Raw genomic sequence first — 285,247 nt, forward strand, 5'->3', positions numbered from 1 at the left:
GGCTCTAGGAAATTGTGATGGATTCTGTCATTTTATAGACTAAAATATTTACAGATACAGAAAATAATTTTTAGAATTATCTGTAGTTGCAGCCCTTGATCTGATATCATTCCACTGGCTCTTTCTCCCATTTGTCCAATGAAGCGAAATACAGCCAAAAACCTGATTGCATACAAATACACAGTAGGGTGCAATTTAAAAAAAGGGACACAAATAAAGTAAATAAACATCTACAGGGCTTCAAAAAAACCTTAAAAAAGTTTCAAATACAACCCTTGTTCTCTGAGGCACTGAAGAGCTCTGAGAAAATAAACTCAATTGGAACAGGAGTAACAGTTTCAACTACATTTTTAATTTGCAGCAAGTACTGTTGCATGTCGTTTTTCTTCTGTACAGTCACAATAATGTGATGAGACAAAATTACTGTGACAAACATGCAGTATGTATGAATGGATATAAAAAACGTAAACAGATACATATGGTTTACATACTGAGAAGGATGTACCAATCACAGGCGACAATGGACAAATTTAAAAAGGTAAGAATGTTGAACTCCATGTTAAAAATACTTTCATCTGTTTCTTGTGGAATAAAATACAAAATTAATCTAATTTTAACATTAACAGCAACATTAGAATTTGAACCTGCATTAAGTGCATTGTGTGATTACAATAAAATAGAATTTTGTAACAAATCAAACATGAACTCAACTGTTCAATTCAAACAAGGAAAATGATAGGCTTACAATTCTTTACAGACAGGTATCAATCTGTGGTTGGTAAATTTTCTTTCACATAAAGATTCATGTATTTGTTATTTAAAAAACAAAACTAAACATTCAATGATGGCATCACACTTGTAATAATTGCTTGTTTTGAATGCTTGGGTGACCAACCACTGTTGACACTTTGACTTGAACATGTAAAATACAATATATTAGTACTTATAACACTTTTATGGTTTATTTTCACAGGCCTATATTTTCTCCCACTCTCAGCTTGTATGATAAAAAATGTTTCCACAGTATACACTATGGCACAGATACATTCATATTTACAGATACAATATGTTTTTTTTGGCATCAGACAAAATGGGCCTCTCTGTGTTCAAGCTCCTGCATCCGCCGAGGTCGCAGTCTTTGGTAGACGGGTTTACTCTCACTGGGGCTGAGGTCTTCAGGGCTGCTTGGGGGTGGGGACTGGGGGGAGAAAGGGTAGCTGAGGTTGAGCCCCCCGGGGTCAATGGCGCTGTCAGTGGAGTCCTGTGTCTGGAGCCGTGTCTGTGGGGGGCTTGTAAGGGCAGGGGACGGTGTGACTACCTCAGCAGGGTTGGTGGGGGCTAGAGATGAGGTGGTGGGGGCGAGCGATGAGGTGGTGGTGGTGGTGGTGACTGTGGTAACAGTAGTAGTCCAGTTTGGAAGCGTTCTGGCTCTGCTGTTAACGGAAGCAGGGGGCTTGTAGAAAGTTCCGGGAGGAGGCTGCAGAGTTCTCGGTGCCCTGAGCGTCAGCGGAAGTTTTGGTGAGCTGCTAGACTCACCGACTGAATTATTGGTGTCATTTTCCCTTTTAGAAGTCCAGACAGGCTTGACTGACCCTGTGTAGGGGTTGTTGGAGAATACAGTGCTCATACTACTTGTGGTAGGGACCACAGAGGCAGTGGTTACTGCTGGGCTGACAGCGACAGGCATAGTTGCCTTTACAGGTTGTACCCCAGAGCTGGCAGAAGGCAGGTTGGCCACAATCATAGCAGTCCTGGGTGTAACATCATAGTGCTTGTACTTCCTGTCCCACGTTCTCCTCTGCATCGTCTGTGTGTCAATGAAAGGAGTGATGTAGTAGGTGCTAACCCTGGATGAGCCACTTTGTCGAGCCTTTTCTGTCTCTGGAATCTCCTGTATAGTTTCAGAGACAGGGTCCCGTTCGGCTGAGCTTCTATCAACGTTAGCAGCAGTGTTACGGTTGTTCCTCTCGCTGATCTGGGCGGGGGCGGGCAGGCGTTCCAGCGGCATGCTGATCGGCCGAGACACATGTCTGGTGCGCTGGGTGCGTAGCTGGACCTTTGGTGCCACAGCGGCGGTGGTGGTGGAGGAAGGGATGGTGGTGCTGGGACGGCCAAACACCAATGTTGACCTCTGGACTTCTCCTCCACTAGATGTCTGGATCCCGTTGAGTCTGTCCAGGGCTGATTCCTCTGTTCTGTCTGTTCCTGGCTGGACCTCCTCAACCTCATTCAGAATGTGTGAGGACGGGATTACTGATGAGTATCTTTTGTACACTTTGGCACTCTGGAGGGACATGAAAACAATTAGATTAGATAAGAATAAATAGTCAATGATGATTTCTTTAAGAATGTAATTGTACATTATATTATAACAACATAACTCAACCTATTTTTGTATTTCTTAAAAGAGTAGTCTACATATTTCGCATGTGCACCCCTATGACACTGTCAGACAGTCATGATTAACAAGAAAGAAAGAACCGGAGATATCATCTTTTTTAGTCCACACATTCTTCCTGGCAGCTACAGTACATTACCCACATTGCTACTCGACCTCCAACAGTTGGTTGGTTGGAGATTTGGGTGTGGCATGCTAGCAGCAGCTAGTGTAGCCTTGAGCTGCTAGCCTCAAACAGACATGAGTGACATCCTTCGAGGCAATTTATGAGACTTCATGCAGTTCCCTCTGGAGCTACAAAAGCCTTTATACAACTTACATATGCAGTAATCCAGTAATAAAAAGAAAACAGACTTCTGTGTCTAAAATTGGTGGAGCTCCCCTTTAAAAACAGAGGATTAAATGGTGAATTAAGACAAGAATTGATTATGTCCTCTTCAGATCCTTTTATAATTGTATTGCTAATCCACGGCAACACAAAAAGGGCAGGCGAGAACAGTGAGGACATCCTTTAGTTACAACTTAAGAGTGCTCTTCCAAGATGGTTACCCTTACTGCGAGCCCAGTACGGCTCAGTCACACCCTTCAATCCCTCCTCACCTCTTTGATGTCCATCAGGGAGGTGGAGTGTCTGCTGAGCCGCTGCACCTTTTCTTGGGGGGTGAGTCTGGGGGACGCCTGCTCAGTTGTGGTGATGTCTGAGCCAGGCATAAGCGATGCATCAAAGACAGTTTGGAAGTGTCGCACCAGCAGCTCCACCATCAGGGCCTGGTAGGGGTAGTCCACCAGGGAGGACAGGGACACCTCAGCGTCCGTCTGTCGAGGCTTGACCAGTGTCGGTCCAAAGATAATTCCCAGGTTACTCGCAGTCATCTTGTTCTCCTCTGCCTGCTCAGTCACTCTGTGGTATAAAAGATTAATGATGAGTTTAATTTATAAAAGGCATTTTTCAGGTATTGTTCTGATCTGGATTGTAAGGAACAGTACATTGATACAGAATGACATTCTGGAAATCAATACTGACCCCTTTAAAACGTTTTAAAATTGGCCAGTCAGTGTTTCCCCTGGCAAGGTTTCACTGAAACTTCAGTGGCAAAAGTCTAAAAAATGAAACCTGCCTCATGAAGCTGCTAACAATCCAAAGCACATGTAATGATCTAAAAGTCTTTTCCTGTGAATTCAATTAATTATGCCACATACTGCTAGGCTAAAACAAAAATCATGAAATTTAAATATAAAAAAGGACACAAGCACAGAATATTCATTACAAAAATTGGTTCTGGTGTCAGATTTGAAACAAACTGAACCAGGCTATAAATACAGCATGAGTTCTATGTACTTTGTGCTACTTCCTCTGTGCAACAGGGAAGTCTCTGTTTCCCTTTGTGTCTTATGAGGAAGTCTGTGTATCAGTGTATTTGTGCAGAGAGCGACAGACCGACGTCTTTACAATGGGTGTTTGTTTACAGCCCTTACCTGTTAAGGTGTGCTAGAAGGAAGCGCAGAGTCCTATAGTTGGCTGTAGGAAGCTGGTGGAGAAAGTCTCTGATCTTGTAAATGACTCTGTTGAGCTGGATGCTCGGCCCACCTCTCTCTTCTGTCTGGGTGCGCTGAGATTTATCAACCTCCTCCACAATCACTCTCTGGCACTCTTTGGCCAAGCCGATAAAGTCATTGTAGTATCGATACAGAATCAATGGCTCTGGTAACTGGAGATAGAAGAAATAGAAAATGTTTAAACTACCAGTGCATGTATAATGAATTTAATGTTTATTTAAGTATGAATATATAGGTCCCACATGTAAGCATTAAGCATAATCTTTGACCAACTGCTTTGCTAAAATCGACTTTAATCAAGAATTTACCCTGTGCAATACTTTATAGAACACTGTCTAAAAATGTATACTTTAACTTACATTACCTACTCATTTTAAATTGTGATTTCTTTTATCTTTATCGTAAGAATGCAAGACCCACCTGTCTCAAGTAGAGTTTGAGGACATTGCTGATGTCGTGAGGTGAGAGGTCAGACAGCTCGACCAAGTCCTTTCCGTTTTCAAACGCCTGACAGAGCTTCTCAACACGTGATTTGGCACCATTCACACGATAAATTCCCTGTGCGGAACAAACAGTTACACGGATTGGTACATTTTTACTGTAACACATAATCCTGACATAACCCAAACAATGGTATTTCATATAACGTAATGAAATATGTCCAATGTGTATGGCTCGAAAAAGCAATCAAAGAGATAAAGTGATAAAAAGACAAACAAATCCACTGTATGCAAATGTACCTTGATGTTGAGGGCTCGACTCTCAATCTCAGACGTGCACTTCTTGATGATAAAAGGGATACCATCTGGGCTGTTCTTTGCTGCTTGGGCAAAGTCGATACCAAACAGGTGCAGTCTGCCTTGCAGCTTTTTATGGCCACACTGAATAGCAAGCGTCTCTAGACACTTTTTATGGCAGGCCAGGGAGCACTGGCAAAGAAACGAAGACAGAGACAGTTAAATAAAGAAATAAGTGGCTGATAGATTATTACTAATATTCAACAACTGCCAATAAAACAACTGATTTTGTATAATTTTTGTCTCTTCTTGTTTCAGGGCGAGTCAGTAGCCAAATGGCAAAAAATACAGTACAAACTATGTCTTTTACATTCACAGCTACTCACTGTGGCTGAAAAAGTTTGCCCTGCTTATCTTAACTGTACATAAACACACACCACTGTTATCATTTCTAAAGCTAATGAAAGAGTATGTACCGTACCTCCTCACACTCAGCTCCGTGGAAAACCACCAGACTATCACACTCTCTGCACTTAGACGGAGCTCGTAGTTTTCTCAGCTTATGGGTTTGAGCAGCTTTGGACATCTGAGCATTTCGGAAGGGACCAGGAGAACTGGCTGTCTCTGTCACCATCTCTGCCAGGCCTGAAAATCAGTGCAGCCGATGAGGGAACTTACTAACACAGGTGAGTTCATGTTGAGTAAACAGCAAAAACTGAACCTCTATGCGGCCAATTAGAAAAGTCTTTGGCACGTCACTACATTAACGGTAACTTGGAGTAGTTTTCCTTTCCTGGCTGTTAACACATTTCAGAGACCAATTGAGAAAATGTGTGAAAAAGTATGTAAGTGTGAAAAAACTCACAACAGAAAGATTAAATTAAGATATGATAATTGGGATAAAATAAACAATATGGTCATGTGATGAAATAAAAGAATCTCTCAAGGCATATAAATTTAGTTAAATAGTCAAATTCTGCAAAAAACAATACCAAAAAAATATTCAATGCATACATTTAGATCTTGATCATGCAATTTAGCACACAATTACTGTCAATTCACAAGATCTTTTTAAAAATAGAACAGAAATAGAATAGAAGAGCTGCTTTGCTGCTTCAATTCACAATGAGAAAATAAACATATACACTGACCGAGACAGTTCAGCATAGATAAAGGAAGTGTAACCTGAGGCCATACGGCTAAACTAACATGAATCCCATCTGTTCAGCTCCATCGAGTGTAAAAATATTTGATGTAAGCGAAATCCACCAAAGAGTCAGGCCCACACAAAAGCACTATTTATGAATTGTGCAGTAGTCTCTCACTATTTCTCCCTCCCTCCCTCCCTTAACTTCCCCATCACATAAATGGACACACTGACTGGCTGTGTTATTGCAGACACAAGCCCAAAATTGGTATACACACGTTGGCATGCATCTGCCTGTGGAGAGCGGGCACATAAAACACAGTCATAAAGACAAAACATACACACACACACACGCCTTACCATTGTCTGAGGGCGATGGTGGCTCTCTCTCATCCAGGTCATCAGCAGAAGACATGGTCCCAGTTGAGGGAGTTCTGGGCAGCCGTCGTTTGAAGTCACCTGCACATATATATAAAGGTCATGAATTTGTACATAACAATGTTCAGTTGCTAATTATAAATATACAGCTTTACCCTAGACTGGCACTGGGACAATACCCCAGCGCAATACTGAGAACAGATAAGCTATGGCGCTCAAGTGTGTACATTTAGTCTTGAATATTAAGTAGCTTGGCACACAGTGGCAAGTAGTTTCAAATGCAGAGGGAAGTGCACTAAGAGATGAGTAGTGTGTGGGTCTGGAGTACAATGAGGAAGTTAAACTTAAAAGATTATAATAGAAAAAAAATTCATCATGAGTGCTTTAATCCTCTTTTAGCTTTGATGTGATTTGTTGTGAAGCTATTTTCTCGTTTGTGTTTTTATCTTCTCTCTATCTTAATCATCTCACTTATATTGTTTTTATCTTTTTTAGGATTTTTTTCCAATGATTTCTCATCTCTTCTACACAAATGTTTCTTGTTTACTCCTTGTTTACTTGTGTATACTATCCTAATTTCCATGTGCAAATACTCTCAAGACCTTTTTATGAATTTTATAAAAAGGCTTAATATAAAATCCTTTTACCTGGACTGGCGGTGGGGGAGTCCATAGACCTCGACTCGCTGCTGCCTCCCGCACTCTCTGAGTCACTGCACATCCCGCCCTGGCTCCCTTGACTATTGGAGGCCCAGGGTCTCAGCGTGCCCTGACTTTTCAGTCCTTCAAGAAAACATACAGACCAACAGTCACACACACACGCAAAGAATAACAACCAAGTGATCACACAGATATTCCAGACTTATGACGAATAAGCAAGACACAACTCAAGCTGTTTTGACTTCAGTCCTGAAACCATTTCCATGACTCAGAACACAGCACAAGTCCCTGAAAGGCTCATGTACAGATACAAGCAGGTTTGCAGGCTGATCCGACCCACAGATAGCATCAGCAATCTAACCTCCAGCAACAATTATTTTGGCTTTATACCCATAATTGACAATTATCCATGTCTGTAAAAGCGCTCTATGACTGACAGACATTTAATACATGCTGCCTAAATGTTATTATCACTCATTTTGTAATTGAGTTAACATTAATGATTAAATGAACACCTTGTATGTCTGTGCTGCTGTTTGACCTCCTCTCGCTGATCTTTGCAGGCCGGTGTAAGGGACTGTCCACTTCGTCTCCGCTCAGCACCTCACAGGAGGTGATGGATGCCTGCGACAGGTTGCCGTGGGAGGAATGAGTGCTGCCCACTGACCTTTTGTTGAACACAAACCTGGGGAAATGAAGCGAGCATTAAAGGTTACAAAGTGATGAATTAACCAGTAAGAAAGATTTCATTTATCCCAAAGCTCAGTATATCACACAGTGTTGTTCTGTGGAGATTTGACAGAATTGTTGAACACCAGTGACTCAACCATTATTTCACCAGGCAATTTTGGCTTTCATTTTCTGGCACGTAATCTGTTTTGCCAACACCCACCACAGAGACTCCAAGCATTTTTAACTACTTGGAGCAGAGTATTATGAATAAGCAAGCATGACACATTTCAATTTGTATCTGATAGCTGCTTTATTTAGAATATTTTAGTGCATTATACTACCTCTTCACTACACACACCTGTGGGATTTCTGCTGTATTTAGCTAGCCAATTCACTTCATTGGAAAAAAGCATGCCTTGTATTAGAGCATATGTTTCTGTCTATTACAGGCTAACCTAAGCTGTACTGGAGACCACTCAAGGTTTCTGTAAACCTATAGTTGTTAACAGATGTTGATAAAAGTCATGTAAAATACTCCGTTTGATTTGTTACTTTAAAGTATTTTCAGAAATGCAAGTGCTAGCGTGAAACTTAAAGAGAGGATTAGGAACAGAAAGTGAAATTAGCTCAACCAGCAGACCACTACGACATGTAATGTCATGTTAAACATTTCTGTGGCTTCACAATAATGGAAGTACAAACACTAAGCACTAAATCTATTTTCTCAGTCACAAAAACAATTTTCAATCAATGTCAACACCAGAGCTACAACAACATCATCAAACTTACCATTAACATAAGACTAAAAAAGTTTGCTTATTGTCTTAGTGGTAGTGTGTGTGTGTGTGTGTGTGTGTGTGTGTGTGTGTGTGTGTGTGTGTGTGTGTGTGTGTGTGTGTGTGTGTGTGTGTGTGTAGGAAGCTGATTCTGCTTTGACAATCTAAGTAAAGTCTTAGGGACAGCTCTAAACTAGAGCCAAACTCTCACGCTCACAATCTCCCCTGCTGCATTCTGCCTGCGCCACAGATATTTCCTGAGGAAGGGCAACAAATTCAACATGCATTCTGTCTCTCCTTGATTCTCTCGCTTCCTCTCACTCTGACTCACTCTCTGTTATGTTTGCTGAAAGAAAACTAGACTATGAACGACTTTTAAATGGGCGGAAACGATTTAAACATATTTTGAAACACTCTCCTCTGAAACTGAAGTTTGAATGACCTAAAACTCAATTCACTCAATTTAACTTATTTAACATTGTCTGTCTCATATTATGGCCATATTAAACTTCAGTAAACCACAAGGTAGTGTAGGAAGAGTGTAGGAAGCAGATTTCACAAGCTAACCTTTGAAAATAATAGAGCCAACCTTCTCATTCAAAGCCAAACAGATTCAGAGCCATCAGCATCATTGCTGAATATAAATAAAGAGGCCATTTCCAGATTCTCAGTGTGCATCCACAGTCTTTGGTACCTGGTATTGTCAGAGGAGATGGAGTCTGAGTGCAAACGTTCTTTAGGCAGATTTTTGGGCAGGTTCCGGACGAACTCAGCATAGCATTCACCCGGTTCGTACAACTTGGCACTCTCACTCAGGGCCTGGTAGTGGGCAGGGAGCGACACGGTCTGCGCCTGCTGCATCTGAAACCAGTTCACTGTCACCTGAAGAATTAAATTAATAAGTTAAATGAGTCAGTAAGTGAATGACTCACTGAATGAATGAACAAATGATAAATAGATAAAGACACATACAGGCCGCTTAACATTCTTGCATGTACTGTAGTTTCTATTCTTCCTATGCAATATAAACAAATGAGGATTTAAATCACAAAATATCCTACTTTGATGAAATAAGAAAGATTGAGAACCTGATCAAGCATTTGGCGCAAACTTTCTGCACTTGACAGATATTGTTTTCAATTCAAACTGAATTTAAGCAATAGTGAATGTCAAATTGCTTGTTATGGCATCATATGGCGTTTTGCTGTGATTTTGACAGCCTATAAATGCCTTCAAATTGGTTTAACCTAGCAATTGTTTGAATTTGACTTTCTTTACAATCTTAAAAATGTTTGCAAATATGCTGAATATTTTAGCTCAAAAGTTGCCAAACACATGAAGCACAGCACACGTAAGGCTACTGCCTCCCATCAGGAGTCTTTCGATCATATAAATGTTATTTTGATTCACATTCTTTATGGAGGAGTTTGAGTTAGTGTCCTTGTTTTAAAAGACCTTTCAATTAAACTGAAAGAGATTGTAACATTTAGTCATGTTTTATATTATGTACTGTGTACTCACAGCTTTGAGTGTGAGGTCACACTGGAAGACCATCTCTCGGATCTGTGTGAGGATGGTACTCTTGGCGTTGGCCATATCCATCTTCCTGACGCCTGCGTCAGCCATACAGTTCTGGTACTGGTCACTGGCCTCTTCTGCCTGACCACAACAATAAATACAGAGAAAATTGTGAGGACGTGGAAGGAACATTAAATAGCAAAGTACAATGAGTGTGTAGAAATTCAACTGTAATAGTGCCTTTCTAGTCTTCCGACCACTCAAAGCGCTTTTACACTATATGCCACATTCACCCACTCACACATTCATACAGTGATTGCAAACACTCATCACAAACAGAAACTAATCCATTCATCCACATTCACACACCGATGCATCGGGAGCAATTTGGGGTTCAGTATATTGCTCAAGGACACTTCGACATGCAGCAGGAGGAGCCAGGGATTGAACCGCCAACCTTCTGATTAGTGCTCTACCTAAGAGATACTAACAGGGTTTGAGAGTATCTACTGCTAAACCTCACCTATCATGACATGTCATGTTTAGGAATTACTATAAGATACTATTTATAAGGGTTAGTTCCCCCCCAAATCATCTTCTCCCTTGCCTACCTTCTGCAGAGCCTCCTCCTCCAGCCTCCTCTTCTTCTCCAGCTGTTTACCAGCATTAGACTGCTCCTCCAGGGAGCGGTTGGTAGATGAGTGGGCCTTTTGGTACTCATCTTTCCTCTGGGCTTTCAGCGCTTGCGCCTTACGCAATGTTGTATCTGCCTCTTGCTGCCAAAGCCACAGAGATTAACCAAAAACAACTATGTGATTAAATATATAGTATAGGTCTGCAACAGTTATCACAAATATAATCAGAAGCGCCTTTGCGGTTGATTAGCCTTGCATGTGAAGTGACGGAGTAAAATGTGTAAACAGCCAAGTCACTGAGAAATAGTGAAATGATTAATGCTATAAACATTGCCTAGAGAGCAGAAAAAAACGTACTCTTATATATCAATGATGACTCAAATTTTAAATCTATTTTGTGCTTTTGCAGAATTGTATGCCACGACTTTAACTATACTGACATTTACATATCTGACATCTCCTGGCTGGTTGACAACATTGTTACATTTACTGTGAAATGGTGTTTTGTCTATAATGCAAAAAGGGAAACGGGTAGCATTGCTATCAAGCCAATAGTGTGTATCTAAACAGGGATTCATTACATACCATTTTCTTTTGCTCCCTCTGCCACTGCTCCTTGATGTCTTTCCTCAACTTGTCCAGTTCATTCTTACGGGCCAGAAGAGGCTGAGAAAATCAACAATTACAATGAGATTCACAATTTCTGAATAAGTTTATTTTACCGCTTTGCACTAAAGATAAGACATAAGGATGGTAACTAGGGGATTACAGGAAGGCTTTCTAATTTTAACTGCCAGAAGTCTTGGCTGTGTGTGACATTTTTACCAGAAATGACAAGTCCCAAAAGGGCCTGAGAATAGTCTGATAACAAGAAAGACACTTAAATGTTCAAAATCATCCTGGTAAAAAAAAATGCTTTAAGAGTGCTAAACTTTGCACAGTCATGCCTGTCTTATTTCACAATAAGCCTTTTTAAATCTTTTATATTGTGCACTCTTTATGTGCCTCACTGTCAAGGCAAAAAAGGCCACCTCTGCTCCATGAGACATTGCTATTGAAAGGCTGAAAATAATCAAACTACAGAAGTTTTGAGGTACAAGTTGAATGAGGTAACAAAGTGCTTCTTCACAGATGTTCATGCCACTCTTACCTGTATGAATTTATTCGACTGAAGAGCCATTGCCGTTTGAATAAGCAGCTGTTTGTATTCAATGTCGTTCTTGAATGTGGAAACGTAGATATCACTGAATGGCATGTAGTCCTTGGAGAAATGAAATAAAGAAATTAAAATCTGAATAATAATTTCATAAAGATATGTATTTGAATAAAGAAATGAGGTAACAATGCTATACTAATTACAATATTCATATTAAAAGGTTCCTCTGTTACCTGTTGACTTGCCAGTGCCTTTGCAGACTCAGCCATTTTGGAATAATTTTTAGCATACTCGATATCTGAAAGAAAAATTGTTGTACAAAAGGATGAGGAACTGTTTATGTCTGTACTCACTGTCCACTAACAATGAACTATTTTTGGATAAAAGCGTGTGTAGTGTTTTCATCTAATTGTATAATGCTGGCCCCAGACACACAAAGACTTCACACTCATGACTCTTAGCTGATATGGGAAGTTATGGTGGTTATAGATTACACTTTACAGTACATTACATATATCGTGCACTAAACAAACTGAAGAGGACTAAGTAGATGTATATATGGAACAAACAGTAAGGCAAAGAGGTAAATGCTTTCTTCTCAGACTGCAAAATAAATACAGATTCTCAATAAATACATATCAGCAGGACCCATAAAGATCCTAATTCAGCTGTAGGCCTTTACAGGCATGTTAAGCTAAATAATTTGCTTTTTCCTATAGTCAGCAGAAGTATACAATAAGCATACATAGACTCTATCATAGTGTATATGCATATATAGTAGAAGCATAGCATAAATAATTTGAAATTCCAGATGTCTTACAATGGTTGATTAACTTTCTGTAGTTATTCTGATATTCCTGAGCATATCCGATATATGATGTGTAAGAAAAAAAAATATCTCTGCGCTTTGATGAAGTCTTTGTATATGAAGGAGTGAAGCCCTTATCCTTGACTGACTGAGCTCAGATGCCTTCCTGAAGACCAAATTGCCATGACTAAATGGCGGTAAAGTGCCCACAAGCTGTTCTGCCTCTCCTCAATTAACAATCACAAGGCTTATAATGACTCAGGGGTCTATTTAAAAAAAGGTTGCTTTAGATTTTGTTTGGTTTCAACTGCACTGCAACATAAGATGGAACCCAGTGCAATGTCAAGAGTATCAGTGTCTCACCCATAGCCAGTCGTTTCTCCATCCAGGCCAGAAGGTCTTTGATATACTTGGACCAGGCCTTGGCGTAGAGTAAAGCGGACTCCACCCCACTGTCATTCTTTAGCAGGGTCAAGTCGACTTCTTCTTCCCGTGACAATGGCACCTCTGGGCCTGGAGAGTCAGCAGAGGAGACACACATATCAAAACAAAGTGAATCAAAACACACGGTATCAACAATATTGCCAAGTGTGGGATTGATGCGTCTCAGATCTACTATCCCAACAGACACGTGTGGGAGGTAAATGAAAAAACACATTAAGGTTAAAGTTGACAGCGTAGGAGGATATGAAAGTGCCGGGCATCTGTTAAAATAGTCCAACAGTATTATTTTCTTTTTACTGGTTACACTATGATGCACCTCTCCCAGCCGCCCGCCTTCTGATTTAACACAAACCCCATGTGTTTCCCATCCCACACGGAACTACTCCTAAACAGGCAAGGAATGTCAGATATGTGGACGGAGAGGGGAAAACGAGCAGCTAGTATGAAAAAAGCAGCAGAAATAACAGGGGTGGAAGCAGAGGTTTAAGGCGGGTCTACCTCAGGCATTCAACAGTCCAAAGCCTAAATCACTCAACTGACTCACAAGCTGACACTCCGGGGTGCCCTGGGCTACAAAGCAACCATTAAATGCTTTCCAAAGCAGCCATTAATAGCTATTACATTTCAGTATTCATTTATTTTTCACCCACATTGCTCAGAGGTGAATGACGGAATGTGAATAACACTTACCCGCAAGGTCATTTTTCTCTGAAACATATCCCTCAGGATCCACAGAGAGATTGTCAAAAGACTGTGAAGAAGACATGTGAGATTATAAAGAAGAAAAAGCAGTCATACAATCAAAGTTAGACATCAGAAGCAGCTGGGTTTTCAACACCCCAATTAAGTACAGAAAGCAAGTCTTTGAGGCTTTTTTAAATGGAGGCGTGGTAAAATTGCTACCCTTTTGAAAACTGTCATGTTTGAAAACAAAGCTTTGAAAAAAGAAAAAAGAAAAAAGAAACTAGAAAAGAGAAAGATTGTGTCTTACCCTGCTTCTCCTGGTCTGGGGGATCCCCAACCCTGAGCCACTGTCCTCATCTCCCATAAGGAAGTCAGAAACTCTGGGTAGATTTATGTCAAAAGCAGTTTGTTATGGTCAAATTTCATTCAAATTGATCAAATCTATTAAGTGATAAAGAGCTCTGAGAAATGCAACTGTGAAGTATATTATTCATTAAACAATGTTTAAAAAAAAGCTGTAGATCTACAATTCAAAACACAGATAAACATAACACAGAAACATTTATTAAAAAGTTAAAGGTTGTCAGTCACTCTTTTCTTGGCTGTTACACAAAAAGTAATCAAATCTAGTGGTGTTGAAAAGTTATACAAACATTGTACTCACACATTGCCGAATGTGAATGCCAAAGTGTCAATGGATGTGTGTATCTCGCCAAATATAGCTTTTGTGTTTTCTGGGTTCACTTCCTTGAAGTTAACGCCTGTGAAGAGTGATAAAATACAAGAACTTAAGCCAAAATAAAATTGTATTACAAACCAGCTTGTGCATACTCAATCCTTCAACAAATGCATTTGTATCACAAAGAGGCGTGTATATGGCTGGGCGAGGAGGTGCTAACCACTGATATGATAAACACATGGATGATTGATCACATAAATGAAGTGGAGCAAAAAGCTAAATAACGTTTGAAAACCCACAGCTATGTATTAACAGCATATTATACGCATGCAGTTTGCCCTAGGGCATTGTTTTTTTTGTCTTCTTTCTGCAATCATAAGTAATAGAGACCATAGATAGATTGACTTTTGTAGGGAGTGGTTTATCGACTCTACAAGGTTGTTTCAAGTAAGTGTTGACATTCTCCTTGATGACAGACAAAAAGTCAACTCCCCTGAGTGGTTACACAGGATCAAAAAAACGTGAAGAGTATGCAAACAGTTTAAAAACCACAACCGTTAGAGCAGAAGCAGGCTGAAGCAATGACATGTACGGCCCATGTTTTCCTACCAATCAGAAATGTTTTCTTCGGAAGAGCTTCAAAGAGCTTCAAGGATCTTCAAGGAATATTCAGAAACAATCCCAAATGTTCCCTCTTTTCTTCCAATGTGTTATAATCCCATAGGCCATTTCCCATGTTGATCATGTACAGAGAAGGCAATCAATCGTACATACTACTGACTTTGAGATCTACTGACAGCAAGACGTCCACTGATCTTAGAACCGTACGGCCATTCAAGCTTGACAAACCTTCGAGAACGCGTGCAAAGATGTTTCCTTGTCAGGAAACAGTTTACTCAGCAAGATATTTGCAGAGAGCAATCACTAGAACCAAAGACACAGGCAGTGAAATCCGACTAAGCTGAGTACTTCCTGTCTGCCCGCAACAGGAAACACTCACACAGCTTGAGTTCTGTGACATGTAACACTATAGACAACCATGACAACACTTACCTTTTCTCTATGCCACCTGGCATCGCTGTCTAGTAACTGCGACCAAAAAAACCTTAACAATCAGTTGCTGGGTAAAAAAATCTCTCTCAGTTCCAGTTTCCAGACTGCTTTCTAGCTTTTGTGCTTCCATTTTCTCTTCGTGAAAGCAAATTCGATCCATGTCAGTGGCGGTTGGATAATTGTTAATTCCCAACCTACGATGAAGCACAGACGGGTCATGGCATTATGGGATGGTGAGATAACCCCACGCTCCAGGGAGACTCTTGAGGACACCAAAAAAAGAGGAGACGCAGTGGTGCAAGCCTCCCTGCCGTGCACCTCCCTGGCCCTGAATGCTAGAGTACAACTCTGCGCTGACTTCTTCCTCAGGACATCCTGTGGGTCTCATAACAATGATTCCAGAGCTCTGCCCCCCTTGTCACGATTGAAATATGGAAACTGCATCATTCAAGTACAGGGGCCATTGTTTTCTCACGGTTGAGCCATAACTGAGACAATTAGCCCCTGAAAAATGTCCTGAGTGAGTTAAAGCATGTCTGATACTTTTGGCATAACTTGATTTCTCTGATGTGACAGGTCATTCCGAAAGTTAACTTAAGTACAATAGCTCTATTAGTAGAGCAAACTAAAAAACAGTTGCATTTAAACGGAGAAAAGAGTGTCCATTATCACTGAACAACATTAATTAAAGAAATCTACAATAAGTTAATCTGCATATGGACAGAAAAATGTCTTTGACATACACACACAAGATGGATAGCAGTAAACAAATACACTCTGGCAGCTGCCAGCATCTTCCCTAGACAAAGGGAGACAGAGCAGGGAAAGAATTTCAATAAGTTGTGGAAGTTGACACTTTTATTGCTGTGCCCTGCAGTTTTTCAGTAGGAGGGGAAAATGTGACCAGAAAAAGAAAACCCTGTCTGGGTCTGTTGTGAGCAAGCAAGAGTCTGTGAAAAGATCATATCTTCGATGACACACAAACAGAAAAGAAGTATGGACAATACAACAATAGTTGACTCGCATGAAACCCTTTGCATTATACAGCTGAGTGGAGCTGAACATATATTTTAACATTTTTAGGTTTATTGAAATCTGCCTACAGTGTCAGATAAAAACAATAGTAGGAGAATAGTTTGGGTAGATAGCCTCTACATGTAAGTGGCGTTTAAAACTGGTTAGACAACCGTGTGTTTGGAAAGGGAGGGAGGAAGGTTTTTTTCCACAGTAAATCCTGGCGGCTGTCCAAATGCCTCAGGTGTCGTGACCAAGCATCAAAGAACACCATGAGTGAAGACATGACACACTCTGAAGACACCGAGGCGCACAAGGCCTGTTATCATCCAACCCTTTGAGTCCTCCATCTCTGACGCCTCACTGATTCATTCCTCTTTCAGCCTCTCCTTTACAGTCCTCCTCTGGCTGGCTGACTATGTTAGTATTGTGTTACCTACTGGCCATTAGGGACAGTCCAACCAGGGTGTGTGATGATGTAAGGCACCCCCTTGTGGACAGGCAAATTTCCAAGATTCTACTTTTCAACCAGATATTCATATTATTGTATTTACTGCAGGATGATAAATGACAAGGCTTTCCTTATAAAATATGAACAATGGCACTCACTATACACTGCCATACTGTAAACTAGCAACATCATTCTGTCGCTGTTTACGCATACTTTTGTGCAATTGTTGCATACGCTATAATAGAGATATATATATATATATATATATATATATATATATATATTACACTCTTTCTTTCCTTCTTCTTTTACCAAAATACTTTTAAAATAATTTAGGAGTTTTGTGAAACCCATTTAGTTTACCATACGTGTTTCACTGGGTTTCATAAAAACTGTGGTCTTCAATCATGCTATATAAATGTAAGTGCTGTCAAACGATTAAAATATTTAATCGCGATTAATCGCATTAATGTCATAGTTAACTCGCAATTAATCGCACATTTTTATCTATTCTAAATGTCCCTTGATTTCTTTTGGTCCCATTATTTTTTCTCATCTTAATGCTCTTATCAACATGGAAAAGTGGATCGGCTTGCTTTGTGCAAATGTTGTTTTTATTGAAAACAACATTGGCATATACTGTAGTGTTAAATTTCACACTAACATTCTCACTTGGAGCAAATAATCTCTCACACAATGTAACACTGTCCATCAATAAAAAGGTGAAACTTTGTCACACAAATCTTCATTCACCAGAGGCTCATCAACCCAGCCTCTTATTTCAGAAACAATGAACAGTAACGGTTACCAATAAAAGGCAAGCCTACTACTTCTTTGCTTTGAGCCAGTTACTCAAATTCAATCAATTCAATCAATTTTCAGACAACAAGGAATCTATCCATTTCGTGCGGCGTGCCTGTTGTTTTATTTCCGGTCTAGCTAGATCCGGTGTGGTGTTGTAGTTTTTCTAACGTTACTAGTTGTTGCAACAGCATGTGAAAAAAACTACAAAGTGTGCTCGGCGTTTATCTCACGATTAAAAAAATTACGCCGTTAAAATGGGTTTGCGTTAACGCCGTTAATAACGCATTAAACTGACAGCACTAATAAATGTGTATAAATAAATAAATGACAAACAGTTATTAGTCAGTCAGTTGTTAGTCATGGTGTTATTTTTCCATCCCGTCACTGAAGTTACAGTCTGTCCTATCATTAAAGTCTCAACTATGCCAATAATTCCTTTGGCTGATCTAATACTAGATATCTGTTGTTTCCTTTTTGCATTCTAAACCTTCACAAAGCACAACTTGACTACAGATGCAGACTAGCATTCTTAAGGAGGAGGTCAGAACACAGATAATGAGATAGGGCAGGTGAGCTGTCAGACACAACCACACAATTCCTGACATGGAGAAAAGAATGAAGAAACGTGGATGCGCCTGACTGACAAGCAGTCTGCCAAGTGGCCTCTGTGGTGGCTGAAATATGGAATGCAAATTACAGCCACGTAGTCTCTGCTGTACTGATTCTTGTGTGCAAGTCAAGAGAAGAAATATCCTTGCAGCGGATCACATTTCCAGCAGATTGAACTCATGAGTTGAGATTCCTTTTGTTTGTATTCATTAAGGAGACAGAAAATGGACCTGCTGCTAAAGGAATAATAACTTCTCATACTGTGACCTTTTAAAAACAAATCTCCAAGCCAACTCTAACCAAGCAGAGAGATATAAAATATTCCTGCAGGGTATTTCCCACACTAGTGAAAGAAAGAATGACGTAGACCTGACCTAAACCTGAACCAAAATGCAACAATGAGATTTCATTCCAAGGTATTTGAGCATCATCTAGGCACCTGTGTGTCTTTACTTGTATGTCTGTGTGCGGCCATGCATGCTAGTGAGTAATTACTCACCTTTGACCTTGGCAATGACTGTTCCAGCCGCTCCCAGGATGTCCACTGAATTGAGGGTCTGGTGTTTGCCAATAACAGCCTTGAGGACGCGGAGTAACTCCGCCAAACGTTCCTGCACCACCACCTGAAGATCTTCCAGACTGTCTGAAAAAAAGGAACACAGGTCACAAGTGCGTCAGCCAGGTTAAGTCATGCAAGTATTGAGAACCGGACAAGACTAACAAAAGCCTCATTAAATGCAAACCCCCACCACCATGCAGTTTGCAATCACGCATTTTCATCTATTAGGTCACCACATTTTGAGTTACAGGTGAACCAGTGACAAATGAATTCTTGGCATTCCTTTTGCCTTTGCCATACACATAACTTGGCAAATACAAAATTTTAAACTATGACACTTTGCTGTTATCTTTTGTCTAATCCAGAAACTTCCCCTCAGGGCAAATAATACAGTACATGTTCTGTCATGTTTTTATCTATGTACATACAACAGTTGAAAAGTGGAAGATGGTTGTGGCTGAGTGACAGTGACTAACTCAGTTGTTGCAGCATGAAGGTAGTGTGATGAAACTTCTTTTCTGCTTCCTCTGGGCAGAGTGACACCACGCACACCGGAAGAGGCTTGTATGTAAACAGGTTACACTGTCTCAGTCACAGTTCTAACATTCCCAGACAGGTGAATATGTTAAATACAGAAATGGTGACATGCTATTTGTACTTTTGTGGTCACAAGTGAGGCACTTACACATAGTTTAGAGAAACGTTCCAGTCAACATAAAACCCAGAGAGCCACTGTGTCCGTTGACATCTTTGAGTCCTGGTCGAGTTAAGACAGACAGCTAAATGTCTTTTTTTTTTATTTTATTTGACTTACTGCTTAAGCACTGAATAAAAACATTTATGGTGCAGAGTCTACATATGATACAATTTGTAAAATGAATGGACAATAAAAGGGCACTCATACTCACTAAGGATAAAGAAATTAAATATCAGAGGTGACTGAAGTGGCACACATGGTAGCCATTATGCAAGCAAACCCTTTCTGCAGCAATCAGCAGACAGTGTGAACGGGAAAAAAAAGGGGAGGAAGATCTTGCATTTTTCACTCCTACCAGTGAGGTTTCATAAGATGATACTTAAGGAGGAATGTACAAAATGCCGATTACAGATTACATCTGTCTTCTTATTTTACCACCCATATCATCAGATATTCTGCTATGAAAGGTATCCTTTTCCTGTAGAGCCAGGCAAAGGGAAGCAGTGAAGGATAATACATCATTTATCTGTATTTATGCATTTTACCAAAGGTTTTTCTGACCTTGAATAAACCTTCTTCACAACTGCACAGGTCCTCTGTATTAATTGTTCTACAGCTTCCCTATAACACTTGTCAAAGCAGTGTGTGTTTTACTGACAATTAAGCTTTTAAAAAAAATAATAAACTCGACACACAATGAATCTTGTTCAAAGAACGGGAGAGGAAGATCTGTCTCCCGCTCTGATGCAGGCTAATCAGCGGCGGCTCTGTAAGTTGGCACCCGACAATAGGTGAGTTCATGTCTAACTCACTGTTTTGGAAGAAGCAAGCACACCGACTGGAAACAGAAAAGTCATCTGTTTTTCATCAAGGCCACCCCAACAGACAGTAGGGTGAGATGAGAGACTGAATTTATTGGAACGTAAAAAGGAATTACAGAGGGTGAGAAAATGAGAGCATGTGTGTGTTACCCACTTGACTCTTATTCACACACACACACACACACACACACACACACACTCAATTGGCTGGTGTAAAACATGGTAGAAGAGACATAATCCGCAAATGAGACATAAGCCCTGGCCATCTGTGACACTCTTTCACAAGAACAGGAGAGGCAGACATTAATATAGACACTAGACAAGTAAGGATTTTTACAATGAATCACTCGGGGACATAATAAAAGAGGAAGACTTTAAGACACTCTCCAAATGCGCAAAAATTAAAAAGGACACAAGTGCAACATCAGGGTCCATCTTGTGTCAGAAGCTTCCAATCCCTCCGTCTCTAGCTTCCACCCCCCCAGGATTAAACGAAAAGGTTTCCTGTAGGGGAGGGGTACTAAACTGTTCACCTGCCCCAAGGCGAGAGGTGCCTGACCCTGCAACACACACTTTAAAAAAGGTCCCCCTCCCTACTGACACTGACAATAGGCCTTCATTAAACACCCTCCCCTTTCTTTTAACCATCTTTCTCAGCTGTGGTCATGGGGGTATTTCTGGTTATCTCAGTGGCGTTTGAAGATTTTCTTATCAAAGACGTGTGTGGTTTGGCCATTAGCATATGAGAGCGGGTCGTAATGACGTGCACACCTGAGGATTTTCACTTAGCATGACAGTGGAGCATGAGTGAAGGTGCTCTATGGAATCACAGCAGTAATGTTGGTTAGGATCACCAAATTCACTTTCCTCTGAAAAGAAAACAATTTAATTAGACTAATCTGTTCTTCAGGGAAGTGAAATGGCTACAAATTGCAAGGAAATAACAATGGCTGTCATGTTGTGGGAACAAAGACAGAGGGATGTCCTGAGCCAATCTGCTGGTTTGAAACTGAAGCCAATCAGGGCATTTTTGAATGGACTGGTATTGGCTGTATCCTTTGTTTACCGTCACCCACTGCCAGCTGTCAGAGATGATCCAATGTGCAGAGTTAAAACACTGTAATGGAGTGGCACAAACAAATAAATACCAGCCAACAATTAATAAAAAAGCCACACAACACACACACACACACACACACACACACACACACACACACACACACACACACACACACACACACACACACACAGTGAGCTTCAGCAAACAAGACCATGTCCATACTAATGAGAGCAGAGCTGCTTTGGGAGCTGAAAAACACTTCCTATCATACATTGACTATAGCGACATTTTGCAGCATCTCAAAAGTACTGGGGAAAAGAGGCCGTCCAAATCCTAAATATATTAGTTCCTGCAACAACTTACACTTGCTGCAGGCTGCATTTTTTATGTAGAGCTGTCAAACTTATTGAAAATGCTTTTCTAGTCCTAGCTCTAATGTAGGCCTACTTTGCCTTGTCTCATTTGTTGCTGTTATATGAATGACAATATGAGTGGATCATGACAAAAATCAGTAGGTAGTGAATTTGAATCAAGGAAAAAAATGTACATGCCAAAAAGCAAGTATCCCATCACAAAAAGATAGCAAAACACGTATTTTATGGGGGTTAAAATGTAGATGAACTTTTTGTCAGTGTGCACATGGCTTAACCTTCACATTGTGCATGTGTATTTGAGCACAGTCTGTGTGCAATTAGGCTCCTTAGATCATCGTTAATTCTTCACCTTAAAAACCAGATAAAAAATTCAAACAAAAGAATTCTATTTAACAATCAGAAATGGGAATAAAGTTATCAAAACAAGGTCAAATTTTGTGTGACAGCTCATACTGATCACCAACTTTGTTGCCCTTTGAATTGTGTGAGAGGATCTGTGCTCACTGCAGCGTGCGACAGCTAAGAGAAAGCTGGTAAAAATCATTGGTGAGTGGTTTTGTCACAACAATGGCATCAAAAAGCGCACTGGAAATTTGCAGCCGATTGTGGGGGCCATGCCATTGTTTTGGTAGAGATAACAGCGCTGAGGCACAGAGCTTGGCCATATTGTTTAAAGGAGGACCCCCTGCAAACGCCAACGGAGCTCAAGGCTGCCGTGTCTTTCTTTACAGTGGTGGGATGAGCTGGTGTCCCAGCCACGCTTCACGCTCGGTCTGCTTCGTTTATTTTCTACAAGCTCAAGACCTCCCTCCCTTTTTAGGGAAATAAATTCACAATGAAAAATAGTTATAGTAGTAGGAAACTGCTACCTAACAATATACAAAAAAATCATTAGTTAAGTTTTCCAAATCGCAACAGTCTGCATTTTTCTCTTAACCCTAGAATTACACTGAAAACTGGCCAACAGGCTAAAGCCTAAAGATATCCAGTTAACTATATGTAAGATTATGTAAGACAAGGAAAAGACTGTTGAATGGCATAATGGTAAAAACATTTAAACATCTAATTAATTATCAAATGAGTGAATTCCATCACATGTACCTGACACCTATGTTAGTCATGTTTCTAGTCTTTTTGATATACAGCTCCTGACAGCCGAGTGTTACAAAATACAATTATGGTAAGTGGGTTTAGCTCAAACTGTACAGAACATTTTGGTATTAAAAAGTCACCCATCCAGCACTTTTTTTTCTAGATTTAGATTTTTCATTAAAGGTACGGACTTAACTGCAATAAAACAACACCACTAGACTCACTACTGTGATCCTTCAACATCTCTAGTATATAATAATAATAATAATCATTTATCCTTCTGCTGCTCAGTATATAAACAGATTTTTAAAAAAGCGTATCTGCATGTCCCCATAAATTGAAAATTTAAGCTTAACTCCAAAAGTAAAGCATACAATTAAAGGGGACTAGTAACTTATGTTCTTTAAATAGTACCAATTATTTTGCACATGTTCACCAAAGTCATACACCTCCCAAAATCTATCAATATTCAGCTCCAGTAGAATTGAAAGTTGAATGTAAAATGTTGGCAGATTGTGGGTTGCAACAAATTTCACTAGTGACCCCTTTATACAGGAAAAGAAAGGATATAAGCTACAACAGAAACTTCTCAAACCACTCATCCAGAATAATCTTCTTCTCGGCTGTTAATCTGTATCCCTCATTCCTCTGCCAAAATATTGCTAAATACTCAACACATATTGTGTTTGCAGTATCACTTTTACATAGGTTTAAGTGGTGACTCAACTTTAGCACAATACAGCAGCTCAAACATTTGCCTTTTAAATTAATGCCTCCCCTTATATTGTTGTGTGTGTGGGTCCCATTGTGCCTAACAAAGCTCTTTGTGTGTCTGGTGCAGAGAATGACCAATCTAATCCAAATCTTCAGGTGGCCTGACAGAGGTTACAGCCTCCACTTCCCCCACTGATAACAACAGCAATCAACTGGCCTGTCTGGACACGCGATCTGCTCGACATGAAACAAGCCTCGGCAGCACTGGTGACACAGTGCTGCTTGGGAAACAGCCGCAGGGCTTTACTGAAAGGCCAGGGAGGCCGTGTTTCTCCATCAGCATCCCTCCTCCTCCTCCTGTTTTCTGAAAGGAGGGAGGGAGGGTGACGGATTTACACCCGCAGCAGCAGATGATTTTCAGGTTTTCTTTTAGATGTCTATCCTTATCCCTCATTCCACGATGGTGACAAATTGTTCTCCGTGATGACTCAATCACCCCAAATGTTCCGCTCCAAATGGAAACAGAAACTTTTTGTCCTTCCCACAGAGAAACTTGGACTAATAAATTACACTCAGAATATGCACAAATCTCTTGAATCACAAACCCAGAACACATTAAATACTTCCTGTATCAAACTCCCGCTCGCATTGCTGAGCTGCCTGCAATCTGATCTGCGACAGGTGGGATTGTTTGGTTAGGATCTCATCTCCAAACACTAATTTACTCCCCTGTCCAAACAAACGCAGCATTGCTGGGTGCCTCTCTGTCTTTCCCATGCCTTGTTTGGAGACAGAGCGGGCCCCAGACATCACACAGACAGTAAACAGCAGGCACTCCATAAACAGCTACCTGCTCTATTAGTGAACTACACTCTGTGAGGTCTAGGCTTCACAGTCAGGCTAATTCTTTGACACTTCAGTACATGTTTGGGGGATTATACAGCAGGTGCACAACGAGAGTGCATTCTTAAATCAACACACAACGTATCAGGTACACATGCGGGTGAGACAAGCCAAAAAAGGAAAACAGGAAAAAAAAGATTGTACACATCAATCTCTCTTAAAGATTCCAGTCCATACAATTACATTTGACACCATTAATTAAACTAATCTGCTTTGTTTTTCTCGTTTTAGTTTTACAAAGTAGGATAGATGCAATTGAGGCTGCAACAAATGATTACCTTCATTACGATTAATTTCACAATTAATCATATTGTCTATAAAATGCAATGGTGACATTCAAACTGTTTGTTTTGTTCATTGAACGGCCTAAAACCCCAATTAATAAAATTTACTCCCAAGATGAAGAAAAACTTCCAAGTTGTCACAAATATAGGAGCAGTTGACATTTCAGTTCTAACTGTAATGTAATACTACCAGGAACCTAGTTACATTCCACTAGTATCCAGTTACCTAGGGATGACTTCACCTTGAGAAATTGAAAAAACATAACAGCACCTCAAACCTAAGCCCCGATCCACAGCTGTAAATTTCAGCAGCTCGGCCGTGACCTCCCCCCGCTAGCAGGAGCTCCACTGGCCAATCCACCCCTCGCCATGACCAATCTCCTACACAAACATCCAGAGCCCATAACCATAAATCCCACCCAAGGAAACACACCCCAACCACAAGCTTGCACAAAACATCCTTCAGCATCACAGGGGAAAGTTACTGCCCAACAAATCTCTCCTTTCTTTCTCCTAAGAGCAGCAGGCCATTAAACCATTATGTGCTAGAATTCTGCTTTTCTCTCGATTGAAGGCACCACCCGCAAGTGGCCACTTCCGTTGGCACAGGGGCACTTGTGTGGTAGCTACTGCTAGATATGTTTTGGTGGTGAGTGGTGGTGACTTTTATGGCCAGTAAACTTTTGAAAACTGTCCATTTACTCTAATAAGCTTAAAAGGCCATAGATTTGATCATTTTCAATTAACCCTAAAAAAACATTTCCACTTTTCTTATAATTCCAATACAAACATTTTTGAGCAGGAAGAAAAACAAGTCCATGGGTAAACAACCAAACACTGTCTGAACATTTGATCAAATACTGCTCTAAAAAGGAGTCTGCCTTCTGACAACAGCACAGTCACAGACTGGTACTGTGGAACACAGAACAATGCCGTTTAACCGCAGTACAGCCAGATCTCATCAGTGACACCAACAGTTGAAAAAAGCCACAGTTTTTATAGTAAAATGAGGACTTGAGTCAGCTAGACATTTAAAGACATTTAATGGCTCTTCTCACACAGCACTACACTGTGTGATGAAGTGTCTCTGTAGCATAGTGGGAGGTCCCATGGTCCAGAGTTTATCTGTGGTAAATACAGTAAGCTTTCAGCCTTATGCTCCTCAACTATGCCGTGAGATGTTTGTTCTACACTGAAGTGGAACTGTAAAACAGCTAGTGTGAAACACTTTTGTTCCACCTAAGGCTAACAAGGCTAAAATAAAGAACCCAAATTCTCTTGAACAAAGGAACCTTCAAGGAAATAGAATTTCAGACAGTGTCCTGATAGCAATCTGTCGTAACAAAAAGACATTTAAAAGTAAAAACCTCATCCTGTTCAGCCCTGTTGGCCTGTACACTATCCACAACTTCCACCACACATTTCTCAACACACATTCCTAAACTTTTTTGGCTTGATAATGAGGGCAAACCACATTTTGTTTTGTTTCAGCACATTTGTAAAATAAATAAATTAAAAAGGGAGACATTTCTTTGTGAAATTTAGAGCTGTTAGGTTCCTGTGTGTTCACCAAAAAGCAAAACAAGGATGTAAAATGATGAAGAAACATGTCCTTAGTATACGAGCTTGTGCAACAGTAGCATTTTGTAAAATGACTCTTCATGGATCAAAGTAAAAGATCAAATTATTCCAAGTATCAGTTTGGCCACACACATGCTGTGACTCCCCCAGGGACCAGTCAGTCAATGTATATTAATATAATGGCATGTTTAATCGGTTACAAAGACTGCAACTGCTCCCCTGAGATATTTCCCTTGGATTCCATAAAAATAGGGATCCATTTTCCACTTTTCCCCAACCTGACATGTTTAAATGAAAGGCAACCTTGACTATGCAGCCTCTTTTGAGTTGTATTCATGACCACAAATCTAAGATAAATTATTTTTAGGAGAGTTTTCATAGTCAATCTGCCTCACACCTACCATTAGTCTATTGAAGGCACTATAGCTACAAGTGAACATTTGTTCTAAAGGAATGCAGAGTATGCAGGAGAGTGGGGGGATGGGAGGGGGACAGCAGCCCGGCTGTGTGTAGAGGACTCCTTTTTCATTCTGATTAAAACCATTAACCAAGCTGTCTGCTGCAAAACAATACACACCTAAATGAAAATTTCAGAATAAAGCAAACATCCTGACATTTTTATTGCATTTCTCTTTTATTATATTGGCCCTGAGATGCTGTACAACTACTAGTCTCGTACCATTACTATCAAATGCTTGTAATGTTGACATCAGGGGAATGTAAGCCCTGTGTGTGACACGTGTGTGGCTTGAGTTAAGAGCAAAAGACATGTTCCAACATAAGAAAAAGCTCGATTTCACTGTTAACGATTACATACTGAACCCACAAGAATTTACAGAGTGGTTTGATGCATCATTATATGATTTTAGATTTTTTGACAGTAGATATTTGTGGGAACTGGAAGTTTTTAAAGGTCCATTTTGTGACTACAAGCTGTGAGCTCACAGCCAAAGTCCAGCTGTTTTTTCTAAGGTCTCCCCCTTCCTCTTGATTCAATCCAAAAAGGCAATTTATGCTAAAGAAGAAAATATCTGCTACTTCAAGAAAATAATGATGATTTATGCTACACTACCTGTTGACAAAATGACATATTAGCAAATGTATTATTTACATTATTTTGGGTGACTTTAACTGAAATGTTACGGTTAAACAATCAAATCACATTTTGAGTTTGATGCAGAGTGGTGAAAGGTTAAGGTTGGGGACAGGGACCGTCATCTACACAGTCAACACTCACACAGCCACACATTCTTTTCTTGGGTTACATTCTTCGACATTATGACTAGTGTTGCAACACTTTTTGCAAACAGTGTGACTGAGGTCCTAGCTATGAGAGAAAGCGTAAATCTACACCACAATCTAACCCTGGGGAATCTTTAAGTGTGAAGTTGTGGGTGTGAATGTGGTGGGTCTAGTTAACTCAAGCTTATGGTCACTGATGGAGTCCCCCTGTGGGTTCCCGACAACCAAACAGGCCGGAGGCATGTGCCTCCAGCTAAAAGCTGGTGGGTGCCCTGACTTAAAAAATAAGCATTTTCCTAGCTAAACCATCTAGGGTTTCTCTGTATAAGGAGCTAAGAGACACACACTGAGGCAAACTTGCCCCTCTGCAACGGGAATACAAACCTGCCAGGTCACAACAGGAAGCATGACTTTCAGCAAAAAAGTATTGTGTCGGTTTCACACAGTACTCCAGTGACAGACCTTTCCAAATCTGAAAAGAATAACATAAGAGCTGGCATGTGCCTCGCTAACCTCCTCCCCACTTCCCTCACAACCTTGTTCCTACCGCTTTTCCTCAACTATATGGAGGCTTGTTGTTGTCAGGTTGTTAATCTTTTCAAGCAAAAAGCTAACACATGCTGCTAATCACACCACTATAACAGTGTGAGCAGAGAAGTAATAACGTGTAACCCTGCCTTAACTTAATTGCCAAACATTTTTGACAATTTCTAAGTAAACACAACACAATAAAGAGGAAGCATCGTGTGTGTTCAATTGGAGTTGAATTTTTATTCTACACATAAAAATCCCTTTAAGTGAGTGAAGTGAATTGTATGCACCATTATTATGCACATACTAAGATATGTTAGGATTATAAATGAACCATTACGTAGAATTGCCATGAGGCATTGTGGACTAACACGTGTTTTACTTGAAACTGTGGATGACAGAAACATTAAGGTTATTGAAATACTTTTTATAAGGCTAAAAGGCCATAATGTTTTTTTGATCTCCCATGTCTCTGGGCACGGAGGTCATAAAAAACTCCTTGCTACAAGAAAAACATTCAAAAAGGTGATGATCAGCTTCTTTAAGAGACAACTGCCAGGACTGCCCAGATGTACAGTATATGGGGCTACTGGAAACTGCTTGAGATGTTAAGAACGTGTGCTGAAAAGCTCAAAACAGTCAGTATCTTAATCAAATTCGATTTTTTTGGTTTTCCTGCTTTACAGCGTTAAAGGAAAGCGGTTGATGTTTGATTTTTGGTTTGCTGTTATTGGCAGTCTCAGATCACAGAACACAGATTTAAAGTCAGGACGGCTGATGAGAAAATACAATTGAATTAAACTGTGACCATTTTTTACCACTCTGTTACTAATTAGTAATGAAAATGACTCAATGTTTAAATGTTTACTTTTGACTGGACAGCAAACCGACATTACAGGAGCAGCATCTTCCATTACTTTTTCTACCATCAGAACTCTTGCGTCAGTATGTCGTTTGAAGAATAACAAAAATAAACCACTAATCCAAATGACAAATGCCTGAATCACATTATAGAGTCATATGGTATGATTTCATACCCACCTGCTGAATAGGAGCCGTTGTTAACTGGGAGGAAAATATCCCAAATGTTTTTGTGATGGCTCAGAACAACACTCAGCACAACGCAAGCCAAAGCTCACTCAAAGAGGCCTCACTCCTCCAGCCAAAGGAATGGCTAAACAACTCACTCCTACTGCCAGACCTGCAGTTGGACCCCAGCATGAGTGTGTGTGTGTGTGTGTGTGTGTGTGTGTGTGTGTGTAGGTATGTGTCTTTTAGCAGAACGGTAGGAGTAGTAGTATTTATAACAGTGGCCGTCTCATGTAATTGATTCCACAGAGGAAAATTCAGTGAAACAGTGTAATACAGTTTTAGAGGCCTGCTCACAATGACAAGATATAATATTTTGCTATTATACAATAATAAACATATAATAATTAGTTAATTAATTGCTAATAAAAAGTAAATAATTTTTTTTAGGTTTTTTAACTTAATAAAACAAGCATTTTGGAGTAAATGACGAATTTATGGAGTAAATGACAAATAATTTTATAACAACAGATTAATTGACAAAGACGAATAATATATAACGTACAGTAAGTAACTATCAGCGTGTATGCTCCTGTGAAGATTTGTTATGAGCATTTGTGTGGGTTGAGTGTTTGTGTGTGTGTCTACGAACAAGAGCAAACCAAGTGAGAAAAACAGAAAGAAGGTAAGTAACCTGCGTCTCCTCTGGTGTCTGCTGTGTGTGTGTGTGTGTGTGTGTGTGTGTGTGTGTGTGTGTGTGCGTGTGCGTGTGTGTGTGTGTGTGTGACACTAACAACGCTGCAAGCGCTCCAGCATATTAGCAGTGAGGCTGTTATTACACTATAATCTGACACTCCACAGGTGGTTCTGGCTGTCTGTAATGATGGCCAACTTTGGGCTTTAGTTATCTATCTGTAACATCAAAACAACACACAGAGCCTTCCAGGACATTCAATCCAAAACACTTCACGGTGCCACGAGTGCAACTATATTGCCTGGGTGTTGGCACAGAAGATGTGATATATTACCTGCGAGTCAAAGAAAAATATTCACTGTTACCACTGTTTAAAAAGCTGTAGGTGTGATAGCAACTGGGATTCCTGTGGACAGCTGTCTAAACAAAGACAACATTACATCTCGTCAATACATTCCCACTGTATCTACAACCAAATTTGCTGGCAGAGAACTTTAGCTATCTACAGCATCATTAGTAAACATCAGGTTTTAATGTCAGCACCTCAGTCCAAAGAGCAAGGGTTCCTTTCTAAATAAATGGTCAGCAATTACACAATGAGAAATCCATTATAGAGGAGATAGAGATACGCTCTCCATAGACAGTAGTCGCTTTAGACCAGAATGCAATGCACCTAATAGACTTTCTCCACTTGAGTAAGTCCTTTACTTAAAATCCAACATCTCTTATGCTTTTATCATGCTATGCATGTTGCCCTTTCAACCATTCCCTGAATGCAGCACATTCCCCACCACTATCTGGAGTTTGTTGAATGTGGAATTATCTAGGATGCCAAAGAAATCCCAGCTGAATTACAAGTAGCAAGTGGAAAGTGACGCACAAAGAAAATGTAATTAAAACACTAGAATATGACCCAGAGACTGCACTGAGCACAACACTGATTATGGCTAACAAGAATCCGGAGGTGGATTTTCTTTCTTCATCTACATCCTTTAACGATGTTCTACTCCACAGCTCCTGCACAAACACCTCCACATTCCAGCTCCCCCTGAACTCACCTCTACACTGGAAAGCCTCCTTGAGGCTGAGCAACACGTCAGCGAACCACCGTACGTCATTCACCAGCTGCATCACATACTCCGGGTCCACTCCTGGTGCCCCCATCAGGTGAGACGTTAGCCCCATGCTGCTCAGAGGATTGGGGTTCTTGGAGCTTCGGCCCATATCCCAGGTCTTGGTGGATCCGGCCGACAGAGATCCCGTGTGGGGCTTGGGGAGGTGTCGTGGCAGACCCTGGGTGTGCTGAGTCCCACCGCCACCACTGCTGCTGCTCTTCCGTAGCATCCCAGCAGCCACTCCAGCTGCCACCCTTTACAGGGAGTACAGCAAGCCAGCTAGCCCCTGAACACACCAAGCTGCCCCGGTCCCTGGTTGGCTGAAAGACAGAGGATGATGAGGTGAAGGTGATGTGTGTGAGTGTGGTCTCCTCTCCAAACTCACTCATATACTGTGCAACTGAATTGTTAAAGACCTGTAACACACTCATAGTAACCACTAAAGCCAGAGGATGAAGTATAAGCTTAAAAATAAACAGCACATCCATTTGACCTGTAAGTTAACTAGATTATCACTTCACCATTCTTACAGTTTCCTTGTGTGTTATTTTTTAAATTAAAACTATGTGTCTGTGACACTAAGTTTAGAGTTTACAGCTAACATATATTTTAAGGTCCCTTTTCTCTCCCATAAAAGTCATTTAATGTCTTAAAATGTTCTCTTTTGTGTCACAAACAGATGTACATTACTTACAGTGGTTGTAAAGCTGAGCCACGTTTGGCTGTTAACGTCAGCTAGCTTGTTAGTAAAATAACTTTATGTGTCAATACATAAAAGCACACATTTTCAACAACAAAAAAAAAGGAAGAAAATAATGAAAACAGGCACGTTTAGAAGAAAATAACTTAGTACATGCATGGGGGGGTATTTACAAAACTTCAACAACATCGAAAACAACGCGACACTCAGCATTTCTTTTTCCGGACAGTTTACACTGAAGAGTAAGATGCTGCTGCTCCGGTAAAAAAAAAAAAAAAAACAGTCGACTCGGGTCATAAACTGCTTTGCTGGCACAGCCCAAAAAAAATTATTTAAAAAATAAAAACCGCAATTTAAACTCACCTGCTCGGCAGTTTACTGACATAATGGCCACCGTATCCAAACAAAACTTTGCTTAATGGAGCCTCTGAAAACGCATGAGTATTTCCGTTAGAAAAACCAAACTCTCACAGCGGCCTGAAAGTTGTCCGCTTTGAGTCACTGTACATCGAAAACTAGCCTACAATCAGCAGCTCTCGAGTCAATCGAAATTTACGAGTCGGGTTGTCACGTGACGGCACACACGCGTTGTGATTGGCCAGATCCCCTCCACGGCAATGGGCTGTGAGGCTTTCAAGTGCTGGCGGACGTTTTGGTTAACTCATTGAACTGGGATTAGTTTTACATGCGCTTGCTGAGATAGTGTAATACATTTTTATTGGATGTCTATTAAATTTGAGAGGACTCTTTGAAAAAAGGATATTTGTAAATGTAACGTTCTGCCTCGGCTGAAAAAACATTTAACAAGCCTGTTGTTATCCCATTATCATGACATGTCAACTGAAACTGGATTGTTCGATGACCTCTGAATGTGCTGAAAACCCTTTAAAAAATATATATATATATATATTATAGTAAATATAATAATCGGACTTTGGCAAGAGTATTAGACATGACACAATAGTCCTGGTTTACGGGTAAATAAATCAGAATGCCACATTTGTAACATTTGTGTGACACAAGTGCCACACCTTACATTTGTGTTGTAATGTACAGCATTGCCAAAATTCCTAAATTATGACGTTTTTCCTCTTGGATTATTTTATTGTACTGCAGTGGCAAAATTATTTGACACGGATGAGAAGCACTGAAAGGTTATTATTATTCGTGTTAGTAGTAGCAGTATCATTTTGACATATTAATTATATCATTTATGTATGTTTTTTCAGACCATGGATGTATTGAGTGCATTTATTCTGTTTCTGTTCTGCAGTAAAGAAATTGTGATATTTTTTTAAACACAAGCAAGCATAAGTCTTGCAAACAAATTTTAGACCATATATCATCAGACCCAAATGACAATTAAATAATATCACTACTAGTTAGAATATAAAAGATCAGATCGTCAGGACAGATTAAGCAGATGTTTAAAGGAGTAAATGAAAATGAGGTTTAGGTGTTAGGGACAAAAAATACTGCTAGAGTACATTTTTATTAGATTTGTTAGGTTTTTCCATATCCAGGCTGGGCAAATGAATGATTAGCCTCATTACTCTGGTTCATTTACAGTTTTGATCAATGGGTATTGTCCCAGACAAATCAAATAATAAATCAAACCGAACTACTGGCACCACTGCTGCCATCTAGTGTACATATGTAACCCTAGAAACCACACACACACACACACACACACACACACACACACACACAGTGCATTACAGACCCTGACAGAGTACAGTTTATCTTATCAAAACAGATTTGAATTACAAAAAAACCTAAAGCACTCTAATATTGGCATTGTCCTTCTAATGGGATTATTTATGTTCTTAACTGGATGATACCAACTATTAACTGGAGCCAGTGTTTTAGTTTTTATGTTGAGGTGGTGTTTCTGTAAAAGTAGTGAAACAGATATGAACCAAAAAAAAGCAAAGAAATTCATTTACATGGTTAATCAGTGTTTGTCTTTATTTTAATATACAAAAAGATGGATGTATTCTCATCTAGTTTATATTTCTAAGCATTTCAACTCACAGATAAAATTACCATTCGTACTGTTTTAGTGAAACCAACCAACACACACCTCACTCACTGACACACACACACTCACTCACACACACACACACACACACACGCATCCACACACACAGTCTTCACATAAACAGGGAAGGTCACACGATTCAGTCAAAAATCCAGTCACACTACAAGAAATGAACAATATGTTGACTGTAAATTTAAAAAAAAAAAAAAAAAAGGATTTGCTTTCACAGGATTCACACATGAAAAGGAAGAAACCCTTTACATTTGTCAAGTAAATATATACACGATAATTGATATTTTTTTCTTGTTTTTTCTTTTTGAAGATGAGACTGACTCCATGTTAGTGTTACTAACGAGGTACTGCATGAGGTAACTGGTTTTTCTGTTCAGAAGAGCTGGGTGTAAGACAGCATTGGGAGGTAACAATCAATCACGGCAGATTTTCATTTGTGATCGTTGTTTTTCTGGCACAATACGTGAAAGCACCTGGGTCACGTTCAGCTCACACACACAAATTCAACCTACAGCATTTTTTTTGGAGGCTCTAAAGTGTGTCCTCATCAGAACATGATCCAGGTGTGATGGGATGTACTTTATTGATCCGCAGAAGACGACTGCTAAGTCACAGCAAAGTTTAATTACATAAACTATGATATCCAAGTGACTATTGCTGTATAATAAATATTGCTGGACCCTTGGACCACGCACATGCCACTCTTTACATGAATCGTAATGGGGCTGCATTATTAAAAATCAATCAATCATGTGGTTATAGACACATAGATGATCTCCAAACACTAAAAACATTGTTCTGTATTGATGGTTTTTTTCCCCCACACGTTCTTTACCAAAACTGCACAGGAGCAAGCGTTACAGACCACTGTTAAAATCACCATCGTTCCACAGCACTAATCAAAGCACAACAGATGAGCCTGTGTGTCCAACGTGGCTAAACTATCACTGAACAAGTCTGAACATCACATCAGCGGGTTAATATTGAGGTAATACTGTTCCAACTGGCATTTTCCAACAGGTGGCAAATCACAGAAGCCGCCAGCACCAAACCATCAGGGATATTTTTTTGTTGTTTTTTTTTTTTGACCGTTTTCGATGATATACACACTAAACTTTCTAATGTAAGTGCTACCTACACAGCTTCTGATCCAGAGGAACTGATACCATTATTATAGAAATCAGTAACACAACCACCATTCTTGAAAGAAATTGAAGGAAAAAAATGTATATATATATATATATATATATATATAAATCTGTATATATACACATATTTTTTTTGTTTTTAAATCACAGGGCTAGTTGTTAAAATGACTTTTAAATATGTAGAGGTGGAACTGAGAGATCCCTTTCGGTTTCTGTGAAATGAGTAATGCCCTGATTTTGTATTTTAAAAAATCAGATCAGTGTTCGGCCACTGTGTGTACAGGTCTATTTACAAGAATCTGCCTCTCTTCTTTTAGGTTTGTACAGCATTAACACTGTGACAACTGGTCAGGCTCTAGAAAGAAAAAAAAAAAAAAAAAAAAAAATCGAATCTCCACAGACAAAGAGGCCCAACCGGCAATAAAATATCTCAACTACTAAAACACAATAAAATACATAACACAACTTGATATAATACATGTAGAAAAAGCCTGAGGTACTTGTCAGAATATCTGAGGTCAGTCTGGAGGAGTAAGCAGCTGAGAGCTTACCCGGTCAAAAAACACAAAACAGAAAATTAGCCTCACATAATATCATTAGCGTTATATTAACAAAGAATACATGTACATCTACAAATCCTTGAGTATCCTGGAATAGTCACAGCAGCATAACGGACATTCAATGTATGGTATTCATGTTATGGTACAACTATGGCATTGCATTTGAGACAAAGGCAACCATTTGAGCTCTCCTTGCATGATGTACAGTGACTGAGGTATCTGGGGACTGGTGTCCAACTGAGTCTATTGAACAAACACCCATGAAAATTAAAAACAGACATGTTGCTTACTCAAGTATGGCCCTCGCAAGGATAAACCTCAACTATCTGTCCATGGTTCTTACTTTAAAAACATGCTCTCTTGTCCATCTCAAATCATTTAGTCTTTAAATTCTCTCTCTCTCTCTCACACACACACACTCACACACACACACTCAGACAGGTAAAATCAAGAATGTGTAACATTGCAACTCCAGGCAGCATCCGTCAATGCCCCTGGCACTGGCAAAGGAGTAACTCTAAATTTCTACAATTAAAAAACAAAACGAATCCAGGAATATGTCCATGATAGCTAGCTGGATAGCTTGGCTCTCAACGTAGAGAAAATGTTCCAAAGAAGCCTACTGGATACCTGAGAGGTAGTTCCCCGGTGACAAGACGCTTGTCCCAAATCTTCAAAAAGTCCAAAATGTCCAATACAACTGCTCAGCTCCCCATTTCGGCTCCTCCCTTGCGATTAAAACAGGTGTACTCCGATTTGTTTTGATCTTTTTTTTTTCCATTCAGAGGCATTCACAGGTTTAAAATAAGGGAGCACACTCGAGTTTAAAAATCGAGAAGCTTCGACCCCTGAGGAAGATGAATATATTTTGTCTAACAGTCTCAAAACGGTTCCTCCGAGGTGTGCAGCACGTCGTCCGAGGTTTGGAGCAAAGGTTCATTTCATTTGGCCGCAGACGATCATGACCAAGACAGGAAAACGACAAAGAAACAACTTATGAGGTAATAAAAATAGACTAACACAAAAGAAATACATGAGGTAATGACAACATTTAAGATTTGACACATGGGTGTTATCAGATGTGCCCATCACATAACTTATTACTACAGCAGATGGATGTGTTAGTAGGATTTGACTTTAAACACCAAAAACATTAAAAACAGGAAAAAAAAAAAATACCAGTATTGGGATAAAATAGCAGCTGCATTCACGTTGCTAGTTGTTTTTTTTATGCTTTTAAATATTCACGGAGATCCGCTGAGTTTGGATTTGAAAAATAAAAAGTCAGGAGCTCGGGTGAAGGATGGGTTCACCAGTTCAGGTGCTGGACTCTTTGGGAGGTAGGTCCTCGTTGGTAAGAGACGTCACAATGGAGACGGGGCTGTCTGAGGTAGTGCTGCTGATCGTCCTGGCGATCTGGCCGATGCGCTCCTCGACGCAGCCGGCGGACAATCGCGCCTCTGCGTCGTGGTCCCAGCATTCTTCGATGGTCTCGCACATCTGGCTCAGACCCTGTAGCCACAAACGGGAAGTTAGTAAGTTTGTAGGGCAGTTCTTTTTGTAGACTTCTGAACCCAAACATTAAATAAAAATCTATTTCATGGGACAGAAATCCCACACTTTTTCTTGGGCCTAAAAAGGTGAAGCAACAACTGCCCTTATGTTTCAGAAACAACAAAACATAACTGACTCAGAAAACTATGACCTCGGGTGATCAAGCTGCATTCACTGGAAAAACGGATGCATGACATCCTGGTATTGCTGTTGAAAAAGTGCGAGCTGTTCTTCCACTATTACTCACAGGATGTTTGAGCCAGCAGTCCTTGATGACTGGACGCATCTTCTTGTGCACGACCACATCCTGCAGATCCTCCAGGGAGGGATGTTGGCCTATTTCCTCCTCAAACGGCAGCATGAACTCCCCAACTGTACCTTAAGAGAGTCGGTAAGGGCACAGGACAGAAAGCATTACACAGAGATCAAGTCAAGTAAATACTGCAGTGTTTGGATTTTGAAAATCCGAAACTTGCGCTCTATTTCAAAAGACTGACTTCCCACACTACGCTTTAAACCTGTATCAGATGGCTTTCCCCAGACTAAACGAAAACTAGCCCTTTGTTTATGAGGTCAGCCTGAAACAAAGTGACCTTTCACCTGTTGGCGAAGCAGCATTCCTACACTGTTTCACTCACCGTCGGTTACTGTGCAGCGGGACACCAGCTCCCACAGCACCAAGCCCATAGCATACATGTCTATCCTCAGGAAGGAGTCTCGCTGGAAGTTGATGGCTCCCTCCAGAACCTCTGGAGCCATGTAACGCCTCGTACCCACCTGGCAGGACAATGGAGTCAAGTATATATATGAGTATGAATGATGTTTCTGCTATCAAGCCAATATGTGCATTTTAAAAATAGTGTTATGACACTTTCTTCCCATTGGCTACCTAACCGTAACCTAACAACGAGCCAGTTAGAGCAATCCAGAGAAGACTTTTGCATCGAATCCGGATCACATCCTGATTCACTACTGGGTGAAAGTTACTCTGTAGCCAGAATAAACACTTCTGAATTCTTTTCATGATGAATTATTAACACCATTTCTTAATATCAAACCCGACAATAACAGCCTCCACATGCATTATTTTTACCTTCTTATTACTAAAACACTGACATTTTAACTTTTACTTGTAATTACAAAAGGTTATTTAAGCTTTCTTGACACTGACTGAAATATTATTTAATGTATAAAAAAAAAAAAAAAAAAAAAAAAACTTCTGACCCCTTCCAAGTCAATATTTAGTAGAGGAATCTGTACATTGAAACAGCATGAAGTCTATGGAAACTGTTAGAAAGGCTCACATCAGGTCCGGTATGTGCAGGCACGAAGGCTAATTAACTACTCAGTGGCACAGTTAGGAGCCAGGAAAGTTTCTGCTGTATGAAAACTCTGATGTGGACTGGGACAACACAGAACGTTTTACACATCTCTATTCTAGAAAACGGGCTGTTAGCAGGGGTTAATGGTCACAGACTGAGTTAATTGACAGGCGTCGCAACGGTGCAAAGCTTGCTGACCTTGTTGTTCAGTTGTACCACCAGTTTAACACACATCCCAGTGACTCACCATCTTAACATGTTGTTCAATTCTGTTAATATTGTTGTTAAGATATGTTTTCACTACATTGTTAATGTGTGTTGTTTCATATTTATCATTAGCCAATGTAGAAATAAAAACCAGTACTAAAGTGACTCCCCACCTGGCCATGAGTATCTCCTGGAGGTTTTCCTGGTTCAAATCGTACAGCGAGCCCAAAGTCTCCGATGATTGCAGTCAGATCATCTCGTAGCATCACATTCTTACTCTTGAAGTCCCTGGGAAATTAATTTCAGGACAAATTTGTTACAACGCTGCAAGTAAAGAGATGTTAATCATGTATATCAATCCATGGACTCCCAGGGTAAATGACAAAATAAAGCACAACCAGAAGAGGGCAGTAGCAATTAAAGGTTCCACATAAACCCAAATGTAGTCTGGTGTTCAGTGCTTTGAGGTTCAGGAAGGAGTTTGTTTTGCCTACCTGTGTGCAATAGTGGGTTTGGGCCCCTCTCCCTTGTAGCTGGGAATGTCCTCATGGAGGTAGGCCAAGCCGCGGGACATGGTCTCTGCTATCTGACACAGCTCACTCCAGGTCACAGTGTTACCCTTCAGGTGGTCTGTCAGTGAGCCCTGCACACACGTAAACAAGCACAAGATTCAGAAGGTAAGGATTAATAACTGCACAAGAATCTTTATATTCGCATAACTCAGCTTAAAATATCATTAAAAATACTGACAGAAATGGAAACATCTAACCCAGCAGATGACACATGCACCCATGGCACTGAGACAATAACTGTAACTAAATATGTTTGTGTCACTGCCATGGATAGCGGGTGCTACAAGGACGAGCATTAAAAGTCATTACACAAATGTTATGCTACAGTTGAGGTTATGGTAATTATTGTATAATCCCGTTTAGATATATTAATACCTTTGTTGAGAGGACCAATGAACAGGATGTTCTGGTTGCCTCGAGGTGTTTAAATCATACGGTATTATTGCAGACAAACACGTTATTACTGCCATTTGTATTTGGCATAAATGACTATTATTTTTATACTACATGCTTAAAATACAAGCTGTATAGCAACACAATTCTGTCACTTTAATGTATTCTGGGTACTGCAGACCTGCCATAAGTAATAAAATCCTCTTTTTATTAATAAAAGCTGTGATGCTCTTTTGTTGAGGTAAATAAAAGGCCTCTGCCAATATTGGAAAAAAGTTCTAGTAAACATGGCCCTATATCTCGCCATGAATTTGCCATATATGGGTGTATATATATGGGGACACTCACCCTCTCATGAAACTCTGTGATGAGCCACAGCTCCGTCTCCAGGTTGCTTCCGTGCTTCTCCGCAGCGATGTAACGCAAGAGGTTTTCGTGTCGCATTCCCGGAGTCATGAATATGTCCCGCTCGTTATGCCATGACTGCTTGTCCTACACAAACCACACAAAGTTTTTGTTTAGGTCTTGAGGATTTATAAAAAGCCCATTTGAAAATAATGGCGTCCTTTGATTATGTTACACAATGCAGCTAGCCCCTTTTTGTGCCTCTCACATCTTAACATTACATTCAAGTCACAGCATTAAGCACCCGGTTTTCCAAGAACTACAGCCACTCTTCCTAGAAGTCTCAGAAGCCCATTTAACACTTAAGGCTGTTATTATGGCATTTCCAGAACAGAAGACTCTGAGATGGAAAAAGATGTTTGACTTATTGTACCTCTTTTCCCCAACAAAGATGGCAGCCAGGAATGACATATATCAGTTACATTGGCATTTACTGATGTTACCTTCAAATGTTTTATGTTTTCATTCAAAAGTACTTTAACATTGTGCCGTTTTATTAGTCTAAACATTTATTTTTTATTGTGCAACAGAGTGGATATGAATTCCCTCAGACGGTTAGAAGAATCTTTGAGGACTTCAGAAATCAAAGGGACAAAACTGGAGCAACAAAGCAGCATTCGACAAGGCTAAAAATGATTAGACTGCTGACATACCTGAACGGGGAAGATCTTGACAGCAACATATTCGCTCATCAACTGGGCCTTCCAAACACAACCAAAGCGTCCCCTAGCTTTAATTTCCAGCAGCTGTAGTGGTTTCAAACCCACCAAGGGGGATGGAGGAGCAGGTCCAGGATCCTGAATAACAAGGAAACAAGGAAAACCAGTTAAGCGTTGTTCCTTTTGCTAAATCTATTTTTAAAGATGTTAGCACTTCTTTTGCCTTTTCTACAAATTACTACAGGAGTACAACAGAAGAACTGGGTAATTAGGATAAGCAGCAGCAGTCACCATGGTGGATGAGCAGTACAGAAACTCAAACTTCATGAAACAGATTTTAAAAAAAGATGAAGCGAGAGACTGATCTCTTAGTGCCACAGATTAGCACTTTAAAGAGAGAGAGTCAGACTGGGGGTATAGCCTCTCTCTCACCTCGCTCAGGTCTACGTGGCCGTAAGGAGGTTTGCGGTGGCGGTACATCCACAGGGCCAGAACAAGGGCCAGGGACAGCACACAGAGAGGCAGCAGGGAGTACACCAGCACGTTGAGCAGGGACGGCACTCGGGGTGGAGGCCGTATTTTCACTGTCAGGGAGGAACAGAATGATTACAGAATGTCATCTTCATGACTTGTAGGTTATCAGCAGCATCACGAGTGTCCCCCACAGAAAGTGAGGCCTGGTTTTAAAAGAGATGGGATAACATTTTATCTAGATAGTCCAATGCTGATCATTACTGACCAACTCACTACAGTCTGCAACAAATAGGGAAGTGATGATGTGTTTAAAATCTTCTTTTCACTTCGATGTCACTGGCTTGTCAGCTGAAAATCAGTATTGGACTATGCAAATAAAAAGGTACCGAATGCTGCAACACCACATGCAAACAGTGCAAATGACCTCAGTATACTTTGACATTCAGCAAATTGTGTTATAATAGAACATGTAACTTATGTTTAGCACAAAGTCTATGTCAAATTCAACAGTGTTTTAAATATACTGTGACATACAGGATTTTTTTTACTATATGCAATGCTAAGCTTCACTCCCACTAATTGGAGGGGAAAAGCAAAGACCTTTTTTGCTTGTACTATTTGTAGGATGCATTTGCCGCTCACCTCGGTTGCCACTGCCAATCATGTCAGGAAGGTGGGTGAATCGTTCATTGCAGTAGTTGCCCTCGCAGCAGCAGAAGAAGACCTGAGGGTTTTCCTCCATGGAGACACACTCTTGCCTAAAACGGTAGATGACACACCTACATCAGTGCTTTGATAAACAAATGTCGAAACAAGATACTTGTCAAACCCATGATAGTAAAAGTAACATATGGTTTTGTGATGTAGACTAATTTGAAGAACCAAGTAGGTGAGAGTCTGACTCTCGTTTTTCTCTTCGCTCTGCTTCTGCTGTACAGAAACCCTCTACGGACAAAAACATATTCATCCTGTTTATTGTCATAACTCTGAGTTTTACTCATGTACTCTGTATTACTAGTAATGTTGCCATAGTGTGAGCCACACAGAGGTTCTAACACTTTATGACTGCGGAAGTGCTCTTAAATACTATAATTAGTCTTTGTAACGTCGCTCAGCTTACTCACAATTGCTCACCCGTTCATCACTTGCTGGAGCCTTTCACTCAGTTTAAACTGATCAGAATAAAACTTATTTTTTCCAGGTCTGATATTCCCTTAATAGTTGTAATTGCAGCCAATACCACTTCAGACCATAGCTATTTCCCCTGAAACTGTCAACAAATTTGTACATGTGTCTAAACCTACAATTTTTGCACATCCCATTTCAGCAAAGCTTTTGAAAATATTCTTTTGGTTGAATGTAGTCCTTGCTTTTCTACATTAACATGCCACTGTGGCACTCTAAAAGCAGCCATCTTATCCTTCGAAATACTTTCAATAATTACAAAAGGAATAAAAAGGCTAAAACACACCACAAAAAAACAACATATTTTATTGGTGGCTAGTGGTCTTTATTATTATTATTGGTCTATACACACACACACACACACACACACACACACACACACACACACACACACACACACACACACACACACACACCATTTAGGGCCTAATATTATACTTCTGTTTTCTCCAGCTTGCCTTCATGAGCCACCAGAGCTTGTTCAAAAATGCTGTGGCTTGAATATTAAAGACTAGAAAGTTTCATCGTGCCACACAGCTCTGCACTGGCGGCTGATAAAGGCTAGTTTAAAATTCTCCTCCTGACTTACGAAATCCTGAGTGGTCTGGTGACACCGTATCTTTCTGCCATCATCGGGGTATGGACACTGAGCTACACACTGCACTGTCGATACAGACTATCTGGTTTTTCCCAGAAATACTAAGTGTGAGCTCTGATAGCTGCAGAGCATCTAGCCAACATAGAAGTTGGTCCTATCAAAGCAAAACATGATTATGAACCTAAACTTTTTATTGCTCCAACCTGTTATAATCTGCATAGATGCTTGCATGTGTTGTAGCAGTAAGTTACACTGGAGATTACCCGATTGACAGAAAATGTATCTAGACCTATATTAGTCGTTTTAGTGGGGGTTTTACAAGCAAATATGTCTGTTCCGCTTTTCCCTAGTTTAGATCATTGTAAATTAAATATCTTTGGGGTTTGGACTGTTGATCAGCCTAAAAAGGTCATTTGAATGTGTTATTTTATCTGGCATTTTATGACACTTTAGGCCGTTTAACAGATTAAAGTCCAGTGTGTAACGTTTAAGAGGATCTGTTGGCTGAAAAACCCTAACCCTAATCCAAACCCATAACTTTATATTTTCATTAGTGTATAATAAACCTTAGAATGAGCTGTTTATATCTACAGACGACACGGGTCACGCCTTCCATGGAGTCCACCTTGTTGAACCACCATGTTTCTACAGTAGCCCAGAAGGGACAAGCCAAAAACTGGCCCTAGATAGGGGGGGGGTTGTGTTTGTTGCATATCTTACTAGATGCCACTAAATCCTACACACTAAACCTTGATGTATGGCTGTTAGCTGCAGCTCTATATACTTCTATTCTTAGCTTCATGTTCATTTCATGTTTTGTTTCAAGCGTGGATGTTTTTAGGGCTGCAGCTGATGATTTCCATACTGATACATCTGTTGATCCATCCAACAACATGATATCTTCAAAACTGACGGTTTTCTAAACGCCAAAACCCAAATACTGAATCTACTGTGAAAAAGAAACAGCTACTCCTCCCACTGGAGAGGCTGAAAGCAGCAAGTGTTTAGCATTTTTGCTAGATAAATTATTCAAATAGAATGTTTTTTCTCATTTTCTGTCAACTAATTGAGGAACTGACATGTATTTTCCTGGAGCTTGTATTTTCCGCCTCAGGTGAAACAGATAAAGATGTGTTGGGCTACATGTGGGCACATATTTTTGTTGTTCTTGCTGTCAGTCACTCTGGGTATGAGCCAGACAACTAAAATATAAATATAAATGCACAGCGGGGATGACCTCGCTCAGTGACCCGACCTGTCATAGCAGTTGAAGTCGTCCAGCCAGCAGCCTTTCTTCACCAGCTTGATGGTCCCTGAGGAGTTGAGCCAGGAGGCATAACAGTGCAGTCGCTTGTCCTTCTCCCCCTCGCAGCGCTCGAAGCCGCTCTGGTTGGTCCTCTCCGTACGCCAGTTATCATTGTAGTACACACACTCCCGGGTCTCTGCTTCGCCCAGACTGTACCCTGAGACGGACAGAAGGCCTCAGTCAGCTCACATCGTAATGAATTGAAACTCAACGGCGGAAGCACCGACATATGGCACAGGATCCGCTCTGTGCCACGAAGAAACATCTCTGAGCAGAGCCTCTATCATCGCTCTGGCACACGGCCAAGTTTGAGAGCTCTCTGTAGTAAAAAGGGAGTTCCTCTGGGCTAAGAAATTGTTGCTGAATAGTAGTTCAGCATAATCCCATTCACCAAAAGATCTTTTCAGAGAGTAACAACTAAAAAGGAGGAAAAATGACAGAATTTAATTAGCTAAAGAAAAACAATAGTATGCCCTGCTGTGGCACAGAAACACACCACACACACACCAGCATGCTACTATACTATAGATAAGGCCTCCTGTATCCTGCTGGAGTGTGACACATCTGGAAGGACAGATAAGACCTTCTTCTTTAAGGGCTTTTACTGTCATTTAGCAGGAAATAGTTCCCCCTAACCAAGGCGAAATGTAACAATAGCTGTCAGTCTCCTACTATTGCACAATTCCTAACTGAGAAAGGGTTGTATTCTTCCTCTTTGTGGGTTTAATGTTGGGCACACTCGAGCGTGTTTTGATGGATACTGAAGCAGATAAATATGCTGTACGTGTAATTCACAACAGCGCTTGGACATTCATGGCTAATCTTTGTTCACAGAAAAAATAGTGCATGTCTCTTTAAATCTCTGCCTATAGGAGGCCACCCATCCCCCAGTGTTACCCCCACCAACCCATTACACACACACACACACACACACACACCCCTACACACCCCCTCTCTCTCTCTCTCTCTCTCTCTCTCTCTCTCTCTCTCTCAGGCACGCATCCACTTACACTTACATACATTTAGTTGTCCAGAAGCACACAATGGATTTCATTATAGCAAATAGGGATGCATGCAATGGCCAAACATCATGCTCATTATTAAGGATGGAATGAGGGAAGGTAGTAAGGAAAAAAACAACACACACACACACAGCAGTGATGCTCAATGCTCCATTGAGCCGAGATGGCATTTCTGATATCTCTGGTCACATGATCCGGGAGGACTTTTACTACAAGATCATTCCCCAACCCCCCTCCCTCTGTCACTTACAGAGGCTTACACCAACAACATGAATTCAGGAGAAGCAGCTTACTATAGCCTACACTCCGAGCCCTAATCTATAAACCATAAAGACATTAGCCACAGCGATATTTGGCACACAAGAGACAGCTGTGCCTCAATGAAATTTTTATTATAGTTCGAGGAAAATCTAAAAACGTTTCGTGAAGTGTGTGAAGGGGGGGGTTGGATATTATTGTTCTCAAAGCAACTGTTTAGTCACAATAAGGGGTCCCTAGCTAGGGGGGACACACAATAAAAACACCCCTCGTGTGAGTCGCAAAACAAAAAGAGCCAAACAAAAAGAAAAAAACAACCCCTCATGTTCAATTTCACGTGGTACAAAAGTCAAAGAGCTATGTAACAGTAACCTCGATCCAGGGGTAAAGATCTGACTTCAGACAAACAGCAGCTGTCCCTTCAAATCAAACAGCCATTGATTTATGAAAATCCTCACAGAGGAAAAAAGTGTGTGTTTTCAAAGGCTCTTGTTCGAGCTGTGACCACAAACAAGAGTGCAGACCTGAGATGTAGCCTATAAGGTTTCAGGATGTTGATGCAGCTGCTGCCTTCTATTCCTGCCACTGTTAAAGAAAGGCGACAGGGACGCAACAGTTTCACATTGGGAAATATATTTTTAGGGGAATTTCTCAACATAAAAGACGGCAGTTAATGTCCTTTAACGTCATTTCTAAAAAACGAAAAGTCGCAGCCATTGCTAGGATATTGCCCGTGTGTAAAATAGATGTGTTAGAAGGAGGGCAAAGCGAGAAAAGGCGATTATGGCTAAGAAGAGAATAAAACCCCCACAGCTGAACCGTAGTCCACTGCTAACAAAGTTTAATCAGCCAACAAACATAAACTCGTTCGCGGGTCGACATTTCAAACGCAGATAATTTCCACACACACACACTAATGTGTCTGCCTCGGGACGGAAACGACTCAGGGAGGAAAAAAAAAAAACTGTTGCAAATTCCCAACCAACAATAGCAGCTTACCTGCGCATAAAGTTCCCAGAAGAAGTGAACAAGTCAGCCACGAAAAAGACATGTTCCGTTTTAAATACAGGACAGAGGTTTCCCCCACTTTCCGTCGCGAACATTAAAACTCAGGTTGTCCAAAACATCAGTCCAGGATCAAAACGACCACAGGCCTCCGGTCCCTCCGCAGCCTAACCACCACCACCACAGCGCGTGTCAATAGCCGCGACGCTGCAACAATGTTGCAAGAAAAGATAGGAGCGATTAATTGACTGCCAGACTGTTAGTCCATTAATAGGTGCGGCATTTCGCATCGGAAGTGGATCCAAAAACCGAATGGGAAGCCGTTAAACCATCCGAGACGAAAACCCGGCGCTCTTTTTGAGGTTATTCACTTGAATAGAAGCACCGCTGCATCGGGAGGTCGGTCGGGGTTTACATGCATGTTACTGATCTGTGTCCAAAATGGCTTCTAAATGGGGAATGGGCTGCAAACAGGGAAACCCGGATGTGTAAACACAAAGAGGGGAATTCAGGCAGCCAGCGAGTGACCTTAGCACGACACCGTAGATACACGCCTGGAATGGCTTTGTTTTCGCCTCGTATCGATATTTATCACATTATTTTTTTTATTATAGAAAGCCAAACGGAAGGTATATGAGGTGTTGGAGAAAGATGTGGGTTTTTTCCACGTTAGTATTTGTCCCGGTTCCAGCTGATACAACACTTGCACTTTCTGTGGTCAGAGTTGGTATTTTACAGTCCACTTTTCGGTTCTTATCATTTAGCCCGGGGTTTAAATGAGGTTTTCGGGTAATGCACACTGGTTTTTTTTACTGGTTACACGCAGAGGATAGTGCACTATTTTTAGCTTCTCCTATAAAAAAAACGTGTTATTGAAATAATGTGCTGCTGTATTTTAACTATAAAAGAACAGTAGATACAAAATCTAGATTCCATACAGTCTATTTTCATTTTATTTAGAGCACATCAATACAGTTAGCCCGCATTTGCAAATTTAAAATCTAAAGAAGCTCGTATATTACTTAAGTAAAATAGTATAGCATTCTGCTCGTTTCAATGTGCTAAATATCTCTTACAGCCTCACAAATAGAATAATAAATTCAGTTGGTTTTTGTCTATCTGAATGATATTTTATGCATAAGTGGGAGTGCTAAAAATAGCTGACCTAATTTAGAGTAAGAGGATACAATAAATGCTATTTAAAATGTATTCGTTCTAATTACTCATTTCACCACGAGACAGTGTTAAATATAAAACATATCTCACACTGTAAAACTAAAATAGAGCCCAACCGTAGCTCATAATGAATCATTTTTATTATTATTACAAAACAGGAAGCATATGATCTTCCAAAACATAATGTTCTTTTAATAGGACTTCTGCTGATACTTCCTAAAGAATCTGTATCTAGACCATCCTTTTTAAAAAAAAAACATTTTTTTTTAAAAAGGATGTTTTTGTGTCAAGGGATAGGTCAACCTACCCACTCATCAAGTCTCCCAGACGACAGACAATCACTTTTAGAAGTATTTCTTTCAAAAGAGTTAAGGTTCGAGTCATTTTCCTCAGACTAATTGGGTATGCTTCTCTTTTATAATCCCCCCCACTTAAGAAGAAATGCGTACCTCCATTAGAGCAAGTAATCAAGGCTTACTTATGGCATAAAGCAGACAGTTTATAATAAAAAATATCATTGCACATAGTTTGCATTGGAGCATTTAATACAAGCTCTTTCAAAACAGAAGTCCTTTGTGTAGAAAAATAAATCCCATCATCAGAGAAAATCAGCATTGACATTGTTAAAATGCCATTAAGCAGTGCTCACCGGTCCCTCTCTCTTTCTCGTCTTTGACATCCAGACTAATGGCATGTTGGTGACACCCAGCCAATTCAAGCAGTAAATGGCTTAGGAATAAGGTTAGCCATAGGTAATCGCCCTCAAACTAGTGCCGTTGAGTGTAACTCAAGACAAAGCATTTCCTCATTAAGCTATCCTATATTGACCCTGTAACTCAATAGAGGCCATGAGCGAAACCTTGTAAAGATACATGATCTGTTGTCATGACAGTTGGAAGAGAAAGCACATAAGTGCTCATTAAAGGTCCAAGAGCCACGGCCATGGTGTGACATTCCTTGAGGAATAAGAGCATGTGGGGAAATGATGCAGTGGTGCATAATTTCAAAAAAACAACCATAAAATAATGAGGTAATTGTGTTATAAAAGGCTGTTAAATACAACGTATGCCCGTCTGTCACTACTTACACTGCATTGTAACTATCATACATAAATAATGCATACATGTTGTGTACATTACATGATGAAAAACTGGATATAAGCTTGGATTTAGGAGGATAAACTCTTAATGGACTAGATTACTTAATACATTATTCATAATACTTGTTTCCATTCTTTGCATTCAAAGGAGAATCCCCCCAAAAATAAAAAAATAAATCCAGATATTTTTTCTGTGTTGGTGTCATTGTTGTTCAAAGTCCCCACTGTGATCACGTTGCAAACCCCGAGGTGAGCGTCACGACTTCACAGTAAAGTAGATAAATGACACTAGGTGGTAGCAGAGCTCCCCGGGGCAGGTGCTGCTTCAACCTGTGCAATATCTCTCTTTCACTCTAGATTTATACACTGTATATGTAGGGAGGACACACAGTTTCTATTGTTCACTGCTGACTGCCTAACACTCACTTGTATGAGGGAATGTGTTTCTAAAAGGCTGGTTGCCTCCTTTCTTTTGTCTTTGACAGTTTAAATGAGAGCACATTGTTTTGTTTTTTTATCAGGCTGCATTTTTTTTTTCTTTACTACTAAAGTAATTCAGTTTCTCTCCTTGATAAATAAAATGCCCACCTATCTATCTATTAATCTGTGCTCAATGCTATCCACAGTGTCTCATGTAACTTGGTAATGGATCCATTAGTGTGAGGAAAGGCACAACACTTATAGGTATTGGAGTTATGGCATATAATAGAAAGCAATTACCTAAATCATAGCCTGCGGCCATTTCTACAATGATTGGTAAGTTAGGAGTTTCATACTGAGTGCGCATAAAGGCAGAAAAAATGGAAATAAGATTGAAGATATTGAGGGTTCACTACTTTATTTCAGCCTTTGAATAATTCAGTACAAAAATAAAACAACAAGCAAAGTCAAACATTTTCTTCATCCTTTATTATTTTACAGCCCCACAGAGTCAGCGGGAGATTACTTGACAGTGTGGTGTGTTTTTCCTCGGTTGATGATCTCGTCCCTGCGGTCGTATTGCCAGCGACAGAGATGAGATGGTTTAGAAATAGTTTGCCACTCTGCGAACAGACTGGATGTTGGGGTTCTCTGCGTCCCACTCCATGTGGGTGCAGTAGCTTCCTCTCTCCACGATGTACATGCGTCCACGGTAGTTGGGCTCCTCATACAGCACCCAGCTGTTTGGGCAAAATGAATAAACAGCTTAAAATATGCAAATATGCTATATACAGTGTGAATCGGGATGGACGGTACAGTTTGTGACATATTTCTGCCAATATTCTGTCTGACTTGGTTTATATACTGTCTAAAATTAGGTTTTAAAGGATGCAGTCAAAATATAATAACATTTTCTTACTCACCTCTTACCATTTAACTGTTAATTGCTGTTAAGTTCCAAAGTTCTGAGATATCCACCTCTAAGAAACATTTATGTATTTTATGTCCTCAATAAAGGGTTGAGAGTGGAGCGATGACAGGAAATACGAGGAAATAGAGGGAAAATGGGTTCATGTTGAGTGCATTAAACACCTTGGCCCCAACACAATGCAGGTGAAATTAATGTTCCCTAGTTATTCAGTATGATGCACAGACTTGCTGTGAATGGAGTCTGTATCTACTCTCTGTGGACACGGTGTGACCTATTCACGGTAACATAGACATTGTTTCTGGAAAGATCTGTTCATTTTTTAAGATAAATCTACCATTATCCATCTTATTGTGCTATTATATAATATAAACATTACTGCTGGATTTCTGTGTTCAGATCTAGACGGGAAAAAAACCAACAACTAAACAAAAAAGTGAAAACTACAAGTGAAGAGTGAGAATTATTCTGTTTCTGTGGGGCTTTTTTGTGAGAGGCGGGTAATTCTGGCCAGGGACATTTGTTGTATGCCCTGTCCTTGTCTCTCTCCCCATGTTTCCTGTGCTGTCTACAGTCTCAGGAGGCTAAAGTTAAAAAAAAATGAATTAATAAATCTTAAAAAAAAAAAAAAATTCAAAAACTTTTGAGTTATCATTGCCTCCATCAATGAAGTACAGTTAACTAAAATATTCTCATGCGCTCCAACCAGGTTAAATCTAACACTAACTATCCCTCTGCTGCAGAGATACGTACGCTCCATCTCCATAAACCCTGATGGAGTTGATGCAGTTCTTCGTCAGGCCTCGTGCCTGCAGGAAAGGACAGTCATCGCACATCTCCACACACTGGCCGCTGAAGCTGTCTCCCTCGAACAGCTCCATCCTGTAGTGCTCTCCATGCTGAGGAGAATAATGACATGGCCTCTTGCTGAGTCATAGCAACAATGTTCGCCTTCACCTCACACTGCGACTGACCGTGGCCTCCTCCTTTATGTGGCGAGGACTGGATTGAGTGCGCAAGCACTTATACAAACATACCTATAGAAATCTAAAGGTTAAATGTACATGTGGAGGATGATATGTATCGCTGGCAGTCTGTTGCTTAAGTGCTCTAAATGTGTGGCTTTTCTTTCAGCTGATGGCGTCAATATGTGATGTTAAAACCTGCAAGTTGCCAATATGCCTCTGTGCTGCAGGCTTAATTCCTGTTTTATTTTTAAGTTATTTAAATCGTTCAGACTTTGATTTATTTGAAAAACAGATGAGGCCACACATATGCCAGTCTGCCAGCTTTTTTAACAACCAAATATTTTTCTGTCCCTGGGGTCTCACACACATACACACACATCACTCCTACCATCCTGATTGGCCTGCAGGAGCCCATGTGATCGTTATGGGCATTCCAGCGCTGGAATTCAGGGTACTCTCCGTGCTCCAGAATATACTGTTGGCCTTTGAAGTCTGGATGGTCAAAGCAGATAAAGGCCCCGCTCTCCACACGGACAGAGTTGACCCTGTTCATGAAGCCGCGGTCCTGGAAGTTGTCGCAGTCGCCGCAGATCTCCAGCTTCCTCCCAGTGAAGCATTTTCCCTCATAGAACACGATCTGTTTTAAGTGAACATTAAGATTTTTTTTTTCTTCTCCTGACAGATACGGAAAATGTTTTGTACATAGAAAGATGCACCATTCAACCCCTTTCAAAGTAATATCTGAGGTTGGACAAACTACATTATTTGTGTTTGACATTTGTTTGTGACACACATGCACACATTTGGGAAGGTTCTACTGTGGCTGCATCACACTCCCTTGTCGTGGTACTCACCTTTCCTGAGTACTGAGACATTTTCCACTGTTTGCTGTTCCAAACTAGTCACACAGTATAAGAGTGGAAAAATTTGGACACCCAGATATATATGGCCAACAGAGAGAGCGGTGGTATCGCGAGGCCGAGGCAACAAAAGCACAACAATGGGGGGTTTAGACATTTTGCCACATGGACAGTTTCCCTTACATGTGCCAGTGCTGATATTGGAGTTTGGCTCTGGGGGGCGAAACAATAGAGGGAGAGATTTTGCTTTGATTGGGCTTTAGGAGTGATGTTGCACTGAGCCAGGGGTTGCAGTGTAATATTTGGGTTGTGTCCAGGTGAGGAGGAAAACAAACAGAGAGGGAAAGTTAAAGCAGAGGTGAAATGACCCAGTGCAAACAAGGCATCAGTCTTCAGACAGGCTGGGCAAGCAACTGGGAACATGTAGAAACAATGAGGTGTGGCCCCATGCCATTTTCAAACTATTTAACTAGGTCTGAGTTTTGATTGTGTCAGGGTGAGCAAAGCAGCCCAGATGTCATACTCCAAAGCAGATTTCCCTCCAGCTTTTCCTTTCAGATCCCTCTCTGTTGTTGTTTATCAGTTGCTGATCCCGAGAGCATCCCTGGATCTATTTAGACCTTGACCCATGAAAATTCGGGAGGAGACTCTCAGTTGCAACATCAAAGACGACCAGTTTTAAGGTTTAGGTGAGCGGAGCAGGATACAAAACAGATAAAGGCTGTTTTTCACAAACTGTATGACTTCATCCCCCCATCTCTTTCCATCTACAGTAGAAAATATAACATAAACATAACATAAAACTTTTCTTAACATTTTTTATTAATAGCTGTCTTGGACTTGGTCATATTTCATCTGCACCCAAAAAATATATTGGTCTTTTGTGCAGCATTTCTGTTGAATTGTACTGTGAATAACAGTTGCTGACGGTGCCAGTCTTTCAGTCTCTTCCATATTTTCATATTAAGTGCTAGTTCAAGTCAATTCAGAGTTTGCATATGTTGGTTAAAGCTTAACCAAAGTTATTACACCTCATATGGGTCAGACATTATCCTTCCTGATAAAGCAAATAAACTGTACCTTTGACTAATATCCTCTTGTCCTCTTAAGGTACAAATCCAACTAATAGAAATCTTTATTTGAGTCTGTGACAAATGCATAAATGAATATTTGCAGTCTCATAAATTATATACAGAAGTGGACAAAGGGTGGGCAGCTCTTGCATAATGCAGGAACTTGAGCATTGGGAAACTGTAACCCCTGAACATAGTGTACCCAGGGTGAGCGAGGTGCTAAGCATATAGACTTTACACAAATACACCATTAATGGGACGTTACCATGAAAGTATGAACGGGTATAAAAAGAGGGAAAGTCGATGAGTACTTCACAGTCATTGGCAGAAACCAACACAGACAAGTCAGCAAGGTATGTAAACATAAAATAACGCCTTTCTTTTTTTCTAATGTTTGAGTTATATCTTATTTTGTGTATTTAACCTAATTTCTTTAAGAAAAAAACATGTTTAATAACAATATAAAATCGATATTAGCATTACATTTTGTTTTGAAATGTCAATAACACTGTGCATTGGTGTGCATGCATGCTAAAACACCTGTTCTTGCTCAGAATTTGTATCATTTAGACTACATATTTAAAATTTGTCCCTATAATCATGAGATAATTATCTCTAAAAAAAAAAAACACTGTTCAATGGTAGACATGCATGTAATCCGGAGTACTGGAAGTATTGTACAGACTGTATTATCAAATCTGTGCTTTATCCTCTCATAGGCTGCAGTAGTGAACAGAACAATGAAGTTGTTGGTCTTGGCTTTGACCGTCGCCCTGCTGTTTACAGCTGGTGAGTCCGTCACTGATTCTCCACTGAATAAACAAAACCTCTGCTGCTGTGCAACAGGGACGACTGCTGTCTCTGTTAGTCTTTTCTGTACAGGAACACAGTCTCAGCAGACTTGTCAGAAACACAAAGGCATTTCTTTTTATTTTGCAACAGATTGTAGGCATACATAACTAAGAAATTAAGGTAATTATGCAAAAAGCCATTGACTTACCTCCTACGAGGCTTCATGCACATCTTTAACTGTTTACTAAACCAAACCCAACTAATCATTTGCAAATATGTATCGTTCCTGGATAGATTCTCACAGAAAACACACCAGCCATACAATAACAGAATTCAAGAAAAACAATGACTGAAATATTTTTTTGCTGTTTCTTCTTCTAAGGTGAAGCCCTGAACTGCCACCGTTGTGTGTCCAAACAGGCTGGAGGAAGTTGTGAGCTCACTGTAGAGACCTGTAAACCAGAGAAGGATGGCTGTGCTGCTGCCAAATTCCTCAGAGCACCACGTGAGTTTCTCAACATATTCTAATCATTAGCAAATAAACAATGGTAGTAAAAGAACAATTAAAAAAAAAAGTATTAACTTTGCTGTGAACCGAAGCCAAGTTCACCGAAGAACATTTGCATGCACACCGTGGCACCAGAATTAGAGGGCTTCAGTGGTGATGTAAGAGAGAGAGAAAACCCCTTAAGACTTCTTGTGGTTAAACAGGATTAGGCAAGATAACACACAGTGGAAAATCAACTGCATGTCAAATCCTTGAAACTGTTTGCCAAGTCATGTAAATATGTCAGAACACATTGTCTCTGCCACAGTGTGGTAGTAAAGGGCGTGTTTGTTGATAAAAGCCAACCTTTTCTATTTCTTTACTTTCATAGATGGCCAGTACCAGAAATGCATGGCTCTGTCGGACTGTGAAATGCTCAAGATGAACGCCTTCATCAATATGAAGTGCTGTAGCGATGACATGTGCAACACTTTTGACAATTAAATGTTAAAAGTTTAAGAAAATTACAACGTAATTTGAACATCAAAGCACTTAAACCAAATGACTCCTGCAGGCTGCTATCACGTGTGAATACATGTATGAATTTAAAGCAGCTTTTCTAAAAAACAAAATTTGCTCTGTCAATCACTTCCCATGAAAAAATAAAATGGTTTGACAAAGATCAAATGCTTGCTCTCATTCTTATGTCTGGAAATCTCTAGTTTTCTTGACAGCCAGAATGTCAAAAACCGACCAAGGTCCAGGGTCCAAATCCATAGTCTGGTTAATCATCCTACAAAATATTAGGAATCATTGGATTCATGTTTAGACAAGAGTTAACCTTATCCATGCTTTATTTTCAGCAGGTTGGGTCATTGTTATGCTCTTTTCTCAAGCGTCCTCAAAAAGGTGCAACTTTCAGCTCATTCAATACACTGCTGCTACTGTTAGACACCTATCAGGGACAAGAAAAGAAAAAAAACCCAGGTATAATTTACTTTAATTTTCAGGACAGAGTGGGTGTGGCTTGATCCGATTTGACTGACAGTGAGCAAACTAGCTACCACCAGATTCAGATTTTAATATAGCACAATCCTAATTGGTGAAATTCAGAAAATAAAAATATATATATATTTTTTAAATCAAATTAAAAATAACCAAACCTGTTAAGCAGAATATTCTGTTTACCATCCATATATAAATCAATTTGAAGACTCTTTAAAAAGGTGCTAAATAAACAAAGTTGCCCTGCCTCCCAGCTGACAAAGCCAAAGTAATTCACACTCAAAGCAGGGCGCTTTACATAACCACTTTTTGCTTTAATGATTACAATCAAAAACATTTGTACAACATTTTCAACATTAGAAAATGGATGCAGATTTTTTGGCTGACAGTAACCGCTATGAAAACAAACTGAGGAACAGAGAAGTGGGTACTGCGTGGAGATGAAGTAGAAAAAGAGCTGTATATTTGGAGGGACCAAACAGCTGGTGATGTATCAGAAGAAACGTCCATGTTAACTTATCCATTTTCAGAGCGTATGCATGACAGACATGACATTTCTCTTATCTCGTTATTTAAACAGAGAAGGGCTCGTAGCCTATATGGGAGCTGCATAATGAGAAGCTAAGATGCGTGGAGCCACTACTATCTCTGGCCTTAGTTACGGTTGTCGTCATTGTCGAGCACAGGAAAACATTTTTTCTGATACACCCAAATGATGTTCTGTGTTTTGCATTAGTGCCGAGCACAGACATAAAGGAAGGGTGGATCATGGTTAATATAAGACAAGGGAACCACCACTTACCCTTTTTTTTTTTATCAGACACACAAAGAAAAATGAGGATGACAAAGGGGAATAGGAAATACTGATAAATAACAGTGGAATCAGAGCCATAAATAGACAGTATTGGATATTTAGGACCCTGGAGGGGTGGAGTCAGCTGAGGTGGAGGAGAACTGGCAGCTAGCCTTCAAGTAACGGGATATCCCAGTGCAGTGTCCTGTGTGTTGATTGGGCGGCTCTACATCATGGAGCAGGACGTTTTTCCTGGCTGCACGCCGCCGTCCATCTTCTCTGCCTCCAGGATCATCCTCCGGAAAACCTCCACGGCCGTCTGAGAGAGAGAGAGAGAGAGGGAACGAGACACATACACACACACACACACACACACACACACACACACACACACACACACACATATAGGATGCTGTCACATGTCTCAGTCACATCACTTTGAATTTCCCAGCAGCACACACAACATCCAGTGGAGCCTCACTGGCTTCAGGCACAACAGAGGTTGCGTTGTTTTTGTTTGCTAACTTGATTTGAAGCAGATAAACAAACTACCTGAATATGAGACTGAGCTATGTTGGGATACACACCCACCAGAAAATGGAAAGAGAGTTTCAAGAATTGATTACTGTTGCTCGTGTTCTTTACTTTTAGCTCATGTTGGCCAAGCTTAACCCTCTTCCTGTATAGAAATGAAAGAATGGCGTATAGAACATGGTGTATCTTGGAGGCTGTGGTAAACTTTTGAACAACTGTTAAACATGCATTTTGTTTTTTGGCCACATGGGGGCGGCAGAGTTGATATACCAATCGTGTTAGCAGACAGTGGCTTATTTACACATCCAAAAGCATTCATTTGGAGTCATGCTTGACGAATGTTAAGTCCAATATCACTCTCTTTTAGTTGTGGTTAGCTGTTCACCAACTCCTGAGGTAAATATATGGTTCTTTTCACTGGTTTACCAACTAATCACTAACTGGGTCAGAGGACAGTTTCATGCTGTGCAGCTAGGTAGTGTACAGTGGGATTGCATTGCCTTTTTTGCTGAAAACAACGCTGATGAGAGCGTGGAGAACTGAGGGGAACTGCAGAGTCGGGTAATAGTCCTCTGTGGGTTCATCACTGTGACGCAACCCTTTTACAATACACACGGTAATTTGATCCACTGTAGAAATATTGATTAGAGCAGCTTTAAATTCAAATACCCTCATATTTCAGTCCTGTTGCTTTACCTCTGGTTACTGGCAGCAATGTAGTTTTAATAATTAAGTTTCTCTTGAAATGACACATGTAACCATCAAGGGCGCGGCCAGATATTGGCCAGAAAAAGATCAACTTTTATATATATGTGAGTATGCTGTTAGAATCCATAAATGGAGTCTGATATAGTGAAAATCCTAAGGAGGCACTCCAGTGATTTATTACAGCACTTCCATAAACCTGGTAGATCCTACACTTCCCATAATGTGAACTTGATATCATCTTTCTTACGCCCCGCCCCCCCCTACTAGTTTCTCTAGTACAAATCTGTAGTATCATCAGGGTTATTTTTGTATTTCTTTTGGAAATGTCCCTTCAGAGCCACAGAAGATGTTATTCAACTGCCCACAGGCTCTTCCCCATGATGAATAAACCCATTTTGATCTGTAAAAGCAGTGGAGTTCCCCTTCATTGATTCTAAATTTAAATGGTACTGAGCCCTTGTCAGAATGATTACACCAAACTTTGGTGATAATTATATTTTGGGGGGGATTTTTTCTTTATTAGACAGAACAGCAGAGAGAGAAGGGGAGAGAGAGAGGGGATGACATCCAGTAAAGGGCCCCAGGCTGGACTCAAACCTGTGGCAGTGCAGGTCGGACTCAAACCTGTGGCACTGCAGGAAGGACTCTGACACGCTCTACCAAGTGAGCTACCGGGGCGCCTGACCTTTGTGACAATTTAATCATCAAATTCACAACAACAGCTATTTATTACAGCCGGGTAATAGCAGGCTAAAAATGTAGTTTTAATAGTTTCATTTGTTAACAGATAGACAAATATGACAAACAACATAGACAAAGTACTTGCTGCTGAACAAAATCTCTGCAGCCTCGGCTCTTTACCTGGTTCTCTTTAGCTGAGGACTCCATGAAGGCAGCGTTCCAGGATTCGGCTAATGCTTTTCCTTCTTCACAACTGATTACTCTAAAGAAAAAACACGCACACAGGGACAGCAGGGCAGTCAGTCAGTTAGATTAGTTAGAGTTCAATTAATAAGAAACCTGCTCTTATAAACTCTTCCATTTGTAAGGTATTTTTGCATGGACACACAAACAAGCACAGGCAAGTATAACTAGACTGGCTTGGTAAAAATGGCTCCCCCCTTCTTTTGGGTCATCTGTGAACCACATATTAACATGTGCTCTGTATTTCTGTTTGTGTGTCACATGTTGGGCATGTTTAATTTGCAATCATACCGCAGAGAGCCCACAAAATTCTGAAAAAAATTATACAGAAATAATGACTAAAACTGGCAAATGCTATTCCACATGCATATGTATATGTATGTGACCTAATATACAATTTAGGTGTGTGCTAGGACATACCGCTCCATATGTAGGTCGTTCTTGTTTCCGACCAGCATAATTGGTACTCTGCACGAGAGGGAAAAGTCAAAAGCACACTGTCATTTGTGCATGATATATTACATACGTCTTGGAATGCCTTGGATAGCAAAAGAAGTACTTACTGAACTTTTCCCACCATGTCCAATAGTTTTTCATGGATAACTTGTACAACTTCAAAGCTGGAAGAAACGAGGGCAAAGTTCCTACTTCAGCATTCAGGAACTGTACGCGGCTTGACGCATTATACAGAACTTGACTTAATTTGTTTGCCTTTAAAATGGGGGTATTACCTTTTATTAGATGTGACTGAATAGACCAGAATGTAACCGTTGATATCTATGGAGTAGGTCTGTGGGAAGATAGAGTACTCATCCTGTAGGAACAGAAATTGTGAGGAAATTAGTATGCCATGTTACAGGTTTAGATTAGAAAGAATGAAAAGTAAATGAATGAAGCAGAGTTAACACTGGACCAAACAATGAAAGAACATCATCATAACATCACATATTCACATGAAACTCAATAACCCGAGTCATACCTGTCCTGCTGTGTCTACCAGCTGAAGATGGTACTCTTGTCCATTTATTGTGATCATTTTAGTAAATGCTACAGTTAAAAGAGAAGACAAATTAGTAATCAACCAATAGAAGTTGCAAATTAAACATTTTAATCAGGGCTGCAATATGGATATGGTATTCAAATCACAGAAGCTGCAATTCCTTGATAATGGTAAAATGTGTGACCAAACTGCATTATATTTAAGTACTATAGTGCTGCAGAGATGCCCTGGGCTAAAAATCTTGTTATCCAGATGTAAGAAAACATGTTTGTTTCGTACAGACCACAACATCACATCATCATGATTTTAATAGGTTTTGTTTTTTACTGTGAAAGTGAAAATTGTGATGTAAAAATGATCATTCCCACTAGCTGTTAATGATATTGCAATCCTTATATCTGTCACTATAAATTCAATATGATTTTTTTTTTTTACCGTATCAAGCAGCTCTAGTTTTAATTGATGGATAGCAAGAAAGTTCCTCTTAAAATAACACAGGCAAATACAGACAATACAACACCACAGTATATCTCTACTATACAGTACTATACAGCCGACCGTACTGTATCTTCATTAGAGTGCAGATCTCGAGACATACAAGACACAACCCAGTTATGGATCCATTTTGGTACACTGAGTTCATTCAGCACAGGAATGTCAATATCTGCCTGGAGATGGGTCATATTTTCTACAGCGAGACAAGGGATCGCACAGCCTGCAGCATCTCGCTGATAACGCTGACACTTCACTTTATGTTAACCACCAAGAGACTATTTATAGATACAGACCACACACTCGAGAAACGCAGGGTGATATGTGAGCGAACATGTTGGGAAAAAGAGAAAAGGCCTACAGGGAAAGTTTAGACTCAAATCTCTGGAGTGTCTGGGAATATGTGTGTTTAGGAGGTTGATGAATTACTGTAAGTTCTCGCCTTCAGCAAAATGTCCTGTTTAAGTACCTTTCAAGTAAGGATCCCTATTAAGCCAGAGATGTTGAAATTCTGACCAAACACAACACCAGCTGATTTCTCAAAAGTTCCTCAAAAGAAAGTTTTCTTCTTTCTGGTTGAAAGTTTGGCAACTGGTGAAATCAGCTGGTGTAGTGTTTGAACACATTGGTTTAGAAGGAACATTGCACCCTGCTGGGTGGCTTCAGTGTTATCGTTCTTCTTCTCCCCCGTGAAATCATGTTATAGAGTTATCAGGATGCACAATTCAGATGTCTACATCGATGATAAAGCGTTTGAAAGACCAAAAAAAGAAAAGAAAAAGAGGTATAATGAAACATTTAGACAAAGATTATTTTCGATCCATCCATTAAGATCAATGTGAAAGATAAGCTAATATAACATATCGAATTGAAGTTGTGGTATTGTGTTAGGCCTACAAGGATTATCATTTTGACAATCAACTGAAAACAGCAAATGTTTTGATTATTAAAGCAATTTTCTAGTTCCAGCTTCTCAAATGAGAGGATTTGCTGTTTTTCTCTGTTTTATACTATTGTAAATTCAATATTTTTTATTTTCTGACGTTTTATAGACCAAACAATTAGATTAATTGACAATGAAAACAATCATTAATTGCAGTCATATAGTATAAGTTGCCTGAAAATGATGTACAACCACCTGTTATCATATTCAGGTCACGTGACAACAAATTCACCATCTTTATGGCACATGAGCGGTTCCATCCACTGAGTGGGGAGCACAGGGTGTAGCTGAAAGCTTTGGAAACACCGAATAAGGGGCCCTTGAGGTCTAAGAATAGAGGGTGTCGTATGTTGTTGAAATTGTAAAACCCTCTGGATTTCGGGTTCTATAAATAAAACTGACTAGACCTGACTTTGTGTAATTAAGAGCCTGATAACCCAACATGTGTTTACACATGAATAACTGATCGCCCACACAGGAGAAAACACTGAGCAGAGCAGGTAAAGTGTCAAAGGATAATACAGCCTATACATCACATACATGCACAACAAAGAGATGTAATGCACACTCAGGGTTTCCCACAGTGTTTCACAGCAGAGGTGGGCCACCTTGCCCGAAGACCACCTCTGCAAAGGTCATACAATAAAGAGCAGAGGTGCAATTGAATACACCAAAAGGCTATTATACGTATTGTGGCTATGAGAGATGCACTGGGACCTGAGTGGCTTTCCACCTCCACTACAACAGTTTCCTGTAGGAAACCCCTGCGGAGTGTAACAGACTTACTGTTTTCTATTGTTGGATCATAGGAGTCAACAAACTGGCCTTCCACAAACTGAATTGTCAAGGAAGACTTTCCTGCAACATACAAAGGAATATTGTTAACAGTGAGCCTTTACATGCTAGGAAATCACTGGAAATGTGGGAACAAATGGTCAAAAGCTCAAAAACAATGGCAAAATATGGGTTTGCAGTCCTTTGTAACTAGTGTTCATCGATCATGTATGTGGCTCAGGAGTATACTGATGAAGATGATAAAAATCGAAAAGGCTTAGAGGCTTATAACCAGATCCAAATGATAAATAAATAATATAGAATTCTTACAATCACTGTTAGAAAAATAAAATGACTTACTAAAGCCCACAGATAATACTGAGAGGTTTACTATATCAGCTCACTATATAGTCAACCATGAACCAAATACAAGTCTCTGTGGGAATATTACAGGGGTTTTCGTTGGCGCTAGTATGCTGGCTCGGGCCTCCAGTCGCGCTTATCTGTGTGTGCCATCTTGCCATCCTGAACATCCTTTCACCGCATACAAATTGCGCTTCTTTGGTTTCATATCGGATCAAATAAACTGCACAGTAATGCGTCAAATCCAGCGCTCCTTCAGGGCCTCCCCACGGAGAGCATGGCACTGTCTTAAAACCAGGGGGGTCTAGGGTCACTGATAGGATACAGTACATCAATTAGACCAGTTAGCGTGAATATATATATATATATATATATATATATATATATATACCTAGAACACATCATGGGAGGCCTCATGTGCTACAAACCCCCACCCCACCCCTACGAGGCCACGTCTCACCTGGTGGCGCTCTGAGACGGAGCGTTGTCAGATTCCACTCCCTATAATTTAAGTCTATTATAGGAGGCGTAAACCGCTCTTATAATGGATTTAAATTGACCCGAAAGGCCGCGGAAATTTAGCCCGTGCGTCGCATCCGAGGCCCTAAAGGTGTCATCCCCACCCACCACCTCAATCTCCTGCGTCCGTCCGCTCGGAACTCACCTACGGATCTGTACCCGAGGATGGCGATTTTTCGTGATTTCGGCTGCGGCATATCTCGTTCTGGTTATCGCATCTAGTCCTCGGGGTCTACCGCAACCTCCAACCGGAATGGCATCCAAAATTCAAGAGGCGCAGAGATTCGACATACAGCCTCCAAGATGCACAGATGCAGGGAATCCCTCTTCTTTGCTTCTGTTTGCTGGGGATTTCTCGGTCCACGGATTGGAAATAAAATGTTATTTCAGGTCACATAAGAAAAGCATGGAGTATCTACTGATCTACAATAACTGCGTCACTCCCCTTTGCGATGTAATGAATTAGTAATTACTGCTCCGTCCTAATTGGCTACGCGCGGGGCGGAGGAGGGCGTTCATGCCTGTTGTAAAACGCTGATTGGATGAGACGGGTGTTCGTCAAGCGACTGTGCCCGCTTTCTGGAATATGATTGGCTGCTTCGGGCATTATGACGTGCTTGGTGGTCGGGTGCAATGCCATTCATATCAGTAGGGTCAGGGAGCAGGGAGGCTGTGTCCTGGATGCTCCGACAATGATATGGTTTTCTTTTTACACAGATACATTGTAGTAAACCTGCAATGGCCGCTAGAAATACACAATATGGTAAAGAAAAATATTATTCTACATACTGTTCTTATAGTGCTTATATAGGAGTATAGGAGTAAAATAACCCTGAAAGAGCCTATAATAAGATCACTATACATTCATTATTTGCCAACGACACGTAATTATGGGCCATAGAAATATTACATAACCATTAGAAGGACAAATTATGAATATGGAACTTACTGTGTAGTACAAATACTCTTAATAACCATCAAATTACAAGCAGTGGTGGAAGAAATAGCATACTCAGAAGTATGGAAATACTCTTGTACAAGTAAAAGTCCTGAATTACCATCAATATGTAATGTAGTATTTTAGTGTTTTGCAGAATGGCCCATTTCAGAATAACGTATATTATATTACTAGATTATAATTACTGATGTACTATTCATCAGTTTTATATTACAGCTGATAAAGCTGGGCTAATTTCAATTTATAATAAATAAAGTAAAGTAAACATTAATTTCCTCTGAATTGTAGTGGAGTAAAACTATAAAGTAGCAGAAAATGGAAATACTCAAGTAAAGTACGAGTACCTCAATATTGTATATATGTACAGTAATTGTGTATATGTACTTAGTTACTTTCCCAGACTGATTACAGGAGAGTGCATACGTGATTTAATAGCATATCAAGTCTATACTAACAGTGGTGTAGAGTGTTTACTCAAATACTGTATTTAAGTACAATTTTAAGGTACTTGTATTGTCATTTTCTGGTACTTGTATTTCACAACATTTCAGAGGGAAACATCCTACTTCACCCTACTTCACTGCGTTTATTAGAGTTACTTGTAAATTAAGATACAACACATAATAATAAACAGAATAACCTACCAACTATATTTAAAATCGCATTATTTGTTTTTTACTTGACTATTTCCATTTTATGCAACTTTATACTTCTACTCCACAACATTTCAGATCCTAATATTGTACTACTACATTTGTCTGACAGCTTTAGTACTTCCTGTCCAGTATCTCTAAAGTTGGTGATTAAGATATTTGTCTCATTAACTGAAGGATTAAGTGTTCCTTTATGGGTGGAGAAAATTCAGCAATTCTTCCACTTCTCAAGCTAGATAAACTATTTAAAAGCTCTCCTGGATTAGCTGGAAAATACATTGTCACGAAGCTGAAAACAGGGTTGTTCTCACAGGACAACGCTACAAACATATGATCTTATGTATTGCTGTAGATTAAACTATGCTGAACGTATACAAAGTAACTAAAATTAGTGCAACCATACACATCTACAGCAGTAAAATTCAACATACACATTAATAAAGTTGTGATGGTAACCAAAAACATCATATGACCGAAAAACACAGATACAAGGACCATTTTTGTGTACTTTTACTTTTCATAAAAAATTTGGCTGATGATACGTACATACTTGAGGTTTGAATAGAGGATTTATAGTGGAATAAAGGATCTGAATTTGTGATATTGTCTTTATTTAATTCTTTATTTAAACAGTCTTATTGAGATCGGGATTTCTTTTTAAAGAGAGACCTGTGTCCAAAGGTAAACATATACAGTTTAAGCCTACAGAGGCACATACATTATAATTTTCATGCTTTCAAAAGCATTTACAAATGTGATTGCAGTAGTACAACCTTTTTAAAATGTATCTCATTTCATTTGCATGCATCATAGTATTTGAACCCACTTTTTTTTTCAAGTTCAGTGTGAACAAGTTATACAGCTAATGTTAAAATGCCCTGTGAATTGAAACTAGGGTAATAAAAAACTGTATTTACAATGTAAATATAGTATTTGGAGTAAATATCTTATATATATCAATAATAAAATTATAATAAAGTAATTTAAAACGTAACAAAATCCCAGCACTGTGACAAAGGCACCTGAACAGCATTTAAACCACGAAGTATGAAGAGGTATAAATCATAACTGTATAAAATGAAACATTCTGGAAATTTCACTTACTTTTTATAGGCTACTCAAAAATGTCTTCAGGAGTAGGGTTGTAATGGGGCAAATTAGACTTATGACCTTAATACTTCCAAATAATGGCTACAGCAAGAGAAATGACTAAAACTGTGCTATGACTACCCCAGACACTGAAGTATTAACACAAAAATGTTAGAGCTTAAGGTACAATAAGGGCTCTATGATCAGAGACAGAGTACACAAATAAACTGATATTACAGGAATTTTACCAGATTTGAATAAACAGGTTGGTCCACAGTAGAGAAAATCTACTGTAAAAAACCTTTCTCATAGATGTCCAGTAGATGTCCCCATAACACCACTTATATCTCACACAGGAGCCACTTACAGTACCAGTACCAGCACTGTAAGTGCTCAAATAACTATTATTTATTCCCATGGAAACATCATCTTCTAATTACTGTTTATTTCCATCTCGTGTTTTTTGGTTCACTGAAACACTGTACGTCAACAACCTCACACATAAATCTGAATGCACACATCCCTCATTATCTGAGCTGATAGCGAATTCCATTATAGACGTTAAAATACCCACGTCTTAATATAACCGTGGCCTTAAACCAAACCACAGGCATGCAACAATACCATAGGAACTCAGGCCACAATTAGTGGGTAAAGCCCATAGGCAGACACTGGAATTCAAGGCAGGCGTGGCGAAGGTGGTGAGATGATGAGGGTCCTCTTTGCTTTTAAACTCTAATGTTTCTTATGTGAGTGTCAATCACTGAGTTTGCTTGTCAGAGGTCTTTAAAGTGCTGAAATTTTAGTGATTTTTCATGCAGCTTAAATGCCAGTTTAGAGAGTTTTGGAGCAAAACTCTTGAAACAATTATACACTCACTCAAAAATAGCCCATAGACCCAAGGGTGTGCACTTTTTCTCGCCCTGTGACCAATGAAATCCCCTGTTTCCCCATCACGTCCTGGGCCATTACCACTTAATCACAGAACTGCCCAACTCCCCGTCAGTAAGACCCAACTGTTTTGCCGCCACACACACTTCTCAGCACTAGAGACAAGAAATCACTGGTGTCAGCAATAGGCGATTTGTTCTGCATGACATTGGGTGTCAAAAAAAAAAAAAAACCTCAACTGAAATGGCTGAAGGGTGCCTGCAATCACTGGATACACACGCACACACCAATACACACTCATACACATGAACGCTGTCAGTTTCTCTGCCTCATTCAATCTCTCTTGCACGCACACACACACCCACACACACTCAGGAAATTATGATGACCAAGAATAGGTCACACTGGTAATACAGCCATGTTCTAGCCAGGGATTACAGTGTGCTGACATAGGCCAACAATAAATACCCCCATGCAAGAACAACAGGTGTCTGACAAGATTGTTTCACTTTAATAAAAGGCTTACACAAGCCTCAGAGAAATAATACATTAAGCTCTTTTAGACATGTTGGCCTTTTATTGCTTCATCCCTTGTGATTGGAAAATGTCTTTTTTTCACCCCAACAATTAATCTCACAGAATCTCGCGTGCAATGAGAGAGAGATGTGATTAAGGTGGTGGTGTTGTGTGGGATTGTTAATGTCCTTAGATCGATATTCTTGTCACGAACCACGTTGCAGGTTAAAAAATTCACTTTAGATTTCCAGGCTCCAATTTCTTTAGCTGTGCGAGCTAGTGGACATGCAGCTGGAGCTTGTGTTTCTGAACCCTGGGTGTGTGGCACCGACGCTAGCCTCTTTCAACTCACTGTGAAAGCACCCCTGGCTCTGTTAGTATGCCAGCCTGAGCGCCAGCGGAGCGAGTCAGCCACATCCTCCAGCTGGGTCTGTGCCACCAACGGGCACCTGGACCCACTCGCAAACCTCATGAAACGGAATGCATATTTAACTCAGAGCAATGCATTTGTGTGGCATCTTTCACCAGTGAGTTTGTATGTCTTGCATGATGCCCCGGAGAACACCGGTTGCACCTTTATTTCTTTAGACTTTTATCTACCTATTGGATCCAACGCAGCCTTTTTTAACTGGCGGATACACACTTCAGGCTGTGCCTCAGCTGTTGGATTGTGTCCAGAGTCACAGAGGCCTGAAAGACAGCCATCGTTATCCAACTCTCACAAGGTGTCATTGTAGGGATCCAATGATTACCATATCAGCACCACATGAAACATTTATGGCTTGCTGGCAGTGATGGCCTGGCAAGAATCCTAATTTCCAGAACAGAGATTGTCAGATGCTATTGTTTCAAGGTCTGGTGACATGAACAGAAACTGTACAGTCACTTGTGGTGAAAAAAAGAAAAACAACAACAACTTTCTCCACCAAACAAACCACCAAAGTCTAGTTTAAGTAGGCAACCCACTTGCTGCACTCCATTGTACATTATTGAACAGCCAGTGCTCCTCCACTGCTTTTGCTCTGCTGCCCTGCTGCTGCCCTGCTCATTTGCTAATCCTGTGATGCAAACTCTTGCTGCTACCATGACCACTTATATGTTATGTAGTATTTATTAAGCAACTCAACTGTATAATCTGATCATAGAGCTTTGGGATTAGCCTGATAATCAGACTGATCTGAAAAGATCTGAGATGTGAGCAGAAATTCAGTGATCTGGAATCAGGTGCCAAGTCAGTCCCAGACTCCATTTGCTGTCACATATGCAGCCATACGGCGTAATTCGAGCCACAAACTGAGTGTCCTTTCTGTGTTGTCTGGACTTTGGGAATCCCTGCTTCGCTTCACCAACAAAACAACAAAAATGTTTTCTGCTTGTGCTAACATGCATATTGTGAGTCAGTGTCTTAGGTCTGTTCTGTCTGTGTGTGCGTGCTTGGCAGTATAAGTTAGCTTTTAGGCTAGCTATGGCAATCTGCTTGTAGGCGATGTCTTGGCTGTGAAAGTCCGCTCTTTTAGTTGCTATGAGTAGCATTGACATTGCTGTCAGTTAGTTTCTTGAATTGGCTTATTTCTCCTCTGTATGTTGTTTGGTATGTGCATCATGGTGCTTCCCTGCTGCTGATTAGTGTGGTGAAATGTGAACACTAATGTCATGTTTTAGTATTATGAGTGTTGGACTGAACAGTATATTTCTCCCTAGGTTGTTGCCACTCTTTCCAAATGAGGTCTCTAGTAGCGATTTCAATCCATATGCTATGTCTGGAATTAGTTAGCTAGATACTGGGATAATAAACTATAAATAATTAAAATAACATTGTTTTTAAAGTGAAATTCTTCAAACTTCAAACTCAGCCAACTGCATGACAACTGAGCAAACTCCATACTTTATATGTGGTTGAAAGCTCCCCAAAAAGCTAAGTGGAGCTTAAGTTACTACTACTGTTTCCAAAGTCCAGTATCTTCAAGTCAGAACAAAACTTGAAGATTTAATTTGCTGTCTTATTACATTTGGTTGTTTATGGTGTTTTAGATGTCTCAAAGTCAGCCTCACATATACAGTATTTCTCGTAATGGTTGGAGGTTCTTTGTTAAGGCTACCGCCTTGAGTTTCACTTGATACTACATTATCTTAGTGGTGTGAGGTGCCTGGCAGGGTAACAGCTACATGGTGGCCAGTGCCTGGACTGGCATCAGACTCCATATCTAATGTCGCTGGGGAGGAGAAGTTCATTATTCTCACTCCTGAGTCTCTCCTGAGTTTTCAGGGAGTGACAAGGTCAGAGTATGAACTCAGAATAAATCAATCGACCTCATCGCCATCCGACAGCACTGACAGTTTATCTCATCATGATCAGTCCACAACTGCACTCACTGTACAACTGTTTTTGTTTAGCACTCAGTAGCCTATAGCAGTGGCAGTGAGCAGGTGAGACCCAGATAGACTGCTCGGTGGTACTTCATCACCCTGCTTGTTGTTGTCACAGCCACAATTGGTTTGTACTCCCCATCTGCTGCATCAGCAAAGTCAGGACTGATTTGGTCACTTTGGAGCCCAGTTAGCTTTGCTCACTGCACTTCCCTGTTGATTCCAGCCATCATTACAAATGGTATCTTTATGCGGTGGAGTTAACCCGGATAGTGATCTCCCCTGGGTGCCTTTATTATCTATTCATCATGTTGTCCCAGTTTATCTCAAGATGAATCTGGTTGCTACACTACAGATCTAACTACAGATACCTGGCGTGTGGCCTGGGGAGAGAGATTAGGAGATTACAAGATACTCAGCGGAGGTGCTTCAGTTAGAGTTGATAAGGAGGTGAAAAATATTCAAAGAAGATGTGGAATGGTCATGAATTTGTGTTTGCGCTCTTTTAGCACCAATTTGTCTTCAAGGTAGGCTTGAATATGTTAAAACTGCCTTTATATACAGTAATTTCCATGGTGACAATTTGCCCAAGCAGCCAGGGGCAACCTCAGTGTGTCCAATCTGGTAAATAAATGAACATTTGAAACATTGAAATGAAATGTTCTTGGCCTTGTATTTAGCCTCCAAGCTGACTTGTTGGACACTCCCTGAAATTTCCTCCTCGCTAATTTGCATTGCTGAGTAGATCCTTTGTGTCACCTGGAGGTTTGGGCAGAGCAGCGATGCAGCCAATATCCAGATGGTAATTCAAATGTGTGACATATCCTCAATTTTTGACAAAAAATACACAGCCACTTCCACAGACTCCATTAGCTTGGACGGATGCGTATGCGTAAGCGTGCACAAATGGAAAGTGGAAAGTGTCCAGTGGTGTGAATATTCACATCTGCACCTGCTGAATAATAGACGATTATCAGCTCAGGTGGCTCGCCATCCTACCCTATTCACATGCTCTCTTCCATTTCATGCTGCTAATTTTGTCTGGAATACTCAATAGGCTTGCAGAATGCATATTTCTTGTCTCTTAGACCTGATCTTGTCTTGTATTCTGTCTAAAGAGGGAACATATTCTTCAATAAGAGTGCTTGCTTCAGGGAGTAATGTGTCTGCAATATAGACTCTAAAGAGCCTCGGGTCTTGGCAGGTACTCCTTACATTTCAACAGGACAGAGACACCTACGGCAGATTCTGTGGCAGCAAGGCCATATATCATCTGTCATTGCCAGAAGCCTCCACAGTAATGAACAAGTAATAATGGTATATATCTTGAACTTGAGTCTCTAAAGGTAGCTCATCCAGAGTCATTATTGTGCCACATAACCAGATGAGCTTTCTCAAATGAGATCATTTTTGTCACCCTGAGGACTGGAGGGTGTAACTGTTCTCAGAGTGAATAACTCATCCTCATTTGGTGCTAATGGGACTCTGTATTAAGGTGTTGTGCGAATGCAAGAGGAATGGTAAATCCCATTTTCTTGTAATTTGAATCTCAAGCTGTTTCCACACATCTGTTCCCCTGGAAGAAAGGAAGAGTCTTTTGAGGGAAAAAAAGCACGCAAGGGATAAAAAAGGAGCATTTAATGAAGATTCATGCCTCACACGATTATAACGAAGTGTTAGGCGATGGTGTGTTATGGAGAGGTATGTCATGATGACATCTCTCTGTCGCAGAAATGAGCATTATTCACTCCGTCCATTCAGCCACCTACCGTTCTATCCCACCCCCTCCCTCCATCTGTCCATCCATCCCAGTTTTTTCCAGGTATTGCAATGCTACAGTTAACCCATAATGAGGGATATGCATATGAAGCCAATGGTTTTCTGCATATTTGACAGCATGTGTTCTGAGCCTCACCAGGGATGTGTTTGCACATGGCGTGGGGTGCTCTGATGGTTACAGCTGAGGTGTCATTTTTCATGTAAATAGAGGATGGCAGGATGAAACAATCCTGCTGTTTGTGAAATCAGCCGTGGTACACATATGCACAACATCAGTGATACAGATCTCCTCCTAAACACTGATGGCTGTACAAAGGCTTCGTCTTGTACCAGTCAGCCAGGACAAAAAAAATGTTTCTACACAAAGTTACTGTGATATGAAGCTGTTAACTAACAATGTCCAGTTGAGACATGCTGCACAAGCAGCTGCCTGAGTGGGCAATGCACCCCAACCGCCTTATCTCCAGAGTCCAATTCAGCAAACACATGATTCAACCTGTCATTCATAAGTGCTGATGTAGCCATGCTCAGAGCAGAGCCACAGAGTCCCCAGAGTTGGATATCACTGCTAACTGTCATCCAAGTACTTTGATTACTGCACTGGGAGAAGAATGATGACTAAGGCCACAGTAAGTCCTGGTCAGACTCTGTAAGACTGTCGAGGAAAGTGGATCAAGTCCAAGGTCCCATTTACACCCCTAACATTTATATAACGCGTTCAAGGTTTGTTAATGTAGACCTCTACTGCTGCAAAAATCCTATTGTGACACCTATTAGAAAATGATTGGCGCAATAAGATAAATATGAATGAAACTGTGTTTATTTTGAGGGGAAAAAACATTTCTGCCCTTATTTTACAAAATCACAATTTTATTTATATGTTGTTCTACTATTATTAAAATAACAAGGCAATACTTTCATATATGTCCCCTATTTAGCATTTAAAAGCAGTATATAAATGTTTAATAAATGGTAAAAACACACTGAATGTAGTTACTACTGCAGTAGTACGCAGATACTAAGTGTTTATTGATTGAACTTGAACATGAAGCATCCATAATGGTACATATACAGTACACTTGCCAAAATATGCCAGATAGAGAGATAGATAGGAAGATAGATAGAAATAGTAAATACATAGAAATAGGATACTTAAGACTATAACATTAACAGGATTGAAGTTAAATGTTACAAAGAACAATATTTGGACCTATAAATCTGAACTATTGTTGGCACAGCAGCCCACTGTACATGCTGTACATTCTGTACATTCGGCATCTCTTGCATGTCTGTCTGTTCTGTGAGAGGAAATTCTCCTCTGTTGCTTTTTCCAAGGTTTCTCGTGGTTTTCTTCCCTATTAAAGTCAAGAATTTTTTACTCATACAGCCCAGTAACACAAATTTGCCTCAAGGGGCTTTACAATCGGTACAGTATATGACAACATGTGACCTAAGACCCTCGAATCAGATAAGGAAACACTCCTCCCCTCCCCCCAGAAATACCTTTAATGGGGGAAAAAAATGAAAGAAACCTGGCTAAGTCAACTTAAAGGATTCAAACTTGTGATTTAGGGCTATAAACACTTGGCCTCACTTAAGTCTTGGCCTCACTCAAGGCAAGGTCAAGTCAAGTGAATTTGATATTGTTATGTAATATATTATTGCATTACTATTACCACTGCTTTAATATGTAAGCAACTTTTCACCATTGTAGTTGGTCAAGGTAGACCTAATTTTAACAGTTTTATATGCTGTTGGGTAGTTTACACCAATGCATTATATTTTCTAAACTCATTATATGTTTTATCTGTAAAATCTTAACCTGTTAAGGAACTAGTAACTAAATGTGTGAGTAAAATGTACAATGTAGCATGCCATTGAAATACAATGTCAATACAATCAAATGCAATGTCAAGATTGCCTGTAAGTGTGAGAGTGAAATCTGAATGGCCACCCTAGGTCCCACCCATTATAGCAAACTATGGCTGGCTCTCCGCCCAGTCAGAGGCGCGACCTTAGTTCGAACCAACTGCTGGATGAACAAACTGAACTCTCTTTTATAGGTACTTGTTTGTTTTAGTTTTGTTTGTACTATATGTTATGACTGTATATTTTAATGTTTATTGTTTTCTTTTATATATAGCCCTTTTTGGGGGGTACAATTTCTTTTTAAGGACTGAAAGAATTAAGTATGAAAGCTTCACATTACATTAGTATGGTGTCACTCTGTTGTGTTGTGGTAGGTCTTTATCTTTTAAATAAAAAATCTGAAGCACAAGCATGTAAGAAAATTCCAGTGTGAGTAAGCAAAGTAAATATGTATAGAGGAGACAGAAATGGTGAATTAATGCTCTACAGACGTGTGCGTACGAGCACATTCTGGCCACCCCTGCATCAGTGCCCCACTTGGCCCACCCCAGTAAAAAAAAGTCTGGACATGCCATTGGATATAACCTACACTATGACTCTGAACTGATTATCAGACATACAGTATTGTCTATCCAAAAGGTAAACTGAAAAAATTATAATCTCTGAATCTTTTTTTTATTCAACATTTTTAAAGGAAGTGGAACAAATAGTTCTCAGTGAGCGCTATGAAGATACTTAAAGCACTCCTTAGAGAAAAAGCACACAAAGAACTTTTTATCTCAGTCTTTAAGTTGCTGGGGGGAAAGACAAATTCAAAAATGTAAATGCTCTACAGTATAGGCTTTTACGTGAAGAAAGATTCCTCCCTCAGGGCCACATGAATGGGATTTTGAATTGCAGTAGAACATACTAGAATGTTCCATGTCCTTTTGCACTTGAGATTAAGCCAACACATGTGCACAAGGTTCCACTAATACCTCTAAGAACTGTTACTTTTTTGAGAGATGATTCACTGCCAGCTTGGTGCCATATTTAAGTTTAAGGGGCTGACAAGAGACAAAAAAGTGTGAAGAGATTATGGTCAGCTAAGGATGGTATGTGAAATATCTGAATTATTTTAAATGCAATATGTAGTACACTTTCAAAAGACAGCAGGTGTAGCTAACAAAATAAACATGGTTGTTTTCCAAGTGTAAAAGCATTTGAGAGCACCAATGTATTTCTGTGTGTTTTAGGCTATGAGATCATGGCAGTGACCTCAACTGATTGAGCTTACACAGCATCCTAACCCCAGTCCTGCCCACGTGTAGTGGGTGGAGCAGGAGCAGTGTGCTATCTGTGGACTTGCAAAGTGACATGACCAGCTGGGGTATGAAATCCAGTAAGACAGGCAGTTGGTCTGGGAGACGCAGACCACGAGCCCCCAGTAGTGCTCAGTTACAACAGACTGCAACTCAACTCGGTGAGGAAAACTCAACAAGGATTCACTGTAACTGCTGCCAAACAGTTCTACAACAACCTGTGGAACTGATCATGTTCTGTGTGGCTCGTTCAAGAACCCTAGAGATCAATCAGCAGCAATTATCCTCAGCAGTCGTCTCAATGTTGGTGATTCAGCTAATCGCATGCTGACATCTTGTTATAGGTGACAGAATCAACAGTACTGCGAGGACGATGGGTGGGAAGCAATCTCGCACTTTCGCCAACAAGGAGTTGAATGAGGTGAGTGTGAGTCAAACGAGGAAGAGTGCAGGGAGAGACGATCAGCCCAGCCTGTCCTCGGCTGCGGAGAGGATCCGCAGACACGCCACGGTGCACTTTGGCTACAGCACCCTCAGCCTGGCCATGCGGGGGCTCGATGGGACCCCAACTGAGCTGTGGGAGCTCCGAGAACTGCAGAAGCTAAACTTGTCCATGAACTGCCTGTGCTCTTTGCCCCCTGCGCTGGGCACTCTGAATAATCTGGTGGTCCTCAACCTGTGGGGTAACAACCTGTCAAGCCTCCCGCCCGAGATCGGCCTCCTGAAGAAGCTGCGTGTCCTTTTTGCATGTCGCAACCGCCTGAGCGAAGTCCCCGAGGAGCTGGGCTCCTGCGCCTGCCTGGAGGTGCTCAGCCTGGCCAACAACCAGATCACAGGCCTCCCTGGCAGCTTGGCAACCATGCACAATTTGACCAAACTCAACCTTAGCCACAACCGCATCGTTCACATCCCTACCTGCGTCTACAGCATGAAGGGCCTGGTCTTTCTTCACCTGGCTTGCAACCGTCTGGAGACCATTGCGGACCAGATACAGGACTTGGTTAACCTGAAGATCCTCATCGTGGAGGGAAACAGCATCCACACACTGCCTAAGACATTGTGCTTCCTGGAGTCTTTAGAACTCCTCAATGTTGACTTCAATGACCTGCAAAATGTGCCAATGGAAATGTACCTACTGAACAGGCTTGGGAGGTTGGCCTGCCACCCTATGGATAAAGGACTACATATTATTCACAACCCCCTCCTCAAGCCTATTCAGGAGGTGCTGCAGGGAGGACTCAGTGCCCTCTATAACTACCTCAAGCCCACGTGAGGGACAACCACTGTGTGTGTGTGTGTGTGTGTGTGTGTGTGTGTGTGCGTGTGTGTGTGTGTGTGTGTGTTGGTGTGGGTATGCGTCTGAGTGTGTCATTATGGGATGGTGGCACAAATCTGACCCCTGGCATGCGGCAGTCATGCTGTGAGTTACCACAAACTGCCAGATTACATAAGATACTGTCGCTCAAGACAAATGACCATTACCCAGTATTGATATTTATACTTCCTGTTTTTTTTATGTAATGTAAAAGTTGAGTTAAAAATAAACAAGTAACTGCTGTGCCCCTGTCTAAACATTTGTTAATCCACAGCAAAGGGGACAGGACAAGTCGCTCAGCTCACGCAGCAATTCACAGGTCTACATTGGGGGCTGATTACTGGCCAGTTGATCTTTTTTAGTCTGTGGTAGAGAGGCACGGAGGTAAGTTCAGCTACAGATCACCACCCTCTCTGCTGCATTCAGGTCATGGGGTTTAGGTGTGTAAAGTCAGTGGAAAGAATGGTGGAGGGGGGTTTAAGATCTGCAAAAAACAAAACACAACAGGGACTTAAACTCTGATTACATGTTGTTCCACTCCATCAGATCAGAGTAGCATAGAGCTGCTGGGTGGCAGCTCCTTTGAGGCTGTTGGGTGCTGTGACACCAACGATTTGAAGCGATGGGAAAAAAAATTCAATGTGTGATATGATTGAAAATTGCTTCTGAAAATAGAATAAATCTGGAACAAATTATTCAATTACATCAAATTAGTTTAAAGCAAACTGTTTACAGTTACTGTAGCATGCTAAATAAAGCAAGAAAACTCTAAATGATTAATTAAAATAATTACATGCAGAATATTTGACTGGTCTGACTGAACTCCCATTGTCCTAAGCAGCTAAAAGTGATAGTTGTTGAAGCAAAATGTACAAAGCTGTAAAGGTGTTTTAGCAAGGAATTCTGGAGAAATAACAGCAATAACAACGTTAAAAGGTTCTATGCTTTAGTATGACATACTATAGAATAAATGTGTTAACACAGTGGCAGATCATGCACTGATATTGCCTACAGATACAACCAGTCCAGGAACTAGAACATGGTAACTCAATATCATTGTTATGCAACATTACTGAAATAATATAATCATATTGTTGAATCCTGCCTCCTTTGCCTCATTATTTTAGTCAGTGGGAAGCTTATGTCAGGTGACCACCTCCTTTGTACTATATTTTTACTATATCAAAACTTATTTTTTTGGGGGGTGGGGGGGGTTCTCAGTTAATAATCATGATTATTGATATATTGTTTAAATAGATGAGCCCTCTCCTTTTCAAAACAGCACTTCTCTGTAGTATTTCCTCTTCATAAGATGATTAATTAATCCATTAATAGTGAAATCACTGCACAATTGTGATGTGGACACACACGCACGCACACACACACACACACACACACACACACACACACACACACACACACACACACACACACACACACACACACACTTCTCCTACTCCTCCTACAACTAACATTACATTAAGGTTCTTGTAGTCAACTGACTTTATCTCGAACAGCAGCAACTTCACACTGTGATCAGTATGACTGGGTTAATGTATGCATAAACCTAATTTCTGTTAGTATACTGCCAAGTCGCTCCTGTAAATCAAACAAGGAGTCTGTGTCAACTTGGCTGCTCAAATATTAATGAGGTTTAGATGTCACCACATTTAAGAAGGTCACACAATTTTTTAGCCACTCACAGTGAAGATTGAAAGTGCTATAGAAAAGACAGACAAGTGACCTCTGTTGGTATGTACCTGCTACTACATTAGTCAAAGTGAACAGTGAGCTGGCTCAGTGTAATACACTCTCTCTCTCTCTCTCTCTCTCTCTCTCTCTCTCTCTCTCTCTCCACACACACACACACACACACACACACACACACACACACACACACACACACACACACAACCTAAGCATTCATGATAGATGAGCCCCTCCTGAATAAGTCTTTGTCCTAGATAGTGATCATGGGACAGGTTGTCAAATAAAGCACCTATAAAGATATTGCATCAATGTGAGTCAGATGACCTGAATTCAGTGCATCAGTGTTCTGTGGTTACTATTCTAGTGATAAAACAATATACAATGACTTCATCTGCTTGCTTAAGTTGTTTAACATTAAGTGAACATGTGTATATATATATATATATATATATATATATATATAGTGTATCAGTAACTAACAGACAAAAACTCTTATTTTAATGCAAAAACCAAGAGACACTAGACTCTGTTTGCAGGGGATTACAAACAGAGTCTAGTGTACAGTCAAAAAAACTAACAAAAAACACTTTAACCACCATGACAATTAATTAAAATGATTCTTTGCAGTCTGGCAATCAGCCTCACTCACTAGTGGTCAGCCGTACACCCGGGATCACCCATGACTGGAGTTAGCAAGCTTTGTAGGATTTGCTGATCCTGTTTAATTGCTGCGTGCTCCAATAACTTTGCTTTATAATGAGACTTTGTGCAAGATATAACAACTGGGTGAGCACAGATTGGCACCTGTGTTCTTCCTTCAAAGGTATTTTGCATTCATAAGCCAAAGCTTAGAAAACAGTTTAGCTTCACTAGCAGCCAGTGACTTCCCATAATGAAGGACAGCTAATCAATCTCGTATTGAGCTTTTGACAATCAAGGCACGGGATAATCACGATGGAATTAAATGACAAAATCACTGTTGTCTGGCAGCCACATGAAGAGAGGCTTAATAGGTCTTTCTTTAGAGTGCAGTTTAAGTTCTGTGATTAATTTAGTCACACTGAGACTCCTCACATAGGGTGAGGTGATTGGCATTTATTGACAAACAGCATTATACCGCCACTTATGTCAATTAAAACAAAGTGTTATTTAGCTCATCGTTTTCAGGTTTAACTGATTTAAACTGTTCCTGCAGGGGCGAAATATGAAGGAGAATAGATTTGCTGAAGGCCAACAAGTTCTACCTTGGCTGGTGGCGGCTCTCCACGATGAAATGTCAATATCGCCTATTCACTAGCTCAGGATGTTGTTCAGAAATCAGCAACAGTGAGTCACTGAAACAGTAGGCCATATCATAACCTTTGAGGCCTAAATATGGAGTCTTTTGATCCTGGCCATCCATTTTGGAGCCACTTCCTCCAGTCCAATCAGTGTGATGTCACAGGCTTTCTGTGTCTTGCTTTGATAGTGTGATGAAAGTAAGCTTGTGAAAGGTTAGTGACTGAAAATGAAAGTGTCAGGCCAACAGTATCATTATGGCGTAACTCCATGTGCTTGTTTACAGTATAGTGATTTTCCAGGCAGCGATTGTGCCTACTTCTGCCGATCAATTAATTAAACAAAACAGGAGCTATAATTTGAATAAAAAATATATCCAAATATTGAGTCTGCTCTAACATCTGAACACTACATTTTGTGATTGAGAGTGTGTGAAAAAGTATTTAGCATTGGAAAGCAGAAGAAAAAGTCTAAATAGTTAACTGAAAATAATGGATATACAATTGATAGCTAAAAATAATGGATTCATGTTCAAATAGTTAGCTAAAAGTACCCTGATGGATCAACAGTTATTGATAAATATTTGATGTAGAAATAAGCGAATAGGCTATATGGTAGATGACCAGCAAGTGGTGGTAGTGTGAATGCAAACCTGACTAAACAGACATAAAAAATGATATTTGAGCTCAACATCCATGTTGTGGAATCTCCCTGCCTCCTCCCATTCCTGATGTCCTGTGCAGGAACGCCCCCTGTTGCTGATTGGCTGGAACAGTGTTGTGTGGTTCGGTGCAAACCACTTTGTTTGTTTCCAATTTACAGAGCCTGTGTAGCCTACGAACACCGGATTTTTTTCAGCGCACACACAGAACGGACAGTAGACCAGACTGTGAGGAGATATTTGCTGAATTTGATCAAAAGTGTATTTAGTGAGAATCACTGACTGCGCCTTTAAATTGTATGAAGATATACTGTAGCTGTAACAAAACCCAGTTCAAAATCAATTTGAGTGAACGCATGATAGGCAGTATTGATGAAGAGGTACTTTGGTTAATCTGATAGGGCTGTATGAGTATATCAGACAAACAGGTTGGGAACCACTGGAGTAGGATGTTATCATATATTTGTTGAACATGTCTTAGGACTGTGTTTATGGAGAACCACTGAAACACATCCCACAATCACACACTCACAAACACACTCTCAGTCTCTGCATTCGTTGGGTGCAAACAATGATGCTACCCATTCATTCCTCCATCCAATCGGAGGAGTTTACATTCTCATCAATTCCCATGACAGCTGTGCTCAGACTGGTATTCATGCATTCCTGGCAACATAACCGTTGCAGCCAAGACAATACCTAAAGACCACAAAAAGACATGTGGCGCATCTATGAAATTTTTCACCCATTGTTTGGTGTAAGAAAAACACAGTGGGGCCATATATCCTTGACAACACAAGGTCATTTTGAGACTAAACGTGGACCCATGTCAATCTGGCTGGATTTTAATTAGCCATGAAACTGCTGGTACAAGTGAAATCGCCATGTGTGTTTATGCATGCAAAAGCAAAAAGGGAATGACATTGGTTGACTTTGTCATTAGTTCCTACTCCATCCCTCTGTTTGAGATTGCTATGAGAATACACTGCCATTGTTTGCACTTGCTGTCTCAGATAAGACTAATTTTGAACAAATATTTGCATATAATAAAGTAAGGCATCATTATTGATTCACTGAAGCTGAGAAAAAACAAACTGTGTGATGGTCCATTTCGCCAGGTCAACTGATAAGGTCCTCTTGAATATCAGCCTGGGTTTCCCTTTAATAGGATCAATGTGTAAATTTGATGTAGGACGCACAAGGTGAAGTATGATTAACAATCCAGCTGGCAAAGATTTTAACAAAATATTACGTTAATGAATTAAGGCCTCAAGTTGAGCATGAAAAAGGCTTATAAAGTGTATTTAGTGTTGTGATTAATAAAATCACCTCCCAGTGGAGGGTAGGTTTGGCAAAAAAAAAAAAAAATCATTTACTAGTGGTGATCAATGAAATATGAAATTATTCATTACAGTCTGGTTGAGCACAACAATTTCACCACAAGGTCCATTTAGTGGCTGTTCTGGATTTTCAATCATCATCATCACATGATCTTCTACAGCAGCAGTTGGCTCAAATAGAAATGTAGATGTTAATTTGTATTTTTCTGAGCACTTTAATACTTTCTCATCCATGGTGTGGGCTTTGAAGAGGTTTAAAGTTTGTTTTTTGACCTTGGAAACAGCAGTTGAAGACCAATGTCACCACAAGGTCCAATTAGTGGCTATTTCCATCACATCACACCATCTTCCTTTATCAGTAGATTGAGATGAATGGTTTTATAGTTTATGCATGTTTCACTTCAAAATATAGTTTTCTGAAAAGTAAATCATTTATGTTGTTAATTGAATGATAGCTGGAAGCTTTTTTAAGATAAGGCCATAGGTTTTGGTTCAGTCTTATCATAAATATTATAGAAGCCCTATACAGAAAATGATGCATTATGTCTGTTTGGGGTCTCAGAGACCACAGCTAGAAAACATGATTAAATTAAATGGTTTTCACATCTGTGAAAGGTCTTTCACAGCACTACTCAAATCCCAAATAAGTCCACTTGATTTTTATGACACTGGGGACATCTACACCTCTTGGGTCTTGACCTCAATCAGAAATAACATTACTATGTAGGATCAAATACTGTACATTTCTGTTCTCGTGCATATGCCAGAAAACATATTAAACATGACATATCTCCTTAATTGGGGCTTTATTGTCATTTCCTATTTCATCACCTTCATCAAATGTTCAAGCTCAGTTTGTGGCAAAAACAAACAGGTTATGAATTCAACACTTTTCAACCTATTGACTTTTAATAAAGTTGTAAGAAAAGAAGAAAAACATATTTAAAGTAAATAATTGTAATTTGTGATATTTGTTAACACACAGCAGTGGGATATTGGATGAAGTAACGCAAGTGACAACTAAACACAAGGTTAAAAAGTCAAATAGATACTTTAATATAACTAATTTTGTTCATGTTAGAGATTACTTTATGATCTCAAACGTGCCCCCATAAGATCTATCACAATATCACCAACTATTGATTTGAATGACTTCCTTTCATTAATGCTGATTGGGTTAACAGCCCAGAGGTTCTTACATGGCCTGGGTTAACTGTACTACTTTGACTGACTTCAGACTCCACACCTGGTCCAAATAAAAGTCAATGGAGTCACGTTCGGAGGCAGGAGGAGGGGACACCCCCGCCTTGTCTTCTCACTCACAGGCGGGACTCAGACGCGCCCTCTACCGGCCAGACAGCGCGCACACAGCCGCTGCTCTCCTGGAGCTGCCGGACCACTCAATCCACGCGTAATTCAGGAATCAGGACTCACTCACACATTCCTCCTCCAAGTGTGGAGCAAGCCGACAAGGAGCAGCCGTGTCGGCGACAGTGTCTTCTCACAGCCCGACAACACGCAAAAAGGGACGGAGGGGAGGGCGAAGACACTTCAGATTTAAACACCCCCTAAAAGTATAGGTTAGGATTCAAGTTGCAATAAAGACAGAAGAGTTGCCAGTTAACCCCGCGGCTGGGGGTTAACGCTACGACGGCGCTGTCGACATGGATAAAGTTATCAATTGCTTGTTTGCTGCAATAACCCTGCTGTTGTCCGTCAGAGGGGAAGTTTTTAAAGGTAAGGAGGATTAACTGGATATGTTTGCACGTACAGAACATACGCGCAGTCTTGTTTGATGCCACAGCCGGGAGACAAAGTGCAGGAGAAAGGCACTTAAACCCAGTTTGCCCCACTGTTTTGTCGCAATTGTAAGGCTTTAACTAATGGGTTGTGGCGTAAATCCGCGCATATGTGGCGGCGCGAAAGTGGTGCAAGTTAAATGATGTGCGCATTCTGTAGATAAAATAATCTTAAAACATAATTTTTTGCTCCACATTGGTCAGAATGTACAATTTCGCCACTACAACACTGGCATTCATCAGTAGTTTGTTCTCACCTTTTGTGCCGCCGTGCGCAACGGGCAGGTGCGCTACGGGCACCGGAGCGACTCCGCCGCTTCCAATGCCGCGATTTGCATGACCACAAGTTAAAGGAGTTCATTGTTTGTGTCTAACTTTATCTTGATAAGTTGCTGTCTAATGTGATTAACCTCATGGGATTCCCGCACCGAAGTGTCACCGCATGTGCGCTGTTGGTTGTATGCGGCGAGGCGGTAAGCCAAACCGAGACCTACTGTCATTATTTCACCGTGAACTCCCCGTGAACTTAATTTATGGAGTCCCAGTGACCGTGCAGACATATGTTACAGCCACTTTAACGTGTGGTTCCCCGCCTGTGAATCATAATTGCTGGGCAGAGTTCTTGTCATCCCCGGTGTTTTTCATCCTATCTGCAAAACAAGTCAACTTGTATGGATAATATTAAATTCCGTATTTCATACACCTCTACTGTAGTTTATACATGGCATTTTTAATTTCTTTTTCACTATAAGTGCTCTACACAAAAAGAACGGATAGTTGATAAAATTCACTTTGTATTTTTTTGTATTGTATTTTTGTAGAAATGCCTTTTAATTAAATAACCTGGTAAAAAGTGAATCTCAACCTCTTTTTTTGTGATAGAACAGTTTCCCTTGCATGGCTCTGTTTTCAGCTGGGAAAACATGATTCTGGATGTCTCTGAAAAGTGTTGTGCTTTGTCATTTTTCTTTGGAGTTTCACTTTAAATTTGATTAATTAGTTGTTTCACAGTCTGATTGTTGATGCAAACTTCCTCCATATAGATACCAACACAGCACTCCTGCCCAAATGAATGATATTAAAACATCTGCGACTCCATTTGCACTAACTCTATTCAATGCTGTGCAAAGAGAATAAGTTGAGGGATTAGCTCCAGATAGTGATTTGGCTTATTAGAATTACTGAAATAATAGTGCAGACTTTCACCATCAGTGTAATGGCTGTAGATTGCCCAAGGGGGCTTAACATTCAGAGTCTAATTTAGCCCCTAAAGAGGTCATTTCTGCTGTCTCCACAATGGAATTATCTATGTGGAAAAAGGTGCATTAGCCTATATTAATGCCAATCAATGTGCAGACAGTGAACGTCCAGTCTGAGGGTGATCCATACTGCCAATACAATTAAGAGCTGCATTTAAAAACCTCGTAAAAATTATGGACTAGACTAGACCCTGTGTCTGAATGTGCTTGATTTTATGTCCTGCTTAGACTAAGAGGGAGCGATGTGTGAGGTGAAGTTGTAGTGTAATGTGTGGCTTCTGTTGTAGCTGGATGCTGTGGGATTCAACTGATGCATTTTACAGAGAGCCTGTTGGGGGCAGCATGGTACACATATAATATGATACCCAGATGATGAAGCCAAGCTTCTCAGAGTGGAGAACCACGAGTCAGACACATAGATCAGGATTCAGATGCACTTTGGAAACTATTCGTGTCTGTGCTGTGACAACATTTCAGTTTGATCACACATCTGACTTAATAAAACAACTTAGCTGGCAAATAAATAAAATGTTTTGCTTTATTTATGTGTCCCCACTTTCTTTAAACTGATCCATTCATAGCAGGGATCTTTTTACAGAGGACAACTGGCACACTCAGAGACCTACAGATGAAATATTAAAACGTTTTATGATAAATAAACAGTTTTTATCAAGCAGTATGAACACTGGGGGTCAATTTTAGTGACTGAGAACTCGCTTACCCCGAAGCTCAGAGTATTCCCAGTCCATTTTTGTGTGAGGTTCATCAGTCTTGCCCGCTGGCAACCTCTGAACTGGGAGATTTATCGGAGTGGGCTGCACTGCATGGCTCCCAGTGGTGCTGGAACCATCGATAAATGTGCTCCTAATTGCATGAGTGTGTGTGTAAATATGTAAACCAGGAAGAAATCAATTGGATGTGTGTTCCTCTCTCTGGCTAGGTGACGGATTAGCCACACACAGATGGAGAGGTAGAGGCTAAATATGAGCCCGTGCATGTTGCTCGAGACATTTGTTATAGAGAGTATGCGATAACAGCTCGTGTGATAATTAGATCACTGAGGTAACCAGAGTACCAGTCGACTTCAGTACACAGTATCAGCGCCTTGTGACTATGCAGCCTCAATTCGATCACAGTCCTTTGCAAGTCTTTTAATTTACGCATAAAAAAAAAAAAGCAAAACTGACTCCATAATCAGGATTGCACTGTATCAGTTTCATCTCCTTCCTTTTGTGAACTTGTTTATGCACCTGGATATCTGCTCTCAGTGGTGGAGATGAACTGCTCTTTTGTTGTTTTTTCCCCTCCTCCCTGTTGCATTCACAATGCCCACTGGATCCTCTAGGTTCAGAGAGAAAGCAAAAAAAAAAAAAAACAGCACTATAAATCACTTGTTGTGTATGGCCAGTGCTTCTGTTTTCTACATTATGAGGACAGCTTTTTTTCTAGAAGGCCTGGCCTTTGATATCTATACTCTGTCTTTTGACCGAGCACATTAAATTCCAGCGGGCTGCGCGCTTTGTTATGTTTACCACCTTTTCCAGCAGCCATAAAACCTGCCTCGTTTTCTGATAGGGGTGAGTCGTGTGTTGAGAATAATGCCCCTGCTTGGAGTGTAGAGCTGTAGTTTGTCATTGCAGAGTGACTGCTGCTGATAGTGTCCTGGTTGACCGATCCTGATTGCCATCCAAGCTGTGACTAAGGAGTAAAACAACACATTGGCTGCTCGCGAAGATAAACAGCACTTCATTTGAAGTCTGGCAATAATTTAGATAGTTTTTCACTCATGAAATGTTTCTCTCTTTTTTTTGCTTTCTCCCAGCTGACTCAGATTTAATAGAGACTTTTCCAAAAGGTGTCCTGAAGGGTGGCAGTTTCCTTTGTGTGAGCCAGTGGAGAATGAAATTAAATATGCATGTGATTTTTTTTTTTTTTTTTTTGATGGCTTCAACCAATGTTGAAGGAGGAGAAAAAAATGCTCCATGATGATTGATGATAGTACAAAGCCGAAAGTGAGGTGTCTAGATTCTTCTGTAACTTTGCTTTTCAGACACTTATATTATGATGATAATGAAGGCGGTGGAAACACATGGATTTACTGAAGCTGTTCAAACACTGCGGATACATATGTGACTTCCTAGAAAAGGGTCTGCTGGGTTTGTCAGCAGGGCTGCCTTAAGACTGATCACGGCTGGTAGACATGGGGGGGTGTCACTTTAAAAACGAAACTAAACTTTAAGAACTTGCAATATTAAGTGCTGCTGCATAGACTTATTATTCGTTTGAAGTGACTAGACTGACAGCAGTATTATCCATTTTTCACTAGTAGAGAGGTCTAACGTAACGCTAAAGGATGTGTGAAAAATAAAATCACTGCTGTCTGATTTCAAACATTTCTTGGCACAGGACCCTATTTTACATTTTACCTGACATGTCGGTATCTGTGCATCTTAGCTTTATACCCAAGAACTGATAACACTGCAATGCCTAAAGGAAACACCCTTACACCTTTAAGACTTCAGTCTATGCTATCTGAAGCATCAGCAGCAAATGTCAGAAACTGATGTCAGTCCCTCCAAATCAAAGATCACGAACATTTTTCCAGACAAAACCATCATATAAGAGGAAGATATTTAATGTCTCGCTATCCTCGTCAGACTTATTATACCAGAATAACAAAACATGTTGCATTCTGAGTAAAGGGCACACAGCTTGACACATTATTCAGCTATGTTTCATTGGGAAAAGTCAGCATCTGTTCTCTGGAATTTGCCACAAGGCATTCTTGGAAATGTAGGAAACCGGTAGCTGCGATAAGGGAGGTTGAGGAAAAGTCAACCAAAAGAAGTAAACAACACTTCATCACAAAATAACTCCCGAGACACCCTTAACATCACAGATTGATGATGCATAGGAGTGCATGAGCAACCGAGGGTGGACTTCAATTTAGGCAGCAGGTAACATAACCAGTGCGGATATTTAATCAGGCAAGAATCTGTCCTATTCAAACTTTGATCATTGGTACAATTTGTAACACTTTAAATGGGACATCAGCTGGTCTGTTAGTTGTCTGGGCCATTTACAGCAGTTATATAACTCTAACCACATAGGACATATTAATTCATTAAATGTTTGTGTTTTCATCCAGGATCAAGGATGTTCTTATTTGTTTCACGCTGTTACTGTGTTTTCCACTTCATAAATAGTATTTAACTTCTGCAAAAACAAACAAAAAAACTAATAAAAGTGGTATTATAGGGTGGCTTAAGAAGGCAATGGAAAGTGCAGCCTGTTTGCACAGCGACACATTTTTTGTTGTGCCGTCTCTGCACTCATGTGTACACATGGGATTTAAAATGACTGAGGTTAAAGTCCTGACTCTCAGCTTTAATTTGGAGGTGTTTAAAGATGAACAGGGCACAAAGAGTATGCCTATTTAAAAAGTAGACCCCAATTTTAGGGCCCAGAAAATAATTAGATAAGTTATCATGAACTTAAAGTCTTAAAGTCGTCTTATTTAATCCTTCAATTGCAAAGGTGCACGGGAAGGTGTATTTGTCATGTTGACATGTGCTTTAAACTAACTTGTCACAAGAGGCCACATTATACTCTGGGGATTTTTTACCTTTCCTTTAGTGCGTTACCCAGCTTTTTTGGTGCAAGCATTTTAGATTTTGTTGTTTCATGATGGTTCCCCAGCTCCGTCCATGGCACATATCAAGGCTAACTGCAGCAGCCCGGCTTCAAATGGCCCATAGCTGCATGTCATCCCTTCTCTTTCTCCACCTGTCCTGCCACATGCTACTGTCACTATCCAAATAAAGCAAATTCCCTAAAATATATAGAAACATATGATTGCACCCCTTAGTTTTGCATTCTGTAAAAGGAATTCCGTTAGTTCTCTGTCTGCATATATGGAGAACATACAGCCAGTCAAATCTTACATAAAGCAGTAAGGCAGAGTAGATGGTCACATTGAGCCAGACAGCAGCCTGCTACACAACACACCTCTAAACAACAACCACATTAGCTTATCTGCTAAAGTCTCCTTCTTATCTAACTTATTAACATGAACACTCATCTTGTCTTGCACCTTCGCTTGCTGCCATCAGTTTGCAGGCTAGATTGCTAATCATCTAACTGGTCAGCTGCAGCACTTCAAACAGCGTTAAATGAACCTGCAAATATCACTTTGGTCTGGTTAGATGCTGGTGTGGTCCTTATGTTTCAGACACACATAATCCATTGAGCATCCATCTAGATGCACCGGACCACTGAATGCTCCAGCTGGTGGGTGACGGGTCTCCTGCTCTCCATAGAAAATGAATAGGATCCGTCAACTTGACATCAGTCAACCGATCCAGTGTGTCTGTACCGTTACTCTTTGATACCACTGCTAACAACACACTGTCTGCCCGTGACTTGTAGCTACAGCGCAGGTTTGTTTACTTTGGCTCTCGTTCACTACGGTGTAACACCAGCCTGCCAGCTGCTGTCAATCAAACACAGACACGCTCCTCCAGCCAGCTCCAAAGACTCTTTTCTTTCTTTTAATAATACATAATATTACTAATATATATAAAAAATATGCACTTAAATTATTTTAGACTGCAAAATGGAATGCCTGTGTGACTTTAGTTGGACTTCTTGATCTGCCAGAGTGCCCAAGCAATGTCCCTTTTTTTTCTGTCATCGTATTTAATTTTTTGAATTATTTTTATAATTTAGAATGCTTTACAGGCAATGACCCCCAGACATCTGCTGACACTTGTGTCACCCTCAGTCTGGTATTCAGCAAGTGAAACACATGATAATTTGGGCTGAGTCAGATAACTGACCTGCTTGGTCAAGAACATTCCACTGTTGACCATAAAAAAGCTCTTTGGGAGCTTTCACTGTATGTTTGGGATCATTGTCTCGCTGCACTGTCCTAAGATTGGGGGACTTTGTATAAACAGGCTGCGATTGCTGAACTGAAATTAGAGCCCAATTTAAGGCTTAAAGCTTAAATTAAAGCTGAAAGCACTCTGAAATGAAACAATACTGTAAGGTTTAAGTGCTGGAGTACAGAGCCAACACAGTAACAAACATGTGACTGTCCAAAAGCTCATGGACTGCACTGTAAGTATGGAAATAGTTTCAATGCTGGCCTATGGCAGGCACTTTCAAGCAAAAGAAAGTGAGTAAACTCTTCGAACACAAAGTCTACCAATATGATCATCTTCATATCCCTGGAGTGCCACTCCACATTCAATCATTAGCTGTTGATTTGCAAGTGATTTTATTTACATTCTTGAGAGGCAGTAATAGTTTGAAGTTCATTCTCGAGACGGCTGATGTGGCTATGTTATCTGGGAGCGCTGCAACGGAATGATAATTGGCCTTGAGATGTGACTGTGTGAAGGATGCTGGACAAACAGAGCTGCTCTAATTATACACAGCTCCTTCTTCAAATGAAGAGGATAAAAGCTAATGAATCGCACACAGGCCAGCACAGGGGCTGCCTAATGAAGAGAGAGTGAGAGACAGAGAGGGGAGTGTTTGTGAAAGAGAGAGAGAGAGCGAGAGAGAGAAAGAGTTTGTGTGTCTATGGCATGCTCCAACAATTCTGTGATCTCATCACCATGTCTTAAAAAAAAAGGGGGGAAAAAAAGCCTTGGTAGAAAAACAACAACTTACTATGCAGCGGTTCATGTTTACAGAAGTCTGCATTCGTTGTAGGTGGCTCACGGAGTCCAGGCACTCAGGAAAATTTCACTAATTAATGCTCCAAGGGTCTCAATTGTTATTAATGGTGACGAGAGGGAGGAGGGGAATGAGGGAGGAGTGGGAGAAGCAGTTTAAATCAGGACATTACAGTGTGTCGACTCAATTGATTTGCAGGCTTCCTATCTGCATACCGGCGTGGATGTCAGCTCACTTTTAATCCATTTTTTTTTTCTTAATTTGAAAAACGTTTATTCCCGTTTTCTTGAAATCTATATCGGTGACCAAGAGTTGCACCAATGCTTTTTACGCTCGGATTGAATTGACCCCGACCCCGAGACATTCCTCACTTATCTTCAAAACCTGCTGTTCAATCAGCTGGCTTCTATTCAGCATTGTCGCCTATAACCTAGGGGTTATTATGTGGACTTGAAATTGATTCTGATAGAGCGCACTTTAAAAATCTGGTTCAGGTGAGCATATAGCCTCGACCTAGCCTGAAGCTTAATTTCAAGTCTGTCAAATAAAACTCCCGCCACTGCTTTGATGCCTGAGTCATGTGGTCGAGAAAGTGCAAAGTTTCTTCTGTAATTTCATGAATAACTCAAGTTGCCTCCTTCACAGGACAAGTGCACTTGCTAACTTGGAGGAGACTCTGTTTCTTGCCAAAAAGCTGTCTGCGTAGGCTTGACGCTCCTCACACAACCGGTGGTAGTGTAGGTGGAGGAGGGGAGGCTGCTACTGCTGTTTCACCTTGTCTCCTGTTATTTATTAGGCTTCTGTCAAGGCTCAGGCAGTAGGCAGGTGTACATCCCTCCTCCTCCTCTCCCCATCCGGGCCTTATGAGTATAACCAGGGGCAAAATTCTCCATTACTGTCGGTCTGAATCTGTTGCCGTCACATTAGCGCACGTCATGCAGTCATTAATGCATTAGGCCTTGTTTGAGTGCCAGTTATTTGCATTGGCTTTTACACTGTCTGTTTGCCCTTGTGCTAAAAGCTGCCTTGGCTGAACCTATTGACCATTTAACTGTTCAATAATGAAGCGATCCCTGAGGATGAATTAGGCCTCAGTGGTCCCGTTAAATAATGGTTATTAGGACATGAAAAAAACAACATTAACTATCGTATACATTTTTATGGCCCTTTCAGAGGCACATTTGGCAACTTTTATTTACCTACTGTATGTTTTTATGCCGCTGCATCCTTCTACCATATGATCTTACCACTAACAGTCGAGTACACTATTATCCAGCCTTATCCTCCACTTCTTCCTCCCAAAGCAGAATGTACCTGATTATACTCCTATCGGTCACACTCTGGCGCCTATTTGGAGGCTGTTATCTGTTTGCGGTGGAGACTCCTCAGGGAAGCATACAGCCGATAAGAGACTGTTGTTCTGTAAACAGCGCTCTGACCTCCTCAGGCTGGGCTTGGCTCCTTTTCAAATGGGTCTCTTTTGTATTGGCCCAGAGCTCAAACCTCCGCGTGACTGATTCCCCAGGGGGAGGTTTTAATGGCATTACTGTACACTCCACACCACGCAGGGTGGTCACTCCGGAGCTGTCGGAGCCCGAGGGGTGTTGTCCATGCCTTCAGAAGCAGCGGGAAAGAGGGAGACTGAGACGCACAAAGATGCACTGTTGTCTCTTGCCGAGCGTTCGGAAAATGAGGGTGATAATGTGAATGACCCCTTTATGCCCCTAAAGTGGAAGCAGCTTTGAGGAATGGAATTATCTGATGAGACAGTGGTATTTTCCTTCAATGTAGATCACCATTTCAGTTTGTGGCAAACTTCTTATCACAACATAAATTATATTCTCACTTGTGCTCGTCCGCCTGACAGTCTGTTAACTCTCTGAAATCTCTCACGAGACAAGTGCTGTAATGGATCAGCTTGGGACAACTTGCTGGACAGTCCACTATGAAGGTCGATCAGTCCCCTCCATCAACTTAGTTTTTAACACATTGCTTGTTTAATTTGCCAGCGTGCCTGAGCAAACAATGCATTGAAAATCACTAGCCATGGGCTCCCCTGCAGTGAACTGTTGTACTAAATCACTTTCGATGTTAAACACTGCTTCATCGACACGGCTATTGAGACACACAGCTGCAGGGCCGTGTTAAAGACAGAGCAAACACAAAACAATAACTGGAAAAGATGATGCTTGGCTTGAAGCTTGACTCCCACCCTGTAATCAGAGTTTGCCACGCTAAAGAAATTACAGGGCACAGGAGTCATTAGAAGTGTGGGTGCAGCTCGGCATTGCGAACGGAAACAAAGTTGAAAACACATGTTTTTGGAATAATGCACATCTGAATAAACAAACCGGTGAAAATCTGACAAGTTGATTGTAATGGTAGTACGCTGCTGGCCGGGAGGATTGGATGTGATGTCTCGGAGACGTATTGGTATCAGCGCAAAAGGAGTAATTAATGTGGAAAGCCTCTAGCATCAATTGGTTTTTCAGTAACGTTATCATCGGTCCGACCGCCTCAGCTTCACATATAATGACAAATAGCAGTCTACTTAGACAAGTTAGAGCAGAGTTAACTTCACGTTATTGGTATATTTCTTAGAAAGTGTTAAAGTCAAACAGTCTTTGTTGAATTTTTTACTTCTAAAGCGGTTTGTCCAGTTGTCTTTCTTTACTCCATAGCCTCAAGAACTACAACTGAAATGCTCTGAACACTACTGTGAATATTTTTCTGTAGTGTGAATATCATTACCCACTGCTGAAGCTGTGGTTTGACTAAAATGCAAACATATCTTTTCCCTGTCCTACTAAGTCTTTGAGCAAGTCCCAAGGCTAACTAAGGATTTCCCTATTGCCATTCCCAGATCTCTAAATGGGGCATTATTCATAATAGGATCCCAGCTGAAGGTAGGCAGTAGAAACATTTATAAAAAGACAGGGACAAGAAGAAAATCTGAGTGACTAGATTCACACCAAAAGCATGTATTTTTTTCACTTTTCCTGTTTTGTCACCACATGGGTGTGTTTAACTAAATCTAAATATGTCTGTATCTTATTTTATTTTGCTTGTCATGGTGTTGGCTGTGCTTGGATCTTATCTTGTATAAATGAGTATCCTTTACTAGCTAAATAAAGACACAATATTTAAAAAAATCGATCATGGCCTGAGCGTGATCACCACCAGATGACATGTAGCTTGCTAGGTTTTTCTAGAGCAGACGAGTGTGAAGTTTTGTTTCAGATTTTCTCATTCTCTGCAAATTAAAGCAAGCTGGCCTTTTTAATAGCAATTAAAAAATCAATATGACTCACATTTCTCATTTATGTTGTCACTTAGTATATATTACAAGTAATTTAACAAATTGCTTGTGTTCCCTTTGACAGCCGGCACTGTTTTCGGAGTATATATTCCACTCTATTCTGCATCACATTTGTTAAACCCAAAATGAACCTGAAAATGAATCATTTCAGCTCAAGACCATGTATTCAACCTACTCACGTTCATGTCAGCGTAATTTATTAATTAAATAATTTCATGTCTACAGTCAAGAATGCCACAATACTGACTGTTTTTCTTTTAAAATTAATTTTGTAATGCTTTACTCAACTTGATACTGACATTAGTGGGCTGGAAGTCGCTGCAGATAGTTTCTTTAGAGCAATCAGTAGGGAAAACTTAATTGAACATATGAACGAGAGGAGAATTAAGTGTTGATATTGGTGAATTTTTGTCCCCCTTGGACAAGCCAGTGTGGCTTGTCTTTGGAGCAGCTCTGCCTTATTTAGTTGCTGGGAAGTTGCAGGAGCATCAAACATCACACATCAGGCTTGCAGTAGCCTGGTGAGGCAGAGGCACACGGGCTGGTTTCAGAGGATGAATAATTCACTCCCATGAGCCCAGACTTCTTGCCGTGAGACTAATATTCAACAGCACCTGTGTGTCTAAAAATCTCCCCCCTTCAACCCACCAGGTTCCTTTCCCTGAGGAAAACCTCACCCTGGCATCACCCCAGCTGTGCTTTCTCCAAACTGTCAGAATATTACTGCCGTGGCTGGAATGACAGAAATGTACAGAGGAAACAGTGTACACTACGTTGCTGTGTGACTGGACTCATAAAAAAAAATAACACTGAAAAAGTTTGAACATAATTAGGACTGGGTATCGAACCTCAATACTTTTTTGGTGCAGACAGAAATGTGTTTGTAGTATACAGCTTTGAAAACATTCAGGTACTGAGCTGACATTGAGTTTATGGTCAGATTTGCTCTCTTGTTACTTATGATTTGATCATATATTCCCTCAATTTAAATCAACATTTTGCCAGATGAGAAAATAATCTCACCACAAAGGTCATTCAGTAGCTTTTAGGCAGTAATTGATCATATCATATAGTCTCCGTAAGCAGAGTTTGACCAGTTGTCATTGAATTTCTTATCAATTTTCTTAGCACTTCTTATCCGTGTTCACTGAGGTTCATGTGTGATGGGTGAAAGCTACTAAATGCACCTTGTGGTGAGAGTGTTTACTGCTGTTTCCGGGGTCAATAATCATCATTTGGCCAATTATTACATTTCTAGTTCTTGTGCGACTGCTTTTGGTACTGGTATCATTTGGCACTAGTATAGAACATTTTCAAACAACACATAGAGCAAACGCTGCTGATCAACGTCAGGTTGATTTTTCAAGTTCAAATGCCTTTTTTCTCTTTGGTTTTGTAGTCAGGTGTCATATTTTTATATCATTGTTTTATGCATAACAATACCATAGCTGCCATGACTTTGGTTTGACATCACCACGTTGAATTTTCTTCCAGTTTTTTCCCTCTCTTCCCATCATTCTACATTTCATCATTCAGCCTTCATTTCTATAATTATCTGAACAAAAGACGCTCAAGCTTTGACAGATCGACTGCTTCCAAGCATGCGTGTGTGTAGGCGTTTGTGCACATAAACACATTGACTGTGTTTATAGTGTGCGTCTCTCACAGTGGCCACTTTCCACTAGTGTGCACTTGGACATGTGTTGTCGTGCATAGCCATAGTCTTGTGTCATCATCTTGTGTCTGTGCCGTGCATGTGCTGCGTTTTCCTCCTCGTCCCTGTGTGTCAGGTAGTGGACCCATCTCAGGCTTATTATCAGGGATGTGACAGAAGGCGGCAGGCAGCAGCGCCGATGCCTTAATGAAACCTGGGCCCTGGCTAATTGGTGACACCATGGCGTGAGGGAATGAGAGAGGCAGAAACCAGACTGGCAGGACGAAAGGAGAGGACAGCGGGTCTGGCCCTCACACCAGTGAATTAAGCCCGTCATGTTCATTTGTAGAACACACAGAAGGAGAGAACACCTACACTCTTCTCATCAAAATCCTGCAAATGCAAACCTCCCCGCTGCTCGACCAACGATAGCCCCGGTAACCACGTTTTCCTTTTAAATCTTCATTCATTATACCTTGTCAAGTCTTTCTTTTTTGCTCTCCCTTTAAAGATCTAGGTCTGGCTGGAGTGAACAGTAGCCCCCTTTCTTCTTGGTGCTTGGTTTTGTTATAAATCCACATGTAGTTATGTAACGAAACAGAGTGATTTGTGCTTGTTACAAAAGCTAATAAGCCTTAAAGTGAAACTACTTTTGGAGGAATAAATCTTGCATTTTTCTATTGTATTTTTCTGTATGCACCCTTACTGCTACAGCCTTAGCTTATGTGGTTTGGTATGGACAGTACTGTATGGTGGCTAATGTTAGTACTTTAAGTAGATATTGCTGCACAGCATACATTACTGAGTCAGTTCACTGACTTACCATTACTAATTACTTTAGCATTAACCATTAGAACATATTTTCTCATATCTAGTCTAGTATGTAGCCATGCTTAGAAGTGTTGAAGTGAAGTGAAAAATTTGAAGGTGATTAAATACTAATAAAACCATACATATGAATAACACATTCAGTGTCTGCCAATAGATCCTGCTATATGTTACACACTAGACCTTTAAGCTTAGACCGGATGACAGTGCCAGTGCCGGATGACAGTGCCAGGGGTTTTCTGTAGCTCTTCCTGCCTTGCCCTGGGCCGGCTGTCTGACCCTTCAGCCTCACAGTAAGCCAGTTTGGCTTCCTTATGTCCACGAGAGCTTGAGGGCTCCTTCCGGGGTGTCAGACCTGACCTTTCTCTGTTGGTAGGAGGAGTAACGTACAGTTGGCCTCTATCTGTCATGCTCCCAGCTGTGTTTAAGCCTCAGAAAGGACCATAGGGGCCTACTCCAATGTTATGTTTGAGTAATAGCTAATGAGGTACAGTATGAGTTGTGTTACTCATCTGGTCTCATACTGATACTGATGGCTGCTACTTGCTCCATTTATTTCCAGCACCAATCATTATCTGTCATTGAAATTTAGAATTATATAAGCCATTTAAAAGTTCATTATGAAAAATGACTTGCTCTAACATATAGCCAGCATTTCATTAAGTTAAAGAACTGTGCAATGAAGCAATTGCATTGCAGCTTAAGAAAGATTAATCCAGAGACTAAAAGGTGTTCCAATCCCTGTCTATCCTCTATCTTCACTGGTTCACATCTGAGGCTAAGCTTGTTTGTCCCATAAGATTGTGATGAAAGATCTAGGTGATTTGACCGTGTTGTTTTAGACCCCAACATGAAATGACCTGATCAAACATCCTCTTCGCTCATGGGCCTACAAACACCACAACAAATCAGATTTCCTTCCACTTCACTTCTCTCCTTCTGACTCAAGTGACAGATTTAGCCCGAGTCTGTGATCTGGCTGTCCTCGACTACATGGGGAGATCAAAGAAGGCAAAAACATTTACATAAAAGATTATGTATGAGTTGTAATTAGTGCCTGCCTCAGCAGTGACAACAGAAAAATATGTGATTTTTGGCTGGAAGATGAAACGAAGGTAGGGTGAGATTTATAATAACCAGGTCTGAGCTTCAGTGTCACATTTTTAATTGAAGAAATCCCCAAAGATTCTCCAGCTTTTCCAGGAGCACCTGACTCAAAAAAAAGATAGATTAGGATTAGTCTTATTAATTTTTGTTAATGCATTCATGCACATTCATTTTCTCCAAGATAATTACGTGTTTTACTTTGATGGCTCATAATTTCATATGCCCAAGTGTGCTGCAACTCCCCTCAACTCCATCCTATAAAAATTGGGTTTTTCATCCTCCAAATTCTATTCAAAATCATCTGTAGTTGTCATATTACATCAAGGTACTACACTATGATTTAGAGTGAATGATGCAAGATTATTGCTTTGGGCAAAACGGATTTTTGCAATACTCTGGTACAGTGGGTTACCATATTTATTGCATGTGGAGAATTTTTCTGAAGATGTGTCAATTGGCAAAGCTGTAAGAGAAATCTTTTTAATGTGTCAGTGCTACAGCGTGTCATTAGAGGCAATTTCCCTGCCACAAAGAGGGTCAGTAGAGGAGGTCACATTGTTTTGTGTGCTCATTGGACTATTATCTAGAATTGTAGAAGAAGACAATTTTTGAAATTTCATTCTAATCGTTATAAGTAGCTTGCTGAGGTGGAAGTTCATCTTGCACACTTGTAAAAGGGTACTATTTCCAGAAATTAAATAGGACGCCCTCGGATGTGGGCACCTTATCTCATACTAATACACTAGCACACACACTATGCAACAGTGACAGTGGCGAGGCATAGAGGCTTATCCTCCTGTGGGAGGAGCTGACATTTACTCTGAAAATTCACCTTTGGTTTCTGCCTCTGGATTTATGATATCACTCTTATCTAGATTCCATCACAATTTTTCATCCCTGTTGTACCCGTGTGTGACTTTCTGTCATGGCTTGTAGGATTTGCCCCCAGAGAGTAAAGATTGAGCTGTCTGAATAGTTTGGTCTTGCATGGCTGATGTGTCTTAAAACGGACGCAATATGTAATCATCATAGAGATATGCATTGACATTTTAGATGTGTGCATCAAGGCCTCTTGCAGTGATGTTGGACTTGGTGCCAGACAATCCGCTGGCTGCAGTGGTTGAACATTCAAACCCTACGCTTAATTAATGTTTCGCCTGAGTTGCTCCAATTCTGTCAATCCCTAATTCCAGGAGGGATATTATCCTTTGCCCGTTAATAAGTTTTTAAACATCTTTTCAATTTACTTGGGAATATGTTGAGATTTGCTTAACATGTTTAATATATCTACACCATTACTCTCACAGGAGAAAGTCAACAGCAGCTGTCTTGCAGGCATGATTTTCCAGGAAAAATGTCTTAGCTCTTATAGCTTGTCCTTCCTCATTTGTGTTCTTAAGATCAGATACTTAAGAGCTCTGTCCATGGCTATAAGTGGTCTCTGAATCAGAGATTATGGTTACTTTAGTAACTTTTGATATACCTAATAGTCTGAAAACACATTTGTTGCAAGAGCCAATTGCCTGACCTAGCCCTAGGTTGTCTAGTTTCTTGAAATGAATATCATGTAAAATATCTCCCACTCTGGGTCCAGAGACAGGCTGAATTCCACTCCAGTGGGTATGCATGATGTTAATGCCCCCTAATATGTGGCAGCGCACACTCCAATCCTCGGTGTAATGAGGAAAACACTTGAAATACAGATAATTCCTCAAAACATGCATGCTCTATTAGACAGATCACATTTTATCGTTGTGAGGTCTGGACCGAACAGGGGATTTTTGGTGCCAACAAAACAATGACAAATTGACCCGAGATCTCTTAAATGATACCAGACATGGCAAACAGGCAGCAATAATCCTATGTTTTTTGTAGTCACTGCAGAGTGCTTTCACTGAGAGGGTAGGTTGTACAGTAGTAATGTTTGTCAGATCATTTTTGGAGACTATTTTGTTTTTTGTCTCCTAAAAACAAGTTTGGTTCTTTTGATTATGAATTTGGTTTGTGATTTTAAGAATCTGCCATTTGATTTTGATGGTTGAAAGGTTAATCTGCTGCATTAACACTGCAGAGGTACAAACTCTTTTAGAACTGCTTGTAAAATGTGATACACTAAGAATTGTGCCATTGACTTTTGGGCTTTAGGTGAATTACAGCCCAGTAGCATCACTTTGTTATTTTTTCAAGTCAAGTTAATTGATTTTTATATTTCAAAATCAACTTGAGACAACCTCTGATCTTTACACACATAATTTGGATAAGGGAAAACTCAGGTTGAAGGATGTTTAGGTCAAAATCGGGCTGAAAAGTTCACTTTCTTTGAAAACCAAGCCTTCATTTTGTTTCAAAGGAATTTAAATATCTATAATTCAATGTGGAGTCCACATGTGGAAAAATAAACACTGAACTCAACCTAAACTTTCCTAATTTTAAGCTACACCTCTAGATGTATTTTAACCTGCCAATCACCATGTAAATTATTACTGTGAAGCTCCTAGTCTTACCTGTTGTCAAAATGGCAAAAACCAGCTGTGGGCCACCCGTGTTCCCTGCGTGTTCTCCTCACGCTAATGTTGCCATAGCCTGAGGACATGGCGTTTGCCTCCGGAGGTAAGGTATCTCCGGCGCAGAGACAGATCTACGGAGACAGGGAACACTTGGGAAGACGCATACCTCAGCCAGGCGCCTGCTGCCATTTAAGAATCTCACCCTGCTCTGATCTGACATTTCTGTTTCACCATCTCGCGTCCGACTCATCGCCCTCGCTCTTCTGCTGTCACCGTAAACTTGTGTACAGAAAAAACATGGGGGATCTAGATGTGATAGACGGGATGCAAAGCTTATTCCCATGCACAAACAGAACCTGTAGCCTCACAGTATATATGTCTTTGAATTGTCCTTCTTCTGCAGTCAGCCAGACTTGGGATACTGCGGAAAGTGCGATGCAGCCTTGCTCCCAAGGGAGAACAGTGAGCCTGATGAGCTCCCCGTGGCCCAGCCAGGTGCTTCTTTTTGAGTCACGGGGGCAGCGCAGATCCGCGGTACCACGGGAGGGAGGATTGATATGATAACATAGCCTACCAACTCCCTGTGCCACCCGGCAACACGGCCACACAGCTTAATCCTCTCTCCACGAGGGCAGAGCTGAAACACTCATTCCCCTCCTCGCTCAATCCTCTGTCAAAACAAGGGGGTTTTGTCAGCCATGAGGGGTGTTGCATCCCTCTCAGTCGCTGCCAACGGAAGCGCTATTACTGCCTGCCAATGCCCCGGGAAAAAAAAGAATACCCAATATGCATATTATTCTAATACCAGCCGTCAGTGCCTGGAATTACTCGGCATGATAGCATAATGAATGCGGTGCCTTGTAGGTTTCTACATAAAGCTGTTCTGCCACTTGCATGAATAATTCATACTAGCCCAGAGGCAATGAATCAACCAGGCAAGAACTAAGAAAATTAGCCACCAATTAGTGTTTATTTATGGGGAAAGTGTGTTTTACTCTCAATCTTGGTGCCAAAAAAATTACATGCAAAGTAAAGTTTTGGCGACCCCCCTGACCTTGGGAATACAAACAAGCAGAAGGTTGTAGAGGAAAAGAGGGCTTGACTGTTGGATGAATCAGATGACCCCCCATGTCTCCGCTGCCCCCCCTCCTCTCTGAGTCTGGGTATTGGGCTCTCTGACTCCTGTCGCAGGCGGCCTCCAGACATACAGTATCAGAGTCAGCCTCTCAAAGCAGACTGATTCAATCTCTCAGCACATGATATGTAAGGGACTTTGTTGACTGTGATGTGAGGTTTTAATGCTGCCACATGTGAGCTAAACCTCTGTCTCCTTGGAGCGTGCATCCCCCACCTCCACCATCTCCTCTAACCCAACCCCCCACCCCTCCTGGCTGTTCCTAGCCCAGCTCACTGGCAGCTTGCCCAGATACATTGGTAGTCGTTAGTTGTCACTGGAACGATGTGACACGTCGCTCTGATTCGTAGGGACTGTTGTTGAAAGTGATCGTTCCTGCCAAGGAGAAGCCCTCACCGCGGATAAATGGACACTGAACAGCATGTGAACAGAGAGATAAAAATGGCAGAGAGAAAATAAACTAGTCAGCCTCGGAGTCTAGCCTGGCTTCTCAACACCAGAATCTTTGGGGCTGGTGAGCTTTGCAGAGGGGTTTTCAGACAAGACAGATTGACAGTTTGTACATCTTCCTTTTTTATTACTGATTCTCCATTTATTTCCCGTTCATGTTTAAAAAATAAATAAAAATTTGCCTAAAGTTGAATTCTTTACTCTTGAGTTGAAAACTCTTAGTTTGTTTCTCAAGGTCAATGAGTGGAGAAGATATCTCCAGCCAATTCAATGAAAGACAAACAGACATGAGTGAAGGATGGGTTTTATAAGAATCAGACAAGCTGTCGACAGGAGGATAAAGAAGAAAAAAATCCTGCCAGATATTCATGAGGATAACTCTCCAGCGTCTGCGCTCTCCTTTTCTTCCTTTGTAAAGCTTTGATTGTGAGGAAATATGCTGCTGTGGATGTCTCGTCCTTTTCATGAGCTCCAAATGTGAAGTTTTCAGAGCTGCAATGAGTCAGACATTGTGTTGGCCAGAAGATAAGGGAGGCCAGGTGACAGACAATGTTTCAGCTCCCTCTGACTTGTGGGATAAGCGTTGTTCATGTCAGGCCATTTACTTTAGTTTATACATGAATAGGCTGAAAGGAACTGGGACTAATTTAAAGACTCTTAAGCACAATTTGGACAAACTACAGTTGGAAGAAATAAGATTTTTTTTTTCACATATATTTTTCAAATTTTGTTCGGTACCTTAACTGGAGTCATTGAACATTTATTATAAATGTGGATATAAATATTGTGGCTGCTGGCCATTGAATGCCTTGCATTCTCCCATTGCACTGTATGTAGGCTTGTGTTGTCTGCATAACAGGTGTGTCAGTATGCGCCACAATCCTTTGTAAGCTGACATATAGTAGTGTACTACAGTGGCTGTAGACCAGGGTTTGAATTATATGGGAGCTCCCATAGGAAGGGATCTGAGCTCCCACGAAAGCAGTAAAGTCATACAACTGTGGGAGTCACTAATACATTACCAACAACCATTATTTTAATCACAAATAATGCATTTTTTAAAGTACTATTTCTGCTAATACTGACTTAGTATTGACTACTTGCTTTGTATTGAATTTACAACTTGCAAGAAGAATAAGATTAGTGCGTAAAATAATAACCCCCACTTTCATATGAAACCAAAAAGGGTAGAATTGTGGTCTCCCTGTGAGTGATCAGTCTCGGTTGGCATATTTCAGACTATTTTGGAACTTTCTTGCAATATTACAGGGCAGTTTCAGGTTGTCCTGATCCTCATTCATCCAGTATTCAATCCAACTTATAACACTTAATATGTATGTAGAATACTTGATACATTAAAGATTCAGTGTGTAGGATTTAGTGGTATCTAGAAGTGCAGTTGCAGATTGCAATTCACTCGCTTCACCCCCGATTTTCCAAGCATGAGGGAGAAACCACAGTGACTACGAAATGCACAAAGAACGTGAACAGTCTTATCTAGAGCCACTGTTTGGTTTGTCCGTTTTGGGCTACTGTGGCGGCGTCTGTAGATAAAATCGTCTCATTCTAAAGTAACAAAAACACAAAAATTCATATTTTCAATTGGTTATACTCCAATGAAAACATACCTATGAATATTATATTCCATTTCTGCCAATAGATCTTCCTAAATGTACACTGGACCTATAAAGTACCATAAGCGATACTTTAATTTTAATATCTTCATTTTGTTATTCCGTAGTATTCTACTGCTTGAGGTTTCCGTTGTTGTTTAAGGTTATTTTGTGATTTATTTTTTTCTTTATTTAAATCAAAGGTGTACGGCTAGAGAGTGCCATAAGCTGTACAAATTGTTTACAAAAAAAGCTTTGATTTTAGATCATATAAATAAAACTGTGCTTCTACCTTTGTGTCTGTGGACAGGGCGCCACAGGTTTATGGGAATATTCTGGAGACCCAATTCCAGGGTATCAAAGACTTGTGTAAACAGCTTAACTCAAATAAGACTTTAACGGCTCAGTGGCCCACAGCCAGGTTACTCTGTGCATGTTAGCATAACCACTACGTCGCAGCAGCCGCATCACCACGACAAATTGCTGTGGATTTCCTGAACGTGATGATAAGAATAATTCTAAATTTTGACTTCTTGTAAAACATTTCTCCTGTTTTTAGCTGGTTGCTGTCACATCTGGTCTTTCAGTTGAGCTGTAGTAAACTTGTAGACTTATTTCAGTGTCCCTATGTCATCTTCCGTGCTACGGAGATGATGTGATTCTGTTATGAGTCATGAATCACTGTGCTATCATGTCTTCTCCTGAAACTCCAGGGAGGACAGCTCTTGTCACAAGCCATTGTGGTTTGTTCCATCAGACGGATGTCTAAGTGCCTACGTTGTGTTCTCAGCCAGTAATTAGCCACAGCCCTACAACCCCAATAACACAATTATATCTAGGGCTGCTACTTTCCTCAACACCCACAGCAATAATGAATGAACTACAGGTTAATGAAATGTGTGTGTGAAATGAAAGATGCCTCTTGAAAAGTTTCACACATCTCATTCATTAAGAGCCGAAGCCTGAGGCGCAATCCACAAAAATGATCCAGTGCTAAATCTACCGCTTACATCGCAACTTCTCACCTTAATCATTAGAAAATGAAAGCTTGTGAATGTCAAAATGAGGCACAGCTTGTTAATTTTATGCACAAGATGGATAATACATTTACGCTCCTATCTTTTTGGAAATACAGCTGAATGTTCACATTTTCCTTTTAAGGAGCAAATGCTTCCCAGGCGCCAGTTATCATCATCATATTCAGATTTGTCATGTAGAAGCTTTGGGAAGTTTGCCAACTCTCAATCTGTTGGATAAGTTTGTGTTTAGTGCATTGTTTGTTGCATGCATATGGTTTATCCCAAGTGCCAGAGTGTTAGTTAAAAGTTTCAGTGTTTGTGCTTCACAGAATCCATGTTTGTATTTGGAATAAGTGCAGTTTTAATTGCTGGAGATGCAAATTCATGTGCTTTCAAAGCCAGCAGGGCTTTTTTTTTTTCTGTAGTGTCAGGTCAGCACTACAGATGGTCATAGTGTAAAACTCCTTGTCGGTTTTTCACTTAAACATCTGGGTGATGGTGGTCTAGCTGACCATATTTTCTGTAATCACACCATGTACTTTCTCAGATTTGTACCATATGTGAGTAGGCTACACAAGGTTAACTAAAAAAGTTTCTGTATTCACAAGTTGGAAATATAGTTTTCTTCCAGCCTTCATCTGAAGATTCAAAATCATTGTTAAAATAACATTTCTTCACAGCTATGTCGACAGAAACAGGCCATCTGATGATTACCACTACTGTTGTATACCTATGAGAGGTACACAACAGCACCATCTGCACCTTGTGTACATCACTATTGCTTCTTTTTTTTTGTCTGACTTGCCTAGCCAGTAATGAGAAAAGTAAACCGAGGTAAACGACTTCCAAATTGCATCGACTCGAATAAAAGCAAAGGGACAGATGATGACTGCTGATCTACAGATGGATGACAAATTAAAGGAAAAAACATGAAGTGTCTTAGTAAGGTGTTGGACCAAGGCCAGTTTGTGCCTCACGTGTATATTTAATTACATTCCAGTCACATAATAGATGTACAAAAACATATTTCCTTAAAAATAATCACCCACTGATCATTGAAAAAATCTGAAGGTCATTTAACTCTTACAGCTTTTCTGAACAACATTCTGCATGTGGCACAAAAAGACCCTGAAAATATTAAAATATGGAAACAAATTTCACTTTGATCATTCACCACGCACACAAAAAGGAGCTACTTGATAGTGACTGCGAGTGGTAGGATTCTTTATTCTTGGATCCCCATTAGCTGCCACCAATGAAGCAGCTGCTCCTGGGGTTCACGTTACTAATACTAGTAAAAAAAGGCAAATGCCTCTTCCCCTGTTGAAGGATGAAGCCGTGTTGCAACCATCCGTTCACCCGATTGATGTGTCGAATCCGTGTATGTGTCATCAGGTCCCCCAGCAAGAATGTAAGACTTAAACCCAGCCAGAGTTGTCCAAGAAGGCTAATTGTGTGTTATAAACACAACATTGTGTCATACAATGACTTCTATCACCAGCAGCTCAGCTTTATACATTTTGTTTTCATAAAGACGGTCATTGACTCTACACCCCGGTAAAAGACATAAAGGGATGAAAACATGGATACCACTCAAACTTTTATATTCATATTCATCTATAAATGAGCTGTAGTTAAGGCTTGTTTTGTGGTTCTTCGTTTTAGCATTGAGTACGATGCCCTGTGGTTACGGTCGATTCTCCAGTAGCCCTGAATCTAGAAGCTTTTGGTGAGATCGAACAACCCCCCACACCCCTGTCTTTCTCCCCCTGTCGCGCTCTCTCTCTCTCTCTCTCTCTCTCTCTCTCTCGCTAATCTCACATTGCCTGGAGGTACTTTTGTGTGTTTTGTGGTTTAGTTCAATTTGTTGATCTGTGCCGTGGTGAAATTCCATCAAAGGGATCATTTTTTTCACTATTCTGGATTAGCAGCATTTGATGTAAACTTGACTGAACCTGGCGCTGGAACCCTTCAGATAAAGAAGATAGAGCTAATTTCATATAAAATGAAACTTTTCTGGTTGTTATTGCTTTTTCCATAAATTGGTTATCAAGATATTTTAATAGTTTCTGGGGTCCAAAGCTCATTAAATATTTGATCATCTCCTATATTTTAACTGCTTCTGTCTTTTCTTTTTTGATCTTCTCATATTCATGACAGCTACAAGCCCTGCAGCATTTGCATCCTGTCCCTGTTGATGTCAGTGACATTTCTGAAACCATGTCAAAATAGCCTACATGGCAGTGAGTGCTGCATTGTTGGGGTGTGAAAGAAGGCTTTGGCAGCTCTTGTTGTTTTATGATTGATTTAGCTCTTCTGGCCAAACCAATATAGGCCGAAAGGCCTGTGGGATGGTCAAGCAGAGCAAGCAACTCAAACTGATGTTCGTATTGGATGAGACGTTTTCTTCAAATATAAGAGTATTGTGATTATCATGACCTTTGTGGTCATTCAGACTTTGACATTTTTCATAAGGACCTGAGGGATTAGATAGACAGATTGACAGATGTCACTGATTTTATGAATAACTAGCCTCCAGGTACTGCAAATAAAAAGTTTTTAGTTTAACTATTTTAGCATATTCCACAATGCTCAAGATTGTTGAGAGACTCAGTTACTATTTTGAAAAACAACTAAATTATATAAGTGACATTTCAAGCTGAGACAATATAAAGTGACTGATGACTAACACATCTTTTATTTTCCTACTTTAATTAAGGGCTATGGTTGCTTTGACTGCACAGATGTATTAAAGCTGGCTACTCAACTGGGCTATATGCAGCATATACAGAAATATGTAATTATGGATACTGAGTCCTAGAGTGTATTTATTCACAGAGCCAGAGTGTCCAAGACGTGTTGACCAGGCTCATCGCACTACATTAACTTGAGGGAATGTAAATGTCACAGAAATATGTCTATTGACTTGCACTTACAAGCCCCATACTGCTTTTATCATTTGCTGAAGTTCTTTTTTCTGATCTGTCTGAGGGAGCTTTAGATAAATGGCAGATTTCTTGAATTTCCCTCGGGATAAATAAAGTATCTATCTATCTATCTATCTATCTATCTATCTATCTATCTAGATCATTGAAAATGCAGGAGCCTGTGCACTGACCAAGCCGAGAACAAAAAAAAAAACACACATTATTTCTTTTAAGTATTTATGACTGCTATTTTTAAGGTTTAAGCTTCTTTCAACTTCCTCAGTCAATTAGCACTTAAATACATGTGATTAGACTATTTTAGGCTATGTACTGCAGTAAGTGTTCTATGTGCCGAGGCTTAGACCTGTCGGGAAGTGATTTCAATGATTATAGTATTCAAAGCATCAAACTTTTTAAGGCACTTTAAAATGAAATCTTAACACAACCCTTCCAGTTTTTCGTTGAGAATCAGACTTAATTTGACATTTTAACGTACACTTTTATCTAATATTAAAGATTAAAAAATCATATTAAAATTTTAAATTGACAAATTTTGTTATTTGTTCTTTTTGCAGTTATTAGTAGGCATGCACAGTGGTTTAAGTAGATTGGCATTGTTGTGTGGGCACATTCTTTACAGATGTTCTTTTCAGGAAACAGGTTTATTACTGTTTTTCTATGTTGATGATAAAGGTTAATGCCTTTGGGTGGAAGGCTTTATAGATGTAGATGTTTGGTGCTATACTAACTGCAACTAACAATTATTTTCATAATCAGATAATCTGCCAAATATTTTCTCAATTAATCATTATGTGATCATAAAATAATGTGTTGTTAGGTCTATAAAGAAGAGCAAAAAATGTCCAAAATCACTTTTGTCCGGAGCCCATGGTAACCAACAGTGCAAGACCCAAAGAAGTGATGTAAATTAGAGAAAACAGGAAATGAACTTAAATAGTAAACAATAGTAAAAACAGTAATAGAAATACTACTGTGAATGGATTAATTGCTTCATTAACTAAACTTCAGGCCTAATACTAAACATATCCATATTGATGATCAATTTACTTAATTTTATTGCTGCCTCCAATATATTTATAAATATTTATTTTCTTTATTATTACACTGAACCAGTCAGATCATTTTGCTTCAATCTGCACATTTGCTGTCCTTACTGGACTCGACTTCTGTTCACATTGTGTCCCCCGTCCCATTGTAAATTCATTCTTCTGTCCAGCTAGAATGTGCTTGCACTATGACTTTACGGACATTTGTCACACTGTTAATGAAAAAACCTGCAGTGTAACGAGATCAGAGAGGTGCTGTGCCTCAGAAGTTTGTGTGCTCCGGACTAATACCTGCGATCATTCACCTGGATGTTACAGTGACTAGATCGTAATATTCTCCTGCAGGGACTCCACAGAAGGCGACCAAGATTGGAGGACCAAAGTCTCCCAAAGGAAACACCCCACAGGAGCTTGATAACCATCTAAAACTTTAAAGGTTTCTCTACTATCCGTGATGTGTTAGGTTTTGATAGGACACTTAAATCAGAAAATAGGTCATGAGCCGTCATACAATAATTGGATTTAAAAATTAATAATATTAATGGGAGTTGGGGAATTCCTTTGTTTCCTTGACTTATTCATACCACTTGACTGTCTGAACTGATAACAAACCAGCCGAAAAGTCTAATTTGTCACACGGTATTCTGTCACTCACTGCATAGAGGTGACCTGTACATGCATTATCATATTAAAAGTGGGTCAGCTGCACAGAGTTGTTAAGAGTAGGCATTTATTTTTAAAATGGTCATTAATAGGTTGGAAAGTCAGTGTGAATTAGCAGCAAAATGCAATCGTTACTTCATCTCCGCACCTTGTTTACTATAAAATTTCAGCTGAGTTAGGGTGCGGAAGCAATTGTGGCTAATGGACAAACCAGTTTTCACTTCTGTTAACCACCGACTTACTGTATTTCTATATCTCAACCACAGATTAGAAAGAATTGGATGCACTGATCCAACGTGCCATATCTGTATTAGTGAAGATTTTGCCCTCATTAACACTTTGACATTTTGGGAAATAAACTCATTTGTTTTCTTGCTGAGAGTTATATGAGAAGATTGATTCCATAAGTCTATATGGTGAATATGAAACTGAAGCCAGTAGCCAGTTAGCTTAGATTAGCATAAAGACTGGAAACAGTGCGAACAGCCAGCCTGGTTCTATCCGAAGATAGCAGAATCTGCCTACCCGCACCTCTAAAGCTGACAGATTAACACGTTATATCTCGCTTGTTTAATCTCTACAAAAACCATGTGTGGTTGCCAGGCAACCCGCTAAGACTCCAGGAAAATGACTGCACCTTGCCAAGAAATAGCTACTCCAGCACATATTGTTTTTACACTCTGGTTTTTGTACGAGATATGATGTGTTAATTAGTGAGCTTTTGAGGAGCGTTGCTACTTTTTTCAAACGGAGCCAGGCTAGCTGTTTCCTTTTGTTTCCAGTCTTTATGCTAAGCTAAACTAAGCTAGCCAGCTGCTAGCTCCAGCGGCAGGACAGTAAGAAAAAGAGAGACTGCAATAGACTAAGGAATTCATCCTAAAACAATAAAGAGGTGGACAAAAATAGGATTTTGAAAAGTCCCATCCCCAGCAGAAAGTACACCCTTGTATGGAGTAAAAACTAAATATAATGTGACAAAATTGTGGCATCGGGGAGTAATAAAGTGAAGCATAACTTCATAACATATTCTTCAAGAAGGCACTGTTAACCTTTGGCTTGTAAGACTGTAATAAGGATTAGTGCGTCCCTTATTAGAAGCAGACTGATGGACAATCAACTGTGATGCTGGGCAGCATTTGGACACAGTGGAAATGGGCTGTAATGTCAGCTTTAGAAATGGATTTTGGCTACAGGGACAAAATCATTTGGATGATATTGTTAAGTGCTTTAGTTAGGAGAGAAATGTCATTGTAAATGGTGGTGGTGATCTTTATCGGTATAATTATCTACATTGTCTTAAAACGCCATGGCTGAAATGAGGCTGTAAAACACATTTTAACACAGTAAGACAAGATGTCTCCCACTTGTTTTGAGATTCACACCGACCAGTCTGCAGACCATCCTGTTGCCAAGCACAACAAGCGCTCGGCACACGCAGTAAATTTGAGAGGGGGGCTCATATGCCTCATGCCTTCCACATTGGCTACCCCTGACCCAGGAGGATTAAGCCTGGCCACGGGGTTTTTCTTTCCGGTAGCTGATTTATGGGGCTACAGCAGAGAAACAAAGGGTCTGAAGGCGTTTGAAGTGTGCAGGTGAAGACCCTAAGACGGCACTTTGAAAAAGCTCCCACTGGGATTGAAATCTCTTCAGTCACACCTGTCAAGGCAACACTCAGATCTACAGGGCAACCTTTCACCCGGGCTGGGATCCACCTTCCACCTGTGCACTGCATGTCCACGTGTTGGTCAGGCTTTTCAAGCTCGACACTGCAGTGTGTGGCGGGGGATTAAACGCACCGCATTTGAGATTGACGACATGTCATGACACGAAAGTAAAGTAATGATATTTCATCAAGCTGATAATTCTGCCTGAATGCGCAAGCTTTGCCTTGTGGCCTAGATTTTCTCCTTCTCAAGAGGGATTGATTCAACCTTTCTTCTATTCTTCTACATTTTCTAATTAGCTTTAGTGATTTCCTAATTCTTTGACATTCAACCTTGGATTATTCCCTCCTCCACACATAAAAACAAGCATTTGTTCCAGTTCTGGAAAACCAACAAAGCATGTTAATGTTCTTGTTTATTCCATGATCAAACATAATCATTCTCTCCTCTGGAGGAAACCTCCCTTTGGGCTAATTTCTGGCATTGTTACTTGCATGTTTGACAAATTAGACTCTGGGAAACTCTGAGAATAGGGAAAAAGCTACTGATACTGACATTAGCACTTCATCCCTTCTTTGTTACACTCTTCAGGCAGAATTCAAAGGTTTGTTGACTTAGCAGGTTTTGGAAGGATTGAAGGGGTTCAGTCTGAAGGGTCATCCTCTGTGGGATGGGGATGTTGTTTTCTATTGGAGTGAGCCAGGGGGGTGTTTAGCATTGAGCACAGGCTGGCTTCTGATTCCTTTTTCTCTTCCAGAAGGCTCCCTGTCCAGGTGTGGATCTATTTTCTTCCGGAAACCTTAGAGTTTTCTCTTCTCTTACACTGTCTTTCATTGATTGAAGCTCAGGCCAGTGGCCCATCACACCTGGATCAAACATGAAACCACGCTGGAGGAAGTTTTAGTTTCCAGTCTTATAATATTGAGTATTTCTGTGTGTGAATCAATGATGAGGGTTAATTCTGCTTTAAACCATCTTTACAAGTTGATTCTGCAGCACAGGATACACATCAACAATAGCAGGGCATTTAAACACAGCAGGGTGTTTCTTTTGTTTTTTTTATTTAGGATATTCGGCAATCAGAGTCTTAGTATTTTTCTCAGCTTTTCCTCACCTCACTGATCAAAAACCATCTTCGCCTCGGTGCAGTTTTAACTTGTGCAACAAATAAACAGTGATTTTAATAGACCGCCTTATATGCTCAGTCACCATATCATTTCTGGGGGCATGTTGAAAACAGGAAAATGGGAAGCCAAACAAGCCTATTTCACTCTGCCATTCAGTGTATCAACAGGCATTACGCTGAATAGGAAACTGCCTAATTTTCTCTCTCTCTCTCTCTCTCTCTCTCTCTCTCTCTCTCTCTCTCTCTCTCTCTCTCTCTCTCTCTCTCTGGAGGGCAGAGGCACTGAGACAGAGTGTAGCTCTGTCTGTGGATAGAGACAAAAATGAGGATACTGAGAACAATAGGAGGAGAAGCCATTGTTAACCAGTCTCGTTGTCGTTAAGTCGGAGTCAGGACACGCCTAAGCCACCTCTCAGCAAACTTAACACCGAGCACAGCAGGTGGTTGTCTCGGTTGGAAATTGATTAAATCTGATCTTCAACCTTTGGGAGCACTTCTGCTTTTTTTTTACTGTAAATTAACTATATTATTTGGCCCATAACTTAAACTTGTGATTCAAAATGGACTTGCACTCAGTGAGAAGTTAGATAGTTTTGTGCTGTTATCACCACAGGATACTTCTGTGCAGTCAGACCTGAAGTCCTCATTTTTATTTCTTAGAGAAAAATGACAATCAGGATCTTCCATGTCTCTGAGTTAGATTCCATATTCATCTTAATTGGTGCCTGGCAGGTTGTACAGAATGGAGATGGATTTGAAGTCATTTACTGGAAGTTCTTGACAGGCGCAGTGGAAGAAAACGTCAAGCCCTGTTCTGGCACACATAGCTTGAAAATCATCTGTCAAAATTTAGCATATCTAAGGAGAAGGCTGACTGTCATCTTCGATGTACATCTAACCGTGCACAAGGGTGGATTTGATCAGGAACTATGTTGTACTCCTGATGTAAAGCACATTCATCTAGTAGATATTTGGTTGACGAGACAAAAAAAAAAACACCCTGGAAAGGCAAAGAGGTTTTTATAATGAGATAGTTGTGAACTACATATAGTGCCAGAGGGTTTTTGATAATGAATTTGTGCACAATATTTTTATAATCAAAATATTCATTGCTTCATACATCATCAGATGTATTTTACCATCTTTACTTACAAATGCGATGTTTTCTTTTTGCCCTGATTTTGTTCCGTCACACTAGATGTGATTTGTCGGTTTTGTTTTGCGAAACATTGCTGACAAGTGCATGGCTCAGCCAGGCAGATTATCAGTGGAAATCTCCACTCCAACTTCTTTATTTCCCCACGAATCAATGTGGTGAACAGCAAGACGTGATTGATAATGATATTGAGATTGATTGTCTAAATCCCATCCCACAGTTCAAAGTCCCCAAACAGATAGTATATATACATGCAATTCAGTGCAGAGATAGGCCTTGGCAGGAGCTGCCAATAGATAAGTGAAATAGGGCCAGAGTGAAAAGGCCTATCAGTCCCTAAGGGGCTTAGCTGTAGGATTCTGGAGCTCTAAACTGGCGGTGGTGGAGGGAGATAGTCGACATTGGTTTTAAATTACCCAAGATTGCCTTGTGGTTTCAGTCTGCGGGGACGCCAGCAGACAAGATGTTTGTTAAAACAAGTGCAGACATTGAGGCAGATTGGGGCAAAGAGCAGACCTGCGATTTCCTAGCCAGACAGAGCAGGTTGGAAGGCTGGTAATTGCAGAATTGGCAGAGGGGCTAAGGAGGTCTTGCAGCAATGATATCTGCCACTGGGACTGAAGCAGGGGTGATGCTGGAAAAGGGCTCAGTTTCCTCCCTGAGAGGATATTCTATCTGATGCCATACAAGCTACAGTATACACCACACTAAAGGCACTGTTGTTCATTTGCTTTCTTTGTAACATGGCATATGTAACTCTTGAAAAATGACTGGGTAGAAAATTACCAATAATTATGTAGTAGCTAGTAATTATCGTACAGGTGCCGACCATGTTCTTTATCTGCAAAGTCCAGAGTTCACGTTCTGCCTAGAAACTTTCCAGTCTTCTTTCTCTACATTATGTCCTATCAAACAAAACGGTTGTTCGCATTCTTGCTGAAAGGTAGATGAGTGACTTCCTGGTGTCTGCACAGGTTGCCTGGCAACCTCACGTTGATGTCAAGAGATCAGTCACTGCATCCAGACAAGAAACCACAACATTTCATTTTTGCACTTTGGTTTTTGTAAGAATTAATTAAACATGATATAAATAATTAGTGAGCTTTAGAGGTGCTGATAGGTGAAATATGTTACGTTTTGACAGCCTGTTTCAATTTGTATGCTAAGCTAAGCTAAGCTAACCAGTTGCTGGCTCCAGCTTCATATTGAACGTACAGATATGAGACTTGTATCAATCTTCTCATTTAACTCTTAGCAACAAAGCAAATAAGTGTATTTCCCAAAAAAAATAATGTTTAAAGTTGAACAGAATTACTCATAAAGTCAAGGACCAGCATTAGCTTTTGGCATTGAAACAAAACATAGCAAACTCCATTACAGCCTCACCAAGGAGATGTTTTCTGAACATGCTCAATAACACTGGATTTTTCATTTAATGCCTTAGCACACATCTGCTTTTTCTATATTCTATTTCCACACTCACAATCCTTCCCACTCTCATTCATTCACTGGCATTCAGAGAGAGGACTGTGTGCATAGCACTCCACTACAGTACCAAACTTTCACTCGCGCACACATACTCACTCTCTCTCACACACACACACACACACACACACACACACACACACACACACACACACACACACACACACACACACACAGCCTTTAATGCTTAAAGTTTACTTTTGTTACAGGTGCAATAACAAAAGGCCTTTTAAGTCTGACTTGAAAATCTTTAGGAGAAATTGGCTCCAGCATTGAGGGGTTGAGGTATTGATTCTGGCCTCTGGCTCAGTCCAGGAAAAGATGGATAGATTTCTTTGAAATGCACTCTGCGTGAGAATATAAAGACTATTGTGTGTTCTCACTCAGGAATAAATTGTTTCATGACATATCTAGGGCCACCTTTTTAGCTTCAAGCTGCCTGCTTCTCTTGAAAGGGGAATGTTGACAGGGTGGAGCACATTCATCTGTAGTCCCAGACTACCCACACCTCATAGAAGCTTTTATTGAAAGTTAAATCTCCTTCAGTGAGTTGGCAGCCTCTCGTTGGGATATCTATTTCAGCAGCTGTCGAGGCTGATTATATGGGGGTTGTGCCACACACTGGCAGCGATATAAACCTCCTACAGAGAGAAGGACTATTATGATGCTATTGATTGATGCTTTCATCTGCATGCATGTGCACAATCTCTTGACTCAGAAACAGCCGTTTTGTATTGATGGTATGCAACATGTGATCAGTGATACATTTTGTTTTTGATTCATGGCGCTCACAGTTGCAAAGTCACACATTTGAGAAAACTTATAATGACATGTAATTTCTGTAGAACAAGATGCTTTAATGTCTGCCTCAGGACGGAGCAGTTCTACAGCAGGTCAATAACAAGTTGCAGGCGATACAGGAGAATTTTCCAATACTGAAGTCTGATACCAAGAGCCCTATGTAACAATCAAAGCAATGCAAATTGATTTATTGCTTGTTCACACCCTGTTAGCCTGTTTAATGGTCAAAATAGTTCAGCTAAAGCAATGAATGGGGTTGGTGCTTCAGTATAGTCAATGAAAAAGCATGGATTTGTTCCACCCACTGTTTTCAGATCCATAGACAATCAATAAGAGAACATAGTTACCAAGAGACTATACAATGTAATTGGGTTTATAATCACTACATTCTCATTTAGGATTGGGTTTGTAATTACTCTGCTTAAAGTAAAGTCTTTTAATTGGACTGTATCAACTTCTGGCTTCATAAACTGATAAAAAGAAAGATTATAGCTACAGGTTGAACTGCAGGTGAGCAGTTGAAAAAACATATTGGTGATATAAGCAGTCTATTTTATTAACTTCCTATTGCCTTTTTTCTTAATGTCTGTTCAATTCAAATTAACTGAGCAACAAGAGACTCGTTAATAGAACAGATCTGTTAATTATATCTTTGAAGAGGATGAAGTTTCAAACTGAAACCTCACCCCTCTCATATTCCTGATTTATTATTAAACCCAGAATTGACATTTAAAAAAAAGAAGAAACTCTCAAAATTAAACAAGCAATATGATCTGCTTAGTGCAAACTTTAGTTTGAAATTCTCTCTCCACTCCCATCACCCACTGACTTAGAATATATTTCACTCCTCGCCAATGCCATCGATTTGAATATCAAACACCAATAAAAGCCACCTCTTTGGGTTTGTTTGAGCACCACCATGCTGTGAGAGGAAAGTGGGCGGCACAGGGCAAAGGATCTTGGAACTATTGAGTCAAAATATTGATGGACCGGAGCCAGTCCCTGTGACGCTGCAGCCAAAGACTCATGGTAATGTTCTCCAAGTTGCATCTTGGCAACACGGTTTTATTTATTTAGAGAGTAAGTTGACTGAGCATGAAGTACATGCTCTTTTTCAGCACCATGTTCATACTTCCAGAGTTTCACACTGTCACTCCAGGGAGGTGGAGGACGACCACAGTTGGCCACAGAACAGCTCTAACTGAACCGTTGGGGGTTAAGAGTCTTGCCTTAAGGGCATGTTGATGGTGATTCATGAGGGTTTCTTATTCAGATTTCCTCGCCCAGATCTTCCTTTGTTTTGGGAATAAGTTTTTGACTACCTGTTTCTGCTGCTTCACATGTACTCAACAATCAGCACTACAGGTTGTACAAGCTGTGTATAGTATATGCTCTATGTCCATGGTTCTGAACAGAGCTTCTTCTTTAAAAACGGAATTACAAAGGTCTGAACAGTAGTTGAAGAATTACTCAATACTCTGTTACAAGTAAGCCATGCATTCAAAATTTTGCTTAAATAAAACTATGGCATCAAAATACACTTAAATTACTTATGATGCATAAATAGTAATTTCTGCATAATATATATTACATTATTGGTTTATAGTTGATGCATCAGTGTGTAAGGATCAATTTAATGTTCAATTCAGACTACTTCACATACTGCTAGGTAGCTTAATCTATAATAATACATCATTTCTTTGTTGATTGTATTTTGTATTAATTATTAAGTACAAGAACTTCAAAACTGTATTAAAGTAGGCTACAATAAAGTAGGCTACATTCGTACTGGACATAGCCTAATAGTAAATGTGTTATGTGAAATGTAAAAAATGTGAAATAAGAATAATATAACATTTAAATATTACATTTGCATTGAGTGTACCATAGGACAAGTAAAACAAGAATAATATGAAATGTAAAACTGTTCTCTGTTGATTTTATAATTGTTACAGTGGCAACAAATATGTGGAACTATAGCACACATTTTCACGTGTCAAAAAAGCAAGGGTTTTAGTAACGGCATTAATGATGCCTTTCTATTAACAGATAATGACAATAATTGTATTATTTACACCTGTGCCTTTTCTATTGTGACAAAGACCCATTGTTTGCTAATTGGCCTCAAATGTTCCCCAAATTATAGCTGGCTACTTGACAGCAACTTAAACAAAGACCATTTAATATATGTGGCAGAGTTAGTAAATGATAGAAATGTGGTGTTATGGAAGTTAAATGCAAAATTCATTAATAACCATTAGAGAAGCCAAAAACCACCACAGTGAGCTTTCAGCGTAACAAGCTGTCCTGGCTAACATGTTAGCAAACGGCTACCTAAGTTAGCGTTAGCTGGAAGAGAGCAACATGGACATATATCTCTGAACTCTTTGTGTCTACTTATTAAGTCTATTATTCTGGTTTGATGTGCTAACTAACTCTTAAGAATAGTATCTGTCTCTCTTTGGTGTGTGGCTTTGTTCACTGTCATTTGTTAGCGTCTCTCTGATGTTTCACCCTAAGCAGGAAACCTATAGCTGACGCACAGGTACTGTTAGCTCCACATCCTATCACGTTGCTTTTGGGATGTGTTTAGCTATAGGAGGCAATGAATTTCTGGACAAGCTCTCAACAATTTCTCAACCTTTTACCTGTGATACTGTGGCAATCTCTCCCTTTCCTATGTCCGCCCCCTCAAAAAACAGACAAAGCAGCAAATATATCATTAGCAGCTGCCCTATGGAGCTGGATATTAATTATCCTGTGTTCTCCTCGTTTGGCCACTCATTTGCACGTGTACTGTAAATGTCACCAGAGAGATAAATGGGAAAACAAAAACCCCAGCTCGTAGCCTTTATGCAGCAGAATGTCAGAGGGAGCTTGTAAGAGATGAGATATTGGTTTTGGCCTGGCATAGATTCTGTCTCAAAGGACATTACAAGAGGCAATAAAATTTGTATGTCATCGGTGTTTAGAAACTTATTAGCAATGTGCAAGCGGACATTTTCAGATTCAACATTTGGATTCATTTCTGGCAAGAGGCAGGATAATATACTGCACATCTGTTATCAACAAAGCACCGTGTAATCATGCATCTGAAGCTGCATGATATCATTTTGTCCAAGTCATGCTGCAGGCGCATGGATTCAGGCAGACGGACAGCACCTTCCTCACAGCGACGAAATGGCAGGACGGCAAAACGCAACACATGTGATGATTTCATGTTTACAAAATGGAATGGAATAGGATTTAGTGTATATTATTTTATGTAATTTATTCATTATAATTCTCTCATTGTCTAAATTGCCCATCTTTTCTCCTTGTGTGTAAGAGCTACATAACATCTAGTAAATAAGCAAATATTTGAACTTTGGATGGCGAATCCCATGTACTGTTATCATTACCGGTATTCTCTTCTGTCCTCATTTTACCACTCACGTGACATCCGGGTTGCCGTCTACCATTCGCGTGAATACACCATGTAAAAGCAGCATTATCTGCCTTCTCTGAAATCAACCTCCCACTGAGTAAATACCCAGTATGAACTCCTTTGCAGCCACATATTGTTCTGACTACCCTTTTTTTTTTTTTTTTTTTTTAGATTTATGAGTGGATTGAAAGGCACTTTGAAGGGGGAAAAAAAGCTCAACTCTCACATTCTCTGTGTGGCCTTTTAAGGTGCGAGGAATAAAGGGGCATTTGTATTAATCGATCACATGCCAAGCCCGGTTGAAGCCTGGCCCTAATGGTTGCTTGCTGTCATTTTGCAAGCAGCTTGTAAAAAGGATTAGAGTGGCTCTGTGGAGTAAGGGCGCATGAACAGCAAAGTTCTGTGGCCGGCAAAGAAAATAAATCAATTTATCCGTGATGGTGGTGCAGTTTTGGAACATAATGCCTAACGATGATGGAGTTTGGACACTTCATACTTGTCATTGTGAAATTGGACTGCCGTGTTGCTAATGATGGTAATGTATGTTGTGCCTCGCCTACTACAGTAATCCTTCACTCTGTCTCACTTAAATGCATCTCATTGTCTGGCATATTGCATTATAAATACCACTGGAGAAAAAAAAGAGGAGAATTTAATTTATATATTCATTCATTTGAGCAGCAAGTTAATGGAAAAACTGTATAACCATATAAATTTCTTCCTTTTGTCACAGGCGATTGTAACTTCGAGAAGCCGCTGGCAGCGTGTGGATACAGCCAAGGCAGAGATGATGACCTTGACTGGGAGCAGGCCAATACCAGAGAGAAGCCTTCATCAGATCCATGGATGCCCTCAGGTAAGGACAGTGACACTGGCTCTTAAGAGGAGAAAATATGAAACCATCTCTATACAGAGAATACATTGCAATAGTCTGCACATTTGACACTGGCTATTTTGTGTAGGGAACACTAAACTGCACTGAGCGAAGATTCTTTTTACATAAAAGAATAATATTTTTTATATATATAGGGAGTGTTTTTTTTCCAGTGCATACAGGGTGAAAAAAGTTATTCAAGCAAGTGAAGAAAAACATATCAGACTTTAAAAAAAAATGTTTTCCTGCAACACAGCGGCTCCATTTAGAAAGAGGTTCCGAATATGCTGCTCCTTGTTACATGTGAAAAGATGACATCCGCCATGATTAAGAGTATCCTTAAAAATAGTAAATATTACTTGGCTCAAATGGGCAAGCTATACCCACAATGATTATAAATATTCCAAACATGCAACTAATTTGACAGAGCATTTACATGACAAATTTTCATCTGCTTTGATTTTTCCACAAAATGAAATTTATCTCCAAATGGCCAGTTCAGTCTGATGATTTAGGTGTTTACATGAGACATTTTTTCTGATTTGGCTATATGTCTGACTAATTGGGATATACTCCAAGGCTGCATGTAAACAACTTAGTGTTACAGACTAATAAGTATTGATTACATCCTATATGTCCATGCCCTACTATTTGATCTTGTAGACATAAACTTTAAGGAGAAATGAATACTTATTCTCTAGAGTTACAACACTATTTTATTCCATTATTATCATTTTGACATGTTTGTGCAACTTCTTTCCACATGAGTATCTGCTTCATAGGATCTTTGGGACAGTCACATGAGACAAAAGCGACATTTGATAAAAAAAAATCAGATCCATTTTAATTAAAGAAGTCTTTTTGTCAGCCACATATTGAAATTCATTAAAATGCTTTCCCTGCATTTTGTGTCTGTCGCACACAATTTGTCTCTTTAATGTTCCATTGATCGCTTTTCATTTGATTTGAAATGCAGAGATATCACCGCCACTGAGCAGAAGGCACCTAAGGAATTAGACTAATGGAATGACTTTTTTTCCGTGTTATAACAAAGGTAGCGTTGCAAACTAATGGATATTGTTTTCCTCCCCTATCTGACGCCTAATCTCACAAAGGCTGCATCACAGATAGATTGCACTGGGCCCCCCCAGTGACAGAGGGGGAATTAATTAGCAGGCCCTCACTAATTTTAAGCAGCCAGTGCCCAGACCTGTTTGTGTGTACATCAGGATGATGTGTGTTGAACCGCCCCGGAGAAATTACTTTCCATGGAGGGGGAAGTGTCGACTTTTTTCTATCGCAATTGATTAATGTCGGGACACATGGAGGCTGGGCAAAGGTTACAGCGAAATCTGGAAAAGCCTTGACCTACAAATTAACACCTCGCGCATGGTCTAAATTTAACATATCTGATTAAAATCCCATGTCTGGCTAAGAGGTGTCCCTGATTGTGCTCCTTAGTCTAGGTACACTTCAGATAGGCTTGTTTTCTACTGACACGTCTTGAATTGTGCGTAATTAACAGGTTGCAGCTCTTTCTCCATTTCTCAGTGTGAGCACTCAACCTGCCGTGCAAAATTGTAATCTCTCCTCTTTGACCACATTGAAAGGGATGTGAAATGTAGTGTACTTGACGCCTGAAATTGTTTTAGGGCTACTGGAGAGGGGGATGATGGGTAGAAATGCATTTATGTGAAAGCCACACTGGTGGAAAAGCTATCTCACCTCTGATTGCTGTCTCACTCTCGACCTGTACTTATGAATCTTCACAAAACGACCTTATCATACTCACAGAACAGATTGTTCTGAGCAGACGGCATTACTACCTCAACCACTTTTAAAATTGGTTGTAGACAGTATCTGTCCAAATAGGGGCGTTCTTAATGTCAATGTTAATGTATGATTTTAAATGATGATTAAAATCCTTCTCTGCCCTCACTGAGTTTTCAGAGCAAATCAAATCCTTCCAGAGGTTAAACATATAGCTCACAAATAAACTCCAATTCCAGTATCCCTTGAAATTTTGGATGATTTTGTACCTTTTGTGATTTACAACTATTGCCAATGTTCAGTGCCAGTGCAGGAAGTAGTTCGCCTTTATTGTACTGAGGTGGAGAGTGTGGAGGTCAGGGTGGTGTAGCATGGCTTTTTCAGAATAGTTTGTTCTGTCACGTTCAACTTTTATTAACCGCAACAATGATCTTTCACTAACCCTGGCCAAGTGTTCTAGTTGTCTAAGTCTAACCATACCTTCGGCTGGGCAATATAGCTGAAAGATTTATCACAATAAAATGTTTAATTTCAGTTGATATCAATAATTATTGATCATTTTTAATTACCTATTAAACGGTTGAGTTTAATCACTTTACGTATGAACCGCTGTGATGTTTTTTGAGATGTAGATATAGGGTGTGACTGACAACATGTTGCATACTCCAGAGGGTTGAAGCGGCTGTTAATTCACTCATAGCACGTTCCATTATCAAGGAATAGGAGTATTTGTTATGTGCTTTCATGACTGTTTGTATTTAATGCATTTAAGTGAAACTATTGATATTCTATTGAACAATTTTCTTATTGCTATGACAGTGTCTTTGTTTTGATAGCACGCCCTTGGTCGATAATGACACCTAGACAATAGTGAAGGATTGGCAGAATGAGGCTCTTCATAGGGTAATGGTGATCTCCTCTCATTCTGGTTCTTTCTTGTCAGGTTCATAATGCGTTCATGCAAATGCAACTCACTCATGAACCCAGAAGGGTGCCTTTCTTAGAGTGTGGCTACTGCATATGGATAAGATGGATCATTTTTGGCATACTTATTGCTATTGATGTGTCATTATGGCCAGTATACTCTTTATTGCTAGTGTTTTATTGCCCATGCCTAGCCATACTTTAACCATAGTTTGCCATGATAATCTTTCCCAACCATAACCATATTGTATTACAGAAAGGGAGAATTTAAAAAAATGTTGCCACTGGATGAAAAAAAGATTTGGCAGAATTGTCCAGCATTATCGGTTTATCTGTCAGGTTTAAACTCCAGTATTTGTAATTAGATACCTGTCATTAATGCCATTAGGTAACTGTCATTCAAGTGCCAAAAGAAGATGTCAATATGAAAAGTTCATCATGCAATAATAGGAATTTTATTAAAGGTTAACAACATTCAGTGCTGAAAACCTGCACACTATCTATTATCTGCTTGCAATTACATGCATCAAATGCTTGTGAAGAATAGGAGACTTCCTGAATTAAGATGCTGTGTCAGTGCGGTAAGTGTAGACAACAGTTGTGCAGGCCTTGTGCAGCATTTGATGTCAGCCCTCTGAGGACTCCTTCATCGTATGAAGCTCATACTGCAACCAAAGACCAAACTGGCCCAATTTCATCCCAGCATGTAAATAAAAGAGTACTAAAAGGGACACGCGAAATGAAATGCAACAAGGAAAACAAGCCCTCTGGTCACATGAAGAAGAGATGAGCTGTGCCTGAAACTCTTGGTTGTTTACAACGATCCGCTCCCTACCTAATTGCTACGTCTGGACGGAGAGCAGTCTTGTTTATCCCCCCACACAGCTCTGATTGCATGCTTTGGCTCCTTTAGGGTGGCTCAGCCCAGTTCTGAGGCTCTGCATGTCTGCTTGGGCACTCCCTAGTGTGTTCCCTCTCCCGAGCCAACTGGAGAAACCCCCGGCAGAACTGTCACTGTCAGTCCTGTTATTACCAACAAGCCTCATCTGTCCTGGACAATGATAATAAAACCATATCAGCCAAGACAACACTCATTGAGCCTTGGAGAATGGAGCTGGATGCACTTGTGTCAGAGTCAGATGTTGGCTTGGATTGCATATTATTTGAAGAGGAAATTACCGCACTTGAATCAAAGACTTTTGTATTATCACTCAAAAAACAGATTTCTCTAGTTTTCGCCCCACACACACACAGTGTTGTTATAAGTTATCCAACATGGTGCACTTGTCTCAAAGAAGAATGGATGGAGCTGACTTGATGAGGAAGTTTGCAGTGTGGTGCTGCGGGGGGTGTCCAGATGCCATTAAGAAGGAAGCTGTTTTTAGTGAGCCCCAGCTGGTGCAGAGGCTGCCTCCTCTCTGATGGTGTCATGGATGTTGCCAGCAGTAGGCTGCTGCTCCCTGGCTCTCCCCTGAGACTCGTTCTGGGGAATAATGGCAAGAGGAGGAAAAAGAAGGTCCTCTAACTGAGATTAATTAGGGTTTTTGTATTATACTAGGCACAATGGCAAATGCAGCTCTGGTTAAATGACTTATTGTTGTATTCTTAATGTCTGCTCTAAATACGTTGCAGGAGAGAAATTGAATGTTTTTGTCTCTGCTGCACAGTGTCTTTGTTTTGATAGCACGCCCTTGGTCGATAATGACACCTAGACAATAGTGAAGGATTGGCAGAATGAGGTTCTTCATAGGGTAACGGTGATCTCCTCTCATTCTGGTTCTTTCTTGTCAGGCTCATAATGCGTTCATGCAAATGCAACTCACTCTTGAACCCAGAAGGGTGCCTTTCTTAGAGTGCAGCTACTGCATATGGATAAGATGGATCATTTTAAAAGGCAAACTGTTCACCTTTTTGACCATTTCAATCAGGAGGTAATGAATTGACAAAGCCCCTCCGCCTTACCTGGACAACCAGTTTTGTTTACGACGCTATATGTGCTGTTCAAATGAAAGAGGAGAAGGATAGCCACTTAAAATATGAAAGGAGAGAACACCCACTGACTGAAGGACGTCAGAAATTTAATCAGAATTTAAATCACATCAGCAAAAGATGGGATTTGCTGTTGAAGAGGGAGTGGCTGCGTCTTGTGAAAATAAGCTAATTGCTTTTGAGCCATTCACAACTTTGTGAAAATCACACCTTGCACAGTGTTGGCAAGGTTGTGAGGTTAAGGAGAAACCCCATTATATGATTAGGGGACGAAACAGACCAGCAAATTACAACGTCTGATCAATTCGTGAATTAATTCCTGGGGATGACAGACTGCGATTTTCAATTTAGCATGGTTGTGAGGTTAAGAACTGTACCGTGGTTTGAGTAAACAGGATTGCACCCATTACTATAAACAGGATTATGACAGCACACTGTACTTTCATGATGGAGGACATATTTGCATAGTGTATCTTTTCCCATTAGTGTGCATGGTATGTACAATTAGGGCTAATGATGCAGCTAGGTGACACGTGAACACTCTCTATTTTGTAATGGCTTTGTATCAGGCAAATGGGCTATTATATGACCCATTTACTACAGTGGAGCTTCAACAGTGCGTAGTGCATATTAAGATGACATATTAAGCCATTAAGATTTGCTGTTGATTGACACACAGCAACAAAGGATGCTGCCATGGGACATAATAAGGGTCAGCTGTTCCACCTGACTAAAATGACAGGGCTGAAACGTGTTGCGCATGATGGATGGTTTTGGGTGAATCTGTTTGACACTGTCAAAGAAACCTGGCAGGTCCTTCGTATGGAGAGCCCAAACTTATTCAGTGTTACTTTATCAGACCCCTTTCATGTTTCAAAGGACACAGGGAAAGTTCTGGAAAATTGAGTGGAGGCCACGGCTGTTCACATTAACAGCCTAACCCTCACAGTGAGAGCATTTTTGATTGGTGGCAGACAGTGAGAATAGCCCTGTCTTCATTGACATTTCCGAAGCGGCAGCCGTGCTTTTCTGCGGTGGTGACCTCTGTGAATTTTATTAGCAAATGAGACCTGGAGGGTTTGGGTTTAAAGAGCGCCCCTTCATTCTGATTTCCCCCACATAATGATTTTCACAGAGTTCAGGACCTGAATGGAGGAGAAATAATGAGCGCTAGTCATTACTGCAAATTATATCCTCTGCTCAGCCCATCACTCAACTCATAATTAATCTAAATACCTTCAACCTATAGACTTTGATGATTAGGATTAGACAGTACCCTATTTGTGTGAACTAAATTATATCAGACTTTATTCCCATTAAGAAGACTTCCCTACCTTTTTAAGAAAAGGAAACGAGGGGAAAAAAGAAAATGTACAAATGTAGCCACTTAACAAGCTCTGGGTAATTTGCTACATCATTCATATTCTGCTTGAAAACTGGGTAACCAGTCCTCTGTGTATTCAGTTAGTGTTATTTGTACAATCATGTGTATTTAAGGAAAATCATATTTATACATAGAATGCAGAGTATACTTTTTTTGAGTAGTGTCTAGTGTAGTAATGGCTCTTGTGTTTACAGGCATACAGGGAAGCATGAACGCAATAGAAACGACTTGAAAAGGGTTAATAGGATTCATCTGGCATTTGTCTCAGGTCACTGTTCTCCGTCTGCTTCTCCACCACCAACCCTGAACCTTCTCCTGCTTTCCGCTATGATTACAAAAAAGACAGGCTCTGAAGACATGAGACTTTATTGCAGGAAACGAGGAAATTAGGACGTGGTCTTGTCACATTGTTGTAATTCTGAAAAGCTGTCATTTCTAAATTGAGTTTGCATGCTTCGCAAAAGCAGGAATTCATACTGTATATCACTTTGATAGTATTTCAATGGATTATGGTCATTATTTTTGCCTGCTTCCTCAAGATAATGTCAGAGTAGTTATGTTCAGAAAAACTGGCTTTAATGCAAAAGACTCATTTCTTCGATAGAAAGTTCTGGAGGTCACCAAACTTTCATTGGATGAATAGGTGCTAGAAAACCATCAAATTAAAGTATTTAGTTCTTTAGTGATTACCAATTTGTCACCAGCTTCTGCTCTTAGCTGAAGGAACTTGTTCTCCCATATGGACTGACACGAGCTGTGACCAACTCCCAACTGCTCCGCTAGTGCGAGTGAGCTGACAGGTAAATGGATTAACCTGATTGAAGCCTTCTCTTGGATTATTGCCATTATTTTGGATTGCTTCATGTCCAGCTGAACCTGAACATTTGTGGGTTTACACTTGCTGGAAAGTCTTTATCATTAACATTTGTTAGATTGCATGAAACCACACCAAGCAATCAATTCAGCATTTTACCATTGCTCTCTTATAATATTGTAGGACTTACAATGGACTGAACTGATGTGGCAGAACCAGAGATATAGTCTTTTTTTGTTATTCCACAGATTCTTCTTCTTTGTTAAAACTGGTTCCTACCGAAAATGCAATATGGCACCTGAGACTTAGGTCAGTGATTTGGGTGCGTTATGCAAGTCGCTGCAAGTGTTGGGCTTGTTACTCAAAAAATTTAATTGAATTTCTCATTACTTTTCTAATAGTAAGTACTATTATTACTCCCTGCCAACAGTACTTAGTTACATTACTAGTTATATTACTTTTCTGCTACTCCCCACAAAATTAGTAATTGTGCCCCTTCTCCCCAATATTCAAACCTATGGCAATTAAAATCCTGCTTTTTGTTTGTCCTCCAAGCTAGTTTCATTCATGATTACAAAAGTGAATCCAAGGATGTGATTGGATGGTTGGGTTTAAAATTAGTAGGGGATGACAACAAAGGTAATGTTGTAGGTAATTATTTTTATTGGGGGGGTAACTGTTGTTAATTATTGAAACGTATTCGTAATTAGTTACACTACTGGTTCCAGGGGAAAGTAAAATCAATTACTGCAATTTTATTACTACTAATGAGTTATTGCCCAACACTGGTCGTTGCTAATATAACGGACATGAGGAGAGGGCTACAAAGGTTTGGTAACCTTACTTCTAACTCCACACCCCCAGATTTTCATTTTCAAACTTAACACCCTTTGATGTAGTTTATCAGACTTCATGCTGTTCTCTGTGGAGCCACACATGGTTTTATACAACTATTTCCACATACAATATCCAGTAGTACTCCCCAAGACCTGTAAACAGATTTTGATGTGTACAATTGGCGAAGTTTTCCTTAAACAAAATAAAACACTAATGACAGAAATCCACTGAAACCAGGATTTGTTTTTTACACCTACTGATTTATGGCCTCTGACAATGAATTGTCTGATAATCAATGTACAGTTAATGTTTTCTGTGTAACCGCCCTCATTCAGGCATTCAGTAGCCTTGTTAAAAAAAGTCTAAAATATCCTAGTATAATGGAAGTCATACATTTCTATTTCAGTGGTGTGCCCTTCATTTCTGAACAACAACATGAATGTATGTAGCATCTGCAGGAGCACCACTTCATCTTTTACTAATTCATTTTTCAAACCAGTCTCCATGTTCTCCATGTTCAGCCATCATTGTAATGGAAGGTGAAGGTGGCCTACATTGGAATAATAATAAATCTGTTCCTCTGAATACCTTAGACAATAGCAGAGCCCTGGCCTTTACAGAGTTGCAGAGACGGGCCTTGAGTACGCTGAGAGCTCTCTATTTTTAATTGGTCTTGAACATGCCATTGTTAAGGCAAAAGAGATAGAGAAAGAAGAAGAGAGGGAGAGAAAACTGTGCATCACCGTGCATCACTAGCACATTAGCACAGCACTAACACAGTGTCATTATAATTTGCTCTTAGTCTCGCTGGCTAATTAGCTTGTCATGGTGCAGCAGGTCCTGCAGAGTATGTGGTCATTAGGCTCTAAGAACATAGAAACTGAATGACAATCAGTGTTTCCTGTCATCTTCTTCACTTCTCTTAGACAGTGACAGTGGCAGCACAACAAGGTGGTGCACTGTCACTCAAAAAGCTGTTCTCTTGTGTTTTATGCTGGTCAATAATGAGGAGAGAAAAGACTTTTTCCCCTTGTTGTGTTCAGGTTCACTGACCTAAATCAAGAGGATTTGTAGGCCTCAAATTTGGTGACAGGAATTTCATAGCCCTATTGCTACAGTTCTGAAACCTCCTGGGTAGTATATTTACATCTTTTTCTATCAAGTAATTGCACTTAAATACTAAGGGTTACTGCATTAAGCTTTATTAAACAAGAAGTCACTACCTATTGTTTTATTAATATTACATTAACATGGTAGTAAAAAATTTACAAATGGCTGCTTGAGGGATCTGATATTTTCATCTCTAATTACCAACAACAGCGCTGCTGTGCATAAATCTCCTGTGCAACACTGTCACAACGTGGCTGTTTGAAATGAAAAGCAAACAGCCTGTTTTAATCATAGAGGAAAGCAGTGGTGCCAGTATCTTTGTCTTTGTAATATGAGCTACAACTGAACAATTCATCAACTGATTATTAGTGCTGGTTCGCATCACACCAAGGGTTGCTGATGCCTCAAAGGGGGGAAAAAAACAAAAATGTTCTGGGCACCTGAGCAGATGGCTGAATGTTATTAAAGAGACCTCAAAGCCCTCATGGAGAGACACCTGATTGAGGTTGGACAAACAAGTGTCTCAAAGTCGACTCATCTCCTGCCCTTCTACATGTACTTTACACAACTTCTTACATTGCCACAGAAATAATTAGCCTCACCATTTGAATCAGAGACAAACTGAGTGTGAATAATACATTAAAAAGCTCCAGGAGAACAGCAGTGTGCTGTTCACAATAGTGAATCATAACAGAGTGATCATGCTGTGCAGGAAAATCTATAATACAGGAAAGCCACAATCATAAATAGCTAATCACAACTTGAAAAAGTGTGTTTTTATTACAGTAAACACAGGGAGATTTTATGAAAGGCATGACGCACTCAAACTTTAAAGCAACGTTATGCAAGAATTTATATTTTTGCGATTTGGCGTCCCTACAGTTTTGGATTGCCCACTTGCTTGGCTCCGGTTCTGTGGCCCATTCTGGCACCGCACCCCGCCAGCATTCCCTGCTCCGAGCCTCAAATCTCCTCCTCCATCCGTGCAGTCCAAAGCTCCTGTGCTAGCGGTGTAGCACCAACACTCCCCCGGTACTCCGAGCTCCAAGTCCAGACAGGGAAGAGTCAGCTAGTTGCACGGCTAACTGAGCCAACTAACAGCCGCTACAGTTAGCTTTTCTTGTTCCTAAATTGAGAGCTATCCGTCTGTGAGAAAACTCTGTAGATCTCAGAGAGAGCAGCCGGACGACTTCAGAGGGAAAACCAGAAAACACATTTTCTCCATTTAAAAAACGATACAGTTTCAACAAAATCAGTGACGTAGTTAGTGTTGTCTAACCTAGTGCTGTAAAGCATTACGCACTTACCACTTACGCACTCTGAGATCATACCCAGCAACCCAGGTTACATAGTGCAAGTACAGGCGTTCAGGGAGCATGTCAAATAGTTTCATTATGTTGCTTTTATGCTCACACACTTACAGTGAAACCACACAAAAGGTGTCAGTGTAAGCCATGCATAATTAAACAAATATTTGATATATGTTATATATAAATGATTATTATTATTTATTTAAATTATGTATTTATTTGACAAGAGAATATTACTTTCAGCCGCATCTCAGTCTTCCTCAGTGTTTGCTCAGTTTTCATGGCGATATCGCCGTTGTCCATCATGTGATCTAAGTGTGTAATGTTGAACATGAAGGTTCAACATGTTGAAGTTGCTACAGAGACACTTCCGTAGTTGAAGTGTCAACAGAGATATCTCTATGACAATGGAGCAATCTCCCTCCAGTGACGAAGGCCATGAGATTAAGTTGAAAGCTCTGGAAAAGCCAGTAAGTGGACATTGAGATAAAATTTTGCCACCTATGGTTAAAGGTAAACAATTCATGTTTAAGCTCAACTATGTATTTATTGATTTTCATTTTATAATTATTATAATATATTATTGGAAATTTGGAAGTTATTTTTTCCTGACCATTGACTGACAAGCAAGCAGAGCCAAATGTAAGCCTCGGTATATTGTTGATATCCGGTGCACTTCCACATATGCTGTATTGCACTTGTAGCCCCTGTGGTCCATGTGGTCTACAATTCAATGTTGACCATGTATACTTAACATGCACAGTTTCACCAGCAGTATATCATGGTTTGCCTTTGTGTTAATGGTTTGTGGGAGAGTTGTTGTGCATTCATGTTAAAATACGGCCCCTAGTGATACTCATATGACCTAGACCATGTCAAGATCCTTTAAAACAACAACTCGCTACTACCTGACAAACAAAGCCGAGGAGGCTGACTTGGTGTCATCACAACTCACTGCTCCTCCTCCTCCTCCTCGGCTCCCTCTCCTCCCCCTCGGCTCCCTCTCCTCCCGTTTCATTGTGTAAACATGACAGAGCCCCCACTCGTTATCTGAAGCTGGAGACAGATGGAATTGGTGAGCGTTACAAGTGCAGCACAACAAGACAAGTGGGCAAGCTTGAGTCATTGATGGAGCAAATAGGGTTTTGTGAAAGGCTGTTTGGCTGACACACTCGGGGACCAAGCCTGCTGATTTAGTTGACGTTATTCAGCCTTTTTAACACCATATCTGAGTGACTCGCCAGATGTTAAGTTTAATGACAAAGATTCACATCCACTGCGGTTCAGCTCTGCCTCACATGCAGGAGAGCAGCGCTAACAGGTTGTTTGTCTCACCTCTAAGCAAGACGTACCTTCCAATCATTACCACACTTCCAAAAAGATGTATTTCAACATAAACTAAGTCTTTTTGGCCGTGTCTCAAATGCTGTTACGATTTGTGCCATCTCATTACCAAGCCAAGCTAAATAGGATGATGACAAATAGAATGTGTTCTGCATCTCCTTGAAAGTTTGCCAATATAATAATTCTCACTTGTGTTTTATTGGCAAGAGGGGAGCGAATTAGATTAACCTTTAATATTGAACCAAAGTGATAAAATCTAAATGGGGCTTGGTTGGCAAATAGATTTTAACTTATTGATTTCTCATCATTTCCCTTCTCTCTGTCATTGAGAGTGGAAAAAAACACTCTTCTCACATATCTAGCATTTGTAGAATTAGTTTTTTTTTGATGAATGATGAGAGTTACTATCAATCCAAACATAACAGCATTTTTTCATTAATGCTAGAATTCTCAGCGCTGAAAGGAAAGGTCTCAGCACAGTCATTTACCTGCTTCCTGCATACTCTTATAAGATTAGGCCTTTTATTTAGTTACTGTTAAACCTCAGGACCTGATTGTTAGTAATAATCTGATTCTTGTCTAGGAGATCTTTCTTTTGTGTTAATAAGCATCTGCCTACAGCCAACAGATCCAAGTTATGTTGCTTTGTGGCCAGAGAAAAAACACAATCAAATACATTAAGGCCATTAAGCCATCATTCTTCTACCAAATGTTCTACAAAGTTGTTGCAGGTATTGTAGTGCTCAAATAATACCACATTAGTCTTTGGTATCTTACTTTAAGGATTACATGAATGTGTTATTTGTCCCTACCTCACTGTTGATGATTTGAAACCTATACATAATCACAAAGTTTACGCGGTAGCCAAATGAGAGTGTCCAACACGTAGTGATGACACACAAACCATGCACAAGAAATAGGACAGTGGTGCATCCTTATATGGCGACCAAGGAAGCATTCAAACATTTAATTACAGGTGTTTTGGTGCTTGTTATACACCGCCATGTATTACGGTTCGTATAAAATAACAAGACTTAGACTACAGCCACGCTAGCGGAGCTTTGAGTAAAATGCTTTCCTCTGCATGCTAACATGCTTACAATGACGATGCAAACATCCTGCAGGTAAAATGTTTAGATGGGTTAGTACACCATTTTAGTGTTGATTGGCAAATGTTAGAATGCTAACGTGCCAAACTAAAGTGCAGCTCAGGTGGGAATACCATAAATTTTGCAGGTATTTTAGTCATAAATACCTGTATTGGACACATTAAAATTTTACCTGGTGATGAGGCTAGATGAGCAGTACTAAAGTCATTAGGATACATCATCAGGGAAGCACGGATGTCGGTACAAAACTTTACTGCAATCCTTCCAGTAGTTGTTGAGATATTTCAATTTGGACCAAAGTGGTGGACTTGATTGTCTTTCATAGAGCCACTTGTGTGTCTAAAAACCTTTTCCTGGTACTCACCAATATTTCAATTTGAAATAATATTTCCAAATACTTTTTGTAGTTTATATTAGCATACCATCATGCCAGGTAGATGGGTTTGCAATTGTATAGGATTATGACTTTCACAAGAGTTGTTACTACAAATATCAGTTTGTCTCATTTGAACTGCGGGTTGGATAAAACCGGCTCAGCTCATGATGTAAAACTCTTGTCCACATTGCAGGTTCAGCCTTCATGATGGTGAACACGTCAGGACGCTTTGCAGGGCAGAAGGCCTTACTGCTGACACCGCAGCTGAGGGAGAATGACACTCACTGCGTTACCTTCCACTACTATATAGGAGGCAGAGACAACAGCCACCCCGGTCACCTAAATGTCTATATCAAAGAAAACAACAGTCCCATGGGGATGCCTGTTTGGAACGTGTCAGGTCCAGCCACTCGCTCCTGGGGACAGATAGAGCTGGCCATCAGCACCTACTGGCCCAACTTCTACCAGGTAAGGAAGTGTAGTCTGAATCAAGCTTTCTTTTGCATAATGTCTCATCACAAAACTAGGTTGCCCATTGTAAGCAGCCTTTTATAGTTAAGCCAAAGTCATTAAAGCGTGTTCACTGGGTGGAGCAAGACAAATTTATTATTTGAGAAGGTCCAAACAATCGCACAATAGCCTATTCAAAACACCTCAGATTATTGATTCCTGGGGCTACCTCCGTATCCATGGTAATCTGTTCTCTCTCCCTTCCATCTGAGCCAGTTCTCTTTTTCCAATTCTGAAAACTCATTTTCACTTACCAATGCACATGACTGCTGGCCGGGGCAAGGTGATTTCACACTTGCCTGGCTATTAGTCTTCACCGGGCTTGTTCCACGAGCCCACCAAATGTTAATTGATGCAGAGAGACCCCTTAACCTCCCAGTAGGAGATGGTCCCTTGGTGAATTATTTCATTATGGCCTGGCAGTGCTGGTCCACAGTGGAGCTGAGGGGAGTCCTCCTGCCTGCTCATCATAGCAACCCGGATAACTTAGTTAACAAGAGACACCGCTGAGCTTCTCACTGCTGAATGCAAGATTGGAGCCTTAATGAGAGGCACATGGACAAAAGAAAGAGAGATAAGGGGGAAGGCAACAGTTGAGAAGGACAGAATGTGCAGCAGCTACCACTAATAGTCACCGCTCGACTGTTGACAGGATGGTGACCCTTGTTTGACATAATGATGCACAGTCTGGTTAAATGATTTTAGTTGGCTCAAGAAGCTTAAAGATTAAAGGAGTCTGTCTGTAGTAAAGGCACAGCCTATTGTGTTTGGATTCACCCTGCGTGCAGACCGAAATGTTTTGAGTATAATAAAAATATAATTAAATTAAAACACTTTACTTTGCCTTTAATTGTTTAATCACTTTGACTTCGACTGCTCCTTCGATGCAACAAAACCGGTCTACACCTTTAAACAAAGCAATGTGTTGCTTTTGAATTCTAAGTGAAGTTCAGTGACGGTTGAAGATTTAGACATGCTGTTCGTTGTGTGTTTCGCGAATCTCTGCAAGTAGGGTGAGTGTTTCAGCCCCAAATGACATATTATGCTTTCCAATGTGTTCAGGGAAATTCCCAGCATCTGTTGCCTTTCAAACCCCAGCGGAAGGTCTGTCTGTTTGTAATTGTTCCAGACCCGAACTGACAACATGGGTGCGAGGATGCTAATGATCTTAGCACCACTCTCAGTCAAGAAAAGAGAGACCAATGCTTAAAATTGTCACTAATTAACAACATGGCACTAATTATAGGTATCTTTAATTGCATAGTAACCTACGCAATTGTCAAAGGGAAGCCACCTGATACTTGGAAATTATTTTTTAATTACCTGTAAGGCTTTTAGTCATCATGAGTCTTTCAGCCCTTGATAATTACTCTTCTGTCAGGTCTTCCCTAAAACTTTTAATCGAGATTGTCATGCATTTCCAAAACTGCTGAACACTGTGAAAAAACACCTATAATTTCTAGTAAATGTAATGCACAATCTAAATGTGTCCTGCAATATTCAAAATATGCACTTTGTTCATAAGATAAACACCCATTATTCATCCTGATATGCAGCAATGAGAGAGAAAAACCCAAATATCCTCATCTATCTTGATTTCAATACAGTCGAACCTATGGCGGAGCTAATCAATCCCACTGTAATGTAGTACTTAGCCAAGTCCCTTAGGGATAGCCATGATTTAGACATTGAATGTTGGGTTCACTTGTCTGTCTCTCTGACAAATGAGAGTGGTGAACTTTCCCGTGACATCAACAGCTTTCCTCCCATGTGAATATTTTCACTCTGTGGGTCAGGCCCAATTATGCACTGCACTATCATTGATGTTGGAATCAATTATATCACAGCTATTAGGCAGGCTGACTGATGTCTGTTGCACAAACAAAGGATTTCAATTAGAGAGTGGGGGCTAGTTCATTTGTCTGGTGGCGATATATGGAGTAGTTGGCCTTTTAATTTCCTTTAAATTAGCCTGTAATGAGGCCATAATTGGCACCCAAGACATTCACTTTCATATTTCATGAGACAAAAAAAGAAATTTATAATTAGACAGCCTTATCTGAAGGCATCCTGCCTCCCAGATGACAATGGTAACTATCTCCGCCTCCACATTCCTAAGCTACAAAAGGAATCTCAGAGATGTATGTGTGTGCAGCCTAGCTACGACTAGCAGGACACAAGTTTCTGGGTGACACCATATACAGAACATATCCATTAATATATACCATTGACTGGAAGATATAGGCTTATATTTAGGGAATAATGGAATGCAAAACATGTGTAGCCTGAGTGTGTGTGGTGTAATGGGTCTCTGCACCACACCCTGGGTTTGGGAAGGGACTGGCATTCTGTTTCCCTTTTTATCACACTGCAGACCAGCGAGTACATAACTCTGACATTCTGCAGGGACACGCCCTCTGTCCGGGCTTAAGGCCATTTGTTTTGCAGGAGAACTTGGGCCTTGAAATAGGGTCATGTTAGTCCTACACAGCACAGTTGTACTTGATTTTAGATTTTCTGCTGTCAGAGATGGCAACAAACACGTCAACCAAGTAACACTAGACAGAGCAACTGTGAAATGCAACAGCAGCCCCTCTCATGGAAGAAATGCCCTTTAAATTTACACTAAAGGGTTGGTTCACTCAATTTATAAAACAAGCAAATGTTCACACTTATCTCTAGTGGCATCTGTCCATGCAGATAGTTTTGGCTCAGTTGTTTCAGGTTTAAGTATTCGTATCTGATTTCTACCCAGGTCAATATTTTTTATAGAGGCTTTTGCATTTATAGAAAGTGATGCCAACAATGCTTTCAATAATAGCTGAATGAGGCCAACTAGATCTGTGAATTATCCAAAGTAACCAGGAGCCACTAAATTTAAATTTGCAGAGTTATAATCTAAGTGTTCGCTAAGTGAAGATTTACACATAACAAAATAAAAATGCTTACATAGTGAATATAGTAGTTGTTAATATATATTTACACTCACTGATCCAAATGCTGTTTTAATAATGACAGCAAAGCTTTAAATTACATTCCACAGTATGCCACAAATTAGAAAACCGTATCCCAAAAATGTTTAATTGGCCAAATAACACTGGTTAGGTTAGCTAAATCATTTATTTCACCCCCCATATTTGATTGCTTTTGATTTGACAGTGCTACAGATGTTTCCTAGCAACAGGTTACTAAAGTTTGTACAAGGGAAGACATTTCCATCTTTCCAATCCTGGACAGAGATGTTACTGTTGAATTTTCATAATGTCATTATTCAATGCACGAACAAAATTCCATTCACCTACATTGTTTTGGGATGAGAGCCAAAGTCTCAGCACCTGCACAACTAAAATTGGGTGAATTGACCCATTAACCATTGCTGTGCTGTAATGTCACAGTAGGTGTCTCACCTCCCATACACTATTTGCTTGTCACAGACTGTGTGCTAATCGTCTCAAGGCTCAAACTTAATTTAACACTTGCATGTCATAACACCGACTGTGACATATTGTGGAAATAACGTCAGTGGCCTGCAGCTGTGTGACCAGCTGCTGCCCAGCTAAGAGCAGATCGCATTAGCAAGGAGCTGGACTTCTCTGTGCACACGGGCAGCCTCACTCAAGTGCCATTTGAAGACATGTGCCCATTTGTCATTGGCGTTATGAGTCTCCTCTCTCCTCCTCAGATTGTGTTTGAAGCCGTAACCTCAGGGCAGCGTGGCTTGCTGGCCATCAAAGACGTCGTGGTCCAGGGCCACCAGTGCAGTAAGTCCTTTTTCCCTTCACCATAAAAGAATATCATCAAAGAGTCATTGTCCTTTCCATGACACTCTCCCAAACACCTGTATCGTTGTTCTATTCAAGGCCTCACAGACAAACAAAAGGCCTTCAAACAGTATACTACAGTCAATCCAAAGTGTAAACCTCCCTCCTCCTAGCTCCCTGAAGATTTATGAGCATATAGTTGACATTCTGAAGTGTGCTCAGGATTTAATGTTGGAGTGGCCGTGTTAAATCTATCCTTTGAGAGATGGGAGAAATTGTGCAAAAAAAAAGGGACAAAAAACAAATACCACCATGCAGTATGCTGCTGCTTGTGTTTGGATTCCACTATATTTCTCCTCCCCTAAGGATATTCAGTAAAACATCTCATCTCTCAGATGTTTCAGTTTTCTGCTTCCCTTGCTGAATACAAGTACAAGCACTTCAGAGTGCGCTGCGGAGCTAATGAACATGTAATCACTAGCATATTTAGAATTTTTCTGCTTCTGCTTTTGGGACAGGCTGCTTCTGTGGGAGTACAGGGATGAGCGCTCTTCAGGATTCCTCATTGCTATGCTTTTGAGTACTGAGAGTCACGTTAGTCCATATGGCACTCCTTAAGTTTATACTAAGAGGTTTTCACACTCTACAGTCCAAGTCTTAATCAATACCACATGAGCTTTCATCAATTGATTTATACTTTACTCTACCCCTCATAGCTAAGGTATCCAGCTCTGATTGTTAGGCGCTAATGACCTGGTAACCATTTGAAAGCAGCTGAATTCCTACAAATGTTATGTCAATAAGATGGATTTATATAGCGATAGGTGTTGCATATAAATGTATTTGAGTAAATCAATGAGACCTTGCGACGTGATCAATGTTTAAATGCGTAAAAGTGTGAGTGGATCAATAACCCACTCAGTGGCAATTGGGTTTCTTTGAGTGATAAGCAAAGTGATCAGAGCGACTCCTCAGTAGAGCACAGCCAATTCATTTTCTATTTATATGACCATGTGGAATATCTAGCACAAAGGTGTGATTATGCCAATGGGTGGTCTGCCTCTCCTTCCATCATTAAAGAAGACATTAGCGATGAGAAAAATAGATTTGTCTTTTTTGGCACTGTATGGGATTGACAGGACAAAGTTATAAAGGAGGTGTAGTTCAAAGACGAGGTTATAAAATATTAAGTAGAAGTGAAAGTCTTGATGATGAAAGTGATAGAATTAGCTTTTTCCAAGTCTTTAGAGATTTGGTTACGTTTCGAATCAAGGTCGCTCCACCGAATTGCCCTATTTTTCTATGCAGAATAGTGGTACTAATCAAAAATGTTCTACATAAGTTACTTTCTGTGGACTATCCCAGTCAGTGAGCATGCTGATAATGAGCACAGTTGGAAAAGAGAATAATGCTTTTGGAAGAATCCCCTCAATCAATGAAAGAATGCAGTCAAGAGACAGAAGAAATTGGGTTCTCGGTAGGTGCGAGACCCAGCCTCTGGTGTCTCATTTGAAGGATTTACGTCGAATGTTCCTTACAAAGCGATGCTGGCCTCTGGCACTGAGGGTTATCAGATAGTGTAATAGAAAGCAGTATCCATTCAAGGTTACTTCTCTCAGTTGTCCAATTTCACATACAAATCTTAGCACAAGAGTAACAAAGTGGGTAAAAGGGAAATTAGTGGACACAGGAGCATAGATTAGCATAGTCCTAATTCTGGCATTAAGCAACTACTCTAGCACCCAGTTCTGGTGATGAATTCTCATAATATACAAACCCATTTCAGGGAAGTTGTGTCTCATCATGTAGTCTAATGTAACTTTTTTTTTTACAGCTGTCTGAAAAATATTTGCATTTTTTTTCATAGTGAACACACCTCACTTCCTGACTATAAAGGGAGTGGAGGTCAACGCTGGACAGACTGCGTCTTTTCACTGCACCGTCAATGGACGCAAAAGGGACAATTTCCGCCTCTGGCTTCAGGTGAGATCCATTTTTGTCCTTTTACTTACACTCTAGATAAAAGACTAGATCAGAAGGTGGAATCAGTGTCAGAACTCGCCCCTCTGGAAATAAATGTGTCTCACTGAACAGACCCTGTTGTCTGAATATGTAATCTTCTGATCTGGAGTCAGCAGTGCTAATGTTGTGCCACCAGGTCTAAGAAGGCTGCAAGCCTGAGTCTTCTATAAAAGGAAAATAAGAAATGTTGCATTTACCATTTAATGCAGCAGGTTCTCCAATAAATCATGGTAAATCCATAAGATCAACATCTGGTTTAAGGGGATAACAACCCACAATACTGTAGACACTTACTGTGCTTGTTCAGTAAATCATATTATTTGGATCCTAATGGTTGGGTAAAAGGGAGAGAAAAAAGATGGGGCAGGAGTACTTTGTTATTTTTAACATGTTTAACCCTAATTACATAGGGCCAAATGTAAACAGTTACACCAAAGCCTTAGACAGTACATCTTCCTGATTGGCCATTTAAAATGTACAACAGTAGACCTTAAACATAGTCCTGGTTAGCAGTTTAGCCACAACTCTAAATCCCTTTGTAAGGTAAGGTTAAAACGGTACTTGCTATGTTTAAAGGTATGTGACCAGTAAAGTCAAAGTGGAATCCAAATGTACCACGGGGTCAAACTTCAAATAATGCAAACAAACTGCCTTTATTCAAACACAAAAAGTTGGGGGGGGGTTTATTCACGTTAATATATATCATGGCTCCTTTTTTTATGGACACAGTTTTCTTAACTTAGGAACCAAAAGCTGCTGCCAGCCTAGCATTTACTTTCAAAAAGTTGGTTTCAGGGGATAAAAGTAGCTCTTGTAATTTACTCTTTGAATCATTTGACAAATTCCAGCCAAGACATTCACACATTGCTTTATTGCGCCCTTGTGTTTGAGAATTCACCTGCTCACCAGATTCCGAGAGACCTCTGTGTCTCGGAGGCATGGGATTACAGTTGTTTCAGCTCACCGCAGTATGGTCTTAACCTATATAGATGCTGGCTCTGTGGATACTGTGTACTATATCCGGAACAACTGAGCTGCACAGCAGTCTTGAATTGACCTTGTTCTGAGCAGCAAAGGTAGTGCATCTGGCAGACATAACCCTGCCGGCTCTGCTGCTAAGCACACTGTCACACATGTGATCAGTGAGAGCATGACGCTGGGTAAAGGTCCTCTGCCAGGTACTCCATCATTTTAACAAACACGTCCTCATTAGCACAGGAGCTGGAAAACAAACATTAAGTGAAGTCCCCCGATGACAGTAATGAAGAAATATTTCTAATGAACAAATGTCCCCCATCTGCCTGCTGTGAGGGGTGACAGCTGGGGAGAGCCCACTGTGTTTGTGTGTGTGTGCGTGTGTGTGCGTGCATGTGCGTGCGTGCGTGTGCGTATGTGCATTCCTGTGTGATAAATGTATTCCTACTATCAGCCACCGATGGGAATGATAGGACACAAACAAACACGCACAAGAACAGACACAACAAGTACGCTCAACCAGAGTTTCTGAAACACACAAGGTCAGGCCACTTTGCTTATTAAACCTTTTCATTTTGGAGGCTCACTTGTGTGTTTGTCTCGGTTCCAAACAGGGCATTGGTGGACGGGAGGCCCCGATGAAAGCCACTAAACCTTGGAACAACCGGCGCTTCATAGGCACTTTCGATGTAGAGAACACAACCAAGGGCGACTCGGGCCGCTACCGCTGCATCGTCCACTCAGACAAAGGGGTTGGAGTGTCCAATTATGGGGAACTAACTATAAAACGTGAGTATTGGTCCCAGAAACACAAACACTGCCTATCTGAACGAACACTGCACAGACAGCGGGAATGTTTTCCATCCACACGACCTCTATGTAGTACAGCAAAGTCAACAGGAGATAAACAGGAAATGCTGCATGTTCATAGACGAAAATGTCCTCCAAGGCAATACTAAAAATACTAGCTTTTTATGTTGATTTGTTATCCAGAGGACTTTAATGCTTTCCTGTGTAAAGGCTGTCCTTGACTGAGCACAATTCCACCTAAAAGATCACAAAGGCAAGAGGCACCAGGGTTTACAGTAACCTCACTGATATTTCACTCCTGCAGTCATTTGATATGAATTTATGGAGTCGTCTGAAACTAAATCCTGCAAGGCCTCACTTTCCTACAGCCCTATAGCCCGGTAATGGCCTTCTATATTTCTTCACCTCAATTTTCTCCCTGTGCTCTCAATTGAATTTACTGCCCCGATTTTTTTTTTTTTCTTTTTTTGTCTCCAAGCTTTATGTGATTGATAGGTTTAATCCTGGCTGTCCAGATCGAGGTCTGTCAATCATGCGAGAATGGCCAGCTCCAGACACAGCAGAGTGAAGAGGGAGATAAAGTCTCTCTGCCCGAGTGTATCAGTGGGTTTCAGTGGTGTACTCAAAGAAAATTTACTGACACACTGGAGGCACTCAAAACCACACTCGTGCATAAATTCAGCAACACAATCACTTGCACATCCTCCTCACACTTTCACATACACGCTAGATGGCAATATTTTTGCTGATCACTGCTTGCAGTGTGTTACTAGATATATTTTTACACAAGACAAACCAGTTAAGTGTAAAGTGCCTTTGTCATAAATATTTAAAATACAGTAATTTTCTTCATTTAGGCATTCATCAAATCTTGTAATGCAGCCCACTTTAAATTCTGCAGAGATTTCACACCTCGATGACTCCGACATAAGCCAACTCGTCGCAGGAAGAAAAGAGGCGTTTTCACGGTTATAAGTGTCACACATAAAAAAGCTGATATCTCCTCTTATCGTACCAGTCATAAAACAAGTGCTTAACCCTCCTAGCAATGTGTCTGAGTCGTAAATCCTCCTTAAATGTGTATGCACCGCGTCCGTGACTCGTTTTTGGAGGAGTGACCACGGAGCGATTCTTTGGATTACGAGCCTGCTACAGTCGACACACCGTTCACTATCCCCCCACCACTCATTACCATACACTGCCTTTTTCTTCAACATGAGGAGAGTGAATGCTTGATTATCCCAGATAATCACTTCTGCCTTTCATGCCAGTATTCAGTCAGATTTATGTGCCTATGTGGAAGCGCACTGCATGTGTTTCCAGAGCGCCATACGAATTGGCCCAGTGCAGCCCCTTTCCTGTGCCCCCCTTGTGATGGGCTCTCCTGTAGTGCAGCCAGTGGTTCTGAAAGGGCGATAATTACTCCCTGTCCAAGTGCTACCTCCTTTCTTGGCCTGGTTAGAATCACCTGGAACCCGCAAAGCGTTTGGTGAGCTCCAGCGTATTATTCTGGCCCATTTTACCAACTCAAGGCTGCCAAGGTGTGGCCGTGTCAGCACTAATGCGAATAGCCACCAAAAATCCAAGGCCGCCCAGCCAGGCTAGTAATTTTTCCCGTGGCCACCTCTTCTCCTATCAGGAGCAGATCGATTCTTTACTCACAGCAGCCCAATTAAGAAAGAGCGCACAACGTAATGAGGACCTCTTGCATCTTAGCAAAGCTCTGTGGATGTAATGGGCAAATGAAAGAAGGATTTATAAAGACTCAGATCTAACAAATCTAACACAGAGCTGAGTGGCAGCCATTATTAATGCTCTCTGTTTGGTGAATGGCAAATGGAGGGCAAGGTGTGTGTGTGTGTGTGTGTGTGTGTGTGTGTGTGTGTGTGTGTGTGTGTGTCCAGTTGTATAAGTGTGTGCTATTTATGTATGTGTTGTAGTGCTGAAACCATTCATCAATTCATCAATGCTGTGTTATATTATTGTAAATTGAATATATTTGGATTTTAGAGTTGGTTTAACAAAGTCAGCGCCATGGGTTCTCGGAAATTTTGATGAGCAATTTTGTAGACTAAAAGATTAATGAATTAATAAAAAAGAAAAACAGACACATTAATTATGATAAAAATAATTGTGAGTTGCAGCACTATCTTGGTTCTTATTCAGCATTGGGTACATGTGCTTGCCAGGTGTGTGTGTGTGTGTGTGTGTGTGTGTGTATGTGTTTTTCTTTGCATGTGCATTTGTGTGATTGCGTTCTGGCAGGCAGGCAGGTGCTGCAGTAGAGGAGGGCGCAGCTGTCGCCAGGCCGTTTGCCTGTCTGGTCAACATCATGACAACAGCTGCTCACTGACCCCCGCGTATGGCCGCCACTGTCATCTGCGCACCGTCACCCATCTCCAGCCAGCATGGAGCTCACTTCGGAGCCCTTACCAGGGTACCGCTGCTGCGAAGCTGCCTCGTGAGGCTTAAACAGTGGGAATTGAGTTGTTAATATCCTAAAGTGTTCCAGCACTTGAGACTATTTCACACCGGTAATCCGTTATTTTCAGTGCGTCTGCTATGGCTGTTGAACAGAGGATTACTGCACCTACAGGAATTATTTCATCACTGTAAGCTGCTGTTGCTTTTGTGAAGCAGTAACTTTTTCAAAGTTAAATGAAATGCTTATTGCTATAATACATCATGCTGCTTAGTCATATTGTTATGGACATGGTCTCAAGTGATAACAGCAACAATAGACTTGAATGGCAGCAGTGGCATCTGTGCATTACAGTGCATAAAACAAGATGTTCTATAATAAAAAATAAGAAGATTGCTAAAATGATTGAACAATACCTTAGACATTTGAATCCCACAGTCTGATGGTGTCAGAGGTAATCATATAAGATAATACCAGATAAAACCAGATAATGATAAGATGTAGATGCATCATAACTTTAGTAGAGATTAGGTTGTTGAAGTTTGTGTTTAAGTTGCCAAGTTTCTCATCGTGTGAACCAGTCATATCTGAGTCACAATCTACAAACTTTGTCATGCATAGGACCAAATGGCCCTCAAAATTATTATATAAGTGTCATCATAGAATGAGTATGTTGGCAAAAATCTGATAACAACCTACATGACACTTCCGAGGTGTTACTGAGTTTCTTTTTTAATTAAAAATGACAGATGAAATGATATTTTATTCAGATTTCTCACTTGTACTTTTAATAAGTTCTGGTATAAAGCTCTTACTTTTAATTTGGTTCTTTAATGAATGTAGATACAGATTATGCAGTAAAATAAAATACATCTGGACTTTTAGGCATAGATGCCATCTGCTTTTTGAGAGAAATAAAATCAAAAAAAAAAAAAGACAACTACAAGAAAACCAGAGTTCTTGGTTCTCTGAAACCAACATTTGGAAACCCATTTTATACATTTTAGCTTCATTTGATGCATTAAAAGATTACAAATGTCAAACACAATAACAATACCAGTATTATTTGATACACCATTATACAATGCAGAATGGTATTACAGGATGAGCCTGTGCTGCTTTCTGCTGTTTAAATGAATCCGAGCATTTTGCCACTTAACTCAGTTAAACCCCTTTTAAGACATAACAACAGACCATAAAAGACCATCAAAACAAGCCAGATTTTGGCTCACCTCATTCTCCTGTCTGGCTCAAACACGCAGACTGGTGCACTGCGTGTAAGTCCAGGAGAAGACCTGCTGGATTAGCTGGTTCGCTTTAGGTGATGTTTGACAGCCAAACTGGAAGCTTGGATTAGTGGGAGTTTAGGGACCTGCAACAGAGGTCACCGTGGGGTAACCATCTGCTAAGGGAGAGCCTCCAATTCTCTGTAGGACACCTCAGCCTCTTCCTATTATGCCTGGAGACTTCTCCCTCTCCATGACAACTCCATGAGAAGCAGCCAGGCGACTAATGGCATTATTCTGTTACATGTGTGTGCTCATTAGAGCTACTCACCGTGGCCTCTGGGACGTGTAACTATTGTAGTGCATGACAAGGGTAGATTCCTAAGCAATGCCTTGGCTGTGGGTCATAGCTCTTTGTTGACAATGGCAGGTTTTTAGTTGCACCAGGAGACAGGAGTGTGCAATGCATGAAAGACATAGCAGTGAGCTAGAGAAGGTGGACTGGTTCTGTTGTCCCTGTATTGTTGTCCCTACAAGCATTTTAAAAAGTGAAGATAAAAGTGCGGAACTATTCTTGTAGCCGTCTGAAGTTTCTAATCACACCTCCCCTCAAATGTTACTGAACGTCCTCTTGGTTGGTTATATAATAATACAATACTGAAAATATCCCACAGTAAATGACATTTCGAGAAGCCTCATTAAACCAGAAATGGCACAAGGTTTAAGCAAGATTACACAAATATTGGTGACATAACAGAGAAAGGGTCATCTTCAAGGTTGTCATTGAACACCACATTTGTCTGAAAGAGATAAACTTGTATTGAAGAATTTGAGATTACATTTCCAACAAATCCAAACAGACATATTAAAGGTTCAAAGTCCCTAGAAAAGATTAATTTCTAAGTGTTGCACTATTCATTTAGGAGAAAAACGTCATTACTTTCATTAAATATTTCTGCAATAGAGTCTGTGGAAATGTTTCTCTTATGTATTAACCAAAGACTGCAGTTTCCTATTATATAAAAATAACTTAATTTGTTTCCATTTTGTGAAGGTCTCTTACTTTGAAAGATTGGGACATGTGTACAGTGAGTCTAGTTTACACAAAGGCTGCAGCACAAATCAAGCTATCCTCACATGCTCTATTGAGTGTGAAAGTATAAAGAGTTTGATGGTGATAAACAATTTCTCAGTTTGAATTGTCTTATTGTATTCTTACTGGTAGTACTGCCCTTTATTCTACACTATTACAGGGACATTTAGTTATTTTTAGTCCACTGCATTTATTTGACAACTCTGATTCAGAGTTACTTTACAGATGAAGGTTTTAAAATGTGATGTGACTAAACTACCCAACAGCATAAAAAATAGTTAGAATTAACTTCACCTTGATGAGCTACAATATAAAAATGCTGCTTACGTGTTAATGGATTAGTAATATTAATCTCATATTATAATAGTATACCACTCAGAAGGGAAACTCTTCTAAATGTGTACTTTTACTCTGATAGTATGAAGTACATTTTCTAATACTTTTTTAACATTTTCAATGCAGGACTTTGACTTTTAATTGAGTATTTGTCATATTAATACTTTTACTTAATTATAATATCCAAATACTTACTCCACCACGGTTGAACAGGTCTCTTTAACGGGACTTATATTTCTTATCTTCTTTGTCATAAAACATTTACAAAACTGAAATATTTTGAATCCAGTATTGTTTGCATCCACATTGTCCTACTTGCAGTCATCTCCTCCCTTACCTTTCCTGAAGCATTGCAGTATATCTTGTTTTGTTACTGCCTCCTATTGATATCCACTTATAGAAAAACAGCTCCATAGCAGTTCTAGAGGTCTGACACTCCACAGGGTACTTTTTAATTCCACTTCAGATCAGTTAAAGAGATTTGCGCATATTGTACAGAGCTTGAACACCCAAACTGCATCTCCTTCAAATCCCATTTTTAACCAGCTCTTTTGTATTAGCAGTTATGTTTTGGTAGAAAAGCAATGCTGACCAATTTTCTTAAAATCATATTTCTAAGACTTTTGTTATTTTGTTGTTTATTATTATATCTGCACATGACAAGTAAAGTAGGAAGTTGACTTGTGTTATATATGTAACAATAGTTGACATAGTTAACATGCTGTAGAGCTGTACTTCAGGCTTTCCCAGCAATGATTTTTGGCTCTAAAGAAGAGCAAAATTCCACGGCAGTCATGAGCTGAGAGATTAAACCAGCTCTGGAATCAGACAAGAGAGATGACAACTACAGTAGTTGTCAATTATCAGAGGCTTTTCCATTGAAGTCCTCTGATTGAAATCAATATGTTGTTCAATAGGAGCATCGTTTGCCGAGGTCTTGGTGACTTTTGTCTACTGATGATGAGAGTGCTCACCAAGCTGACACTATTGATTGTTACGTGGCTCTTCTTAAATACCTTGATGATTGGAGAAAACATGAAGATACTATAATGTGCTTCAAGAGTATTCTGATGTGGTTCATTGTTTAAAAGAAGAAATTGATTTTGAGTGTCTTGTTTGCTGGGTACAAGCATTCATCCACTGTCTTTTCTTTCTTCTTTTTTTTTGTTTGGGAATGTCAGTACTTTTTACACAAATTAAAAAAAAGTTGTTATTTTTTGTACTGTCAAGAGTTTCCTTAATTTCACCATTATAGTTTAATTATCGAACATCAATCAAAACCTTTTTGTTTCCCTAGAGCCCCCGGTGCCAATTGCACCACCTCAGCTGACTGCTGTTGGTGCCACCTATCTTTGGATCCAGCTGAATGCCAACAGCATCAATGGGGATGGCCCAATCATCGACAGGGAGGTGGAATACCGCACTGTGTCTGGTACCATGTATGACCTGCAGCCTGTAGACAAGACCACACACAAGATCGGCCACCTGGATCCAGACACGGAATACGAGATCAGTGTTCTGCTGACCAGACCTCTGGAGGGAGGCACTGGCGCGCCCGGACCCCCACTGAGAGCCAGGACCAAATGTGCTGGTGAGGCCAAAAATACAATTACTTACAAAGCCTTGCTGGGATTTTAAGGAAATGATACACAGTGTTGTTTCATGGTGTCATGCTTAAAAACCAAATCCATGTGGCTATGGTTGCTACGTCAACACATGTACATGTACAGTCTGAGGCCTTGCAAGGCAACACAGGAGTTTGGCAAGTAACTCTCTCTCAACTGTAGCTTGATAATTAATGACCTGTCAATTACACATCAAATGTGATGCCCAGGGAAATTTGTATTTGGAGCTTTTCAAATCTGTTACAAAATAATTTGTTCAAAATTTAGTGTTTCAACCAGTAAAGATGATAGAATCAAAAACCAACATAGGAAAAGTGATTACTAGTTATTGATGACACATGTAAAGCCTAGCCTTAAAGTAACACTATGCAAGATTTGGGTGATTTGCTACCCACTGTACCCAGCTGTAAACGTGCATTTCTTGTGATTACATTACTTATGATCAAAAACTAGCGATTAGACAACTTTTCTAATGCAGCCAAACATCGAGTAAGTGCAAAAACAAAGCAAGCTAACTAATATTACTTACTAGTCCATCAGCAAGAAGGCCAGCATGCCTTCTGTTTGCAGCCTTTTATTTCACAGAGCTCTCTAACAACTAAAAGGCAGTCCCGGATTTACTCTTGTCCGGCTGCCTTTTGCTCGGTCACCATGTTTTACTCTTCTTAGCTTCTTCCGTCGTCCTCTTTGGTCTCTTGGTCATTTGCTATGTTTGTGCCAGTTTACATCGCCCCTGCCCGGCTCTGGATCTGGTTCGATACCCGCTCTCGGCATTCTACGGATCTAAAAACAAGGCTAAAATCTATGTTACAGCTAACAGTGCTAATAACTGAAAAAACAAGGTTCATTTTTACTGTCAGCACTTTGCACAGTTCCAGCACAATGACGGTCTGATACAACAGAGAACAAAAGTGTCCCACTTGATTAAAATCAAAAGAGAAAGATAGTGAAATCCACAATCCAGTGAAAGAGTGGTCAAAGCAGTTCAAGCCATCCATTCATTCAATAGTTATTTTTTTTCAATTATTGTATTGTTATTGCCTAAGGCTTGTTGTATTTGAGTTTATCCTTAATTTACTTTCACAAACAAAACATTTCAAAAAGATTCCTATTTTTAAAAATCACCCCCTGCATACAATAAATATCCATCAGGCCTCCATTGTTGGTAGTGCTCCATTGTGTTTCCTCTAAAGCCTCATAGCATTTGAAGCAAATAACTCCAGCTCATAATTACCCAACATATATCATTGCAGTTTTTACTTAGGCAATTATTTCTCCTATAGTAGACAAAGCCCTTTGTGTTTTTATTGTTTCCACCTATAGATCTTCATTAAGATTTTTGGCATATGGACATAAATTGTCTTCTTTCTAAGTAATGTATTCTCCAGTGAGCACCTGGAACAATTAGGACTGTGCATACTTTTTAGACATTGCATGTAATAGAAAAAACTGATAACCCCTGTGAACCAATGGAATAATAACAAGTTTTAACTCGCTTTGCTATTTGGAACAGCTGTGTGTCACAATAATTGATATGATTTATAGTAACAGAGCTGAAAACTGCCCTGCCAAATGGTTAGCTTTATAACTACTTGTTTTTCAGCTTAATTCTTATTCCAAAGTCCCTGCAAGCTTCCTAATTCATCAGCAACACAGATTGATATCATGTGTGAAGCAGAGTGGCACCTTAAATTTAGATCATTATAGTGCTGCTATACTGTGGCCATTCATACTCGAACATGGACATAAACACTTTTAGAATGCCTGATGATATTGTACAAATTGCCCTTCTCACAACATTAACCAGCTAAATTCCCATGCTGTACTGGGATGCCAACTCGGGGAACAAAACAAACCTAGCCTCAGCATTTTCCCAGGCTAATGCTGTTTGGTGTCCAGAGAAATGCTGATGAAAATGAGATTTTTCTCCCCTCCCTACCCAGGGTGTAACCCCCTCTCCCCACTGTGAAGGTCATGAGCTTATTCATTTTTAGTCTGGCTGATAGGGATGAATGGCCCTACCTGTGCAGCCTTCTGAGCCAGGCCCAGCTTCTGCGGGGGCCCTGCCCCTTGGCCACCCTGCTGGTCACAGTCGGGGAGATTGATGGCCTCGGCTCCTGAAGTGTGTTTGAGGAAGCAGCTCTTGATCTTGTCCGGCTCTCTGCTGGTCTTTCCCTCTGACAGGCTGGGCCTCAGCAGAGCTCCTAATTGAACGGCTAAGACTCACAGGGCTGTGCTATACATCACTGTTGATACAGACAGGCCCAGAGACTTGCTCCCCCTCTCCCTGCACTGCTGTCTGGTGGCGCTAATGAAAATCTGAGGCCACTTTAGAGCACTGTCTCTTGCATAATTATTCATAGCCATGCCTTGGTCACTTCACAAACTGAGCAATGTTTCTGATGACAAAGGATATTTTAATTCAATCTTCTGTAAAATGGGGAATGTATAATGCAAGGACGCTACCAATTCAATTCAGAAGCAGGAGGAAGAAAGGGGTAGCCTTGAAAGGTTTTCTTTCCCATGAAGCACTTCCATTACTTTCCTAGTGAACATCAAAAGAATGTCTTATCCAAGGCTCTGTGATTGCTCTGGGGGGTTATTTGTAGGTTTCAAGGGTTTACAGAATGATTCAAACAACATTTTGCTCTTGCATAGCCTCATGTCTTTGGACCGTCAATGCTGAATTTCACAACTTGTTAAAATTTGTTATTTTCCCCCTTTCCTACTGGTACAAAATTACTCACCAAACATTTTTCAGGTAAAAGAGAAAAACATTTGGTAACTGCACTCTGCTTCCGTGTGAAATTTGTCTGTGTGAAGTTGTTTACCTCTTCAGAGTTCTCCACGCTTGGTAAGTGCTACTTGAAGACAGACACTGTATTATCAGGTGGTGCCCTAGGATCTCAGCAGGGTGCCCTGTATTTCAGCAACACTATTGAGAGACCATCTCACACAGAGAAACCATTTCCAGCCCACACTAGGAAGGCAGATAAGCAAGCCTTAAACAACTACTCCTCTGCAGTCTGCGTTGTACTTGTACTGTCTGTGTGGAAAAGTATTTGCCAGAGTTTTTCAATTTTCACATCGTAATCTGCTTTGAGTTAAGACAGCCACACATACATTTTGAACATGGTTTCAATCCACCTTACAAGCAAAAATTTTGAAAATTTTGTTACTTCAAAGTTATTCTGATAAGGTACTTTTCTCATTTTAATAATGTCATTATTAAATTATGTAATTATTTATTTTAAAAAATGCTGATTGAGCCAGGGTGAGGGGCACAAATGCATGTTTTTCTACACAGCACTTGTTTCTGATTCTGAGATAATTTCACACTAGTTTCCATGGTAGAAGAACAGTCTGTCCTGTGTGCCTCATCTCCACCCTATGGCCTTCGCTGTCCCGCTGGCTCCCGGGCGCTTTAAAAATGGCAGTACATGATGTCCATGCTGGGTCCAAACACCTGCCACAGACTCCTGCCTCTGCCAACTCCACATCTCCGTCTATAAGTTGTCTCCATCTGCGCTCTGGTACCACGTGGGAGTAGTCTCATCTGTTTGTTTTTACTTTGCCATTCTGTTGCACTGAGTGCTATTAAACACAGGGGAATCAGCGTTAATCAGGGATCAGCCCTCGCTTAAACACTCGTTTATAACAATGGAGAGTAGGGAGGAGCTGCGCAATTATGCTCACCCACACCAAGGTTGGTTATTTGCATTTAGCCTCCTGGTTCATTTGGGAAAGACCAGGTCTGTTTGGATGCAAATAAGAACGATGCCAGTGTTTGGCAACATGAAAATGGTAGTAGTGGTAAAAATACTTTATTTGCCAAGTACAATAATTTGTCGCAGTGACATTGGTGCAGGGATGTAACAAATCTTCAAAACAGGTGTGAATGTCTCAATGAATGACAGTTTTTCAGGATGCTCTTTCCCATTGTAATAATTCCTGCAAACCTTTACATGTTTTTAGAAAATCATGTTCATTTCCCCCCATTAATTTGATATTAAGTTTATTTTTTAAACAGATTTTCATTAAAGGTCATTAAAGTTGTTTTTTTAGTCCATTGCAGTACAGTACGGTGAGGAAAAGGGGCTTCCAAACATGCCTAGAAAGAAAAATAAAGTTAGCTGCTCCTTGCCTGCAAAAATGTAAGTAAATTCCAAGTATTTATTTAAAGCTTCTGATGCACTGGCCGGATACCAGAGTTGCTGCAACAAAACTTGCAGATTGACTGCCAACACGTTTACTGACGTGACCCTACTTCTCTTTTCCAGAGGATTTATATATATATATATATATATATATATGCTCTACTACTTTCACAAAAAAACTGTCCACAGTCTTGCTTACATGCACCTTTACCAACATACTTGGTAATCTCCTGTCCCGTATTAGGTTTACAGCTGTACAAGAGCATTTTTCCAATCATACTGTAACTAGTACCATGAATATGGAAATTCTGTTCTTTATGCAGACAAATCAGATTGATCAATTATCAGCAAAAAGATTTTGTGCATTGGGATACTTTTTAAATTAATTCAATGGACAGAAAATGTAGAACACCGACAGAATCCCTCTTGTTAAGGGTAGAGTAGAATACAGTAGACAATGTATAGCTTTAGAGAAAGGTGTAATATTCACCGTGCTCAGGACAGTTTTGGTGCAATGTACTTACTTCCGAATTTCCCTCGGGATAACTAAAGTATCTATCTATCTATCTATCTATCTATCTATCTATCTATCTATCTATCTATCTATCTATCTATCTATCTATCTATCTATCTATCTATCTATCTATCTATCTATCTATCTATCTATCTATCTATCTATCTATCTATCTATCTATCTATCTATCTATCTATCTATCTATCTATCTTCCTTCCTTCCTTCCTTCCTTCCTTCCTTCCTTCCTTCCTTAAGATACATGGACATACACGCCATCACTGCCAGACCTTGAAGTTTGTGAATCACACGCAAACTCTGGGAAAAAAGTAATTCTGTTACACGAGCATAGTGGTCATGATAACAATCATATAAGCTGTACTGTTAGCTGTCTGTCGATTCCGTTTACTGAAAAATCCACCTTTTCTTTCGTCTTCTCTTTTAAACCTTACAAGTAATGAAGACTCATTCCTTTTTTCTGCCATTGTTCAGCTGTCAAAAAAGCTTTGGAAAGTGCAATTTTTTCTAATGTCTTCTTAATTGTTTAAGAAACCATTCACTTTGACAAGATGATTTAATGACCTGATGTACTGACCAACAGTTAGGGTTTGGTACCACTTGCATGAAGTCTCTGCACACTGTGTGTGTGTGTGTGTGTGTGTGTGTGTGTGTGTGTGTGTGTGTGTGTGTGTGTGTACACACTGAAACAGCGTAGTTGAAGAATAAAAGAAGCAGACTAGGAAGGATGCTGCATAGCTCCAAGGACAGAGATACAAGTTCATAACAGTGTGTAGTTCTCAAATTGTGGAATGCTTTTGTTAGTCTGCCAACCAGGTTATCTCCATCAGCCTACATTATTTCTAGTCACACTGAGAGTCAGTATATTTCCCCTTGCCAATTATTGTCTAACATAAGCCTTGACATTTTATTAACATAGGCAGAATGATGATCTGTCAGCTTTAACTGCTATTTTTTCCCCATCTATAGCTTCATGCATGTCTACAGGGCAAATTGCCTCAGTGATGGCTAACCCTTTATGATGGCTGCCTTTATTTTTTTTTCCTTTGGCTGAGATTGAGCAGATCTATCTCTGTGGGTCTACAAGGAAAGGCAACTGTTTGCTAGGTTTGATGTGTCTAATTAATGCTATTGTTGCTTTAAGGCGTGAATCGAAATCCACTTCACCTCACCATTTCAGATAACAATTGTCTGGTTTGTCACCCACAATAGCTGGCAGTCATGTGACCTATAGGGTTTATATATTGTCTGCAGCAAGGCGAATGAAACCCCTCTGTTTGAGGCCCATTGAATTTGTGTTCTTTTGTCAGTTGGAGAAAACAGGATAGATTGAGTTTGTGCTGTGCAGGAAGGTTATAGGAGGGCCACAATAAAAGTCTTTTTATCACAGGCAGTTGGAAGTAGAATGGCGAATTGTGTTCTATGATATTGGCCCTGCAAAAGGCAAATTGTGTTCCTCTCAAGGACACATCTTTAAACAACTGCAGCTGGAAAGGAGAAAGACACAGAGTGAGAGAAACTCTGAATTTGTAGCTGTTTCATTATCATTATTTCCCTCATCTCTATCACGCCATCTATTCCCCAAACACAAAGAAAGTGAGACTCTGAGAACAGATGTGCGCAACGGATACTCTGGTGACATCCATATAAACTTCTCTTCTTACTGTACTCTTCAGCTCACAAACAATTATCATTGAGGTTGTTTGTAACCTCAACTCTTAAGCCTCAGGAGAATGATAAGTAGCTGTAGTTTAGTCAGGCTTGGCAAGATCCTTTTTTTCTACTGTTTTTAAATTTGAACTGAAATGCTTCTCAAGGTCTTTAAATGTTTCTATTCTTCATGTTTAATTATTCATGGTCTATCTGCTGTAATTTTTGTCACAGATTTTCTCCATCCTTTTGCTGAATTATAGATGTCCCATTTCCCTTGCTAGGCGTCCAGGAAGCACTCATTCAGTCGGGTTGTATAACTCTAACTCAAGAACATTTGTTCGTCTCTTCCTCAACTAAAGGACAGGAATGTCATGAAGGCTGCGATTTATATCCTGTATTCCCCCACCTAGATAGCTAGATCTTAGATCTCATATATCTCCTAAGTAGGTGGCTCAGAAAACGCAGCAGCCATTTCACAAAGTCAAGCGCTTCACTTTGATTTACACTCTGGGTAACACCCTGAGTTGAGTGCGACACATGCAGGTTTTTGGCGACAAATGACAATGCCACGCTGGCCATCTGGGGAGTGTTGAAGTTGAAGAATCACCTTGGTAACCTCCCACTGCTCCTGTAGAGATTGCGTCCCCGTCGGTAAATGAGGGCTTGTGTTCTTCCCGTTTTGTAAGCCCTAACCACAGGCGTTTTCCCCAGGAACCTGAACACAAAAGACAAAGCCTGGTCTGATAGTGGAGATGGATGTGTGGGCATGTGTATGTGTTAAGGCAGATGGGAGAGGAGGGGGTCAGTCTACCTGTCACTCTGACCCCAATCACTGCACAGCATATTGCTGGAAACGAAATGAAAGATTGATTTAACCAGTTCCACCTCCGCTGCCTCTACTCTTTCCATCAACTGGCTGTCCATTTGTTTTCATCCGGTTGGTGGACTTGTGCTTTCCTTCACCTTTTGCCCCTGAGGAACACTTCCTAGGTTTGTTCTTTTAATCCCTCTAAATGGTCAGTGATAGAAAAGACCACCTACTGACATTTTATACCCTGATATTTATTGAGTTATTTATTCCATTTCCATTTTTTAATAACATTTTAGGTGCTTGGTATTTGAAGCAAATCAAAATGTTTATTTGCATCTTCAAGAGAAGTCTTCAAGCCATGGCAATACTGCCATCAGTTGTGCTTCACTGTTGTACTCTGCAGCACAGTACGTTTACACTACTGCACTGCCCAGTATGCTGCACAATATTATGGGAATAAGTAACTATTATTCATTTATGAAATTACTGATTTCATGCAAAAATATGGATTATGAAGTCTTCAAACCCCTAGCACCAAATTGATGCATTATGCATGAAAAAATCTGTTATAAATCCGTCTTAGCTACTTGAATCTGCAGAATCTACTCTTTCCAGTAATAAACACTTATCCATTGCGGATAAACATACATGAACCCAAGATCAAGCAGAAAAGACGTATCTTTAGAGCTTGTCTCACAATCTTCGATTATCTGTACATCCACGGCTGAGGTACAGGGAACAATAGGAACAATATGAACTGGATGCAGCTTATTCAACTGCACTCCTTAGTGCAGATTTGCCAAAAAGTTAATTTGAAGCAATAGAGCAGTAAACTGCCAGTATTTTTGTCTTCGGAAGTGCTTGTCGTATGGTTGAATACCTTTCCAATGTCGCAGACCGACAATCAGACATTCACAACCACTTTACGCCATGATTGGCAGCTGTTTGTAGGTGAGAAAACGAGCAGGATTTGAACCTCTCTCTCATTCTCTCTTTCATTCTTGACAGACAGCCAAAAATATCATTATTTCTGTCACTTTTCATGTGAAAAACTTAGTGCAACACTATGAATTTCTTCCAGGAGAGAATGTCTGAAAATGTGCACTGTTATCCCCATGTTTGAACAATATCGCAACACCCCCCTCTCTTTGATGGCCAGCTTTTCACTTCTCATTGCAGTTGCCGTTCAGAACGACTATAAACACTTTCTGACATGGTCATACAACTGGTAGTATGAACTAGTTTTATTCAAGCATGACTCAACCCTTAAATGCTCTGGATAATTCTAGCCATAAAATCACGCACAATAAATGATAAACAGATTTTCTGTACATCACACGGTTGAGCTCTTTGGTTTTTTTTAAGGCAGCATACAGTATGGTATGGTGGTCCATCATGAACAAAGACAAGCACTTGGTATGACTTGACAGTTGAGTCATGCATCATCCTCCTGTGCTGGTAAGGGTGTATCTTACTTTCCCTTGCATGCTTTCGCTCTCCCTTTTTATTCAGTGCTGTTAGAACGTAGGCATTCACCCATTCATCTCCACCCTTACAGCTTCGGGGGGTTCATCAGACAAGGTGGCAGCCCAGCCCGACCCAGCGCCGGGGCTCATTCTGTGGTTTCAATTCGATCCAGCGTGTTGTAGGCCCCTCCGCCCCTCATCCTCACCCATCATGGCAGTCTCATTTATCATGAGGCCTATAAAGAAGGACTTGATAGAGTGAGGAGCGACCAGCACCATTCAATAAATCCTTGTGATTATCCACGCCTCCGAGGTGTATGGGCAAAGTGTCTGTGTGTGTGTGTGTGTGTGTGTGTGTGTGTGTGTGTGTCCTGAGCACGTGGGCATTTGTCTCTGACTTTGTAATGGGCGTAGAGGGCGATGTTAGAACACAAGAGGTCCATGTACAGTGCCTTTTAAAGTGCTATCAATTATAACATGTGTACATGTGTCACCCCTCAAGGCCTGATTTTGACTTGTTGCATTTGATGGCAACAAAAACCTTGGCACTACTACCCTCCCCCTTCCTCTGTCTTAGCTTCCTTTCTCTGACCCCCCCCACCCACCCATCCACCCACACATTGACTCCCTCCATCTCTCCCTCTTAACCCCCTCCCTCCTCCCTTTCTCTTCCTCCAGAGCATTGCATAGAGAAGCACTCTAGGAGGGTGATGGAGCTTTGATTGTCGGTTATCAAAAGCTATCATTACGGCTCGCTTCTGCGGGATATGAAAATGATTTCCTAAGTGTAAAACCCATGTCATTACCTCAATGGCCTCAGTGCTATCACTGAGATGTAATAGAAAGAGGCAAACAAATGTGCTCGCCTCCCAGCCCGCCCAGCTCAAACAGAACAGAGTGAATAACACACAGCAATGGAGAGATAAGTGATGGCAATACCAGGCCCACTGTCTAGAATAGAACACTTTACACGAAAACAGCCCTCTGACCAGGATTTAATCTCCGCAGTTGTCATGTTGTTTTGGTACTGTCTACAACGAAGGCGCCTGCGTGTGACAAGCCCCGGCTGACATTCTCCAGCAAGGAATCCGACAGTCTACATGCCATCCTGTGAAAGTCTCTTTTTTTCATCTCCAAACAACAAGGCTCCCTCCTCATCCTCCTCCTCCTCCTCCTCCTCCTACTCCTCCTCCTCCACCGTTTCATCCTGATGAGATAGCAACCAGGCTCAGGAGCCACATTGACTTGACGGTGGTTTCTAATCATTGGGGAAGTAGTCTTTTCTTCCCCCCTCCTGGTTCTGTTTGCTGAGCAGGGAGATGGAAGTCTATGCCAGCACCGGGCTTTTCTGCTCTTAATCGATGTGGATCTGATAAAGATCCTGGCTTTCTGAATGACTCGTACACTGCGAAGCCTGAGGGAGATCTGATAAGTAAATCGTTCTTCTGTACATATAGCCAGTAAGATGCTGAGGAACCAGATCTTGGCTCCTGTACGAGCATAGGGACACTTCTTCACTCGCATAAGACTGTAAACATGCTTGAGAACACACACTGCCCCCCTCATACACACTCGCACATACACACACTCCACAACACACACTTGTCTCACAGTAAAGTGGCTGTGCTCCGGACATGCCCAATTTGTTTCCTTTCATCCAGGACTAATGTCTCGCTCTACCCAGGGGCTAAGTGCACCATTTGAAACCCCCCTTTAGGACAGACGGTTGCAACATGCGGTTATTTGTTGTTGTTGTTTCATGTTTTGGGAAATCATGTTGTCACTTCGGCTGCAGCAGCATGTATGCAGGGCCTATTCAAATTAACAAGAGGCAATAATGTGCTGATAATTTCTAAAAACATTATTTAAATGTCACACTGTAATGACAAAAAATCACTAATAGTTCTATGTAAATGTCAAATTCAAATTATTCAATTACATCGGTGAGTGTGGGGCAGGTGATAATTTGTCCACCGCTTGGAATACCAATCTGGCTCTCTCTGGAGCTCATTCTGTGTGCCCTGGCATAAGATAGACCTCAGCAATTTCCTGCTCCAAGGGATGCTTTCATAGCCATTATTATAACTCTATTCCACTGGAAATATCTGCCATACTGGAGAGATATTAGAGTCGTATTTTCAGTACTTTCACCCCAACGTCGCCCTCAGTGTGATAGTTTGTGAGAATTGTAAAAAAATAAAAAAGGTATGGATTTCAAGAGATAGCCCTGTTATTCCTTGTTGTGATTTGCGCTTGTGCTTTTCATACTGAGCCTCTTACTGCTCAGTCAATAAAACTAAACTAGCAGTCACAGTAGACTGGGGTAAGAGGCTCATCTCATCAGCTGTCATTCATGGGCATATGGGCCTATTTAAAAATGGCTGCATAGCCCCCATCTATGCACTGAAGGATTTATAAAGGATATCAGCCATTCAGCGCGACCCGTTCATTTCAGATTAAGTGGGGGAGAGGGTACAGGGTGTATTTCTTTTTCTCTTTCCTCTTCCTTCAAAGTCAACCATGACCAGGCTCTGAAATGGATGAGGCACCTTGTTGTTCACGAAAACAGATGATGTCATTCTGAGTCATGGGGTACAAGTTGTGATTGGGCGTCCGCCACAGATCGTCACATTTTACTGCCTCCCTCAGACAGCTGGCATTTGCACTACAGGGAGCCAATGGGGCAACAAACAATTAGCCTTTTCTCAACAAAACTCCAGGGAGAGGCTATAGAATACTCATAAGAGCTGTTTACTAAATGGCCAATGTTTCTTTATATACCTGCACTATCACTGTTCGCTTACTAGCAAAAATATCTTCTTACCATGTGCCAAGTTTAAAAGTATATATGAATAAATTATTGATTCTTCTTGTTTTGCATGGGATATTTCCCTGCACAGTATATTTTTCACAAGTGATTCCCCTTCTTGTTGGCATCTCTCCATTGGCCAAAATTAGGGTGCTGTGGACATTATCTATGATGTTCCGCAAAGATGGGACTGTGACATTATCCTTGAATGCTCCAGAAATGTGGCTTCCTCCCAGCTGCTCGTGCATGTCTGCGTGAGATTCACACTTTGGTGCATTTGTCACTTTGAGAGCATCTGGTTTAATTTGATTTCTGTGCCTGGCCACCCTGCAATTCTCTGTGCTTTTAGTGTAACCGTTGCCTACTGAGTGCGGCCAACAGATAGTTCCGCAAATAAAGGGGTTTAAACTTCTATTTTCTGGATGGCTTTCCCGACATTTCAAGCTATTTGAAGAGGCCTGTTTTCCTTCGCCAATTCTTCCCAGTTCTGTTAGAATCTCTCTCTTATTTTTTGGCAGATCGCTTTGTGAAGTATTACATTTATTCCCATTTTGCAGTTTGCTAATAGATAGGAATAAGCTTACTTATTGTCTGTTATGCTAAATATTTCACTCTACAGCTTATCTCTTTGAATGTAGATGTCTGACATACAGGTACCAGTCTCCACCAAAGAACAACATTTCTTTCAAAATGTAACAATCACTGAAGTTCAGAGAACCCTTTATCAGAGATGACAAATGTTCAAAGGAGAACTGCTACACAGTGTTACAGAAAGGTTTTGCAAAAAATATTAAGCACTTTTATTCAAGCTGTAATGCACAACACCGCTCACAGAGTCAGAGATTTATACATTTTCCTGTTTAAATCATTATAAAAGCTGATAGATACACATGCTCTGTCAAGGATTTAGTGGTTTCTTGCACTCTGTAGACCTTGTGACAAATCCTCCTTAAAGAGAAGCTAATTGCCATTTTCTTCCTTTTGGAAAGATGTTTTTCCACCATCCAGACATTGTAGCCCTTTGTGTATGCTTCATGTACTATATGCTGCACATTGATATCCCCATCTGTCTTCAACAGCCCTTCCTTTGCCTCCGTCGGGCCCTTCTAATGCTATTTCATCTGCTCTATGAAAGCGCCAGAGAGATCACATCCGTTGTTTCTCCTTGTGAGATCTGAAAGTGTTCCATCTTTCATTCAACTGGCAGGCGCCTTTATTTTCTCTCACCATGTTTCTTCTTGCAACATCCTTTCTCACTTGTACATGCTTCTGTCATGTCACATGTCATGACCTAATTTCCTGTAAAAACAATTCTGTCTTGTAGCTTTTCTGCATAAAACGTTTTTTTGTACAGCCTGTAGAAATGAATAGCATGCTGGAGCTCCAGTCCAGTCCAGTCTCCCCCACCCCCCCCCATGCACCTCCAGAATGTTAAACATGGCTGCCGTGGCTGCCTCTGAATTGCTGGACTGTGTCTCCTGGGGAACAGGGAAATTGAGCCCTGGCTCTTCCTAATAGGTGGTAAAGTGTTAAGTTCCAGAGAAATAGACTGCGAATTTAACCTGGAATGGAAATTGATCCCATTACCTTGTGCTTGGGCTGCTTTCCTCCCGTAGGTAGGAGAGGCAGAGAGTGAGAGCAAGAGGGTAAAATAGATGGGGAAAGCAGAGAGAAGAGATGAGGAAAAAGAGAGAGAGTGGGAAATAGAAATGGGGGAGCAACAGAAAAGGAGAGAGGATATAGAGAAGGGGAATTGAGGGAGAGGAGATAGAAGGAAGGAGAGAGAGAGAAGAAAATGGAGAAAGTAGAAGAGAAGGCAAGGAGACACAGTGTGTATGTGATTAGAGGTGATAGGATGGCAGTGGGGGTTGTGTCCTGCCTGGATTGACAGGCTGGCTGACTCTGTATCAGTGTGGTGCTAATAGCTGACCGCCACTGGGCGAGATGGAAAAGAGGGAGGAAGAGGCAAAGGACAAGGTAGAAGGAGCAGAGGAACGGCACGCTCTGAAGGGATGATACACCTCCTGCTGTGGGGTTTCCACATACAGACCTGTGGCGTCTTGGTGTGTGCAGCTGCTGTGAGACCGAGTTAGCAACGGTGATAGGATTTGGCAATGCTCAGCGGCTTTGAAATTTTTAAATATTTTCTGGAATTCCAAACAGAGGAAATGGTATTTCAATGTAGAAAAAAGTATTGACCGGGTCTCAAGTGTTATGAAAAATTCGGTAGTAGATTTGTATTTGACCTAAAGGAACACCGCCTTCTGTGCCCTGGCATAGACCTCAGTCATTTCCTTGATTTTATTGAAACTATCTTGCACTACCTGCCATTTCATATGGCCTAATTGATTATCTTGATGTACGCTCACTCTCCACTCTCTCTGTCCATCCCGTCAGAGCCCATGCACGGCCCACGAAGGCTAGAAGTGGTGGACATCCAGTCCAAACAGGTGACAGTGCGCTGGGAGCCTCTGGGCTACAATGTGACCCGCTGCCACAGCTACAACCTGACCGTCCAGTACCGCTCCAGGGTGGCCGGCAAGGAGGAGACCCGGGAGGAGGTGTGCTATGACACCCAGAGCCGAGATCCTCAGCACACCATCCACAACTTGACGCCCTTCACCAACCTCAGCGTCAAGCTGGTGCTTCGCAACCCAGAGGGCGTCATGGAAAGCACAGAGCTGGAGGTTCAGACTGATGAGGATGGTAAGTGAGATGCAGGGCTATTTCTTGTACAGGTCTGGGAGGTATGACACAAACTTTACCAGATGCAAACTGTTCCTAGATCTTATAAACAAAAAGAAACAAGCAAATATATTAAAAAGTAAACAAAAAATACACGATTTCTTTGCGAACAGAAAATCATATACTTCGTATTAGCCACCAATAAATAATAAATAAATTATCATGGCACCTGTCAGTAGGTGGGATATATCAGGCAGCTAGCGAACATTTTGTCCTCAAAGTTGATGTGTTAGAAGCAGGAAAAACGGGCAGCGTGAGAATTTGAGCGACTTTGAACAGGGCCAAATTGTGATGGCTAGACGACTGGGTCAGAGCATCTCCAAAACTTCAGCTCTTGTGGGATGTTTCCCGGTCTGCAGTGGTCAGTACCTATCAAAAGTGGTCCGAGGAAGCAAAAGCGGTGAACCGGTGACAGGGTCATGTGTAGCCAAGGCTCAGTGATGCACGTGGGGAGTAAAGGCTGGCCCATGTGATCTGATCCAACAGACGAGCTACTGTAGCTCAAACTGCTGAAAAAGTTAATGCTGGTTCTGATAGAAAGTTGTCAGAACACACAGTGTTTGTTTAGTATAGGGCTGCATAACATTATGACCACCAGGGAAGCCCATGTAGTCATAATGTTAGGGCTGATTGGTGTGTAGAGGTTTATAGCCATAGATTTGTGTGTAAACATTAATAAATGCCCTTATATTTGCTTACAAAGCCATTATGATGTATTATAAACCATTTATTAAGTGTTTATTTCTGCTTATAAATGCTAAATAGGGGGGTTAAAATACCTCAAATTGAACAGGGTGATCTTATTGAAATATTAATTAATGATCTGTAATATTGTGGTACTGCTAATTCCAAGCCATCTGAATTAAATGAACATCTAACATTAAAGGCTTTTAGAAAAGCGGTTGCAAGTTCTTTCCAAGAGTGACTTTTTAGTTAATTATTAAAGTTGTGACTCTTTGATGATTAGGATGGGTGGACAAGTTTCACCTGATCATAAACATCTCGAACTAAAAACAAGTTTGGGATTTTCCAAATCTTTTTCAGGAGAGCACAGGAGTCAGACAGCAAGCCTCTATGTCGTATGGTTGTTTCACCTCCTTCAAAGATGAAAGATTTTCTGTGTTGCCTCAGCAGACACAGGAAATGAACTCTATAGAAGTCTCAAGGAACCCCGGCCGCCAGATAACAAACAGGCTCAGCTGACGAAAAGAGAGTCTTGTCATGTCTGGCTCAGATATCTGTGGTTGGAAACTTGAAAGTGGCTGTTTCTCACTCTCTGACTGCTGCGTGTCTGTGGATCTGTGTGTTTAGGATCTCATGGGAACAAGTGTACAGACATGGTGTAGCTGTAGTTGCATTCTTGAAGCTACATCTTGAAAAAAAAACATCTCCACATCATTCTGTTTCGCTTACAGAATGAAAGCAATTCACATGAGGGGTTAAAGGACCAGATCTCTTTGGCAGTATCTCAGCACAAGTAAACATTGTGGAAAGATTAAGATTTCCACTATTCCCATGGCATTACTAGTTCATCTTTGCTTTTTTTATCTGTGTGAAGAGTGTTCAGTTTTACTGTAAAACATGTATCACCGTGTGTGTTTTTGAGTGACATTGACTTAAAATATCTTCACAAATTTCTATTAAGATGTGTTTGACTTTCCTTGTGGCTATTTGTGTACCGTAGGTCCTTGAAAAGCTTTTTTATTGATTGTTTTATGCACATCATAAATCATAATGGAAAGGAGAAACTGCTTTCCTTCAACTTTTATTGACATTTTTCTTGACAAACATGCACATAAGATGAAAAAATACCAGTAAATATGTATCCATGAAAATCCTACAGCGTACACTTTTTATGAACTTATTTCTACCTTGAAAAATATCCACTCTGCCACCAGCTTTGAGGAATGTGTCTGCTCATTTCCCACAGTGCCAGGGGCTGTTCCTCTGGAGTCCATTCAGGGCAGTGCCTATGAGGAGAAGATCATCCTGAAGTGGAGGGAACCAGCGCAGACGTTCGGGATCATCACTCAGTATGAGGTACAACAAGCACCAGGGTTAGCAAAATGTTGAGAGATATTTAATACCTCTTAGAGTACTAAACAACATTACTTCCAATATTAAGCTGTTTTTTTTCTCTCCCCCACCTCTCTGTGGATTGTCTGCATCTCTTTGAGTTCCTCTGAGTCCTTTTTCCCTCAACTTTGACGTGCACTAGTTTACAACGCTGGCAGAGAAAACTTTCAATTGATGTTTTATCATGTGAATAATTTTCTTGAACTTGGGATTGGGAATTAGATGCTTCTGATAGTTTGTTGTCAAAGTCAAACCAGGCATATTCCAGTAAATCAGACTATTTTTCAGGAAAACATGCACCACAAAACTGGTTTAAATAAGATTGAACTCACTCAACCTATACTTTCAGATCATCCTGGACTTCGTCAAGTTAATTTTCATGCATAGGTTCAACTTAGCCTTAACAAGTGTTAACTGCGCAGCTCTTTGGAATTATCATAAAATAAATTACTTTGCTAGGCTCCTTTTTTTGGACATGTTAGCTTCCTTTTAGCACTCCTGATAAAGATATAAAACTAATTTATTGACTGGACTTTAACTGGAAATTTAACACGATTATAAACAGAGCTGAAAGCAGAATAGAGCAGGATGGGTTTAATTAATTATTATACCGGCTTAGCTCTAATGTATAACTGTGGAACAGCTTAAACCTGGATCAAATTGTCAGGTTTACTCAAGCCAAAGTTTTGCAATAAGCTTAGCTTGTTTTTTAGCCTTCTTTATGAAGTACCACCGAGTTCGTTTCACCATTGTTCATGGTTTTACTGATACAGAATCCACTGTAAAATGCCATCATCTTCTGTCCTTCAACACATGTACGACCTCTAAAGAAAATACAATCTCTGAAACACACCTGGACCACATATCACGATTCAGCGGCAAGCAAATGTTGACATAAGGCTCCACACAGCCCCTGCCAGCCTTGTCCAGGAGCTGCATTGAGTCTTGAATAATAGAAACAGTCTCTCCACACACACAGGGTAAATGTACACATTGATCTTAACCAGCTTAAGGTGGAAGTAATCCTCCAGCCTTTCCCACAGATTGATTCTCCTCTGTTGATTCTCCCTCTTGTCACCGTTTGCTCACGCTTGATATTTTGACTAGGTTAGCAATCATTGACAGGGCTGTTTCTCATACGTAGTAGATTGAATAGTAAAAGCGATGCGATCAGGGTCATTGTGTAGGTTGCTCTATCCATTGCCATGCCGGAAGGTGACTGAGGCGGATGAAATGTGAAACAGATATTCTTGTTGCGGCAAGGAGACATTTCAATCTAAGCATGAAAGTCCTGAAGAATCACAACAAGGCCCTGTTCATTCAAGTGTGCGTAGTGCAGTGTTGTGTCTTGTGCACTTAGAGGTGCTGGCAGAGTACAGGAAAACAATGTCCGTAAAAATGGTTGCTATACGCACGCTTAATCACTTTTAGAGCAACATGTTTCAGTTGTTGATCTTTTTAAAATTTCATGGTACAAGTAAAAGCATTCGGAGCAAATGGCATGGTTTGCATTTCCCCTTTTTCAGGTTCACTCATATTTATGTTGAGGCAAATGTGTTTCACTTATAAAATATCCACTCCAGGCTATTATATTCATACGCTGCAGCTCTCTGTCTGGAGAGCCTTAACAGTATGGTAATGTGGTTTTATGATACAGTAAAGAATCATTATAGTTTCCCCAACATCATGTAGAATTACAGGTCTTATTTTAGAGTAAGAAAGAGTATTAATATTCATCTCATCCTGTCTTAAACAGGGTGACAGATGTGGAAGTCTAGCAAGCCAGTAGCTTGCTCCAGGTGTGTTTCCCTCACACCACTACACGCTGGTTTAAGAAAGTAACCTACAATATATTCTGCTGATATTCCCCAGAAGTTGCTTCTTACAAGTCAGGACCTTGCTTTGATTTGACTTTATCAAAGGACTCAAAGTGAAATATGTCTGACAAGAACTGATATCAAAGAGATTTCAGCTCCATTACTTTTTGACCAAGCTCCGTGAATGCCATTTCATTGGCAACTTTTCAGACAGACATGAGCCAGCATCTATTTAAAAAGGTATACAGCAGATTTTCAATTATTCCTTGTTTCATCAGCCATATTTAGCAATACTAATTAATTGTGATGTGTGATGTGATGTAGCATTTTGTTTATCATAGTGAGGCTGAGGTAAATAAAAGCTCTGCATCCATTTTAATGAAATAGCCACTATTATTAAAAGTAAATAGTATTTTGAAAAACCAAAGGTACTATTAACTTTTGTTATTTCCTTTAAAAGCCATATTAAAAATGCAGCCTTTTAAAATGGCTTAAATATATATTATTAATATTTACTGTAGGTCTGCAGAAGAAGGTTAACTTCTTCAAATAAAAATGTTAAGCAGAGTTTAGGAGGGTTTTCTTATCGCAACTTTCTTGAACAGTTATCGGCTTTCTTCATTATTATACAAATAAAGGTGCCGGAGATTATACAGGCATTCATATTTTTTGAATGCTTCATAAATTTGACATTTACCTCCCTCAGATAGAAAAATGTAAACCAATGCAATTTAAAAAGCTTAATATATCAGGTCAAGTAAGAGTTACCCGTAAGTAATCCCGAATTAATTTGCTCAAACATTTATAATATCTTTATTTTTCTATTATTTTTCCCGTCAGTTCCATTATAATTGTAAAAACCTGTCCATGTGCCCAGTGTTGACAAGTCATTTCAAATTCCTCTCCCTGAAATGTTATGATATAGGATTTGGCATCACAGACTCATTTCACAGACAAAGACTAAATGAGAAGGCCTCGAAGCATTTCAAAACTTGATGGACACAAATTATGCAGCACTCCTAACTCCCTTTGTGTTCCTTAATTGGAATTATAATGGAGGTTTTCCTTTACGAGCAAAGGCATTTTCTTAAAGTGGGATTTTACAGTTATTCAAAATGGATATTAGCAAAAACACTCACCTTAATGCTTCCCTCCAGAGCTCCCTGTGTTTATTAATGGAGAAGGAATGCATTAAGTGCATTTCATCTCTCCTTCAAACCACAAGCCTGCATCAGCTTTGGTTGATAAATATTATGTACCTCTGCTTTTACAGTAGAATCGAAGCACCGTTATGAGACAGCTCCTTGCCATAGACCTTTGTACCTCACTAATTTTGGAAATGCCAGCATAAAGCCTTGTTGACATAAAGTCAGAAGCTCACACATAAAGTAAGAGCTCCTTTTCTCTACATAAGACTTTTTAAAGATTGCTCTGTGGCATTTGGCTTTACTGAGAAGTACAGAGAAGACAAAGAAACCAATTTAAAACCTATGTGTCGTTGTTTTGGACTCGGTATGCAATGTGTTTCCAATAGTTCATTCAGATCATTCAATATGATATGGTAACATGATCATATCATGGTATTGTTGCAAGTAGTTCTGTGAGGCTATACTTTGCTCAGCATTATGGTGCTTTGGGCTAAATGCTAAATGTCAGCATGCTTACATGCTCATAATCACATTGCTAATGTGAAGCAGGTGTAATGTTTACCATGTTCACTAGCTTGGTTTAGTATGTCAGCAGCTAATGTTTGCTAATTGGCTCTTAACACAAAGTACAGCTGAGTTTGGTGATATGTCATTAGCATTGCAGATATTTGGTCATAAACCAAAGTATTTGGCAAATTAAAATTTTGACTGATGGTACCAGATTGAAAGTTTAGAGACTATCAGAGTTATTACAGTTCACCCTTTGGGGAACATAAATGCCTGTACCTAATTTCCTTGCGATCCATCCGAAAGTGTTCCAGGAATTTTACTTCACTTTAATTCTGCTTAAAATTAGCACAAAGAATTATTGAGGTTTTGTTTTACACAACTAATTGTCATCTGATGCAATGCATCAATAGCACACAGTAAACCTGAGTTTACATTTAAACTTGCATATATTTGCCATACCATGATTTATATTGATAATGGATAAAATATTATTTCATAATATTGTGAGACAAATTGTCCACCCATAATTGCTCCAGAGCTATTGTAGTGCATTGCATTCAGTATATCTAATTGAGCTTCATTGAGACTTTTTTTTAAAATTCTTTTTAGCTTTTGGTATTACTAGGTAGTACAGATGGGGGAGGGATAGAAAAATAAAAAAAAATGCATAACTCTCCCCGAGTGGGATAGAAAACCTCAGCACAGTGAGTACAGTAAATACTTAGCTTGCTGAGCCACTTGGATGCCTCCAACATGAAACGTTTTCATTGAATGAATACAAATCCTCCTCAGCTGAAGAGAGTGTGGAGTACAAGAGGCCACTATCAGAATATTCATTTTCTTCCTTCCTAGATCTCCTACAAGGCGGTGAGCTCCTTTGACCCTGAGCTGGACCTCTCCAACCAGAGTGGGAAGGTCGTGAAGCTGGGCAACGAGACCACCCACATGTTCACAGGCCTCTACCCAGGCTCCACATACTCCTTCACCCTCCGCGCCAGCACAGCCAAGGGCTACGGCCCCCCTGTCATCACCCAGTTCACAACCAAGATTTCAGGTCAGCAGGGTCAACAGCATGGCCAGTTAGTGTGTGGATGATGGCTAATAAGTAGTTTACCACTCACGGCCGCTGGAGGTCTTTGTGTCCAACTGTGTGAATGGAAAGTCTAACTCACCCAAAGTTAGACAGCACTGGTTTTCCTCCACTGATATTATTCTTTTGTTTCAAAGGATAAATTCTGTCCATCTACTTTCTAGCACATTGAATTGACCAATGAAATTCCACTAATACCGTCCTCCGTACATGTGAGCTTGAATACCTTATATCACTAAACCAGCTATGGGGTTTTAGTAAATTAATTCAGTGCTATTTAGTCTGGCTATTACATTAGATTCAGCAGAATTGTCTTATTGGCCAAAGACAAATTGTGCTTTTAGTTTCCATAAACCATCGCTGGTCGTACTTAATGAAAACTGGAATTGATTTAGATGATGACCATGAAGCGATTTGGCAGTTTTTCTTACTTTCTACAGTTTCTTACCCTGATACATGTGCACTACCTTGAATACTTCCTTTCAGCCACATTCTGTAAACACTTTTGTGACAGCAGCAAATGTTTAACTCCGTTTTTTATTGCTATACCCAATGATTAAATTATGTTGCTATAAAGGCAAAAAGCAGTAAGTGCTCAGTGTAAAAGTGAGAAAACTGGCTTTCCTTTTTTTCTTTTTACTGCCGAGCTGAATACCTCAATATATACCAGACGACTTGACGTTGACCAAATCTGAACTGTTTTTGAACTTTGCTTTGCAGTGTAGTTAAACCCCTCTCTGTTTGGTTTTCTCCTTAGCTCCTTCCATGCCGGCGTATGACCAGGAGACCTCTCTGAACCAAACAGACAGCACAGTCACTGTACTGCTTAAACCTGCCCAAAGCAGAGGTGCACCTGTAAGGTAGGCTTTCACAATAAGGATAGCACAGAGTAAAACAACAAAACATCATATTATAACACCGGGAACCACCATCAGCAACAAAAAATTATCAAAGAGCTTGTATTTATCCATACCCCACCGTGAAGGAATGTTGCCAGGGAATAAAGTACCTTATCTAATTTTCTGAGCTTTATTTGTTTGTGGATTTTGATCCTGTGAAAAAGAATCATATCCTTTGAAGATGAGAACAAAACCCAGAGCAGCCAAGGCTAGCTTCAGGATCTCTTTCCTTTACATGTCTTTTATGTACCGGGCTACCCAACCCGCACCACCACGGGCTTTTGAGGAATGAAGAAATTCTGTCTGTTTGATGCTGCTTGTATTAGTCATTTATGAGGGAAGCAGTATAGCTGTCCGGTTTAAATGCCAAGTTGTTGGGCAAGAGTTGTCATTTCGGTTTAAATCAGGCGACTGCAAGTTCTGGCTGCTGATCATCTTTTTGTTAGTATGAGTTGTTGAGCTGTACCACTATTCAGTTAATGCAGCATTTACAGTTTTTAAGTAAGCAGCCTTCACATTAAATCCTAACAGCATATCTTAATTAAAGATCAAGCTTACACAACTTAATCCTCCAATTTTGAGTCATTCATTCCTTTGAATTAAACCCAACTCAACAGCCAATTGTTGTAGTAATAATTGTTGAGTGAACTTACATTTCTGCCGTATTTTAAGTATTGGTGATATATAGTTTGTTCCACTGACTCATTTTCTTTAAGTTGACTTTACATCAATGTAAGGTAATACATTGCTTTAGTGGAAGAAAACTTCATTTAAATTTAAGTGCTAACATTTCTATAAAGAAGATGCATTGAAGTTACTTTATTAAGATCAATTTTATTAACGTATTTTAAATAAGTTTGAAGAAATGCTCCATATGAGTGTCATGAATAAACTGTAAGGGGTAGATATGAGTACACTACATACGGTATATACAGGATGAACTGTAGAACATGTGCAGCAGTTGCAATAGGGCAAATATATAGTGCAGATATACAGAATGAACATCTGAAGGTATGATATGAATACACTCTAGATCAGATATAGTATATACAGTATAGAAGTAAGTCTCTACACAGTAAAGAAATATTTTGAAATATTAGAACATTTTATAATTTTATAATATAATATATAATATTATAATATTAACTTCATAAGTTAGTTTTTTGTGGTGCTGGTAGACTAATGTATGTTCATATTTAATGTACAGGTATGAGTGTGGTATTGATCTGCTCATCTCTCTGCAGGAAACACATTTCCGAAAATGTCAAACTTAACTTTAACTTGCTGCCTTTGGTTGTGTGGCACAAAAAAATAAACATTTGACAAGCAATCCCCAGTTAAGGTACTTCTGGCTTGGCTGGAGTGCCCCATCAAATACAGTCAGCAGTGGGAAGCCAGTGTGGGATCGCATCAATTAGAGCAGCTTCTGTTGGTTGGTTTTGAGTGTCTGATAGACTCTTATAATGTAGCTCCTTGGTTGAAGGAAAATGGAAGCTCTCAACTCAATGTATATCAAAGTCTTTCTACATCTTATAGGCCAACAGTGGGAGTTAGCAGCGCGTGGTGAATTAGCCATTACACTATTAAAGAAAAGTCTATTTTATGAGTTGTGTTAAAAACGCTTTCAGTCACCAGGACCCCGAGAGAGTGGGTTACCTTCTTCATATGAGGAGAGCTAAACACTTATGCCTGCTGTAAAACTCAATTTTACACTATCATCTCATCTGAGTCCTTTAAAGATTACAGCCCTGAGATCTTTAGTCAGGCTTGTCAACTCATGTTTACCGTATGTGCAGCTGCCCAGATTAATGCCCCAGCGCCAAATGGAGAGGCCTGAGCAAGAAAGACAGAGTGATCGTTTTTTAATCTTCTCGCAGGTACAATTCAGAAGGCCTTACTCAGACTGCCATTCTTTCAGTGGGCTAATTACAAACCCCTAATTATAATTAACAGAGTGTCGTGAATCGGAGCGTCCATTAATTAGCATGCTGGGCTCCTCTTTTGTTTACTGTTGGAAGGCACGCTCACCTCACGACCAGATGAAAGAGATTTGTCTTTGGAGATATAAACTTTAGACCCACTTCATTCTGTTTGGCTGAGCTGAGACACAACTATCAGCCTTAATATGTTGATTGTCATCTAATTTGTTTTAGATGTACATACAGTCAGTGTGAAATAGCTTGTTTATTATTCAATACTGTGTTTTGGTATAGACATTTTGTTTTAAGGATCATATATGCTTAACGAGATAATCCATTAAAAAACATTCATCACTATTCATCAGTGGAGTTCAGCACATGCTGTACCTACACCTCAAAACTAATTGAGGCATCCTTTGATCACAGCAGAGCTTCTCCACATCTAAACTTTGGGGGTTTTCAGGTACACATTTCTTTCCCCACCTCCTCCCTTCTCTTAAATCTCGCAGGACATAAAGGCCTTCATGTGTGTGCCCGATGTCTCAAAAAATATGAATTGCAAAAGAAAGGAGGTGGCGGAGGGCAGCAAACAGGAGAGATTATGATGCAGGCCTAAGACGAGATACTGGCAAGCTTTTGAAGGTGTTTTCCACATCCACCTCAAGTGACACGCGATGCCTTTGAAAATCTAAGGTGACTATAAAGTAGCTTCCAGTCAGAGGAGTTGAGTTGGGCGGTCTGTTGGGATCTGCTGTCTGGCCAATAATGATAAATTTACTCATCTGAATAAGAAAAATGAAGGAAAAAAAATAACATCTCTAATTAAGTTTGGGTTAGAGAGTTGAGATGCATGACTAAGTGACATTCTCATTTGAGGCACATATAAAGAAATGTTTCTCTGCAAACTGTTTCTTGACCTGCAGTACTGGAAATAGTCCCTGAAGTCAAAAACTTGGAAACCCAGCTGATCCAGTCTATTGAAGAGTTAGCGTTTTGTGAAATAAGGACTTCACACCACAGTTAGATTTAATTTTGGGTTACCGCTCATGTTGCAAGAGTAGCCATCACTTTTCTAGAGTGGTGGGTAGCACATTTTGAAATTGAACACTTTATGAAATCAGTTTTAAAGCCCCTATGAAATAGGGATTTGACAAGGGAGAAGACTGATCCACAGCACTGCAGAGCAGAGCAGCATGAAGCTTGATTTGATAACGCAATCTTGCACGCTGATTGAGTTTGGGAGGTAATAGAGCTCCAGACATTTGAGTTTCAAACAGCAGATGTTTTGCTGTATTACAGGAAGGGGAGCGCACTGGAAGATCACACGATAGCGCCAGTTCATGAAAAAATCAAGACATAACAGACGACAAATGTCCGTTTCACTTCAGCATCCTGCAGTCATGCTGAAATCATATTTCAGATAGATCTGGGCAAACGTTGTCACTGCTGAGGGAGGCAGTCAGTTTTTCATATTTGTGTAATTGCTAATCGGTATAACATTTCCAACTTGGATTTGGTTTCTAATCTCTGGGGACGAGACGCGTAGCCGGGAACAATTTTTACCAGAGGGGACACTGTTCCTTTAAGAGGATTAGTGAACTGTCTATCAGTCATGTTGTGTTTAACTAATGTTTGCAATGGCCCCTTGTCAGGGCCAGAAGACGCCTCCTCACTCCGTAGCATCAAAATAAATGTTTACATGCTTCTGCAGAAATAAATGATTTGAGATGCTTTCCTTATCATTCAAACCTCTAAATCAGCCCTTCTCTCTTTTCCTGCCATAACCTTTGCCTTGAGCCAAGCTCGCACACATATACATAAACAGAAAAAGCTATAAAATACAGCAGTTTCCGGCATTGTAAGTAGCATATTGAGAAACTGAGTTCCAGTGTAGTTTCTACCCTGTAGCATCAGATTATCTGTGCTCAACCATGGCCTGAAATCAGTTAAGTGATTTTCTACAGTCCTAAAATAAGCACTAACTTTCTTTGATCACGGCATAGGAAGTGCTAATAGCTGTGCCTAAACGTGACACAACTCAGTGCTTTTTACGATTTAATGGCAAATGTAATCTATGGCACCTTCTAATTTGTTTGCTTTATAGCTTAATGGACACCAGGGAAATATAAAGAGTAAGAAGACAGACTCATGGAGGAAGGATGCTGGGTCAGGAGAAGTGTGTTACTTACAACCGCTCTTAAATCAGGCATATAGGCATATAGAGCAAACCGATTGGCATTAGAGAGAGTGATTGAAATGCTCCCCATACACCTTCCCTCATCTGCTCAAACAGCCTGGAGTTCTCCCCCTATCAGCCCACATGAAAAATAAATCTGAGTTTCAGGTCACAATCCAGTCGATTCCGAGTCAATCCGCCATAATTGGTTGGCGTCACATGGCGGCAGAGCTGAAATCTATCGGGCAGCAAGGCAGGAGGAGGCCTAATTGGTGTCAGCTCAGGTTGCACCGCTGCTGCAGGAATACAGGTCTGCCCTGCCGGCCCCTCTGGCAGACCACTTTTAACAGCTTATGCCGTTCTTCTCGTACAGCTTCTCCCTTCATTCTTCTTTCTCTCCTTGTCTTTCCATCTTCTGCTCAGGGAGAGAAGTCGAGGATTTCAGCTGTTTTGGAATTAAATACAATTACGCACCTCTCACGGAGGCGCGTGGTGTGAACTGTGGGTTTCCTCTCTTGAGGTTTCCTTTAAATCTGTGATCTGTATGTTTGTGAAGATTGAGTTGGCTGTTAGCAGGGCATTTAGCTGAACCTGTTCATCACTTGCTAGCAACATCGTAGATTGACTCAAAGACATTGCTAATAGAACAGGTTTTACCGGACATATTTATTAAATTAAATAACAAAAACACAGTGGTAGAAAGAAACAAAGTGCAGTTTCAGTTGATGGAAATACTGTAACATTTTTAATGGTACATGTAGTTTGAGTAGGTCAATTTTATGCTATTTAATACTTCTACTTCATTTGTATTTCCGTAGGTTTTTATTCCCCCTATTTTTTATTGCTCTACAGTTATCTAACAGCTATAGTTACCTTTTGAGATTAATAATAATATGCCAATGGTATGATATATAAATTATGATTGATTGTTGTTAAAGATAAAACAATCCAACAGTATAAAGAAGAAGTTAAAATTAGTTCAAGCTTGACCAACTACAACATTAAAGTACTGTTTACATAATTATGCAACAATACAACAAACACATATAATACTGTAACAGTGTCAGGTGTCATTCTGCGTGCTTGGAGGAGTGCTTGTACGTTTGTACTGAAATAACATCGAATACAGGATTATTACATGTAATGAAGTGTAATACGTGTAATACTGTGTTATTGCTACTTCTAGTAAATTGTCATCATCAATATGAATGCAAGTAATAATTGTCTGGTTGGCATCAGATGACATGAAACATCAAATATTAAGGATTTCTTGTTCTTGCTATCAACCAGTTGTTGTTCATCTGTTGTTTGTTTGTTGTTTGTTTCTTGGTTGCTTGTTCATGCCATGCTAAATCAAGAATATGACTAAATGACTCTGGTCTGTCAAAATGACTCATAATGTAAATTGTGAACTCAGCATGAGGTGACAAGGTGTCAGCTGCTCAAAGGCACATTATCATGACAGCAGTAATTACAGAAAAAAGGAATAATGGCATTTTTAAATTGCCAACGTTAAACTCTTTCAGTTTTATGTTTTATAAGCAGTAGAAGTGAAAATAGTATATGTGTATAACACCAAGGAAGGATGCTTCTTTAAATACTTTATAGGCATACAGCATGTTACGGCTGAAAAATGCTTTATGGGAAACCAGTAAAGTAGGTATTATTGTTGCTATCACTTACAAAGATGAACCAAATATTTTTATTAAATTGCAAATTTATTGTAAGGTAGTTTTTTAGTTTCTTGCTGAGAGAATATTCTGTGGAAGGGGAGCAGTGATTCACATTTCCACATTACAAGAGTTCTTACCCTTGGAGCCTCATAGCCTTTGGCACTTAGTATTTTGCCTGAGGAAAGGAAGTCCTATTCACACTGTGTCTATCATTAAGTCATGGCACAGCCACATCATCATATCATAAGGAGCCACCCAGGGGGAGCCAGTTTTTGTTTTTATTCACTATCTGCAGATTGATTTGGAATATAGAGTACCAATATGGGCACGCTGTGAATAAGTGTACATTGCTAAAGAAGCAAAAACAAATACATAATTATTGTGGCCATAATTTGTACTTGACATAGCTGATTTCTAAAATAAATGATTTATGATATATCCTATTTTTTTATCCGTTAAACCTAATGGGTACTGTAATATGATTGACAGCAGATACAATTTTAAATACTTGTTCCATTATAGCTCACATCAGATCCACAGTGTTTTTGGCTGAGGCCCCTCATCACTCATTTCTCTGCCACTCTGAAGCTACTTAAGAGGCTCCCATGTACCATCTCCACCTGCCCTTTGACCTCTGCTCTCAATAGGCTATAGTAATTAAAGGCTGATTTCTCCTGCAGACTCTCAGCAGGATTAGATATTTCATCACCTCCCAACCCAGCATTAAATGGGAGAGCTCTGAGGAATTGGGACACACCCACCAAGAGCAAAGGGGGATTTTCTAATGACACTGCAAGCACCTTATGATAAACTGTAGGGTTAAAGAGCACATGCTGTACACACAAGGGGACACTTAATCATCCAGTACCAACCGCGGGGAACAATTGATCATCTCCAGGGCTGTTTGTACTGTGACTATACAGCTTAAGAGTACAGCCTCTACAGTGCAGGTTTCTTTTGACAAAGATGTTTTTTCTTCTTGTTCTAAATAATGTGTTTTAAGGGAGAATGCTCAGGGTCACCCAAGCTCTACAGCCGCCGAAGTCTTACTCATTGTTTTTTTTTTTTTTGACATGGTACAGTTAAATGAATGATTAGATAGACACGAATTCCTTCACAATGACGGAAATGGTTGCAAGCAGCATAGAACAATAAATTGGCATACTATTTTAAGAATGCAAACTAAGGAAGAGAGAGTAATGTACATTATTCATTTACTATATTTTTATGTATTCATATTCAGTTCTAATCTGCGTTCAGCACAGTTGGTCGCCTCTTTGCACACGGGAAATTGGTGTAATGTAAATGGTATTGATATCTTGTGAGGGTGAGGAAAAAGCTACAAGATGACAATTAAAGGTGCCCTGTGGAATATTTCTGTAGGCAAACAAGTCCTGTTTACATTACGTTTCCTGTTTACGGATACAATTTAAAAAAAAAAAAAAAGAAAGAAAAAAAGCATGTTCATGGTGGAACTGCATGCTGAATGTATTGTGATCAGAATGCATTTTAGATCGCATTGTGATTGGATCTCGTCTAATTCTGCCTCGTTCTGCTACATGTGCAGTAGATGCAGTAACTTCACCGATCAGCCATAACATTATGACCACTGCCAGGTGAAGGGAATAACACTGATCGTTATCACTCGTTATCATAGCACCTGTCAGTGGGTGGGATATATCAGGCAGCAAGTGAACATTTTGTCCTCAAAGTTGATGTGTTAGAAGCAGGAAAAATGGGCAGTGTGAGGATCTGAGCGACTTTGACAAGGGCCAAATTGTGATGGCTAGACGACTGGGTCAGAGCATCTCCAAAACTAAAGCTCCTGTGGGGTGTTCCCCGTCTGCAGTGGTCAGTACCTATCAAAGAAGGAAAAGCGGTGAACCGGAGACAGGGTCCTGGGCGGCCAAGGCTCACTGATGCACATGGGGAGTGAAGGCTGCCCCGTGTGGTCCGATCCAACAGATGAGCTACTGTAGCTCAAACTGCTGAAAAAGTTACTGATGGATCTGATGCATTGCAGTTTGTTGGTATAGGGCTACATAACCTTATGACAACCAGGGTGCCCAGGGGCTAAGAATATTATGACTGATCGGTCTTCCCTCACAAAAAAATTAATGACATTACTAATTTGCATATTGAGATCCGATCAGAATGTGGGAAGAATCAAGATAATTATTTATTTTTTTGTTTTCTTTAGGTCTAACAAACAAGTCAAATGCATTTAAAAAGCAGATTTTTTTCAACAATGTAAATTATACACCGTTTACATCCATGTTTGCCAGCTATCGATCAGCAGAAGAATGTTGCATATTTCTTGTTTGTGCATCCTCGTGCATGTGCATGATACAAACAAAATGACCCACTCTTCAAAAATTGTAGAATAGTAAAAAAAAAAAATCCACTGGGTGGAATTGAATAAAAAGTTCAACATAGTGCAAAATATTTATTAATAATAACTATATTTGTAAACATATCACCCAATTGTAAAATATGTGCTAAAATCATAGATCGGCTTTTCAATAATAGTGAACCAGGGCATGTCACATCATAGTATTCATACATTCATACATTTTTTTCATACATTCATTCATCGAGCAGTCTTCTGTAATAATAACTTGTTGTTTGCATGACTCTTGGAAATGGAACGCTGGTCTCCAATCATGGCTGGTTATTCTCCGTGGCAGCTGTAAACAGACTCTTTGTCACTCAGCGACTCAATAGATTTAACAGGTGGATGTGAGATGCATACTAACATGAACGTCTATAAGACAGTCAGTCTCCCCCTCAAGCTAAGTGGCCGGCTCAAAGACAATAACATCTCTGTCAGAGGCACAGAAGGCTGCAGTTTTGATCTAACTAAACACAAGGCTCGGGTGGAGAGGAAATGGAAAGAGCCGTTAACCTTTTCAGTTGTTGAATAATGAAAATGCAAATAGCGTCAGGCCCTGTCCTGTGTTACTGCTCATTTATCTTGCATTGTATTTTTGAGTCTATCCTGTTCACTTAGATAAGCATGTGGATTTGTAATGGATGGTTATTTGGTTATTTAAGAAAAATAACTTGTTAATGACCACAGTTGTCAAAATGTACATTCATTTGAGTATACTTTTCTACATTCTCTACTCTTTAATGCATTTTCTACTTATACAATAACGCAGTTTCTACCTTTTTACGTAATTCTTTCATTAACAAAGTCTAGTGACGTTATTGCTCAAAGTTTCACGTTCTTACTCTTCCTATAACTGCTTCACCCCATCCATAGCGCTGCTTAAACTAATCAGTTCCAGCTTTAAGCTTGCAGCTTGTTTCTAACTTATATTTACCAAAAGAAATCATAGAAAGTTTTTAAAATGTTGCGCATCTTTTCTACATGGTAAAAGTTCATCTTGGTTTCTATTGACTTCATGCACAAAGATGTGTTGAAAAGGAAACTCTTCCTGAAAACTAAATGCTCACATATTCCCAGTTTTCATAATGTAGTATAATGACATGAGCACGGACAAGATCATGCACTATATTATAGTACGTAGATTTTAAAACTTTTAAAAGCAAATCTAAAATGGCTGGATGAGAAATGCATTAAAAAAAATCTCTTCCATCTCATGTCTAAATAAAGAATGATATCTAGAGACTTGGTGTACTCGAGATTTGGAGCTTTCAGTATGCCTTCCTGTGCCATTCATAAATAGCCTTTTTTTACTTGCTGTAACGCTATGAGGCAAAACAGAGAATTGCCTGCATTGCCAACAGTATTCTGCAAGTGCCCGTTTGGCTCGTTGGAACCTGTTCATTCCGTTTGTGTCCTGTGTTTGCAGTGCGTACCAGGTGGTGGTGGAGGAGGAACGTCCACGCAGAGCACGAGGCACAGCAGAAATCCTGCGCTGCTACCCAGTTCCCATTCACTTCCAGAATGCCACGCTCCTAAACTCCCAGTACTACTTCACTGCTCAGTTCCCAGCCGCAGGCATCCACTCACCTCAGCCCTTCACTGTGGGGGACAACAAGACCTACAACGGCTACTGGAATGCCCCTCTGCTGCCTCAGAAGAGCTACAGCATCTACTACCAGGCTGTCAGCACCGCCAACGGGGTGGGTGTTTGTGAACTTTTTATTTAAGTTATGTTGGGTTTCCAAATGGGATGTTTTTGAAAAACCTTGTTATAACCAGTGGTGGATAAGTACATTTACTCAAATACTGCACATAGATACAATTTTGAGGTACTTAACTTGAGTATTTCGATTCTATGTTCCTTTATACATCTATCCCACTGCAGTTGGGAAATATTGTACTTTGTACCCCACTAAATTTATTGGAAGTTGTTAATACTTAATACTTTTCAGATCAATATTTCACATACAAAACATAGGATAATTTCCTAAAATATGATGTTATAGATTAATCTACCCAAAGTAAAAAGCAATTACGTAATCCTGTCATATAATGCACAATAATTATATTCCCATAATGAGTTCTTTTACTTTTGTTAATGTATTTTTTGTTCATTTTAATTAGCATTTTGTTGATCAAATTTAAGTAACATTTTAATCTTAATTCTCCCTCCAGCACTGCTTATAACCAAAGAAAAATAATGATGAGAAAGAGACTCAAAAAAGTAACACTTACATCTTGTGTGTTGCATGTCAGGTTGATATTTTTTGTTTGACAGCGTGTCTTATGGTGATGTGAATAATTATGCACACTGTCTCAACTCAGCAACTAAACAATTAGATTAGCATAGTCGCGCCACGACTTCGACTGTGAATAAACCATGAGCACTGACATCAGGAAAAAACTTAAACTTTAACTTAAAATTGGATGAGAAAGTTTATTTTTTTAAACTCTTTCTAGTTCTTTATAGAGAACTTTCGGTAACGTACCGCTTCGTCAAACCGCGTACGTCTTTATAAATGATATGCATATCCACTTTAATATGTACATAAAACAATGCTAAATATTATGATAGGTATAATGAGAATGAAAGGCTGACAGACAGGTTGATTGACTAGGAGACTGAAAGGGACTGAAGTGGCTGAGCACAGAAGTCCCTGACTCCACACAGTAACTTCTCACACACACACAGACACATGCACGCAGCAGCACAATTGCATCTGAACTCTGCTAGATGTGTCAATACTCTGGTGGGGTGCACCAACAGCACTGTCTGCACTCTTAATAGGCTACAGCAGGGTCAAGCGTGGAATGCAGAGCTGTACGCGGTGACATGCTCTCTTCCTCCATTACTGTTGCCCCACTCGCCTGCCTTTTCCAATGGAGCTTTATGCCAAATGCCAGACAAGCCTTTGATCAACGGCATTTAAGAGAGGCAGTGTTCCCAGCTGCAGTTAAGTGTGGGAGGCAGGCAACAACAACGGGGTTGCCGATCGTACAGGTCGAAGCCCCTGTCATCAAGTGGCACTTGGCGGGGCCCTCCCTCCATGGAGCCGTGGCAGACGGGTCAATGGCAACTTCAAGAGCCCTACTGATTGTGGTCCTGAATGAGAATCACCATAAACAGCCTCCTTGAGAAACTCCAGCACGTCTTTAAGGAGGCAATAGAAATAACACGTGCTGCGGGGCTGAATCCAATTAGCGAGTTTGCTCTTGAGAGTAAAGCATTGGCGGTCTGAAACTTTCCAGGGCGAATTGGTGAGTGGTATGAATTGGCTGATAGTGCTCTTCCTTGAACAAACGAACAAATGAAAGAGTCCCTTGCTGACATAGAATAGAGGTCTTTCTCCACGATGGAGACATTTCTGACATTATTTTTATATTCAGTGTTTTGATTTACAATGGGCAAATGCACTCTCTTTTATTAAGCCATCACTGTCAATGGATCGCACTGCAAGCTTTAATTAATGCCTAATGATGCTGGAGTGATTTGTTTGGGCCTCTTAAACAAAATTAGCACTTAGAAAAGGTGAGTGCCATCCATACCTAGATTTTGTTTGGCCTTTTTATTCAGATAAAAATCTAATATAACTTCTTGTAATGCTGTCTTTAACAAAAGGACCACCTGACAGCTTAAAAGCTGCAGTAATGTGAATACACATGAGGATCACGTGCACATTTTTTTCTCCTCTCTTCTCTTCATTATGCCCCTTGTGGCCTCTAAATGCTGTCTCTCCCATGTGTACCCATTGCTCATTGGACAGCTTGGCTGGGTCAAACACAGGGACACGACACTCGTGTCTTTTGTGTTGTATTACTCATTGCCTCCCTGTTCCTGTCTGTGTCCTTTTTCCTGTTCACCAAACCATTGTTGACAACAAACTTCTCTGCCAACAGTGAGAGCAGTGTTTTTTTTTTCCTATGTTGTCGAAGGCTGATGTCAGAGCTGAAACTCTGTTACATATTCAGAAAAGGCTCCCTGACGTGTCATTTTGGAGCCCTGCACGCTGGGTTGGTGTCGCTTGTCACAGGGCTCTGGTTTCTCCACAGTGGCTGACCACCTTGAGCCGCAGGCTGCCGACAGATCGCTGTTGGCTGACAAATCAGCAGCTCAGCACCACTAATCTGTGCTGTAGGCCCTCTCGCCTAACTGCGTTTTGTGTCACAGTCATTGAGCTCAACAGATGATAGGGGACAGCGTGGAACTGACCGAGCTGTTTTGTTGTAACTATGGGTTCTTAGATAGGTGTTGTTGCCGCTGTAAGTGTATGTGTCTTAATAACCTCTGATTCCCTTATTTTCCACCCTTCCTCATCCCTTTTCCTCCTTTTGGTTTTCTCTTTTTGTACAGGAGACCAAAATCGACTGCGTTCGAGTAGCCACCAAAGGTAGGAATAGATCAGATTTTGTGAATGAGGATTTTTGCTCTATGGAGTTCCTAACATGACTTGCATATGAGATCCGAGAACTAACAAAAATAACATGTTTTTAAATGATAATCACAGAAATTTATATTTTGACACTCACTACACGACACTCTTCAATAAGTTTGTTAGCTTTAATGTGTTACCCTTTGTAAAAAAAAAAAAACAAACTTGTGATATGGTCAATACATTGACCAAAAACATGTGTTTTTCCATGACTGGGAGGCAGCCTGTGCCCATTGAGGTCTTTAGGTACTTAGCTATGCTGCCTGTACATCCTGCTCCACACATTAAAGGTGATGAAGTCTAAGCTCCATTGATCCAGGAGCAGAATTGATAAGGCCAGAGAGAGCCCTAGTCACACTCCGTTCTGGGCCGTGGGAGGTCCTGTCACATGCACCAACAATCTTGTATATTGTGGAGTTTGCATGCAGCTCCACTATGGATTTTTTGTGGAGTTCCAGATATCTCCATCTACATGGCTCAATAGGCTGAAGTAAAACAGCACGTACTAGAAATAGAAGCATCATTTCAGCAATTTATCACCTGATGGGAACCATTTAAATATTCCACATTTGGCTCACAACGTTATGAACTTGTGTGACATGATTGCTGTTGCTAACTTGGCAAAACAAACAAACATTGAAATCTTTCTAATACTATAATCGGTATCTTTCTCTGCCTCAGTGTTGCATGATGATAGGAACTGTTGGTGTGGCTGTTTTCTGCTTCAGTGTGGCCTCTCTCTCTCTCTCTCTCTCTCTCTCTCTCTCTCCCCCTCTCCCTCTATCTCTCTCTCTTTCTGTCTCTCTTGACTGCATGCAATCCCGGATCCACTGACTCTACTCAGCCGCCATACTCGTGACTCAGCTCACAACCCCCTACATCCGCATCGCCCCAGCGGCTGGTGACAACCAACTAACAGGTCAGACCCGTAGCTTCCTGCACATTCTCTGACCATCTCAGTTATGCTGTCCACAACTTGGTTTTACCCACTATGTGTTTACTACGATGGGCGATTGCAACAGGAAAACAAACAAGTGGAATATTGAATGTGTGTGGTTTTGTTTATTGTCCCACTATTTGCATAGAATCAGCGTGATTAAATCAAAGACTCATAGACAATGTCTTCTAGTTTCATCTTCTCAGCATTACTGGACATGAAAGACCTGCTTGATGAGCGATTGTCATTTGATGTGTCAGTGTTGGAGATTTTTCTCAGGAGTTAATCCCCTTTCATGAATATTTCTCATTATTTCGAGGAGATTAAGTGTTGGTTGGTGCAGTTGTGACAACTGTAAACCCACAAAAGGATGTTGAAGTGCTCAGCAAGAAGATCTGGAGTACACGTTTAACTATTAAAATCCTGCTGACTTTCTGCTTGTGTGTGATTCTCAAATTATCTCAGGCTAGAATGGAAGAATATTGACTTGTGGCAGCAAATGTACAGCACTTACAGCTCAAATGGGGATTTTGTCACTTTCAGCATTTCGGTAAGATTAGCTTGTAACAGTATATTTGGACAAAATCAGCTCCATCAGTCCAGACGTGATTGTTAATATGTCACCAGTCTTGACAATCAGCTGCAGGTCTGCCTTAAAACCTTATATCTAAATAAAGGCCTTGCTGTTGAAAGAACAATATGTCACAACCAGCCTGGGATAGATATTTACCTTTTTGATAGAGAGAGAAAATGGCTAAGCTGAGGAGAGAAGGAAGCCCGCTCTAACAGATTTGTCTGACATAACAATTTATCATTCTAAATTTACCCCTGGTGACAAGGAATAATGGTGTTGTTCAGGTGGACAGTTGTCATTCCAGTAACGTTGCTTTCCTCAGAGTGCTTCTTATCACTTCCCGGGGAGCAGATGCTGTTAAAACAAGACGCTTTTTTCCCCCACTTTTCCCTCTCTCTGTGTCTCTCATTGGCTATCTCCTCCCGAGCTGATATTTAATGTTTTGGTTATTTCAGGCTTTTTTATCTTCTTGGGTATTATCTTTCCCGCCGTGCATCCTACATTTTTCTACAGCCCAGCAACCATTTGCCCCAAACATGATTAACCAAGGGTAAAGATGGTGCACACTTATCTCTCCCAGTGCAGCTTGATCCGCAGAGCGTTGATGTCCACTAAGGACAAGCTAAAGGTGGAGTCTTCGGGACAATAGGGAGTCACTCACTTTCAAAATAAACATTACTCTGAGCCAATTAATGTGTATTGATATTTATGGTCCACAGAATGCCACAGAATCTCAGTGTATTGATTAATTAGCCTCAGTCTTTCACACAGTCAGATCAATGAGAGGAAATAGTGAAAGTATGGATGTGCACTCTGCTGTTTGGTTCATGTAGAACAATAGCAAATGGGCATTAGGTTTGATTCAAAGTCTGCCAGATTCATTACACTTTCTGTGTTTGATCTTTATGAATTGTGATGTTTTTCAGGAGCAGCCACTCACAAACCTGACGCGGTGGAGCCGGAGAAACAAACAGACCACACAGTGAAGATCGCTGGAGTCATCGCTGGCATCCTCCTTTTCGTCATAATTTTCTTAGGAGTGGTACTCCTCATGAAGAAAAGGTAAGCTTTTCTTTTTTGTACTTGTTGAAATACTACTTCAGATTTGTGGTAGAGGTTGAACTTACTTGCCGAGTGCTCACAAATAAGTAGTTTCTGTTTTATTATTTTGTATATTTCTCCCTCAAACGGTAGCATTGTCAGCGTAGTAGTAAATAATTAATTTGATTATGTTGATACGCCCCATTAAGGCTGTTTACAGCCATGAGATACAGTGTGCCATGAAAAATTAATCCGTTTCCACGGCACCCTCAAACAAATGCGTAGCGCTTCAATGACATTGGAATGGGAATAGGAAAAATGTTTTTGAGGCTCGTGGTATGGAGAGAGGCGGGGAGGAGATAAGAAAGAAAATATGATGAAAGGCTCAAAAGGAAAGAGGAAGGCCGCATAGCTGAAGGCTAAGTTTACATTAGCCCTGGACCCCATACTGGAAAGTCCTCTGTACATATCCCAGCAATCAGGGCAGCTAAAGCTCAGCAAATATCAACCCCCTTTTGTCCACAGTAAGGCTTGAAAAAACACAATGTTGGTTTCTGCAGAGATTTCCTTAGTGGACAGAAGTTTCCTTTAATATCTCCATTGTGAAACATGAGAACAAAAAAAATATATATACATTTTCCAGTAAACTTGGCATGAATTTACCATACTTTCCCCTTCAATGTTAGATTAGCTTGTAGTAAATTAAAGAGTGGACATCAGTGCAGTATATGGAGTAGATGAAGCTGAGTGGGAAGGCATAGTTGTGTACAAACATAATCATTATGTTCAGTTTTATTTTTGACAGTAATATAAGATTCTTCATGTCTTACAGCAGTCTGTGTAGCACAGCGATCAGTGGGTGGGTGTAAAAATCAGCACACAGTAATGGAATTGTTTTCAATTAGCCTTAATCAAACCAGAGATGGAGATGACTTCATTGGTTGAATTCTGTGTAATTTGCTGTTACCAACAGGGAATCGGAGTTGTGTTTAGACATCCAAACCACTCATTAAGTTTCAACCTTGGAGGTCAGATATGGTAATTTTTATAGGTGTATAAAATTATGCGTTGATAAAAGGGGGGGGGGTTTAGTTCCAGAATGGTTGCCTCTGTTTTGCCATCACGTGCTGTAGAGCAGCTCAATGTCAGTTTAATAAGAAAGTTTCTACTCTACTCTACTGAGGCCCCCTTTCCCCCTTTGCAAAGCATGACATGACTCCAAGCGATCACCTTTGCCCTCATGATCACTAGTTTACCTCCACGTATGCCACCATATCTGATTTTGTTCATTTCTACTCTTTTTTCAAACATTAATATATTTTTACTTTTTCTTTCCTTTTCATTCCATCCCCTCCCCTCCTCCACTGCTTAAATCCTACCACCACCCCAATCGGCAGAAGAACCTATCACTCCTACACTTACTACCTGTAAGTAACCACTTTGTGTAATGTTAGTGCCATGCTTCTCAACCACACGCTGTTTCCCATGCATGCAAAGAGCCATGTCATCCTCCTCCTGCCCAGAGCTATTACAGAGGCCCAACTGTAATCTCTGCTGGAGGAACGGAGGACGCCACTCCAATGCTTCTCCACACGATGAGCACATCATACTGTATGTCACATTGGCACGACTTCTGATGAAAGCACACAGACGCAGCTACACCCCCACGAAATAAACCTGCCACTGAAATGTTTGCGCAGACATGATTTCTGCTTGACTTTTTAAGGAGTTTGTTTATCATATGATGAACTAAACTGCCTTAATGATTGTACAGCTGCCAAATTCATCTTTTAAAAGAAAAAAAAATCAATGCAGGAGCTACTGCATTTTTACTGAGTGTGAATTTTTCATTTGCCTCCAATGATTTCATCTCTGTTGACCTGTCAAAGTTAGGGTTTTTGAAGTGCCTATCACAGTGCATCTATGCTTTAGTTGTGCCTTGAACCTCAATGAGCTAGTCCAAATAATTCACATTTTGTACGCTTATGTATACACTCTGCTAATGCTAAAAAATGCAGTCAATAATGTAAGAATGACCATATTTCTAGCTATTACATTGAAAATTTAAGCATGAGCTAACATGTTGACGTACCCAATTTGGCTCCATATGCATGTGATAATTTCTAGTCTTTCTCTACCCCTACTCCATCCTCTCACTCTGTCATCAAACCATCTCAGCTCTCATGCTTTTTCTTCCTTTTTTTTTTCAAGCATGTTTTTTTGGGTTATTGCACGTCCATCCCATTGATTCTATGGTGATGGTGGAGTTGTGTCTTTAGCTGACAAGACATTTGCATCACTAGTGAATGAGCTGAATGAGCTGATGTGATCACAGAATAACCTCCTTTCTATTTAGATGTCTCCAACATCATAAAACAATAGCCGCAGCGCTGCTTTATCCGCTCTTAATATAACAGATGATTCCAAATCACACCTCTGAATGGTAAAGAAGCTTATTCTGCAGCTCTGCCTTCCCTGCTGTAGCTCATAGGCTCCCTCTGTACGGTCTTTGTGATGGATGCCGACTAATCTGTCTTGAGATGACTGTGATCAGAGGACAGAATGGAGGCTGCCTCACATCAAAGAACATCTCAGAATACACCTGGAGATAATACTACTCTGCGTGTCACTCATATTAGATCACAGCTGTCTTGAATGGAAAGCCCCCAATGACTTGGAGGAGTGGTGTCGTCAAAGCTGAGCACACACATTGACCGAGCTAAGCAGGAGGAGATGAGGTTGTCAGTGAAACAATCAAAATATCAGTTTTAGTTTTTTTTTATTTTGAGTGTTACATGCAAATGGTGTTTTCTTGGATTATTGCCAGCGTGCATACAGAAGAGATGGTGGTGTCTGGAATCACAAGTGTTGCAATATGTTATTTTCCATGGTAAGAGATTTAATGGCTAACAGCTAATTTGGTGATGATTTTAAAAAATATTCTTCCTTTTGAAGGAGGCGTTTGCTTTGATTAACAGTTGTTTCAACAGTTGACTCCAAAAAACCCTTTGAGCAGTTAAGCCAAAATCGCAGGCTTCGTGAAGTCCCTTCAAAAATCTATTTGTGATGTCAACATCATCACGTTCATGTTTTTGTACAGTCTTATCTGTCAAAATGAATTGGGGGTTTACTGTTAAGATTTAAAAAGAAGGGAAAGAGTGGGCTGTGAATGTTGTGACTCCTCTCCAAAGTTGACAAGATAACAACATAATATACAGTTAGATAAGATGAAGGATTAATGATCCCCACTGGGAAATGTGCCATGACGGCAGCAAATACTGTTAAAACATGCTTAAGTCTTCATTCAAATCGCACGGATCTCTGTAACAAATGATATTGTCGTCTGCACTGTAGCAGAGATTTTTACATGCAAGATGCCTATTTAAAAAAATGTAATTCATGAATGTCCGTAAGATGTAATACATTATTACAGAATTCAGGGATGATTTGATAGATTTTAATTCACCTAGTTCCTCTGCTGTTGCTGTTTATTATAGATGTATGGATCTATGGCACATTGCAAGAAAACTATTTTATTAGTTACATTGTAACTACATGCTATTTTCGCCTCCATCACATTTTGTTGGAGTAAATTTATAACAATAAGAATGCAATACTAACCTCTTAGCTAAAACCATCAGGATGTTAAACACTAGGCCTGTGTCAAAGAGTAAAGACCAAAAGCATTCTCTATGAGGCAATTAACAGGTGATACAGCTGTGCATCATGAGTAATTGATGTTCAAAATGATGTTAGAGTGAGCAAGAATGTCCCAGTCAATAATGCAACCCCTAATCCTCCCATCTTCTCCTCTGTCTCTCTTGTGTCATACCTGTTAGGCATGAGGAAGCAAAATTATAGTGCTGCGTCTCAGCACCCCTACTGTTACTATTCTCAAGGTGTCTTAGCGGAGCTCATAAGCAAATATAACTAATATGTTGCATATACCCAAAGTTTATATTGTCACATTAATTATACACTGCATTCTTAAGATGCTCTCCTCTGGAGCGTTCTCTGAAGTGTTCATCTGCAGTTCTGATGACAACCTTGTTGCCAGCCATGAGATTACAACACCTCTATGATTGATGAACCCCATTAATGCTCTCATGCATTCATCAAAGTCTTTTAAAGGCATGAGAGCATCCTGCAGTCGCCAAAATATGCACTTTAGGTATATTGCCAGAGGTGACTGCGGGGGCTTGCACGCAACGCAACATCAGTCAGAGAGCTCATTAGGGATGCAGTTACATGTGTGATCAAATATATGACCGTTCTTTAATCAGGTGGTCGCACCGGCCGTTGTGCCTGCTGCTGCTGGGGACAGGAGGGAGATCAATTGGCACAGGGCAAGGGTGGCGATTGGGTCTTTTATTCCCATGAGAGTTTGATTCATCCATCGAGCGGCAGGCATGTTAAATACAAGCACACTTACTCTTTCACTTTCTGACTGATTTGCCGGGCTCCTCAGACCTCAGGTACATGATCTGACTATGTAATTAACCAGTGCAGTTTCTTCATCACGTAAAATAAGATTAAACTAATCCCTCAATGTAAAAAAACACAGAGAAAAAAAGCTTCAAATTAAACTAGAAAAGCTACATAAACACTGTTCAATAAGCAGGGCAGTTTAATTTGCATGCATTATTTATTAATTTCTTTGTTTAAAGTTTCACTAAAAAATTAAAAATGGATTCAATGACTATGTCTACCCCGCCTTCAGTAACAAACACATGGAGAATTATCGCTCGACTCCGAGCACTTTATCGTCTTTCAGTTCATTGGTTTGGTTTTCAACATCTTGAGTGTTTAGCTTCATTGTCACCGCTGTCGTAGCACAAACTGAACAAACATATTATCCCATTCCAAGTTGATATGGAGAACTTTTTTGCAGTTTCTTATTTACACACCCGGTAATTACAAAGCAACATTGTTTGTAGAGATTTTTCACTGAAAACAGCTCCCTTTCGCAATTGAAAACTATGAGGGCTGTAAGAGTGAATCAAAATATCGAAGTTGTGGGGCAGACAACTAACTAACTGTTGTAGTTGTTTTAATATACTCACTGTATGCTACCAAACAGCAGATGCACAAAGGTAGCTACTAGCTTGTGAACCAACATAGTAGAAAATTTAGCTGCTAAAGATATTCAGCTATTTTGCTTAGAAGTTGGTGGAAACCAAAACAGAGCAAAAAGGAGAGAGAAAACTGGACATTTGTCAAAAACAACCCTCAAAGAATGATAATGTTGCTCTGTGTCTGCACGATGTGTAAACAGGCAACTATTTACCAACACCATAAAAACTTTATAAGCTAATTATATGTCAGTGTTCTGTTTACAACTTTTTATACAAAATCCAAGCACATTTAAGAAAATTATGAAATCTCTTAGTGAAAGGCCCTAATGGGCGTAACGTTCCTCTACCCTGATATGGATAACACAGCAGAGAGAGGGAGTTTGATTATATTTAAATGAAATTATAAAAATTTGAATGCATGTTTGCACAAAATATCTATTGATGAATCTAGTCTATAAATATTTTTCTGTCTGTTTTATTGTATCAGCTCATAAAAACCAATTCCATTCAGGAGTGTCATGTTCCATTTCCACCTGGCAGCTGGTCACTTCATCATAAATCTCTTATGTATACGTATGATGAGTGCATACATATTACGTAGTGGCCCCAATAGTAGACTATTTTGTATAAACCTGTCTCTGCTGTAATTTACCAAACTCTTGCAGTGTATCAAAGAGAGAAACAGGGAGAAGTCTACATAGAATCAGCTGCCGTTCGTATTTGTAATTTACTTTTAATCTCTAAATAGCTTCAATTTTACTGCATACACACAGTATATACACAGAAATCACCATTTACGTTCTTTATAAATCTTACTTTTCATAATCATCTCCACTGCACTCAGTGTCAGAAAGGGAGGCCTACTAAACGTACCATGTATAACACAATGTGCTCAGGGCAAACACCTTCATTAAACCTTACAAGCCGAACATGCAGCAAGAATCACATTAATTGGTACAAGCCTTGCAGATTTTTGCACCTACGAGCCCTGAATGTTGATGAGGAAGGGGGAAGAGGAAGAGCAGCTCAAGCAGGGAAGAAGCGAAGTCATGCATGGAATGACAAAGTTTAAATGCATACATTTTAATAAGATGTCATTCAAAAAACATCTTTCTGTCACAGTTTGGCAATATACACGGTGACTCTCATCAGCTACTTGCTTAACTATATATAAAGTGTTGGCATAATACAATGTCACTGCAATATGGTTTCCAGAGCATACTTTTAAAACACATTACATTTTATTACTTGATTTAAACCGTAAGTATATTTAGTGATCACCTAGCTATAATGTAAGGACAAGTTGACCAAAAACAGATTCTTCTGCCAAAATAATAATTTTGGAGGCATAACAACCAAATGGTGCTTAAACAGCAAAAAAGCTACATAAAGGTAAATAACACTAAATGTTATTTGCAGTATTACAGGTTGAGGCTTTATCTTCAACAACATATCAACATTTTTGAGAACGCAATCACTATTACTTTTAAATCCAAAATATTTTAAAACACCCCACACTGTCTCTTCCTATATTTCGCACTACACAGTTTGAAACGTGTATTATATTCAGTAAATTCAATACATTTACGTTTTTCTAATTGAACTCTAAACTAATCCTCTGCCCTCCTGCTCCTCATGTTGCTGCTGTTTTTCTTTTAGCACAATACATTCCTGTCTTTGGATAGACGAGGAGCAAAAAAAAAAAACACTCTTTATTGTTTGTTTTAAAAAAAACAGAATCAATGAAGCAATCAAGTTAGCAGATAAACAACATTGTGCTTCACTGAAAAGAGTCTGCATTCAGGAATACTTTCTGTCGGTTTTTATGTTGTTTCTCCTGCTGAAGTGAATGAATACACAGAAGAATGGAATATTTGATGGTTGGACAGACAAACTTACAGAAGAATGTATTAAAGACTGGCAGAAGTTTGAAATGAGACACAATGAAAACAACGAATGAAATGCCCCCACTGGGTTAATCAAAGACGCTTCTGTTGCCCCTCCCAGCTGCGTGTCAGTCATCGAACGCGCACACACACCCATGCACTGTGGATGTGTGTGGGTCGTCTAATGAAGCTGTCTTTGTCCCAATGTCACAAGGTTTAGGCTGCTCCAGTGCTGAAATGAGGCCCACCATGCTGAGCTTGTGGTTTTGAAGCTCTTGTTTTAGAAGTTACAGCAGCGTCACCTCCCACAGAACAGACATTCTGGCAAACGCGCGCAGACATACAATCCGTGCAGCTTCCTTTTTTGTTGTAGCTGAACTCATGGAGTTAGGAGCTCTGCTCACTAAGATCCTAGATATGCCAGGCCTGTCATGTACTGAACTGCAGACAATCTCTCTAATGAGAGTTGCCTAATATAGTTACCTCTGGTGTTTGCTCAGTCTTTACTTCTACAAACACCTCTGCCATCTGTCTGCATCATCCCCTTCATGTGCACGTTCAATGCTGTTCAAAGAAATGTGTGATTATGTTGTTGGGCATGCCTGCAAGCAATCCTGCCCATACATTTTTTGCTAGGATCTTTTCATGTGCAGCTTTACGCTAACTATCAGGGGATGTGATAAATGATCACATTCATCAACATGCACAAACACTCTACTGTACACTTCCTCGTACTATCTCTGTTGGCACATCAGACCCTGTGATATTGTCATCTATCATTAAATTTTCCCTTCTTACAAATGAGGAGAGAATAGCATGCCAATTAATCTTCATCTAACACCCACGGTGCCTAGCAAACATCCCAGTATTACTGGTGCTTTCCTCATTTTGGCACTAGTGTCCGTGCAGCCTCGTTTATCTCCAACGCTCGTGCTTCAGCTGTTGCACAGGCCAGGGAAGCGGAAATCCAAGTCTTTGCATCCGCAGAAATAAGAACAGTGATACAGTATTAAAACCAGGATTATAGTTGTTCTTAATAGTCTTCTCCATGAGTGCACACAGTGCCGAATCAGTCTTAATATTGCCTGGGGTGCATACAGCTCCCCCCACCCCTTCTCTTCACTCTCCCCTGTTACAATATGAAGCTATAACAGAAGAGAGACGAGATTGCCATTTTGTTCCCGGCTCTAATTGCAGATTAAAGACAAAAAGTGGGTCCGGCAGATGAAAATGTCACTACTTTGTCACTTTGCTTTCTGAAGAACGGATCCGCTATTAGCCTCACGTCGCGGCCTTCAGAGCAAATGACTGTTTGAAAGCAGTGGGGGCCTGTTGCCATATGGCACGAGACAGCGACAAAATTGAATAAACAGAGGAGATTTGCGAAAACAACGCAGCAGGAGTGCATCATTAGACAGCAGTTGTCCGTGTGAGAGACTGCAATTCAAATAGGCAGAGGGGTCACACGGAGAGCAACAAAGTGCGAGGATCAGTGTGAGGGCTGCCATAGTTAATTCTTACACCGCTCACTCCCCTTCAGCTACGGAGCAGCGGCAGGCATCAGATATACCGCTATAGCTACAGTATGTTCCCGCTCAAGCTGTTTTTCTATAAGGATATTCCTGTGGAAATATACGAGGGTTAACTCCTCAGAGTGACAATGTGATGCATTATGTATCACCATGGGGGGATTTTTTTTATGCAAGTGGCTCTAGCTCTGGGAGGTCAGGGGTCAGGGTCAGCTTCAGAGCAACCATTCAGGGATTCAGAGCTTTACTTAGGAAACTACAGCAGGGTCAGAAGTTGGTATAATGGAGGGATGCTGGTTTGGTCTCAAGAACTCAAACTTCCCAAATCTTTGAGAGTTGCAACTCTTTAAGTTGATATAATCACCTGGAAATAATTCAAATAAATTAAAACAAAGTAAAAATGTGGCAAATAGGGCAGATTTCAAAGGAAATGGTGTTCAAGAATATAGCCTTATATTGCGTGTATTGCAGGTCAAAAGAAAAACAATAATACAAATGAAAATAGAGTAAAAAAGAAATAGATAAATTGTTAATAAATACAAATACAAAGGGGTTTAATTTTAGGCATGGTTTAGCTGTTTTAGGGGCAATTAAGAAAGAAACTGTTATTTATTAGTATTTACACTAATTTGCCAGTTTATTAAACCTTCTCTAACTGCAATATATCCTAATTTCAGATTCTAATGTTCAGATTTTGTTTAAGAAAGATGTTCGTTCAACTTAATGGTCATTGTTGCATTCAGGCTGCGGTTTGTGGTGCTGCTATACTGTGTTGCATTATACATTTGGTCCGCACCATTTATATCAATGAGAACAGACTAAATATTAGATACTAGAAAACACACTAGAGACAACACACTCTCAACATCAAAGAAGAGATTCACTGACTAAAACAGTTCCGGGCTTATCGCCCTGATGTCTATGGGAAGGTTGCTCCAGAGCCTGCAGCTACAATAACAGAGGCTCAGATTTTTGTTTCAACCAGGGACAAACAACAAGCCCTGGTCACAAGATCTTAAAGTGTTGTATAAGGGGTTCATTAATATATACAATGGCCTGATTGTGGACAGCTTTATAGGTGAAAATCTTGAATCTGATCCAGTATTTCAGTATCTGTTGGTAAACTGAAGCCAGCACAGGTGAGATCGGAGCTCCGCAGCTGCTTTTTACATAAGAGGAATCAGTCTGGAATTTGTGTGCATACATGTGGATGTGTGCATGTACACAGTGCTCTAATGGTGTTTGATCAGGAACAGATTGCTTGTAGGCTCCAGCACATCAACCCAAAGTAGGTCAATAAAAGCAGGTTGACTGTTTCAGTTCACTGTTCACAACTCTAATTCTTCCGCCCCCAAATACTATAGCTAATTTTAAATCATCAGGGCCACTGATGTATTTGGGTTAGGGTGTCACACCTTTCCACTCTGCATTCTCAAAGATTTATATTTCACTGCTTGAAGAAGCATCTGGAGCTTAATAAAACCTAATGTGACCACAGCCCCGGGTCACATTAGCTCAGCCATCTCATTACATCTATGAGTCATCGCTACCAGCACCATATCAGATCAATTCAACCACAGTCAGCGTTGCTTTTGTCTGATTGTTTGTCTTTTTATTTCTCTCCCCCCCCCATAAAGGAAATTGGCCAAGAAGCGTAAGGAGACACTGAACAGCACCCGCCAGGAGATGACAGTGATGGTCAACTCCATGGACAAGAGCTACACAGAGCAGGGTACCAACTGTGACGAGGCGCTGTCCTTCATGGACACACACAACCACACGCTGAACACCCGCAGCGAGTGTGCGCTCACACTCAACGGCCGGAGCGAGTGTGCGCTCACACTCAACGGCCGGAGCGAGTGTGCGCTCACACTCAACGGCCGCAGCGAGTGTGCGCTCACACTCAACGGCCGCAGCGAGTGTGCGCTCACTCTCAACGGCCGAGGTAAGGTGGTCCTGCATCAGCCTACCTGCCTTTTTATGGTCACACACATGCACACACGCACACAACCAAGCATTGTGGGAGCAATTTATTTGGTTTGGTCAGGTGAGAAAGAAATCAGACCTGGCTGCACAGGAAATATTCACACTGGGACAGCCTGAAGTCTCAGTCCTCTTCCTAGTGATCTGTGGATTTAGGAGCATATTCAGGGAGAGAGAAAAATAAAACTTCCTGGTATAAAATCCTCATTTGCAGTTTAAGTTTGGACTGGAATAATATTTCGTTTGACTAAAAATCTCAAACAACATCAAAACTCAGTGTGAGACCGTATGATTTTTTTTTCTTATTACCATGATAAAGGTGTTTTTCCTTTTTTATCATTTATCACATCTAGCATAAATTAGCATTGAATTTAATGAATAATATCTCTTTGTTTTTGCCTTGTTCTGACCGAGTTTATTCAATCCGTGCAAATGATTTGACAGTAATTTTGTAGCTTTTGAAAAACTACCCGTTGTTACCAGCGGTAGTGGTAGTCACTAGGGAACCGGATTCTTCAAAACAGTATTTTTTGACAGAATTTACTTTCATTTGACGGGGAAGACTTTGATATGATTTTGAGAAAGATTGTTTAATTTTTTCTTCAGTGGAAGATTCTGGGACATCCTTTTCCACAAGCCCTCAAGGGTTTGTTCTCCCCTTTTTATATATTCCCTTTTGAAATTTCTTTGATTCATTTTTGTTAAATTAAAAGTAAACTTAAATCAGCAGCTTAAATAATCTACTGTTAGGATTCTGTTGCTGACACCTGCACTATACTATAGTTGTATATCTGTGTTAATACTTGTAATGATAGCCTGAAGGGAATCTGGTGTTTTGATCAATAATCAAGGCTGAGAAGTCAGTCATGTGGTCCTAAACTCAGCAGCGTTCTGTTTCCAATTCACGGAGGACACACACAACACATACTAGATGCACTCCAGTGCGATAACCTATTAATTTTCTCCGTCTCAGGTTAAACTTAATACTTTGTTGATGGACAGCTCAGCTAAATCTGCACCCAGGGCTTGACCTAGTATAATCCCAGTCCAAACCATCAGATTAAAACTGTCTCCACACACCCTGCAGGGGATGAGCCCCAAAGATGCTCTGACCTTGATTAACTGTCTGTTAGTGTGGATGTTCAAATCTGGCCCTCTGTCTGCCAGCGTAAATGATTTAAATTCATTACTTTTTAGTCTGCCTATCAGTGTAATACCTTCAATGCTGTACCTCTCACGCTCTCCATGACCTTATGACTGTCAATAGTGTCATTTTGGCTCAAAACATCATAGCTGACAGTTGCAAGATGAGTCCTCATTCTGTTAGGAGAGAAGACGATAAACCAGAGGGGAATTGACATTTTCTCTACTCTTAGCAGAGCAGTACTCTTAAGTTAGTACATTTACTCAAGTATTTAGTTTTGATGTGCAACTTTCACATTTAAGAGGGACACACTGCACTTTTTCTCCACTGCATGTATTTCAGCTATAGTTACTAGCTACATTGCACAATATTGTACATACAAATCATATGATCGGCAGTATATTAGGAAGTTAAATAGTAATAATAATCAGTACAGTACAACCCTGACAGGGACATTTTGCTGTCCTCATTAATACTTTCTTACAGTAGAGCTGAAATTTAGTTAGGCGATTAGTTAACTGACAAAGAGTCAGTAACATTTTTGGATAATTGACCAAAGGTTACTGGTTCAAAAACTGAATATTTGCTTGTTTTCTTAATTTTCTGTCATAATATCTTTGGGTTATGGACAATTTGTTACAAAAATTGACATTTAATGGGCCGAAAGATTATTCAAATAATTAAGTTAAGTTAGTTGCAGCCTCATTTTTAAAGTGAGACTATGTAACTCATAAAAGAATAAATATTACAAACTTCCTCTTACAAATGAAAAGTCAGATTCATTTGCAATTAAACACACTTTTCCTCTGTTCAGTACACTCAGGGCTTGTTGCTTGCTGTTTGGTTGGTATGGTGGCTAATGTAACCAGACTTTAATGCTGTAAAACAAAACAGCTGGCTTACTGTGACTTTATTTTGCAATTGTTATACTATGTTTCATAATGTCACAAATTAACGTTTTAATTGTTTTATCAAAGTAAGTAAGTAAGTAAGTAAGTAAAACAAGAAGGAAACACACCAGGAAATATAAATATTGTTTCTTGCTTGTGGTCCACCACAGAAACTGACTTGAATGAAACAAGTTTAGTTTTCACACAGAATCTCATTTATGTTTCTAGATCATAAAAACATTTCCGAAAGAAATTTGTAAAACTGTGAAATATTTTTACATTGTGGTATTGCTATTATGACTTCCTGAACACTACTCAGAATACTGCTTCCACCACTAAGCAATGCTAGACTACTGATTGCCTCGTGTTATGCTTTTTTTTGCATCTCTAGCTGGATCATCGCCCTCTTCCTTCACACTGCCTAAAGCCAACACTCTTAGTACTTCCATCCCCACCAACTCCTACTATCCAGGTAAACATAAACTGTATTTCCTCACACTAATCCTGTTTGTCAACAGAGAAGTGCTGACTATGTCAGTGATGTTGAGTGAAACCAGAAGGTGTGAAATTCAGTCATCATGAAACCTGCAAGAGTGTCAGCATGGAAAAAAGACACAATGATTTCAAACAAGAATTAATTAGTTTTATATTCTTTTATGCTCTCTTTTATGTAAATTACAGACTAATACTGAAATGTGTGGTATGAATTCCCCTAATAAAGCTAATATGTGTTTTAAAAATCTGAAAACGATTTCACAAATGAGAAGGTAGATATAATTGACTTTAGATGGCTTTACACTCTGCTGAATCTCTGGTTATAACAGAGAGTGTTTAATATCACTTTGCCAAGATGGAATTTAGCTGTTCAATTAGAACTTCAATTTCTCCAAATAATATGCATAATTGTGTTCTTTATGTAATCAGATTACAGCTCATTGATTAGAATGGAGTAAAGGGCAGCTAGATTTATAATCAATTAAACTTAGTGTATAATTAGCTTTGCTGGAAAATATGATAAGTTTCTTGTTATGCTGCTTGGCAAGAAACCAAAAAACTGTCCATTAGTTTTTGTTGTTGTTGTTGTTGTTGTTTTTTGTGCATTTATCTTGGCTTATTTTATTTACTGCAAACTCTCTTTCCTCCTCCAACTTCTGCACTTGTTATGGGGATATGAGCAGATCCCTTTGTGCCAACTGCTATCTTAGGTGAGACACATTTTCTTTTCCCATTGCTGTTGATTATTTATTCTTACTTCTACGTTGAAGAAAATTACAGAGCATTACATTCATAAGATGACTGTTTGAAGACTTAACTGTGAGGACAATAAAAGCACAGATTTTTTATTTTTTTTCCCCATTTTTGGTTTGGTTGGCTCTTTTACTAAAGATGGCTTCCTCACCTTCATACCTGCCTGCTGCTTCTCCCTCCTCCCACCCCCCTTTCTCCTCCTTCCTCCCCTCTCCTTCTCCCTTTCCTTCCCTGTCAGACGAGGGGGCTCTCCTGGGCTGAGGCTGGCTTCACTCCATCCCATCCGCATTGCGTGTCGTGCGTGTGATGTCACATACATGTTTGACCTCTCATATGCATGGACAGACATGTGGACTGGATGTGGGGGGAGTGTCTAAGGGGGCAACGGGGGGAGGGGGGGCAGTTCGCCCTGGCGCCAAGGGTACAGCGTGCTGAAGCCATAGCAGCTGCACTGAGACACAAAAATAGAAATTAAACAGTGTGAGAGAAAGACAGAAAAAAAAAAAAAAAAAAAACTCTCTCTTAGCCCCTCTCTCCAAACATTTCCAATACGGGATGCGTTCAGTCTGAACATCTAAAGTCTTGCATTAGCTGTGCTGCCCTCCCCTCCCTCCCCTCTCTCCTCACAACGCATTTAACTCCCCTCCCTCCCTCCAAAACAACAACCTTTTCTATTATTCTTTTTAATGTCGCTCCCCCTGCCTTTGGCTAACTGCTAGTGACCTACTTGTTTTGGTTTTGGTTTTTGCCAGTGTTTATTCATCCTGCTCAGTGATAAAATAGAATTATAAAAAAGCATTTTGTTCTTCTGTTAATTATTACCGGCCTTTGTTGAATATGCAGAGCAGCCCAAAGTGCAGCATCTTAAAAGAGTAGGCGCTTTTTATACTAGAGGACCACATAATGGAGCTACTAAGTGGGGCACTAGAACTGTAATAATTTAATACTCAAGGCCAAGAAGAAAGATGCAATAAGCAACTCTACTCTAGCTCCACCACAAGCACCATAGCTGCATTTACAAGTTCACAACTTCCACTTAGGGCTTTTTTTTTTTTTTTTTTTTCACATTAGGGCAACTTTAAGCAGCATCTTTCATCATGACTGCTATGACAGCTGCTTATGTTAGTTCCACATCTAATGAAGCATGAAACAATTAACATAAAATTACGGCAGCCAGAAAAGGTTACATGCTTTCAGTTGTGACACATTCAGTCACAGCATTGTCTCATCAGTTGAGGTTAATGATCAAAACTGATTAGATCATAAAGGATTGGTAATGTTTTTGATTTCATTGCACACTTCTATTTAAAAAAAAATACCCAAAATGTGTATAAATACAGGTGTCACCACACCAGCACATGCAAATATAATTATAGCAATTAGAGAAAGAAATTCAAAATGTCAGAATACTCAAAAAATAATTGGCATCGTTAGAATATGCAAGTCACAGATCTGAAACAATTACAGCTTGTTCCAAAGACGACCAGAATTTCACCATTATTTTCTCCCTTGAAATCCATGACTTCCTTGTTTTTTTTTTTTTTTTTTACTTTTGTCTTGCACTGTTGAAATTGCCCCATCCATCCACTCAGCATCCCCCCTTGACTAGGCTTTCTAGCTAGGCAGTTTGGACTGAGAAGGCATGTGATCTTGCCCTATAGTCTAGCTCTAAAACACTTTACTGTAACAGGTTCTCATGCTGTATTGTTGCTTATCCCCTCTCTCCTCTCTCTTCTCCTCTCTTTCTCTTTACATACGTAACCTCTTATGTATCTGCTATCTAAAAAGTGCCCATTAATGGTAAGTTTTCCCAAGTGGGCCCTGGGTTGGGGGAAGGAGGTGGTGTTTACTCAGAAAGCAAGCCGACAGTGAGAGGCTGCTTCTGACATGGACATTACGACATTTATTGCATGACCAGTGGACATGTTAGCATCTCACCACCCTCCGTACCGTGCCACCAAGCCACCATTAGCCTAGCATGGTCAAAGTACGTACAGTGCCCCATTGGCAGCATCACCCCATGCATTCTCCTCCCATCTCCGCTTCCCTCCTGTTTTTTATTTTTTATTTTTTAGGTTTTGTTTTATTTTTTTTTTCATTTTTCGGGGAAGAACGGGTGGCAGGGGTTGAATCCACGCTGTGTCTGTGTGATGCTTCTGACGGTGCCTGCTGCAACATGCTCACTGTGGCCCACCGCACCCCCTCACATCCTCCTCCTTCATGTTTCTGGACACCCTCCATCGTCCGCTGGCTCCCCACAGCATCTGTGCCTCATGTCTGCCACTGACTGGATTACAGTATGAAAGAGCTGGAATGGACTCTGACTCTCAATATGAGCTGCAGCCCAAACCAGCACACTGTACTGCCAGTACAAAATAAAAAGTAAACTTGTTGTTTTACAGCATCTTCATGTGGATTTTTACAATCGCTCTACACTGTTTCTTGCAGTCGAGGGCCGCTGACTCCTTTCATTCTGACAGTAGCCATATTAAATGCTAATAGTGTAAGCACAAACAGGCCTTGTATTTTAATGGCTATAGGCTGTTGTACAATACAGTTGGCCTGTAATATTAAATACTTTCCAGCTACACACTGAGACAGATGGACCTGAACCTTCCCACCACATGACTCATCCTATTACTCAATGATGTTGTGTTGTTGTGACCATCCATAACAAACAGATTACTAGTCGAGAGTTGTTTGTCAATCTGGAGGGTGGTGACATAATGCTTAACAGTAAATGAGATAATGGGCCATCTGTTAATAAACAGCTCAACAGTTGTAAGTGAGATATGAACTGGTGTGAGTGACACCTAACACCTAAGCAACTTAACTCAACTTTATATGTCGATAAACTCATGAAACATCCCTGCCATTTACTGCTTCAAGCATTATGTCACCCACCTGTATCTTTATAACAATGTACTGATAAATCACCCAACGCTAGCTCCTACCTCTCCGTCCTAAACCTGCTCTTGCCTGTCCCTGTCTTTATGTCCCACAGACGAGAGCCAGAACATGGGCAGCGACACCAGCAGCCTGGTGCAGTCGCATACTCACTCCCTGAGGAAGCGGGAGCCGGTTGATGTGCCGTACCAGACGGGTCAGCTGCACCCGGCGATCCGTGTGGCCGACCTCCTCCAGCACATCACCCAGATGAAGTGTGCTGAGGGCTACGGCTTCAAGGAGGAGTACGAGGTAGGACGCAACCAAGCTGTCTCCCCCCCGCTATAAAGGTTGCAAACACAAATAAAGCCTGCTGATAGACTTGTAACATCTCCACAGAGATTCTTGAAATGTTTATCAGTCTAATACAAGGCTTCATCTGTGTCCTGGTGTACAGCCCCATGTCTCTCTGTATCTGTCTGTCTCTCTTTCTGTCTGTCTCTCTCTCTCTCTCTCTCTGTTTTGCACCGCACAGCAGAACTGTTTTGTTTCTCCCCAGATGCACTTTTATGATAAATTGTTAATGTACCCCGTCTCAGTGTGTTTACGGTGTGATTCGTTTTGTTGTTCATCTGTTCCTTGTTGTTTGCAGCAGTTGTGCGTTTCTGCGTGTGTGTTTGTGTCAAATGCTGCTATCCCCAGTTCGCCCCTCGGAGCCTGTAGACCAACTCGAAATGCAACCCCCCCCCCCACACACAAAAAAAAAAAGTATAAAGAACAGCTATCTGTGTGTTAGCCATGTCCCCTCCTTTTTTCTGCATCAGGTCCGATTAGGCTCCGGCGATGGCAGCCTGCTGCTCTCTTAAGACTGTTGTCACACAGCAGCATTCGTAATCTGACACCATGCCTCTCGCTGACACCAAAACAAAAGCTTTTGCCCCAGAAGAGCATCACTCTCATTTCCTCTCATTAGTGCAGGAGGCTGGCAGGGTTTGGCGGAGCTCCAGGCTCCTCGCTATCCCTCAGCACCACACCAGCCAGCTTCATCTCACCCTGATGCCATGTTGTCACAGACTGGCTTCAAGATACACTTTTTAAATCCTTCTTTTTAAATATCTAATCTAATCTATTCTTTCTGTCTGATGTCACACTGGCCCCCTTTTCACTGGTAGTACAGGGACTTTTTTATTCTTTAATCTCATACTTTAATCTTCTGTCTTTTTATATCACCTTTCCCCATTATCACTTTCTCTTTTTTAACCTGCATCACATCTTTTTCTTCACCCACTGAACATGTTTCCTGTTGCTCTCTCTGTCCTCCCTCCCTTCTGTCCTCCCGAATTCTCTTCTTGCTTTCCCTCACTTCATCTCCTTCCCTCCCTGCTTAGTTCTACAATGTGTGGGCCAGATTTATCAGTAATTAACTCCCCACTTCCCCCTCATGACTGCGGAATTAAATAATGCAGCCTCCCATTGCTACCTGCAGCATCAGATCATTGAGGGGCTGGAGTGCTTTGGGCTGCCCTATGGGCCTAATCTATTATGGATAAAGGTGTTTTGGGTTCACGCGTCCGGCATTGCATGGATGCATAGCAGTCAATCAAAAGGAAGCAATGGTGCAACGAACGATTGGCCCCAGTCCCCTTATCCTGCTGTCACCTAGCCGTCCACAGGCTTTTGCAAAAAAGGCCTGTGGGATGCTTAAAGTGTGTAACGGAGCTCATTCTCACTTGGCTAGAGCGATTCATTTGTATGTTGTGTTCCGCTGCTGTCTTCTCTATATCAATCTGTCTTAAGGTTAATGCCCTTTTAACCGTTTTATTTTTGATGATGAGATTGGAGCCTAGTGCACCTCTAAACCTGTTGACTTACACTGTACTATATCTCTCTCTGACCCATGCTTCTTGTTATTCTGTACGTTAACTTTGGATCAGATAAACGAGGTAAGCCAATACTTTTGGTTATTTGTGAGTTATTGACAGATGGTGCTTGTTGGCTATTCTTTAAGGTCCTGTGGGATTACAGCATCTCGCATATATTATCTAGTCTGAAAAGGGCATTTACCATCAGAAGTTATGCAACTATACCAAAACATTTAACGGTCCTCAGGTGATGAAATGTGTGAAACAGTGACATTTTTTTAACTAATGTCATGTCAAGTCTTTACAACATCACTTTGAAATGTTTTTTTTGTCCATAACCAGAAACTGTGAGATCCATAAAGGCTCCACAACTTAATTCTGATGTTTCTTTATAAAGCTCTTTGAAAGCATACTTACTAACCCCATCAGTTCAATTAAAAGAAAGAGCCAGAATAATTCAAAAAGTAATTAAATATTGTAATAATTTGGAAGATAATGACTCAAACCAGCTATTTCTGATATTAGTTGAGGTATGGGTCTATAAATGCATTGGTGTGTTTCATTATCACATAGCCAAACTCAATGTACCAAAGTTGAGTTACCATTTGGACCAAACAGATGATGTGAATGGTAATTGGAAAAACGCATGAAAAATAACACTGCACAACACTTTGCAAACTCATGTTGTATACTTTGCAAAAGCTTTATAAAGCCATGTTTGATAGAAACTATAACAAAGTATTTGCATGTCCAAATTCTTCTGCACGTTGACGCACAGTTTGAGTGAGCAAATAGTAAGCAGAAAGCAAGTTTATAAATGTTATGTTGTCACTGTATTTCACTTGTTTTCAGCTTGTTTTATGTGAAGGGAAATGTGTTGCACCTAGCCTACTGTGAGAATCCTGAAACTCTATAAGCTCCAACCACAAATGAACACTAGTCAATTTGAATGAGTCTCCTTCTCTCACACAGTAAATGATTAATGAATTCAGAACTCACTAAACAATTCTGCTTCTTTGTGTTTCCATCCTTTTTTTGTTTTTATTTACTTTTTTTCCCATGATGTGTATGTCAAGCACCCTGTTGTCGCTTTACTTTATGTAGGTTTTCCTATGGTGATTGAATGCACAGAGAGTACTGTGCTTTTCACTTACAGTAAGTGGTTACTGACAAAGAAACAGCATAGCAGCAGACACACTGTGCTGGGGCTTGAGTACCGTAGGTTGCCTGTAATTAAAAACATACTAAGCTGGATGTGGGCCAATGGGAATAATTTGAGGATGGTGGAAAAACTACCCGCAGATGCACTAAAGTTAAGTACAACACCGACCTTTGCTACAAAATACTTTTTACAGATGGAGACATCCATTGTTTTTCAATCACTGCCTGATGAATTTAAATTAATTATTCCCAGTATGGGTATATAGCCTTTAAATTGAAAGCTTTCATATAATCTCTACCTCTTGGGAGCTGCTTTATCACCATAATTAGTTTTTTTTCTGTATTCAGGATCTAAACAGCCTGAGGAATGAGACTATAGCATCTGAGACAGGCTGGGTCACTCAGTTTAAGAGAGAACTATTATAAAGTTGCGAGGTAGTGCCTTTCAGCTTGAAGATGATTTGTCTCCGGATGCTCGATATTAGACCTTTATCCTTCAGAGTGACAGAGGGAACGACATTGGCCCGTGCATTTACTCAAGACATAGTGCCACAGGAGTAGAGGCCTATATAATCCGTCTCTGAGACATGCTTCCATCCTCACTGGAAGGATGGGACATATTTTTTAGCATATTAAAGCTGTTTCTCAGTGAAATCACTAATCCTTAGGACTTAATACAGGAATATGTCCTTGTGTCGTGTCTGAAAGACCTTTTATTTGCTAGACAAACGGCCAGCTGCCTGCCATAGCACTGAGATGAATGAAACAATCAAGTGCTAGAACACTGATGATTGAAGACGAAGTGTCCTGCTCTCTCAGACTGGCTAACCGCCGTAAATCGAGCTCTCCGAACAATCTGTTTAACCTCCGATAAATGCTCTCAAATCTTTACTTGCAGATGGTCTGCATTCTAATGTATTAGCTGACTTTTCAAATGTGCATTAGCTGACTATCAAAAAGCCAGAACAATAACATGTTTTTGTCCAGGCTAGTCTGCTTGGAGCCAACCCCACCCGCCCCTGCTGAACAGCGGTGGACTGGCAGTGGAGATGTATTTTCATAATTTGGCTTAATTGTGCCTGGTGTGCCATCAGAATGGAAATCTCCCCAGCGAGAGATGATAAATATTTCATGAGGGTAATCTGAGCGGAGCAGTTTTGATCTGCAGACGATGAGCTGGCTTTATTTTTCCCCGCGACGGGCTGATTGAGTCCTTCAGATGAGGCAGACAGACAGCCGCTGCGGTGTCTCCGCCCGGCAGAGCGGCGCAGGGGGAGAGGTTTGAGCGTGACACCCGCCGCCTCTGCCCTAATGGCACTCTCTGTTTGACACAGCTCCCCGGGAACCACCATCCTCTCTGTGTTTCATGTCTAATAATGATGTGAATATATCTCTCTCTGTGCCTTTTCCTTTCTGTTGCCAATGTTGCCTTCCTTTTTTTTGTAGAGCTGAAAGAGGAAGACTGTGTTCTTTAGCCTGGTTATCATTTAGAGTGCTCACACATGACACCATATTTCATCTCCCCCTCTCTGTTTTTCTGTTTTCTGTCTTTTCAGAGCTTTTTTGAAGGACAGTCTGCGCCATGGGACTCTGCCAAGAAGGATGAGAACCGCATGAAGAACCGATATGGGAATATTATTGCATGTGTGTACAAAGCACCTTCTGAGCGCTCATGAGTTTTTGTGTGCCGTTCCCATTCTTCGGGCTGATTTATTGGCCAGGCTTGTGACTCTGGATAACTATAAGCTGCTCAAACAGAGTTTTATTATCAGCCAACGAGAGCAGCTTTGACCTTTTCCAATCTACTTTTATATTCATCTTCTTGCAGTGTCTTTTTGGTTATGAGAAATAAGCCGTGCCAGCATATGGCACGTAACATGAAGCCTCTGCAATTTTTATAAAAATGCTGAATTTGATTTCAGAATAAATTCAAATTACCTCTCCAAACTTTGCTAATTAATGCAGATTGGGCAGTTTATTTAACCCTCTTTAATCCAAAGATCCACTTTTGGGGATTTTCTTAAAATTCTTAAGTCATTATGTAACTTAAGAATGCAAAGGATGTATATAAAATACAACAAATTATATTTCTTTGAATAAGAATATAATCTAGAGTCAAGGCTGCATAATTTTCATTTCACAACCACAAATGCATGTCCAAAATAATGATATTGTGGTTTGGCCTATTATACAGGGTCTGCATTGTGTTTTCCCTCCATTCTCACTGCTGACCTTATTAACCATTAAATGAAGGTTTATAAGGTCATCGAGCAAGTTTCACTCACCAAAATTCAGATTTCATATCATCAAGGTTTTAAACCGACAGCAGCATCATTGTGTTTGTTATACAAGCTCAGTCACATGACAGCGGCCATTCATCCGCCATGTTGCATTTCTACAACTCTGTTGTCATTCGTGCGACAGCATGATGCCAGTCTGGTCATTCTTCCACTCCTCCATCACCAGTTTCTCTCTCAGTTTTACTATCTGTCCCTCTCCCCCCTTTTCTTCTACTGTTGCCCTCGTTAATATGATTAATTCAATGCTGGTTTCTTCCTCTCTGCCTTCCAGATGATCACTCCCGTGTCAGGCTGCAGGCCCTGGAGGGGGAACAGAGCTCCGATTACATTAATGCAAATTACGTTGATGTAAGTACACACACCAGCCAGCGCCACCAACGCAAAGGTCAATGCGCTTCCTCTCGGGGAGAGAGAGGGCGCTGGTGCCGCCGTCACAGGGGGCCTGAGGGACAAAGCGGCCCTCTCTTTCTGCCCATCATATCCACACACACACACACACACACACACACACACACACACACACACACACACGTACACACACACACAGATAGAAACAGTCACACACACACACTGCCTTTATATTTAACTTTAGAGGGCTGCTGTATCACTCTATTCATTGGATATATTAAGAGGAATGAAGATCAGAGGCTGACAGCGCTGGGAAAGAGAAAAGGCAAACCATCACACAGGGGAAACTGAGGTTATAGTTTTGGACTTTGCTTTGAACAACAGCATGAACATGTTGAGAGTCGAAAATGAGAAGAAAAAGGGGGAGAAGTTCCATGGATGATTAATTAATTAAAAAGTTATAACACTGGATAAAAAAAGACAACACAGTCCACGGCCTTGAATATCACAAGTAGAAGCAAAGCACATAAATGTATTAGTATGGCTATAATAACTTCTGTTGCTTTATTTACATGACAATCATTTTATCAACTTTTATCCATTATGTGAAAAATTCAACTTAAGTTTAGAGAAATTGGGTTCTTTTTAAAAGAAACCCAAATTGCGGCGCCCAAATAGCTCACCTGGTACAGCTGGCACAGAGACTGAGTCCTTGCTGCATCGGCCTGGATTCGAGTCAGACCTGTGGCCCTTTGCTGCATGTCATCCCCTCTTTCTCTACCCCCTTTCCTGTCTATCTTCAGCTGTCCTGTGTAATAAAGGGGGGAAAAGCCCCCCCAAAAAAAGAAACCAATGTTGACTGTTGGTCTTCAGTGTCAGAGTCTTTGTACACTGACTATCCACACCGATCTCCTCCTGTAGCATAATAATGAAGCCATAGAACTAATGCCTTTGCTTCCACAAGAGGACATTCTCTCAGTCATTATTTGCATTCTAATGTTTGGTCATTTTCAGCCATTGAACAAGCAACTAATGTTCACATTTTCCAGTCAGGATTGTCCTGAAAAATCGCAGAGCACTTTCTCAGCCCCACTCTGCTTCTTGTCTAAATATGGCTGCTACCTTCTCCTCTGCTGTTAGACACTCATGGACAGAATAGTGTGTAGTGGACGCTGCAGTTACCTACAGGTTTTGTTATACGTCTTACCACAGGAGAGTACTTGCAGCACAGCACTTACATGCTACTCGAGTGACTTAGCATACCTTTACAGTCAGTAAAAGTCATTAAAAAGTGGCGTGAGACATGCCTCCCGTTGAAAACAGATCTAACCCACTTACCTCGCACAATATAGAACCTCCTGATCTGACCTGATTTGCTGTTGATAGCGGTGTTAGTAGCATGATGTGACCAATCACAGCAGCTCATTGGCCTCTTTGAGCAGATGCTTCCGCTCCATGTGTAATGGCCTGGTGATGTACCTGACTTCCTAAGTGGTTTTTTGCTCAGCAGAGAACTCTCACTCCGTCTCCCGTCTTCTCTTCCCCCGCCCCTCTTATGTGGTAATTTGTAATCTCTTGTTACGCCTTCAAACATAAATTCATAATGCAAGGTGTGCCACGGCAAATGCAGGGGGCTTAAATTATTTACCTTTCCCACTATTCAGTTTATGGCCCATTATGCTGCAAAAAGGGGCGCTGCAGAGAAGACTCTCACAATAGAGAGGGGCCCATTATAAGATAAGAATATACGCATATTAAAGAGGGTCCTGATTGAAAAGGATTTCCACTGCTCTGCCAGCTTCATTGAAGAAGTACTTAGTAGAAATGCAGGCAGATGGGTAATGATGTTTTTGCTCTTCAGAAAGCTTTTTAACCCATCTAGAAGCTTGTCCTGCCCAATAAACTCTTATGTGTCGAACATTTCCCACAGTGTTTGTTATTGTACTCTATTATACTGCCGATTATTTCGAGTCATGTACGAGTAAGCAGAGCTGGTCGGGTATGTTTCTTTTTTGTCTGCAGCTGATTGAGTATTTTCATAAGCATTTAGGAGGCAAGGAAACAGTGTAATAGCCTTTTGTCTGCAGAGTTGTGTTTGTGCGCACATGGGGCACAAAGAGGTCTGCTGGGGTTGTGTAGTATATAGAGCCTCATAATGATTGCATTCATATACAAGAAACAGAACAGAAACATGTTTGCAGTTGTGTTTATATTGAACATAACTGCAAACTGTTCACTGTCGATACAAAAACGTTCACACTGAATCTGCAAAATGTTCACCGTCAACACATTTGATCAGTTTTTCCTGCAATAGCAGCTCCGAACAGCTGAAGCTGTATTTATGGTCTTGTTTAGGCACTGTATTAGGCACAAGACAGGACATACTGTATTGACTTTTTTGATATTCAACAAAAAGTATAATCTTTATCTATAATCTTTAGTAAGTGTTTTAGCAGCCTGAAATAAAAAAAAAACATGGACCAAAAGGACACAAACCTTAATTTTGCACTGTGTCCAGCTATGACCTCCTCGTGACAATCTTGCCAAGAGCTTAAAAGTGAATGGTGGGTCCCAACTAACCTGCTGTCTGTGTTTATTTACCCCATCCTAACACCATTTTATTGAGAAATGTGCTTGGTTTATTATGACACAGAGCCCTTTACAACAGTGGTTCCCAATCTTTTTGGCTTGTCACCCCTTTTAAACAAATTTGTTTCTACCTGCAGCCCCTCATCACAGACCGTGGCTGAGTACTGATACGTGACCTGCGAGGAGTTCGACCAAAGATTGACTTATGTCTTCTCATTGTTTGTTTCATTTGAGGCCTGATGTATGGGAACCACTGCTCTACAAGACGGGCAGATAAGAGCTAATGCAGAACCCACGTTAAGGCCCTTACAGTATAGTTTCTGTTCATATGCTGTATTAGTTGTACATGATCAAAAAATAAAATTACATAAATAGATAACAAATTGCCACAAAACAACTGACACACAATAAATATAGGGCTTTCGGGACCTCTTAGGGTCTGGGGCCACAGGGTAGTTTCTCACTTAGTAATCCAGCCCTGCTCTTCCACCCTTTTTATGTAGTATAATAATGTTACACCTTCTGGATCATAAAAGAAACATTGCAGTGAACATGCTGTAATAGGTGCAGGTTTTACTGTGTATTTGGCAAAGCAAATAAGGAGTATATTAATATATTTGTAGGTGATGGGGTTGGTACCCAAGATTTGCAAAAGTGTGAATATCTAATGATATTCAGACTGAAAATACAAATTCATGCCCACGGGCAAAAACATTTCATACTGCATATTTTAGACATTCTACACCTCACTGTTACTGGAAAGAATGAATGTAAATGATCATTGTAATAAGTAATGCAGCAAAATACAGAGAGCATAACACATATTTAATTCTCCTTTAGTAATTTACACATCCCTGGAAACAAAGCCTGTTCAATTAATAATTTGAACATGGGCATTGCTGCATTTATCTCTTTGTGTTGCTCGTGAAGAAACAGTCTTATGTACCTAATGTAACATGCGTCTAAAAAGCCAGTCCATTTATAGTAAGCTCTACTCACCTGACAGTCACTGTCAGGGCCCTCCTTTCTTCCTGTCTCTCCCTCTCTAATCCAACGGCGTACAGGGCCTCCACTTTACTTGACAGAACTTACATGAAAGCACAAACAAATCTCCTCCTCAGTCCAGAGATAAAGAAGTCATTAAAAATGGAGGACAGTTGAATAGCTGAAAGAGCCCTGTGGATGAGAGAGAGAGTGAGCAAAATATCCTTTGTGTCTTTCTCCCTTCATTGGAGGAGCGTTAATCACAGTCCAAGTTAAATTGAATATGAGGGAGATAAGCAGAGCAGCAGGGGTGGGTGGAGGGGGGAGAAGACAATCAAGAGGAGGCAGGGCCTGGGAAGAGCCTTTAAGTCCTAATGTTTTGTTTCCTGCCTCATATCTCTGGAGAGAAGACAAGGAATTGGACAAATAAAACTTGAAGGGATTAGAGTAATCCGTGAGACTAGGGGCCTATTGTGAAGATCAGTGCTGTTAGTTGTATCTTGGGGATTATCAACACTTTGGCTGCTTACTCCAGAGGTGTGCTGCATATAGAGTGCGTGATGGAGAGTGTTTATGCATCTTGTACCCAGCAGCATCCATCACTAGCTTTCAGTCGTGCATTTTTCTCTCTCTCAGTCAGATGTTGAAACAAAGAGCTGAATGAGTGTACAGTAGCAAACAGCTGGCAGCGTGACTATACACAGTATTTCTGGAGAGCGACAAACACATTTCTCAAACAATTCCTGTTAAGGTGGAGCAAAAGTGAAGTTATTTTTTGCTGCAGAAACATCTGAAACGGCAAACATCTGTTTGCTGCAGTTCCATCCAGTTTAAATCTGTTCTGTTCGGGGATGTATGTAAGGCCGTATTGTTTGTAAGTTTATGATGTAGAAATGAACTGAGTTTGCATGCAAGTGTCAACCCGCATTGTCGGGAAACACACTAAATATCAAAGGCAGTGTGTGTTTTCTGACAGAAATGGCCTCACCACAGCTGGTCTTTTAAGAGTAGGAGGAAAGTCAAGTGACTCATATTCTTTTTCTCCCACTTATTTTTTTCTGTTTGCAGGGCTACCACAGGCCAAATCACTACATCGCCACTCAAGGTAAGAATAAAACTTTCTAAAAATTGCAAGGCACTCTGGGTTGGAATGAGTGGGCGGTGAGAATTTACGGCTGTCTGTTTGTTTGGAGAGATGGATGTGTGCAGGTTTTGGCGAATATCTCTCTGAACATCCCCGTCGTTGTTTACATACGCTCTTGCAAACTACTCTTTGATGCTCAGTCAAGTGTGTGTTCGGGGAATCTGGTACTGCTCAGTGCACACACACACACACACACACACACCGACACACACTTAACGGACCTCTGAGCGCGCACAGCAGCACGTTTTCTCTGTCTCTTTCCTTCCATCGGTGGTGTGGGAGCGATTAATCAGGCAGTCTGGGAGCAAGCTGAATAAATAAATGGATTAGCTGACATGTACAGGCACATTTTGTCACAGTGTTAATCTGGCCAGCAGATTCGCAGGGCGAGGAGCACTTACCGTGACCCCAGAGGTTAAGTCTGATTGATGGTTAATTGTTATGAATTTTTGCGTCGAGAGCCTCTCTTCCACACAACAGGGCTGTGTGCGTGGGGATTTTGCGTACCACTTTAGTGGGGAAAAAAATCAGTGGAGGAAGAAGAAGGAGAAAAAAAAAAAAAAGGGAAGAGGCGTTTTTGCGAAGAGGCCTTAATGGATTCACAATCTGCTCTGGCGGAGCTGGGAGTTGCATAATTACCTGTTTATTAGTGCATTGCCTCTCTTCCTCAGCGTCTCAATTAAAACAACCCTCTGTTTGCTCTTACTTGAGGAAGAGATGGCATACCAATCAGGCAGCGGCCGCTCGGTTTCTCTGTCTGCCTGTATGCACAGCACCTGGTATACGCTGACCACTGAGTCAAAAGCTCAAAAACTTAGCCGTCTGTCAAGTGCCAACTCTCTCCTGCAGGGTTTCGGTTCATAAAAACAAGCCACTTTAAAACAGCTGGGTTCATCACTGCAAGGATTTCAACTGTATTATTACGACTTCTATAATTGTCCCATAGTCATTAAGAGCATTCCATATTTCATTTAAAAATATGCATATGGAGATCAGCAGTCAAAGAAATATGGCAAACAGAAGCCCCTCTCTAAGATGAAAAGCTCGAGAAGCCAAACGTGTTTGTATTCAAGTTAATTAGCCCCTGTTTTCTCATCGAGCTCGCATAATAAGTCCTCATTTTCCATCGACTGTATCAAGCACGATAAGACTGTGTGTGTGTGTGTGTGTGTGTGTGTGTGTGTGTGTGTGTGTGTGTGTGTGTGTGTGTGTGTGTGTGTGTGTGTGTGTGTGTGTGTCTGTCGAAACATCTGTATTCTCCAGGAGACCAGGGCCTTTTATAATTCATCATCAGCTCCGGCAGACTGACAGGAAGGAAGGCTCAGTCTGCTGACACTGAGGCAAAGAGCAGCCCGAGATGAGCAGCCCGAGATGATAGGAAAGCCAGACACAGACCTGTCTCTCTCAGTCAGACAAAGTGCATACTGTAGCACCTGAAAAGAGCACCTGGGCATTGGCACAGTTGCTGAAAATGAGGAAGTAGTCTCTTCTCTCCCCCCAGTAAAGTTTTTCAGTGAGTGACACTTCCAGTCAAGTCCACCGGGACTAGCGGTAGCTCAGAAAATGATGATACCCACGATAGTGCAGGATAAGCAAAAAAATCTTTGTCATAAATTGGTTGTGGGGGTGGTTGAGGGTGTGCTTAATATGGCAGACGTGTGGGATAACGTTGTCCCCATTCTCTTATGCTATAAACTACAATGACACTCATTAGTTTGGGGTTTATTGATGAGTCCCTTTGCTCTGTCAAGGTGACAGTGGCAGGTAGAACAGCTGTCACTCCATAAAAGCCTCATCACCCAAGCTCCACTCCTCATTATGTAGGTCATTCTCTCATCCAGGGCTTTTTTTTGCTGCAGCAATACAACAACTGACTCACAGTAATTCACCAACGCCAACTGCAGCTCACCTACTTAGCAGATTGAGCATGTGCGTACGGCTCAGCCCTCCCAGTTCTCCGCCTTGCCTCTGTCCATTTTTATGTCCTGCAGATCGTTTAAATACCGATCAGACACGAGCCTCTTCGTGGTGGAGACTGTGAATTACGCTGAAGCCTGGGTACAAACAGCTCTGATAAGTCCCTGCATCCTCCTGGTGATGTGGAAAATATTCATGACGTGAGAAAGGGTTCAATTTCATCAAGTTTTCACCCTCCGGCCTTCTCTGCTCTTCCCTCCCCTCCTTCACAAGCTACCAAATGTCACCGGCAGCGCAAAAGTTTTATTATTTACAGGTTAACATCTCAAAAGCCCAACGGGGGGTGTGAGGGATGGGAGACAGAAAGAGAGAGAGCGCAAATCAATGATAAGTGAGTGTACATTATGCCAAAGTCTGCTGCATGTAATATTAATGGGCGAGAAGGGAACATAGCCCGCGTGTTTGTCTGCGAGTGTGTGTACACGTGCACGTTGATCGGGAGTTTTGCGGCGTACCTGGCTGGGGGATTTCTACAGCTGTCACACTCTCTGCTTCTGAGGAGGAGCAGGCCTAGTCCCAAAACACAGCGTCTGCTGCAGCAGCATTAGGGTCTCTGACAGCTGGAAATGAAGCTTCTACCGGTGTTCTTCTCCTGTGAAGTGCCTCCTCCAAACTTCTCCAACTAGGCTCCACGCACAGCCTACTACAACACAAACACTGCTGTCACCTTGTAGTTCCTCAAGTGAACTCTCAAACCGATCGCTCTCCTAACCTGTGGCTAAACCCTTTAAGACTGTAAGCATTCAGTAAAGCTCTTTATCAAGATGACTTACTTGTGTTTTGAGTCCTCTTTTTGTAGGTATCAAGGGCTTATTATTTTCAGCTTGTTTTTTCTTTATCCAGAAATGTATTGGTGTTTATTTTGATTCTTTAAAAAAACTGGTAAAGTATTTCTGTATGGTGCAATATGTAGTTCAAAGGAACCTTTTGGACATTTTGGATAAATATTCTTACTCTGGCTTTCATGTCTCTACACTAACTATGGAGATAGAGCCGGCAGGCAGCGTGGCATGAGAACTAGAAGCAGGGTGAAACAGCTAGTAACTACGAAGCTAAAAAAAATAACATGTTGCATCTTGTTTGTTTAATCCTCAATGGAAAAACAGCTAGTTTGAAAGAGAAACATCAAGAAATAGTTCCAGGAGATGGCTCCACATATAACCACTGTTTTTCATTGCCCTCCAAATTCATTGCAATTGTATGTAAAATATATTTTTTATAGCAATTATCTTTAACTTCAGTTGTTACTGGGTTGTTTTTAATCTCATGAAAAATTTTATTCCATTTTGATCTGGCAGCTTTTGGTTGTATGTCTTTGTAAAGCACTTTGAAACTTGTTAGTTTGCATATAACTCAAGTTAATATTATTATTATTATAATTATTATTATTATTATTGTGGATATTACAGTTCATATAACCATTCTGATTTGCCATTTCTAAGGTTATGGTTTGGTTCAGTTTGAACACTAAACTACTTGGGTAAGGTTGGGGAAAGATGCATAACATTTTATAATAACAGTCATTATTCACATGACCACAGGAGGTTTATTGTCAGGAAATTGTAGGTCACTTCAAGCACTTGAACCAATGAACAGTGCTGTTTGCATGCTTTCATGCCTTCTCACTATTTCTCTTCATTTTCTATTACCTGTGACATTTTTATAGGTATAAATATTGCAAAAGTAATTTTCTTCTTGTTAACAGAAAAAGTTAACTGATCACTGCAGTGACTACTTGCTGCAAGAGACACAGATTGCAAACTCATTTATAACTCTATGTTTCATTGAAGATTGGTATAAACAGAAAACAATGAGTCTTAGAAATATCCAAATTCCTTCCTTGTCTTTGTTCTTATACACCTATACATCAGGACCCACACTGACTTCCTTATGACTGTCAGTATGACAGTTGACCACTGCCCAGCATCTCCCCCTTTACCTATTCTCTATCTTATACATATGGAAACATAAATTGGCTGGCTAAAGCTTGGCAGGAGCCTCCCATTGGATGATTTACTATATAATGGCAAGTGTTATTGTGTTACTGAAGTCCTACACACCAGCTGTCCTGCTTCTCAGTCTCCCTCTCCCAAACTTCTCAGCAGTGCGTATCCTCCCTCGGGGACAAGTGTAGGAGGTAGTAGAGTGGGTGGTTCAATCAGGTTGGGTAGTTATTGGAAAGGCTGGAAGTGTCTGGAATTGGAGATTGAGGTCCTACAGTTAGAATCGAGACGAACCACCTCATGAGAAGCAGAGGAAATGTGGGAATGCAAATGGAAGAGATTGAGGAGCATTGTTCCAAATTTCTAGATATCCAATTAGGATGGAAGGAAGTCAACAGTTTAATTCTCAATTTTTCAGAAAAATACAACCATTATACTCGGCAACATGTTCTCGTTTTCCAAAAAGAGACACATGAGCAGGCTGGCAGCAGAAAGATGATTGTGGAGATGATATTTTTTGAAACGTTTATCTCTTCTTTTTTTTTATTCAGCAAAAAGCCTCCTAAATTTCATTGCAGTTTGTGAAAAATGTAAGTTATTTAAAAGATGTCACACAAGGCTGTGCTTGAGTACAGTTAAGAGAATAGACAGTCAAGAACTGTTTCGGCAACACAGAAAGCAAATCAAACATGGCTTGATCAATCAAGTGATTAAAATGGTGATGACACTTTGTTGATGCCCCTGAGGGAAATTAGGTTGTTGCAGAAGACGGAAGCCAATAAGAAACACAAACACTACAATAATAATAGAAAAGGATGCTGTAGCTGTTGCAGCTGGTGTGTAATAGCTTCTCCTATAACTTATCAAACAATTACATACGGTTTATATGCATATATGGGGGGGGGGCAGTTTTTGCTTTAATTTGATGGTTTGATTTGATAGAGATACAGACAGGAAATCAAGGGATAGAGAGATAGGGATGATGAGTAAGAGATGTCCCCAGCAGTTAGGCTGTACAGTATGGCATCTTAACCACTCGGCTTCCAGACGCCCCTAAAGCCTCAATTTTAAGAGGAGTAACACATAATGTGTTTCCTCCAACAAGCAAGCAGCGTTGCTAGTTGAGAGCTAATCACCCATTAATCAACTCACATGAATGTTAGTTAAATCAGCAATATTAAAATAAAGCACATAAGGTGGGGGTTAGGGTGGCGGAGGGAGCTGCGGCCGCCAATGATGTTGGCATGTGTATCAGCAGAGTAATAATGAGTTGTGTCAGGTTTAATGTCTGCGCTGTACACCCACATGAATATGATTGGACGCCATTAGCCAAGCAGCTGGATGAGCCAGTGATTGTGAAGCATAGGGAACCTAATACTACCACCAATACAGTGGTGACTTCACTGCTCTGCATGAACTAATGCAATGCTAGTCTTGATATTTAACTCAACTATAGTCATATATTTTTGAAAGATTGAAGAAGAAAAAGATTGGAACTAAGGCCTGTTGCCCAGTCTTTCAAGATAAATAACCCCAGCCCAGTGTCTTGCATGGCTGCTGCCACCAGTCAGTGTTTGAATAGGTGAAGACAGTATGCCATGCTTTCTCATGCACACATAGTGAAGTGGCCCAATTACAATTCAACAATATTGGTTTGATTCCGATTTGTGATGTTTTTTTCACGTCCGTCCCCATCTCACTCTACCCTGTCTCTTCCTGTCACCCCTAAACTTTCCACTATCATGCAGAAGCAGAAGTGCCCCTAACAAAATTTGTTTTGAAAAATATTTAAATATTCTGTGAAAGTCTGTGACAAATCTTTTAAAAGTAAATGTCTGTGTTGAATTTCACATCAAATAAGAGACTGACCAAAAATTAGTGTAACCACTAAAATGACAAAATTGTTTTACATCACCTGCTTCGAGGGCCTAAAGGTTATTTAATTTATTTACCACATGAATAACAAGGACGAAAAACCCTAATGGTTAAGTTTGTGCCATGTTGTTGTGCCATCATGTGCCTGTGTCTCTGTGTGTGTCTGCATAATTTGTCATGTCTCCAGGTGATTTGGGCCAACGCAGGAGAATGCACAACTGCAGAGATTTGCATTCACTAATTAATTTGTCAGAAGTAATTTTTTTCCACTTGGTGCTTGATTAAAACTAATATTAATAATTTTAATTAACCAGAATAATAATTAAATTCCTATCAATCCACAATTATTGCTCAGTCAAGTTTTAAATATTGGAGGCATTCAACGGCTCTCTGCTCATTTATTTTGATGTTCAGCAGACACATTTAGGTCTGGTTCGGTGGAAAGGTTGGTGTTGAACAGATGAGGTGTAGTGGTAATTACTTTGAGCTTTTCCACACACACACACTTTAACACACACATAGAGGCTTTAGCCTCATCTTTAAATTTGTGATTTATTTGTACTCTCGTTTCCATCTGTATTTAAGCCCTCTGCTGTAGAGTAAGCACTTTGCAAGGAATCTGTTGTAGGAAGCACTATAAATAAATCTGATATGACATGTTTTTCAATTCTCAATCCGAGCAGTGAAAGTGGAGGAGAAAATGCTCCATAAACTGTGTTGTTGCTGTAGGACTGTAATACCTTCCAAATCCCCTGTGTTTATATTGTGTGTAAGTTGATCTGTCTCTCTGTCTGCCTCTGAAGACAGAGACAGAAGCTTTATTGGCTCGACGGTTTGATCAAAAAAACATGTTGCCACGGTGTATACCCAAAGAGAATAAAGTAAATAATGCATACAATACATATATTTTAAAAAATCACTCATAACTAGTGCTTTGAATACACAAAGAAACACAATTCAGTTTATAAAACCTTTTGCCTGCAGAACACTGGCACTATGTAGGACTAGAAGGTTACATGAATATGAGCAGAAGAGCATGTGTGACACCTGCTGTTCTTCATGATTTGGGCAACAGGCCTCAGTTCCAGCATAGACTGATGTTTGAGCAAAAGTCTGGGGAAGGTCTTTTCCCGTTTCAACATGACGACGCCCATGTGCTCTAAACCAGGCCATTAAAAAAGAAACCTGACCTTTAGGATGAACCGGAACACCAACTGCGAGCCAGGTCTTATCACCCAACATCAGTTGCCGAACTCATTAATGCTTTTGTGGTTGAATGGGAGAAAAGTCCTGCAGCCAGGTTTCAGAATCTCGTGGAAAGTCTTTCCAGTAGAGAGGAGCTCATGGTTTGATGTTCAGTAGTCACATATGGGGGTAATGTTCAGGTGGCAACATCATTTGTTTGGGTGTTCACCTACTTTTGGCCATATAGTGTATGTATTTATGTATTTTCAGGCATGGTGTTCCAAGCACAGCAGAGTATTTAGCTGAAAACTGAGGGTAATGTTGCCTCGTGGTTTGGAGGCAGAGTCCCAACATCATAGATTTTTCACTAATTCAAGGGTCAGAATTAATTAGAAGCAATAAAGATTATAAAATGGGACCATTTTTTTTTGTGGTACATTTTAGTTAAAATTTCTTTACTAAAATGTCATTCCTTCTCTCTCCCGCTCTTAGGCCCTATGCAGGAGACGGTCTTCGACTTCTGGAGGATGGTCTGGCAGGAGAACACGGCAGCTATTGTCATGGTGACCAACCTGGTGGAAGTGGGCAGGGTGGGTATTAATTACAAGTTCACTCTAACTGCAGATCTCAAATAAGATTACCTTGCCCCCCTGCCGACTGACAGCCTGATTGTATCTCAAGGCAAACGGAGCCATCTTTTTTTCTTATGTGCATCTGTATCTTTGGACATCAGTGCCCAGATGTTTTGTGTGTGTGTGTGTGTGTGTGTGTGCGTGCGCGCGTGTGCGCGTGCGTGAGAGAGAGTGTGTGCGCTTAGTGAGGCATGGGTCTCGCGTGCCGCCAGCTCTTTTTCCATCTATCTGATCAGTGAGAAGTGAGAGGAAACTGATTGATGGCCTTCATTACCAGAGAGGCATCCAGGCAACTGACTACTGTTTCATCTGAGTGGCTCTATATAACAGGAGATTATACTCCGCTGTAGCTGCCAGCTCCTGAGCAGAAACATCTCTTAATGTTGTCCTCATTGGACAAAAAGGGGGCTGTTATTGAGTGGTGAGGATTGTTCATAATGTTCGAACTAATGGTAGAGCCTTGACTTTCTATTTGCTCACTACAGCATGTGACCTGCCTCAGGAAAAAAAAAAAAAAATCCCAAGCCCTACTTCAGTCCTAATTTGTTCCACTTAACTCACACTGTAGTTCCTCCTGGTTAGGTTATAATCAAGAGAAAATGAAGGTCTTTACGTACAGTGTAATGCTTTGACTGCCGGGGGATTTTCTCCAAGAATTTTAAGCACATTCACACTGAAAGCCCTTAAACACAGGCACACCTTGATTTTGCTGATGTGCATTTTTGGTGGGGCTTAAATGTAGCAGAGCTGATAATGATTCATGGGCCCATCTCTAGGTACCTCATTAGGCCGTTCCTCTACAGTAGCTGAGCCCAGCCCACCCCGCCCCACACCTTCTCCACACCTGCTTAGCTGCGGTGCCATCCTCGGTGGGCCCCGGCCCCCAAACCGTCTGTTATATGATCCTTGTCCAATGGCGGGCGGTAGGCACAGTTGGTCACAGTGACGGTGGCTCCACTGAGGGCCCCATAAAATCACTCCGCCATATCACAGTGGGCCATCTGCTCGGCACAGTTGCTGATGAACTCTGGGAAATCCTGGCACACACTCAGAGACGCACACACACACACACACAGACTCTGTCCCGCTGGTTTCACACACAGGGGCGGCGCTCGCCGTACTTTGATGTATGAGAGATTTGGTTTGGAAGGTAGTGTGCTGATGTGTGTGATGAGGTGATGCTACGTGTGCCTCTTTTCCTTACACTTTATCCATATGAGCAAATGAGTTCAAGTAGTGTGTACGCAGACTCACACACTCATAAGTGTGCCCATGCAAAAGAACATCTGTGTGTACGCTGGCATAATTTAGCCCAAAGGCTAATTCCCCCCAAACCAGGCGCCTGATTCAGAGTGATCTAATAAGGTAATGGCTTTTGCCTAATTCAATCTGGCTGGAAGCGGACGGTGGATTTGTGATTGTCATCGGGGATTAGTCATCAGGGGTGTCAGAGAGAGGGACCTGAAAGTCCCCCTCTGTCTGTGTCACTCCACAAACCAAAATCTCATTTCATTCCTAATCAGCGCATAGACTCCAGAAATGAAAATTGAATCTAGTTGTGGCTGATGTCGCATTTATCCCTCATCAAAAATTATCATTCTCTGATATACCTCCATGATCTCAATCACTATTACCAGCCTTACTCCCTCAGTATCAACAGTTTAATTGAACGGGGGAAAAGGAGAGGGGGGAGGGGGGTAATTTTGCACTCTTATGATACCTAATACAAGTAATATTTCCAGTGGGGTGTTATAGATTTCTGTTGGGAAATCTGTTTTAAACAGCTGAGGGTTTATTATTTCATATCATTATTGGATTGTCATTATATCTCCCTCATCCAATTGTAGTATGCTATTTTTTTTATGTTTTGTCCTATTTCTCCACACTGGTAGTCAAAATTTTAAGGTGGACAAATCTTACACCCCCTCAGTACCTATTCTGCTCGGTTTCAGTTTTTTCTGCAGTCTACCTTCAGACTCATTTTCACATTATCGACGTGAGAATGAAAAAGCAATAATGTGAGAATGAGCTCTCCATCGATACATAAGATTCCCATTTACAGCAGATCCTTGACCTGGGGTTGAAACTAATACGAAGCAAATCTCATTTTGACTCGAAAGAAATGCGTTAGAAACTGAAATATCAGGTGGCAAATGCGAGGTAATGTTATGTGACAATTATCTTTATTGGAAAAAATGATGGCCTGGAAACTTGCAGACATTCAAATCATTTTTTATGAGTGTGTGTGCAGCGAAATAAAGCGGTGTGTGTGTGTGTGTGCAAATGTAAATGCATTACACTCAGCATACAGGATATGTGCATATGGTTATAAAACACTTGCTTTTGCCTATCTCAGGTGAAGTGCTGTAAGTACTGGCCTGATGACACCGAGATCTACAGAGACATCAAGGTGACGCTGATAGAGACTGAGCTGCTCTCGGAGTACGTCATCAGGACCTTTGCTGTAGAGAAGGTACACTTTTTAACCTCTTTTGGCCACTCATACTTGTTCAGCATCAGCCTTGTTCAGCCCCTAAGCTGGGGGATTTAGCACTAGACCTCAACCTTTTGCCATTGACTAGTTTGACTGAAGAAGTTATGGGTTATATGCTATGCTCATAAGCACCTTGAGAGTAGTTGCTAAGTGGTCCAGGAGAGTCATCTTTAAAAGTTTCTTCGCTACTGTGGATGATTAAAAAGGACTTATTTCTGTTCCAAGTGTGGCCTTTATTAAAACAACTCATCAAGGTCATAGAATTATGACTTGTGCGAACAGATGTGTCTCCAAATGTTGTTTTTAAATTACTCAAATTCCTCTGATTCTAATTGTTTTCAGCTAGCATGGCCCTGCACTATGAACTCAAATCTTTGTTTTTTTTCCCTTCCATTTCTAGATTTTAAAGTCTTTATTTGGAGGAATTGAATAGTATTGGTGTTTGGATTGTTTGGTAGGCAGCAAGGCATGCAGCTGTCACCCCCACAGATCAGACTGAGATGAATGAGATTAAATACATATAGACATATAGATTTTACCAATTTTCGCCGGGATTGTTCAAGTTTTCTACAAACAGTAAACGCATTCCCCGAGAATAATATGAAATATGCCCTTATCATTTAATACTCCAAACGTCTTCAAAAAGGAAGTCATTCTAAGAGGATATAACAGAGACAGACAGAGTAATCTAATGCATTTCACAGTAGCACCTTACCCCTCAACACTGTTGCTAAGGCAGTATAGCATGTACTGTTCACTTTATCCAATGAAAGTTTCTCCAGTGGAACCCATTGAGACCCTTTCTAACCATAATGGTTCCTGCTGTTTAAATTGGAATATTGCTTAATTAACACTGAAGAACAAACAGTTAGCAATTTAGGTTACAATTATCACATTATAATTGTTAAACTGTGACTTATTATACCACAAATCAACAGGCAATGTTAAAATGAATATAAAATAAACTTTCAAATAATTGAAACTGCAAAAGCTGCTGTTTATATGTTAGATCCACAGTGTCTAGATTATAGATGTAACATATAACCCTGTGCCTTGAAGACAAGGTATGACTGAGAAGTGCTACAGTAGGTAAAGAAATAAGGCTAGAGTGGCCTTGAACATCCTGTTTGATGTTAGATAATGGAAACTTTGTTCAACCCCTCCTCGACTGCTGCTGTGAGTGTTTGTATTCAATCCAACTCAGTATTTGGTTTAGAAGGACCTCTCACGTGGTCTGCACACTGTATCCTCTGTGTTCTCTCCACATCCCCACCGTCTTCTGCTGCGCTTTGTGTGTTTAACATGAAGACTCTGTTCCTCAGAGAGGGGCTCATGAGATCCGGGAGATCCGACAGTTTCACTTCACGGGCTGGCCAGACCACGGTGTGCCGTATCACGCCACAGGCCTGCTGGGGTTTATTAGAAGAGTCAAGTCCAAGACCCTGACCAATGCTGGGCCCATGGTGGTTCACTGCAGGTTGGTGTGCACTGGAACTGACCACTCTGTTTTATACTGTTGTTTCTACTCTGTCTACCCAATTACTGTATACTTGTGCATACCGGTCCTACCAGGTAGTTGGTTTTATTCAATCCATAGATTGAAAGCGTTCTGGAGATTAGACCTGTCCAACTGAGGATTATAGCCAATATTTTGGAGACAAACAGGAATGTAAAATCCACATAAAGAATATATCAAACAACACTATTTCCTCTGACATGAGTGACATTTGTTTGTCAGTCTTACTGTTAGTACATAAAATAATTTTGTCTTCCAAAGTCCCTTTGCTCTTTAAAGGTCAGTTGAAGTATATTAGAAAAAAAGGGTCCTCAGTTACCTCTAGTGGTATAGACCCTTGGAGACCATGTTTGTTTTGAGATCCACGTCTTAGAGTAGTTTTACCAAACAAATAGTTCCTAAGAAAAGTAGTGACTTTTTTGTATTATGCAAAATGTGTAGCATAAGCTAACATTAGCCACCATATGCTAGTGTTCATACCAGACCGAGTAAGACTGTACATGTAAAACTCCTGAGTGTTTCTCAAGAGTTCAACTTTTCTTTAAAAAGGGGATATAATGTCCATTCCTCTTTTCAAAAGTTGCATAGTATTCACAGTACAAATTGTTGTTTTGGGAACCAACCCTTTAAAATATGCCAATAGGAAAAAAATCACAATCAAATGAATAACCCAGTGAAATATGTAACTATTAGATTTATGTTTTAATTATGGCATACTTTGAATGTCAGGTGTCCTCTTCCTTTTGAATAAAAACAGTTGCACCCCTGAAGTTTCCAAACTGTTTGTTTTCCTGCAGTGCTGGGGCAGGACGGACAGGCTGCTTCATCGTCATCGACATCATGCTGGACATGGCGGAGAGAGAGGGTGTGGTGGACATTTACAACTGCGTGAGGGAGCTGCGCTCTCGGAGGGTCAACATGGTCCAGACTGAGGTACGGTAAATCTGGTCCCATACTGGCCTCAGCAGAGCTGGGCCTTTCCTCAGAGACTCATCAGTGAAAGCAAGAAAGTGAGGATGCAGCTTGACAGGCTGTTGCCATCAAATGTGGATTAACTAGTATCTGCGGGTAATTCTCAGCATAAGCCCCACTTCTCTGGTGCTCCAGAACAAATGCTCAGAATTAATTGCAAAGAAAGGAGCTCCTTTTTTAAAAAAAATATTCTTTACTGGCAAAAATAAATCATTACCTTACATTTATTAGTCAATAATTTTGAAGGATAAGCAATCTACTCTGTGAAGTTTTTTAACCATTTTGCCAGTGACTGATGATGTCCATAATCCTTTAAAATGCAGGATAATTAGTTTTAATTTTTCATTTTCAAGTGCCACTTCAAGTGTCATATTTTTCAAACAGTGGGAATATATGTCATATGTAACTAAGCTATCCAAAATATAATTGACCTCTACCTGATGGCTGTAGGACAAGTGCTCCTCACTGCTTCTTTTAACCTGCTTGAGATATCAGATGAATGGTGTTTATATTTACAGCAGATGTATTTATGACTACGGCTTTACATTTTTATGATCATTTCTCACAAAAGACATTTATTGAAGTGCACTCCCTAACTATTTCCCAGGATGCTAAGCACAAGTGCTTGCCAATACATGTTATAATAAAAGGGTTTAGAGGCTTGTAACTGAAAGCATTTAGCTCATATTGATGGCTGAAAACATCCCTGGCTCATCCTCCAGCTTTATGCCGATATCGGCTACCAAAGGACTTTGCGCTTTCCTGAACACCGGCCATCTGGAGGTGTCCATAGTCTCGTTGGATGCATCATTTCACCGTAATTCCCTTTAAATCACAAGCGTCATTGGACTTAATGGGCAAATGTTTCATCGTAGACGTCCGAATTGGGATTTGAGTAACTAGAGACCAAATGTTGTTCACCCTGAGTCACTCTCCTCAAGTTCAGTGACCTTCAAAGTGTGTGTATGTGTGCGTTTTCCCTCGCAGGTGTTCAGGCTCGTTGGCACGGCTCCTCAGCCTGCGGCCAGACACTAACCCTCCAACGTGGTTTAATCTGTCCGCGGAAATGAAAAGCCTTGTTGTTGTTTATAGTTTATGAGCTCAGATAAGATCTTTCAATCTGTGGATTCTGGTTTGAGTGCCATTTTGCCACCAACACGCTGACCCCAGTCCGGGCTAGTCAAACACTCAGGTCAACAGTTCATTTTCTGCACTAGACCAAACAAACTGGCAACACATGTTTCTCTGTGAATCTGCAAATCAGTGACCCCTGTGCATGTTTGCGGATTCTGGTCCAAAGTGACAAGGGAGTGTCAGCTGGAAATGTCACTTCAGAAAAGATTTGCATCAAGCCTCAAGCTGTGTCACCATGTCGACTGCTTGACTGACTGATGTGAGGAGGAGGACATGTGTCGCGATTTCCAGTTTCGCTCTGCATTAAGTTAAGAACAGTAGGGGGTTGTTTTTGTTCTTAACACATCAACCTTGTTCATGCTTTGATCATGACAGTCATGATGATGAAGTCTCAGCCTGGCTAAGGTCACCAAGGTTTGATGGGGTCATGAAAAACCTGAAAGGTCATGGAATTTGAGAAAATATCTTCTTCCAGGCCTCTAAATATTTTAAGGTTTTTTAAAATGTCAGTTTTATAAGAGAATTAAAGTAAGTAGCTATGTACAAAAAAAATGCAAAAATATGTAATGTAACCTTTGAACATAGACAATGACAAATATTAGTCATAGAAACTGCCTTAGGGGCAAAGAATAATCATGGTAAGGTCGTGGAAAGGTCATTGAATTCTTCCAGCAAAAATGCAGAGGAACACTGGTTCATGAATTTCTGCTGCTGCTGGTAAAAATAGAGTCATATGTTGTCTGTTGTCATGAGTCTTAGAAGTCTGATAGATCCGCAATGAGGATGCTGTTTTTTGCAGGAGCAGTATGTCTTCATCCACGATGCCATCTTGGAGGCATGTCTCTGTGGCGACACCACCATTCCTGCCAGCCAGCTCCGCTCCGTGTACTACGACATGAACCGCCTGGATCCGCAGACCAACTCCAGCCCCATTAAAGAGGAGTTCAGGGTGAGGAGTTTTGACATAATAAGGCAAATAAAGCACTGTATGCAAATAAATAAAGCATTACCTCAAGTGCAGGTTGAGTTCAAAACAACAGTAAACATGTTGTCTCTTGATGAATGGCGTAGTCCCCCTCTGCGCCAATCAGTAGCAAGTATGTCACCTTGGTTTAATCTGTAATCGTGGCACCCCTCCTTGGACCAATCAGAGTTACATGGGATGCATCGCCCCCCTTAAGTTTCATCACAGTCGCAACAGGGGAGTCAGAGCTATCGCTAATGTAACTGATTAAAGAATTGCATTGTTAATTACCATATTGGGAGATAATTAGCACGCTCAAGACCCAAGTGCCTACCTTCTCGCGTCGGTATGACAGCATGTAATTCTGCTTCAACCCTGACAGACTCTGAATATGGTGACTCCCACGCTGCGGGTGGAAGACTGCAGCATCGCCCTGCTGCCCAGGAACCATGAAAAGAACCGCTGCATGGACGTCCTTCCGCCAGACCGCTGCCTCCCGTTCCTGATCACCATTGACGGCGAGAGCTCCAATTACATCAACGCCGCACTCATGGATGTAAGGGTCAAACACAGATGAGAATATTTCACATTTTACAGATATTCACTGGCACAAGTTCAGGTTCAAGTTCAAGTCACCGAACAAAGCTATTTTTATACCGCTTTGTTCTGCATCCTGCGACTGTAAACCTCCGTTCGGATTCTTGCTGACTGAATTCCTGTCATTTTTAAGTGGTAAATTGACACTGAGTCACAAGGGAGCAAATTGACACTGAAACTTTCCCACATGTTGCTATTCTTGTCAAACGCTAACCGGTGATGTCAAAGCAGGTATTTTGGCTTTGACAGTTAATTGCAAACATCGTGGTCTACTAAGGCCACTGAGCAACGGCATTGGTACTTCAGCCTCTTACACAACAGATTTCTCTTGGTGTGATTCTTTTACATGCTAATATTTTAAATACCTCAAAATAAATGGATAGTCTGTTGTGGGAATCCAGCGTGAAGCAGAGCTATGATCTTGAGACTTAAAATTTTAACTTTAGTTCAAGGATTCAATGACTTTTAGTTCTCACATGCACACCACATGATGTAGAGTGAGATGTAGCATCACAAGACTGCAAAAGACAAAGAAAACAGTACAATTTGTAATATAAAATACCGCCTCTTTCCAAGCCACCCACCCACAAAAGACCAGGCATAAACCAAACAAAAGGATGTTTATTGAAATTTGCTGACAAGTACAGACATGTGTTATACAAGAGGAAAAGTTAAAAATAAATTGTTTTTTAAATAGTTTAAATAGTTAGTTTGTTATTAGCACACCTATAAATTTAAAGATAATTGAATTAGGACTATTAACAGTTAAGATGAGATTCAAAGTTTCAAAGCTTGACCTTTGAAACAGCAGTCAACAAAATAGAAGCTGTTCTGGAGGTTGTAATCAAATCACATGTAGCTGTCATAGAGTTGTGGGTGTTGAAATTGACATTTTTTGAGTATGTTAAGGACTTTTTAACATACCCTGTTGGCTTAAAAGTTTAGGTTCAACATTCATTCAATAACTGACAAACTCCACATGCTGATGAAGATGATGTGATATGATCAAAAGCTCCAGAACAGCTACTAAATAGCTCCTTAGATGGGATTGTTTTGTCGTATTAATTCAGACTAGCCCTCATAAACACACTTGAGACTTGACTCAAGGTAACAGCTGTTTTCTCTGTCGCGATGACTAGAATGCTAATGTATGTATAAATGCAATGTATGCAATGTATAGCAATTTTCAAGTGTTACATTTATTCAGGGTGGACCTAACAAAGAACACCTTGACAAAGCACGTGTCCAGTGATGGACTTTTTGGCTCCTGCCTGGATTGAGCAGGTGACCTTTCAGGCACAGGATGCTCTCAGTCACCACCGGGCTATCCTTTGGAGCCAGGAACCACATTAAAAGTGCAGCGTCCAAATATAATCTCCCTAGACATGGAATCTCCATTAGAAAACTACACTCAGTGTGAGGCAGGTCAAAGGATGGAGGTCATTTTAAAATGGTTATTGGTTTATTTTTGGTAAGCTGTCAGCGTTATGGGACGTGTAATATGCATGAGGTGTATTTAGCGACCGTTTTTAAACCTTTTCTTTTTGTCTTCCTCTATTTTCCTCACTCTCCTCCAGAGTTACAAGCAGCCTTCTGCATTCATAGTGACCCAGCACCCGTTGCCAAACACGGTGAAGGATTTCTGGAGATTGGTGCTGGACTACCACTGCACATCCATAGTAATGCTCAACGACGTCGATCCGGCCCAGGTAAACCCGACCTGATATGTGTTCATATACGCATACACACACACACACACACACACACGCAATACACAAGATAATCCCTCAGGGGATATTGCAAGAAGTGCACTCACAAACAGATGACAGATGAAGCAGTTCCTTTCATCAGACGTCCGTATCTAATAAAGTCATACAAAAGGACGGCGTGGGAACTGGATTCAGAAAAAGATTGCTTTTTTTTTGTGAGTGTTTTCTTCCAATATGAACTTAGGGATGTATCTGTACTGTCAAACACATATATAGGCTGTGTGTATACAGAACATGTTTGAAATAAGGTAGATGTTGTGGAGTGGAAGAGGACTTGCCATGAAAGTGCGGGTAGATGGAGAAACAGGCCTGTGGAAGAGACTCTCCAGATTTCTCAGCCCGAGGCTCTGTCATAACACCCGGGGATCAAAGCCTGAAGCCAGGCTGCTCTCCCCATCCAAATCCCCTTTCCCTAGGTGCCTGACTGACTGGCTGGATAGAAGAAGGCCTTTCATTCAATATTCTCACTGTAGCCAGCCAGTCAGCCAGCCAAGGAAACAGCACAGGTGTGAAGGGAGGTAGGGGGGCAGGCGTAGATGGAGACGAGGGAGGTGGAGGTTTCCCATCTTCTCCATCAGCATCTTTGTTTTTGCATCTGTTGAATTTGTCAAGTTTTGACAGGCTCTCAAAGGAAGCTAGAAAGTGGTGCTTTTGCTGCCACAGAGACTGGATATGTTTGTGCTTTTTGTGTGTTAGAGAAAAGAAAGCGAGCGTATATTTGTCTGTCCATCTGTATGCGTGTACTCAGGCCTGTTATTTGCATTCTTCTCAGGTAGTCTCCTTTTCCCTTGTTTGTTCATGACTCAGTATGTAGGCATGTCTGTCAGTGCAGAATCTGTCCATCTGTGTGTGTACGCTTCCACTAGTCAGATTTAGTGCTGTGAGGCCGGCAGTGTGCTCTGCAGGTGCATGTTCTTAAATGGGCTTTCTCTCCTAAGGACCAGAAATAGGGGAGATTTTTCGGCTCTTATGATCCTGTCCCGGGGGTTTATTTCTCCCTCTGTACTTTCTGTGACTGCTTCGTAATACTACTTCACAGTAATCTGTTTTTGTTTAGTTTTTTTCAAATAATTTACCAATCGTATACTTTAAACAGTTGAAAGATGAGCGAAAAATAGCCCAGGTGAAATCTTTAGATAAGTTATTCTGTCTGTTCAACACTTCAAAAGCCAAATGTATTAGATTTACAATGATTTGAAAACAGAAAGCTGCCAATGCTCACATTTCCAAAGCTCAAACCAGATCGTTTGGGTGGCCTTTTACTTGATTGATGGTTTGTGATTCTCAACCAGGGTTGTTTGTACCACAGGGAATGCTTACAATATTCAATACTGCAATACTGCAGTTCATACTACATGGAAAGATGGTGGAGTAGCTTAAAGAATAAACCAGAAATTTTTAATTAAAACATTTTTGTCCACATACTGAGTCAGTTGCAAAATCAGAACACCATGGATTGTGAGAGTGGGTGAGAAGTGAACAGAGAAGTCTACACAGTTAGCTAAAAGTCATGGATAAATGGCTGAAATAGCTAAAGTAGCTAAGTAATAGTTGAATAGGTTAATGAGTTAAAAAGTAATGGTTAAGCAGTTAAAATAGTTAGCTAAAAGTAACTGATCAAAGGTTGAAAAACTGCAGTTAGCTTGAGCTTAGCCAATATGTTAGCAAAGTAATAGAGTAATGGATAATCGTTTGAAATCTTAAACCATAAACATAATGGATAAATTAATATGTCAATTATTTATCAACCATCTTTTAAAAAATTAATTTTGTTTTTACATTTTTTTCTTCACAGAAAAGATTTTTCAGATATTTCAGCCAGGAAAATAAATTTACAAAAACGTTTTTTTAGAAATAAAAAATGTGTGTTTTTTTTCTGAGGACATAAGAACAATTAACCAAGGATTTTGAGGAATTTCTGGATGATTAGTTGAACAAAGGGGTTACTTGACTAGGAGAAAACTCTCTTAGAGTGCTTCTGTGTTTAGTGTTTATCAAAATATTCCAGCTTTTGTCTGTATGTTCTCCAGTGAAAAAGCAATTCACTATATTTTTTTAAAAAGAAAGCACTTCACATTCAATTAATTCACCTTCTTTCCTTCTACCTCTTATTTCTTATGATTCATGTCCTCAAACTTAATAATTCCACATACCTTTTCAACAAATGTGTAAGGTTGTGAAATCATTGCCTTTAGATAAAAGCCATTTCGATTCTGAAACTAATGAATCATCTTCCATTTTCTTTGTTATTCTTTGTTTTGTCTGTATGTATGTGTGTGTGTGTGTGTGTGTGTGTGTGTGTGTTTGCTGGTGTACCTGAATGTCTCTGCCTGTGAATGTATGTCTGTGTACGTGCCTCTTTTTATTAGTTGTGCCCACAGTACTGGCCAGAGAACGGAGTCCACCGCCACGGACCCATTCAGGTGGAGTTTGTCTCCGCCGACTTGGAGGAGGACATCATCAGCAGAATATTTCGGATCTACAATGCGGCGCGGGTACGGTGACACTCGAGGGTCATGCACCAAACCTAAAAAATAATTTGCTTAGGAGAAAATAATGTCGTTTTCCAGCTCTGCTGCCCATTTATTGTAACTTTTATAACTTGTTTGTCCACCCTGTGGTGATCACAACAGCCAATTTATTCTGTGACTGCACACCTAACACATCCCACTCATATGCCAGCCTGTCCATTCAAGCTGTGCAGAGGCAGAGTCATTCTGTTCTTTAACTATGCCACTGCACCAGTGATTGGACCGAGGTGCGATTGCCACAAGTCACATGTCTTATTTAGACAGCTTTTGAAAACATTTTCACTCTTAAAAAGGTAGAAACCAAGTTGAATTCTTTGGTTTTTTTCCTTCAATCAACACCTTTTTGGGTAGCACTTCAATCTAATTTAAAGGTTCGGTTCAGCTCTGTCACTGCATGTAAATAGTTTTGGTTTTATTAGTCAAGTAGTCTGAGATTTCCTCTTCTACCACAATAAAATACACTATGTTCTCATTACTCTAATCCAGTGGTTCACAACTTTTATCCTTAAAGGACCCCTTTTTGACTCCTGACTAAGTGACATATGTTATAGATATTTCATACTATATTCAAATCAACTAACCCAAACAGTGAACTCAGGGAAGTGCAGGAAAGTTTGTGTAAAACGAGCAGATTATTTCCTGTTTAGGGAACATTTTATACAATTCTCTGTCTGTATTATGTATTTTTATGAATCATTTTTAACTTTTCTAATGCAGAATGATGATGTTTATCGGAGAGTGAAGGCTCTGTGAATATATCTTGTTTTCAGGTCTTCAGAGTCTTAATATCTTAAATAATAATATGAACTTCAAAAGTAACAACTTAACTTTACATTTACATTTTCTTCCCAGAGGTGAAGCTAATGCTGAGATATAGGCCTACTGTGTGTATTTTTTAAAGTTTTCTCCCACCGATTACAACCAAGAAGAACTCGCGACCCCCTGTAAAGCTTTGGCGACCCCTAGTGGGGGTCCCGACCCCCTAATGCAGTGAACGTCAACTGGCCCGCCAGAGATTTCCATCCAGCCCCCAGAATATTACTGAATTTAGGAATAGCATAGTGAAGAGGAAAAAGTTTCTATATTTATTTATTTTTAAATCAAATGAAAGAAACGCCCTCTGAAAAGTAGCTTGTGCCATAGCCTGCCTTCAATCAAAAATGACGATAAACTCCTTGCTCTCATTTAACATCTTTTATTGTTTCACATGCTCATTTAATCTATAGTCGTTTTTCATAAATGTCAAAATTGTCCTTGCTCAGATTATATTCTTTAGCGACAGCAGGTACAGCATTTCTAAAAGTTGGCACTATGAATACATACTTATCAGTCCATTTTTCATTAAAGTTGCGGTTCTCTGCATCAACTTTCCGCTTAAGGCTCTTCGAGAGTGCTATTTTTCATGCTTGAAACATATTCAGAAGGCCTTTCTCCTGCCAGTGTTCTCCAAAAAACTACGACACTGCATGTGACAGTGATGGACAGCTTGACAGCCTCACAAATATGAAGCCTAAAATATCCGCTATCGCCCCCTAGGGGCTTGCTGCAGTACAGGTAATATGAGTCTGTTAACACTGACAGAGGCTAAAAAATAACATAAATTTGGAATGAAAATTAGTATATCAAATAATAACATATTACTTAGGATACAATACTCATTTTATTTTATTTTACAAGCATCTGGCCCTCAGTGTCTGCAGAGAAAAATTCTGGCCCTTGGACAAATGTAGTTGATGACCCCTGCCCTTAAGTTTTCATAAGATGAATTTGAGGGGTCCCAAGATGATTGATGGGATAGGAGAGTATTATGTGTCTTCTACATGAAATTATATATATATACATTTTTTTCCTTTTCTCTAATACTTTTTTCTAAATGGTCTTACCCTCTAAGGCCTCCAAAAAGGAATCAAATGAAACAATTTCAGTAGAAAAATCACCTTTGTCTACTGCTCACAACTACAGTAACAGACATATTGAACCTGTGAGAAGGGTTCACATGTAATGTAGACGTGTTTCATTTTAAAGGGAGCCAAAGAGATTGGGAGCCAGTGCTCAAAATCAGTGCTTCCCCAAACCTTTTGTGGCTAACACCCCCCTTAAAATAAATGCTTACTTGTGACCCCTTATTACAGGTTAAGACCTTAGCGTGGACTTGATTGGTGAGCAGCTCAGTCGAAGATGAATTTTTACTCCTGTGACTGTTTTACTTAACTTTACTTAAAAAAAACAGAAAAATATGAATAGAAGTTACTTAGGTGTGGTCACAGATGGCCCTCAGGTTGGGAACCATTAGACAGTTCACCGACCTGTGAACTGTACCTTCTAATGAAGCAATAATAATATGAAAGCTGTTGATAGTGTGTCGACCATCCAGAGCAAGAAGGACACTGATTCTGGAAAGAAAATTTCTTAAAGTATAGTAGTAGTAGATTATGTGAGCACCACAAACCAAATTCAGTTCACTGTGTATTGTATTTTGGGTGAACTGACCCTTTAACTTTGAACTACCAGACATGGCTGCACAGAAAGGGTCCTGACCCGTGGCAGCCTCACCTGCAGTCACCTGCGTAAGCTCCTTACCCCTACACAGTCTGGCCCTGCGTTTCTCAATAATCACTCCTCATATTAACGTGTCCTAGCAGCCTCTGGCCGGCAGAGGCACCACCAGCATGTTAAGTTGAATACAAATTAATCACACATGATCACTGACAAGTGTTATTGATCGATATGTCTGAGTGTGATGTAGAGTGTCTGTATCTTAGATCTTAACTATCTGTCTCCAGCAATAACTGTGCTCATCTATCAACCCGTCTACCTGCGCATTCATCTTTCCAGTGACTCTTTGTGCCCTTATCCATCTCTAGTCCTACTTGTCACTGTCGTGGCTTAGCTTAGCCCTGCATCTTTACAGTCTGATTGCATCTTTGCACAGCAGCGATTAACCCCCGCACCCCACCCCCTTCTCAATGTGTTAACCTAGGATAACCAGTATGTCCTTCCCCTTCCAGCCTCAGGACGGCTACCGTATGGTGCAGCAGTTCCAGTTCCTGGGCTGGCCCATGTACAGAGACACGCCCATGTCCAAACGCTCCTTCCTCAAGCTGATTCGACAGGTGGACAAGTGGCAGGAGGAGTACGACGGGGGCGAGGGACGCACTGTGGTCCACTGTCTGTAAGTTATCACAACACACAGTGCAGAGGGGATGCATTGGGTGCTGGCATTAAAGATGAAACATCTCCACCTACTGACTGAAGAGCTATACTGCAATCACAAATCTGTGAAACTCCTCACCCCTCTGCCAGCTTTATTATCAACCTTAACCTGTCTCTATTCAAGTAAATATAATCTGATTAAATTAAATTATTTTAATTATATGTCATTTTCTAATGCTTTGCTTTTTTGTGACATCCCTAGGAATGGAGGCGGCCGCAGTGGGACGTTTTGTGCCATCAGCATTGTGTGCGAGATGCTTCAACACCAGCGCTCTGTAGATGTTTTCCACGCTGTCAAAACACTACGGAACAATAAACCCAACATGGTGGATCTACTGGTGAGGAAGCATTGGAGCATTACCTCACAAAGCACCAGATGGCGTTCATAGGGGGGAGAGAGATTAAAAAATCCAAACAGAAGGGACCAACATATCCTGATTTTTAGTCCCTAGTATGGGTCAACCACTAGCATTTTTTCATTAGACCTTCAATACCTGGTTAACGCCCACCACTTTCAAATTCCTCTATTGAAATCTCTAATGCAGGCGTTCTGTCATAAATGAATAATAACCACACCCAAACCCAGATAATCCTGATGTGCAGGTGAAGTACTCCCTGCAGTGATTAAATTGATCTTTGTGTGTCAAATATGTGGATTACCCCTTTAAAAGTCACTAAATTCCACTTGTGGTCAATAAGTTACCAGATGTACCTGCATCAAGATATTTTACATCTAGACAGCAGTTAAATCAATTTATATAAATATATCTATCTGTCTTATTCAAATAGGGTAATCCATGTTATACATATGTGATTACATTCACAATATTTAACTTATTGATAAAGAAAGAAATATTGTTTTAATAATTTTATTTGTTTTTTGTTTGTTTGTTTTGTTCTGTATATATCCATGTTTGGATTATCAAACAGGCTACAGATCCTTTTTAGGAGCCACACATCTCCAGGGGCCCCGAAACCCTAGCTTTACTCGTGTTATCAGCTTCATTACCAAAGTTGCAATTTGATCAATTGGAAAAATGTGAACATTTTTGCACAAAATCAGCTGAGATGAAAAGGCCCTCCTGTTCTATTATCTAATTAGAGCATTGTCTTAAAGAGGACTCTTTTGGTGGCAAAGGAGCTGAAAGGCAATTACAAACAGAAACTAATTAATTTATACAGATTTCCCAGAATGCAACCAGTAGCATCCTTTCATTAGACCTTCCATTCCTGGTAAATGTTTACCTCTTATAAACTCCTCACCCCCAGTTTCTAACGCAGGCTTTTTGTCATAAATGTATAATTTCCATCCCCAGGTAAAAATGTCTGATTGCCCCTTTAAAATTCAATATATTGTACTTGTGACCAGACTTTACATCTGTCTGTGTCAAGATATTTTACATCTAGACACATTCATACACTGATGCACAGCATCAGGAGCAATTTGGGGTTCAAGATTTCTTGCTCAATGACTCTTCGACATCCATCAAGAGCCAGGGATCAAACCGCCAACCTTCTGATTAGTGAATGACCCGTTCTACCTCCTGAGCCACATCCACCTCTATAGGGGCCCTTCTGTTCTTTTTTGCACCCTAACAGGTTGATCCAGCCATGTACATCTCTCTAATGTTTTTGTCTCTTCCTGTCTCCTAGGACCAGTACAAGTTTTGCTATGAAGTGGCACTGGAGTACTTGAACTCTGGGTAACAGAGCTACTAAACCCACCAGAGACTTAAAGTTTGGGACTTTACAGAAGACTCACATGTGTGCATTGTGCTAAGTGTGTGTGTTACCGACCCGACAGGAGCGAGGTACACACACAACCATACACGCAGCTCCTTTGACCAGCTCTCTTCTTCTTCTTCTGGTCTTCAGTTGGTCTAGATGGGAAAGGTAGCAGAGTTGTACAGTGTTAAATATCGCAGCCTGTTTCTGTCCGTACCGGCTAAGGAAGCCAGCAGGAGCACAATGAAGTTTTTTTCTTTTTCCTCTGCAGTGAGTCGCCTCCTCTCTGGATCCCTCTTTCTCTCTGCCTCTATCTCTCTCAGCCGCCTGTAGTCCCGTGGTTGTTGCCTTGATCCTCATTGGACGACGAGCATTAAATACTCTCCAGTTTTCTGTGGAATGCGATACACTGTACATAATGTAATGTGTTCATATTTTTCTCTCTGATTTCTGTTTTTTTTTTTTTTTGCTCAGCTCTTTATTAAAAGTCATTTAATGCAGGAGCTCAAAGCCTAAATGTTACTAAATGTCCTGTAAATTTATGACTTCTAGATGATTATTGCTTCATACTGTATGTTGGGGACAGCTGGCTCAGTCTACATCTGCTTACCTTAATTCCTGTACAGGGATCCAAAGCTTTATTTGCACTTCCATTGAATTCTCGTTGTGCATATTGTACATATTTCTGTAGATTATTTATTCACGGTATGTACTTTTTTTGTGACTCGCAGTAAGTGACAATCATAGGTTCTATAGGTTTGGTTTATTGACTGTATTGTGTGCTCTCTTTTTTTTTTTTGTCATCTTGTGTGACAGATCAATTTCATTGTAAAGAAAAAAGATATTATATAAATGTATCTACAATATAAACATTGGATTATGTATTTCTGCCTCTTTTCTGAGTGGACCTGGAAAACATGACATTAGGGGGACATCTGTTGGAGAGATGAGGAATAACACTGTTTGCCACAGTTTTTTTTTTTTCTTCAGTTTAACTGATTCTTCAGATAAGAATGATGGCTCTTCTGCACATTTGCAAGTAGATGTAGCTTTGTTTGAAGCATATTTATTGAATGATTTTGAAGTCCAAGTTCTGACAGACTGAACAGGCACAATACGGGACCTTGATTGGACAACAGCACCACTTCAAACTAGTAAACTGTCAGTTCTCAAGGGCAGATTTTAGACACACAATCATATTCTGATGATGCTTTCAGTCAACCTCCGAGATCATTTAGTGTATGTATATAACATAAGGAATACTTGAGATCCAATAATAGGGTGCCTTTAAAACTACAGTATGAATGCATATCCTTTATGTTTTTGCCAAACAGAAGGTGGACACAGTAACATGAACACTTAAAAAATACTTATATAACAATATAATGCAATTCAATACAGCAGCCCTGCAATAAATACCAACTCTTTATGGGTCATATTAAATTTTTTTATATTTTAAGGAAGCGTTGATTTAACTCTGTAACTCTGTAATTAATAGTAATTTATAACTATGGTACTTTTTCAAGGTTGTAGTAAGTGTATTAGATGCATTGTATTGTAAAGTAGTTCCCTTTAATTCTTTTAAATAAGATTCACAAGCATTATGGCCCTGAAGAAATATTTAGTTCCTTTCATTTGGCCCATCCACACACTCCTTTTCAAAAAGTTTTGTACAAAAACAAGTTTTATATGTCAAATGTGCAATGACTTTGAGAAGTTGGAATCATAACAACACCTCTGATTCCTACATATTTATATATAAAAAAGAAAATGGGCGACACAAACCTGTTAGTCTTTATACTGACTCCTCCACCAGAGTAGACCTGAGCTTGTTTTCACAGATTAAACAAAGACTGACCTCTAAAAAAGCTTGTCAAGGACTTGTAGCACAGCTCCTCAAGTTTAATGTTAAATGGTTTCAGGAGGATTTGTATAATGTCAGTTACACCTTCTAGTGTAAGTGAGTAGTGTAAAGAGTATGCAGGGCATTCCCTCTGTAAAAGTGACTAAATTAAGTATGCTCAAATATCTCTGTTTGCATACTAAATCTGCTTGATTATTTTGTGGTGTGTTCATGATAAACACTATTCTCCTACACTGATTTGCATAAATGACATATAAATGAATTGTTAATTGATGGTTACACAGCTCTAGCAACACGCAAAATGAATGAAATTATTGGAAACACATTTATCTCTCTGTTTATGAAGTTAAATATTCCAAAATGGTTAAGTACATACATATACTAACTGCAAAAACTTGGGTATATAAATACTTTATTATATTAGGATATAATGTAATTGGGACAAAGCTAATATCAGTCAATTTGCAGTTTGTAAAGCCCCTGTGCAGATCTGCCTTCTTATTCATTTGACTTTTTCTCCCCCTAGTGGTGTCTCTGAGTGGTGTCTCCTCGAATAACTCAGCAAGAAATTAATGACATGTTAACATTTAACATTATTCAGTCAGTTACACAGATACATGTGACCGTGTCCATTTTGTTGTGGTACTGTGTCCAGAATAATCAAAAGATTTTATCTCTGAGCAAGTAATATTAAATCCAGTATATTTTTATGGAAAATGTCTTTCCCTTCACGGGTGGAAAGGTTGGGAGGTCTACACCAAGATCAGACTTAATCATATGGGAAGCCACCTAGGGACAGAGACATAATTATGAACTGCTGGCCAGCAGTTAAAAAGGGGCAAATTAAAGGTCTCAGTATTTTCTGACATGAAACAATTTTTAAAAAGAATTTCTTTGAGTGAGCAAATTAGCTGCCACTGTTTTGTGTAATTATACACTAACTAGTCAACACAGGTTACTCAGCTGTTCATATGTAAAAGAAAACTGCTTCATTGCAGCTCTGAAAAGCATTAATTCAGTTGTATGTCACAGCATGCCTTCTTCTGTATCTGTTCATTTTATTACTTTATATAGTAACCTTGGTATGGGGAGTAAGAGTATTGGCATTTGTAATTTGCTGTTAAATTAAAATGTAAACATCTTATAAAGCAATACAGATTATGGTTTAGGTCCGGTGGGACTGTGTAAAAATGACTCCAGACTATGAAATAAAAATAAAAATCTGCTATCTTTATCAAGAAGGCAAACATTTACTGTGTGTTTGAGTTCATGCAGCAAAATTATATCATCTGTCAGGCACAAAGCAGTTCTACTGGAGTATTATGGGGGTTCAATTCAGCCTGCTTAATGGTACATCAGTGGTGGTATTTGGGGAGGAGTAATTCATTCATCATCTGGTCATAAAACTGTGAGGCTTGAGACACTGACGGCAATAAAGTAAACTAAAACTAAAACGTTGCACATTCATATGCATTAAGGACACATCCGCAGCATTGAAGAGGAAATAATCTCAAACTTTCTGGCTAATTCACTGGATATTTTATATCTATAGTCCAAAGATTCAAACCTGCAAACCTCCAGTCACACTCCTGCACATAGCTTTTAGACTACCGCTCTCAAAAAAAGCTGCCTGTCTCTATCGTCACTGTGTGAAGGATTGGAACTACATGGTTTACATACAATTGTTTGATGGACAACTCTAACTGATTCTAGCTGTTATTAATCAGTACAGCTCTGCTGGGCTTTTTAAATCAGGAGTACCTTGCATTGATTGTTTGGTGAATATAATAAATGAGAACAGTGGGAGCTAATTTGCAAAGAAATTGCATGAATATGAACTCATTATAAAATCTGCTGGTTGAAGTTAGAGGTACAACCTGACGCCACAGTGTGTGCAACAGAGCACACTTCTGACTATATGCTGAGATAGACATGAAGCTTTCAACCACAAGAGGTCAGTGAAAAGGCCCTTTTGAGTTTGGTATTATGCTACTACTAAAAGATATATAATAAGGTGTTTTAATTGAGCATATATTATGCAAACAACATGCATCTCTTGATAATTCTACTGTTATTAGTCCCATAAATACATCCTTTGACTTGGACAGCTAATTAGAAATTCCTCTAGAACCCCAGCACAATATCCATGTTTTTCTGCATTATATACTGTAGCTATAAAGAGAGACTCTGCTAACGCAGCATCCCATTCCTTCGAAAATGTGATATTTGGCTTTTATTGGCTCTTAATGCGCTAGTTTGTCTCTGCAGGCTGCAGAAGCGCCTTGAAGACTCTCAGTTGGATAACAGGAAGGAATCTTTGGCACATCTTCATGGAAGCTGAAGGTCTCATCTTTTCCCTTTACAGAATGTTCCAGCTGGTCAGAGCTACAGGCACTGTGGCACCAGGGATAGTTTCATATTTCATTGCAAGACTGCTAGTGAATTATTTCTCTGTTCACGCATAGAGAGCGGGGAGGGGGGGGCTATGAGTTGGAGTGAGGAAGGAAGGGAGATGCAGGAGACTGGGAGCTGCTCCTGCTGCTGAGGCTTGATGTGAGTTGAACTGCTGGGAGAGTTCACACCAGATGTTCACTGAGCTGAAGTCCAGAAGCACAGACGCAACATATGGACACACAACACACTTACGCAGAGCTGCACAGTAATTCATGTTTGATGCAATCAGCAGCACAGATCTGTACCATTCACAGTAAAGAGAAATGAATGGAAAGACAACAAGAACATTGTGTTAATTAAAAATCAGTTTTATTTTCCTAATGACTTTTTTTTTATATATCTTATTATAATTTGGGGGCTTTTATAGCCTCCAATAGATAGGAACAACTGAAGAGAGACAGAAAAGTGGAGAGAGAGGGGAGGATCACATGCAGTACAAAGAGACTCCAAATTACTACAGAGAGACAAAAAATTCTACAGAGATGAGATGCAAAATTACTATAAACAAACGCAAGAAGACCACAAAGAGCCTCAAAACATCCCCAGACTCAAAACGTCTACAAAGAACTTTCCCACTGACACGCATGAAATCCCTCAAATAATTATTTACTTTTATTTCCCTGTAATGTTGTTATTGAAAGAAAAAAAATTTAAATAAGATTGCTTTTATGTATTAATGTGGATTTATCCAACAATAATTAAATATCCTAAAAACATGAATACAAAGACATACAAAACAACCACAGAGAGACTCTAAATGAGCACAAAGAAGACCATAAAGACACATAAGACTTCAAAAATGCTCAAAATGACCATAAATGGACCACAAACCACAGAGAGACTCAAAATTACCTCTAAGAAATTCCAAATACACACAAAGAGACTCATTATAACATTGTGACTAAATGACAAAAGTGACTAAAAATAAGAAAAAAACTCATTGAGACTCATAGCTTTATTCCACAACCTCAATTAGAATTTGACAGGGAGTTTAACTCTTATCCCAGACATCATTTTGCGAGAGTCAAGTTTCACATTTTCCAAAATGGTAGGCATTACATTTCAGAATGAATAATTTATGAGCTGCAATTGAGAAGAGCAAGGTTGCCACTGCTGCAGATGTATTGGCTCTGCCTTCGTGGCACAACGTGTCCAGGAGATGGCAGTGCAGAGCAGGCAAAGCTCTCATCCACACAATGTCAGCGAAAGTCAACAGCAGCTTGTGGAGAGCACTCTTCACTCAGACTCAATTTTCCTTAAATATTCGCTTGCAAGCACATACTCAGTTCAAAGTAATTTATACGGTATTCCTCAAAGTTAATATTTCATGAATCCTGGAAATGAATCAGAGTTCAGAAAAAAAGTTTAATGTGGTAAAGTGACCTGATGATGATGACAGCAGACATTTTGTATTACAGTTAAAGTATGCATTGTAATGCCCATCATTCAGCACTTTTGCATCATAGATGAATAGATAAAGTATTACAATGTTTTTTTTCTCCACCCTTCATAGACTGAATTCATGAACATAATATTTTCTCACACTGTCTCCTCTGTGCTGATGTAACAATGTATTGAATAAACCAATGAATAATTAATCACTCCGCAATTGCCTATGAAAGATTAAGCAGCGTATTTTTATCATAATCAAGATGCTCGCCGAATTGCAGACAAACAACCCTCCGGCACTGTCACACATACATCACTGCAGATTCTCACACACGTGCATACACACATGCACACGTGCAACACAAGGCAACTGCAGATCCACACACACAGGTCAGAGGGTAGCTGAAGCAACTGGAGCATAACAGCCTGTTTCCATCTCCAGGGACTGGATTATTCCCTTTTTTCTCTCTTTCTCTCTCCCTGCCTTCATCTCCCTAGCCACCCCTCCCGCCCCCCGCCACCACTTGTTTTTCCACCACAAACAATTGCACAGACTGGACAGTAAATCTGTGTGAGAGCAGAAGTTGAAGTCATTTTTACTTGCCCCCATGTGGCTTGCCGTTCTGCATATTTTAACTGACGACAAGAGAGGGGGCTTCGTGTGGCAGATTTATCACCTTTAAATTACCACTGATCTGAATTTGGCCAAATCTTAAAATATCTCCAGAGTTGAAACACTGATTTTTTTACATTTAAAAGCTTCTAATCATTCCTACATCCTCGTTACACTTCTGAAGAATGATGCAGCAGCTGTTTTAAGCTGACTTCCAATAATTCAGCGTATTTGCTTTCGGGTTGCAGCCCTGCCATCGAGCGTTTGCCAAGGGGGGAGCGAGCGATCAATCAATGGACCAGCTCAACATACAAAAAGCGCCCCTGTCGAGCTCTCACATCTGAGGCAAATCCATATCTCATATTTCCTCCATTTTCATGCAGATGGGGGGGAGACGAGAGGGAGTAAGATGTCTCTGCTCTCCTGACATTGTTCCTATCCCCCTGACAGTTTGATGTGATTGCATTGTCAGCCCTTTGAGTCTGCTGGTGCTGTAGTGCTGTTGGTTAGAGGCTGGATGCGAGAAGGCTGGAGAAACCGTGTTCCTGGCCACAGACGTGGCATACATATTTCAGTAGTTTGAGACTACATATTTTAGAAGTTGCAAGCTTAGTGTCAACCCACAAGTGGATAGCCTAGTTTGGTATATGGCTGGCATATTGCATCACTTTTTCTATGTTTTTTGTTGGTCCAACAAGCAAAAATGTATGCATGCACACATATACAAACACAAACATACACACGTGTACACTGCTGCTGGAAAATCAATCTCCATCATTTCAAAAATCCTTGAGATGCAAACTGATATTGGGAATCTGCCCGAGGTCAAGTCCTCATCAAAGTCAATCTAATTTCCTGCAACTCAGGGGGAAACTGACGACTTGGCCCCCATGTTGCCGTGGCAGCCAACAGCCCCTCTCTGCATATGATCAGTCTGTTGCCATAGCAGCCCCGTAGAGCTTTCCTGCCAGTCAGTCTAGCAGGGAAGACGAGTGAACCAGCGGTGCCCCCATCCAGAGAGGCCTGCATGTCTTCATCTGTTGCCATGGCACCGTAATAGCATTCTGGATAGATTTGGCATGGCAGGGAGTCAGTTCCTTTATCTTCCAACGCATTATATTGAGCTGAGCTTGCCTGTGTTCGGTGCTCACAACATGGTGAGTAGACAAAGGGAGCCGAAGGGGGAGAAGGTAGATGTCAAGATAGTGTATCTATATTGAGATCTACAGCGGTGCTGCACTTAGATGTGCAGTGTGCTCGTCGGGTGTTAATTAGGAGTTACATAGAGATGGCGCATGTTAGAGAGACATGCCTGACAAGGTAACCTGGAGTGGACTCTCCAGCTGACTCACTTTGTATTAGAATGAGTGGATGTGTGAAGTCATATATTGAATTTGCAGTGATGATGTACTAGGCCAATTCAAACATGTGCAAGCAACAAGGGAGTCCGAGAGCACAGCATTTCCAAGCTTCACTTTAAAATTGAAAACAATTTGATTTAAAGGGTCACTTCACCTTAAAAAACAGTTTTCATTGGAATTACTTTCTATTGGTGGGGGAATTTTCTCTGTGAAATCTGTTGACAATTTGTTCTGTGTTTTATCCAGAGTAACTGGGGCACTGTTTTTAGAAAGGAGTGTAGCTGTTTAATTTTTTATATAAGCACCACAAAAGAAATTACAATCCCTGTCATTGTATCGTGTTGGAGGTAAAACTCTCACAGACAAATATCTCAACAAACTCGACAAATAAAACCTAAACTACCTGCATAGCTATTCACCTGTGGGTAAATAGGGTGAAATAAAATGAATCAATGCCATAAAATGAGTACAGTCCACTTCCACCACAGCTTTTCACTATTGGAAGAGAAAACACTTCAAGGCTTTGTGTTTTAATTAGTGACAAAACATTCAAGATACCTTATGTAACTGTTCACCTTGAGATGAAGGGTGCTGTGTTTTGCAAGACTTAAAGGATGTCTCCCTCCATTTGTTGGCGAGCTACTTTTTGAGCTTCTTAGAGGTGTGGGTCTGGTGTTCATCATCCTGGGATGTGACAGATTCTGGAGTGTGTGGAGGTCTCATGTGAAGAACCTCTCTGTGTTAAGGCTCCTATCTTCGGCTATCACAGACTTAACTAAAGTGGAGGGGAAGGCGTTCAGCAGTGAGGCATTCCTCATGTTGAGACCTTTTTTTAAAGAAATTATTCAAACATGCGAGTCACTGACACTGCTGAGGTTCCATCTCTTTTTATAGTGGATTCCCCAGTTAGATTGCAAAAGAAAATGCTAATTAAAGTAGCAACAAGGAACTTTTTGTTGATTCTGGCAGCCCCTGTGGACAGAAGCGATGGTGTTTCTGCAGCCTCGTTTCATTGATTTCAAGGGGAATCCTACCCAGTGGAAGGCATTAAAAAGAACTATATAGAAATAGCCAATCTTCTCTCTGATGTCTTGTTTGTTTATGTAGGTCATATAGAGGCATCAGCATTAAATGAAGCTCTCCTTGTAGTAGGTTTAAGGTAGGTGCTACTAAACCATTGCAGAAGGATGTTACATGTATTGGTTTGAGAAACATTGCAGTCTCCTGATCACTCCACACAGATCTGATGCTTTCTGTCGCTATTTTTGGTCTCTTCAGCGGAGAGGAAGCGTGAATGATTTATTTGCTAAGTCTGTTTCCATTGCGCTTTGTCACATTTTGTTTTTATTGATGCATCAACTTTTCCACCTCAGCCTCAGTGTAAAAACATTTTCTGAGATATTTTGACCTTTTCTCAAATTTCCAGCGGTTTCCAGCTTAGATGGACAAATTCTTTCCGGGGATGCCCCACCTTACACTGTGTTTACTCACAGACAACAAAAGTAAAACGTAGTAGTGTGGATGTAGCCATAGAAAGCAAAACCTCAGCATCTTCCATGGCCCTGAAGAGGACACCCGAGAGAGGGAAAATAGCACAAGATCCTAGTTTCAGCCGACACACCATTTTAGATCCCTGGGGTGGTTCTTTCCATAGTGGAGAAAGCTACCCTATGCTTTCCATGCCTTCCATCTGATCTCCATCCTTATGCACACGCATCCATCATCAGGACCTGCAGGGCTAAATCCTGCACATCCTATATCCAATGTGTCAGTGATCTATTATCATGCCAGGCTTTGCAGGGAGGTCTGTGGCCATTCTGTCTTGAAACGTTTCTTTCCAGATGTTAAGAGGCAACATCTGGTATTGCATTCATATGCCCCTCAGTGGGAATTGCCTTCAGGAACTCCTCCTCCTTCTTATGGAGCTATTTAAGTCCTTTAGGCAAATCTGTCACAAGTGGATAAACTGCAGCAGCAGAACTGATCTTCTCCAGCTAAGAACAATTAGATGAAGCTACACTGGAAGCACTGATTGCCAAGACAAAATAATTGAATGGAAAATGTTTGCTTGTTGCTGTTAACAGTATGAATTGATTGATCTATCTAGCCTTGTGTCAAAGGTGCATGCTGATGGCTGTAATATGATGACACTAAGAGGTTTGCACTTGACTAAGTCCCTTACTGTGCATTATTTGAATGTGCAGAGCTTTTATATTTATTTATTTGTTGACTGAGTGGGCTCATTCGTTAATGGGCCCAGGACAATGACATTGACTTATTTTCAACCACATTTTATGTCAGTAGAACATCACTGAGATTAGGTGTTAACAGGAATGAAATGCAGCATACATTTTGAAAAATCTGTTGGATGTGAGTGATGTTATTAAATTCCCGATATTTTGTATTAGAATATGAATCTATGTTACCCTCAGAGCTATCGTGACAATACTGCAGGAACAATAATATTTCAGTGACAAAATCAACTTTTCAAAGTATTAAGACACTGCATGAATTAAAAGATAAAGAAGATAGTAAAGAAAGTAAGGGCAAGATATGCAACAAAATAAATAAAAAATAACATGAAATACTATGCACATCTAATGGCCAACTCAAATATCAGCAAAGATTAATTGATGGTTTATCTATAAAAGCTAACCAGACTACAGTATACTCTTTAAACCTGCAATAACAATTTTTTTGGCCACTTGGGGGCAGTTAAAACAAGTTGTAAACACACTGACATAACGCTGACACACGTTGATATGAGAAACAAACATTATGCAACATTATCATTCACTGAGAGTGGTGTTTCTGGTCACCTGGCACATGTAAGTCCAATATTCCCTCTCTTTTAACCTTTTTTGTTGTCTCTTCAAAGTCACTCATTGCCAGTGTGAATGGATGAATAAGTGGCAAAAACCTTATAAAGCATTTTGACTGAAAGCAGTATATAAATGTAACACTGTACCGTTTCAATGTACCATTTTATTAGCCGCCAAATACGGCACTATGTTCACCAGGGTTTGTGAACCAAACCAGTAAAGTTGTCAAAAAGCTAAACAATTAGCTGTAACTCGCTCAGCCATAGAAGCTGAGGGGAGCCGGAGAGTCGGGTGATAATTCTCTGTAGGTGCATCAAAGCGTTTGCATTTTTTTACATTTTCGTTTCATATGGTTAGTAAAGAAAATAAAGATTACCTGCTTTAAGTGAGATCTGGAGGTCACATCCTGTTCATTGATTTTTAAAAACAGAAGATCCATCGATATGGTGAAGAGTTGATAATGTCAGAACAAGGACACTGTGTGTACATTAACATAAAGCAGCAGGCAGAGCACATAAGCAACTGCCTGTGTCGATAATGTAGTTAAAACAAAAGAGTCGATCAGTCATTGTTCTGCCACACTCCAGTGCTCTAAGTGTGTTTTAGAGGAAACTGATGAGTAGGCGCTCTCACTGGACAGTTTGGTCTTAGGCCAGTGTACACTCTGCTACGCTGTTGTATTTCCCCTCACTTCCACGCTCTCTCAATTTCTCCCACTCGCACTCTCCTGAGCAGTAGAAGGTGATAAGAGTGTACGGTATGTCTAAGTGGTTTTACACAACATGTTCTGCAGCTCACGCTCACAATATTAGGAGGCTTATTTGGCAGAGGGGATTGTTTACTATAATGACCAGTACTGTCGCAAAATGTGTGTGTGTGTGTGTGGGGGGGGGGTGGGGGGGTGGGGGTTGGCTTGGTTGCCAGGAAATATGATAATAAGATTTAGCACAAATGTCAGACATCTGGGTGTTATTGTTGATTCTGACCTTAAGAGTTTTATCATCTAAAACAAGAGTCTACAGCCATGTTAGCAGATCTGTGAGGCTGTACATGCAGATGTTTGGAAGGTGTAATGTTTACTGTGTTCACCATCGTAGTTTAGTGGCTGATGAAAGTAATTAGTTTTGCAGGTGTTTAGGCATAAACCAAATTTGGACACATTCAAATTCTGACCCGACGCTGATGCTAGAAGAAAATTTTAGGGATCACCAAAGTTATTTCAATTCTGTACCGATTGCCATAGCAATCCATCCAGTGTTGATATATTTCAGTCAGAGCCACAGTGGTGAACCAACTGAGTGACATTGCCAACACTAGAGCCACACTGCTTGCATGGCTAAAAATATATTTCAAGTAGCTGCAGAAAAAACTTGAATTTACCACTTGTCAGTTAGAAAAGCACTCCTCACTGGTTTACTTAAAAGAAAGGCTGTTGGCCGCTGCAGAGTCCTAACAAGAAAAGAGTGAATTTGATCACTTCGCACTAGTTCGATAGATTAGTTTCATAATTTATTGCAAAATGTAACTTCTCTTCTATAAATCCTCATATAGTCTTGTTCTACCGTAGCTCCCTGACCTACATATAAATATTAACAGACCTCTTAGGTCATCTGCATTGGCCGTCTGGCAACATGGTTCCATAAGCCAAATAAAAGTTGGCGAATATGCTGTACATTTTTATAGCTGCTGGAACACGTTGCATCAGATGTGGTACTACATTAAAGCTGTTTTCATCGAAATTTTTATATTAAAAATGTATCAAATAACTAAGTGTATGTGAAAGGGGTAGCTTGTAGTGATGAACCCAAATATTTTGGGTTTTATCACCTGAATCTGCACTTCACCTTCAGATTATTGTTTTTATTTTATGGCCCCAAACTGTTTTGGTTCACTCTCAGTGCTCTCATCAGCACTATTTACAGATGCAGCAGGCAACTGTTTTCAGCAAAATCTCTGACCACCCTACTGTATGCTACCGGCCAAGCACCAAATAGCAGACAGAAGCTGTTAGCAACTACATTATGAATATGGTAAAGCATTTAGCAGCTAAAGAGACAGATATTTCCCTGCAGACCAATAACAGCGCTATAGGGAGAGTGAATATTGGTTCATTAGGTTCATTAGTTGGCCAACACAAATACTCCATTGGTTGGATGTTAAAATAGTTAAATATTTGCTAAAATTATCATGATAATAATATGTAAGTGTTTACAGCACGCTGCATTGCAACATGGCCAAAAAATCAATTTCACGTTGTTTAAAAGCAGACTGAACATATTCCTTCACTTTAATTCGGGTTTGTTTCTATGGGCAGCACATTGTATCTCCCATTGGAATTAAATGTCTTATATAAGTTTGGCCTTCTTGCTCTTTGATCAAACTTTGCTTAACTCTGCTTTGCTTTGTCTCTCCCTGACCATCATTTTCTTTTTATGTCGCCTTTTTTAATACAGAAGATCAATGCCAGAACAGGTTGCGTCTCAATGAGAAGCATGACCTCTCTTTGAACCTTGGAGATATGAGACGAATAACACATAATCAATATTTATTTGATCTCCATACAGCTGCCAGTGTGCAGACGTGAGGGTTTGTAGTTAATTTCTTCTATTTTATTGCTCATTTATGGTTTGCAGTTAAGGTCTGAATGTAGGTTAATAATGTGCCATGATATCACACGTAACCATGAGCTGAAGCTGAAACTGAATTTTCTCATCAGAATACAGCAGACATGTTGTTACTCAATTGTATCATTAAGTTTGCAGAGGACGAATTACTTTCTTCAGAATACAATCGGACATTGAGGATTTTCAACTGTCCTTCCAGCAGTAAAGGTTAATTTGCCAGATAACACAAATGAGTCTGTGTCCTGCAAAGGCTTAATTCATTGGGAAATGTTGATTAAAACATTAGCATATGAAAAGATGAATGACCTCAAAGATGCTCCAGATAAAAGCAGTCAAAAGTGGTTGTGTTAGGTCGACCACCGAGATGAAACCCTTTTGATTGGAAATACGTCTTCAGCCACTTGCTACACAACTGGGAATGTTGTGATGGAGATAAGTGATTAATGTGCTAAATATATGCATTGAAGACTGTATTGTCGGATGAAGAAGCAAATCAGTTTTGGAGAGAATCCATGTCATCAGATTTACAGCATATGTGACTCTCCAAAGTCAAAATAATACAATGAAGTCATTTATCCCAGCAGTCACATCTATCTATCATTTACTGATGTTTTTGCACTGATCACTTTGGTGACTCAGTGGAGCCTTTTAACATGATTAAAGAGCTTTTTCAAAAGAAAGAACGCTCTGGGGAGTTTGGTTGTTGGTCTTCCATCTAACCACCTAGTCTCCAAAATCACCTGACACAAAGTTGAGAAAACACCATATGTATCACACAACCAAAAATAGAAATAGCAATGGAGCTGTGAAAAAGACAAACTGGCCACATTAGCCTAAAATCCACTTATAGGATTGTGTGGAAATGATGAACGACTTCTTTTGCCATAGCCTACATGTTTTTAAGACTCTGTGTTCTTGTTTTCTTTTTTTATGTCAGAACCAATGTTCTTGTTTTCTCCCCAACTTGCCTTGAGAGAACAATGGAAAATATATCATTTTGGATACTTTAGTGTAAGGTTTAGAAAGACTAAAACAAAGAATATTGTTTAATATGCCAGCTCCCCATCTACAGTGAGTCTCTGGTTAGATAGAGATAGAAGCAGAGGTCTTGATTCCACTCAAGAATCCACTTACTGATGCTCAGTATTAGACACAGTGCTAACAGCTTCCTGTGTATGTAGGAATATATGTGTATGTGTGGTATCTGGAAAAATAACCACAATGATAAACAGTAGTGAGTCAGTATAACTATCACAGCTGCCAAGCATCCAAAAAATATCAATATTGTTGCTTCCTCACTCTGCAGACTGTTCTGAGAAACGGTGATGTAACTGAAGGTCAGGGAGCCTTGTGCAGCCAATGCCAAGACGCCACATTCCTTCCACTTGGGTTACCTGCCCAGGTAATATTGTGTGACTGCTGCTGTAGCCATGGCAATGAACCCCTGCAGATGCCCTCAACCCGGGCTCCTCTGACGGGCTGATTAGCATGCATGGATGAGGCCAGAGCTCTTCCCTGATTGGTCCTGTCAGCTCCTGGCATGGGCTCTGGCTCACCCCTGCAGAAGACCCAGCTGGCTGTATGCCCCCCTCCCATCATGCTCACGCCTGCTGTATTCCACATGACTGGACTTGTCCTCCAGGACCCGGAGACCATGCTCCTGTACAGTGAATGTCAGTGCCAGAATGTCTCACTGACTCACATGCAATGATGGTCTCTTTCTATGTATTTGCAACAAATGTTTATTATTATTGCAGAGAAGAATCTCTAAAACTGTGTTTTCCTAGACATTTGGCCCTGCTCTGAAAATGTTATGTCACCATATTTCCTCTGGTTTCTCAGGGTGAGCTCTTTTCATGTTTTCCCCTATCTGTTTCCTTTTTTGCAAGTCACACCTTTTGAGGGGGCGACTTACAAAGATGTCAGCTGAAAAAAATATTCTATGTACAACCGTGTCAGCTGTCACTTTTGCCCTCTCATTTGATTCTCCGCTGCCTCTGTCCCAGCCCTCCAGCCCAGATAAAAAGGAACCTCTTCTAAGGTGTTTCGCGAGGCATTATAAAACGGTTGCCATGGATACCCAGTCTGAACAGGCTCCACGTACAGGCAGCAGAATAGGAAATGACAGATGAAATATTTCTCATTTAAAAAAAAAATCTTTTTCTCTCGTCAGCACATAAGCTGATGGACCGTTGTGTTAAAAATGCCAAAGATCAGGACCCTAAAAATAGGACTGTAAGGCTATTTGTTGTGGTCCGTAAAGCGGCATTGGAGGGACTATTTTCTTCTTGCTCCACAGAGGTGGTATTTTCCGCCTCATTTGGTCTTTGTTGTTTCTCCCTGAAGAGATGACCTATATTATCTAGGATGCAAGATCAAAGAAGGCTTTCTCACTGTGATCCCATGAAGCTTGCATCTTACAAGCCCAGAGAATCAGCCCTGATTGCGCAACTGCCTCACTGCACTGCAAAATGTGGCCATCGAGCTAAACAGTGGAAAAACAGCTTCTTTGTAGATGCTCAGCCTACAGGATTCATGATCCTGCAGTTTAAGGGGAACAGAGCTTTTGATGCTGAGGATTGTAATTACTGTCTTTTCTTGAGATAATGCACACTCTGCTCATTGCTCTTTATTATCCTCTTCATAAGCATCTCCAGGAAAAGTGTTAGAATAAAAGAAAGAACTAGTTTTTACATTTTCTTTTGGCAAACTTTTGGTAGAATTCAGTTCACTCTTGAGGGAGATGTCCAAGTTCCCTATCTAGGGCTATTTTCCATTACAGGAACATATTACCTCCATATTTTTCCCATGAATTCCCATTAGTGTCACCAGCTGATGATATGTGGGCTTGTGTTGGCCTCTATTCGTGTTCAGGTCCTTGGCTGCCTATTCATCAGCCATTTATACTGTGGGAATGAGGTCACTAGTGGGAACTGGCTACCTGCTGGGAGCAAGTGTTCACCTGCTGCTCTCCACTCCCACCCTCCCATCCGTCCATGCTCTCCTGATCCTGTCTCCTCAGTAACCCAACTACTGGTCGCTGTGCCTGCTACAACTGGGTGTCTCGTTCCATTTCCAGTTGTCAGAGACGCATGGCTGCCCAACATAGAAATGGACCAGAAATACCCATATGTCTCCATGACCTGTATCAGTCGCAAACACTATCACGCATCTCATTAGCCACAACCAGAAGCTGCAGATGGACCCTAATGGTCATTTATCAAAGGAAGGTCTTCTCCCTACAGAACCTGAGCAGACAATGGCGCAATGATGGTTACGATTGGAAGATTTATGAGGAGGTCCTTCGATCCACTGTTTGAACTTCCATTGTGCAAGATAATGAACATAGTTTAGTCAACAGACTGATTTGAGTGCATTCAACTATTAATAATTGCATTTTGGTATAGTGAAGATGAATACTTTATTCACTATTATTTCTTCTTGACCCTATTTTGTGCACTGATGGCATCTGTTGTGATTTATACATAAGGATGTTGGAGTTTGATGGTACAATTATTCATGGAGTTCTAATAATTCAGGTTATAAAATATATCAGGTGTAAAAAAAAAAAATGGGTGGTATACTTGAGTGGTGATTTTATTTATCTCAACAAATCCCATTAAAAGACTAAAACCCACTGTAAATTGACACTGACAAATGTCTAAAGCCTCACATATCTTATTTATCTGTGCTGTGGAGCTTCATTATTGTACAAAAACCATTAAAAACACATCAATATGCCACACTGTTGCAGTGGGTGACATGCTTCTTACGATGAACATGGGCACTGTAGTTTTTTTTTAATAATCCCACACACCATTCTGCTGCCATAAATACTCACTAGAGCACCAAATGTATATCACTCCGCAGCTGAAAATAGTCCCTTACAAATATATGATTTATTATTGATTGAGTATTGTTTGCTAAAAACTACAGTTCCCAGCTGTGTTAGACAATTACTCTGCCTTCATTAAATGAAACTTTATATCCATGTCCTATTTTTAAAGGTTTACGGCTTCAATAGGGACCAGTGGAACACAGACAGATAGACTAATGTCAGCCTTAGCCTTAATGCACTGATTGCAGGCAGATTCTTCACTCCACAACAACAACAACTCAGACCAGAGTAGTTGTTTTCGGCTTAATTGATGGCCCATCATCTCCTTCAAATTAAAAAAAAAAAAAAGCTACTGTGTCTTCATTTCTAAGGCCTGAGAGTGCTGCTTTTATCTCTATGACTGCAAAGCCCTCTGACTCCTGCAGCAGCTAAGGCGGTAATGATGACAACGTCTCCTGGAGGGACTTGATCTCTCGCTGAGCCCATATTCGAAGTTTCCACATTCCCAATTAGCCAGTACAGCCCAGGCTTTAGAAATGAAATGAACCCCCTGCAGCTCCTGATGCTGCTTCAGATATATCTCTTAGCTGTTAACCAGCACATTGTACATCGAAAGAGTGTCTGACAAGTAAAGGAAGCTAAAGTAAAATTACTTGAATGTCCTCTGTGCTCTGGCTGTGCAGATACAGAACAGTAACAAAGCCGGTTAGATTTCAGGAGGAGATCCACTGGAACTATTTTTGACACTACAGTATATCTGAGCCCTACCGTGGCGCACCGTCTCCTGGGATGCCTGGATGTGTCAGGGACGATCTATTTTTTTGATAAGCATCAGAAAATGGTATAGGTGAAAGTCTCATATGGCTTGAATAAAACCGTGTATAGGAGACACATCATTCACGGCAGACAGGACAGGAAAGTGGTGTCTTAAATAACCGTGACAGACATGATATGATCACTGAGGAATAAATTGAATTATTGAATTACTGCTGCAGTGTGGATGGGAATGCCCCTCCCAAGGATGAAAGACCCAGTATTAGGAGAGTGTGACATAACGAACACTCAGTATCTCTCCAGTCACTCTTCCTCTGTCTTTCATATCCCCCTTTTCTCTTTTTCACATCCCCTTTCTTTCGCTTTCTATGACAGAGAATACCCGCTTCATCACCATGCTCTAGGTGAGTTTAATTACCTGGGGGTGTCTTGATAAGGAATGATTAAGTAGGCCTATGTGAAAGTAAAGTCATTAAGGCAAGTTGGAAAGTCTGCAGAAATAATGTAATTTTTTTGCAGCTTCTGCAAAAGTCTGAAATCTGGTAGTCTTTCACCTGTAGGTCATGGAAACTATACTTTCCATAACAATGAGATAGCCAATAACCTGAGTATTTCTCAACAGCTCTACATTGTGTAAAGACTAATGAACTGAAGTTTTTTCATCCTCTCTACTATATTGAATTAATTAAGCAGAACAGGTGCAGACAAGTCTTTCGCACAGAGCACATCATCCACAAAGATCCATTTGGGGGGGCTCACAGTGAATCCCAGACCTAGTTTTCTGGGTGGCAAAGTGGAATCAGACTGAAATACAGAGGAGATAGAAAATATGTCATAAAACTTGTTATTAATCTGGGAGTGTGTTCTCAAACTAATTAGTGATTGGATTCAAGAGTTGTTGAAGGAAAGAAATCTCTTGAATATCAGATACTCTGCTGAGAAATTGATGTGTGGATGATGGGAGTAAGTGTGTTGACTGCTGTGGTTTTGGTTGCATTCTGCAGCTAAAATTGAGAAGTTTATTTCCAAATTTTAAAAAAAAAATCTATGCAGTACATTTTTGGCACCAAGCTGTTTATCCACGGCTGCTTAAAATGAGATAAGGGTATCCAAGGACACTCGGACGGGTTGGTGAGGCTTCCACCTGTGCAGCTCTCTGACCACTAGGCCTGTATTCAGTCAGGTGTGCAGTACGCTATATGATATTTATTTTTGTAGAAATAAGTTAGAAATTGTAGAAGCTGTTACCTTTCTCTCTTTGATATTTTGGAACAACATATTTTGTTGCATTTGTTCACAGTAACAGAGTTTTAAGACGTTATAAGCCCCTGTCAGAAGCTCAGAAACATCTGTTGTGTGTCACTGTATCTTCCTATATTGTACAAGCTTAGAGCTATACTGAAAGCTGCTGCAGACCTCCAGACCTGCAGTACACAGCTCCGGTTAAGACCAAGGATTAAAGACAGCTCTTTAAAACCCCTGGATTATTTCCTATGTCCGTGGATACTTTGAGTCTAACTGCGGCATTCACACTGGCGTTTCCTCTGTTCCTTCCACTAATTTATGCCATAAACAAAACACATTTCTGGGTCATAAATTTGCATTCAGTCCTCTGGAGCATCAGTGCTAAAGCATAGTTCTTCATGTTCCCCTCTGTCCAGTGTATAGCTGCTGCCTCTCTCCAGTCTCACATAACTGAAACACATCTGGACTCTGTCATATTCCATTTAGTTAAACACGGGGACACTGCATCCAGGCAATTATAGCAATAACCCAAGGGGGAAAGGTAGGGGGAGGAAGCCACATGATGTAAGAGATGATGGATTTGGTGTATTTAAATTTCCCTTTCTCTGACCTCACCTACGCCATATGAGCAATTTAAATCCCATAAACACAGTAGTTTATTCCTGCATTGCATTTATCACAGGACGCAGAAAAAAAGCCTGTGCATGCATTTTGTTATTGCTGGCATAAGAACCCCCAGACCTGTGTGCAAAAAAACATAGAGAGTGGCAAAATGCAACTGGCACTGTATAATAGTCTAATTCCGCAGCTTACTGGTATTTGTGTCCTTGTAAGATCTGAAAAAAAACACACATATGGAAACGTTTGGAGTATAACATAGAGTCTGATAAACGTCCTGAACAGCCCTCGTTTTTCACGTTGCCCAATAATCACCACCAATGGAAATGCAGTTGGCCCGCCCCTGCCGGTCTATTGTGAATCTGCGTTCAACTGGAAACCACTCTTCCAGCCTTGGCACCAAAGTGGCGCACCACGACATGCACAGCTGAACGAGGAGTGCGCCTTTGAAGATGCTTGATTGTCAAGCCACAATTTCTGGTAAGGGACTCGCTGTTTTTATGATTGAATTTTATTTTAATCACCACCAGTTCCCCTCCTGCGCCTTTCCCACCAGCCTCTGCCTCTTTTGTGTTTGATTGTCGCGTCTGATTCCACAATGACTCCTTACAGGCTGTATTGAGGCAGAGCAGGGTTTAGGAAGTCTTTTAATTGTGTGACAGATAGGTTTAGTTAGGGAGTGTTTTTTTGATCCTGAATAATAAATCGACGGACAAGAGTTTTGATGTCAGGAAGGCGTTGGACTTGAAGCAATGCGCAAGCCCGTTTACTTTTATCCGTGAGATTAAAATGGTGATTTTGTTGCAACTGGATAGAGATGTTTTGGTTTGCTCTATATATCTGGCACATGATCTGTCAAATATGCGAGAGACATAAAGAAAAACGGGTAGAGAAAATCAGTATTTTAAAGGGGGGGATCTATTTATCCAACTTTCTTTTTATTATTATTACTGGCTGTGATGTTGCCATCAAATACCGATTTCTAATAAGTTGGTGAGACAAATCAGAGACTGGCATCACGCGTTTACATAAAGGTATAATGGTTACCACACAGCTCTGAGTTGTTAGTATTAGTTATGAAAGCATGGGCTTCGTCAGGCCGTGGAAGAGGTGTGGATGTTTGTCATCTGTCTGCACCTTGTGAGCTCAGAGAATACTGTTTTAGGCTTTGTGTTGGAGCGAGATGCGTCGCCGGGGCTCTGGATATTTTCAGGGCACCTCCAACTCCACGGCAGCTCATATTTGCCTTCACGGGCTTTTTTCCAGCAGAAGGGAAACAGATGCGCTGTAATGTCAACAATCGATTACTCATGCAACATTGCGCGAAAATATGCGCCCCCGCACCTTGGACCGGACTGAGCCTTCCACCCGCTGGCCTCCTCTTCCTCCTGCCAGACGGGTTGGTTAGATTTTTTTTTTTTTTTTTTTTGGGAGACAAAACCGAGGAGTTGGCAACTTCCTGTTCAGCACCGCAGACAGAGAAACAATCCGACTCGTCCACACCCACTTCTGGTCCACGTTACCGCTGCCCTTCTCTTTCCAAACATAGAGAGGTCCGCCGCCTACGCTTTATCAGCTTTAGTGCAGGTCGACTTGCTCTCGGCCGGGAGGCATTTGAGTGGTTGTTGGATGTGATATAGTGAGAAAGTCGCTATAATCAGCAGCTGAGTACCGGTGTGTTGTTTGCCCAGGCTCAGGTGCGGAGCTCCGTGTTCTACTTTCCGTGGGAACTGCCTGTAATAACTTGGACCATAAAGGGATTTCCAGGGCCTCCATCATCATTATTTTGACTGTTAAGGCTGTGAGAGCAACACCCAGAACAACCTTTTGAGAGCGTCTTATTAACTGCTGCTCTGAAAGGAATTTGTGGAATAAGTTATTCATGAACCTAAGCCCTAAGTCATACACAATTAGGCATGATTAGTCTAATTAAATATCTAGCTACCAGCACAATCAAGGAGGGAATGCTTGAGTCTGTCTAAGTAATCAACCTTATCCTGCGATTATTATTCACCACATGTGGCTGAAACTCATCAGCAGATGTCTGTAATCATGGTAAGTGTTGGTGGCTTCGTTGCCCTTTGGACCGCAGCTTCTGCTGTTGTGCTGCATAAACAAAGAAAAAAAAACCAAATGTAAACATCTTATGTGGCAGAGACAGTGTTGGTGTGTAAGCAAATGGCTCATATTTGCCTTGGTGATGTGCTGCGTGCGTGATGGACGGATGCTGTCATCTTGAAGCACAGCTGCGCCGGTTGATGGTGAAATGGATTTGGGTGGAAAGCAGGAGGGAGAGTGTTTGGTAGGAGAGATTGGTGGGAGAGAGGGGAGGCAGAGAGAGAGAGAGAGAAAGAGAGTAAGGAGGCGAGAGCATGGTGGAGAGAACATGCCTGCTGGCCTCCTGTCTGGACACATTACATTTTCATAGGCTGATATCGCACCGGCACAGCTGAATATAGATAAATAGCACTCCTTGTTCTCCGCTGTCAACTTTGGTATTTGTCTCTGTTTGGCTTGTATCATTGTATTTATAGATCCAGCAGCAGCAGATTGATGTTATCTGTTGGTTTAGTGACCATCTGATGACAAATATTGTATATAAGCTTGAATACAGGGCCGGATTAACCAGCTCATGGATCCCGGGTTAAAAATGGGCTGTGGGTCCCTTTTCTTCCAACAACCCCCCCACAGAAACCAACCAGTATTCATACGCTGGAATATTAAAGCCCCTGAATACTTGGCTTCAAATCATAATTATTTCTCTGTGGTGTTATTATTAATACTCAGCTAAACTGCTTCATCAGGTCTGCGTGGGTGTTGTTTCATCAGATTTGATTGACAAACAACCCACTAACTGTCGGCAGATTTTGATCCAAATGTTTCTAAATTCTGAAGTAGGTGACATCATGTCTGATGATTTATCATGTGAAATAACCAAAACTGTTCTCACAGTTAGATACTGACTGGAAGAAAACAGATTGCATGACTGTTAAAGGAATCAAGAGTAGATTTTCAGACCTTGAGGGCAATTCAGTTTATATTGTGTTTTTGTGGTGTTTATTACCAAACAAATACGTTACTGACTGTTGTGACAGAGTGAACCTGGCACCTTTGTGGTCTCTAAGAGATAGTCGATAATCCAGCTTTGTATGCATGCTGAAATTGCATGTGTGTTCTCTCAGTGAAATGAACATATTTACTCTGTGGCTGTTTTCTAAATGTCTAAACGTGCTGTTTGTCATACTTATCATAAAACTAACATTCTCTATTTTGTATTTTGTGTGTCCTGCCAGGTTGAGTGACAAGCCTGCTGTCCAATAGCCACCATGATAGCTACAGGTGGCTTGCTGCGCATGAACAGGCGCCAGGATTCCCTGCGCTCCAAAAACCGGGCAGAAAACAAAAGGAAGCGGAAATCCAAGAAGAAGAAGAAGAACGACGTGGTGGTGGTGAAAGGGAAGCTCAATCTGTGCTCCCCGGCCGGCATGGTGGCTGGTTTTGGAGTTATAGTTCTCATGGTGGGGATTTCCATGGCTGTACTGGGCTACTGGCCCAGCCAGAACCAGCACGAGTACCAGGAGCGCCGCAGAACTGGAGTATACCACACCAACAGGATGAGCTACTCGAAAAGTCCAGCTGTTTCCTCTAACTTGACCCGTGAGAAGCCTCCCTCCGGCCAGACAAATGTATTCAACCAGAGCCATTCTAACAGCAGCACCGCCGACCCTTCCCGTCACTGTGGCTTCCTGTGTGACTTCCTGGATAATTACCTGTACTCAGACAATCTGAAAGTCTTCGGACCGCTGGTTATGGGAATCGGCATTTTCCTCTTTATCTGCGCCAATGCAGTCCTCCATGAAAACCGAGACAAGAAAACCAAAATCATCAACCTTAGGGATATCTACTCCACGGTTATAGATCTACACAGCATACGGTCCAAGGAGTACTCACCCCTAAACGGTTTGGTGAACTACACTCAGTCGAGGAATGCCGAGGGCCCATCAGGCTCGTTCCCTGCAAGTGGGATGCTTACTCGTAGCTCCTGGCCCTCCACTGGACTCGGTTTCCAGGGTGAGTTAGGCGGCGATGAGGTGTTCAGACGTCCGTCATTGGCCAGCAGGCCTCATAGCTGGTCCAGAGACGTCCAGACCTTCACAGACACTGTCTACAGCATCTACAAAGACTACAGCAATAGCAGCGAGCAGGCCCCACAGCCCCGACAGTGGGAGACCACCTCCATCGTCACCTCCTCTGTGAACGCTTTCACCCTCCCTGTGATCAAACTGAATAACTGTGAGGTGGAGGAGTCTGCGAAAGCGGAGGCAGAGGGACACTCGGAGGAAGGGGTTGTTATTGAGGCTGTTGCCGAAACCATTAGCGAGGAAGGACAAGCCAGCAGCGGCCAGACGGACGCCAAGGAGAAGGACGCCTTGACGACTGATTCTCCTCCGCCCCGTCAGAGCCATGAGGAAATAACCACAGTCACAGCTGACCAACAGGGTGCGTCGCAGCCTCAACCGCAGTGGACCCAGCTGTTTCCTCCATCACCTGTTGCCAGGGCGATGGGGTCACGTCTGTCGCTCAACTCCCTCACGGATCAGCCCAGGTCTGCACGCCGCTGCAGCCTGTCTGTGTCTGTGTGTCGTCAAGGCGACAGAGCCAGGCGCTTCAGCTGCCCTCGACTGGAGCGATCCAACAGTAAGGGCTACATCAAACTGACTGACCTGGGGGGCGAGTCCTTCGAGGCCCCTGACACAGACATTTCTTTAGTGGCCACTGAACAGGAAGTAGCAACAAACGCGGCGGCGGTGGCAGCAGCAGCAGTGGCGGCGGCAGAGGAAGGAGCTCAGGGAGAGGACAATTTGGTGACACCCAGCACCTCTGCAGAATCCTAGACTAATATTTTTTGCTGATGAGCCTCTAAAAAACTCTTTGATGTCTTGTTCTTTACTTCGTACCTTCTTCTCTGATCGCTGATGTGAAGCTGGCCATTACAGAGGAAAGGAAACGTGGAGAGTAAGCAGCTAAGGACTATTGAAACATAGCCATGAACACTCAAGAGCAAGGCTCTTTATAAATACCACATCCACAGCTCAATATTCAGATGTAATTTTTCTATTTTTTCAATGTAGCAAGAGCAATACTAAAGACTTGTAAGAAGATTTAGTAAAGATTTGTAAAAAACAAAAACAAAAAACAAAAAGAAAATCTGATCTGATGAGTTTGAACTTTTTTTTTTCCTGTTTTAGGGCAAACATTGTAGCTTGTAGAATTGCCAAAACTGTCACTGAGAACTACTGTCTGACATGTTGTACTGTAGCATTAACATATGCCACAGAAAACTAAATAGTCTAGAATTGTTTCTCTACATCGTTTTGTGAATACCACGTGAAAAGGTGAACTGAATTTAATCTCAGGTAGACGTTTGGTTTAGGATCGGGACCTTGCGGACAAGGTCTTCCTCTGTGCACACTTGTTTATATGAGACATTCATGGTTGAATAAACTTGACTGTAACACCTCCTGTCGGGTCTAATAGGCTTCCTTGTGTGATATTAGATTAAATGCAGTTTAAACAGCATCAGAAAAATGAAATTAAAAAGATGAAAAACTGTCGGACTATGATTGATTAAGTTTGTGGCAAACCTACAGATGATATAGATTTTGCTTTGCTGCACTTTAGAAGCACTTCTCATTACTGGCAGAGACTGCAGCGGTATTGATGTTACATTATCTGTGCTAACTGAACTGAGACCAGTAACCTTTACAGCAGTCTTTTTACTAATTGGCTTCACTAGTAAAAAAGGGAAATTAAAAGGGAAAGATTCAGATTAGTGATAAATTACAGGAAAAATCAAAAGACTGTAAGCGTCTTAGTCTGGTGTTTGACCAACATGAGGCACTAGAACAACTGCAATGCGCTTTTTCCTAGATTCTCTGGAACTTAAAAAACTTAGAATATCATTTTTCCCTCATTTGGTGTTTTGGTGATGGTGGTGGAGAATGCTGTCAGACATGTCGCTCCAAAATCTCCCCCAGGTGTTGAATTGGGTTGAGATTTGGTGACTGTAGAGGAAATAACATGATTCACATTATTTTTACACTCTGGTTACGTTCACACTGCGAGCCTTTCTGATTTATTGCACGGATCTGATTTTTTATTATTTATTTGTTCTAAAAGTGGCCTGTGGCAGATTCTAGTGTGAATATGTCATGATCCTGAAGTCACCTGCATAAAAAATGTAAATCAATAGTGACCTAGAAAAAAAAAAAGTCACGTGCATTCTGATATGACTGTTCACACTGATGTCATACTGCAAAAAATCCAACCTGTATCTGATTTGGACCACATATGACTCCCAGTGATTTGTGCTGTTCACACTGTAAAGAAAAGAATTGGATCTGAGTCACATATGGGCAAAAAGAATCAGGTTTGTGTCACTTTGGCCTGCAGTGTCAACGCAGGTTATTGTTTCTGCACTCATTTATTCATGTTTTTCCTTTAATTTGTCACCTGTTTGTATTGCTTCTGCATATGACACCACATTTGTGAATATTGTTATGCAAATGCTTTGCACATAGTTTTGAGTGGTGGAAAGGTACATTTAGTCAGTGTACTCACTTAAGGGGCTGTACTTGTCCTAAGTACTCCCATTTTATGCAATTTCATACGTCTACCCACTACGTTTCAGAGGAAATATTGCAGTTATTACTTCTCTACATTTATTTGACAGTTTTAATGACTAGTTACTTACTAGTTAATGTTTTACATCCAAATACACATAATTATGTAGTCTAAGCAAAAATAATAGTAGTCCAATACAACAGTCCTGCAAACAACACCTCTTTAAAACAAAAGCTGAACATTATAACCTTCATGAAGGGGGGATTTATTGCAGGAATGTTGTATTAGACTGTTTTAGTTTTACCAAGACCTACCTAATAAACTGGCAACTGAGCGTTATGATAATAAGAAGTGTTACAGATTTAAAGGTCCAGTATGTAACATTTAGAAGGATCTATTGGCAGAAATGGAATATAATATTTATAGGTATGTTTTCATTTGTTTATAATCACCTGAATATGGGAATAGTTGTGTTTTTTTTACCTTAGAATGAGCCATTTTATCTTGAGATGCCACAGGGTTGCTGTCCATGTAGTCCGCCATGTTGAACCGGCATGTTTCTACAGTAGCCCAGAATGGACAAACCAAACACTGGCTCTAGAAAGGGCCTTTCTTGGCCACCATAGTTTCTCCAACACATTTCACAGCCCATTCTCATTCCTAGATCGTCATATAAAGATGCAATCTGCAACTTCACTGCTAGATGCCACTAAATTCTACACACTGGTCCTTTAAAGTGCCCAATACAGGATAAAATACTCCAAACTAGCTCCACCTCGACCAACTGGAAAAGTCAGAATGCTGCTTATACATCAGTAAAAAATAATCTAATAATATACTGTATAAAAATATAACTTTATTGGAGTACTTTTTACTTTTATTTTGCTTATAATACTTTAATAGGTTTTTTGTTTTTCTATTACTGCAAAGAATACAGAATATTGTTATTACAAGTTCAGTAATCTTTGCAGACTTATCATAAAGCATGTAATGTAGCTCAGCCTAATCAGGCCATCTAGTGGTCATGCGAGACAAGAGATCACCACCCATCAGACATACCCCTCATCCTGCCTGCTACCACCAGGTGGCACTGGGGCTTTGCTGGTTGAGTCGTCATCGTGGGCGTGCCCGTTTAGGAGTACTATGGGGGCCGTTTTAAGACAGGAGGGGCGGGGTTTCCAGCTCGGGACCGTTTCTGGGAAGGTTTGCCAAAGCAGGCGCTTACAGGTGTCTGCACCTTCCCAACCGGACGAGCCCCACGTCGGGATTGCTGGACTCCCACAACACACACACACACACACACACACACACACAGTGGTGTTCAGGGAGTTTTGTTTCTTCACACAGGAGTCAGGTAAAGTTGTGTGTCTGTCAGTGAGTCTGTGCGGTGTTGAGCGCCTACAGAACTTCACTGCACATTGTACTGCTTGCTGCACTGTGAATTAACTGAGTTTTTGTTGACTGATGTGATTATTATTTATTTTTTTTGGCATTAACATAACGAATAAGGTCATTTCCAGAATTTTGTCACAGCAGTGTGTCCGCTCAGTAATGGGGTTTGTTTCATTTTCATGTGTCTTCTTGTGTCGCAATCACCACCGGGGTTTCCAAACACACTGTGACCTGCTGCTTTCCTGCTGACTCGGAATGTGACGTGGTGAGTACGAGCGTTAATTCACAAAAGCTGGAAGTATGACACATGCAAGTGGCACACATAATAGATTAAAGCAGTTGTCTAACTGAATAGCCTGTTGTATTAAAGGAGAAATCCAGTTGAGCTTCTCTAATCAAGGCGAATCAAACAGAACTTAGGGCCAAAGTGTTATTTTAAGGGGCACAAAACTATTAATTCTCTGGTTTTTCTGGTGTTTTAAAGAAAATGAAAAAAGCTCTCCACTATTCAAATGTATCTGTGACATTTGGTCTGAGGCCCTCTGAACATGCTGATTGTTTTCAGTCTTGGTGTCATGTCTGTCTAAGGTCTGTATCAGCAATTTCTTGAGTCGGTTTCTTCACTCATTTCTTCTCATAACTGCTGAGCAAGCATCTAGTTTTCCTTGACACACACACCCACACACACCCACACACCTGATCAAAGGTTTGCTGGGCACAGGCAGCCAGTTCGGAAATGGGAAGTCCTCACAGCGTGTGTTTCCGCTTATATTCTCCCCAAAAATAGAAATATGCATGAATCAATGAAGGAAGAGCTCTTTGTTTTAATACTCTCTTTAACACCCAACTGCACAGATTGTCTAAAAGAGGCACTTAAACTTTACTACGTGGTCATTTATGTAATTATGTGATTTTTACCACGGTCCATATGGCCGTGATTAAGTCTTATTTGATATTTAGTGTTATAGTCAATATCTTTAAGATGGACTGTTGCTTTTTATAGTGCCACATGGTTGTTCTTACAGCTCAGTAGTTTTAACAGGTTTATGAGGTTGAATGATGAAGGTGAATGTACAGGACCCGGGGAGATAAGGTTGGGCAAAGTCCCTGAGACTCTTCATGTTCATTGGCTGCTGGTGGCGTGTACAGTACTGCACTTTTTTTCTGGTGTAAGGTGTTCATGAATGGATGACTGGAAGCATTTGCTGAGATGGTGCTTTTGCTGTCACTGTGACTGATATACCTGTCTTCTCAGAGACATATAGGCAGAGGAGGTAGATTTCCTTCCATATTGATCTTATATAATGTGCAAGTATCCATATTTAGAGCTGGGACAAACGGTAGTGGATTCCTTGAAAGACAAGTGTTTGATTGCTCCTTGAAATTATAGTCAAAACTCCCACAAAGCCACATAGCTCATATGCTGCATTTTAGAGAGCTATAAAAAAAGTCAAAATATATATGATTTAAAGCCACTGAAAACTTCACATCTTAAACTGCAATAGCAGCATTTTTTTTTGGCTACTTGTCACATTTTTAATTTGGAGTTGTGTTTGTGTCCACCTGATGAAAGTAAGTCCAATATTCACTCACTTTTAGCTCTGTGGTTGAACTCTAAAAGCTCCTGAGGGAAATATCTTTAGCAGCTAAATGCTCCTCTATGTTCACCAGCTAGATGCTAAATGAGTCTGTCGGTAGTGTATAGTGGGTTTGTAGAGCTTGTTCACCGAAAACGGCTAAAAATGACACTACGAAGGCAGTGAGAGCGAACACAGACAGCTAAACAATGAGCTGAAACTCTCTTTAAAGCTCCACACAGCCGAGAGGGGAGCTAATTATCTGTAGCTTCATCACTACTGTATGAGCGACCCCACTCATCTCATACTATTTATTATAGACTATGTGGTTTGATCAGATTTGATTGACAGTGACCAAACATACCATCAACTGTCATCAGATTATGATTGAAATGTTGGTAAATCCTGATTGGTGCATGGAAGTCTGTGACCTCACGTAGTTCGGCCCACATTAAACCAGTGAGAATAACACAGAGAGTGAAAAAAATCACCTGTGAAACAACCAAAGCGGTTCTAACTTTTGTCCCTGTAGGTCCTTTCACGCATTAAAAGAAGGGCTGATTGGGGGGGAAATGTTCAAGTTATTTAAGGTGGAATTCCATGTTGGAGACACATTTGTTATTTCAAAACAAGAGGTTTCCAGGATGCTGCTGTCTCTCAGCACATTAGCTGGCAGCATTCAATGGAACTTGAAAGTTTGAATGTCATAATCACACGACCGTAAATTCCAAATGAAAACGTTTGCACTCACAGATAGTAAACAGTGTCATATGTACTGTAAATTATGTGATGCCAGCTGTAACATGGGGGGAAAGTGTATTTAAATTTAGTGGGTGACTATGTTTTCTTGCCTGATTTTTCCAAGCCGGGCCACTGGAACACAGGAAGGTTGTAATTATGGGCAAGCAGCAGGGAATTTCCAAAAATCTGACTTTAACTGGAATGCAGCACATGTACCAAAACTGTATCATTAGGTAATAACATCTAAAAAATTTTGTTTGCGGTATTTTTTTTACGATTCTGACAGTTTCACGGTATATATAACACAATTCGTTTTTTTGCTTGACAGGACCTTTTTATATAGGTTTATAGTTGCTTATTCTACCGTCAGGTGTACATAGAATGTACAAACATTTGATTACTGTAGTGTTTTTTTGTAATGTTTCTATTATAAGGTTTTGACCCTGTATAAACACTATAAACTGCAGTTGTTTCAGCTACACACTGGCATGGCAATATATGACAATTTAATACCATACAGGAAATTAAAACCGGTATGCTGGTTCATCCGGTACATCACCCAGCACTATTCTCTACTGTCTTTTAGGCACCTCATTCAGGATGACATAGCAGGATTAAATTTCTCTGTGGTTCAAGGAAAGAGTCATTCATGTTCACAGTTATTGCTTGTTCTGCTGCAGACATCAAAGACTCTTAGAGGCTCTACAGGAGAGATTTCATACTGTTTTGATGTGACGTTGCTGGTGATGACGACTATCTCTGACTATTCATCTTAGGAATTTAAATCAATACTACTGTCAGTTCAGTTCGTGATCAATGGCTTTGTGCTGGAGGAGAGCACATTATTTTACGTGGTGCTGTTTGATGCTATGACTCATTGTGCTGTGTTTGACAAAATGAAGGATATGAAGTTCAATGTGTGTGAGTCAGAAAAAAAGGGTTAAGGGTTAAAAGAAATAGTCTGCAAATCTCTGCCATTATCACAATTCAGTGATAAGCCATGCAAAGGTTGGAGTAGTTTCTTTAGACATTCAGCCAAGTAGTAAGTTATTACATTACTCCCGCAACCTTCCCACGGTGCACACACTGTTTTTTTTTTATCTCTATAGCTAATTGTTTTAATAATGTTACCTTTCTTTTAAGAATAAATGTAAAAAAATATTAATGAACATGTACATGAACTTTTTTTTTTAATCTAAATCGCATCATGTTTATCTCTAAATCTCTTAATCCCTTTTGCATACCTTTGTACTTTGAGGCAAACACAATCAACTCATTAAGACACTAACTATTATTTTATTATCAGTAAGTCTGACCATTATTATCTCCAGATGTGTTGCTTTATCCAACCCACAATCCTAACATATTCAGTTTATTATCATAAATGATCAACCAAAGCATCTAATAGTCACATTTCAGATGCTGAAACCAGTGAAATAGAAAAAACAACAACAATAGTTGATTATTCATTTTATCTTGATTGACTAATTGATTAAAGGCCTAATTGTATATATTATAATATATACTATTGTACATATTATTGGAGACTGACTCTTTGGGTTTTGGAAAACAAGTAATCTGAAGACATTGCCTTGGGCCCTAAGAAGTTGTGATCTCTGTGTTTTGACATGTCCTAGACTAAGCAATTCATTGAAAACATAATCAGCAGATTCTTGTTATTTTTACTATAGCATCACGGGTATCAGCCTTAAGTGTAAAATTCAAATTAACCCAATCAACACAGATTTCTTGCCCTCAGGTGTACAGTCGTGTAGTCAGTTGAAGTGAGCTGAACTCGACACGTGAGTGCAGTGCTGCTTACGATCACCAAAGCCTTCAGTGCTGGAAGAGATAACACGAATGACTCAATCTTGTTGAGTGGAGAGATAAGCTTGTTGGGAGTCTTGTTATCTCCCAGTGTTGCCTGATCACTTGAGAGCACTATGGGGCTGTCTTTGCCTTATAAAGCTACAGCTCCTGGGATGGCACCTTGACAGTCACAGGGTATTTATAGTGGAGAGTGGGGGTTAGCCTCAGACTGGGTTCTCTTTGTAGTCTTCTTCAAATGTGCTATTGTAAAAGAACTTTTGTTTCCTGCCAAAAACTCTTGTACCAATGTGTTATTTTGCTATGAACACTCAGACACTAAGCCTCCTTTTGTCCTTGCTCAACTTTAACTACCACATGTTCCGTATTTCGTTTCTCTTTTAATAATATCTAACTAGACATATAAAGCATACACGTGCATTGTGACCCGACTGATACCAGCTGATACTATCTATATTTTATATTATCCAATCACAGTGGAGTTAAATAATCAACTTTTCAAGGGTTTCAGTTTCTTATTAATTATTGGGCGGTGAACACATCTGGAAAAAGGTAATATTTAATATTTAGGCATGTCAGTGTTGGTCTCTTAATCTTCATTACTCCTCAACAACTATTGGATGCATTGCCATGAAATTGGTACACGCATTTGTGTCCTCAACTGTAATAACTCTGATGATCCCCTGACTTTTCCTCTAGCACCGTCATCATGCCAAAGCTTAATACTCTGACAAAATGCCTGCAAAACTAATTCCCATCAGCCTAAGTTGTAAACATAACATCTGCTTGACATCAGCATGCTGATGTTAGCATTTAACTCAAAGCACCACTGTACCAAGCCCCCAGGAAGTGCACAGGCCTTTGAAGCTAATTTGACATAGTGGCCAAATCATGTAATTACAGCAATGGCATCAGTCATGTGATACACTGTGGCCCTGAAAGACATTTCCCCACAAGCTTACATTGTGAAAGAAGCGACTATAAAACAGTGGATACATTTTTTTTGACTGTCACAACGCCACAAAATGACACGTTTCACTGTCAGAATTCAATCCATTTGGTCCAATAATTGGATTATCTGATCGCACTTCAAGTTAGCAGAGGGCTAAACTGGAAGTTAGCAGGCCAGTGGAAATCTTTAGTGCACTTGCTTTGTGGACTCCACAATGAGCAAGCGTATGCAGAAGATCCTGGTAATTTTATACTAAGAAATTGAACTTTCTTGGCTTCACGAGACACTGAGCAGCTTCCAGAAGAATGAACGGAGCTCCGCCTCCGCTCCGTGTCCAGTTCTCCCTTAATATGTCCATGTGCTGTACTCGAGTACAGCCTCTAGCACAGCTGCAGCCTCTGTTAAAGTTCTTGTTTTAACATACATTAAACAGATTTTTTTTAGGTATTACTTAACAAGATCAAATTAAAAGTGTGGATGGATTTAACATCATAAAAAAGCCTGACTAAACATATTGTGTACTTTTGATTTAGAATAAAAAAGATCCAACATATTGGACTACGTTGTCAAAATTAAATCAATTAAGTGATTTTTTAAGTTACTACCGCAATCACTACATACACTGCTGCTTGGAGGCTGTTTAAATTGTTATCCTAAGCTGAAATACTGATATCCATAGAAAGCTCTAAAAGGAGAGAGTGATTCTAAATACTGCTGCACTTTCTTTTTTTTCTCCTAACCACATGCTTCACATGTGCGGCCCCTCCCTTTCTCTAAAAATGCCTCGTCCACAATCACTTGACGGGCACAATCATTGGCCTGCTGCTTTCCAAAGGTTACAAATACGGACCACATTTATGATTCCTCCAGATAAGATGTGTTTCCTACATGCGGAAAAAAGGGAGTGGTCCTCAACGTCTTGGTCATAATCGCTTTTCACGTTAATCTGCGGCATGTACGCTTGGCTTTACATGAAAGGGAGCCGAAGTTGAAAAGACAGATTTTTTTTTTAATAGGAGGTGTGATGTGATGAGGTGTGTGTGCTCAAGATAGGGGGTTGATTTGGGAGCTTTGGCCCAGTTTGGGGTGTCAAAATCAGACTATAATTTGGCATGTATGCTTGCTGACCTGCAGCCCTTTGGCAGTGAACGCATTTACAGCTGAGTAGAGCCGGACAGCAGGGGATAGTGGCTTTGGGTAGTGAGGGGGTGAAGAAGAAAGCAGAACTGGAGCCAATTCACTTTGAGTTCATTCAGTTCAAAGTGAAACAGAATAAGCCACAAAGTCTCCATTCTCAGTAATTAACTCACATATTGGACAATGGAACTCTATTAGATTGAAACATCAGCTTGCTCTAATTAGAAATGACTTTATTTCATAACAACATAGGTTGGCATGAATGTAGTATGCATCATCTAGTGTGGCGAAGGCTTGGTAAAGTCATTGTTTGTGGTCTCTGTGTGCGAAAGCCTGATGACAAAATGGAAATGTGATTCTATGTTTGGGTAGAGATCCTTATAGACCAGCAATTATTTCCCCCCAGACCCCGGGGATGGCAGGGAATGCTGGCCCGGACTTGTTTTTTTTTAATTGGATCACATGGGTGATTTGCCATGTATTGTAAGGGACATGCTTTAATATAATTATGTATTGATCAAGTGCCAGCTTGCTTGTTCTGACCGCAGCAGTGGAAATTAGATTGCTGTAATGAGGTTCATAAGGTTAGTGATTTGAGTATATACACATATTCATGCACACCAGGATTTGCTGATTAAAATGAGGCTATGGTGCTTTTTTCCCTAAACGTGACCTTGCAGAATGACCTTTTAAATAAACTACTGATGAAAATAATTCATTTTACTTACTCAGGTTGGATTAAACTTTAATCACTCACTGCCAAATTGCTGTGTAAGCATGAGAACAGTATAATGCAACTTCCTTCCCAATGTAAAGTCTTAAAATTATGTAAAAGTAAAGAGACAGTTTCCATATTGCTGTTGTTAATTTTGTGTGAGAAGGAAAACACAACCTTATGTTCCCCAATTATGCTTATACTTGAGAGAAAAGACTGGTTTGGATTCCAGGCTAACCAAGTTCAAGGTTAGGCTTCGGAGCAGATGAGCTGCACAGGAACTAAGTGTCTGTACGCAGCAGAAAAAGTGAAGAGTCAAGCAGCCACATAAGCTAAGTAGAGTCCAGAGATCACATGTTGTCTGTCTTGTGTGGTATTAATCATTCTGCTGACCAAGGGCTGCTCTGGAGGCTCTGAGGAGTCATAGATTTGCACTCACACTTATCTGCCACTCACTTTACATACAGTGCAGAGAGCAAGGACTTGTAGACAATAGAAACTCTGCTACCTCTATAGAGGTCTGTTTGTCTGTATTCTTTCACTGCAAACATTTTCTTAAAGTGTCACTTATCTGTCAGTGCTGCACTCAAGACCACCTTTTGTCGAGTCCAAGACAAGTTTAAGACCAGGACTAATTGAGTCCAAGTCGAGCCTGAGTCTAAATAAGAGAGACAGAGTCAATACCAAGACAGCAAAAAAAAGAAAGCTTTTGCTGTTGCCAGTGAGATTAGTTTTTTTGCAGCCAGGCATACAATTGCAAGTGGCATAGATTGCTTGGCTGCCCAGTAACCATGGTTACCAGTTGGACAATGTCAAGTCCCATTGTAAATGGATTTTGAATTAAACTAATACCTGTTTTCTGAACAAGTGTGCTTCATAACTGGTTTTGTTTTGAGGAAGGAGTTACAGTTAAACAAAAAAAAAGCAACACATATGTGTAAAGTGTGTAAAGTAAAGTGTAAAGTAAGGGACCATAGAAAAAACATCTCACGTCCGGACTCGAGTACTGGAGCACTTTTATCTGTAACACTTATGCTATTCCATTGCCAGAAGGATGTTTTAATATTCATCTGCGAGAAAGTGGAAAGTGCTCTGTGCTCATTGAAAATCAGATTTTTAAGGGATGACCTTGGTTTGTGACATCACAAATAGTCTGGAAGCCAAACCTGATCCAATATTGAACTTGCAAAAGTGTGATGTGGAAACTTTAAGCCTCATAGGGCACATACACTTTGAATGGACTTTGAATGGACACGTGAAGAAGGAAACACCTGCTGTTCAACATTTCAACTTATATTTGTTGATTCTGGATTTTTAATGACAGAGAAGTAAATGTCAAAGAATTTAACAAGATTCTTGAACATATCAGACACAAATTAGTGTTCAAAGTAAATCAATTACATGTTTAAACGTATGTGTAGGGGATCTTTAACTAAAAAGACAAAGATTACAACTGAAAGCATGTGACAGCAAAGTTCAACGCCTTTTGACTCTCATCAGACAGGAAATAATAAAGCTGGTCAGCAGTTACTCACTAGCACAGAGGAGGGCCAGAGAGTGCTGCCTGTTTTATATTACACACTGATCAAAAGAATAAGAAATTAAGTACGTTTTAATATTTTTTTCTGCTTTGACTGTCATTTTCCAGTGGTTCTGTTCTGAGAAATGCTAAATGGATTTGTGTCCATGTACTTTTCCAATCTACATAATGACTTTTTTTTTAATTTATTTTGATTTCTAAAAAGGATTGACACAGTAATGTCAGGCTACTATTCATACTGTCTTTGCTTTATAAAACTCTTATTAACATTAAATCTTTTGTTTTTCTGGAAGCTTTGCTAGTACTGCTGATGCCACTGAAAATCAACACTTTGCAGATTTTTGCAGCTTTCATCCATTATTAGCTCATTGTTTTTGTGCTCCAGACAGACAAAACCAATTGTATGCCAGCTATTGCTCAGGAGGTAGAGCGGGTCATCCACTATTTAAAAGGTTGGTGGTTCGATCCCCAGCTCCTTGCACTGTATGTTGAAGATTGAGCAAGATACTGGACCTCAAATTGCTGCCGGGTGTGTTAATGTGTGTGAATGGTGAATGAATTGGTTTCTGTTGCGGATGAGCAGTTGGCATAGCAGCCTCAATGTGACTAGTAGTGTAAAGTGCTTTGATTGGTCTAGAAAGGTGCTATATAAGTCAATTTATTCAATATAAGACTTAAATTTTACAGGTGGACCAAAAAAGGATTTCCAGGGTATGTCCATGTTAATCAGATTTTATAGATGTGGCATAAAAAGCTGAAAAGCTAATGGCTCATATTCTTATTTTTTTTAACAGACATTTTGACATATTAGTCTTAAAAAGGAACGTGCATGAGATAGACGACTGTAAAATCTGTGATTGCGGTGAAAATGGCCTATTTGCTTAAGGTTTGTTTTTAAGCTTTTGTCCCCTTAATGGTCAGAAATCACTTGATACAGCTTTGAAGCAAAAAGCCAACTTAGATCTTTTGATTAAGTTCACCAACTTTCTTCTAAATAAGGTTATCTAGGGAGTTCCAGCTCTCAAAGGGGGATATATTTGGTGTGAAGAACATTCGACTCTGCTTGTTAGTGTAAGCTCCCTGGTGTGTTTTGTCTTTTGTGTGGGCACCACTGTATATTACAGCATTTCATCAGCTTTATCACAGTAGGGTTTTTTTTTTTGTAAAGCACCTTTAAACATACATTTAAGTTTAAATTGTCCTGACTTGATATCTGCAGAAAAAAAAGATTATTAAATGAAAGCTCCATTGCAATTAGCTGTTTTTATAGATACCAGTACATTGACATTTTCTTTGGAGACAAGCTAGTGTGTAACCTTCCATTTCCAAACCAAGATTGTTTACTGCATTACAGGCGCACAGTCACCACCCACTGGCCAGACAGGCCTAGATGAGCAATGTCTCAGACTATCAGTCGGGTCATGACAATACTGTGCCAGGCTCCACCTGCTCTAAATGTAGATAAGTATTGTTTGGCTGAGCCGAGAGCAGACATTGTAGTTATTTGTTACTGCTTATTGTATATAATGTATTCTTAGAGAGACATATTGTGGTGATGCATGTTTCAATTTGTAGTGGGACTCTAAGCAAGGTTTATCATTTACACGAACGTCTGTGCTTTTAAAAACAAGAAATGGGGAAGGGGGAAGTGAAAGAACCTAACTTTGGAGAAATTACGGTATATGAAATTAGTATTAAATGGCCACAACAATCCACAGCTTTTATCATAATGAGTGTTGAACCTGTAGTAAGTAAAAACACATTTTTCAGACACTGCAGTGAGTTATTAAAATGTCTCTGTGAGAAGACTTACGGCCCTCCTGAGCTATTATTTCTCCTCTCAGCATCGAGGGTTACAGGAATATTTTGTTACATCTATTGTTAAGCTACAGCAGCTCTGAACCTCGCTCTCCTTACTGATGGTTGCTTGTAAATTTGATGTTTTAGGAATTTAAACTTGCATGTCAAGTGGCTAAATCGCCTCAGATTGCAATGTGAATTGTATGTCTTCAATGTAAAACAGTCATTGTTGTTGTCATTGACCTTGTTTTTATGAGCTGCGCTCCAGTTAGCTAGGAGCTTAATGAGGAGGCAGCTGCCTGGCTGCAGTACATAAGAGTTGCACTGTGTGTGTTATTACATTTACCCTCTACTATCTACAAAGCATGCCTGCTATGTGTCTGTCACTATTTAGGGAATTCATGTACGACAGCAACAGAAAATTCTCTGAAGCCGTAATGTGCAGGACCGTGTGTTTATATTTGCATAGTGTACACTAAGTGTTGGCATGTGGTATACTACTTGAGCATGAAAGCAATTAGACGAAATAAAAGTCAAATGGGTGACCGAGTTGGGTCAAGTCCCCACTGGGAGGCAAAATCCACAAATCCCCAGAGGGAACAACCCAGACACTAATTAAAAACTTGCTTTTATGTCTGTATTTGTGCACACACAACCACATGTATGTACCTAGAGGAGGCCAGCAGATGTGTGTGTGTGTGTGTGGGGGGGGGGTATTTTTAATATGTCTTGGATTGTGTTTTTCAATTTGGAGAATATTATAAAGTTCTCCAGACTGGGTGCATACAATCATAAGTCTGTCTAGTTCTAGTGCTTTGTACTATATTCAGTTCAGTGATGGAATAAGTATTCAGGTTATTTACTTATGAAAAATGTTGGACTTTCTCTTGTAATGAAGTATTTTTACATTCTTATTTTTTCTATTTTGACTTAAGTGGAAAGTGAAGGAAGGATAGAGAGTGGTTTCCTGACTTTGCAGCAGATTTTTACACATTATGTTAATGTGATATTGTGTGTAGTGTAGACTTGTGTATTGTGAGTTGTAGTTTTATGAATGCTTTTATGTTCTTGACATGTCTTATGGTGAAACCGAAAGACACATTTCCACATTGTGGACGCTTTCATATTCGTGTTTTGTCCAACCAATAGACAAAGATATTCAGTTTACAGAGAGAAAAGCAGCACATCCTCCCAACTGAGACGATAATTTGTCATTTTTACTTGAAAAATGACTTTAAACAAGTCTTCCAGTTATTTTTGGTTTATCAACATGTCAATTAATTGACTAATTACTTCACCTCTAGGAGTCTTGTTAGCCCAAGCGGGCTGGACATAGTTGTGTGCATGAGAATAAATAATTTATGATGAATATGAAATTGCATAAAGTGGAATTACTTCAACTTTGTACTTGAGTACAGTATGAATAAATATACCTTGTTACATTCCACCACTGATTCACTTTCATTTAATTACATTTCCTTGTGAACAGAGATTAGAGCAGAGATCCTCGCCCCCCCAGTAAAACAACAAACCTCGTGCCATTAATTGGCCTACTCTGTGTGTATGTGTGTGTGTGTTGGGGAGGGTGTGCTGCTAAAATAATGCCCCGGCTGTCCTCATATCCCACAATTCTACTCTCAGCTGCATAGTGGAGTTTGATAGGCTGGTGGAGAGGGGGAACTGCAGCAGAGTAGCACCGCTGTCAGGAAACAGAAGCCCACTACGAATGCGACTCGCATAACCAGCTGAACGAGGACGGCTTACCTGGTAATAAACCTTTTCTTTTACTTGCTTTTTCTCCTCTAATATCACACTCTTACAAGAGACGCTCGCTTCCCGGGGTTGTACAATTCTTTGAATTATCTCCTCTCTTGCCAGTATTCTGGGGTCGTCTGACCACAACACCCCCCCGGCCGATGACAGACAATTAACATTAAAGAAAATACGCTCCTACTGTATTCACTCAGGCGGAAAAGTCGAGTGGACGTGGCTAGAAACATTGGTTATAAGCTTTTTTTTATATTCCGCTTTTTTTTAGCTTTAAACCTCTCGGTGCGTAACATTGTAGCGATATGTTGTGTCTTTTTAGCTGAATGGGCTGCCTGCTGCGGCCGTTATTTTGTAGCTAAAAGTCCAGGTTTGGCCGGATATTTCAGAGAAACACAACCGCTCAAGGTACAGTCGGCTAACGTGCTCCAGTTTCGAGGCAGAAAAGTGGGGAAAAAAATGGGGTGAAAGCAAGACGATACAGATGCGTTTTTCCAACCTTTTTAACCCACCGCATTTTATCAGTGAAGGGCAGCGCTGAGTCACTGGCACACACGGTAACATTTGAAGACAGTTCGTGGATTCAAATTGTTATATTGTCCGAGGTTAAGACGACATACTTGGGTGTTTTTTTTTTTTTTTTTTTTGATCTGCAGTGCGGTAGGCGTGGTTAGGGGCAGGATGACACGGTCTGGATCCTCTTTTAGCATCCTCCACATCCTTGAAGGCACGGCATGCAATGGCCGGAGTCTGACTTGACAATTTAATTAAGATGCACAGTAAGCTGTTGTTGCAGTAGCATTGAAAGGCAGCAACATTATGGGCCTTGTTTTCAGGCTTTTCATGGTTCATTCATTGAGAGGGCGCATTTTGATCCCAGCCTGTGTTTACTTTTACCTGTTAAGTGGGATATTGAGGTATTTCTGTCCCATATTTGCTCCAAAAAGCACAAACAACTGCTAACATTGTGTAATATGAAGGATGGAAATCAAGCTTTATATGCAAAGCCCACATTCTGTAGGAATAGTGTAGCTTTATAAGGCTAAAACCACCCAGTCAGTTCAAATCAACCTTATTTTTCTTCCCTAGAATCACACATTTGTCTCAGAAGGCCTCGAGATTTCTAAAATATATATCACCCTCTATTCTCAGACTGGTTGTTAAAGGAAAAACTACCTATAACCCGGTTAGGTCTTTTGCTCTCAGTGACACAATGGGGTCATGCAAAAGGTAAATAGAAACAGCCTCTTATCATTGTTTTTGTCTGTAAAAGGTCAACAAGGGTGATTAGATTTTATACTATTTTCAGTGGTTACAAACCATCGACTCGTAACATAGTCAGACTATTTTGATAATCAATTCATCATTTTCTAAACATAAACCAGAAAACTTTATTTGGTTCCAGCTCCTCAGATGTGAGGATTTAAGGAGGATTTGTTGCTTTTCTGTCTTTTATATGATTGTAAACTGAATATTTTTGCGTTTTAGAAGGCTTCTCTGACTAAATGAGCAGCTTATTGATCACAACCCCTCAGCATATCTATCTATTGTCTGACATATTAAAGACCAAATGATGAATTGAGGTAATGAATGAGCACTGAGCTCATATAAAGGCAAAGAGCAACAGCCTCTTTTCATTAGTTTTGTCTGTAAAAGGTCAACAAGTGTGATTCGATTTTATAATAATTGTCTCTAAATTGTGTCATTTTAGAATCCACTTAAACTCTGACTGCTTCTTTTGTGGCAGGATAGGCCTTAAAGAATACAGCCTAGTGGTGCAACAGTAAATCAGTTAATCTAGTAGTTGATTGACTGAAGTACTACTTTGATCATTAGCTAATCTTTTAAGTCGTGTTTTTTTTAGCAAATATTTTAGTTTTCTCTGTCTTCTGTAATTTTAAACCAAATATATTTGGATTTTGGACTGTTGGTTGGACAAAACAAGCAATCTAAATAAGACAACTTGGCTTTCGGGAAGTTGTGATAGTAATTAGTTGCAGCCCTCTTTCAGTATACATTATATCCATCTTGTTAGGTTGGAGTATTTCCCAATGAGCATGCACTGTCTAATTATAAAAGATGAGTTCAGTGTTGATGTCAACAACCCCAGAGGCTCCATTTCGACATAATGCTCTCATGCAGACATTATTGGTAAACAAGTCATAGCTGATTTACTGATTACCTATAGCTAATCTCATAAAATGCTTAATCCCTATTGGCCCGTCTCAGCCACTGTATAAGAAGTTATTAGCTCCTCATCAAGCCACCAAGATTTAGTTCTAATCTTTTACATTAACAGGGGATTTTTTACTTTTGTCAAATGGAGCTGTACAGCGGGACCGAGAGACTCCAGCAGTACTTCAGGAATTATTTCTCTGTCAGACACATTGGTGATGTTTGTGCCAGGTTTTCAAGGAAACCAACCCCTGGCTTTAAGCGACTGCACGCCAACAAAGACACACTGATCGTGTCTCATAATGTGTGAGTGTACAGTCAAGTTGTTTGTAACAGTAAGTTAGTTGGTCTGTCTGTTGTGTCCCTGAATGTCTTGCTGTTCGAGACAGTAATGCCAAGAATGTAAACGCCGCAAGCTGACAAGATTTATGGCGTCCTCAGCAAAAATGCTCTAAGCTTGGAGTCACCTTCATGTGACCAGTCCGCCTTCCCCAAATGCTGCTGTTGAGTTGTGGAGCATCTCGTTCAGATTCAGTCTGTAAGGGATGTTTGACACTTAATGAGGACAGGATGAAAAGCCTCTGAAACAGTTAGTATATTTAAAAAAAAATCATCACAATTTTCATGGAAGTCTCAGAAAATAACTTCAACTTTTCTAAGCAGTGGATGATGTTCATGGCTTATACACACAGTTGCCAATTTATTAGGTACACCTAGTTAATATGTGTTGTTTTAGAAAGGTTCAGCTTTCTGATCACGAAGGTTTAGCAACACAAAGAGAATGAAGTCAACATTTATTGCAGAAGTGCTGTGTCAGACTGCGTTATTTTTAGCCAGGTGTAACTAATAAACAGGAACAGGAGTGTAAATGCAAAATGTTTTTAACCCATCTACAATAAGGAGAAAAAAAACAAAGCTCTGTCACAAAGCGTCAGTTTTTAGATGTTTTGCTGTGTCACTGATGCTATGATTTTAGACATTTTATAGCTGGGTAGGAACTTCTGTAGAGGCTTGTTTTATTGATTGGTTGATCGTCTTTGTTGGCTCTCTAAATAGTAGTTGCCAGAACTCTTTCTGAACACTTTGTGTTTGTGCTGCACCAGAGCTGGAGAATGTTCTGGCTGGACCCACTGAGGTAGAAAACAGATCTGTGTTGTTTAAATGTCTTGAATTGTTGAGGGCAGAGCTGAACTGTGCTAAGCTGTAAAATGTTGTTGAGACATTTTGTACCAGTCTTTTGCCCAATTCAGCTTCTCTGTAAACCTTTCCATCTCTATCTTGTAGCGTTGTTTGTGAGGTCAGTTACTTGTTGTTATTGTTTGTCACTGAAATACAGGAAGAGTCTCTCTAGAGGTGTCAGACTAACAATTAGATTCTCATGTTGCTTGTTACACCAGTTTACGTGGACTGGCGATCAGGTAAAGGCAGGGTGTCCGGTGTCATACTTTTGCCGCCTCTTCTGCTGTGAAACCCAGTTAAATTATAGCTCTGTTCATTCCAGTCTTTCTTGTTTTTACTTTTAGCTTTTTGGGGGGATGGATGTTTGGCTTTAAGTCTTAAAGGTGTGCAAAATTCTAGGGCTGCAAGTAACGATTATTTTCTTGAATAATCAAGGAATCATACATCCTGTAAATGTTATAAAACAGAGAAAAATGTCCATCACACTTTGCTAAAGTCAAAGCTCACTGTGGAGAAGCTGTTGCTGATGAAGTTAGCTTAGGATTTTGCATTTTCTTCAGACAGCTGTACTGTTTTTGTGCCAGTCCAAACTCTCAGCAGTGGTTGCCATTACTGGTGGCACTCCATGCATGTAGAGCCTAATCTAATGTTTCATCTATTATAAGTCACTGTGGTTAAGGTATTCACTCAATGCCTGAAATCTAAATAGCAATGAACATTGGAGATGGACATGGTTTGCCTACAATAGAACATCACATTTATGACTAAACATATCAGTAATTTTGTTTGTTGCTCAGACGTCAGGACAGTTAAAAGCTCTTCGGGGATCTGTAACCCCTCAGCAGAGGTGTCCCATTTAAGTAGCCAGACCAGCTACATGGTATCCTATTACAGGAGCTGGGTTTGTCTGTGTGACAGCTGTCAGCCCTGTAGCCATGTAGAGGGGTCGCATCATATACAGCAGGCCTGCTCGGGATGGGCCTTGACGTGTCAAAAAACGCCAACCATTCTCCTCCGTGTAACCTCCATAAGGGGGGGGCTAATGGGTGTGGGGGCAGGGGTCGAAGGGATGGGCCCAGCTGTGGTGTACTCCGGCTAATGGCACTCAGCACAGATGGCGGTCTCTCATCCTCCTGTTAGCGTGTTTGTGTGACTCTATGTGCACAGGCCACTTTCCAACACTGCATTACAATCACGAATGGACCTTAAAATGGGGGTGTGCATGCACCGTGGCATTTAGTGTCAGTGATCAATTATGTAATGTAGATGATTACTGATAAACCTCTGCTGAGCTTTTAGCATGGACATGAATATCCACTGCAGTCGGTTGTCTCAGTCAGTCTGAATGTGATTTGATTTCTGATTTAATTGGTTTGTTTAGTGGCAGACAGTGAGTTTGATTAACTGTGGGTCAGTTTGATTTATATAGGAAAGAGGAAATGGGTGTGTATAGTATTAACCATCTAATTGTTTTTCTGTGGAAGATTTGAGGAAGTAATAGATGGTTTCTGTTTGTCCCTCTTTGGAAGTCACATCACTGAGTTTTTCTCTGTAAGCACAACTGAGAAAAAACATGTGCTTCCCATCAGGTGGTGGCTGAGTGAAAAGCTGTTTTTAATGTGGTAATCTGGGAGATAAATTTGATGACATCTTTGACACCAGAGGCTCATGGTTGTAGTGTTTTGCATTATCCGTAGACAAGGTTTGAGTTTCTTTTTTCCGCATTCTTTTCTTTTCAGTCATGGTTACTGTCGCTGTTCAAACTGATTCCGTTTTATTTGTATAGCGCCAAATAACAGGAGTTATCTCAGGACACTTTTTTTCTCAGGGATCAGGTCTAGACCATACTCCATGAAAATTAGTCAGAGACTGAACAATTCCCACCATGAGGAAGCACTTGGTGACCGTGGCAAGAAATCTCGAGCAGACCCCGGATCTAGGTGGGCGCCCGACTGCCTCAACCTGTTGTGTTTTGGGGGGGGTAAGAGGTATAGCTGGGTACTTAGTGCTGAGGTCTTTTTCTTTTTTTAATTCCTCAGTTTTACTGATAAAAGAAACAAGTGCATTACTTCCTGTTAGCCATCCATTTTGGACTTGGGCCCCAGTTGGCAAAATAGCCTGGATTCGTTAAGCTCCTCATCCAATTAATCTCTTATCAATCAGTTTATCTCTCCCCACTCTTTTATTATTTTATTTATTAACACAGAGCAGTGGGAAACATATAGACTGTAGCAGCTGTAGTTATAGGTTGTGAACATTAATTAGGCTGCCATTAGAAACTGTAAGGTTTCTGCCTTATCAGCCAACAAAAGGTGATTAGACATCCTTGAGTTGTGGTTATTTTAGCCTTTAGCTACTTGTGAATGTTGAAAGGCAAACCTTATCAACTTTGAATCCTTTTAAATCCCCTTTAAGTGGATTTGAGCGCTATCAAACTCCATCCCTACTTCCTGTGTGCCGGAGGATTCTCGTGGTTAAAAACTAGCCAAACACCAGCTGTTTCTGACAGCAAATGTAAAAGCTTGCATGACCTGAAAGGTTGAGTCTTTGTTACGCAAGATGAAGCAAAGCACACATTTATTTAAGAAAAGACACACAGAAAAGTCTTTGCCTTTGGCTGAATCTTAAACTCAATATGATTAGGCTTATGTTGGAGCAATCATCAGTCACTCCTGTATACTAGCAGTAGTCCAGGGCACTAAATGAGTTGTGAATACAGCGTTCTGAATGCATAATGTATGTGCCAGTCCATGGTGAGGGCCACACACAAGGCTACTGTGTAGGCTGTTGTGTGGCCCTGTGAAGAGTGCCTGTCACCAGTGACTGAACGTATTCTTCTTCCATTTCTATGGTGCTAAGATGTTCCTTTCCTCCCCTCCTACCATAGTTCCTGTTTCATAGCAGGGTTAAGAGAAGCAAAGGTTAGCTGTGCAGCCATCATCTGTCAGCTGATTAGTGAGCCGCTCATCAACACGTGACATACATGATACAACAAAGCAGCAGAGATGTTTTGACAGGAATGGGTTGAATCTGGCTCAGTGGTCTTTTTAGAATCTGTTATCCTCGCTTGGAGAACAACCTCTTTTCAAAGCCAGGGTTGGATCTTGTGACTTTATCACTTAATTCATATTGCTGCTACTCGAGCCGGTGATCTAGATTTGTTGATCTTTATGGCTAGCACCTGAAGGTATTGAAGTGGAACATTAGAACGAGTTTAATCAGCATGCTGCGTTCGGTGACCCTTGATGCTCGTTCTACTTCTTTGAAAGTAAATGCAGGAATAACATAAAACTCCCAAGTGTTTAGACTCTTTTCCAAGTCTTATTTACTGCTGTTTTGAGTCAGCATCAGTCTAATCAACTTAAACACTAACAACTCTGCTCTGAAGTGTCCTTTGTCATTTGGCAAAGCTTGATTTGGCTTTACATTGTAACCTATTTTAAATAATTCCCTTGGGGTTCAAACCCACACCTTATTAGCCAAGATGAATTACCCTTTGGAGTTACTTAAGATCTGTATCATTCTGCTCTATAATAATTGTTAATAACCAAATTATCTTGAAACAAGAGCTTGTGTAATCGTCTACATGCTAATAATCACATCAATTGGGCTTTATCTTCACATAAAACACTCATTTTAGTTCAGCAGTTTTGAAATAAGGCATCTGTTACAGAGTGTAAGATGAACAAAACAACATGGAGGCATGATGAGGGCATGGACTCCAGCTGTTAATAATCCAGCTATGTGCTGGTCACAGCAGGACACGTGGAGTTGGCCATGTGGGCCAAATTTAGTCTGCAAAAAAGCCTTCATAATGTTTCCTACTGAGACTGGTTTCTTATTACAAATTATAAAATATCCGGACCCACAAAAAGCAGATTCTTGCTTGTGGAATCTCAATACCTAGAGGTAGTTTTGTATTGAGCCATAGTTCTCCATTGTAGTTTATTGTAGCAGGTTTTCTTTCAGTATGTGTTAAAAGTTTTGGGGATCACCTCAGCCCAGAGTGCGTGTGATCCAGAGGCTGCTGTCCCCGACCACGGCTGGAAGTCAGAGATCCTCCCACCTCGGAGTAAACACGGCCCTATAAATAGAGCTCAGGGAGAAGCAGGCCAACAGGAGAATGACAGGCATCCATACTACAAACCCCAGACTCTCTGCAGCAGAGGCCCAGTGTTGCTGTCCCGCACACACGCCCTCCAAACCCCACATCCCAATGTCAGAGCCTGTGGGTACGGTTAGTGCAGGGGCCCCCAGTGCGATCCGTCCTATCTGTCATCTTTGTTTTGCAAAACTGGTCGTTAGATGTTTCCTCTCATTACAAAGTTTTAGGCCCTTGGGACCCCATCTGTCGCTGGTATGCTGCTATTCACCAAGGGAGAAGGTCATGCTATAAAAGATGTGCACTGGTACACTTTAGATACTTTGAATAGTTGTGTGTAAATACTCTGCAGAGAATCTGGGTGGGCATGAAAGACATTGTTCAACATTGAGGAAAATGCTATTATCATTTGCATTATTGATTATCTTTTTTTCTGCTTAATTGATTGTTTTAGTGCTGAGACAATTAGTTAAATAATCTATTAGTCCATCAATAGATACGTAATCTGCAACTATTTAGATCACTGTTTAGGTGTATTTGAATATATTTGGATTTTGGACTGTCTGACATTTGAAGACGTCATCTTGGGTTTTAGTTAACTGTAATAGACATTTTTCCAATATTTTATAGCATTTTAGAGAATAAATGATTTAATACATTAAAATGAATCACACAAATAACCGCCAGATTAATCTATAATGAAAATAATCATTAGTTGCGACCCAAAATTAATGTAAACAAATACCCTTAGCAAGTTGTTTACCAGTTGCTTATTTGGCTGAACAACTGGTGGAAAACATAAAAGGAAACTGTACAAGAAGCTGCAATGTTCATTTGATAAATTACTCAAAATGAATTATTACATTTTATCCATTCATTTCCTCTTAATCATGTATTGAGTCTAATCTGATTAATCAGTTGTTTCAGCACTATTTTTGGATAGGTGATTGAATTCCTCCAATATGTAGATACTTTTAGCAGAGGGTGAGGCTAGAGCTGTAACATTGAGTGTATTTGAACAGTCAAGCAACAGAAAACTGCCAAACATTTGTTGATTCCAGCTTCTCCAGGATTTGCTGCTTAATACCACTGTAAACTGAATATCTCTGTGTTTTGGACAAAACAGGACCTCAGTTGTGTTGGGGAACATTGTGGCATACATTTTTTTTTTACTATTTTCTGATAGTTGACAGACCAAATGATGAATAGAGAAAATAACCGTCAGATAATGACAATAATTCTTAGTTGCAGCTCTAGGTGAGAGTGTTTGGAACCAGGTGATGTGAAAAGATGCTGTATATTGTATAATATATTGTGGTTGTCAGGGCACCAGCAGTCTAAGCACTTTCCATTATCAGCTACTGACACTCGTGAGATTATTGAGAACGGGACCCGAATGCACCTAAGCCACTTACATTAATTTCACTTTTTATTCTGCTGTCAAACAATATCCACATCTCTGCATTTGCATCAGAGCATGAGCTTATCGTTGCACAGGGCTGAAAAGCGGCGGTATATCAATTCATAACATCTCAGCTGACTCATCTAGTTTTCCCCTTTTCCCCTCGTCTTTCCTCCTTTCCTCCACTCCAGCGTGATTTACCATGACAACCGAATCAGGCGCAGACTCAGAGGCCAAGCAGCCGCAGGAGAACAAGGAGACGGAGAAGGGGAAAGCGAAAGCAGCCGAACCCACCTCGCCGCAGAACCAACCGGAGCAGCTTCCCGCCGCCGCCGGACACAGCACCCCAGCCAGGAAAGAACAGGTCAGCCTCTTCAGAAACCACAGCCACAACACGAGGATCCAGCCAGTGGCCACTGACAGCTTGAATTCAGTGAAAATCAGTCACCCTAGCATGCTTTCCATGTTTTGCTCATAAAAAACACTCAAGTAATTCAATTGAGAGTGGTTTTATGGCGTAAACACTGTACATATCCCTGTAGATTGGGCTTGATTTTGAGAACACATTACACACCATTCATCCCACTCCTGAATGAATTGTGTCTTTGTGTGAAAAATGGAAATGAACAAAAGAAAACATACTGACGATGTGACCTCAGTGTTCTCAGTAGCGGTTATGGCTCCACAACAAATGCATCTGTTGACAAGTAAACATGTGTTTCAGGCAGTGCTCCGTGCTTTTATTTGGGGAATGGATGAAACACAGATTGAGAAACCCCCGACAAAGTGTGGATGTTTTCATTCCTAGAGTTATGTCAGCTGATTGTACTAATTAACATAACTTCACGCAGCTGTGGGAAGAATGAGTAAACCGAGCTACTGAAGTGTAACCTCACAGCTTTTAGCATTTCGTGGTTTGAGATGTCTGTTTTAGGGCAATGAAATGAACACAAATAACTACGGCAGCCACAATGCAAACAGAAAATGTCTTAAAGGTTAAAGTAATTAATCATGAAGAAGCAGGCTTCTCAAAATATGAAGATTTGCTGCTTTTCTTTGTTTTATAACTGTAAACTGAACACATTTGGGTTTTTAACTGTTGGTTGGACCTGTCAAAGACTTTCTTTTAAAACACAATGCGAGTAAAGTTGAAACAACCGTCATTTCCAAATGTATTTAGTCGACTCACCTTGTTTGTACAGCAATGTAGTAAATGTCTTGTTTTTCTTGTAGGACAGTTAATCTTACATCTGATCCCCACTGGTCCTTGAACTCCTTGAAAGTTTGTGAATTTTAGGGGGAAAACCAAGGCCTTGAAAGTTTTTGAAAATGTACATAAATGTTTAAGAAGGTGTGGGACCCTCGATCTTAAAATTCACACCACTTTGGCACATAAACAACTCAGATTTTATTATGATTTACTGTTTAAATTGAACAATACAAAATAATAATAAATATACAAGCTTGTGGACTAAATCTATCTTTTTATATACTTGTTTATAAGAGTGAAAAACCTCCAGTTCACTGTTTGAAAGCAGTGATCTCTGTTAAGAAGAGTGTAGCCTGCAGCCTGTCCATTATATGTCTGAGCCAGCCCAAGTAGCTACTAATGTTATCTGAACACTGAGTGCTTGTCTGCAGATTTTGGGCCAAGCAACCTTCTGGGTTTACTATCTAATCGATCTACAGATTGAATTTCTACTTGTTCCAAACTGCAGGGGCACTATCTCAGACTAAAAGCAGATTCCTGCTTATTTCCTAATTTACTGGTTGAAAGTAAAACAGTGTGACTAGCTGTACATGCAACCAGATTCGGTCTTTTGCAGAGGACCTTACCGTGGTGAAATATAGTTCAAGGCAAACAAATGCCTTACATTTGAAAGTTTGAATTACCTGCACTAGCTCGAAGCTACATCACCATTAGTCTGTCTAGCTGTAACCTAAAGAGTAGAAAAATTATTGCAAGATCCGCATGAAAAAAGGTTGTGAAAGGTTTGACTGATGTTCGATATATGAATGTTCCCAGACCGCATTATTGTGGGGATAAGCTCTGAGCCGTCCTGTCTTATCACTTTTACATTTACGTGACTTGGCACTGGATTAAGTTTAAACTTGTAGATTTCTGTCAGTTACAAGCAGCCACTATTCAGGTCAAAAGGCCAAAGTCCCCACAGCCAGATGTGGACAGAAAAAAAAAAAACAGAGGTGGTTTTGCGATGTTTTTCCTTCGTATGATCTGTCACGTGTTAGAGCATGTAATTGCAATTTGAGCATGCTGAGGCTCGCACCCCCACTGACCTAACTTGTGGCTTTTTACCATGATGTGGAAAAGTGTAAGTGTGGGAATGTGTTTGATGAGGAGAAGAAATAGAGCATGAGTTTACACATGAATCATAATGGACTGTAATGAGAGAGCAGCAAAACCAGGGCGAGGTGATGGATAGATTCATTATGTCCTGGGCTGCGTAATGTAGCAACAAATCATAATAAAATGTAATATTTTAATGTTAGTTAACAAATGATGATGCATACCCTGGATTTATGAACATCTGATATTTTGTCATATTATGTTTACTGGGGTAACTATCCAATTAATGGTTGTATCACACCACCACTGATTCACATTTGTTATGTAGAGCGAAGCTGTACCAAATGCTGAAACCCTGATGCTAACATGCTCACACTGGTGATGCTAACATGTGGATGTTTAAGAGGTATAATGTTTACTATCTTAACCATCTTAGTGTAACATGTTGGCGTGCTAACATTTGCTAATTAACATCAAACACAAAGTGCAGCTAAGGCTGACGGGAATTCCAGTAGTTTTGCATGTATTTGATCACAAAGACAAAGAGACATTTTAACCTGATGGTGGCCTAGATGAAAAGTCAGGTGATCAAATTTATTCCACATTTTTAAGAATTTAAACATGAATGTGTAACTCCTATTATTAAGCGCAGCCATTCCAGTAACCCCTAAACTTAACGTGAACATTAAACATCCCTCATCGTGTGGCACTGAGGGTGATGGATGATGCGCTGCCATTGTCGGAGTTGTGTGAATTGGCAGAAACAGGCTGAGAGAAATCACAGCACTCTGACACAGCGCCAA

General features: G+C 40.4%; 9 protein-coding genes across 35 annotated transcripts in view; 5 read left to right on the top strand and 4 right to left on the bottom strand.

Annotated features, from left to right (window-relative positions):
- Positions 1-330: 330 nt before the first annotated feature.
- On the bottom strand, positions 331-32,104 carry LOC127365778 (rho GTPase-activating protein 29). Of its 3 annotated transcripts, XM_051404226.1 has the most exons (22): positions 31,939-32,104; positions 30,819-31,195; positions 18,679-18,822; positions 14,234-14,330; positions 13,877-13,949; positions 13,576-13,636; positions 12,805-12,954; positions 11,867-11,931; positions 11,628-11,738; positions 11,063-11,143; positions 10,454-10,618; positions 9,846-9,983; positions 9,019-9,206; positions 7,392-7,561; positions 6,865-6,999; positions 6,200-6,298; positions 5,174-5,337; positions 4,696-4,884; positions 4,376-4,513; positions 3,875-4,107; positions 2,999-3,299; positions 331-2,284 (listed from the first exon to the last, which is right to left on the bottom strand). In XM_051404226.1, the coding sequence occupies exons 2-22, from the start codon at positions 31,102-31,104 to the stop codon at positions 1,082-1,084; spliced, it is 4,191 nt and encodes a 1,396-aa protein (XP_051260186.1). In that variant the 5' UTR covers positions 31,105-31,195; positions 31,939-32,104; the 3' UTR covers positions 331-1,081. The 3 variants fall into 3 exon arrangements, with proteins under 3 accessions (XP_051260186.1, XP_051260201.1, XP_051260194.1); XM_051404241.1 differs by lacking the exons at positions 18,679-18,822; positions 30,819-31,195; positions 31,939-32,104 and adding an exon at positions 15,302-15,642; XM_051404234.1 differs by lacking the exons at positions 18,679-18,822; positions 30,819-31,195; positions 31,939-32,104 and adding an exon at positions 14,858-15,207.
- A 1,412-nt stretch (positions 32,105-33,516) lies between these two features.
- LOC127365837 (activin receptor type-2B) lies at positions 33,517-46,758 on the bottom strand. 2 transcript variants are annotated; one of them, XM_051404375.1, is made up of 11 exons: positions 46,291-46,758; positions 43,961-44,168; positions 41,565-41,680; positions 40,881-41,032; positions 40,443-40,586; positions 39,733-39,876; positions 38,914-39,062; positions 38,593-38,707; positions 37,529-37,667; positions 37,138-37,268; positions 33,517-36,848 (listed from the first exon to the last, which is right to left on the bottom strand). In XM_051404375.1, exons 1-11 carry the CDS (start codon positions 46,340-46,342, stop codon positions 36,654-36,656), a joined length of 1,545 nt encoding a protein of 514 aa, XP_051260335.1. In that variant the 5' UTR covers positions 46,343-46,758; the 3' UTR covers positions 33,517-36,653. The 2 variants fall into 2 exon arrangements, with proteins under 2 accessions (XP_051260335.1, XP_051260340.1); XM_051404380.1 differs by having other exon boundaries at positions 37,138-37,262; positions 46,291-46,757.
- Positions 46,759-49,461: 2,703 nt separating this feature from the next.
- Positions 49,462-51,824, bottom strand: LOC127365896 (gamma-crystallin N-A-like). The gene is made up of 4 exons (XM_051404457.1): positions 51,742-51,824; positions 51,276-51,524; positions 50,673-50,818; positions 49,462-49,731 (listed from the first exon to the last, which is right to left on the bottom strand). Exons 1-4 carry the CDS (start codon positions 51,760-51,762, stop codon positions 49,596-49,598), a joined length of 552 nt encoding a protein of 183 aa, XP_051260417.1. The 5' UTR covers positions 51,763-51,824; the 3' UTR covers positions 49,462-49,595.
- Positions 51,825-53,073: 1,249 nt separating this feature from the next.
- ly97.3 (lymphocyte antigen 97, tandem duplicate 3) lies at positions 53,074-54,786 on the top strand. Its single transcript, XM_051404470.1, has 4 exons — positions 53,074-53,173; positions 53,540-53,609; positions 53,995-54,117; positions 54,491-54,786. The coding sequence occupies exons 2-4, from the start codon at positions 53,561-53,563 to the stop codon at positions 54,601-54,603; spliced, it is 285 nt and encodes a 94-aa protein (XP_051260430.1). The 5' UTR covers positions 53,074-53,173; positions 53,540-53,560; the 3' UTR covers positions 54,604-54,786.
- Positions 54,787-55,397: 611 nt separating this feature from the next.
- Positions 55,398-62,613, bottom strand: rheb (Ras homolog, mTORC1 binding). Its single transcript, XM_051404444.1, has 8 exons — positions 62,300-62,613; positions 61,285-61,356; positions 59,043-59,110; positions 58,795-58,877; positions 58,627-58,683; positions 58,484-58,531; positions 58,001-58,082; positions 55,398-56,216 (listed from the first exon to the last, which is right to left on the bottom strand). The coding sequence occupies exons 1-8, from the start codon at positions 62,349-62,351 to the stop codon at positions 56,124-56,126; spliced, it is 555 nt and encodes a 184-aa protein (XP_051260404.1). The 5' UTR covers positions 62,352-62,613; the 3' UTR covers positions 55,398-56,123.
- An 11,033-nt stretch (positions 62,614-73,646) lies between these two features.
- Positions 73,647-75,137, top strand: LOC127365874 (leucine-rich repeat-containing protein 30-like). The gene has a single exon (XM_051404423.1). The coding sequence runs from the start codon at positions 73,951-73,953 to the stop codon at positions 74,848-74,850; it is 900 nt and encodes a 299-aa protein (XP_051260383.1). The 5' UTR covers positions 73,647-73,950; the 3' UTR covers positions 74,851-75,137.
- A 6,130-nt stretch (positions 75,138-81,267) lies between these two features.
- LOC127365723 (receptor-type tyrosine-protein phosphatase mu-like) lies at positions 81,268-234,488 on the top strand. 12 transcript variants are annotated; one of them, XM_051404118.1, is made up of 35 exons: positions 81,268-81,618; positions 117,309-117,431; positions 130,610-130,884; positions 134,609-134,687; positions 136,555-136,670; positions 138,299-138,473; positions 144,869-145,162; positions 159,019-159,327; positions 161,297-161,406; positions 165,770-165,971; positions 166,765-166,867; positions 176,493-176,766; positions 179,418-179,454; positions 180,341-180,415; positions 181,934-182,069; positions 183,446-183,475; positions 192,176-192,483; positions 194,947-195,027; positions 195,734-195,760; positions 197,592-197,603; positions 198,808-199,001; positions 203,269-203,356; positions 204,284-204,360; positions 209,002-209,038; positions 216,550-216,647; positions 219,046-219,162; positions 220,506-220,660; positions 221,497-221,632; positions 223,605-223,754; positions 224,152-224,325; positions 225,944-226,075; positions 228,505-228,630; positions 231,675-231,838; positions 232,082-232,217; positions 233,533-234,488. In XM_051404118.1, the coding sequence occupies exons 1-35, from the start codon at positions 81,546-81,548 to the stop codon at positions 233,584-233,586; spliced, it is 4,677 nt and encodes a 1,558-aa protein (XP_051260078.1). In that variant the 5' UTR covers positions 81,268-81,545; the 3' UTR covers positions 233,587-234,488. The 12 variants fall into 12 exon arrangements, with proteins under 12 accessions (XP_051260078.1, XP_051260112.1, XP_051260095.1 ...); XM_051404152.1 differs by having other exon boundaries at positions 228,517-228,630; XM_051404135.1 differs by having other exon boundaries at positions 223,611-223,754.
- A 19,048-nt stretch (positions 234,489-253,536) lies between these two features.
- Positions 253,537-258,818, top strand: LOC127365832 (transmembrane protein 200A). 2 transcript variants are annotated; one of them, XM_051404351.1, is made up of 2 exons: positions 253,537-253,686; positions 256,500-258,818. In XM_051404351.1, exon 2 carries the CDS (start codon positions 256,533-256,535, stop codon positions 258,099-258,101), a length of 1,569 nt encoding a protein of 522 aa, XP_051260311.1. In that variant the 5' UTR covers positions 253,537-253,686; positions 256,500-256,532; the 3' UTR covers positions 258,102-258,818. The 2 variants fall into 2 exon arrangements, with proteins under 2 accessions (XP_051260311.1, XP_051260322.1); XM_051404362.1 differs by lacking the exon at positions 253,537-253,686 and adding an exon at positions 254,648-255,261.
- Positions 258,819-261,004: 2,186 nt separating this feature from the next.
- The window catches only part of epb41l3b (erythrocyte membrane protein band 4.1-like 3b), a 56,444-nt gene continuing 32,201 nt past the window's right edge, over positions 261,005-285,247 (top strand). For 10 of the 12 annotated variants that reach the window (XM_051404257.1, XM_051404282.1, XM_051404322.1 and 7 more), the window contains exons 1-2: positions 273,153-273,278; positions 282,328-282,500. In XM_051404257.1, coding sequence (XP_051260217.1) covers positions 282,339-282,500 — 162 coding nt within the window. In that variant the 5' untranslated portion in view covers positions 273,153-273,278; positions 282,328-282,338. Of the gene's footprint in view, positions 261,185-261,210; positions 261,488-273,152; positions 273,279-282,327; positions 282,501-285,247 lie in introns of those variants that run through there. The other 2 variants (XM_051404289.1, XM_051404267.1) reach the window with 2 other exon arrangements.

Source organism: Dicentrarchus labrax, unplaced genomic scaffold (genome assembly GCF_905237075.1).
Source record: "Dicentrarchus labrax unplaced genomic scaffold, dlabrax2021, whole genome shotgun sequence".
Lineage (NCBI taxonomy): Eukaryota > Metazoa > Chordata > Actinopteri > Moronidae > Dicentrarchus > Dicentrarchus labrax.

Coding starts and splice junctions, on each gene's coding strand:
- LOC127365874 (XM_051404423.1), top strand. CDS start 73,951: ATGGGTGGGAAGCAATCTCGCACTTTCGCCAACAAGGAGTTGAATGAG.
- LOC127365778 (XM_051404226.1), bottom strand. CDS start 31,104: ATGCTACGGAAGAGCAGCAGCAGTGGTGGCGGTGGGACTCAGCACACC. Junction 13,950..14,233: donor GCATTCACATTCGGCAATGT/GTGAGTACAATG, acceptor AAATCTACCCAG/AGTTTCTGACTTCCTTATGG. Junction 10,619..11,062: donor AGAGGGAGCAAAAGAAAATG/GTATGTAATGAA, acceptor TGGCTTTGGCAG/CAAGAGGCAGATACAACATT.
- LOC127365723 (XM_051404118.1), top strand. CDS start 81,546: ATGGATAAAGTTATCAATTGCTTGTTTGCTGCAATAACCCTGCTGTTG. Junction 138,474..144,868: donor TGGGGAACTAACTATAAAAC/GTGAGTATTGGT, acceptor TTGTTTCCCTAG/AGCCCCCGGTGCCAATTGCA. Junction 183,476..192,175: donor CACTCCTACACTTACTACCT/GTAAGTAACCAC, acceptor CCCCCCATAAAG/GAAATTGGCCAAGAAGCGTA.
- LOC127365896 (XM_051404457.1), bottom strand. CDS start 51,762: ATGTCTCAGTACTCAGGAAAG. Junction 51,525..51,741: donor TGTCTCAGTACTCAGGAAAG/GTGAGTACCACG, acceptor CACTTAAAACAG/ATCGTGTTCTATGAGGGAAA. Junction 50,819..51,275: donor CCTGCAGGCCAATCAGGATG/GTAGGAGTGATG, acceptor TATTCTCCTCAG/CATGGAGAGCACTACAGGAT.
- LOC127365837 (XM_051404375.1), bottom strand. CDS start 46,342: ATGTCTTTTTCGTGGCTGACTTGTTCACTTCTTCTGGGAACTTTATGC. Junction 39,063..39,732: donor TCACAGAGTTTCATGAGAGG/GTGAGTGTCCCC, acceptor ACGTGTGTGCAG/GGCTCACTGACAGACCACCT. Junction 38,708..38,913: donor AAACCCACTATTGCACACAG/GTAGGCAAAACA, acceptor TTAATTTCCCAG/GGACTTCAAGAGTAAGAATG.
- LOC127365832 (XM_051404351.1), top strand. CDS start 256,533: ATGATAGCTACAGGTGGCTTGCTGCGCATGAACAGGCGCCAGGATTCC.
- rheb (XM_051404444.1), bottom strand. CDS start 62,351: ATGCCGCAGCCGAAATCACGAAAAATCGCCATCCTCGGGTACAGATCC. Junction 61,357..62,299: donor CCTCGGGTACAGATCCGTAG/GTGAGTTCCGAG, acceptor TGTATGTTGCAG/GAAAGTCTTCCTTGACAATT. Junction 58,532..58,626: donor GACATGGTGGGAAAAGTTCA/GTAAGTACTTCT, acceptor CCTCTCGTGCAG/AGTACCAATTATGCTGGTCG.
- ly97.3 (XM_051404470.1), top strand. CDS start 53,561: ATGAAGTTGTTGGTCTTGGCTTTGACCGTCGCCCTGCTGTTTACAGCT. Junction 53,610..53,994: donor CGCCCTGCTGTTTACAGCTG/GTGAGTCCGTCA, acceptor TCTTCTTCTAAG/GTGAAGCCCTGAACTGCCAC. Junction 54,118..54,490: donor CAAATTCCTCAGAGCACCAC/GTGAGTTTCTCA, acceptor TTACTTTCATAG/ATGGCCAGTACCAGAAATGC.